Below are 216,619 nucleotides of genomic sequence, written 5' to 3' on the forward strand. Positions count from 1 at the left end.
CTGAGGAAAGGATTGTTATTCTATTATGCACACTTGTTCCAAAGTTTTAGCAATTTTAACGTGTTTTCTTTAACAAACATTTTCCATATTTTTTCTTCATTCTAGAGAGGAATTTCCTAAATAAATTAGCCAAATGCTTCTAAATACGCCATCCATCTACCACAGCTACTGGAGCTTAAAGAGCTCTCCCAGAGTACAAAATCTATCAGCCGGCATAAAAACAAAACAGAAAAAAGGAGATAGGCACCAGAGAAAACAACACCACGCGCAGACAAAAATAGCACACCCATAGATGAAATGCACGACGCTACATATTTCATGTGAGTTTTCATTTGAATGGGAATGCAATAAATATTAGCCGGAGGGTGAGATGCGGGATGGATGTGGCCCAACGTTATCCATTGCCAATTCGCACCCCCAAAAACGAACGAACGAATCCCGTTTCCGTGTGTGAGTGGAATGCCGGTGAAAATTCTAACCCGAAAACATGGTCCAGTTTCAGTAGCGCCCACACACCGGTGTCGTTACCTTTCTTTTCCTGTCCCTTTCCGTGTGCATGTGCAGTGCAAAATGTGGCAGTAGCGCTTTGGTAGGCGACTGTTTCCACGCTTTGTTTTACCGGGGCACACACGGTGTTGGGTCGGCCTGAAATCGACGAGCGTGAAAATGAGAAAAATCTGCCACCCGTGGACACAGACACACGGACACGGACAAATTAAACGAGCCGTGCCAATTTAGTCTTTTGCTGTTTTGGAGTTGTATATACTTTTTTGTTATTGCTGCCGGTGAGTTGCTTTTTGCTGATGTTGTTGTAGCGAAACAGCGTGTTCGAATATTGGCGAACCACTTTATTCAAATTGTTGCACCCCATTTTGGTGTTTTTATTAGTTTTATTGAATAGAGAGAGAGAAAGAGAGAGAGAGAACAAAAATGTTAGGAAATAACAATTGATACCCAATCGATTGGCGTGCTATCGTACAGCGCCATCTAGAGACAGGGTGACACAGCTGACTGGTGACAGTTTTTGAGTGAGTGCAATTTAAAGGCCTTGTAAGCCTTAGTAGGCTTAGACGAGCGTAGGCCTCGCAAGCTTGCCTTTGGATTGTTTATTTATAGTGAAAGAAAAACTCATTTTTGCTAAATTGATTTGAAAACGCCCAAAAAGTTCGTCGCTTAGTGTATTATGAAAACAATTTATACACTACTGAAATGGTTCACTTCCGACAAGATTCAAAATGGCGACAATTCTTGAAGTAACAACGTATCTCAGCTGGGTTCTGTTATTGGTTGCATCGTCCCAAGAAACCGTTCTCCCTCTCCATACCACAATCAATACAGCTTTAACTCGAACACATTGCGCACGAAACAAAGAGATCACTCCCTACCGTGTGTCGCCAGACCCAGCCCCAACCCAATGGAGTGTAAAGCCCGAAGAAAGCGTCTCCAGCAAACGGACCCAATTACCGGCAAACGAACAGCGAACCGGCAGCAAATTGATAGAGTGCTACTTTGAAGGCTCTTCGGTGCAATCATTTAACCGCAAACAGGTCGACATGCAATCTGCCGAAGGCACCTCACCACTTGAGCAAGGTGCCACCGTTGTACCAAACAACGCGGAACAAGGGACCGGCAGTACGGTAAGATGCGGTTGGCATGACGACGATGGTGGTGGAAGAAAGTTTCCGGGAATTAATGGTGAGTACATTTTGGTACGAGCAGCAAGCAATAAGGAGAGTGCAGTATAAGAAGGAGTTTCAAATTGGCCTCTCGTAGCAGCGACCCGACTGTGCCCCCCCGGTTGGATGAATTGTAGTGGTCGAGCAGTGTTCGAGTCGATTTGTGGCCAGGCTGAACGACGAACTGAGCAGCCGGTAAACGGTGCACAAGGACACGGTGCTAAAGGGCTTTGCAAAAGTGCATTCAGCCGGATTGGTGGTGATTTCACAGATGGAGGAAACCTTGCCGCACCTGGGGGGTACGCTGGCTTGAAAAGGCTTCAGCATCACTTCACCACCGAGAAGAGAACACAAGCCCAGTGCACCCCATGCCGTCGCCAAGCAACAGATGGCCGGCGGAACGGTTCCCGAGTGTCCCTGTGGGAAGCACCCACAGAGAAGCATTGGATTCGGCACGAAAGAATTGATAAACGGAAACAATCTCGAGAGCTGTCCGGTGGGAAGTTTTTGGACAAGTTTGAAGCAGTTGCTAGCCGGGACATGTGCCCGGTCGTCCCCAGGATAATGCTCTGCACGGTAAATATTCTCGAGAGTCATTCGGAACTCATCGTAAACGTGCTGCCGAGAGGAAATGATAGCTCTTCAACGAACGAAACGGACCGCTCGGTGAAACAAGGTTAGTTTTTCCCCCCAAAAAAGGAAAAAATTCCATTTCAATTTTGACTCACCGCTGCTCTTCCAGCGTACAAAAGCGTCGAGTGTAACGTGGACCCTTCCGATCAGGGCGAACGCATCGTCGGTGGACGGAATGCACTGTACGGCGATGCGCCGTTTCACGTGTCGTTGAGAAGCCTTTACCACGAGCGGCGGCACGGTTTCGGCAGTGGGTTGTTCTGTGGCGGGTCGCTGATTACTGCCAGTCGCGTCCTGACCGCATCCCACTGCTTCACCACGAAACCCTCCAACATGGTGGTGGTGGCCGGCGTACTGAATCGGTTCGATCGATCGGAGCGTATGCAGCAGCGCCGTGTCTTGCGCTACCTGGCCCATCCGGGCTGGCACGCAAGGACACTGGCCGCGGACATTGGGCTCGTTGCGCTGGTGAGCCCTTTTCAGTGTGATGACGGTGTACAGCCGATCGCACTGCCAAACCGTCCACCGGTGGATGGAGAGCCCTGTACCATATACGGTTGGGGTCAAACGGAGGAAGGTCGTAAGCAGCGCTTCCAGCCCGTCTGTCTGCAGAAGGCCAGTGTGAGCGTGCTGGGGTTGGAGCGGTGCAATCGTTCGCTTCACACGGTCGTTGCCGTGCCGGACGGTACGCTCTGTGCCGGGAGCTTTGCCGGTGGGGTTGACTCCTGCCAGGGCGATTCGGGCGGTCCGCTGGTTTGTGGAGGCGGCGGTGCACTTTATGGCATCGTTAGTTTCGGTTGGGGCTGCGGCAGGGCCAACTTCCCCGGTGTGTACACCGATGTGTTCCAGTATCGGGGCTGGATCGTGGAGGCGCTGGACAGTGATCCAAGGACGTGGAGGGGTACCGGTGGCACGGTGGTCTTTGCCCCAGTGCGCTGGAGCACTGCTGTGGGTGTAATAATAATGTTTAGCACCGAGCTGCTGGTGCTACTGCCGTCGTAAACCGTCTAAACTGAGTGCCGCTGAGTCCATTTTCTTCGAGTTTGGTGTTTTGGTGGGCAGCAAAATAAGGAACTGTCAATTATTCCGCGGAGAGTTTAGAATCTAAAGGAGCTGTGGCACTAGAACGTGCAAGCAAAGTGTCAGACTGGGGGGAATTATTTGGAGACCAAGAAGAACACAAACATCATAAAATGGAGAACTGTGGAGAAGCTGTTTTGAGCCAAAGCCAAAGTGTCTGGAGTAGTGATGGGTAAAGGTGGCAAAATTCCTGAGCCGACTCTGATCCGTATCCGAAAATTTCGGAACCGACTTCGGAAAGTAGGTCCATGTATTAACCTGAGCCGTTTGGAATCGTCTGGAGTAGTCCGGAATCATTCGAAGTTATTCAAAGTCATCCTGAGTTGTCCAGAGTTGGACGGAGTCGTCCGGAGTCGACCGGAGTTGGTTGGAGTTGGCTGGAGTCGTCCCGAGTCTTCCAGAGTTTACCAGAGTCATTCAGAGTCGACTAAAGTTAGCCGGAGTTAGGCCGTTGCGATGTGTTTGTCAGGAATTTTATATCCGATTCCAACTCTTGCTGACTTCAGTTGGCTCAAACTGCTATTCTTAGAAAGAAAGGCCTGTCTAAGAAGTGCACGCGCAAAGCGAAAGAGTTAAAATTTATCTCGAAATTAAATGCCTGACCACAAACACATTGCACCGGCATATCTTCGTCAAACTCCAACTCGGGCTGAATCTGAGGACTATTCCAACTCCAGACATTTCCAGAAGACTCCAGACGACCCTAGACGACTCAGAATGACTCTGACCAACTCTGGACGACTCCAGACGACTCCGGATGATTTTGACCAACTCTGGACGACTCCAGACGACTCCGGACATATCAGGAATACTCCCACTCCGGGCGGAACTAGTGGTTCCGATTTCTCCAGAATCGTAATTGCTCTTACAATAGCCGGAATCGGATTGGAGTCTTGAGTGCACACCATAAAAAGCACACCACTAGTCTGAAGACACCATTGGCTCGTCTTCTCGTACCATCTCCGGAGTTAGCATGAGAGTGTTAGAGCACTGCCACGGGCCCGTATACCGAACCGGTTAATGATATTTACCGTCCAATTCCGTACCCGTATGCTGCGCTGCTGCGGGGCAAACCGACCATCGCTCCAACTTTAACTATTCCACTTAATTAGTTTTAGTTTTACGAGCCCAAAACCAGCCGTAACGAGTACGGGCACTTGCGAAACCCAACCGTACACAATATGTACATTGTCACTGGTAGTTAGGTTGCAGTAGTTTGCATCGTTCGGTTAGTTTAGCCCTCAGGTGCCGTCCTGGTACTGGCTACTGCTGCTGCATGCAGTATGCAATGTACTCGGATACTGGTGTTTCGGTGGTTTAGCGCCTTCAAACAATGGTGCAGACGTGGAGGCCCTGGAGGGCAAGAGCCGGTTCGCATGCACCAGTGTGCAATGGCTAGCTTGTGTCGTAACCAGCCGTGGGCCTGGACCGTCGTCCAAATCAAACCCGAAGCGAACCAACATGACAACGGCATGAATCCTGCTGGCTGGCTAAACTTAGCCGGCAGGGCTAACCGCACTCAAACATACATAGTGCCTTTCTCCCTTTCTCATACGCCCTCTCTTTCTCTCTCACGCTCTCTCTATGAGCGTTTCAGCTTTCCCAGCGATGCTGGATGACGGTTTGGTTATGCATATTTTATTTTATCCTTGCTTCCACGTCTTCACGTTCCATTCTTTTTTGCTGGAGACATCGTGTCGTTTCGCCACCACCGCTCTCTAACCCTAACCCATCGTCTGAGCATCGCGTCTGCTGCTGATGGTGATGATGATGAGCAACGATTTGTGGCCACCGCTGGGTTTAGTGCAGCAGCAATGGTGTGAGGCGATTTTTTCCCTTCTCTCCAATGCCAGCGACTTTGACCGGTTTGCACCAAACCCAAGCCAAGGAGTCCTTTGGGTCAGTGGATATAATGTATGCTAAAGAGCACTCTCCATCGATGGGTGACGATGATGGGCAAGCTTGCTAAACTTTCTTTTAAGCATCTTCATTGGCACTGTTACGAGATTTCCCAGTGGTTGTGTTTTGGTTGTAGTGTGGCCCAAGTAATGCACAGAACGGGATTGTGTTGGAGTAGCCTCAGTGATTGGCATTTTCAGAGAAACTCTTTGATTAACCAACTTGCATAATAGACTCGGGGAAAAAGGCTCTCTTGCGGCTCTCGGCTATCGGCATAACCACTTTAAAGTGCCACCTACATTCATTAAAAGACACCCAACTGTACGTCCACTTCCCTAGAGGACATCGTACATGGTGAACGCCTCCACGACTATCTGGGTTTGAGCGCAAGAGCCTTTCATTTTACAAAAAAAAAAGAATCCTACAGTTTATGCCCTTTAAACGCCGGGTGGGATTGAGTAAAGTGAGTTTGCTGGGATGTTGCTTAGTAGCCAACACATCCTCCATATGAACGAGTCTTTCCACGAGCCTGAAACGACCGAACCTCACCAACCGAAACAAATTCCTTCGAGTTTCGAGATGGGCGTTAGGTAGAAGAAGAGCATCAGGACGGGTCAATTGAGAAGTCAATTTAAAGAATTATGTGAAGTAACTACCCCCCGGGTTGCCGGTTTGTCACATTTGTTGCACGAGCTCACTTGCCTGCTGGAGACATCGCAACCAACATCAAACGAACGCCGTGATTCAGTTTTTGTTTGTGTTTTTTGCCTTGCTGCTCAAGGACAAACAAGCTCCTCTGTGTTCGCGTGAAGTGTGTTTAGGTCCCGCCGTGGTGGTGTGTTCGATACATTAGCGATGGTTCGTGGTAAATTGGAGCCTCCAACTCGGCGGTGTGCACTCGCCATTGACAGTTTGCTGCTTCGCAAGGTCGTCGCAAGCAGACAAGCCTACCAAACCCTCTACAAACAGCCACTCGCTGTTGGTGGAGTGAATACAATTTAAAAGCTTTTCAGTCTGCTTGCAGAAGCGCCCGACAGTGGAGAGCGCTTTGTTTGCGCTTCTTTCCCATTCCGAACACGCTGTAAAAAGACGCGCACCGAGCAAAAGGAGCAATTTACAGCTCCTGCGAACTGGCACTTGTCTCTGAGTAAGCAGAAATAAAATAAACGATTGCAAACATCCTCTGCCCAAAACAAAAAGGTGAAAGAAGGTGGAATTCAATTTTGAGAAACAAATCACACTTCCGGCGGGTGGGTTCGATATTTAACTGTCCTTCCCCCATACAACCAGGTAGCGTGAAACGAACGAATGACCTGAAGAAAACTCCAGCATCATTTTGCCTGTTTTCCCACCCATTCCGACCATCGGATATGGAATTCCTTAAGCATTTTTTCCTGCTTTGCTGTTGCTTCCCAAAGTGTTTGATCTCTTTGACTCCTTGCGCAAACGCCACGCAGAAAGCTTTTACCTTTCGCGCGCTGGTACCCGGCAACTCAAGAACCGCAACCGGGAAAACAAACGACGACGAACAAAAGCAAACAGAACGCAATGCGAAAATTTTTCTCTGGAATGTTGCCCTACCTCTCGCTTTCGCAGGAGCGACCCTCCCTATCACTAATGTGCAAGCACGATCAAGAACGACCCATTGGCGTTGGCGCCAGCCATATCGGCGAAGAAATCAACCGTGTAGCGACGACCGTTCGGCACAAAGCAAAAAAAGAGATCGCCCAAAAACCCGCAAAGGTGCAGTACACACAACCGTGGCATGCGTCGAGGACGTGGAAGCTGGGGTAAAGGTAGTGAAATGAAAATTGAATTTCTTCACGTTTGCTTTCTTTGGCTGACTGCCGGTGGCAGTGCAAAGAGAAAGAACAGAAGCTAACAGGCAAACCTTTGGGCAACCAGACGCTGCCGCACGTTTTCCAGTGGGAGCCGGCGAAATGGTTAGTTATTCTATGCTTTCATTTCGTTTGCTTCGTTTGCAGTTTGCACAATTCATTATGCCTTCACATTTTCCTGGTAAAGCGGGCGCGGTTTGCTTACTTACGGCGCGGGGGCCGGGTGCTCCTGGGACGAAATTCCTACCCCTCAGTAAGGTCGGTTGAATTCGGTTGCAGGATGGTTTGCAGTTGTTGTTAGGAGAGTATTATTTTATTTTAATTTGTTGTTGTTTAGCTAGTTAAAATGGTCTTATACATTAATTATCAACAAATTTTATTAGTTTACCATTTGAAATCCTTTAAGGGAAACAGATATTCATAGTCAAACGACTACGATACACATTAATAAATAAAGGTGTGATTTTGGTAGCCTTAAAGTGTCTTTACAGCATCCTTTGAATTCAGCTCCTAAAGGATGAAGACATACCGCTTTAAGATTAAAGGCATAGCGAGCTCCAAAGAAACGATATTCCTACCCCCCGAAAGGCCTGTTGGTTTTGCTTTGCAAGGTAGTCACCTCAGTTTTTAGATGAGTTATGGTATGGTTGTAAGTTACATTAAACCATCTTTCCCAAAATTAGAAGAACTGACTTTTGATTCCTACTCCCTCAACCAGCTCTAATACTTTCAAGAAGGCACGGGAGCATAGTCAAAAAGGCTACGTTAAAAGCCGCATAATGATGTGGATCTTTGGAGTATCTATGGGTGTGTCTCCCCATGATTATTCCATACGCCTGAAACGTTAAAGACAGATGGGGACTGAATACGAGAGCGATGACTGAATTTCAAAGATGAAAGGATCCTTTATGGCGTTTCTAATAAGAACCAAACACGGCCACGGCAAAAAACGCACCTGTGAAGAAGCTCCTTTCCTTCTCCAGCTCTCTTTGGCCGACTCCCCTTGAATGATTGTTCAACCGAGCAAAATGTGCGTTCTGGAACGAGTGTGGTACACACACACACACACACACACGCATGAATGAATACCTGCTTGTGGGGGAATTCCATTTCCATCCCCTCATACAAATATGATTTATGTATCCCCACCGTGAAACGCAATCAGAGCGTAGTCGATTTTTCCCACTTTCACGACTCTTCTCGTTTGTCGACCCCCCTTCCCATCATGCGATAACTTTCCACTTCAGCCAGAGAAGTCTTTATTAGTGTCACGGTGAATGGGTCCACAAATTGCACGCAAGCATCGCTGAAAGACTGCGACTGTAACAGCGTCCCTGTTGACCTTTGCAATCGAAACACCGAACGGAGCATGTAGCCGTAGTGTCGTACCGGAAGAACTTGGGGAAACAAGTTTTACCCCAACAGGGAAAGGAGAGGACACATAAAATAGAATCGCAATAAAGTGTGTTGCACCGTAGCTTGAAACCATTGCTACTCCAGTGCCCAAGGACAGTCAGGAAATCGGACAAACAAATATCCGGCTAATTCCGGTTCCATCCGGATATGGATACGGAAGGTCATTTCAGAAGGCCTGCAAGTTATCCTGAAGTTGGATCCGAAAGGCGAAGCAATCTATTTTCCACCCGAACCCAAATTACTTTGCCTAGTGCAGCACGGTGGCTATCAACTATGGAAAGAAGGGACAATGCGTTCCAAGGCCCGCACATGGTCGTGTCGAAACAATTTGCTGACAATTTTTCTCCTTTTCTTTAATGGAAAAGAGGTGGCGACTTTGGATACACTGAATTGGAGCATTTGAAGGAGGGTAAAGTAAACACGGCGCCCTACTACAAACGCAACCAAAGTAATCGAACACCAAACAGTAGTGGAATGACCGGAACGGAGAGAAATAGGCTAGAGAGAAGGAAACTTCAGACTAGTGCGCCGGTAAGGCTAAAGCATTCCAAACAGTGACGACGGGCGTCACGTCGACCCGCTGTCATCGTTCTTCAGGCTTCAGGGCCGTTTTCTCTCGGGTTGGTGTTTTTCTTTCTCCCTTTTCCTTTATGTCTGTCGCTGCCTGTTCGGTGGTAGAATTCCTCCGAGACGTTGCGTTGGAACAAATGAACGAAAAGGCCCCAGCGAAAGGGCACGTGTATGGGCACGTGAAAGGGCCCACTGTATCCTTCGCTTCACTAGCACAGTCTGAGCTCAACCGGCCCGAACAAAACCGCACCCGCAAGCGAACAATGCGCAATCATCACGGATTTTTTCCCTCTCGTAGTGGGTTTTTTTTTCGTTGCTTCTGGTTCATATCCTTCCTTTCGCGTGCTCTTCATTTTGCGCACGAAACCATGCGAATGATTCGTTTAGCTTGTGGACGGTATAGAGGGAAGTGTGGGCTTGTGCAGTGTGTCTGAGCTGCGCTTCACTTCATGAAGCAGAGTACAGCAGCTGCCTTTTTTTTGGGGGATGGTTTGTTTTCTCCGCTCAGTTTGATGTTAAAGCTCATGCTAATTTATTACGCCCGGGCGATGAGTGAGCAGAATCCGCCGGAGTTGGCCAGCCGTGTGTTGGCTGTGGTGTGATGAGTGGCAAGCAAAGAGTAATGATAGCGGTAAATGAGGCATTCTTATTGAAAGCTAAATCAATAGTCGTAACGATACTTTTCAAACGAGCATTGTTTCAACGGAGAAGCAAAAAGGGGGAAGTAAGTACGTAAACAAATCAACAAGAGCAATGGAGTTGAAGAAGTTGACTGAGGGATACTAAGGGTAGTAAGTGGAAGGTAGTACAGGAAACCACAAAAGCCACTCTAGGTCCTGCTTGCAACAGTGTAACCTGCTCTCGCAAGCTCACAGCACAACCAACTCGGGCCGAATCGGGCGACCATTCATTTAATTGATGAAACACGACCGATAAGACTAACTTCAGCTTCTCAACTTCTCAGACCAACAACAGCCAACCACACTTTGTTCCGAGTTAATCCAGGACAGGCGGAGCAAGTTGGTGGTTGATTGACCATTCGTTTACTTTTTCAACGCCCGAGCACCGAAAGAGGCGGAAAGATCAGATCAGCTTAATGTGGCTACTTATCGGGCTGGCTGCTGGGCGAGGAACATGCAACATGGCACACAGAGGATTATGTTTTTGGCCCCGATGATGCTGGTTGCTAAGCACTGGTACTGGTACGTGAGATCATAAAACTGGATGAGAATGATACTTAAATTAGCTTTGGCAAACGCCGAAGCTGATTCTGATGATAATAGGTGTCGGAAGCATAAATCTGTATTACCACCGTAAGCTTTCACCTCAAAGCACACGTACGGCGGCGGCGTACGCACACACTGGATGCTTTGTTTGTTATTATCGCCTTTCTTTCTTGTGAGTGCCTTTGTTGTGATACTGACACGGTTCATTTTCTAGTTTCACTCCTTCCAGTGAGTTCCTTTTGGTGAGAATTGAGAGAAATTTTGCCTCCGAGAGAGAGCTAGCAAGAGTAAGAGAGGTTTTAAATAGAGAATAGAATAGTTGGAGTGAGCTTAGAAGTTGTCTATGCTCTTATTTGCTTTCTAGAAAACGACTGCAAACATCACTTTTTCGATGGTTTTGTTTGTTTGATTGATTCTAGAGGGCGCTGAAGTGCTGTGTAGATGGCGCTAGCGATTTAAGCTTCCAAAATTGGCTTTAGGGCATTACAATTATTGTTTTCATTATTTTTTACCTTTATCATTATGGTTAAGCTTGTACATTAGGTCTATTCAATGCATCTGTTGATTTCAAGCCCAATCTCACGCATCATCGTAAATCATCGGGTGATTGCTGTAAGCTCTTTCCCTGGAATCATTCAAACAGTGCTTGGACACTTAGGGATGAATCTAAAACACACTAACATAGACAAATAGATACAAAAATACACACACACACAATCCTCCTCTCGATGAATCAATTTCACGCTACGTTAGGTCGTGTTTTACAGTAAATTGGAGCGCTTTTCACATTATCGCTTATCTGGCTGACTGCATGTCCACTTGTAGTCACCGGGAGATCGGGCTTTGCTTTGCTCTGTTCGGTGCGGTTCATAAATATCGTCCCATCCCCCGATTCCATTTCCAAGCAACCAGAATCCTGTGAATGTAACAAATTTTCCCATTCCTGTGGCCCTCTCCAGCAACAACGGCAAAAAACACACCCACAAGACTCACGCGAAGTTCTCGAGTGGAAACTTTTCCCCAGGAACCAACACAATCACGTGAAGGGTGATTGTTTTGCTACTACAGTTTTGTGCTTTATTTTGCTTGCTTACCAGCTTGCTTCAAAGGTTTGACATACGACTTGAAAATTGACAAAAGCAAGTACCGGCGTGTGTACACGTAATTCGTTGGGCCAGAGCCACTACCACTTTCTTGGAGACCGTCCAATACCTGTTGCCGTAACTTCGCCGGCCATGGATTGTGTAATAAGGAAGTGAGCACAAAAAAGGAAGGAAGAAAACATTGGCACATTTTTCCCGCGGAATGCAGCAGTACCGCAGAAACTCTTTTGTTACTTAAACTTTAACATTCCTTCTTCCAACTTTCCAGCAGCAGCAGCAGCAGTGGAAAGGAAGCAAAGGTAGAAAGCAAACCAAACACAAAATGAAGTACAGTAGCTCCCAGGGGAACGCGATTGTGAACGATTTGCAGGAGAGAAAAAAAGGTATGTTTATCATAACTTTTGCTCACTTCGTGTACTTTACCATTAGGCAGCTTGGGTAGGATAGGCAGAGAAGGCTGAGCGTGCAGATGGACACGCGCGAGAGTAATGATCAAGCGGGCAAAGATAGGCAACAATTTATAACTCAATTCATTTTTCGCGCACGAAACTTGCAAGCGCGAGGGACGTGCTGGATAAGGCATGTAAGGCTAACTGCGCGGCCCGAGTGATAGCGGAGACTGAGCAACGAGCAATGCAGGATGGTAAATAACCATAGCCCTGCTGTGCCACTCTTTGCATAAGGTCTTGGTGTGGTTTTTTTGTGTGTTCTGCTCTTTTCTTGCTCCTAGGGAAAGCATTTACTTTGTGCTTCGCGGGAAGGAGGTTTTGTGTGAACGCGATTGCCCACAAAAAGCCATATTTCATGCTTCTCCAGCTTGAAGGGGTTCGTTTTTTTCTCGTAGCTCGTTGGGTTTGGAAGTTGCAAAGTGGTAGCATTCCATGTGTCCAAACTGAGACAGCCCGCTGCAAGAACGCAGCTGCTGCACACACGGCCGAGGCGAAATATAGCCAAATAAATTCCAGCTTATGCAGAAATGCGCTCCAACTTTTTTTTTGTGGGAGGAGAGGCAAACTTCACTTGCAATCCAACGAGGTCTCGTGCAAATTGAAATGTGTGTATAGAGCGGGGGGGGGGGAGGGGCAAAACCTTCAGAGCGGTTACATTCGCAACCTTGGTGCGTCTTGGGCGAAAAAACGGAAGCGCAATTGTAGCCTTCAATCGTTTACGGCAGCACCATTACAAAACTGGGAACAGGGGAGGGCTTTCCGAAATTGAATCGTGTACAGGATTGGAACCTCACTCGCTTCTCGAGTGAGTCTCGTAACACCCGACACACACACACATGGGTATCGACTCTCCGCCCTCTCAGTACCAATGCACTGGAAGCGGATGTGCCAGTCGTTGGAAAGCGGAAGGAAAATGGAAATCCCTCAGCACAAAGCGCCGCAAGCAAGGACACCGCTCCGGCAAGACGTGCAAAGAAAGCCAACGCCAGAGTGGCACGGAGCGGCGGCCTTCGTTCGATATCAACAGGAACGAACGAACCACCAGAGGCTGGCTCGTTGTTGCTGGCTGGCAGTGGCAAAAACTGGAGCCGAGAAAATAAATAAAAGTTTTCATTTAAACTTTCACTCCGCTCGCTTGTTGTAGTACACCGATATGCCATTGTGTTGTTTGGGCGCCAGTGAGCGCCTTAGGCCTTTGGGAGGAAGGTGGCAAGTGGGTGGTTTCTTCACTTCAACGCTGCGCGCTTTCAAAATCAAATTCTGCAAACTTCCACTGCTTCCCCGGTTTGATGAGTTGTTATTGCTCATTCCGCTTGTTGAGATGCAATTTCAACCAGTATCTTCGTACCAATCTGCTGGATGGTGGTTTTGTGCACTGGAATCACTCCCCTCGTTCTCTTTGCTCCCCGTCTTGGACGGGGAAAACATCCCGAGGACAGATGGTCCTGCGGCAGGGAATAGCCGGAAGCGTTAAACGCCTAATCAGGTTATAGTTTGTCAGCGATCAATTTGTAGTTTTCTGTCCAAAACGAAGAACCTTCTTGGTGTTCTGAGGGGGGAGGGTTTTGGGAATTGGGACGGTCATACATTGCTGGTCGTGTGGAGTTGGAAAAAGTTAGTGTTGACTAATATCACGAGACACTTTTTGTTAACTTTTTGTCATGTCCTTAGAGAAGAGCTTAGCCTTCGGACACTACAGTGCCATCTAACGGGAAAGATATGGAACTTGAAGAAGGAACTTCTATTTTATCGTATTCGCGTTAGTGTTTGGAGCGTCTCTACCTCAGATTTTTCACAGTTTATTTATAACAAATCCATTACTGAAGCATTTCAACAGCATAAAAGATGCCGTAAAAGAGTACAATACGAATTTCTTATTTCCTTTTCTCACTATGACCTAAAGCAGTCGTTGCAGTCGTCCAGCTTGACGAATCAACGTCAACAAAATGCAACATCCCTAGAGCAAAACTGTCTGCAGCAAAGTCCAAGGAACGTATCCAACCGTGCCACACACTATCCGCGTGGTATCCTTTTTAGCAAGTTTTCTTTTCATTTTCCATGTTGCTTAAATTCAAACATCCGGCCAAGCCCCAAGTGATGGATGTAACATGGGACGACAGCCCGACAGCGACGACGTCGGACGATGAAGAACGGTTTTATTCTTGTGCTCAAAATGTGTTACCGTACGTGTGCTTGGCTCCCTATGTCCTCAGCTCTCTGGGCTTCAGCTGGTCAACTTTTGCACCCTTGTTGGCAAAGTAAATGCTATAGGTAACTGGTAATGGAAAAACAAAACACAAACGGAACAAGTACCACCAACTTGCAACTACTACTACTAGCAGTACTCACCCTTGTACAGTTGGTATGTACGATGATTTTTGCTGAGGTTGTGTAATTTCTTATCTTCCGCTGCTTTGCTGCATCCCGGTAAAGTTTTCTATGATAGTTTAGTATAACCTTGGTCATGTATATTTTACTGCTCTTACTGTGTGCTTTGCACCAAGTCGTGTAAAAGTGAGTTGCAGCTTATCTTACACGTTTTGTTTGCACTTTTGTTGAAGGAAATGGATAGAATTCTTGGTACTAGAAATGGTACTTTTACGTTCTTCGGTACACTCGTTTGTGCTTCAAGAGCTCTAAATCGTTTTTGTTTATTTATCTACTGTATCGTGAAATTCCTATGATGTCCAGACGTTACTCTGGAATGCAATGCTAACAGAGCCTTCGTCTTGTTCTTTTGCCCCAATTTGCCTCCCTCACATCTATCACACCCAGTTGAACCGATGTACAATGCATTCCAAACGGTAGCTTCCAGCGTTGGAATTTCCAGTCCAGGATGTAATAAACAATTTAATTGGTTTTCGAATTAGCCAACCTTTCTACTCTTTGGGTAATTTATGATCCTTTGAAGCAGTTTCCGTGGGAAGAGAGGAATGACAGAGGAAAATAATGAACACAAAATTCCCTGAACTTGTTATTTTTTTGCGAATAGCTTTTATTGCCCTTTATATCCCAAAATACATCGCAACAGGATCCTTTCAGCATATATTACACGGCGTTAGTTGATATAACTTAATTTACACGTACAACGGAATGTGCTGGCGAGTCAAAATTAACTCCTGCCTCTCAGCCGACATGGAATGGAATGAGATCCGGTTCGTACCCCGCGTTGATGGCCGCGCGACCACGTCTAGGGCACCAGCCTTACACCGACCGGACGGGCACCGGGTGCAACACGGCGCAGCTCCTCCTCGTTCTTCAGCTCCCGGATCTGCACCTGATCGCCCTGTTCCGGTCCGAGCAGCGCACGGATTGCCTTGCGAATCTCCTCGTTCAGCTTTTCCTCCGACGGGTTACCCTTCACGACAATGACCTGCTGCTCGTAGTTGCGCTCCTGCTCGGCACTCTGGGCCCCAGCCTTTGCTGGGGTAGCTGGTACGGTTGTACTTGTCGGTGCACTCTGATGACTACCGGCTGGATGTTGTGCCGTGGGAGTTCTCGCTCTGCGCATCATCCGCGAGCTGGATCGTGCGATCGGTTTCGCCGCTACGATCTTGTCGGTACTGTCATCACTGCTCGCATCTTTAGCGGTGTCATCAGCTAGCACAATCGTTGCCAATAGTGCAATCAGCAGCACGGAGGGTAGCAAATATCTTCGCAATAGTACCATGATGACACACACACTCACTCTCACACACGCAACGAAACGGAACCCTTGTGAACAGCGCGTAGATCTTCCTCGGAACGGCTCGCACCGGTAACTAATGATGCATCCGTAGCGGGCGGTTCATTTTTATAGAGTTTATTCTGGGGCCTGAGCTCCAAAAACCGGCTTGAGCGGCTTTTTTTTTCTTCATCGCGACATTGCTCCCTTCCCCACCTATTTGTGTAGTTTTTGGCGAGAGATGAGAGGACGAGAGAGGATAAGAGGTTTACATAATCTCATCGATCACCGAGGTTCGATACGGCGAACGGGGCAAATGAAAGCGAATCTTACCTCTGGTTAGTCTGGTTGTTGTACCGATTGAAACGAGTTCGAAAGAGAGGCCGAGAAATGTAAAAGAGGGAAGTTTGCAACGTTTCGATTAAAATAGAATTTCAAAAAAGTTAACAAAACCTGCCAGTTTGAAGGTTTATACAGCGTTTTTGTAATTAACCGGAATATGTTAAAATCAGTTTAGAGGCAGCGAGCTTTTATTGCTCGGATTAAACATTTGCCCCAAAACTAAGGAAATTTCAGGTCATTTGCCAGTCGGTCAGTTTTGGACACGAGATCGAACACGAGCAAACCTGCCTTCAGAGAGATTACGTTTAAGGTCGTGCTGATTTACACGTCGTACCCGTGGCTTGGCTTGGGGATGCTTTCGGGGGCTTTGATTAGAATGCTCGAAACCGGTCCCTCCCAAAAACTGGAACTTCGAACAAAGTCAAGAACTTCGTATGCAAATAAAGCCATCCATTGCCGTGCGGAGTTGATTTAGGTTCCCCATGGGGAGCTTCGAAACTAGCGCTAAACAAACAGAACGTACCAAGAACAAGCAAAAAAAACGAAATTGGGATTGGTTGGATAGTTCGGGATTCGGTTTCCCAGTGATGATAGTATTAAAGCACACTGTGCAAATATGAACTCTACTCGGATCGAATATCTCTTACGACCATCCTCCACCACACATCTACTCTATTGAAATGCGCAAATAACCCTTAAAGCTTCCCAAGCCACTCAGTCTAGTTGTTTTCTTTCCGCAAACGAAAGTATACAGCACGATCCGTGTGCACGGTTTGTCTTCAGTTTGCTTTCGTTTTCATCATTTCAAATACCCTTTGCTGCCCTCACGCCTTTCGCACGTAGCCCAACATCCGCAGCACGGTTTGCAGCAACGGGTAGGCCTCATTGTGACAATCGCCCTGAAAGTCGTCCGTATCGATCGTCCAAAGCATAATTCCGCCAAGCTTTTTGTCCATCGCGTACTTCACCTTCGTGCCGATCGTTTCGATCCCATCGAACGTCATCCACTGATCGTCGTGGTAGGCGTACTTTACCGCATTTTGAGCCAACGATTTAACCACCCAAGGGTTGGGTGTGGTACGATTTGGCTTCAACATCTCACACACTTCATTGTAGCCGAGTGAACCGGCGCTGCGAGTGTAGGGACCGGGTGCTCCAGGGCTGACGGCTTTGATCCCCGGTGCCATTAGACGGCTCGGTACGACGGTGTACGTTTTGGCGTGTGTCGTGATGCCTAGGGAGAACTTGTCCATCGGGCAGCCGGTCTTGCTGATGTACGCGATCGTTGTATCCTGCCGAAAGTGATTAGTTGGTCAATATATCCGTGGCAGAGAGATCCTCCCTGTTCCTTACAATAGTCTCCCCGGTGGAAGAATCTCCATACAGTGGAGCATCCAGCGTTGCCTTATCGCTTCTCGAGTAGTCGTACGTCATCAGATTGATAAAGTCTAGCTCTTCGCACAGCTTGGGCAGATCGTAACCGGCCTGCAGGATCTGCTTCGAGGCACTGATCGCGGCCGTAAGTATCTTATTCCGCCTTGCGAACCTATTCCGCAGTGCCTGCACGAGCAGGACAAAGTTTTCGCGATCTTCTGGAATGCCCCCGCGCTGGAAGAACAATCCTGAAGGTGGTTTTGTTGGATCGAGGTGATCGGGATGCGTAACTTACCATTGTAGGATACTCCCAGTCGAGATCTAGCCCATCGAACCCATAGTGCACGAGATAGCGAAGCGTTTGGTCAGCAAATGCGTCACGCGTTGACTCACGTTCGGCCATCTTGTGTGTGTTTTTGTATGTGGAACCAGCGGCGGACAAGAAAACAACAACAAAACCAATCGTTATCTTCATAAAGCGAATGTGTGTTCGCTCCTCCATTCGATTGATAACGCTTACCAGTGAGTACTTCTCCGAACCCTCGTTCCAGCCACCGATCGCGAGCAGCACCTTCAGGCAAGGGTTCTCCTCCTTGAGGGCAACAACCCGCGCGTAACCCTCTGAGAAGCAAAGAATGGTTCATCAACCATACACTCCTTACCGACACAATTACAATCGTAACTCACTGTTCACATTGACATCGTTGAAGTAATCGAGCGAATCAATTCCACCGCCTATGTTTAACCCGGCAAACGTGTACACCAAGTGTGTGCAATGGTCGGGCACGATGTAGGAAACGTTGAACGATCCGCTGCCCTCGCGATAGTTCGACCAGCTTGCCAGATAGCACACCACACGGTACGGTTCTAGTGGAGGATGAAAAGGTAGACGATAGAAGATCATTTCGATCTGACTCTTGCTCCACGGGAAATTTGCTCACTTTTTGGACATTCCTCTGCTCCATAGACTCCCACCAAAGCCACCAAACTCCAGAGCAATGTTGCTCCAATACCTAGCAATTGTAACGGTTGCATTGTAACTGAAGTGGCCAGGCCATTTCTCATTTATTGGGACCGTTTTGGGACGTTTTTGAGATAAAATGCTATCTACAACGAGTATGTAAGATCTTACGATATAACGATCTTAACGATACTGTTGCGTACTGTGTGATATAAACTTTCGTGGGGAGAAAACATATCTTTGTAACTGCTTCAGACCGGGTTTGCCAGCGGGAAGCACACTCCTTATGGTGCTCCGTTTTATTTATTTTTTCTTCTCTTTTTTGTGAACAACCTTGAAACAGATACTCACAAACCCGGGCCGGTGCGCTCGATCTTCCTTCATTTGTGCGTTTGACATTTGAAAGTGTCGTCGTTTCCGCGCTCGCTAGCTCGGTCAGCGTTCGACGACCTGGAAAGCTCTTGCTGAACTCGTTATTTGAATGCATTCATGTCGCGCGCGTATGCAGTCGCAAAAGGGGTTTATTTTGGCAATTGGAACGTGGGATGACATTCAAAATAACCACGAAAGAAGAGGCGCATCTCGTGCGTGTTTTGTGTGGGTTTGGGTCATGCTTGGGTGTTGGCGAATTGGTTGCCTTATAGGAGTTGGTAAGCTAATAGAGTTGCTGATTGGGTTGAATGATGATACACTTTGTAAAGTGGTTTTAAATGTTGCAATTTCTATTTGCACTAGGAAGAAACGAATCTTAAAACATTGCAGAACAACTTTAGATAATATTTAACGCTTGTGTCGAATTTTGTTAAATACGATATATATATTTCTTCGTCTTCTTCTTCTTCTTCTTCTTCTTCTTCTTCTTCTTCTTTTTCTTCTTCTTCTTCTTCTTCTTCTTCTTCTTCCTATTCTTCCTATTCTTCTTCTTCTTCTTCTTCTTCTTCTTCTTCTTCTTCTTCTTCTTCTTCTTCTTCTTCTTCTTCTTCTTCTTCTTCTTCTTCTTCTTCTTCTTCTTCTTCTTCTTCTTTGTCTTATTCTTTTTCTTCACCTTCTTCTTCTTCAGCTTTGGCATATCAAATGTTGTCGGTTTATGATTCTACTTTTCTGGATATATGGACTAGTTTCAAAATCGACTTAGTATTAATGATTTATTATTAGATCCAAAGTATAATAGTTGTGGTTCAACAATCTCCGTTTTTACAAGTTTAATCGTTAAATCAATTAGTCGGTTCTCTGAACCTATAGTTGTTTCTCTTGTTCCGTATTCAATAATCGGATCCCAAGCTAGTTTTAGGCGCATCCACGTCTCCGAACCAACTCTGGCCAGAGTCGGATTTGGAACTCATCCGTATTCAGTTGGAATCAACCGGAATCGAAGTCGGTCGGATTCGGCTCCAACTTCGGCCAACTCTTACTTCTGGAGGCTTTGACTCCGGATAACTCTCACTCCAGCTAACTCCTTGACCGTTTCTGATTCCGGCCGACTTCTCCGACTCTGGCCGATTCTTTCGACTCTCACTGACTTCGACTGACTCCAGACAGTTCCGCCCGGCCATCGGCTCCTGATGATGATGGTCGATCCTACCTTCCTGAATTAAATTCGATTTTTTTTTTTTGAAAATGGTTGGAAAAGATAAATCTATACTGAGCATCACTATCAACAAAATGACACAAATTTTCAAACCTGCCTGCAACCTAGTCTTTATCACTCAATTTCACTTTACCTGATCTTTCTCCATGCAGTGTTGCGTTTCATAAGATTCCTCAAAATTTCATACAAACATTTAATTGCTGCAAAACTCATCAGCAAAGTCATTTTATTTGTTTCTACATTTTCCATTTTTGCGCTACGTAATTTATGGATGGTTCATAATTTTTTCCCAAAATCTCCACCCGCCTTCCATATGTCCATTAAAACCCCTACAGTGGCGTTGCAGTAGTGTGCGTGAGCGTAAACAGTTTGTAAACAATGCGTAGCCGTACCCCATACTGTATCGCGCACTGCCGCCTAAACCGGTACGAGTGAGCAGGATGGCAGGATTCCAATGACGTAGCGCAACCCTACAGGGCACGACTACGCAAGCCATCGCAAAACGTAAACAAACAACCGTGCCGACCGAGAAGGTAGAAGGACGTACCGAAACACCGGCAGCGCGGCACGGTGCCAAGCAGCAGGCGCGTCATAAATCGTTCCTCATCAACACGGAATCGCATTATCCTTCGGAAAAGTTTCGTTTTCGTGCCCCAGTCCGGGGAGGGGTGGTGTTATTTATTTTCCTATTGATTCCAACGCCGCCGAAGTTGCGCTTATGTAACGGACTTAGTTCGCTGCGGATAAATAGTACCACCGCGAAGTAGCCTGATGGCGGGCCCGGTACGACAAACCGCGTGCAGATTGCTATCGGCCGTCGCTGGCAGCGGTAGTAGCGGTGCTGTGTCGGACGATTGTGTCGGTGCGATGGCACGGATCATACCGGGAATATTCAAGCACTCGCGCTGCCGGAACAGCGTCTACCCGCACAGTGACGTCCGGCGGTACCCGGTGCCGGACGAGTCCGTCTTCTGGACGCAAACGTACGCCGACTATCAGCCACCGGTGCACGAATCGCCCGTGCTCCAAGGGAAAGAGTGGGCCGATCCGGATATTGGTAAGCTTTCGGGTTGGGGTCAAGGTCGAAAAGGCAAGGTGAACTATAATTTTGTCCTTCTTTTTTGCTTCCAGATAATCCTTCATTCAAACCGAACTGGAACGAGCTGGACGGGAAGGTCAATCGGGTGAGCTTCATCGGGGCGTACGAGATCCGGGACGGTTGCCCGCTCAACCCGTTCGGCCGCACCGGCATCCGGGGGCGCGGTGTGCTGGGCCGCTGGGGCCCGAACCATGCGGCCGATCCGGTCGTAACGCGCTGGAAGCCGGACGGCCCGGACGGCCGCCCGCTGGTGCACCCGGCCAGTGGCAAGCGCGTGCTGCAGATGTGCGCCATCGAGCGGCAGGACTGTGGCGAGTGGGCCATCCCGGGCGGCATGGTCGACCCGGGCGAGAAGGTAAGCGCGACGCTGCGGCGCGAGTTTCTCGAGGAAACGATGGACAACGATGCGGGCGAGATGGCGGGCGAGGTGGAGCAGTTCTTTGCCGCCGGGACGGAGATCTACAAGGGCTACGTGGACGATCCGCGCAACACGGACTGCGCGTGGATGGAGACGGTGGCGGTGAACTTTCACGACCGGACGGGCTCGGTCGTGGGCCGCTTCCCGCTGCACGCCGGCGACGATGCGGCCCAGGTGCGCTGGATGGACGTCGGCGAGGGGGTGAAGCTGTACGCCAGCCATTCGAACATTGTCAAGCGTGTGGTCGATATGCTGGAGGCTCACTGGTGAGGGGCGGCGCGCGCGGGTGAAAATCGTAAAGCAAAAGCGGCAGCAATGATTGGCACGCACGGCAATCGGCACACGGTAGAAGGTAGCTGTTTGACCTTCGTGCAGTCATACAGACAGACAGACGGGACAGGCTTTCGCACAAACGATCACGAAATAAACGCCTTTTTCGGTTTACTCTACAATGTTGCACAGGGGAGGGGGGAGAGAGATTGTTGGCACAATTGGTGTTTGTTTTTGGTGATTAAAATAATCGTAACATGTATTTCTGCCTTCCCAGGTTTTTGTTTTCCATTTTCCCCCTTTTATTTTACTCACCTCTTCCCCTTTTTTCGACTCCCTTTTCTCCCTGCGGTTAACTTCTGCAATGCAGCTCTCGCTTCAAGCTTGCTTTTCATTTGGATTATTTGCACGAGATTCATCCATTTTCGCTTTTTTGTGTTTGTGTGTGGGATAGTAATAACTTTTTTTATGAGGGAAATTCTCACTCACTTCTCTGTCGTTCCAACACGGCCAACAGGATTGGCTTTTAGAAGACAATCCTATTAGAGTGAGGTCTATTTACTGTATCTTCTTCTGTTTAGTATGCGCTGCTATTACACTATGGTTTGCTTATAGGTTTTTAATTTTCTAACCAGATTCTTCCGACAGGTTTAATATAGTTGAAGCCCTTCGCGAGCGTTGGTTTGGTTTGAATGTGATAAGTTTGAGGAATATATTAATGAAAGGAAAAATAAACATAATTGAACCGTCCCCAAGCAGAAACCAATGGCACTTATCTAGCATAATCTAAATCCCTACCATACAATAATCCTTAAACATAAGCGTTACAGCACACAGCAAAAATAAGATTATTTGGTATCGAGTTGCGAGTGAACGTGAAATTACATTAGTAATTGTCCCTTGCTGGATTAGATTCTATCATTGAGATTGCTTGCGTGCTTTGGAACTACACTTCCCCTTTGTTCCATTACACTACGCATTTATATGGGGGGGAGGTACACATACACACACACATATATGCAAAATGCCGAACCGAACAGTCACACGCAACAATGGACAAAACCTAAAAGCTTAACTACTCTTAACTTCCTCCGGGGTTTAGTATCATATTCGGCTTGTTAGGATTTTTGGTTTTTTAAACGGTTATTTTTTCTTTTCTTTTTTTGTTTTGCACTATCGTTTGCGGTGAAATGTGTGTGTTTGTTTCGTTTTGGTGGTGGTTGTGGGGTAGCCAAAGTGGGTGGCTTTCGCCCTTATCTCTACGCGCGTTCGTAGCTCTATGACTAGTACCATGGTTGCATTCACAAGTTTTCTTCTTCTTCCTCTTCTTCTTCTTATCCTGCTTATTTGTTGTCCGCCCCTTCTTACCCTAATTGCTTCCATCTATGTATATATGCTTGCTTGCTTGTTTTGTTTGTGTATATATATTTGATTTTAAATATGCATGTAAATGTTTCCGTTTTTTTGTTTCTTCCTTTTTTGTTGTTGTTTGCTTTAGTTTTCTTCTTCTTTTCTTACTATACGATGGTGTGTTAACTCAACCTCTTTGAAGCATTTTCTTCACGATTCTGGGGGGAAAAAGAACTTCTAAAACGGAACAAAATTGAAAATGAACTTTCTTCTGTTAAACAACATCGATGGCAGCCGACGCACGGTTAAGCACTTAGCAGTAGTACTAATTAAATTAATATATATACTTTTCTTACACCTTTTTTGGGGGGGAAGGGGGGGTCGTTTTCATTTTCTTTGATAACACCCGATTGCAACTTAGATTGTTTGACGCCAGCTAGGCAGAATAGGAGAAGGAGGAGGCCATTTTGCTACTGGCTTAAAGTCTCGTAATGGCAAACAAACAAAAAACAAACATAACAAAGCTTATAAATAAACTCTTTGACTATGTACAAATAAATAAATAAAAAAACATTTTTTAGAACATTTAAAACAGAAATAAAGAAGGAGAAGAAGGAAATGTTGTCCTAGAAGAAAGGACGAAAGAGATTAAACCGATCACGATTGAACAACCAGCTCTCCACTGCACATCATTCGTATCACACTTTTCTCACGTTGCTGACAAAAATGCTTTTCCAGTCTCATATTCTGTTCCCGCCCTAATCTCTTGCCCCACCTCCAGCGTGCTACGTGGTGGGCGACCCAGTAAAGGAGAAAGGTGAGTACAACCCATTTTGCAGTGTATAGAAGAACATGTTCACCCTTCCGCGTGTGTGTTTTCTTATCGAGCGGGCAAAGGGAGCGATATGGAAATGCAGACAAGAGATAGATAGAGAGAGAGGGAGAGAAAGTGGGAAAACGGGAAGGAAAAAACACACACAGTCTCTTCAATTGCCTAGTACGGAGAAGTATCAGTACGCGCTACCCGTGTGTGTGTGCGAAGGAGCGTGTGTACACTACAGGGTAAGAATTAATAATTTAAAAAACTCTAAAATCGATTGCTAACGGTTGCGACACGCTTCCTGCAGCCGCGCACAAACCTTTTGCTGGAGATTCACTTGCGCCCTAAACCTACTTGCGTGCGTGCGTCCAACAGCCCTGGGGTCTACTTCTTACCCGACGCGACCCGCTTCGGTTCGGCCGCCTCGTCGTCACTGTGCTCCTCCTGCAGCAGCAGCGAGTCGGGATGCCGCACCGCACTAGCCTTCTTGTTGCCGCCCCGCTGCCACGTGAAGACGCGCGCCAGCTGGGCGAACTTCTTGCGCGACACCTTGCCCATGTGGCGCAACCGCTCCTTGAACGCGGCATCGTCCTGCACCTTGCCCTGGTGGTCCTTCTCGAGCGCGGACAGAAACTCCTGGTTCCAGCGCAGCTCCGCCATAAACTCCTCGTTCTGCAGCATCATCGCGAACTGCTCGTCGCCCATGTCGAACTCGGCCGCGCTGCGGTACTGGCCGTCCGGCCCGATCGTACCGACGGCGGCCGTCCCGCCGAGCCGCAGAAAGGTGGGCGGCAGCGGACCCACCAGCGGCGGGTTCCAGCGCCGGTTCATGGTGGCCGGGGTCGGTGGATGGCCCGCTTCGCCTCGCGCCTGCTGCTGCGCCCGGGGACTGTTGGTAGCGCTTGCGGTCGCGCTACCGCCCGCCGGCGCTTTGCGTACTTTTGGCGAAGCGCCCAGCTGTTGCGCAACGATCGAGCTGGCGGCCGCCGCATTCGGCGAGGTGGAGAGAAACCGGTCCGAGCCGGCGCTCGGCTCGTCGCTGGACAAGTCGAGAAGGGGACGCTCGGTGGCGGCGGCAGCGGCAGCGGTGGCCTGATTTATGGCCGCCCGTGGTCCAACGCTGCCGTCCGTTTCCAGCTCGTGACGCAGCTTTTCGTTCTAAAATTAGATCGCATTGCATCAGTGGGCGTCGCAGGGGCGAAACGAACATTCTTACCTGATTGTCCGTGCTCATGGCTAGCAGCTGGTCGATGGTGGCATCGACTGCTCCCTGGTTCGCGCGCAGCACCGCCTCGATCACGTCCCGGTCCATGTCCGGGAACATGTTCTTGAAGTCGGACATGGCCTGCGAAAACTCCAGCTGCATCGTGGAAGCCATTCTGGTGACCTTTGCTGGCAGGGTGGGGGGCGTTGTTGTTGTTACTGCAACTTCGCTATCAGGAGCCAACTAGTGCCGTTTGTTGTTGCCCTACAATCACGTACAAACACACACACACACACTCACACACAAGGAAGCACGATCGTCCACGGGAAAGGGCACACCAAGGAACTCCGACTGGTTTACGTGTGGAACGAAGAAGGGTGAATTTACCCGTTGTTTGTTCGTGATGATGATTCAACTCCAATGGGAGTCATCCGACCGCATCCGGATCATGTTTGTGTTACGATTTTCCTACACACACACACACACACGCACGCACGCAAACGCACGGTCAACTCACGGCTATTTAGGGCAAAAGAGAAGAATCTTTCTTATCATTTAATCCTCCAGCGATTGTGATGAGATGATTGTGGCCTTTGCTTCGTAAACATCCACCTTCGCCCGAGTGGTCAACCACCACCTACGCCGAAGGGTGGAAAAAGCTTAAAACCAGATTTTGAAAAACGACACCGAGAAAATAGGGGAGCAGATGGACACTTTTTCCAAGGGGCTCTCACAGTTACGACCAATGCCAATGCTGGAAAAACCTGATCCTGATGGAAAATAAATGCTGCGATAATATGGGGTGATAGAGTTGAAGAAGTGTTATCGATTACGGGGAGCAGTTTAAGTTTTAGCTCCCGATGGATATATTTTTTTTTACTTGTAAGCAGGTTCTTTTCAGTGCAGAAATTTTGTGTGTGCGTTTTTTTTCTTGTTGGGAAAGTGACTTTTAATTATTGTTATTTTGCGTTTTGCCCAATTTGACAGCTCTGGAGGGAGCGAGCTCTGCTGTCAAACTGATTTGCGATGTCAACAGAGCGGTTTGGCCGAGCATACACTACGCTCGTACCGCTGTAAACACTTTCGGGGCGAGGTATTTCGCAATATTAATGGAATGGAGCGGAAAGTGAACGCAATGCTATCGTTATGGCTAGGGATGATAAAATTAAGGCCAATATCATTTTACTATGTTAAGGTCAAACTCAAAGGTATGATGTGCATTTCTTCTCTTTTTTATTAAGGCAAACGGAGGTCGGTTTAGATCCCAGATTTAGCTTAAACGACTGGAAAATCGAATATCCATAGCAAAAACGATAGCTTCATAACTTTACTGGTTTACTCAATAGATGGCGTTTTATAAGTCATCGTTATCTTGCTGTTCTTTTCTAGCAACGTGTTACTTGCTTAGTAAAAGTTGGTTCACATTGGAGTTTAGTATTTAAACAATCAATCTTGTTCTCGCGATGCATAACTTCAATGCCAAACCATACAATAGTACAGAGGAAAGGAAAAAGCTCTCCAAGCGAGGAAAGCGCTCTACTGGATGAGTATCTCACCAACAGATGGTGCCACCAGTATTCTTTTTGTTATTTTTAGAATGCATGAGTCGTACTATACCAAAGTGTATGAAGATCAGGTGGTCTCATAGCCTGTTTTTTATAGCAAAAGTTGAACGTCACTTTTTGACAGCATGGGTGAAAACATTTCCCCAAACAAGCTTTCTGACGACTTCCCTAATACACGAACAATCTTAGAATCGTTGTTATTTGCACTGAAATACCTACAAAAGCACTCAAAATATTTCTTTCACATCTTTCGAGCAATACAACACAGGCATGCTATCGAAGTTCAATCACTGAGACTTGATTGTATTTTATAATTTTCAAATTATTGTTTTCACTTCATTTCGGTAGTTTGTCTTGAAAATTGCATAAAAAGCTGAAAGTTTATTAAATTTGCGACGTGTATCATTTTCTATTTACATTTTGTTCTATGGGAATCAGCACTCAAATAGAAAGAGCGAGACAACGGCATATGCACTATCTTCTTTCTCTATCGCCTTCGATTCCGTCAGTTGGGAACTGTCAAACGGGCCATCTGTCAACTGGACGACGCTACCTTTTTCTATTGTTGTTCCAGCACGCAGCGAGAGCGGACGCACGCCCGAACGCGTCCCTGGCTTGGTGGTGGTGAACGAGCCCGTCGAAAAGCGTTTTATCAATGCGTTTCTCTGCCTAGCCATTAATCGCTCCTCGAAATAGAATTAACTAATTCTGTACTGTATAGTGTGTGCGCCTTTTGTGAAAAGTGTGTGTTCTCCGTGTGGCTTTCGTGCAGAAATCCTTCCACGCACACACACAATCGATCAACAAGCAAGCAGCAGCGGTTCCGTTCGCTTGTATCCCGTGTTTTTTTTCTCGCTGTGAGCCGAAATCTCAATCCGGTTTTCGTGCCCAGAAGCTACGCAAAAGTTCCGGCAAATAGAACGAAAAAAAAAAAAAATTGCACACCTTTACCACCGGCAGCCGATTTCATTGATAAAGTTTTGAAAGTGTGTTTTCGTGCGCCCGGTAGGCGCTGTGACGAAATGTTTTGATGCGGCGGCGTTAAAAGGAGAAGAAAAGCAGCGTCTCCTCATGCGCTGTGAGGAGATTGGTTGAGAAACTTAGCGGGGCCAGTTGTGTTTGTGAACTAGGAACAACAAGGTGTGGTGCCGCAACGCTCTGGTTTTTCGTTGTTAGAAGAATTAGAAGCAAATTCCCGAATTATTTCAAACACAAAAAAAGGAAATAAAATTCAAAAAAGTATGTAAAGTTTGCACAAGAAACGTAAAAGGAAAAAGGGCACACAAAAAAGTGATGTCGTTTAGTTGGCTGGTGTGAGCAAGAAATGGTGCAGCTCGGCTGGTTGGGTTGAGCCAACAAGTGTGTTTATCAGAAAAGAAGAAATAAAAATTCCAACTCGATTGAGTGCGGTTGTGCAGATTAGCGCGGTTTCTGTGTGTGTGTGTGTAATATTTGTCTCTGTGTGTGTGTGCTTTGTGTGTATGTGTGTGCGTCCTTGGTTGTGCCCTATTTCGCCTGTGTTTATGCGCCCATCGTGAGTGTCGATTGCAATTAGTGCAGCGCAGCATGAAGCCCTTCGGCGGTGCAGCTCCGATGCAGCATCACGCCGGAAGTGGCTGCAACAATAGTGCATCATCATCATCATCACGAGCATCATCGCCTAGCAACGACGACAGCTGCAGCAGATGCGTCCGTCAGCGGCCGCCACCCAGTAGCAGCAGCAGCAGCAGCAGCAGCATGGCACGCCGGAATCTAATCGTATGCATGGCGACACTGTTTTCGCTAATGTTTACAAAATGTTACGCCAGTCAAGGTAAGCCAGTGAGTGGGGCGAGGAGGAGGAGGTGGGTGAAGGCATGGCAGTGGGGCCGATTGACGCCAGCCGCACGATGAGGCTGATGGATGATGGACCAGACGCAAGAGAAGGCGACAAAGACAAGACGCGCCGAGGCTTACATTACAACAAGACGCACCCGAGATCGATAACCCCTCCGCCTGGTCGGGGTGAAGCCGGTTTCCTTAGAACCACGAAATAACATGGACACACACACACACACGGCTTCTCTCTCTCTCTTTTCCTCGGTGCTAGTTGGTTTTGGTTTCGCTTGAATAGAGGGTTGAATAATTGCAAAGTCAAACAGCAGTTGCCTTTTTTGGGAAGCAAGCCGTTTGCCATGTGCCAGGGAACGGAGGGGAGGGAGTAAGGGGGAACTCAGAAGTTACACGCTTTTTTCGGAGCAGGTTTTAAGCCGACCAGCCGACCCGCGGCGGGGCCAGCCCTGATGCTGCGGCATATGTTGTGTTTTATGTTGTCACACGTTTTGTTGTGCACAAAGGGGGTGTGGTGGTGCTGGTGAGGGTGGGGGAAACAAATCGTGCGGCTCACACAAAACTCCATCATTTCGGTGGGACTCGCGGCGAGTTTAATATAAAACCCCGGGTTCGCGTTCGAAGCGCGCGATTGCGCCTTGGTGGCTTTGATGAGGTGCCATTGGTGTTGAAGGTGACAAAAGACAAATGAGCAAAGCATGTCCTCCTCCCTGCACACACTCCCTTCCTTCAGCCCGGTCAGACGCAACATGGGATTGAACATGGGATTGAGCATTGCTTGACGGGGAAATGGGTTAGTTCTCGTTTTGGGAGTCTCGAGGACACAAGTTTAGTTGCTGTCTTTAATACGGTTAATGATGTTGATTTCGAACTATAAAGCGATTCACATTAAAATGCTGTTTTGGAGGTAACTATTAGATTAAATAGATTAAAAACTATTTTTCTTAAATTTAATCGTTCGATCTGACGGAAAAGTACACTTTTTATACGGGTTTTTGGTGTAAAATTAAAGGAGGCGTTGAAATTCTCTCTTCAAATTGCACGTTAGCTCTTTCAGTTATTCAGCCACTTTCCCAAACTCGATCGAAGAGGAACGATTGTTGAAGTTGCCTAGATACAACGGTTGCTTTAATTTATTTCATGAGTATCCTGCTCAGTTACGCGTACAATATGGCAAAATGTTCAAAAAACATCCCAGGAAACCACAATTGTCACAATTTATGTCATTTTTACAATCGCTACCAAGGCCTTTGAAAGAGAACCGGTCGATGCGTTTAGAGTAAATTGACAGAAAAGTCATGGGAAAATTTTGACAGTTAAATTGAACATTGTTTATGTTTAGCGATGGACGTTGCTATGAATTGAATGAGAGTTTTGTTCAGCATTTTACACTTATTTCCTTTTAGAATATTATAAGAATTAGAATCCAATTAGAATATTACATGGCTGATACAATCCAATCTCTTTTATCATTCGTCGCCCACTACAATTCAAACACAACGGAAACAAACAAACAAACAAACAAACAAAAAACCGATGAAGTGATACATACATTAAAATTACCCTGAAATTATCAGTTTGCAATACACTAAACAGGTTAGTTTGCTAGAATGGGTTATGAAATGTTTCTTTGAGTTAATCGTTCAATTTGACAGAAAATAATATTTCTAACAGTTTTAAGTTTGATTATTGTCTTCAAATAAAGAGACAAACTTCCTGACATTAAGTAAGCATTAAATCTGAAATTTTGAGAGACAAAATTTGGTAAAATGCATGCCTTTGTTGGCCTAACGCTCCAAAAAATAATAATTGCTGAGTTTCATCATTACAAAATGACAAATTGTTCATGTCCATATGCCATTTAGCGTTGTATTGATACGAATAGACATTAATTGGATACAATTTAACATTCGAAAACAGCAAAAGTGCTTAATTTTACAAACATTTCTCAATCATAAATCAGGACATTACCTTCTGCATCAATCAAAGTCTCAATCAATGTATTAGCCGTGTAAGCTTTAATTCCCTCTCAATATTTTTCATCAAAAATGTTCCAACCATCCAGTACCGTTAAATAATTCTTCACCCGTCTTTTTATCTGCCCCGTAAGGAATTCACAACATAAATCACACCGCTCCCCCGAAAACCGTCGTATGCTCATCGAAATTAACCACAGAACGACATTTATAATAATCAACCTTTAACCATGTGGAAGCTTACCATTGGTGCACCATTGCTTGCGGGCCCTTAAGCTGCCCTTTTTTGGGCAAACCGATGGAAATGTATCATATTTCCTCATTTGCGGTATTTTTTTGGGGGGGCTGGGAAGGAGCAGGCCATCAACCATTTGATTGTCACCCATGTGTGTGCGCCTTTTCCGAGCCTAAACGGTTCGTCGATTTGTGTTGGTGTGGTTTGAATATTTGTCTGCTCTCTGTATGAGCGCCGAGCGCGTACGAGTTTTGCCCCCATATGAGAATGCCCCCCGATTGGGTTGGTCGTCTGTGTTCGATCGTTTTGTTTGTACCACTCTTCTCTTCTCTTGGCAACATACGCTGGCTGGCAGGCTGGGAGAAAGGGTAAATGCAGTAATGATCAAGTAGTCTCCCTCCCCATTCGTACGTTTTTGCTCCACTGTCTGCTACTGCCACTTCGATCTGATCGAGCGTTGGGGAATGGGTAACAAATGGTAATAAAATGAAGTAATTAGCCATGTTGGGATCGCGCTGGCGACGGTTGCAGGTGATAATCGGGTAGCGGATCAGCTAAATATCATTTAACCAGCGACAAGGGCGTGCTGCCCGACCGGGCCCTTTATCTTGCCCATTCTGATCGATGGCTGGTGGCGATGGTGGTGGTGCATAATGCATAACTTGCTTGTGAGCATTACTTTTGCGCGAAGGCTGCGGCCTGGCTCGTCGAAGGACGGGTGCGCTATGTGGGCCCCGTTTGTCGTGAGCTCTCTGTCTCTGGTGAAAGGGGTTATTCTTTCCCTTTGGGAGCGTTGGCAAGAACTGTCCAGAAATGGGACGCGCGTACCAAAAAGAGCGAACGCTCCCGATCCCGAGGACCATATAGTCCCCCGCAATTTGGGCTCGCGAGGCGACTGTGCTGTCCTCCAAAAAAGGCAACACCGGGATATTGCAATGGTGCACAAACTGGACTGGACGGCAGAGATATGTCGTCGCCGTCGCCGTAGTAGTACAGTCACGCAAACGATCACACCGAGGCGCGGTACGGACCGCGCACGCCGAGCAAACAATTCGAAAGTCTTCCTTGCGCAGAGTCCGTCCACGTATGCCTTGAAAAGGCGGAGGAGGACGAACCAGTTTTGCGCACCACTGTGTGTACGCTGCCCTTCCTCGCAGCAGGAGGGACGGGGTGAAGTGTGGCAGATTCCAGGCAGACGTCCCCCCGGCGTCAGGTTGTCGCTGCCATCGGATGGGTTTTGCCCGATACACACGGGCAGGCAGTACACGACGGCGAGTCTATTTTGCACGGCACGTTGTTGCTGGCACAAAGCTCATCTTCCTGGCGGGCGGCAGGTGATGGCGGTTTGAATCCCAACGGCCAAGCTGCGGTAAACAAGTTTGGCGTCGGCACAACCGTCGTTGTCTCTTTACACGGAAACTTCTCGCCTCAAAACGCGCCGTACCGCTGTTGGTCCTACGCAACAACGCGTTTACGCGTAGGACGTTTGAAGACTAAATCTCCAGCGTCCAGCACATCCTTACATTTTGGGATGGAGTTTACACGAAGAAACGGTTTCATGTCACTGGAGTACAAAGCTTACATCTAAATCCGTTCTGCACCGGATTTGTTAGCAACCGGAGCAAGCAACAAACAGCTGATTGTTTGTTCGACAAGAGCTCCGTGACGTGATAAGGGCTGTTACGCGTGTCGATCATCATGACTATTTAGCAGTGTTGAAGATGCAGCAGCAGCAGCAGTAGCAGGATGTGTTTGTGCGTATGAATCAGCGCGCTTAGCCGACATTTGCGCGCGGTTTTACACCGCAGTACCCTCCAATTCTCCGAGAAGGGATTTCTTATCAGCGACGATGGTGATGGTAAAGTGATTGATTAGGAATGTGTAGTTAACATTTTCTGGAAAGAGTCCTACACGTACACAGGCCGTGGGTTGCGATAGTTCGGGTTTGGTGAAGATGAAGCTTCACACTGTGGGTCGAAGGTTCAGTTGCAGTACAGTTGAGATTTTGGAGAAGAATTAATTCTCAGTAGGAATTCTGATTTCTGATTCTGACGACTAAAAATCACTCTACAGCATCTTCTTGCGGATTATGAACTTCAGGAGAATTAGAGCATGAGGATCTGGGATGGCTTGTGATCTTCCAAAAAGAGTATTTTGGGATAGCTTCAACCGTATTATAAGCTTTATTTCCTGGAATGTGTTCTCCCAGCACACGTCCTTAGGTGGTAAATGTTTAGTTTGAAATTTAGTGAAGTTGAAGCTCCATATGTCATACCGTGGGTAGAAGATTCATAGAATCAAAAGATGTAGATTTTGTAGAAGAATTAGGTCGTCAATGAAAATTCTTATATTCAAGAACGTTATCAGACGTCAGACTGAGGCCTTAAAATGTGATTCAACATCTCTTGCTGATTTGAAACGAATCGAAATGTGAGGACCTGAGAATTCTTTTTCTTCTGATCTTCTCGTCAAGGTTTCAAGCTTATTCTGAGCTTCAAAACTTGTCTTCCAATGTTTTTTTTTAATGCTCTTACAACGTCGCCAATGGTAATCTTACCAACTCCAACATCAACTTCAACTCCAAAGAGAATATTATTAAATCTTCATCTCCAAAACCAAATGCCCACTTCGGTGCGCTGGTGTCACATCAAAGCATCAAAACGAACGAAATTCCACCCCTCTATATCTCTCATTCTCCTCTTCACCGTGAAAAAAGGTTTCTAGAAAAGGTTGGAAATTAAAATTTTAATCAAACACATAAACCTGTGTCGCCATGAATACCGAACCGGATCCCCGTGGTCCATTAAAATCGTACCGCCTCTCTCTCTCTCTCTCTCTCTCTCTCTCTCTCTCTCGAAACACGCTTGGACGACGACCACTGTAGCTACTTTCCGCTGGTCGTCGTCGTTGTTGTTTGTTTGTTTGGGGCGCTTGTGATTGAGCAAATCATGCCAATAAAAGCTGCGGCTCTACACACTGGCCCCGGTGCAACGCAGCATTCAGGGACAGTGGGTGAGTTTGCGGTTTCGCGAATTTCGATGAACCCGGCTGGCCCAAATTCGGCGAAACAACAGCAGCAACAAAACCCGGTCGCACTCTCCTCCCGGGAAGGTTCCGATAAGTTTTCGTAACCCCTCGGCGGCAGCGGCGTCGGAGTTTGATTAGGAAAAGTATTCCTGTCCCACCGTTTGCAGCCTGTTGCTTTACTCGTTTTTTGTGTCTTTCGTCTGGCTTTGCTTAGTTTGGTGGAAGAGCAACCCCGGTAGACTGTGCGCTTATCATCATGGTTTGGGACGCCGTAATGCCTGCCTGCTGCTGGAGCACAAGCGCACTACGTCGAAGCTCGCAGATTCAGTCACTGGTTTTGCTGTCCGTTGTGATAACGAGTCTTTGAGGTGTTGAGAAGTATCATCACAGCAAAACACACACACACCGAGAGATTGACGGGTGGTGGCATGTAAGAATTCTTGTAGTGGAAATCAGTCCAAAACTATCATCGGCTCCTTAAAAGTCTCCGAACGGTGGTGTGTCATGTTTGTCTTTGGCACAGTAGCAATAGGACAATGTTTGGTTTTGTCGGACCCAGAATCAAATCACTCGATCTGAAGGACCGAAATCGTCGTGTGTGGCACAAGCTTTAAATTCTTCCAGCATGTTGTTCCGAATGCGTCCTAAAGTCAATCAAAACCCCACCACGTCCTAACAGGCCGTCATCGATCTCATACCGATGTCTTGTTTTCAATGCAAATCAGATGATTGATGTTGTTTCAATATTATTTCTTCGGCCACCATCACCACCACAACCAGCATCTCCTTTTTCGGCTTCCCTTGATTTTGTGTGTTTTGGCCTGCTTGGTGTGTGATAGTGTTGTTGTTTGGTTGACTGATAATTTATGCCATTATGCCAAACGTGTATGGTAAAGCGAAGCTCTCCCTTCCCCTTCGCTTGGACTGGAAATTGTTGTCTTATGACAATTTTATGTTGTTATTTCTCTATTCGCTCGACTGCCATTTCCCTTTATGGTAGAAGGTCTTTTTGTGTTTTTTTCTGCTTGTCCTTTCTATGTGACAAGCGGGCGGGTTAAAAGCAAATTCCTCCACATCGATGCAGCTGCTACAATGCCAGTTTGGAATGGGTGGTGTTGCCGATCAACCGGCAGCAATAAATCGATCAAATCTCAGCTCAGAGAGCTTGGATTTGTGGGACCGCGTGCTAAATCAATGCTTGCACTGCTATCAGAAACGTGATAACTTACTCTTATCACAACACACATTGGTTGGATTTGGTGGAGGACTTATCTTTGCGAAAAATTATTTGATAGAGAAAGAGAGAGAGAGAAAAGAAGAGAGAAATTTTCGTTGGCACTAAACCAAAACAAATATAAGATATCGTTGTAAGCGACAGCTATGGAATATTGCCCGTTTTGAAGTAAAGTCTCGTTTGCGGATTGAAACTCTGGCAGAGCATGGTATGACTTGTCGCACGTACATTCCGCACATGAAACAATCGGCCAATGTTTGACGCGTTCTGGTTGGGACATGTTGAGAAGCTTCTTGAACGGCGGCAAGAAATTAAAGCTGCAATAGTGCTTAGCTCATCACGGAAAGCTTTGTTGTCCGTGACACCTGTCGTTATCGGCATTAGCACACCAGACATTGGAGAGTTGCCTAACGGATATCATTCTGTTTTTTGATAAACTACACTCTTCAAAGACATCAACATGTCACAGAGCTGTTGTGGGTTAGAGACGAGCCTGCATTGTCTAGTAAGGTCAACTGCGATTCTCATAACCCATTTGACAAGGGGATATTGATGATACTGAAGAACTGATAAGACCTTGGACGGGGTCCGATTGGGGTGTAAACAAATCACATTCTGTTTGGAAATCTAAGCCCCCTCCTAATCCATCGCTTCCTGTGATAGGTTCGATAGTGCCAAACCCATGCTGGATAGGTGAAAAGTAATCTCTAAAAAGCACGCCACACGCTTAGTAAGTGGGGCCACCATCAAACGCCGTTATGGTGTGCTTTGGGAGTGTCCTTTGCTTTCTGTCTCCCTCCCTGCGATTAAATCGATTTAGTTCGATAGGTGCGTATCGTGAAGGTGTTAGATTGCGATTTGATTAGCACGTTTTTTATCGGTCCCTTGCGCTCAAAAAGCATGGAGTGGTACATACACACACACGGGCAACGAAGGTGTAGTATGCAAAGCCCTTTATGCCAAAAAAGGGGGCATAGGTGTGTAGTTGGGGAATGGGAGTTCATTTCATAAAACGGACACGTAGCGGGTGGCGATGGTTGGCTTCTGGTGGATTTATTTGTGACACAACAACCACAACCGGTGGCCGCTGCTGTTATCGGAAATTGGATATTGGAGTTCTTTGGCGATCGCGTTTAGAAAGGAAATGAATAAACGAAGCAGTGGCGGCGGGGTAGATAAGAGGTGTAATTTTAGTGTGATTTTCTTTGTTGGTGTGGTGTGACTCAATTTGTATGCGAAAGTTTGTGCGGTCAATAAAGTTTAAGCTAATGTGATGCCTTTTTGAAACGCTCAAATCGTGCTGGAAAGAACGCGAAGAGTACGTGTTGTGTCTTTGGAAACAATTTGTCATAAAATGTGTTGAAAGACCAGATTGTCTGGAATGAGTCTTTGCCAATATGTTCCTCTTATTCTACTCTATTTTGTTACCCTTCTTCCTTATGCTTCCTAAAAAGCACCCATTTCGTTCTGGCATACGCTTACCAGCATGGGAATATACGTCATTTATTCAGCAATTGGGATATACACATTCCCATGAAGCTCTCGAAGCTGGACGGAATTGTGACGGCACTGTGTTGGAGCTCCCATCAGTTTAAACGCATATGTCTGCCGTCTGTCTCTTTCCGTGAACTTTGACGATCTATTAACGATTGCGCGCCCCATTGCTAAATCAAACTCCAGCAACTTCCCACAAATTTTCGCCATGTTTTATGCTCTTTCCCTTCTGTACCGCGACAACACAGCGCGATTAGCATAACGGAATTGAACGGTCTTCGCACTCCTCGGGTGGGTTAATATGTGTCTGTGTCTCCGCTTTAGTGCTGCAGGTCTTCTTCAGGGTCGGCTACTACTGTGTCTGACGGACGCGCACAGTAGCACAGCCTGCACAGCGAGCGAGAATGTCAGCAATTCAATTTGAATAATTTCATTCAACCGCTGCTACCGGCCGTGGTCGTCGCACATTTGTGTGTTGTGTGGTTGGCGCCCTCCCGGTCCTTACATGACAACGACCACGCCGCCGCCGTTGACGACATGGTCTTTTCGCAATGGTATTAAACCATTTGTGTGCCGCGCGGGTGGTTGCTGTTGTCCGTTCGCGGCAATAGCGTTGCTGGACGAGATTCGGTCGGTGTATTAAACGCGGATCAACCGTTCGGAATCGCGCGAAAGCGTGCTCAGAACTCAGCGTTGATAAGAATCAATGAGGAGAGGGGTAAGGTGTGAAGTTACTACAATCCTCTTTAGTATTGGGGCAGAGATATTGGAAGTGGAGTTGGTGTGTCCTGGAGGGAACAAAGAAGGGCCTGGTGTCGCTGTAAAAGTTGCTCATGAATGTCCTCCATTCTCGTGTGCACCGGGGGGGACATGGACATTTCTGGTTATGTTTGACTACCACCCCTTCGCTTACTGTTCTTTTCTGAGATTGGGACGCCCTTTTCCACAGACGCAATATTCCGCTGCGCAGAAGCGTGCACTGGAATGTGCTTGACCAGCGTTCTTGTTGGGGTTTGGTCGAAAAACTGAAAACCTCCAATAAATTTCCTGCCTCCGGTTTGTCGTGTGCCAGCAGCAGCTCATCACACGTTCTCCAAAACAGTTTGTGTCCTTCCCAAAAAAACAGGGGACATGCTGAAGGTCTATGGAAAAAAATAGCCTGCTCGCGTATCACGACGTCGCTTTTCATCGACCCCCCGAGCACCCTTCCGCGGGGTGGCAATGTCGGTGGTGGGCAAGTTGTTATAGGCGTTGGTTTTGGCGCTTTCCCTGGACATTCCCGCGTCGGTCATGATCGTCATTCCCGGTTAATGGAAAGGCTACGGAAAACACATGTTCTACCCTTTGCCCGTGCTCGAAAAGCCCTTTCACACTGACTGGTGCTTGTCTACTGAGCCTGTGGTCCTGGTAGTAGCCCCCATAATACAAAAAAGTTCTCATAAGCGACAAGCAAACTGCCTACTCCACCAAAAAATAAAATCCCATAACTCTTCCGTTGGACTTCGGGAGGACGGTCTGCGTTCTGAGTAGGAAGCAATAAAAAGCAATTCATCAGCCGTTGTGGAGGCTCCTCCACGTCGGGTTCTAGTGCGTACCGCAAACGAATCGAACCGCTGTGTACCACCACCGACTATCCCCACGACTAATTGATGAATATTAGCCCGCTTGTTGTGTTGGTCCGAAGGTCCAGGCAAATCCTTCCCCCGCCTTGTGCTATTGTTACGCGAGCGCGCACGGATAAAACGCGTTTGGATGCGATGTTGTTGAACGACTCTCGGCGCCGCCGTCAGTCGTTGTCCCTGGAATAATCACTTCAGCAGCTAACAGTGCAGTATGCACTCTCTTTCTTTCGCTGTTGTTTGGGTTCTTCTATGCTTCTGGTTGCGCTGCGGAATTAGCTGATCCTTCGTATCTTGCTCGCTGCAGTAATGCTCTCGTGTGCTGCTGTGCGCTGGGGTACCGGATACAATATCACGATGAGTAGGATGATGATGATGATGAGCTGCTTTCCATCTTCGGATGACAGTTTCCATCAGGGCGGCGTGTACGTTTGCGTACTCTGGGTCGTGTTTAAGCTTGGCTTTAGCACGCGGATTTTGTGTAGGACCGCACGGGCTCATCGTTGCTAGAACACACAGCAGCCAGCCAAGCCCGTAAGTTCATGTTCGCGCATCGTAGATGACGAAGAAAGGGAACAAAAAAGGTACAGAATTTGAATTGGTGTTTATTAGCCAGTTGCTGGGCTCGCTGCTGCCCGTCGCATTGGAGGCAATAAATCAATTTTCGTGTGCATCTCACGTTCTTCAGGAGAGGGAATGGGCACGGGTACTGTCACCGACGGACGGCGAATGTTCATTTCGCTGTCGAGATAGATGGCATAGTACTGTATGGTGTTGGGTTGATGAAAGATACTTCCTTTAGGTAGGGTAGGAGATGGAGTTCCTGTTTTGATGTATTTCCGTATGACTAGTCTACAACTTTAGGCAACGAGAATTGAGAATCATATTTTAAAATTATATTTTTAAAGAATTTTAATTACAGTATTGGGGATTTTATTGCAAAAATAATAAATAATGAACAGGATAATCATCAAACGGAAATGGGCAAAAAATCACATTCCTCTCCTGTTGTGGCAATATTTGGGCCCGTTTTTGCTCCCAAAAGGCACCAAATTGCGTGCAAATTGGATTGCGATTTGTGATAGCATTGCAGCATTCTTCTCTCTCGGGGTTTTACTTTTCGAAATAAATTGCACCACACACACCTAAATAGCGCTTCCTGTTGTCTGTTTATGGGTGTTTGTGGTGCCCCACAACGCTCGCACTCCTTCCTTTGGGGAACATGAGTCCCAAGGCGCCCGATTGCCATAAATGAATATGCAATTGCAAAATGGCATTGTAGAGCGTTTTTGTTTAAATTATGTTTTCCGCGCAAAATCTATTTCTCTGTGCAATGAGCAGCAGCAGCCTGTTTGTTTAAAATGCAAAATTAATAAACACAAATGCATTCAGAAAAGGATCGCTAAACAGATGAAGCTTCACACAAGCTCGCTTCATTTAACACCTAATCCGTGAACTGGAATAATGCCCGGTCGAATGGCGGGGGCGGTTTGGTGAGAGCCTTCCCCTCGCTATTTGCATGCTGCAGGTCTGAATGGCGCAAATTAAATTCGGCACTACGGCCGCGCGCTATTTGCCCCCCCCCCCCCCCCGCAATTAACAACAACAACAATGTAGGATGGAACAGCGAGCCCGAGACACTTTTTACGCGCTCTTTGCAACCCATTCAGCGCTCCTTTACACTGTCAATTACATCGAATGCAGAGATAGAGAGAAGGAGAGTGAGGTTGTGGTGGAATTCCATTCCCAAATGGAAAACCCATGGCGCTATGTCAAATCGCGCCGGTTGTTTGTGCCGTTGGAGAAAGCCCTCGAACCGTCCTGTGGCTGATAATCCGGGATAAATATGCAAATTAGCAAATAATTATAGCGAATTGAATTTCTATTATCACTGGCGTCCGTCGCGGCCGCATCCGCCCTACCCGGGTCATCGCTACGGGTGGAAAAGCATTTTGTGCGCATCATAAAACCCTGCCGTGGGGTTGTATGCGAACGCGCGTTCGTTCGCGTCGAACACACAAGCACGCTGGTGTGGCTACATCAACCGCCATTGCTGGCGAACACCTTCTGGGCAAGGATAATGCAGGAATTCGACAGCGACAGAGAGCGGAAGAGGAAAAGAGTGATAGAGAGCGAACGGTTTTATGGGGGGATGGGTGGTTCATAAAATTGTGCTATTATTATTTGTTTATTAGTCGGTTGTTTGCGGGCCACGTTGGGGCACGTTGGCTGGGGTTGAGAGAAGGTAAAGTGAAGCCATAATTTGCATCTGGTTCCTGGTGTGCGGCTCTTGCTGTTGGGCGCGTACCTTGCGCAGAACCAGGACCGAGGCTCTATCCAACTGACTAGGTGGACGTTGTCGAAGTCATCGGGCGCCATCGTGCTATGGGCTACAAATGTCTCTACTTCATTAAACTACCATCGGGTGTGATGGATGGGCCTGATGGGACAGGCACACACAACAGCACACAGAGGGCAGAGGATACTATGCAAATGATAAGCGAATGAGGGATATGCAAAAAAACAGAGACATTAGTACATGGCAATCCCCTCGTTGTTGGGAAAATTGTTATTAATTGCAATTTGATAGATTTTGAACGTTATTGATTCTTGGTTCCCAAAAAAATTCGTTAAGCCTTTTAATCATCCTGTTCAGGAATTGATCCTAGACGGGAAGTATCGCTACCAGCTCCTTCCACTGATAAGGAGTGGATTTGTGTAAAATGTTTTGACAGAACTTTGGTTTTGGCACAGCTCGCTAGGCCAACTCCATTAACAAAACCCTTATGCAAACTCCCAACTTCCGAGTCAAACTTTCGTTACAGCACCAACCGGGCTTGCGCGATCACTGCCAAACTCTTCTGCAACCGGACACTTTCTTCAAAACCTATCGCTCGGCCGGAGAGCCAGGGACGGCTTTTGTGCTGCCGCATACGGTCATAGTTTACAAAAGTTCACTTCAAACTTTTACCTTTCCGAGCGACCTTCGCAAACAGCAGCTTTTTGGCTGTTCTCGGGCGTAACTTTGGGAAATGTTGTGCCTCGTGTGTGTGTATGATAGTTTTTTGTCGGTGATAGTGTCCTTCAGTTTCTGGGCTGGCTTTTTTTGTTGTTTTTGCTCTTGTTGGTGGTTGGTGGTATGTTGACTTCATAGCCTCTATTATAGCTCGGAAGTTATGCTTGATAACTATACCTTCTTTCTGACCGGCAAATCTTTCTCCGTCCAAAAGAACTTAACTTACTAACTTCCCTGACCCGTGCGGGGTCATCGTCGAGTCGTTTTGGGGCGGAGTGGCGTCGTCGCTTCCTTCCTTTACGGATGCGTTTCGGTGAAAAGGTGAGAGCTTATCAAATATTCACTTTACTATAATGGGTTTTCTTTTACCGTTTGCCGAACAACTCCTACATCGGGAAAAGGATTCGTTTCAGGGGATTCTAGGTTTTTTTTGTGTGTATTTCGTAGTGTAATGGAACGTAGCTCTTGTTCTCGCTCTGCTCAGATTGGAATAGAAGATAGGATGTTCCGGAACTGTTCTGCAAACTGAAGCGATGAATGAATTTGCTCCAACTAAAGTGTTCTGCATATTTAAGCACATATTTCAAACAATTAACAGAGTCTGGCAAACAACCTGCCGACATGCACAGACACACTGTTTGCGGGAAATCTCGGTGCTTGTTTAACAAACGGGGCAACTTGTGCAACTTTCGGGTTCGGCAACTTCAGCATTTGACGCGGCAGGTTTGTGATGATGCAGTCCTCGGGAAGGCGCTTGGTGAACTTAATTGAATTAGTATCAGTTCAGGACAGCTGCCTTCCGCTCTGGTTTAGCGTTGGGTGTGGCTTTACAAATCACGCACGGTTACGCATATTTATGCAGAAAGTGTTGGATCCAGATCGTTCTCTCTACTTGAAACGTGCTTGAGCTACCTATTTGGTGTTATGCTTCACGCTTTCATGCCAAACGCAAACGCGGCTCCATTGTGGCGATGTTGGCGTTGAAGCGTGCGAGCCGAGAGCTTTTCGGGTTTGATTAGTAGAGCGATCAGGATTATTAATTTAATTTGCTTCCGAATGCGCTTTGTGTGCATAATCTACAATGGAGAATAGTACCGGGGGAGATGAGGAGATAAAATCACAATTCCTGTATTTTGTTTGCCGTTCCATCCGTTTCTAGGAAGCAATTAAGACGAATTAAATTCTCCAGCCATGTGTAGCTGCAGGTGGCTTCAACAGAGCGAGTCTTGTGATCTTGCTGCAGCTCAACATCCTTCATTGGGAAATGCATTTTCCTCCCGTTTGGCAGCCGGAGCCCGGGAAATGCAAATCAATAACAATTAGCCCCAGCATTCCCCGGGTTCGGTCGTAATAATTCCGGAACTGCGGGAAGTAAACAATGTGTGTGTGTGTGTGTGAATGTGTTCCGCTCATTGCTCGTAGCAGGACTGTTCGGCGGTGATTTATTGCACTCCCACAACAACTTCCTGGATTCTCCCGCTGAAGAGTGAACGTTTTATCGAGTTTGACTGGAAGGAACGGTGTAAAAAGAGGGTTGCCGCCGCCGTCGTCTATTGCCTCTCCGGAGGACCACAATTCTGGAACTGTTTCCATAGAGCTAGTTCCCTAGTTTACGACCACCGGCGGCGGTGTATAAAACCCACCGGGGTGTCTTTGCCAGCAAACACCTTCGACCTGCACAGCGTTCATTGTTCTTTGAAGTTGCTCGCTTTCGTAATTTTCGATTGAAGCGACAACATTTCTGCCTGCGTAAGTAAATTCTTCCCACCTTCCGTTCCGAGCCAGCTGCTGTCAAAGTTGTCAATACACACACGCACACACGGGAGCAAAGATCAGTCTTCCGGGGCTGGGAAGTTCGGTGTTCCGAGTTGAAGCAACGCTCTCTGGCGACGACGAACTGGAAGGGTGGAGTGAAAATTGTTTAAATTCCACAGGAAATCTAAATATCTATTAGCCTAATTGCTCGACACAGGAGTTTACCAGTTTATGGTGTGTGTATGTTTGTGTGCCTTCCAGTCGTTTGGAAAGATGATGAATTTACCTTTGAGGCAACACAGTGTGTGGTGTACACAGAGAACGATTGCCTACTTTTACTTTCGTTGAAACCAGTGAAAAGCGCACACAAGCGGCGAGTGTGTCTGTCAATGAATGGAAAACACACCAACATCAACCAACTTTACCCCATCTCTTGCTAGGCGGAATAGGGATTGCACATTTGTCACACAGCAATGGGCATCCTTTAATGTGCAAACCGGACGGATGTGTCCGGTGAGTTTTGTCGTCCGGATGGGTGGAAAAGGGAACTATTTTCCATAAGCCATAAGGGACGAGATGCAAGGTTGAATGCTGCTTGAGGGTGTATTTTAGGGGACAATAATAGTAATTTGACCAAATGAGTGGTTTGAAACCGGACGGATTTATGAAGTTGGGTGGAGGGATCGTTTTGGATCGCCAGAATGATTGTGGTATCAAACCCAATTGTGATGAGGTTTGCAATTTGTAGTCCATTGCCATATTTGAAGTATTGTTGGGTTACGTATGACATACATTAAGGCTCTGAAGTACAGTTTGTATAATTTAAAATTTTTTTTCTCTTTTCTTTTCACAGGTACGTACACTATTCTCCTTCTTCCTTCTTTTAATGCATGCAACGTATTTCTAGTAAGTATACTTCAATCAATTCGAAGTGAGTTTTTTTTTAGACATATTTTGAATGTTTTGAGCAGCAGAAAAGAAAATACAAATCACATTCAGAACTAAATAGATAAATGCGTTTTAGTTATTTTGTGAGATTTTATTCGATCTATTGGCCAACATTTTGGCTCAAGTATAGCTAAATAATATCATCTACCACACGTGAGGCAATTTTTCCAATAAGTGGTCCAAGAAACTGTCCAGAAAGCCTCACAATTAGAAGATAAGTGTACCAATTTAGGAGGACATATGAACATTTCGTGTCAATATTTCTACCGGCTTATAATAGGAAAACCACTGTTACTATTTTTGGTCCCGAAAAGGGAGCAGTATCAGGGCCCAGAATGGGGTCAGGATCTGTTCCAGGACCATATGGTATCATAATCAGTAGAAGGATCAGTATGGATTTTAGATCAGTTCCACTACCGGAACTACGTTACAGAGTCTGTATGGGAATGGAATCGCCCAGAATCGACATGAGTTCAGGATCAGACCCAGTATCGGTATGGGTTCTGACTCCGTTTCTCTTAATATGTCCTTTGGAAATTTTGGAGTCATCTGGAATTTGTGTTGTCCAAAATAATCTTGCCGGGCTAAATTCCTGTAACTGTAAAATAATGTTAAGTTTCAGCCCGCAAACCCTCTCAGCAACATCATTATTACTTTGTGCTATTCAACATTGGTCCTTCGAACCGGATCAACTGCTTGGAAGGCAACTCTGCTGGCTATTACACCAAAGTTCAACAGCTGAAAGAATTAATGATGTTCCTGAGACGGCTAATAGGGTTAGACTCAACATCATTTCACAATTATTCTTACACTAAACTATCTCAACATAATCCTATTACAAACACTAGTATATACATATCTGTTCTACTAGCTCCCCAATATGTTGGGGTATCGCACTGGAGAAGATGGATTAATTAAGGATGGCAAATAGAACCCTCCAAGTTCGGATGCATTCCCGATTGCGTTAGTGAAACAAGCAATTTTATACGGATTATTGACTGCTTAAACCAATTTCTCTAAGAACACGTTCCACAATTGCATGCGCTCTACTTGCCTGAGCTACAGCAGGGTGTCAAGAATTGGCAGGGCGTAAATTGTAAAAGAAATTAATTTGTGCGCCACCTCTCTAAGCGTCGTGGCGAAACGTCTGCTGCATCGTATCCAATTACCGTACCGTTTTTCACAGCCGAATGAACCTTCGCATTTTTCCGCCACAACGCAGATATGCGGGTTCTTCAGGCGGTGGGATGCAAAATAAAGATCAAGAATAATTTGCACTTGTGCTACATCGCCCCCACCAACACCAACAATTCTTCCCGTGCGCGTTTGTCGTTGTTGCTTCCCAGATGCTTTGTTATGCTTCGTTTGGGACGGATATGCTAAAGAAACGCTAAAATCCTTTCCCTCGCCCCCTTGCAATGGGCGGGAAAAACTTTAGCAAGCTCACAGCGTGGTAGAAAGCCACTCAAATAAAAGTCAAAAAGGCGCTCAGAAGCCGAACGGGGGCAAAAAAAATGCATCCAAACGCGAAAATTAAACGAACGCTGCCGCCGCCACCGCACACAAGAGACGGAAACTATTCGATTCCGGTGGGAAACGAATTGTGTTGGTGCTGGCTGGTTGGTTGCTGCTGTCAAGCTTCCGTCGCGCGACCACTGTGGAAAAGCGTGAAAACGTCAGGTCCTAGTTTGGGGGTGTATAAATGTGCAGCCCGGTTGTGTTGGTGTTGCTTATTTCCTGGATCGCCGCGGCACCGGGCAAACTTCCGTCCAGGGAAAATGCGGCTCTGTCTGCTGCTGGTACTGCTGCTGCTTCGGCCTGCCAGTCGAGCGTCAAGCTTCACGAACCTCCTCCTCTTCCTGCGGGGCAGAGCACTGTCAGACGAAATTCCGTTTCTTGAGCTCATATTTTTTAACTCGCCCATTACACGCCAACTTTTCCGGCCGGTCGTTTGCCAACTGTTTGTGTTGTGTCGGGGGTTTTGCATTGCGCAAGGACGGCGAGCAAGCTTTTCCACAAACACACAGAATTGCACACTTTTCCTTCTTCAGCATTGAGCCCCGTCTGGTTTGGTTCAGCCATTGTAAACCAGCCGGCAAATATTGGCCGTGTTTAGCAAAGAAGAGAGTTGAGTGTGTGTCTGTCGGTCTTTTGGTGGAAAATAAATTATTTTCCCACCACACAAGGCACTCGCAACGTATGTGTATCTGTGTGTGTTTTTTGTGCAACTTCTTTTAAGAATGGAGTGCCCTGTAGCTTATTTATTTAGTCACGGCCAACGATGGCAACGATGTATTGCTGCAACTCAGTGTTGCAAGACTGCATCGGTTTTTGGTGCAGTTCATTCACCCATTTCCATTGCCAGCAAAAGACCCACTTTCTAAGGATTCTCTAACGTCTGCTACAGTTCCTGAATGATTGCCGCTTTTGCTGTTTGCTGCCTTTAGTATCGGCTTTACCATGGCAGCACACGCTTTAAATCGGCTTAAAAGCAATTACCCCTCAAACGAGACACACACACACAAGAAAAGATCTTCGGCCTCTCCCAAGTCAGGCATGATTTTCCACCCATCCGGTTTATGGTTTGGAGAAAATTGCTTCTTATCGACAGCTCGGCAGCTGCGAAACAGACAGCAGCAGCAACGGAAGAAGCCATCCTTAACCCCCGACGATCGGAGTGTGTGAGAGCTTACTTCCGCCGGCATTTCTTAAAGGACACGCTGCTCTTCTCGTTCCTACTCCGCACGAGTCTGTCTCTGGTTGTTTGATTTGATTTTATTTTCCTTTTAATAAATGAAAAGTGTTCCCCGTACTTGTGCCCATTGCTGCTGCTGCTGCTGCTGTTGAAAAGGCATTTCTGTTGTTGCGACAGTACGATTTCAAACATCAGCTCAATCCACCTTGAATTAAGAACGACACACACACCCACGCGACTCCAAACACATCATCGTTTGTCGTGTCGTGAGTGAAATTACGATTTTTTACAATTTTCCCGTCATCATTGGGGGACGCACGCGACGCTGATCGTGTGGGAACTGGGTGGGCGTGTGTATGTTGGAGCCAGGATTTGTTGTGAGGGAAATGTTGTGCATCGAACTTAAAAGTTTTCATCGTCGTACCCTGCAGTAGAAAAGGTTGTTGCTGGTGGAAGAAAACCGACGACAAACGACGACGACGACGACGAATCTGTCGCTTCATGTTTCCTGCGTCTTTTGACGATGCGGAATGTACTGACACATAATGGAAAAGTGGAAAAGTTGTACCCGGAGCGTGCAGGGCAGGAAGAGAGGGGTGCGTCTCTTCTCTCGGTAGCAAAAGGTCGTCGTTGACGTCGTTTTGGGTAAGTGTCTTTGCCTGCGAGCGAAAAACCCCGGTAACGATCGCGAGAAAAGCGACAACGAGTCGAGTGTTTGATTTCCCGTGTAAAGGAAAACTCCCTTCACGGCTGCGGCTGCGTTGTTTTGGTGAGGCAGAAGCAATGGGGAGAAGTGTGTGCAAACCGGGCGATACGGTTCTTGAACGCGTCGAACAATTTCTCCCTTCCTGACAGTCCCTTTTTCGGCGAAGGACTCGTATGAAGAGGTTGTTTACACGAACGCGCGGGGGTCCTTGACACGCACATACACACACACACACACACATACATGAACACTGTGAAAACCCGCGACAGACGTGTAAACGCAACGGCTGCGGTACATACTACACAGACGGGTAACATGCAGAGAAGGTGCAAGCCGTGTACATAGCGGGCAAATGAAATTACCCTACGGTAAATGTGAGGAAATATGCGACGTTTAACGTCTCGTTTCGTGACAGTAATAAGTGGAGTACGTACCACCAGGCGTATGGGATGTTTAGGGAGTGGCACAAAGCTTTTGGAGAGTATATCAGCCTTTTTTCGCTCTCCTTTTGCGCTCCTGCTGGAGTGTTGATTATGCTCCTCATTAAAAGCGCTTGTGTTGATCAATATTGTTCCGGTGATGACACCCGATGTTTGGGAGGGGGTGAAGAATTCAGACTTTAGGTCGTTAGTTATTATTGAGTTTACTGAGTATTTGTACGGAGGATAAAGAGACTCCATTTTTTGAAGATTGTTTGAGGTCCTCAATCTATTGAGTTTTATAGTTTAGGACATAAAATAACTGAAGTGAAGGTTTGTTGGGTATCTTTGTAATTATTGAGTTTACTGAGTATTTGTACGGAGGATAAAGAGACTCCATTTTTTGAAGATTGTTTGAGGTCCTCAATCTATTGAGTTTTATAGTTTAGGACATAAAATAACTGAAGTGAAGGTTTGTTGGGTATCTTTGTAATATCACATTGCTTTACTGCTAAGTAATTGACTTGAACTTTTTTGAAATATCTTCTGAGTTTTTTAACAATTTGGATTCTAGTCTTCTTCTTCTGTAGAGCAGTAATTTTAACATTCAATCACAGAAAGGATGTCAGTAAGACTAAATCGAAATTCTTACATCCAATCGACCTTTCCAACCACTATAACACCAACGGCCAATGGTTGATGTTTACCTCGCCAAATATTATCCCATCACTTCTTGGCACCTCAAGCACCCTTGCTTAATATCATCTTTGGGTAACTTTATCCATCATATCTAGTGAGATAAAACCGCTCCTTAAGCACAGCATCATTTCGCTCCTGGTTGATTCCTGTGTGTCGGTGGTTTGCGATGCCACGGCAAGCTGCAACCGGCAGACATTCCGCAAACATACACAACGATTACGTCTGCAGAAGCGGTTTTGCTGGAATCATCATGTGAGTATCCTCCAGAGAATGACTAACGGCAAGCCGGAGAGAAGAGATGCAAGTGTGCAGAGTGTCAGTACCTCTTTTCACCCTTGAGAGCTTGCCGCTGCTCTTTGGTGGAACTTCTCTTTCAGTTTGGAAACTGCAACATTGACTTTTGCCTGACAACGACGACGATGACTGCCAAAAGTGGGAGGGTAGCCTTCATCAAAACCAAGAAGGACGTTTTGTTGTTTTTGTGGTGCCACCCGTCGTTTGCAGTTTTTGAGTTGTTGGTGTTATGGTCGAAACTCTGGGTCGCGGTTTGTGCAAAAAACAACACGGGATGCATGTAAAGTGCAACCAGGAAAAAGTGTTACCATTTGGTGAGATTGAGTAATTGCGTTTACATTTCCGGGAGGGTTTCGTTTTCATCTTCATCCTGAAGGGATCCCTTCCCCAACGTTTGTCCTTTCCGGGAATGGTTCGTTTTATAATCGTTCCCGTTTCGCGATGGAGCAAAGACTTCATGGTTTAAATTCCGTTTTTGTTTGTGTGTGCTCCGATCGCGTTTTTCTGGTTTGTTGATTTTGCTCGCTGTCCGCGGACTGTTTTATGAGCTGTGTGGAAGCATTTTTGGGAGTTACAACCTGCACATTTTCCCTTTGACGCTGTGGTGTCTCTTCTTGCTCGCGTGTTTTTGTGAAAAGGAATGTGCTACTCATCGTTTTTTTCTTTTCCCGGTGGTTGGAAATAATAATAAACGCAGACGGATATCGAGCGTATCCAGCGGGTGTTATTTTTCGCTTGAATCCTTCTTCCCGGCCGCCGACCAGCCGAAACCGGAGTACTGGAATTTGGTGCGCCAGTGTGCTCGCCGCCACACAGTGGTGCCCTCTTTAAGGGAAGACTTTGATGTGTTCCGGGAAAAGTCATCATCACCATGGCAACCGCCGAGATTTACCGGAAAAGGGTGATTTGATTATGCTTTTCCCCTGTTTTCTCCTCCTTTCGGCTTGTCTAAGTCTATCTTCATGCCATATCTCAGAATTGTGTTCTCGGTACACTCACGTACTCTCAAGTGTCATACCGTGTGTGTCAGTAGAAAGGTGTTTGCGTGTTTTTTTTCTTTTTTTTGTTTCAGTGGTGATGTAGGTGATGGATTTTGTGGCGAGCAGCGAGTGTGTGAAATATTATGCAAGGTGTTTCTGTTGAATAAAATTAGCATGGAATTAAATTTCCCCCCGTATGCGTAGGTGGTGCGTTTGTTTGTTTGTTTGTATGGCTCCCTTTTTGTGCTCTCGCTCTCAAAAAAAGGGGTAAAAAGGGTGATGATATCGTATTAGAGGAGGAAAAACGTATGGCAAGCTGCAGCATAGACAGACCAGGTGTGTTTGGAGTTGGAAGATTCGTCTTCATCTGTTTGCATAATCTGACGTTGAAATATGCTGAAGAAGGTAAAGGATAAAACATGGATATATTCACGCAATTTCTCACCAAAAAGAAACCCTGTTTTCTGATACATTTTAGACATTACAGCACTTTACCATTTCATTCTACTAAGAACCAATGTTTTTAAAATCGTTTAGTACTCACTAGCAAAGTAGAGACAGTCTTACCAAAGTTCCACAAGTGCCTGCAACTCCAAATGGCGCGTTGGTACGTGATCAGCTTAATGCAATAAAATGTTCCGCCCGGCAGGTCCTTCTTCGCATCGCTTTGCTTAAAATTCAGCACGATTATGTCGAGCGTTTGAGATTATCTCATCTCACACTATACTCTGGTCGATGTTCGCGGGCTTTATCGCGGCTTTATTGCCATCCGGGCAACAGATTTCTCGTTATTATGGCGTTCTAGCCGCCGATGCGTCGCTAGGAGTTGGCGGCAGACCGCCACTAGTCGTTGGGAGCGCAGGCTGTGTTCGCTGCAATAATGCAACAATTAATATTCCGGCACGGTGGTGGTGGTAGGCTGCAGCACTGGGCAGGCGTTTATGAGCAGGCGTGCCATTTTCTATTGGGAGCAATTGCGTACGACCGATGAATTTGTTGGAGCGAGGCGTGTTTAGAGTGGAGCACTACTCCTTCCACGTTGCACAAACACTCTGCTCTCGGGTATCGATTTCCGTGCTTCTGGAGCAAAAGTTCGCTGTGAACAACTTCTTCAGCACTTGAGAATCATCCGCTTCCCGCTTAACCATTGTGCTTGGGTCGGCTTGAAAGAGGCATTATCCTTTTTGCGATATTTTAGCTTGTGTATCTCATCGATCTCACCCTCTGTCTCTCTCTGCAGAGCACTACTGATGTTATCTTTGACGGTGGTAGAGCCCCATCTTCCGGACATGCTTGTTGATGAATGATGATGATGAACTCCTTGCTCTTGCTCGCTTTTACTCTCCACAACCCATCGATCGGTAGTGGTAAGATGGAAGACAAAACAGAGGAAACCTCAGCCACGACAACACCGAGTTCGACAAGCCGTTGTTGTCGGGCAGTTAAAGGTCTGTAATCCGCTTCGGATCGGATCCATCGCGCAATGGATAATGGTACGGACCTACAGCGCTACATGCGAAAGCTTCCTCGCCGTGTGGAATGGGTAACAGCCCATAACGCTTTTGTTAGCTTTGTGCAAAAGAAGCAGTAAAGTGATTTCCCATTCTCCCCCCCCATTCGTATGCATCGTTCCACAGGCGGCACACTGCTAGGGCTTGGCTGCATCCCCCCGTGCGTTGCTTGATCGTGATAAATCTTTTTAATATTTTCCTTCTCTCAGCATCCTTCGTTTGCTGGCATCGAACAGGGTCGTCGGGGTTTTTCATCCGGTGCACACATCTTGACGGGATCTGCTGCTGCTGCCAGTGTTTTGTTTCCTTCCGTGTGTCGGGGGACGTGGTACTTAATCGAGTAGACTAGTTCAGCCATGGTTCTACGGAGAGAAGAGCCTGAATATACAGAAAGATAGAGCGGGCGAAGTAAAAATAACAAAAAAAAAAGGTTCCGATTCCAGACGGATAGTGGGATTAGTGTGTGTCTATACCCATCGTACGTAAAATCTGGCTCCGGTTCGGGTTTCGGGATTCCTAGTCTACGGGGAAAGGGAACTATGCGTACGATCCCTCCGCACATCGCTCGGATTAAGCCACGCCATAGTCATTACTTGTGGCTTCCTTTACCCTGCTGCCTGTCCTGGCTGTTTGTGTCCCGAAAATTGTGTATGGAAACAATTATTAATGTCGAACATAAACTATTAAAATAAATTACAGCAACATTTGTAACCTGGATCCCCCTGAACCGCAGCTTCGTGCCGTTTTTGCCCGTGGTGGTTATTTTCGTACGTACGTACAAAGAGCTTCCTGCTGCTGGATGCTGCTGCTGCTGGAGTATTTTCTTTTTTAGTAGCCTGAAGTAATCTCGTACGATCTTTGGCGCGGTGTACGGCAAATGGAGATTGAAAGGCCATGTTGGGATATATTTTATCTAGAATGTCTGTTTTTTCCTTCTTTTTATTCATTGTGTGCATCATGAAAATGAATGCTCTGCGGTAAAGCGGCAAAGAAAGTGCAACATTGAAGAGCATTAAAGAGAGTATAAATACAGAGATTAATTAGGTACTTTTATCAGCTCTTTTGGACGTATAGGAGCGTTGGCCAGCATGGCTTAGTGTCACATCGTTTAGGTAGCATGATAAATGAAGGTATTTCTTGGGGATCTGTTCTCTGTGTTGCATCGTTTAGTGTTGATTGATTTTGGAAATTCTATCTCTACATTGTAATACAAAATAGGATCACAGGGTCTGAGAGCATCCTCCAGCAAAAACACATTAATTGAAACTGATGTTAGGTATTTCTAAGGCTTTATTTTTATCAATTACTTGTTGTTGGTTGGTGCTTTATTTATCATTGTCTTTAATATCTCATTGTCCTTACGGTTCCAATAGTCCTCTCTCGGTATATCTCCTTCAACGAACAGCTCGTCCCAAAAGCAAAAGCGAAAAAAAACCTTTCCGTGAGGCGCATTTCATTCGATTCCATTTGTCAATTTAGGCCAAACATTCGGTGACGGCCCTCTCCAAGGGTGGTCTCCATAGTTTGTTATGTCCATAGTATCGGATCGGATTTGGTTGTGGCATTCGTTCTTCGTGCATTCTGTGAGGCAACAAAAGGACCCGGTACCGTCTGCGCACGTTCTACTCTCCGTTCAAATCCCTGGAAGTTGTCCACATGGAGAGGGATAGAGAGAGAGAGAGAGAGCGAATATCGGGAACAACAACCGGAAGAATCACAGCTGGTCATCGGTCGTGACACAACAAATTCTTTCCAAAACCACTTACAACGGTTATGGTAGACTCCGTAGCGGGAGGTGAGTTCACACACACACGCCAGACAATTGGCTGACCATTTCCCCGGACTCTGACCCCGGGGTGGTTAATGGACGTGCTTAAGTCGTTTCGGAACACACGCACACACGCAGCTGCACACGATGGACAAAACTGTGGGGCTTGCTAGATGGTCATTTGTTAGAGAAGCGACGGTTCGCCTATAAGAGGATCAGCGATAATAAAGTGTCAAAAATCTATTTACGGGAGTGTCCATGAATCAGAGGGTTTGCTGAGGGAAGCTCCAGACATTACTGTACGGCCACAACATCGGTGCAATGATGAAGCACTACTGCGCTACCACCCTTATGCTGCCAAATGGATGTGGCAGCTTGTGCGCAGACACGGATGGACGACGGTCGTTTTGGGAGGTGTCAAATTTCCCAGCAGGGCGAGGAAAGGGAGCCCGATGGCACACCAGCTGTTGTCGGTGAATCGAACCCGAGGTGCCGTCCGATATCTGGGTCATGCGAATTTTCGTTGGATTACATCGTCTTCCAACTGGAGCGCTACTCGGATCACCACTGGGCTCCACTCCACTCCACAGATACCAGTGGACCTCGAGTCCACTTGGCGTGGAAACGATAAGAAAATTGAATGATGGAAAGTAATGGCGCGCCGCCACAATCTCCTTCTTGTGCGTCCGTGCCCTCAGATGGTATTGTGCACGCTCGATTGGGTCGGCACTGGGCAGGCGAGGTTGTATTAGGTTACGCGCGACGAGCGAGGGCGTGTTTCGTTACGGGGCTTAACGCGGCACAGACTGCTGTGTGCGGTGTTGGTTTCACTTTCACTCACGAGTGCCGAGACTTGCGTGTGCCCTTTCCTGTGTAATATTTTTCCTCAAAAATGGATTTATCGAATTGATTGTGGTTTATGTTTCGGCTAAACCCGGTATCTCTCTGACCAGCCAGTATCTTTCATCGGCCTTTCCCTGACGTTTGAGGCTTTGAAATGCCTCTCTAATGGTTATTTAATTTGACTCCTGTACCACTAAGCCCTTTGTATCCTCGTAACGAAACGAAACGTGTACGCACGCCTGAAAGTATGCAATCGGTTGTGTGTAACGTCCTGGAAACAGGCAACAAATCGTCTTAAGGATGTTTCGATCGAAGCACCGTTGCTGCGGCCACACAGAACACATTTATGAAGTGGAAGCTCGTTTACGAAATAGCGGCACACAATCGCCACCGGTTTCGGATCAACGGCGAATGAGCTCCGATCGCTATCATTGATGGGCGCTATATCGATTGAAGAGGAAGGCTGGAATGAATGAGGTTCCAAAAAATAGCCCCGGGGCGGGTGAGATGTCTATCGATGAAAGCTTGCCGGAAGGAGTAGACTGGAAGTTTCGTGAGATCTTTTGGCACCTTTTGGCATTCTCGCTCTTGCCCGACTCTCCCTCGCCCCCTCACGGTCCACAGGGAGTTCTCTGCGGGAACCTAGAAACTCGGAAATCATGCTAGGTCACTCTTCAAACGGTCTCTGGCATCGCCCTTTCCGCCCAGTAGCGCCCGGTGGCGGTTTTTGTGCTCTGCTACCACTGCCCCGCCGCCATCATGTGTTATTTTTCGGCATAAATGTGTAATGGGGCGGCGGGTACTGCTTCTCGGGTAGCCGTATTGATCGTTACCTGGTACGTAAGCGGAATCGTGGAAGCCCCCCAGGGTAGTACGACGGTATGGGAAATCGTGCGAAGAAAGTTTGCCGAATGTGGAGTTCACATCAGTGTATCTTGCCTTCCGAACATCAAGATGAACTTTTGTATGCTGCTTGAGTTGCTATTTTGTTGAGCTTGTTAAGTTGTTGAACGCAAATTATTATCGTTTTTTTTGTATGCATGAATTATTGAATTCCAATGATTGAAGTGTAAAACATTCGTGAAAGGTAGATAACAACGTGCATAGAGCAATATTTGCAATTTCACACGGGTGTGGTGGAGTACGTTAGGTTCGTTTATCTTTACGCTGGAAATCATGTTTCAATGTGTCTCTGTTTTGCAAAACATGCAAACAACTATTGCAACGGTCCCCCTTTCTGCTGTGTTGACAAATCGTATGTGTGCCAATGCGCGCGCGCTCTCGCCGCCAATGTCGATCTCGTGCCGATGATTAATAGAGGGTGGAATTAAATTTGCATTTATAGCAATAGTATACGCCGCTCTGCGACAATCCTTTTGAGTGCGGCGAGTGGTGAACGCTGTGCAAAAACAACTAGAATGTGCAACGCATAAGCATACATACACGCCATTCGGTGCAGAGGGCGTTCATAATCGTACATATTATCAGTGCGAGTTTATCGCACGTGTTGTATCCGTGTACTACGTGTGGGCTTCTTTTGTATCCATAAAGAAGGGCGGTGTGTGAACTAGTGGTGGGATCTCGGATTTGCAACAATCAATTCCGAAACCAATTCCGGAGTATATTCCGAATCTTACTCCGACTTTGATTCCGCAAGAAATTGGAATTGGAATCTGCTCCGGAATCGGAATTGGTTCGGAAATCGCAATCAGCTCTAGAATTAGAATCAAAAATGGCTTCGTAACCAGAGTCAGTTATAGAATTGAAATCAGAAGTATTAGTCCTGTAATCATCGAAATCAGTCCCGGAATCTCCATTAAAAAAGATCGTTTACAAGTAAATTTGGGTTCTTGACGGCTATCGAAAAAATCGTCGCTCCATCGTCTCATTCGTCCAAATGCCTATTCTCATGGAGATACCGAACTCGAATTTCATTCTGGAGCCGATTCCGGTGGCAATTCTAAAGCCAATTCTGAAGGCAACTCTGGAACTAATTCCGATTCCCAAGCTGGTTCCGATTCCGGAGTCAATTCCGGTTCCGGAGTCGATTCTGAATACGGATCAACTATCTGGATTTAATTCCACAATTTGAAGATATTTCAGAATCAATTCAGACCAAAACACCATTTTTCCCATCACTAGTGTGCCTTTCGGAGGTGGAATAGTTGATTAGCCTTCCCTTTGCTCCTTTGTATGTTAACCCGTTGCTTTCATTGTGTGTGACAAAATGATTAAATGTAACATTGTTTGATGTATGCCCGCAACGAACCCTTTGCAGTGTGCGTCGGCGTATGAAAAGGGTTTGCTAAATCAGTGTTGTTGATTCGCGTGGACTCCGAAGGCAAAAGGTAAAGCTTATGTGTTGTGATTTATGTAGGTGAGCGTTTCTGAGCTTTTGCTATAATTTCGCCAGTAAAATAGCGTTTCAATATTATTCCTAATACTTCATTTCAACACAAATAGCAGCAGTGGATGTGATAACTTCCGATTCATCGACAAACCATAATTTCTGCTCTGCTTTCATTCGGTGCTCGGCGTTATCATTTCAACCCTTGCTTTGTTGACGTCAGCAACAGCAGTGCGGTCGTATTTAAAAAAGGATTTCCTTTCGGACGGAGTCTGACTTTTTTGTTACTTTCTGCCCCATCATCCGGCTTTACGATTAGTGACGGAATTCCGGTTCCCCCTGCCGGGCAGTGTCAACTCGCAACAAAAGCCTAAAGCATTAAAAAAAAAATCATTCCACATTTTAACCTTTTGCTCGTAGCATTTTAATTTCCTCCTTTAGTTTAGTGAAAGAGCTGCCTCAATCACGCTCCGTTTGACAGACTTAGAAGCTCGCTGACGCTTTTTCACGCAAGCAGGCTGGGCCGGTTTCGGGGTTTTTGACATTTGACTGCCCCTTGTGCGCGCGCCCCCGAACAATCACGGTTGGTTCGCAGTCACTTTATTTTCTAGCGCTACCCGAGCCCCCATACGCTTCGATTGCAATCTTTGGCCGTGCAACGCTCTGTGTGTGTGTAAAATAAAATCATAAGATTTATAAAAGATCAGGAAACGAACGGACAAAAAATAGAAAGACAACGCCTGGAGCAAAATGTATGTGGCGTTTGGCGGCGACCCGCTTTTCTGTGGTGTTGGTGCCCGCTCGGAATGCATCGTTTCGTGGAATGGAATAATAGCGAATGGCGTTCGTTCCGCAACCGCAAACGGCGCGCGCGTACCCTGTAGCTGTGGGACATACTATAAAGCGCTTTGCTGCAGCGTTAGTCATAAATAATTTTTATTGCCGTCACAATTTTCCATCCCGTTTGGGGGTTTTTTGGGGAGGGTGCGGTTGGTTGAAGAACCTGGGTTGGCTGCGGGACGCTAGATAATGGAACAGATTCCACGCTCCTCTGCCACCGAACTCAATTAGTCCGATCGGCTTTTCGGTTTCGGTGTCTTGTGCGATATCCCTGTGGGAGGGTGTTGCCCCACAAAAAATAATGGATCGATCGAGTTTTTGAAAGATTTTGATAGAGCCAGTTCCATTTTTTTCACAGCGTGATGCAGTTTTTTTTTACGAACAGCTGTAACGGCATTTCTTGGGGTTTTGTGTGCTGATGGAGTCATATAAATGCTTTAAGCCACTGTTGCATATTTTGATGTTATTTATTTTATTCCTCGAACTACTCACTTACGTTGTATTCTAACTGTCATACTCAAAATGACATATTGTTTACTGAAAAGATCGTTAAAGTGACTTAATAACCTCACTTTAAATTCCTCAATTAAAACCCTTCTGTCCCTTTTTAGAGCTTCCTCGTTTACCGGATAATTAATGAGCTGTTTTTTTTTGTTTGCTTCTCTCTTATCTCGTTCGCAGGTCAGTAAGCTTTTCGTCATCCGTCATCCTGTTTTGTGGTCGCACATAAAAATAATGATACCATCTAAAGGAGAGGACTCGCCATCTCACCCACCACCGGGCGAGAAGCGAAGGATCTGTTCGTGGTGCATGCTTTCGGACAAAGTAGGAATTAGGTTATTGGTTTTGTAGAGCAAAACCAATCGTGTCACGCAAAGAGGAACGTACTCATCCTCGAGGAAGTAGAGGGTTAGCCACGTAAAGGATGCTTTCTACGGGATGATGCCCTTTTTCTCTGCTCTGCTTTTCCATTATCCCTTGGTGTCTTCGTCCTCTGGTCCCTTTTTTCGGTCGACCTTATCCAGCACAACACAACTGCCTCGAATGTTGTTTTTCTGTTCGCGCTTTTAGTGACATCATCTGTTGATGTGTTTCTGTCTCTGTGTGGGAGAAAAGGATAAAATTATGCTTTTCTTGCCTTTTTAGTGTTTGCTTTCCTTGTTTCTGGGATTTTTTTTCTTGCTCTCCAGGATGTTTAGGTCACAGATCTTATTCCGGGTTTAGCACCGAGATGAGCATTTACGGATATGGGATGGAGGATAAGGGGTTTGCGCCCTGGTTGTCGTCGCAAACTGGGTTAATAAAGAGAAGGGTAGTTTTCTTTTGGTTTGCTGGGCAATCATTTTCCCCTCGTGGGTTTGATTGGGTTTTTACAGTGTTCCCTCTCGTGTCCAGAAATCGATATTTTTCATGTGCGAGTACTCTGTACCACATTCATGTCTCTTGTTGCTTTGGCTGGTGCGTGCAATTTCTGGTAGATTACATTCTGTTTTTATTGTTTGCGAATGCAATGTCATCTGTTTGGAATGCTCTGATTGTATTCCTTTTTTTGTCTACATATAGCAATTACAGGGACTTGTGAAAGTATGAAGTTCACAGGTTTGGAGTTCACATTGGATTTTGAGAATTAAAAAAGGTCAATTTTAAGGTTATCTATTTGATGGGTTTTGCTTGATTTTTTGCACTTAAACATCTGAACAAAAGGATACTAGGCAAACAGAATACTTTGTAACACAAATTATACAAAATTGAGTCTTGTTCTAGGTACTAAATAAAGAATCGAGCAGAGATAACGAAGTTGGATCAATAAAACCACTAACAACAGAGCATTTCTTTACCTTGAATAGCAACTTATGCAATCCATTTTCTAGTAAACTTTTGTGTAAATTGATCCATTAAAGCACACATACACAACACATACACTATGCAAATGGTACGACCTAATCTGATTTCTTGCAACCTTACTCACCTTCACAGCAGAGTGACATTTTGAGCTGTGTTTGGTCGTGATATTGAACACGGCTCAATGCATTCCAATCGAACCATTTGGTGCCTGGTTCGATAAACTGCTGGTGCCCCAGCAAACTGGGCCGCGCGTGAAATGATAGTTTTCGATAGTTGCCGGCCCATCTTCAGACATACCAAGGGGATGACACGATTTCGAAACATAACACCCGGAACAAGAAGCGCCCCAGAATGATGAGCTCAAGGTGGGAGTGAAGGAAAAGTATTTGGCACCGATTCCGGATGGCGTTGGTGTGCGCTATCGCTGGCAATTGTGCTGCAGTCATCAGTGAAGTAGTGCATTCCGGTGGTTTGGTGATGGTCCCACAAGTTTACACAGGATGGCCGCTGTCAGTAGCATGTCCGTTCGACATCAATTGCAACCAACTGTGTTTGCCTTGTCGTGTGGTCCGATGCTGCGAGACTGGTCCGATAGTTGCAACGCGTGTAAAAGCAAAGAACTGCCATCTTAGCTTGCGTTCTGGTTAGCAGTTGGAAAACAGATCTCTTTCTTGGGTTGTTTGCTTTGCCGCTTGCGCTTGATGTGTGTGCCGTTTGCATGGTTTGTCTAGTGTCGGATAGGATCCCCGATAGGAAATCGATTGTGTTTTATATCCTGTCTTTAGTTTGTTGTCCAATCCTCAAGGGTTGCGGGACTGTTGTAAAATGATCTGTTTGATGGTTCTGTTGTTTTTGTTCTAGGTACAACGAACTTAAAGAACGAATTCACTGAACCATCTCCAAAGGAGAATAAATTGTAGATTTCAGTAGGTTTTTTTTTTGCACAAAAAAGATCTTGAACATTGAAAATGAGGAAGAAAAGAACAAAACAAACCTCTTTTTTCTAAGTCCCCTTCAGCAGTTTCTTGACATGTAGTTTTGGTTTGCAAAAGAGTGTACATGATACGCCTCTCAAATTGTGCACACTCTCCTTCCGTTACGGATGTTTGGTTTTCTTTGGCAGAGCATCCACAGATCCCGGTATCCGTTTGGGCTGCTTTGCCGGGTGCATCGAAGCAAAACCGATAATTCTGTGTGTGTGTGAACAGAAACGCGCGCCCAGAAAGGGGTTATGATTGGAAATCGAAATCACAGCTCTCCTTCTCGTCGTCATCGTCGTCGTGGTTCAGTGACGGTACGACGTGCCGAGAATGTATATTTTCGATGCTACTCGATACATTTATCCGGAGTCCAAGAAACCAACGCAATGGTTACAGAATTCCACGAGAGTAAGGATCGCCTACAAATGCATGCAAATGTGTATGGCTTCCCGTGTGTAACTGGCTCTTCATTTGGTTTTTGTGGAGCTGCATATCGTGCTTTGATTAGTTTTATTAAAATTTAAGAACCTGTTGAAACAATATTCTGTCTAAAATGATGTTCATTTATAAGCAAGCATCTCCAATTTATTTAATTACTCTTGGTTTGCTTTAATTTACCCAAATTGTACTGAAACTCTTTTTCTCTCTTTTGTCACACCCAACGCCCCGGATTCATCAAATTATTCAGAAAGCAAAGGTAAATATTCATAGCCAAGGCTAGTGATAAATTGTGCGAAATGGGTGAAAGATAAACAGTCATTTGTGTGGTATGATGAAACAAAAAAAACTAGCCCTTGCTCTGAAGCTCAAAATGGAGCTCCACATCACTCACTGTGGATGGGAAAAACTGCCTACAATTTTCCGTACAAAAGCAAACATTTAAACAGTCGACAAAAAAAGCAACGATGGAATAAGAAATATCGCATTAGAAACACAAGTTAGTATAGAGTAGAAGTTTACACCAGCAACACAAAAAAAAAAACCGGGTAAAGCCTGGCCGGCAGCATTCGTTTATTTTTGGAACGAATTTTTGGGAACGAAGCCGCCGCTGAACGTTTGCTGTATCTCTGCATACAGGCACTTTTTACGGCCCTGTTCTGCTGGGAATGTTCTGCGCCACCATTAAAATGACTTCTGTGGGCCGAAACGACTGGACTTTGCTTTGGGCCCTGCCGTTCCACCAGAATGTGCATGCTCCCCCCGAGAGCATGCTACAGTTCGTAAACAAATAAGCAACATAATGAACCGGGCGGGAATTTCGATGGAAAATATGTAAGTATGTGTTCGGGTCGGGCTCCTGTGTTTTCCTTTCGATTGAAGCTTTACGCGTTTTTCGACGTTTGTTCAATTGGACTGTTTGCTCTCTACCCGGATTCGTGTATTTTTCATGCCTATTATTGACATAACGTTCAGTGGCTCTCTCCACCCCACCCGAAACGGGAACTAAAGGAAAAACTCATTAAAATAATGTTACCACGGGGGTGTAGTATGCCCCTGTTTTGTGCGGGGGCTGTTGGGTCCCTTTTTGTTGTATTTTTTGGTTCACTTGCTATTATTGCAACTCGACCTCTCCAATCCAATCTTGCGTCTGGTGACACAAGGCATCTGCCACACCGCTCGACGGTGGTATGCCGCTTAGAATGTGTCTCATTAATTAGCGCTGCACGTCTTTGACGCTCGATCGAGTGGCTTGATTAGTTGGCGCTTGTCATCTCGACCGCTCAAAGTGCAGTGCATCTGAGTTCACTTTGGTGAACTTCTATCTTTACGCCCAAGGCGCCTGTGTGTGTATACGGTTCGTAAATAATGAGTACCGGAGAAAAAAAAAAACCTTGACCAGCGCACGTGCTGCTGCTTCTTGAACGCTTGTAACAGCCTCCGGGCTGGAAGAAGCTATTCCTCGTTGCCGCGGGAGTAACTTGAATCATTGATTTAATTTCCCCTCGTCCTTCGGCAACGGCAGCCCTCTTCTGCCGAGTGCACACAGCTCACAGGAAGTTAAGGATCGCTCGATAGTGTCTGAACGCGCCGGCAGCAGCATCCACATCAACATCGTGTTGTGCGCCCTTCGTTGTGTCTGGGCGTACGTGTGTTTGCTTCTAGCGGGAAGCGATAATGAAGCGTCTGCACGAAGCGTTCCACGAGACGCTGCTACCTTCGATGCTAATTTTCTCCTTCGCTGGCTTTCGCTATCGATTTTTGCAACTACTACTGCTACTACTGCCACTAATTAGCAATATGGGCCGCCGCCTCGGATGCTGCTGTCCTCGCTGGCGCTTGTTACAGCTCGTGTGTAGGAGTGGGTTGAATGTAAATTCGGAAAAGCTTTTAATGGATATGCTGTTGGCTTCTTTCGTGTTTCGTTTTCTCTCGTTCTTTCATATCGATAAAGGTGTCTTAATTTTGTATGATACCCTGAGAGTGCACTTAGTAGTAGTTCGTTGATATTGTTTTTAGGTTCTAGTTGGTGCAGAGCAATGACATTGTCATAAGAAGCTTGTTTTGCTCGTGAAAGGATACTGTTTTTCGTATCCAATAATTTTGAGAAACATTTCCTTGAGATACATGATGTTTTTAGGAGAGAATTGATACCTAAACCATACTTGCTTAACTTCTTCGTGAAGTTTGAGCCGAGATTTACTGCATGTTAAGGTTGATCGGTTTAATGGCTCGCTTTAAAGCTTGCTGCTTTCGACAACTGTTGTAGGAACTCTTTCCCATAGATTCTTCCAACTCTCGAAAGGATTAGCGATTGCTCACTCCTTCGCTTGCTCTGCACAGCCACGTTCTGAAACAATGCTTTGCTGCGAGGGTGTTTTTTGCACCACCGGCCTCCCTCATATCTGATGCAGTAGAATGCATGAAACATTTTCCACGGAACATTTGCATCTTCCGGCGATTATACAAATAATGCCTATTGATGCACATCATCATTCCTGTGCGATGCTTTCCGGTGCAGAGTTGCGCTCACTGTGATGAGCTTCTCCACGCTTTTCTTTCCTCTCTCGCCTACCCTGTTTGTCCTTTTACTTTTTTTGTCATTTTGCTGTCAAATGCATAAATGTCTCGCCGTGTACGCAAAAAAGCGTCGTGTCCATTGAAAAGCCCTGCGCCGGTGGCTGCGCTGCGGTTTTGGAAACGGATTCAGTGAACGCACTGATGAATGTTGAAGATGTCCACAGGACACAGCCGCACATAATGGAGTAATGTGGTTCTTACTGTGCCTTGGTTGCGTTCGTCTGATTGTTGAGGTGTATTGAAGCGGAAAAGCAGCGTAAAAACACAACTTCAACAAAGTGCGCTGGAGCTGGATTTGTACCAGTTGCGTTGACAAATATTTCCCATCATACTTTACCCGTTCGGCAGAAGACAATAAGGGCTGGAATTAGACTTAAAACCTCCCCGCTCAGTCCCTAACGGCGCTCATGAGTTGCTGCTGTGGATCACAGGGGCAAGATAAATCGCGCTTTAAAGGCGCGCGTTGCACAATAGAAGACAAATAGCGTACGCGAGACGCAAATGTGTGTGACGGGATTTTTGGGGGGGGGGGGGGAAGGCAGGAGCAGTTTGGGAACAAAAGTACTAACCCTTAGCACGGAGTAAAATAATAAAAAAAGGGTTTTGAGCAGAATATTTTATTTAGCCCGTACAGTTTGAAGGTCTGTCGCTCTGCCGTTTTATGGTGTGGTGTATGTGTGTGTGGGGGACGGCAGAATGATGGTTCATTGTTCGACTGTAGATGACGAAAGATAAAGAATAAAAAACCAGGCTGTAAGGCGCTCTTTCGGTGATAGAGAGGAGTCTCATTACTTCCGCATGAAGTTGAATAAATACCACAATCAGCTCAGCAGGAACACATTGTCCTCTCGTGCAGCAAACCGTTTCGATGGTCTCGTACTTCGATGGAAAAAAAAAACAAATGGAAAGAACCAAGTAGAATAAAGCGTTAGAGCATGTTATTCTGTTCTTTTCTTATGGAAAAAAAGTGTGGTTGAGCTGAAAAGAATAAAATGTTCGTTAGATGTGTTTTCAAAAAGGATAATTTTGGAAATCTTTCGGTTAGGTCAAGTTTCACCAAAATGGATTAAATATCATATGTAATGCTTCGCGTTCTTTTTTAACACCTGCGCTTACCATGAAGACGATGTCCTTAGGAGGCTATATGCTGAAAAAAGATCAGCAAACATCTTGATGACGAGTTCGAAGAATCTTGAAGTTCAGCGAGAAGCTAGGACCTTAAATAAATAACGACAAAACGGCTTACGGCACGGTTGGTTGGTACATGATAAGGGCGAAAGAGAAATAAAAGTCGTGCAGTAAGTAATGGGCACGATTACAATAAACGTGGGTGTATTTCTGCAGGCCAAAAGGGTTCAGTGTGTGTGTATATGTACCCAAGGCAGAAGGTTAACGAAATCGAGTAAAAGCTTGGAACTGATGAAACAAAACAAAAATCCGATCGCTCAGCATGGGGCTCCCTTGGGGGAAGAGTTCGCTTCTATGTGCCCATGCAGTGGAGTTGACCGTCCCCAACATACCTTTCAAGGCATCGTTGCTCTGGCCAAAACGTTCGCGTAATGAATTTGTCGTATGAAGAGCATAACATCATGCCAACAGTGTAAGCAAGTGTGTGTATCTTTTATTTAGATTCCTATTTTTTCCGCACAATGGCACAGTTGAACCCGACCGTGGAATATGATTGTACGCGCGCGACCTTTTGGGGAGGAAGGCTCTTGATAAAAGAATGAAAAAAAAAAACGCATGACAGTTGTCTCAAATGTTTGCGCGACGGACCGCGGTCCTCGGTGTGTAAGCGTCTGAGTCGCGTTTGACGACGCAACAAAAGAGCATAAAGTATGGAATTAAATGTATTTAGTCTTTTGTTTGCCCACGGAAAAGGATGGAACAGCAAAGAGAGGGCCACCATTATGATCTTCTTTACCGAGCGCGTATGTCCTGGTTTGAACGAATTATTTACTGCTCGTTATCGGTTTGGAATGAACAAAAAAAAAAAAAAACAAAAAACAAACTCCCGGGGCCATTGTAGGCGTCGAAATGATGGTCTTTTAGCGATGCGGAAGGCTTAAACTTTTGATACCGTTTCTTGCTTCCTTGCTGTGGTAAAGAAGGAGGATGCAGAGTCTTTTGAACGACTTTCAGGGGATGAGAAAATAATGCTCTTCTACCAAAGGAGGACTTCGGAGTCTATTTATAGCAGCGAGGAATTAACTCCATTCTACAGTGCCCCAGCTACAAGTGCTCGCAGAGCGGACGCACTTTTGTCATGCAATCAATCTAACGGAACGACAAATCATCATTCCTTTCAGATGTTTCCGAACAGTAGAATGATAGCACTTTCAATGTCTTAAAGGCTGCGTAAAATGGTGTATTATCATTTGCTCGGAATCGCGCCTTTCTGGAGGAATGCTCTCTTTGATTTCAAGACATTTTAAGAAATGGATTTGCACGCCCAAACCGTATCGCTCTATTTTTGATGTTTTATAGGAAACTAAAACAATACATTGTAAGCAGCTTACTGGTGGAAATGTTCCAAATTTATTCACTCCAATTCATTCTATTCACTAGATAACGGTAATTGCGTTCGTGAAGCAGTTTCCGATGGAAAGAAACAACGAATAAATTTCCTCACTCCGCGCGAACGAGATATAAATCATACCTTTGCTAAGACATTCATCATCTTACCTTTTAAACCGCTTAGTGTGTAAACTAGCACATCCATCCAGCACACCACCCTGACTTTCTTCCTTCTCCAAAATCCAAAACCTCCGCCCCAAAACCAGGGCCTTTGTGTAAGTTAATTTACACGCACTTGCGTTATGTTAATCGTGCCTCAAAACGACAATTAGAGACCGTATCACCCCGAGAAAGCGTTTCCGCCGTTGTGCGCCTTTCCTTCCGCACAACAAAAGCCACGACGGGCGCTGAAGAAGGTGTTGTTTTCCTGCAAGAAAGACCTGCGAGACCTGTGTAAGATAATTCCGCCCGTTGAGATTTTCATTAGCGCGTGGTGGTAAATAAGTGGGAAGAAATGAGCATAAATTACGCTGTTTGAGGACCCTTTTTCCAGTGGTGGTGGTGGAAAGGGTTTTGATTTTTCCGTTTGAAAATTTAACGAATCTGCAGTGTGTGTGTCTTTGCGTGTTCTCGAGTAGTAGTATGGCTGCACGTGCACAGAACAAGCTAGTTGAAATAGAGTTGTCGAGCTGGTCACGTGTGTACGCACACCACCGGCACGTGGTCGAAGGTGTGCTGGGGACTTTCGAGTGTTTGTGCATTAATATTTAGCCTCACTTTCGTATTCATAACCGAACCCCGGTAGCGGTGTGGTGTGTGGGTGTGTAACGGATCCTTGTAAAATGAGTTCTCAGTAGGAACAACACCTTCGTCAGTACACGTAAGGCTGTTGTGTTAAGAAAAATAAAATAAAGAAAGGCACACAGCCTCTCGCGTTCTGCACAGTTAACGCGATACCAATTTAGACCGGCATCACTTCCTTTACGTGCCAGCTTCCCCGTTCGCGTATCGTTTCATTATGCGAGAGGTTTTTCCAAAAACGGAAGCGCAATGATTAATTAACTGTGTACCTTGGTGCCGATGGTGCCGATAAACATCTTCCGCGATCTTGCTAAAGGCAGGCAAAGTACACCCCAAAAAACCCCCCACCCGGAGCATGAACAAATGGAAAGTTTTTGAACTTACATATTTGCACTGCTGCGCACGCGGCGGACTCCTTGGCGTGATGTTTCCGGACCGCCAGCAAATGGATCTATTTGCGTTCCAAGGCCGATGTTTGCGAAGCATTTATCATCGCCTTACAGACAGCAGAAGAGCACTGCCCCCGCGCTCTCTATAAAAGGGTAAATAGGGGTGGGCTACTGCTGCTGCTGCCGGCAGATAAGCAAAATCATTCCAAATTGAGCTCCGGTTTCTCCGGACATTCCGATGGTTCACCAGAAGCTCCCTAGCTTTAGGAAAAAAAAAATAATCAGATTTTATACACCGCCACGTCGCGCATTAGAAGCGACGAGTTTTGTGTAGCTTACGAGACAGCCGGCATGGTGGAATGCCGAAAGGAAACCCAATGTCCTGAATCGAACGCTTTCTTTATTCTTTGGATGTTTTTTTTTCTCTTTCTAACTCTCGCTCGCATTCGTTTGCGTGCATCGAACGTGCAAGGTAGCATAAAAATCCATAGGCCTCTGGCTCATGATGGTGCTGGGGCATGCGCGCCTTTGCCACACCAGGAGCCGTTAGTAGAGGCGAGATTGAAACATGGAAATATACTTATCCGACGGAGCCTAGGGTTGAAATTTGCATAATGAAAATGTATTGTGTGTGTGTGTGTTCGCCAGCGTGTTTCGCTTCACTGTAAGCTGCGCTGCGTTCGCGAATTTCGATGGAGGTTTAAACGGTCGGTGAAAATGGAAAGCCCCCGGTCGGTTTTATTAGAACGATAATTTAACAGCGAAGCTATCATCGAACCCCCCCATGCTTTGGTAGGAAACTTTATGGCAAGGATCGGCTCCTTCGGCTCTGGTGGCGTTTGCTTCGCTTTTGTGCGGTAATATTAAAGCGAAAAGTTTTGTTTATGTTGAACCTTTGCAGGCGGCGTGCAGCGGAAATGGAATGTGTTTTAAATTTTGTAGATTTATTTTCATCCCTCTTGGTAACCACGAATCATTACGAATGTTCATTTTTCACTTCAATAGATTCAATCTAAAATTTAATAAAATTGTGTTATAATATTGGATTCATCGCTCGTCCTTGCACTGAGGGGACACATTTTCCCGGAAAGTAGGACTCCATCAAACCCTTTTTTTCGAGTCACCTTTTCGCTGCAGTCAATCAGCTCGTGCTCGTGGCGCAAAAGTATCGAAAGGATGCTCCTTCACCTGTCATCAGTATGCAAATGTGACAGTGTCTGATGAAGTTACCGAGCTCCGACAAACGTCAACCCTTCACCATCCACTGGCAGCACTGTGTGGTGCGCGACCATATTTACAAGCTCTCTAGCCCCATGTAGGGGTAAACGGGGCAAAATGAGCTTGCGGGGAAAAATGGCCACCCTTTATTTTAAGCCTGATTTCACAGCAAATATATATTCCAAGGCTCAAAATGGATTCATTGAACTATGAACACCATATAAGTTTTATGACTCGCAATTTTGACGTAGCAACTCAGTTGACAGTTGACGTAAGAAAAATACAAAATAATATTTAGTAGCATATTGATTTAATTCTTATCTTTTCGATAGTCAGTTTTAAGCAATGTCAGAGGGATTTGTGGAAGTTTTTCATGGCATACTTCTGAACAATTTGCCTGCAAGGCAATTGAATGCGTGTTTTAATGAATAAACTAAACATATTAAAATGCCTTAATTTTAATAACATATTTTTATAAAAATGTCAAGGGCTTTCCTGAAGAGCAAAACAAAAGATAGGAAGAGAATATATTTAACAAAACGTGCGCAACAGCTTTGACCATTATTACCTAAGTGCTGTTTCTGTTGCCCCTATTGCACCAGTGTTTTGACGTTTCACGTTTTGTTTACATATGCCCATTTGGTCCCGCGTGTCAAAATAACATCATGTGAATCTTAAACGTTCACTTTTTCATATGTTTACGTTATTTTAAAGCTATTTTGAAAATTTTACCCATAGATAAATGATGGAGGTATATAATAATTTAAAAATAATTGTGTTTTGGGAAAAAATCAAAGGAATATTCAACTGCTTTAAATGTGCATTTTGCCCCCCTTTCTCCTATCGGCTGGCGTTATTCTGCTTGGTGCTAAATGTGTTTAAAAAAGGCAAACTTCACACCCTAGCGCGCAGCGTTCGTCGGCCACGCCACACCCAACGAGTTGCCCAGCCCGTCAAAAGTGAAGTTCTACACTGCGCTATAGCAGTTTTTTTTCTTCTCTTTTTGCTGTACGCCATGTCATGGATGGCATTAGGAATTGTGTAAATATTATGCCGTCCTTTAGTTACTGCCATGGTGCCGATTTTTGACGCGCGGGGAGTGCTCTTTCCTTTATTTTGTTGATTTTTTCCCCACTCTCGATGGTGGTAATGATGTCTTTATTACTTGTCAACGAGTTTTTTGGTGCGAGGAAAGATGCAAAATTGTTCGCTTTAAATGTCATGTTAGTTTTCTGAACACATCAAGGCTGGGCAAGGTACTTGTTTCCTGTGTATTTTAAAGGTTTCCTGTGCGATTGTTTTTGTAAACGGGAGATTGTTTTTAAATTGCTTTTGAAAATTGAAAATTTCACATTTTTACAACACTGTCCTTGTGATGTCAACCATCCATTGTCAGCGTTGTGTGGACACTACACAACTGCAATCACGTGTGCAATTCGGTGCTACTAATTTCTTATGCATCATGCGTGTGTGCATGTGTGACACGGCAAGGGTGCAATCAAACGCGCTATCATTTTCGGGGTGAGAGAGCGCTCATATGTTGTTTGAACCTTCTCACAAGCGGTGGCGACAACATATGGCGGCAGACTGTCTCCGAACACCGTAAAAGGGGCTCTAACCTTCCATACACAAAAATAAAGAAGAAAGCTAGGCATCAAGGAGAGGGGTGTTGCAAGTTGTTTGACAACTTGCTATACATATTTCATACGCAAGATTACACTGCTCACGGGGGAGAATCGATGCGCGACCGTGTCTTTCACGGCATTCGACAGCTTCGACACTCGATACACCGGGCAAGAAGCCCCGTTTGTGCGTCCGTCCCACCTTTGCGAAGGATGGTGGTAACTCGAACGGGCGGGCGCGCACCATCTTGACGGACACCGGGTGGTTGTGGCATGGCAAGTGCATGGGCGGCGCAAGTGGTGCTGCAAGTGCAATCGATCGCCGTTCGTGTCGTTCGTGTCAAGCGTCAAGCCATGCTAGAACCCAGGAAGAAGGTGTGTGCGGGTCATAATTTATGCACCCGGTGTCAGTGATGGGCTGATAGCGGCAGTTCGTCGCGTCTTTGCTCCTTTTCCGAGGGTTTTTTTCTGTCGTTGTTGTTGGACCCGTCACTCGGATGGGTGGCCACCCTGGCAAATGGGTGGGATCATGGCGATTGTTCGCCACTTTAAGCGGTTCGCTGCTTGATTTATCGGGAAAACGGAGAATGCGCACGTGAAGCCGAAAATTGCTGATAGTTGGGACGTGTTAGAAGATGCTTTTCTGCCCTTAAATTCACGTAAAAGTATGTATTTCTCTTGCACCATTACTCGTTTTTGTGCTGCTTGCAAAAGATGTTCCCGAACGCTAAGGCCTTGTGGAACATGGAACGAGAATGTGTGCATTTTTGTACCTTCTCCCTTTCAACGCAAGTCTCTCCCCCGGAGTAGCCGTGTTTGTTGCTGAACAATGTTATTTAGCCTCGACCCATCACTCATCACCTTCTCCTTCTGCACCCCGTCCGGGGTTGTTGTTGAACATCGGCTTTATGGTTTAATTACCGCTCTACTGAGTGAAAAGCTTATCTTGCGGTACGCAGATCTCTTTCTCCGTTTTTCCCAGCGTCTATTTTAAGACACCTCGCCGGCAAAGGATTGAGCTCCCGGAGTTGTGTTGCAGACGGGACGGGAGGTGGTAGTTCAGGCTTCACTGGAATCACTGCACGTGCATTCCAATTAACTTCAAAGACTACCAAGCACGACAGCGCTGCAACCGATAGCAGCGCACTGTCTGCGAAGATCTCAGTATGGTGCATCATGTGTACCATGTACCGATGCCGGCGTTGAAAAACATACGCTTACGAGATGCTCCGGTGCTGATTAGGCCCCGCTTTGTACGTTCTTTGTTGCACTTTCTCTTAAATTTGTGTTCCACCGCCACATGGAACGACGGCCGAAACTTGAGCACCTAGTGAAACTAAGCACCAGTAGTGTGGGGCAGCACTGGTCCAGACCTGCCCAGAGGGCATCCAGTTCGAAAAAGGGAAAACATCTCACCCTCTTCCCGGGATGGCTGGATGCTGGTCCGTGGCGTACGCAATGAGATGGGTGTTTTATGGCTTCACCAACAGCAGCGCACTCATCGATAGTGCCTTTGGGCGCGAAAGCGAACTAGTGAGTGCAGAGTGACGAGAAAGGGCATCCTCCATCAAGCTCCTCTCTGTTATACACGGCTCCAAAGCAGCGTGATGAATGATTCGAGCCAGCCCTCCGTTGCTTCTGACGTTTGCCAAAATTCACCTTTGCCATTCTCCTTTTAGCCTCTGACGGACGACCGGGTGGTGAAAGATGACTACCGATCATCTGCGCCCCGGTGATATGAGTTATGTGCCGGCGTGGCCAAGAGAAAACAAATTTCCAGCGCTTACGGAGGCCAATGGGTTTGATCTTTTGCTCTCTCTCTCTCTCATGCTCGATCTAGCTATCTCTCTATCCTGCTTACTAAATAGCAACAGCTCGTTGTCGTTAGTTGCAACACATCTTGCACGGGAAGGAAATGTAACTAATGCGGGCACCCCGAAAGCGAACCCCCGGGACTGCTGCAAATCGCGGATGTTTACATCTAGCGTAATTTACCGTGTTATACTAGGAGAGGATGCACATTATGCTATGCACCCGATTGGCTGAAAGAAGTGCACTTTAGGTCGGCGGATGAATATGGAACACGGGCATAAATTATGTTTGAAATATGACCGAAACGCAAACAAATAATTTGATGCAATGATTTATGTATGCGTAACGTGTTGTTGGTGTAGTTTGTTCTAGCCGTGGCTGTAACAACGCTAAAAATATGCGTTCCTAACATAATCGTGTCCAGACATGTTTAAGGTCCTCGATTCTTTCATCTGAGATATTAGAGACAACACACTAAATCTCTGGTAATTGAAGTCTCACAGCGTAATAGCCATCAGACATTTCAGAAAAGATCCAAATCTCAGAATTAATCCTTATATCTCAGATCTCTGAGAATCTTTGGGGTATTTTTGGCATCCCACAGAAAAATTAGGTCCTAAAATTCTCGTTAAGCATTTCTAAAGGTCATTGCCTAAATGATTTGTTTCTTCGAATAAGTTACCTGACGAAATACTATCCTTTTTCGTGTCTTCCTAGATGTTAAGGATATAATAATGAGAGATATAATAATGGATTCCATAAACTTGACTTGTCTATAAATCTATAATGGTTCCAAGAACTGAAGAATCTTTCAACAAGGTATAGCCAATTTCAAAGACCACAATTACCTCTTACGAACAGAGAAGAACCAGATTGCAGGGAAAGCACAAGGCTCGGTGCTAAGTAAACCTTAATTAAACAGCTTTGTCAAATTTAAGCAAACTCCAAACGCAACTTAACACAACAGTAATAGACCATCAAAAATCCTTGCCATTACCTCCGCCATGACAGTGGCTAGGCTGCTTTCGCAAAGCCCTATCGAGTCGCCAAAGCGCCGAAGATAAAACGTGCAAACATTGACTGATGTCAAAGTGAAACATCCGCCAAGCGTGTGGGTGCGGCGAACGAATCAGCGAATCACCTCGCTCGGGAAGTTTGTTCCCCAACAATCGGCAACGTTTGCTTTGCATAAACTTTGCGCAGCTCTTGCGGACGATTTGCGTTGCCGCCGCAGCATCGTCTCACCGCGGCGGTGTGGTTTACTTTGCGTGGCTTTGCGTGTTCGGGAGGAAGGAGCGTGCTGTTGCTAAAACGCGGACGACCTCATCCTGTCCGAAATGTGTCGGTGTGGTACGTCCTATTATCAAAGCACGTAACGTGCTCTTTGCCGGAAGACGTGGAGTTACGGGATGATGGGGCTTCTTAACAGCTTTGCACAATTACGGTGTGGTGATTTCATGGGACCATTTCTCCGTTCCATCAGCGCATTGGAGCGAACCTCCAATTCTTCATCGCTTCCGACGTTTACACTGTCATGAATGTCATCGCATGATTTGTGTGTGCCTGCATCTTCAACTTCCCGTAACCACAGAGATGTCTCGCGGGTTTCCCGGAAGTTTTGATAAACCGTAAGATCCTAATTCCGCCTGAGAGGGTGCTCAATCTTTGGACTGTTGCTTGTGTATGCTTTGTGTAGTATTGTACTCGCTCGTATACAAGATTGTTATCGATATAAGCGTTAGAAAAGGTAAAGAATAATCGAACCTGAAGTACGTGTGGATGAAATTCTGCCCAACAATGCTCTCCAGACAAAGCGCGTGTATACACCAGAATCTTGACATAACTGTATCAACCCAACCGACCGTGGTGTCACGTTGTCCGTGTGTACGTGCTGGGTAATATTTTTACATTAAACGCATACGGTAGATAAACGGTGTTGGCGTTGGCCATCGTTCAATGAAATACAATGAAGCTGCAGCGAGTCATCCTTTACTCCCCTCTACAGGCTCGTTGCTGTGGTTTATAAAAGATGCAACTTTTTGTCGTTGCTCCGATACAATACTGTAAGCAGAATACGACACATCAGTATGCTGTAGAAACCAGAGCAGGAGCAACAGCAGCAGCATAACCAATGGCGACACAATGCCAACTCGGAAGCTTAGTCAGTGACATGGCAAGAACACACACACCCGCATTCGCGGTCAGTACTATCTTCCGCATCTTTTGTGTCGGTGTCATCCCGTGTGCTCCCGTGGGGTGTGTGGTTGGTTTCAGCGGATGGCATTGTCACACCCAAGCGCCGAGAGAGGTAGTGCAGTTAGTTCAGCTGCTCTCTTCATGGGCATCTAAAGTCTGTCACCCACAGTCTGTGATGCGGGTGAGTGTGTGTTGGGGCTATTTTTTCTTGCTTTTTATTCCCCTTCGATAACACCCCCAGACGACGACGCACGAAAGGGTGGCAGGGCTGACGGGAATAGTAATCACTTCCTGGAAACTGCAACTGCTCGTGTGTCCGCAGTTTCAGGGACCGAAAGTTCAGGGACTATCCCCAAAACTAGTGAAAGAATGCAGGCGGTACGAAAAAATAAATACTTAGCTTATCAAGATAAACGCCATCATCCTAAATCTGGCACCGGTTGCACCGAAGTTGTTTCGCCTTTGTTTCTATTTTGTTTCCGCCATCGGGAGGGTTCTACCGCCAAAGCCGGGGGAGAATGTCGCCAGGGGTCGCATCCAAATATAGCCATTGCTCGAAGGCACCCGATTTCGGGTATCGATTCCCAATCGTGTGGAGTTTGTGGAGACTCTGAACGTAGATGTGTCACATCATGGCGCGGGGTAGATGGTCTTGCCAGTGTATTGGCCTCCGGTATCCGATACGTGACGGTATTTTCGATGTATGCCATTTTTCAGCATTTTTCCCGTCGCTCGGAGACGGGGAGAATGAATTTGGGAACGCGTGCTCCTACCCTCCCCGTTATTCCTCGTTACTTGGGTTTGTGGATGCGCTTGGTATGTACAGGGCCCTTGTTTATGCGGGTTTAGAAAATCTGAGCAGCATGCTGAAGCTTTGGTGTTCGGTTCGGAAATGGGGAAGATAACTCTAACAAAGCCGGTTAAGGTGAAGTTATGGAATTTAATAAAGTTTCACCGTGTGCAAGCAGCTGTGGAAGGGAGGGTGCATTTTATTTTATCAATTCCATCGAGGTGTAGAACATTCGGAATGAAAAGAGCAAACCGGGCAAAGCAAAGCATTTTGAAAGGTTGCTGTGTTGGGGTTTTCGGGGTTGATTGGCCAGATTTTCTAGTTAGTTTCATTTGCCTTGTGTTGTGTATGTGTATGCGACGGAGGAGAACATCTCGAGAAGCACAGGTGTCGACGGTTCATTGAAGAAACAGGTTATGAATTATTTATTTTCTTAAAGTCTTCCATACTTCCATACGTTCGAAGGCACCCTTTTCATTGATGTTCTTTATGTGTTATTTTTATTGGGATTTAATCGTTGAAATTTTGAGGCAAAAAATGTACTAAATATGTTTCTTTTTCTTATTTTCATTCCAGGTACATATAACTCATACATTTCAAACATAATAATGTGTAAGTAGTAAGCGTGCACTTCAAATAATAAAACAAAAACACAGGATATAAACAAAATGCTAGGATAAAAACATATGAAAAAGACAGTAAATAATGGAAAGAAGGAAAACTGAAGTAAAACAATTCAAGAACAAAGATAAAACATAAAAACAACCAGACGTAGTGAGAGAAAGGTAAACAAACATGAAATTTTGGAGAGTTAAACAAGAGCTGTGGCACAGAAATAGTAAAAATAATCCCGGATTTGTCTTGAAAAATGAATAGCAAATGAAAAAGGGCACAAACATGTAAAAAAAAAGAAGAGATTAAAGGGAGTGAGCTCAGAAAAGGGCCCTCGTTCATATTCCGATTGCGAATTAAACCTTTATTTTGTAGCTTAATAACGAAATAAAAAGAAAAACGGAAGCATTTTTGTTTTTTTTTTGCTTTCCACTCGTTCATCAACGGAACGGAAGAAAAAATCGCTAGTGATAGGAAAATGGATGGAAACTCTTTCCTTTTCTACCTTGAAGGCAATCTTCTCTTTTTTGCACCCGTCTCAGCACCCGACCGTTTCGATTCAACTCCGTTGCCCCAGCAGCACTGGGTTTGCATTTTTCGGGCCTACCGAAACCATTTATCTCACGTCACATTTGTCACACGTTGGAATGGTTTATGGTTTATCGCTCCGGGGGAAGCTGGCTGCTGGTCTCTGGCCGTCGTTGCCCATGCGCGCTGCAGTTGAGCTGAGAGTGCAAATGATGATGATGATGATGCTGTTGGTAACGAGTCCTTGCTCGGACAGGAAATGCCCGCTGGTTTGGAAAATATTTACCTTCCTGCAATCGATTTGGTGCGCGGTCGAGACACACACACACCTCGTGCAATTAGACCAACAAGGCATATGCTGGGCGCTCGCTGGAACAGGATGGAGTTTATTTATGTCCGTGTTTCTTCTTTTTTGAGGGAGTTTTTTTTCCACTGCTTTGTGACACTCCAGGAAGCTCTTAACGATGCTTTCGTTTCTTTCAGCTAGCGTTTCTGGTTGCGTTTGGATTTGTTACCGCCGAGTTGCTTTGCCTCGCTGGAAGTATTTATTTATCATTTTCCATCATAACAATCATTCAAGTTTGTGTGTGTTAGATGTTGCTTTATCGCCCGTCGTATGTATAATCCTGGTTGCAAACTAAGTCGCGAGAGTCGAGCGGGGTGTGGATGGTGTTTTATTTTTCTTACCCCCCAACAGTCGATCATTGCTCAATCTCTCGCTCTTCTCGAGACCTAACGGAGACGAGGGAAAATCAATTGACATCCAGCTGAACGTGGAACGGCCGGTCGGTTGGTTGTGTGCCGTGTCAGAGATTGGTATAAAAGTTTTATTGTTTATTTATTTGTCTTATTTTTATGACACTTCCAGCGCTGCTGACGATATCATCGGCAGTCGTCTTGCATCGTCAGCGTTGAAGTTGCATTTGTTGCGTGGCATATATCCTCCGAGCGTCTCCAGCTCTGGCCGTCTGGCACAAAGTTTGATCCGTTTGTTGTTTATGTTATTTTAGGATAATTTGTTTTCAGATCCTTCCAGAGAGATTGAGAGAGGGCACACTCGGGGCGACGTATTGTTGTGTTACACCAACTGTTATTTTGTCTCAATTTTTATGTGTTTTTGAAGTTTCAGCTTGTGTGAGCATAATTCTATTACGAACTGCGTAGACTGCGGGTATTATTTCTGTTTCAATGCATTTGAATTTTCCACGAGTGTGGGTTTTTGTTTTTTCCGATGGACACCTAAACTAGAGCTTTGCATTTTTCACAGCTCAGTTAGCTAATAATACCGTTGGCATGGTAAAGCACTTCATCGATTTCGATTTCCTTCTTTTTTCGCTGCTTTTCCATACGGTGCATGCAGCATCTCGATGCTGCATAAATTTCGTTAGTGCGTTAGTTATTTTTTGAGTTTTGTTTTCGGTTTCCTGCTCGAAGCTTTTTATCTATTCGAACGCACCACCCCGTTTTATGGCAAACCGTGTGCGTGTGGTGTAGAGTGTGAAATTTGATATTTTCACGATACGCTGCCCTGCGTGCGTCCCTGTGTTCCTGTGATCGCGTTTATTGCCATTCGAACGGTGTTGTCTCCCTATCTTTGGGCTTACTTTTTTTTGTCTATAGTGGTGCGTATGCGTTCGTTTATTACGCGCCCCCGGAAGCCCCCGGCGGATTCAGTGGAAGCATATTTTTTTAATGCTCATCCTCTGTGTGTCCTGTGTGCAGCGAGGGAGGAGGAGGCGGTCGTTATGCTCATCCGATTGGAGTGCGGGCTGATGGTTTTTTGTTCTCTATTTCAAACGAAAGTATCAGTTTTATTTTACGCACAATAAGGATGGAGAGTGGTTAGCCGATCGTCCAGTGAGTCTAGTTTTATTTTTCAACCCACACCATTGGCGTTTGTTGCCATGGTGTGTAAGCACCGAGTTTTCCCTTTCACACGGGCCGCAAAACAGCACTGTAACACTGAGTGAGGCGAGAGCAAAACCGCGACCGCGTGTGGCTTTCGATAATAACACGGGAAAAATGTTCTGGACTAACAAACGGAATTATTTACGAGCCGAGGGACTGGAGAGAGGGCTAGACTGTGCCAGACGTATTTCGGTATATTTTGATGAGCTGAGGTTTTGTGGGGTGATGGTTTTTTTTTTCGTCCCGTTTCGGCCCTGGTGATGGTTGTTGAGTGGCAAACATTTTCTACTTAAACCGCTAAACAACGACCCATGGGATTGTCTGCCGGCGTGTCTGGCAAGGATTGATGGTGATGTGGGGGCTTTTTTGTATCTAGCGAGGTGTGTTTTAGCTGTGATTTAATGCACAAGTTAAATGAAACGTTTACGCGATATTGTGGAGTTGACTTTCTCCTGAAACGCAAACAGGTACTGCGTTACTACGTCATAGTAAATTGGGATCTATTAATGATGTATTCTTTGAAACCTATTCGTACAAGCAAACACAATTACGTTATAACAACAAGCGTACTATGAATAGAAGAGTCTGTTCTGCAATTGATGAAAGGTCCTCCCAAGCATTGATGTCTCAAAGTGCGCTTACGATTAGATCCCATCCATCAAGAGCGTACTGCACTTCGGTTGACGATTGATTGGAACTTGACCTCAATCGACTGGATTTTCGCCATCTCAGTGCACTCGAACGGTCGAAGTTCAAACCAGCTTGAGCTGCTGCGAAGACACTTGCTTCTTCGTCTTCGCGTAGGACACACCAAATTGGCAGGTTTGTGTTTTCTAACGCTACCTCTTGAACCGACCAGGACGCACCGACTCGACGCGAATGCATCACCTGGCAAAGTTGTTTCATTTCAATTTTGCCGCTGAGTGCACAACTAAATTAAGCTTTCCGTGCTTTCGCTTGAGCGGCACACGCAAGTAAACAAATTCCAGCATCGGTGGGATGGGGCACAAAAACATTGAAATCCTCTCGCCTGGCACTGTTGATAGAGTTTGGATTAGCAAATGTGTGTACTGCAGAGGCAGAGGTGCTTCAAAGCAAAAGCCGTTCCTTCGATTATCTTGGCCGAGGATATATACTGACCAGGCAATCTCCCTGTGCGCAGTGTACCATTATGCAGTAAGTTAATAAAGCTTCAAGTACACCGGAACGAGGCTATTCACACATTGACCACTGAACCAACAAATGGAGATGATTTGAATCTCCTCTCCTGGTGCAACACCGGTTGATCCCGGGGAAAGGGCACCACAACACCGAAGATACCGAGCATCCATTTCGGAAGCGCCTGGCAGATGGATTAACAAAGTGTAAATTTATTGTGCTCATTGTCCCATCTGGACAACACCAGCGGGGATTGGAAGATTCTCTCGAGTCTAAAGGGTCTGCACAGAACGGCCGGGGGTGCATTGCACGGCGTTGTGCTAGCATCCATTATGCAGTCGTATGCAAATTTCACCTTAATCTGTGAATAACAGTTTTTCGAGCCTGGTGTACACAAACGCCGTACACAAACGCCCGCCACAAAGTTGCCGCAGCAGAGCTAAACAAATTCTAAAATGTAAATAACACGAACGCCGCACGAATTGTTGGTGCGGAGTCTCCCAGAGCGTCCCGGCGCGAGACCCAGTGTTGCATGAGGATCAGACTAAACAAACCCAGGACCTTGCGTGAGCGAGGGAGTGTGGTTGAGTTTATGGATGGTTCATGTCAATAACTTTGGCCTCGCTGGATTTCCCTTCCAGTGGCTTGTGACATTGCGGTCAGAGTTTCAAGTGGAATCGGAGGAAGTGGTGGTTGCCGGACGAAGGACTGCACGTTCTTTCGGGAACGCCGGCCGGAGGAATGCTATCTGTTAATTCAATCAATTTTAATTGAACATTGAATTGATAATGGGGTTAGACACTGTGTGGAGCTCACTCCGAGGCAGTCCGAGATCCCTCTGGCTTGACTTTAGCCGGCACGAACGAGCGGATACCCTTAAAAGGGGATGTCCCTTTTGTTAGATCCGGAATCGGAATGGACAGACAGGAACGTGCGCGACCATTGTTGGCGGCACCACGCTAACGCAGACTCATTCTAAGGGTCTGTCGGTCGATTACGAAGCGAAAGGGGTAACATTATTGTGCAGGCTTTGTGGTGTTTGATACATTCGGGCATAGTGTGCTCCTGCCGCGCTGGATGCCTGTTGCAGTACAGGCAACTTCACAAGGCTCTGAGATGTTCCGTATCGTTTGCTCGAACTTGCCCGCGTAGATACTTTCCAGCAGCTGGCGGGACATGGTTTTCTAATCTTCCTCCAGGAGTCCAGGTACCGAGACAACAACGAGCTGGAACACGTGTCTTTGGCCATTTTCTAACAAGCAACCGAACTCCCTCGCATTTAATGACATTAATCCATTCAGACAAAGATCTCAAATTGTGTCCTTTGTTCCACTATATCCGAAGCAGAGTAACGAGACAACGGTAAAGCCTACTAAATGCGGTGGTCTCCTCAGCGTTCCCGCAACGTGCCTGTATGTCTCTCTACCCCAATGTCCAACTCCAAAAACGGCGCTCACGGTCCGTAGCCATTGTCCGTGGCGGATGGTAATAACGTGCGTTCACATCGATCACACATATTGGGTTGGCATAATAAGCTGTGTATTCCCGGATGGTCCCAGGATGCGAAAGGAACAATGGCATGAGTTAGCTTCAAACGACTGCTTTTAACGAGATTTGCTTTTGGTGGTGACCTGCGCATGCAAGAGTTCCATGTAAATTTGCTGCAATTTGCTGTTCCTTCTCTGTCCTCTCGGGGAGGGGAGCACACAAAACATTCAGATTTACTTGCTCTGGGAAGAATGCCTGGGAAGAGAAGGATCAGTTATATAGCCAGCGGTAGCAAAACAGAAACGGTACAAACAGCAACACACTCACGCTAATTGCTTCCACATCACGTTCAATGTGTTGATTTACTTTTCATGCAATAAAAATAAGTGTTAATGGCGTTCTTTACCTCCACCGCCCCCTCAGCTCAGAGGCTACGCGTTTTGCTTAAGCGCACTTCAATCGCTCAGCACGAACCACACCACCACCATTTGGCTCTGCTTTAGTTAGCACTGCATGTAGTGGCGCGCATGTCTGGCATTCGGAGCTGGGGCTGTAACACGAGGTAAAAAGGTTTAGCCCAACAACCCAAAAAAAAAAACTAGAGCTGGAGAATAAATTAAACGAAGCAGTGTGTGTGTGTGCTTTTTCTGCTTTCCTTAAAGGGGTGCTACGTGCAGTTCCGGTAATAATAATGATCACGATTGCAGAGGTGGTACCGCGTCGTTCCCTCTTTGTTCCTTGATAAATAAACCGCCAAATTTATGAGCTTCTAATTGGGAATGCTTTAGTCGTTATTTTAAATCAAATTTGTTCCTAAACGTTCCCGAAGTCCCAACTAGCTTCGGACCAAAGAGAAGTTAAAGAGAAATAGAGATAGAAGCTTGGTGGACAAATCGAATCGTTCCTGTCTGCTGCTGCAGTGTTTACCCGTTTTGTCCATTTCCGGCTCACAGGGTTTTGCTGTGGAATGTGGTTTGAATTTTTATACCAGATTCTCGATTCCGGATTCGTTGTATTCTTCCACTGTATCCCTTTCCCAAGCTCCTATTATTCGTCTATGATTATGACGGATTTCGTGCGGCTTTCGAACACGGTTTGGGTGGTCTGGCTTCTTTTTTAAGCCTAACACACCACAAACAAAAACCCTTTTGCCGGTCCCTGCAAACAAAAGAGGTAACGATTCAATTAATCAAAGTACCGCCAATTCCGAACCACAGCAGCAGCAGCAGCAGCAGTGTGTGCGTGTCGGTTTGATTAGCAGCAATGGGGAGTCCCTTGTTGGCAGCTGAGGCCAGAGAACCGGACAGCGGGAAAGCACGAACCAACTCAGCACAACATAGTGATATACTTTTTGGGCGCACAAAACGCATACGGACAGCTGTTTTGGTGTGGCCGCCGACAGCTGCTGCATATGAGAAGGTTGCCGAATGCAGTTTGCGTGGCCAATTCACACCCGCTACCACCAACCATGCCCAAGCCATCGGTGGAACGAAACAAAACGAAAAACACAGAACTTAAAATCCATTGAACCCGGCGGTTTTGCTACACTCGGCGCAACATTTTGAGAGTGGAGGGATAACGGCTTGGCCGTGGGTTAGAATAACATCAGTTGAACTTTTTTTCCCCAATCCAACACCACACAGTATGCGAGGCGATCTTCTCTTGCCTCGCTTACCCTCTCGCCAGCAGATCCCCCCCGGTCAGTCGCGTGCATGTCCGTACAAGCGGCAAAGAGATTATCATAAGCTATGTTTTAGCGTGTTTTTGTTCGGTTCCCCGTTCGTCGCTGTGCTATATCGACCATCGTGTTATGGGTATGATGGTTCGGCGAGAACTTTTTGGGAGATTTTTTTGTTGCAGCACGAGTTCTTTCCGATCGATTCTTTTGTTGCCCACCGTCCGGCCATCACCTCCCCAGGGAGTGGCTCAGCAGTGTATGCACGTCTTCAGCTGTACCATATGCGGCTCGGTGTGCGGCGTGTGGAACGAAAAACGTAACAGACAAAAACACATAAAACCAAATACTTCTCGCGCGCGCTCTTTGTGTGTGTGTGTGTGTGTTTTGAGCTGTTGGGATGGTTTTCAGGTTTGACGGATTTTTACGGCTCCTCTCGGCCCTGCTGCATCTTTCCACTGGTACTTCAATGCAGTGTGTAACCCCTTTTTGGGGTTTGCGGTAGCAATTGTTGAAAATCATTCTACCATTTTTTGATGCACATGCACACAGCGCCGCCTCGGTGATCGTTTTCCCAGCAATCCATTTTCCACACATGCTCTCTGACAGCTGACAACTGTTTAACAAACTGAATATGCGTGCTCTCCCTCTCGGTGTGTGCGCTCCTGTCGCCGGCAGCAGACCTGTGCGGGATGCACTCACCGCCCGGCGCACAACACTGCAACTTGTGCATTTCTCTTGTGTGTGTGCATTCTGCCCTTCCACCGTGTTTCGTCTTGCGGATGGTGAGATGCGATGAAATAATGAACACTGAAATTGCAATCGCCACACGAAACGTGCGAGGCAACGAGAACCTGGTTGCAGTGTTGCTTTTCTCCTCATCTCGTTGGATTATCAATTTCTTGGAAAGCAATATTCTTTATGGTGGCCATTTTCCTTCACCTTTTGGTAGAAGGGGATGTTTAGCGTGCCGGTGTAATTTGTGTTAATATGGCAATTTGTAATTAAATAATTTGTTTCATCTCTTGCTGCACTAACGCAGGGAAGAAGTGATGAGGGAAGAATTGGAGTAACGTTGGAACGCTCCTTTGCCTGAACCTTGTGAACCTCTTGCAAATAGCGGTTGCAAAAGTGCAAAATAAAACCAGAAAACTGAAATGCATCCAGCATTCAGCACTATCGTTTGAAAGAGAAATAAAATCCTCTGGATCGAGTATTGGATTACGGTTCTGGGGGAAACTTTTCAATTTCTTCGGTTAATTTACAGCCCACTGACCCGAGAAGCGTTTGCAGAGTGGTCTGGGTAGAAAAACAACTAAAGTGATGAGATGACGGTATGTTGTTTTTTTTGCTGCTGCTATCCTTAGCTTAATGATCATGTTTCGATTTGCCCTTGAAGCTCTGTGTCCAGAGAAAGAGAGTTCTTAGAAACTCACAAACAGCAGGTTGTCTGTCGTTGAAGTAGGTGCTCGTCTGCAGTGCCTCCCTGCATAATGGGCACGTGTCTTTGATGCGCTATAATGATGCGCGAATAGACGACGTAAACATACATCTTTATCTTTCTTTCTTTGTTTTTTTTTATAATCTCGTAGAATATGTTGCTCCAGTTTAACAAGTAAGCATATTTTCAGTTCTATCTACGCTCCAGTTGTTTTGCCTCGATGAAACTCTAAACGGCAAAGAAAGCTGAGGCTTCAAACTCGCTTAATCTTCTGGAGCAGTAGACAAGGCACGAGGTTTGTGCGGAGAGACGATATGCGATATCATATTTCCTTATCCCGTACTAGGTATTCACAACACTGGAAAGCCGAAGTTCGTTTGGCGGAATTCTTGGAGGTGTCAAGCTGTCTGTTAATCGTTGTGTGTTTGTGTCTAGGAGCCTGCCATTCGTCTCATGTCATGAGTGATTCTGAACCATATCGGATTTAACTGTAATCATCCGTATTCTTACGCTCATTGGTTAATGGAGGAACACTTTTACATAGTCACCCGTAAACTCTATGCATGGGCGAAAAGTCAATCCTTTAATTGGAAAAAGGTCTTCTAACGCAGATGTAATAAAAGAGCTTCTTAATGAAGTTTGGTCGGGTCGTCTATGCTCTGTGGCGAAGTACCAACCTATTTCCTCCAATTAAGCCTCTTTCCGGACTTTATTTGGCACCTCATTCGATTGTCTCCGGGGGAGTGACTTCTGAGCCGAATTGAACGTCACAGCAGCACTGCATGGAGGTGGGGTTGAATCGTTTGGACGGCAAAACAAGGCTGCAAAAGAACATGGCCCCCCGTTTTCCCTACAATGACAGATGTGCCCGATCCATCGAACTACAATCATCCCGATAGAGTGTCGGTTCTCCGGGAGCACAGGGGAGAAGAGCGAACGAAAGACAAATTGAACCACATACCGTGACCTAGCGCACTGATTGGAAACCGATATCTATTGACCAATCCCCCCCCCCCCACCAATGCTCCAATGTTTCTCACCCCAAATGAAGATAGCGTGCGTCAGGGTGGCGTAAACGTTTGCGAAACAATTTGTAATGGATGAGTAATTATCGGTTCGATAGCGACACGATGTAGGCTTGTGTGTGCTACACACGGCTTGCAATCAAGAGATAGAAGATAGATAGTTTCTTCCGAACATCAGCAGCATGTAGGGAGACATTCTTTTGTAGCCGGAGGTGAACTGTTCTAGAAGATATTGTTTCGTCACGGTTTTGTGAGCACACACGGGGGAGCCACGATAGCGTGAAAGTCGAAGTCAGTTTGTAGAATCAGTTAAAGCGCTTCTGTTTGGATGTTTGGGAAACCCGTGTCTAAACATTTTTTCCTGAAGCTGGAATGTTATTCTTGGAAGTTAGAATGCTGTTTGGAGCTGTTTTGTTAGAACGCCGCCGGAGCTCGCTGAAGGCAGCAGAGAGCATGAGAGAATGGTTGTGGAGTATTATGATGTGAAAAGTTTCTTTTTTTTAATGGTTGTTACACAAAACTTCACACTTTTTTCCTGTATCCTCAGTTTGAAGAAGATAGCCAAACAACAAAATAGTTTGAATAAAATAAATTGTTAATCAACATAAGCAAACCTGGACGATGCCACTGCAAACTCTCCATACAATTCTTTCGGCTTCATCTCTCCCCATCATCATCATCATCATTCATGCGTCCGACCAGAATTAATGATGTTGAAATACAATTATTTGCTTTTAAAATTGTCATAATTTGACGTCTCCGGTGTGTGTTTCCGCTGCGGAGCAGCACCGAGGTCCGCAGAGTGTTTAATTTATTTATTTGATAGTTTTTATTTGACCCCCGACCCGGTCCCGGAAGGCACCATCGTGGCGGCAGCCTGCGTTGGCATTGTGCATTTTTTGTCTTATTTTCTCCCGCCGATAAAGGTCGGGAGAGGACGTGTAAGGGAGGAAGTTGCAGCTTCCCCCCCCCGCCTCCTTTTCCGGCATCTTTCCGGCTCTTATTTACTCATTTGCATTCGAATGCATCCGTCCGTGAGTGTGCGCTATCTGTCGCCCGGTCGCCCGAATGCACACTTACTCGTAGTTCGTGGCCGCAAGTCTCTGCCACACATTCCACCGATGATGCGTCGCGTTCCAACCCACTGCTGGGGCACACTGAATGTGGTAATTCCCGAATGGGACCCTCTCCCCGCCTGCTCTATCGGTTACATGTTTTCTCCTCCGCCTCACGACGCGCCATCATCGATCGGTTGTGCGATAGAGAAGTTATTATTGTTGTTCTCATCTTCTCAGCTCCAATGACCAAATGCGGCGGCGTGTGGGGCGGTCTCGCCCGGGAATGAAGACATTATCAATGATCACTTGCGCCCAGCAGCGGCGCGCGGGGGATCGATTTCGGGTAAGAGCCGCTTCCCAATCGCAGCAACAGTGCATGAAGCATGCCGGGCGCCCACCGAAAGCAAACGAGCCGCACCACCAGCAAAGGGCCACATAATTGTCAGCCGCACACGCCCTGGGAAAAGGAGGAGAGGAGGGGGTGATAGTTTATAGAGAAATTTTCCCCTTTCGTTCCAATAGATGACGGTGGAGTTTTATCGCGTTGCTTGATTTTCTCCTCGTGTTTTGGGAGAGAAGAGTAGATAAAAGTGCGCTCAGACACAGACACGCGCATTCGTTCGGAAGTCCTTGTTTGGTGTGAGGATGAAAGCGTTTTTTTTGTGAGAAAGTGTTTCAAAATTCGTGCTTGACATCGAACTGGGGCGAAGAACATCCGTTGGAACATATTTCGAAGAACATAATAGGGCCTTCCTGTGCTGTTTGCCCTGCCACAATTCAGCATTTAGCAGCTCTGTTTGCTTGTTCAATCGTACACGACGAAGAAGCATACCACTGAGGGGGATAAAATCGGTCGCCTTAAATGCAGCAAGGTGTTCAAGCTTCACTTCATTTTACAACGAAATGCTTTGCCCTTTGTTCTACCGTTGTACGGCGTTTGTATCAAATAAAGTCTAAACTTTATCGCTCAGAATCGCGTTAAATTTTACATCGAAAACGCCTTCGTCCGGCGGGCAGGAAATTATGAAATCTAACGAATTTATGTTGCATTGTCTAATCGAGCTTATTTCTTGCGGTGAGAGGCGATTTTCGGGAAAGAAATGTAAATGCTCACCTGAAGTGAGCTCGTGCCAGCAGAAACAATGAGGAATAAAAATATCTCTCCCGGCCAGTGATGGACAGGTTTGGGTACGGATCACTCCAAATCAGCAGTCGTCTTCACCCCTCACGCTACCGCCTTTAAGCATGAAGTGCATATTTTATGAAAACACACCAAGTAGCAGTAGAAAACTCAAATTTCTTCTACGGTGTGATTTTCCCGGAACGTTCCGCATTTTTTACTGGTGTTGCATTCTAACAGCTCGCTGGTTCGCTGGTTTTGAGGTTGAATTGGTCGAATTTAACGCTATCTTGCGACGTTTGCCACAAAGAAACCTGCAGAGCCCAATGTCTGTGTTTACCTTTCGGTGTAGCGTACTTCCGGAAAAGCGGAGCAGGGAATTATTTGCTTTTAGCTGTGTCTCGCTGCGCGTTTGCGTGCGGAGGCCGGAAACGAACCAACCTGCTTGTAAGTCCAGGCCACACGCAGGGGCAAGCGGGTCCGAATTTAATAGCTCCCCAGGGGGAATGGTGTAGCTGCAAACACACACACACACACACAGCTCGTAATGTGTCAGTTTGCTGAAGCGACGATTTGTTAGAAGAACGATCTTCATTGTGTGGCTTTTGTGTGTGGAGCTGAAAACTCTTCACTGCCCTAAAGGACGCTGTGGGCCAATGGAACGTGAGAATGGTAGCTTTTATTTTTCGGTGTGGGGGGGTTTTATGTTTGCTACCGGGCGGCTGTTTTCCTTCGCCCAGCGCGGAACAAGCTCTACAAAAGGCAGAAGCATTCTAATTGCTCTTTGTTTGTTTTTCTTTCCTGCAGGTGAGTGTTGCTTCGGTTTGCTGAACGATGATTACGAGCGAGGCGCGAGATCGCACGCGTTCGGTGGCTGTGGCGGAAGGAGGAAAATCCACGGAGGCTCATTTTCGGAGGCTGCCGCCAACAAACGAGCTTTTCAGGCCTTGTGCAAAGGTTTCATTATTACTGGCTGCCGTTCCATTCCACTTCAAAAAGGGGAATCGTTTTTATGTGTTAGATCTTTGTGCTACCAACACCAATATTGACTACAAGCGATAGAAAGAAAATTAGCCGTGTTAAAATACGCCTTTCAGCTGCTTCGCCTCTCGAGTGTGGCACCGTCCACCGATAATGGACATAAATTCAATCGCATTTGAACGAACCATCTGTTGCTGCCGAACGTGTTCATTAAATCATCCACTTTTACGGGAGAGGATTTTAGTGTTTCTTCGATTGGTTCCTCCCTTTACACACACACACGCAGAAGAGGAGGCTAATCATGTTTGCTGGTGGGAGCAACAAAAGGTGAAGGTGATAAATGGGTGAAAATAAATCTTCACCTCGTTGTCAAAATATGTGTAACCAAAATGAATCACGTGCGCGCACAGGTTTTTTTTTTGTGGGCCGTGAAACGAGCACGAAAAACAAACCGAGAATGTTAATCTCAGTGTCTTTCAATGCACTTAGCCCCCCTGAAAAGAACACACGAAAACGTTCCAAAGTGTCGATTGGTGTGTTACAGTAAGGGCAAGGGCCCTTTTTTCATGGAGCAAAAAATGATTGATTCCTATTTCGTCAGTTCGGTGCGCGTTTTCGTTTCTCGGTTAGTTGTAAATGGGGAAAATAATGAGCATGCGGGGCAAAATGGGCACTCTTTATTTAAGCATTATTTCACAGCAAGGATACATTTCAAGGCTTAAATTGGAGTGTTCTCCATTGCTAAAATACAAAATAATATTTAGCAGCATATTGATGTACAATCTTTCCCTGAGTTACGCGAATTTTTATTTTTGTTAGATGTCAAATCAGTACAATTTAATCTATCAACTGTCAAATGAAAATTGATTTGCAATTTTTCAAAAGTTTTAAATAACTAAAAAAACATAAATAACCCATTTTACTCCAACAATTGCATAAAATACGTAATAAATTACATAAATGAGCTAAATTCAATCAAAAACCATTATTATTCAAATATATTTTGACTGTAAAACGAGATATTCGACATACGCGAAAATTAGAAATTGTCTCCGGAACGCTTTATTCGCGTAACTCGGAAAAAGACCGTTTTACATGGCATAATTTTAAAGATATGAAATTTTGTACACTTTGTCAGCAAGGCAATTGAATGTGTATTTTAATTAATATAACATACAATAAAAAAATGCTTCTCGTGGGGTAAAATGTGCAGTCATGTTTGGGGGAAATTGAGTAGATGGTTTTGACGTTTGACGCTTAATGATGAGTGTTGTATTTGTCCACTCGTTTATGTTATCAGGCACAGCTTAAAAAACGATTGCGTTGATCGAAAAATGTGTTTTTATCAAAAAAAACTATTTTTAGGGAAAATTTGAAAATTTCCTGAACAGCAATACAAAAGATAGGAAGAGAATATATCTCACGAAACGTGCGCAAAAGCTATTACCATTACCTAAGTGCTGTTGTTTTGGCCCATATTGCTTCAGTATTTTGACGTTTCACGTTTTGTTTACGTTTGTTCATTTTGCCCCGCGAGTCAAAAAAGCATCACGTTAAAATATCAACTTTTATGTTACAATTTTTGCATATGTTTACGTTATTTTCTGATTATGTTGCAATCCATAATCCATAAATAAATGGTGAAGGCATATTATAATGTAGGAATTATTGTGTTTCGGGGAAAATTCAATGAAATATTGGCTAAACTGCTTCACCTGCCAATATTGCCCCGTTTTCCCCTACTAATCGAATCGAGGCGAAAGCGATCCACCAACCACCAATTTCGGCGTGGGTTCCATATCACGCGCACCATCACGCAACAACAGCACGCGCGGTAGTTGTAACGAATTTGATTTATGTGTGAATTTAGAAGCTATAAAATCCCGGAGAGGCCAGGGAATTTATGAAGATGTTACTGCATGGCTTTGACCTCACTGTGTCCCTTTTAACTGGAGCGCCCAAGCCCTTTTTGGGGGACGCTGTGTGATGCGTGCGCGGGTTTGGTGTTTGGTCGATCTCCGGGAAAGCTGTGTCACACACGCCCCCGTGCACGATTTGCTAGGCAACGGCCAATTTGTTTTGTGAAGCTGTTACGCTGCTATACGATGCGAATGGCTTTGCTGGTGGTGTGTAGGCAGTTCGCTTGCTTCGTTATATTGGAGAAAGTTTTGCAGATGGTTAGTTAAAAGTAAATTGAATGCAAAAGTTCAACCCGGCAGTGTTTACATGCACGATGTGTATGTGTGACGAAGGACAGTTGCTGTATGGCTGGCAGAAAGGAGCAACTTTTATGGCTACTTGCAAAACAGGCACCAGGTCCCCCTCATAAGCTTAAGTCCCTTAATGTGGGCTACGCAGGGTAATAGCTTTTCAATAGCGATGTGACAAAAATCGTGTACTTTTTAGCACTTTGTTATTTTTTTATGTGACCGACTCTCATTGAAAAGATTGCCCTGTCACGCGCTATAATTCTAAGCACACACTCACACATCACACATCACAAAAGGGCTTTGATAGGGAAGTGCGGAGAGCATAAAGTGAGAAAGCTTGCGAAATTGCGGCTGTACGAGCAAACGTTATCGCTTTTACATGCCCATTTTCCACTCGTTGCCTAAAGAGTGTGCAAGTGCGAAGAAAATGTCTGCGAGCTCATAAAAATCTTTGTTCCTTTGCGGGGTCTTGCAGCCGTTCGATAGGAAAATATGTTCCCTGGTGCTATAAATTTCAATATCTCACACCAATCGTTGGCAATGTAGCAGCTCCTTTTTTTCTCTTTTTAGAGCTTTCTGTTTACATTCAATTTTCCAACTCAATTGCGTTGTCCACCAAAACCGCGTACTCAAGCTCTCCCCCCACCGGGCAGCTGGTTTGAGTGCGGTGGTGTAAGGTTATAGGTGGAAAATTACTTCAACTTACCTCTTCATTCACCGAGCCCCGTTCGGGGTGACATTAAATTACAGTTGCATACGGGTGCCACCATACTAGCCGTTCCAGCAGGCAATTGGGGAAACCGATGGAGCCTTCGTTCGCACTCGGTTGGACACGGTCGACATGGTGTCCCCGAGCGCTTGGTGTACGATTGTGTTCTCGCTCCCCGAGTCACTTTTCTAATAATAAAACTTTTCAAATCGACTGGAACCAAATCGATCGGTATTTATATGGCACCCGGGCGCACTTTTTTCTTCTGCTTCGCATTTCCCCCTTTCATTCGTTCCCCGGTATAGTGGAATAAAGTGGTGGCAAACGGTGTGTGTGTGTGTGCTAAATGGAGTACGCCGAGAAGCTGAAGGCGCGCTTTGCCGTTTGGTAACGACACTCACTTATGCGGTCAGCATGGTGTGCGAACACACTCTGCCCGTGATAGCATCGACCGCAGCATCCGAGTGAGGCGCTTGGGCAGAAGATACTAAACAGAGGGAAAAATTGCCCTTTACACCACTACGCTACTTTTGCTCTCTCTCTCACTCGCCGCCCCAATAAGCATTCCAAGTGGGGCGGGTTGGTGAGACAACGTTTTGAGCAAACGGCGAGACCTTCACTGTTGGCTGATGACGTTTGTCGTAAGGAAGATCATTTAACCTCACACACACACTCTCCTTGTGAACGTTCGATTGAACCAAGTTGAACCGCTGAAGGTTGGCGTTTTTCATCATTTTTTAACCCGCACTCCATTTCCACCCAGCGGAAGAGTGTGTGCGTGTGTGTTGGGCGTGCTGCTTGATGGCGAGAGCGCAACCAGCATCGCAACCGGGCGCGCGCGAAGCGCATACTTTCGTGCTTGAGGCTGGCGCGCGACGAAAGCAATTTATCTGATGGGTTTTATGTGCGTTATGATTACGATCCTCTCACTTGAGAGCGACAGTGGTGGTCGCCGTGACGGATGCAAAAGGCAACAGCACAACGTTGCTGGATCAGGAACTATACGCGCTATCGTTGCGCGAACGGCGATCACAATCCGGTCGATTTGATGAGGGCAATATTTTAAGAAGTTTTACGAGTGGCCCGGCTTTATTTTGCCAAATGATTCTTTGGCCAGTCCTCCGGCAGAGAGGTGATAGGAGAGTGGTGAAGCGAACGAAAAGAGGTTAATGATGCGGAAAGTACACAGGAAGCGTTGTTTATGCTAACTAGCTTCTTGAGCATCATGCTAGCATCGTTGCGGTACTAATTTGGGTGCTGCATTTGTCCGGTTTGGCTACGGGAGCGGATAAATTTGTTAGATGTGAGTGTGATTTAGCTGACGATGTAGACAATTTATGCTTCTGGTGCTGTGGTGTTGTGTGTTTTAGTAGTTTGTGGGTGATTTAGCGATCAAAACAGAGTAAGATTTGTTACTTAACTACAAATTAGAGTCCCAGCAATATAATTTCTTTGCAATGAATGATAATATAATTGCAGTTGATACTAAAATTAGCCGTGAAAATACTTTCAAATGAACAGCAATATCAAATACCGATGCCAAAGAATTTTATAATTGAATTGCTATCGTCCCTGAATGTCAGCAGCTAGAGCAATTACAAAGTCACCAACATGCTAAAGTCGCTCAACTCAAAACAATATCGATGACAGAAGAATCGCTTACAGCGGATAGTTTTTTCCCCTTCTGTCGTCTGGAACTCGTTGGCAACCTTTCCCTTTTGTCGTCTTTGTCTGGAGCGTCCTGCTCCAAACGGATATTAAACGTTCACTTTTGAACACTTTCGTTACGACCACCGCCGTGTCACCACACTGCCCAACAAAACGCTCATCATGTCGTCGTTTGCTCTTTCAGTTCGCTCTTTATCCCCGTCTACAATGCTCAAGACACTCGGGAGCAGTTGACGCGGGAGCATCAGTGTTGCACTTTTCATTTTCAATCACTTTTGTGCAGTAAGATGCAGTGTCGCCAAGCGTGTCTTCCCACCGCCCGAAGGCAATCATCTGTTACACTTTGGCACTCTCGTTCAGCTGTCGCCCGACATAAGACAACCGGGGGCGCTGGGTTGCAGTTTTATGTTGATCAATGTGTTTTTGTTCCGTTTCGCGCTTCATCTTCGTCTGTCCGTTGGGTATCGGATTCGGTCCGCAGGGAGTAGTACGCAGGGAAATAAAGGGAACAGTGCATCGATCATACTATCGATTGACGACGCCCTGCGTGTGCGTTCGACTCCGAGGGATGCGGCCGGTGCCTGGCCCTGCTGTACACCCCGAAGCGCGTACATCAGTCCGTGCTCGGGGTGCCGTTATTGATTTGAATCAGCGTTCTGTTGCGATAATATGGCCGCCAGCTTAGCAACAAAGTTGTACAAGTAATGGCCAAGTTAAGCCTCTGCTCACCCAGAGCGCGGAGGTAATCGAAGCCAATTCAATAATGTGTTTCGCATGGAAGGGTCTGTTTGCTGTGTGCCGTTTAATATGCGAAGTAAGCACATAATCCTTCTCATAATGCGGAAAGGATGTGTGAAGAATTTTTGAAGAATCGTCGCTCCAAACCCCTTTGTGGTCATGTGCGTTTGGCACGGTGTTAATGATAAGTACGGCAGCAGTTGGCAAAGCTTTATCCAATCGCCCGGGAGCTCTAGCCAAAAGGGAGCAAGAGATGGAGGACACGGAACGATATAAACGGGGAAAATCCTGGCTCCTAGCTTAAGGGCGCACTCCGTATGCACTTACGGCACCCGATAGCATGGACACACGGGGAGGGAAGATTTCGCCCAGCCCTTGCTTGATTGCAGTTAATTCCTTCCTTTCAGCCAATGTTTTTGCCGGTCGTGCGGGGACACAACCTTTTGTGTCGTAAAAACCATATTGTCCGTGTCCGCGCTGGGTAGCTAGCCGCAGGGGACCCATTGCCAATTCCGACCCGTTCCTTGCTGGCTGGCTGGCTGGCTGGCTGGCTGGCTTGGTGCGACGTTTTCGGCGCTGCCTTTCGGCCAGAAAAAGGGGTAGACGGCACAACGGCAAGAAGAATTATTTTCCCCCTTTTGCACTTCGGTGCCTGTGATGGTGAAATGGTTATTTGTGGATTTCATTAGACCGATTGTTATCGTACTGTGTGTGTGCGCATGATTGTGTCGCATGAATATGAAATAAGCAACACGCGCTTGGTGTGGTGTTTTTCTCTCGCCCCTGCGTTGATTTATGGGACAATTGAATCGGCACGACGGGTTTAACGCTGTCAGGGTTAATAAAGTTTGGGCCAGCATGTTTTGGCTTAATGGTGGCTGAGAAGAGGTGATGCTATTCGTTAAAATCTGCCGCTGAAAGAGGCCAATTCCAATAGGAATCTATTTTTCTAGGTTGATTTAATGGCGATTATTGGTACCAATAATAATCACTTAGAAAGGGAATGAAGCTGGCAAAATTGAAGCTTTTTATTTGATGTATTCATCCCTCTACTCAGTACGCTTCAGAGGAATTAAAGTTGTCCGTCATGAAAGAAGTATGTGAATCATTTAAGACTAACTGTCAGCTCGAACGAAATATGTTCGTTGGCATGGTGTCATAACTAAGATGAGCCTTGAACTCGTTCTATTTCTTTACGGTTCACTTAGCCACGGTTCAGGGTCGTCAGATTACATCCACCGCACATGCGGGATGATACAGATCAATGGCAGGCAATGTGTGCAGTTTTTTCCCACTCTCACACGTACCTAACGAAGGAATACCAGTCGTACGTTGCCGATGAGACTTCTTGATGGATATAAATGTTACCATTAGCATGCGAAAGGAAAGATTATAAATGACTGTTTAACGAGTTTCGATGTTATGCTTGGCAGTATTCGTCTTCATTTCAACATTGAGGTAACAAAATGGCCGCTAGAGATGAGTAGAGCAGTGTAGCTCGTTGCGTAGACTACTTGCTGTATGAAATAAATCATAATTCTCGAATCAATGTATAAACAAAGCTAAACATACTCATGCACCTACCGCTTGGATCTGTCATATTTGTGTAGATTCATATTGAAACTCCCTAACTTCAAAGTCCTCCCTTTCAACAGCCGTCAATCAAACTCTGGACTCAAACCCCTAGAATCGCCTACGGCATAAACTTGCAAACGATATCCTGCAGGAACATTTCTTCCAACTCTCCAGTATTGATTAGGTAGCAGTTTCAAAAACTTTTACGTACCCATCGTAGGTGCAGGCGAGAAGAGCTCTCAGCTGAGCCTGAGGGAAACTTTGGCAAACATGTTCACTGGAGGGTGTAAACTGGTCGGGTGGGCGTAAACACAAATAAATAATCAGGCTTAGGCAGGGACCATTGTGAAAGTCAATTTAATTTCCCGTTCACCCATGTCGCGATGAAAAATGTGTCCATTCATTCCCTCCATTGGCCATCGTACATTGAAGCTAAGTCTCGGTAATATTAGCCTCATGTCGATGAGGGTCTTTTTTATCGAACATCAATCTTTTTTTACCAATTTTTATTTCGTCCTGGATTATAAAAATCGTTCTACTGCACGCACATACAGTGCACTGCTTTCTCTCTTTTGCGCACCCTTCCGGGAATGTGCATTTCATCGTGTATCGCAGCACACCCTCCCGCTTGCTGTTTGTTGTAAGTTGAAGCTAATTTAGATGTATATTGGATGTTTCCCGCGGTGCTGGGGCAGTCTGTTCATTTGGGCTAATCTAATTTAAATATTTCTTTCATGTCGTTGTTTGCCGCGTTTGCGGATGGGTGTGCTAAAATTGGATTTTTCGGATTGTGAATGCAATTCCGGTGTTAAATGTTTGACAGGAAGGTGATGTAGATATTAAACAGCATCTCCCTAGAGCTGTGAGCTGTGTGTCTGGTGAAGTATGTCGTGATTATAATTTAGATATGACACAGGGATTTGTTCGTTGATTCGATTGATTATGCTACATTCCACACTGACACGTTATCTCCCTGTTTGATTGCCCCATCATGTGTACACAAGATCCGGCGTTACCAGTTACAGGAGTAAACAGGTGTATGATTCGCATATTTATCTACTGCCAGATCTGTTAATCGGTAACGCACATTAATGAAGAGTAATAAAATTCGCAATGAAGTTTAAACATGACATTGACACCAGAATCCTTCACGATGATATGAGCCTGCGGTTAATTCGTTTAAAAGTGCATCGATCCATGGTATGATCTCATCAACTCGAGTACCGTCCTTCAGCAGGCGCGGTACCCGGGGAACCATAGTCATACCGCCGGTAGATTGTGAAGTGGATTAAACGGTTGCTCGCGTTTTTTTCTTCCCTCGCTTCAACCGGCATAACTTAAATGATGATACGATTCGTTGGCCCACAGCTCTGCCTGTCCTCTTGGGAATTGTCGAGAAAACACCTTCGTTGTTCACACCTGTGATGCTCACCAACCTCCACGAACCTTCGGGCTTTGGGCTCAACTAACCACGTTAATCGCAAATGAAATCATCACAATCTTTGCCTTCGTCTCGGATAGCAGTAATCTTCTTGTCCCGTTTTTGCCTGAATGTGAGTGTGTACACTTTAGCCATGCCATTCCATTCTGTGCTTATAACAGGAAATCCGTAATTGAAATCTCGCCACCGATGATGATCTCTTCTACATCTATTCCGTGTCCCGGGCAAGGCATTGTCGTGTTGTTGAACCGTTTGCCAAAATTTTGCGAATGACAGTGAACGAACGTTTGCTATCTAGGGCGCGAGAATGGGTTTTGACTTCTCCCCTAGTAGTCGTTTACCATCGGAAATGTGTTGGTTCAGAGTCGCGCCAACGTGCGCTCCTCGAGCTCTACAGTGCTGTTATTGTACATTAAGAGAGCGTTGAGGATCTCCTCGTTCGTGTACGACTTGTTCTGCACCTTCCGCACGAAACGTAATTTATTCTCAATCAGTGAGAATTTCAAGAATTTGTCAAGTAGAAATTTATTAATTTAATAGAGATTCATATGTGCGCGTAGGAGGCCGAGATTGCCGGATGCCACACCGGTGTGGCTGTATGTTCAGGAGAACATCCACGGATGACGAAACGATGCGTTCCCGCTGCGCACGGAGTCCGCTCATGCATGCAAGTTACTTTAAATTACTTCCATCATTTTTCTGCGAGGGATTGTGAGCAAAGTGGGGAACGTGTTTCGCTCCCCACGGTGGCATCTTCAAAATTTTAGCAAAAGGGAACGCACTGTACAAGTACGGGAGCACGCAAACGTTAATATTAAGAGTGACTCAACGGAACCTTCGACGCACACCGCTGCCAGTAATTCCATTTTTACTGCTCCACAAGAAGGAGCACCATCGTTCGGTGTCCCCGGCAGCTCCTGTTCATGCTGTGCGCCCGACAGAGGAATCATTCAGCTCCAGGCTCCACTTAGGGTTATTCAAAATTGGGGTAACTTGGAATGGTGAGGTGAAATATTTTACCCTGCAAGACTAGCCACATAAGAATGGAGCACTCCACCCCAGGTTTTCGAGAGCAGTACAGGAATAGGTACATATATAAAGCAAAGGCACTACGGCAGTTCAAGTGGATTTTTCAACCCAAACGGGCGGAGGGAGCAGCAACGTTCTTCCAGCAACCGTGTCTTCACCTCCAGGACGCAGGACTACGACATTATAGCAGCGCTACACGCACGGAAGGGTGTCGTAATGATGGGTGATTGTTATTTTAGGGGTCGCTTCTGTCGAGTCATCGCCGGAAGCTGCCGGGGCAGAAGATTTCATGGGGCGGAGAAATAATTGATCTCTTCCCCACGATAGGATGCAAAAGGTGCTAGACTGTAAAATCCCCCGTTCATTGGATTGCAGAGATGGCTGAAGATAGGACTCTAGCATACGGTTCACGGAGTCTGGTTCGAGTGGACGACAATATCATCAGACACACACCACAGCCCTCATCCTGACATTTTTGTATAAGTGTGGGGAAATTTAGTAACTCATTGTTTCAACTTCACGGGCAAGGGCCTATCTTTTCCGGGCTGGATGACTTCATTTTCGCAAGATGTACTTCAAGCTGATGATTCAACCTATGTAACTTGCTGCTGAAACACCGGCCAAACCCGGAAGAACCTTGCAATACTTTGAAGAGGATGCTTAAAGTTGGCCCAACAGTTTCACAAGTCTGTAGATGGTTTCAGTATTGTTGCTGCAGTTGTGGAATCGTTTTCAGGTTCAGGTTTCCAGTAACTTTTGTAGTTTGTATTACTACGTCCCTGTTTAAAAAGTTTCAAGTATCATGGTTGGTGTAATCGAACCGCCGTTTGCTACTTGAATCATTGCACAAACCGTGCTCCGTAGGATGGTTCGTTGCGAATGAATTCCTCACAAGGCTAGCAGGTCCTCCACGCAAAAACGACGGAACACACTTGCTCGTTTTGGCTCGTACAATATCTTTAACCCCTGCCGAAAACTGCTCGCATTCTCGCTTTGCGTCCCATTCCTATTTCTCCCCTATCCGAGTGGCTGCGGTGAAATAGATGGAAAATTCTTTAATTTAAATAGTACACGGTTGCCGAGGGATAATATATCGCAGCATATTTCAGGCGACGACCGTACTTCAATTTACCCCGGATAAGCTTAATAGCAAACGTACACCCACTGGCGTGCATCGTGGATGGGGGAGGCATAGAGAGGGAGAGAGAGCACAGCAAAACGTTAGTAATGTACACCCAACACCCGAACCGTATTGTTACGGGTGGTGGTAGTAGCGGAGTTGGCGAATGAGCAAGGTCCTTTTTTGAAATGCAAACGATCCCACGTCATGCGGACAATTTTACGGTTGGTTTTTAGCTGTGCAACACTCTCTTTCTCGCGTGACGTATGCATGCAAAGCGTCTCTGCAAATGCAATACAACAAGTGACTGCGGGAGTGGTTCCAGTTGCAGGTTTTGCACTGTGAACTCATTGTTCACGGATGATGGAAAACTGGATTGTGGATTGTTCTGCGAGTTGAGTTATGCGAGCGAATACTTGATATGATTTTTCACTTTGTGAAATTAAAATCCAACTCTATGTTCCTTGCATGTGGATGAACAGGGGCATCGCAATGTAGTGGAATATGAATTGGGATAGCTGTTTTCAATTATTTAATGCTAATGAAACCGTAAGGTAATTGTAAACGAACACTTTTTAACATTAATTTCTTCCACCATCGGATCATTGAAATAATCCTAGAGAAACTGACGGAACCATAGTGCAAAGGTGCAATACCCTCGTCACTTGTAATCCAAACCTCGATCCGGCTGGTCCCAGATTAGACGGTTTGGACAACTTACCGTGTTTGTCGGTTTTAATTTCCCATGTTGATCCCGACGATGAAATTGATGAAGAAATTAAATTTTATCCTGTGCCAACCCAAGACGACCCAAGGTTCTCTATACCCTCCGGTGATATACCAAAGCCTAAGAGGGATGATGTAGGTAATGTATTTTCACCCTCTGGTTTATAACATTAGGATGTGTACTCTCTCCTTCTCTCTTATTCCTTTGAACCCAAGGACGAAATTTTGGGATACAAACGCGTGCTCTGTGCGCACGTGAAGTAATGGGATAGTTGCACTCGAGGCACAGAAAAACTAGCACGTGTTTTTTCCTGGGCAGGACGATATAAATTGTCCTATTACACCGTGCCCAGTAGGGTGTGTGTAGTAACCAAATTGCAGGCTGGGTGGAATAAATGAGCCTTCCATTCAACGCAATTGGAACATTCAAAAAAATGGTTAGAGCCGCAGGGAGCGGCATAATGGAAGACAAGTATTGATTATAATAATATTAGAAGATTATGCTGTTATACGCGCACTGTATATGCCACGTGTTTGGGCAAATGATACGCGATGCAGAGATAATTAATGTAACCTTCCCGAATATCGATTTCTGGAAATGGTAATGCATCTCTACTTGATACCATCGTTCAAGCGATCTGTGATGTCCCTATTAAAATTATGTTTTATCCTATGTTGAATTACGCACGCATGTCTCACCAGACGAGTGTCCAACCAAACAGGCTCGTGAGTATTCATCACCAAACATCAAACCACCTTCACAAATAGAGCGTTAAATTGGAATGTATCAATTTTCTGCTTCCATTAGCTTTTGCTCAAACTGGTGTGCGCGAATCGGTTTCCGAAATTCGTTTCTCATGGATGTGTGAAGCTATCGGGCTTCGGTGTTGATGTGGTGACTGAAGTGAAGCTATTTTGTAATCGTATCAAGTGCTCCGATTCTGCATTCTGTTTTTCCTGAACATCGAACCATTGTGGCTTTCGGTAAGATGGTTAAGACCTTTGATTTTGAGCCGTTTCGAGGTAAACGAGTGCTAACGAGAAATCGATTTGTTCATCATCACTGAGCAGCATCCGGCTTGCTTCTTCGGCTTCACAGGTTGATTCTCCGATATCTACACGTTACATTCGATATTAACTTGCACAAGATATGACTTCGGATGGGTTTGTATGTTGCCGTTCTGCATGTACGATACCCTCGGGAGCTCTGCTGTGCTTTACCGAGATTGTGGAAAAGAAGAGAACGGCACTGCACATTGAACATTAAGTGGCATATTGATGACTGAGGATGATTGTACCGACAATAAGGTTCGGTTTGTCTGATTTCAGTAGCAGCAAGCTCGAAACGTAAAACGAGCAGACTTAAACCTTCTTTAGCTTAAAGGTTTTGATTGGCATGAATGTGATAGATAGAAAGGAAGGATTATTTTTCATGCTTGGATTGCGAGTGCGTTGTCGTCTTCAAGCAAGAATGTGTAAACTTTTTGTTAACTCTCAGTCAAGTCGTTCCGAAAGCTGCAATCGTTTCTCAAACATCTTTGCAAGTGCAATAATAAAGTTGCTAAAACTCTTCCACGGATAAAGAAATAATTTTAATCCCAGTTCGTTTATGTTCCATCCATGAACCCTTCACCACAACTTGTCCATAATTCCAGTCTTCTGGCTGCGCTAAGTTGTCCAGACATTTCAGCCTGCTTCCCTGCCTTCGTTGGCTCTGCCAGACCCCGGGCGTGACTGTTTTCCCTGAGCAAGATTTTATTTGTGAAAAATTAATTACTTTTCATTGCAAATTTTGTCGGTCCCGTGTGCGCCCGGGTCCGTGCGTTTGTGTCCCTTACTTTGCTCCGATTTATAAGTCCTCGCTGGCAGTGTTTTACCGCTGCAAACTCGAAGCACAGCACCTGGAGCACCGGTCTCGCTTACCCGGGCGTGTATGAGTGTGTCTGCCCCGTAAGCGGCAACGCTGAGTGATAATTAATTTCTTCCGTTTTTCTCATGGTTGTTTTATCTTTTCTCTTCCGCTTTTTTCTACAGGTAAGAACCAAGGGGGAAAATCCTGCGCTGTGCAGCCGCCGCCGCCCACCCACAGTCAAGCGAGGGCACAATTGCTTTACTTTTTCGCTTTTGCGCGATGCCGCCACCAACTCCAAGGATCCACTTGCTTCCTTCGCGCGTGAGTGTTTTAGTGAGCTTGTTAAGGTGTTGCTATTTCAAAGTTGTTAGTTCGTCGAGTTGTTCACCAACACCTCCTGCCGGCTACCGGTTGCTTGGGAAGCGACCGAACTTTTATCAAAACTAACGGCAAACGACAAACGGTTGTCGGTTGCAGACTGCTGCCCGACGCGCTGCCCTACCTTTGAAGTAGTTAATTTATCAAGCGGATTTTGCGGATGCGGAATATTACTCTCCCGTTCGCTCTCTCTCTCTCTTTCTCTTTCTCGACTTATCCACAGGACGCTTCTGTTTTCTAAGATCGAAATGGCTTAGCTTGCAAATTGTGTTTCTTAATTGCAAAAACTTGTGCCACCCAGAGGGGCAACGTGCGTTTCGTAATGACATATTTTATTCTATTAAATCGGAGTTGCATGGTTGGGTTTTAAAACTCCGCGCATCTTTTTTAACTACTTTCAAACACTGTAGCAATGCCCGGTTCAACTTCCGACATGAAAGCCAATGTTTTCCGGGTCGCAAACGTCGCTGCACGAACCCCCGATAGCACCACGTGGATCTTCCGACCGAGCAGGATCCGGAGGGCCTGAAAGGCAATAAATTACAAACCGATCCCTCTTCGTCGATGGGCGATATAAATGCTCTAATTTATCGTTACGACAGATGGCAAAAGGGACGGGACCGGTGTGTCACACACGTGTACATGCCCGGGAACCTATGCGGTCTGGCACGTTCTGCTGGGCGTTACCACTCGACCACGGTCGCTCGGCTGCGGACGGGTGTTGTAAGGATATCGCCCAAAATCGCCCAAACATCAAGACCACCGCAGCCCATAATCGTTTCAACATGACCGATTAACCTGGGCCTCGGTTGTAGAAGCCCATCCTCCAGTCCAGCCAGTGCTAGAGCAAGCCTTTTTACAGCTGTTTACAGCTGGACCTTCTGGTGGGCGTTGTTACTTGTGAAGGAAGGATGGTTTACAGTTACAGGATAGTTTTGAAGTTCAACCAATGTTTATTGAACCATTTAAACCGTGTGATTTGTGTTTGCTTTTATGGAAACATTCGTACATTCGTAGAAATGTATATTCGTAACATCTCTGAAGTTTATTTAAAACGAAGGGCAACATTTGGTTTTGGAATGTTTGTACCCCATATAAAAGAAAATGACTTTAAAACTCATATTACTGTCGTCCATTTTGCAGAAGCTAATTAGCAACTTTCCAAACCTGGTTCATAATTATAACCATTTGTGAAAGAGGTCTGGAAACTTTACACCAAACCTCGCACAAAAGCCCTGGTCAGAGAGTTCTGTTTCAGTTTTCGCTGCTTGTACAAGGTACGGACACACTATCGTCGCACGAATCGTCAACGGCGTTTCTAAAGCTTGCCACTGAGTTTTTCGAACCGCTCTGCGAGAAAAGTTGATCGTTTTGAAATGAATGTCCATTACTGAAACGATGGAAGGACCTTTCGGGACACATTGGTTGATGGACATTTTGCCACGCACAGCATCACGTAATGTGTGTGTGACTGTGTTTTCTGTGAAACTCTCAACTATATGCGCCATGTTCGAATCATTCAATGTCTTTTTTCCGCTACATCCTCGGACATTATCAATGAGGTTCAACCTGCGTGTGAGCCTTTGGGTCGTTAGTGCTTTTTCCCCACACTCCAGTATTCCAGTTGTCAGTCCTGGGCTACGATTCGATGTAATGCTTTGCCAACCATGCAATTCCCACCGTAAGAGGCTTGTTTCCAGCTCGCTGCAGAGTGTTTGGCGAAGCAAGGATCAGGATATCATTTGCCATTGCCGTTGTTCCGGCATCATCACGAACACCCCTGCGCCCAGCTTGACCGTCATACATTCAATTCAGAACTCTGTTGCAGGGTTCTAGCAGCCTGGGGATTGTGAGAGAGAGAGAGAGAGAGACATTGAGATCCGATAAAAATCTACCCCATCTGCATCATGCGGTGGATAAATGTGTCTGTTTTGTAATCAGCTTTCACAATTCATCACCACATCGTGTGGGCTGTTATCGCGGCGCTGTACGATTCCCTTTCCCGCATCGAGGCATTGTCGTTTGCAGCTGGCAGGTTCGGGAAGGCAAGGGATGATGTTTTGAGTGCTATTTGGTTGAGATTTTAATGGCACAAGAAGCGATTACATACCGGGCAAGGGTGGTTTGTCTGGTGAAGTTAGCGTAGGGATTACTTTTCTCATGACTAAGTGTACCTTTATTTATGTTAATTTTAGGTCGAGCTTTTCCATCAAACGTTGTGTTCAAAGTAACATGCTCTGCAGTGAAATTACTCCAAACACTAAAATAAAATTACTCCAATATTAGTCATTAATGTTATAGCTTTATTGATGAACTAAGAATGGTCTACAGCTCACGTAGAGGGCCCGATAATATCGACTCATAATTCCGAAAAAATAATGCCATTATTCTTTATCTCCCGTTTGCATAGCGCGCACATTTTATGAGCACACTGACTGCGCTTTAAAGCATCATCCAGGGGAACGGTTTCATCCATTCATAAAATCTCGGTCGTCTGCCCGTAAGGCTGTGTCGAACCCCTGCTCGCAAGTGCACTTGCGGTGATGTTATCTTTAACCCAGCATCATCATCAACATCATCTCATGCACAAAATCATCCTCCTACAGCGGCTAGAACCCAACCCACCCCGCTTAGTTGGCTCTATTGGTTGCAGCTTCGAACAACCTTTCCTCCTTTCCATTTTCCCTGTCAGAGTTGCTATCAACGGTGGTGTCACTCTACCGCTCTTTGCCCTTAGCCTTTGCGTTTTCATGGTTTTGTTGCGTTTTTCCGAGTCCTACCCACCCCGTGCCCGACAGGGACAACGTGTAAACATGGCCGATAAACAATAATCAAGTATGGTATTTGCTTGCAGCTTTAGATTGAAAGATCATGAATGGGTAAACATGTCTGCTAGAGAGGGTTTTTTTGTTGTTATCCTCCCCGAACGTTCAGGGTACGTACGCGGGATGTTCAACGAGGCGCGGTCGTCAACTCCTGGTAGTCTGTTGGGGTTTTTTTTTTAATGCGAATGTGGAAGGGAATGATTGACAGCAGCTTTTGAGAGAATTATTTACATCAATTTGATGGTGGGGGACCGTTTTTACTCTTTCGCGTTTTGTGCTGCGGTCCAGTGCGCGCGCGTGTCGTTCTTGAGGTTTTGTCATGTCGGTGTATGAATTACATGGCTGCATCGGCCAGGATTGCCCAGCAGCAGTGAACGTTTTCATTTGCACCGTGAAGGATTAATAGTGAAAAGGTAAACAGAGCGGTAAGAGCTCATCGCACTTCGGAGGGTGATTTTTTAATAAAACATGTCGTTGAAGGGGAGGTTTTATTTTAACAGGATAGATTTTTTGGACAATAATTAGAAGGGTTCCGTTGTTACAATTAGGAGATTTGAGATATATTTTTTTTTAATTAAATCTGGTTACTTGGTTGACTCAGATTAGGACAGTGTTCATGTCCCAGAAGCGTATGTGAGTACAGGTACTATAGATGCTATGTAGTCCGTCGCGACAGGTTCCTTGAGGTGAACTGATTTCTCAGGCTGTAGAATGATCGGTTGGTAGCAAGCATCCTTACGCACAACTCAGCAACTCTGTAAGCTTAGATTTGTTGTTGGTAAGGTCGCTGATGTTGCCACCATCAGTTTGATCTTAGCCTCGTTTATCTGCAATCTAAGGCTCTCTGCCGCCTCCTCGATCCCTTGGTAGGCTTCTGCTACATGGGAGAGCCGCAGACCAATGATGTCTATATCATCAGCGTATGCCAGGATCTGGGTTGACTTATAGAAGATGGTTCCTATAGTCTACACCCTCGAGTCACGGATGGCCCTCTCTAGCGCCAAGATGCATAGTAGACAGACAAGCCCGTCGCCCTGGCGCAGACCGTTGGTGATAGCAAAAGACCCTGGGAGTTTTCCATTCACTTTCATCTAACAAGTGACGTTGGTCATAGACATTCTAACTAACCTTATCAGATTGTCCGGGATTCCAAATGAGCTCATAGCGTCATACAGTTTCACCCTGCCTATGCTATCATATGCGACTTTGAAGTCAATCAAGAGATGGTATGTGTCGTGTCTGTATTCAGCCATCTTCTCCAAGATCTGCCGCATGGTGAAGATCCGATTAGTGGTTGATTTTTAGATTCGGAATCCTCTTTGATAGTTTCCGACTATCTCTTCGAAGTACGGGACAAGATGATCATGAAAGATCCGGGAAAATATTTTATAGGCGGTATTGATACCCCTGTAATTTTTGCAGTCCAACATGTCTCCCATCTTGCCTATGAGGCAGATGATGTCGAGATTCCAATCATAAGACAACGATTCGCTAGGTGGTAATAGCATGACACTATCTGCCAGTGGAAGCTCCAGTTGTTCCTTAATCTGGTCGTTGAGTAATGAAAGTACTGAGCTCACCACGAGAAGACCCTCGTAAAAGTGTAGAATGTCCAGACGAAAGCATTCATTACATTTTCATTCCATTGAATAAAACATCCTTCCACTCCGGCTAAGCAGATTACCCGTCGCTCTTTCCGTTTAGCTTACGTTGTGCAAGATTAATTAACGGTTCAATCCTTTCGTCGGGAGTGTGGTTACATTTCCCGAAACTACCAGCTCATTACATTATCAACCGGCAAACCAAAACACCACAGTAACCCGCTGCTCTCTCTCTCCTTCAAGTGAAGCCTGCAAATGGGTACTGGTAAATTGTAAAAGTTTTTCAAATTGAATCTTATGTTGTGCATGTTGCCGTTTTATCATGAATCTCCCCAGCCCAGGAAGTGTGCTATAATGTAGGAAGGGAAGCTGATTGTCTCATCGGCAACAATTGGCTCCCAGCCCAGCAGAGCGTACTTTAGGGATAACCGTTTTCCGACCAGTTGTTGTGCCATTGTGCCATGGAAACATATGCCAAAAACAACGCGCCGAGGTTAGGTGGCTTTAACCTGGTAAACTAAAACAAAAAACAATAACAAGAAAAGCCACATCTGTGTGGTGTGGTGCAATTGTAATGAAATGAAATTATGGTGCTGGGAATCAAAGGCAATGCAGAGGAAAAGGACCCGGGAAATATGCAAAGTTTTATGCACGCTGGGTGCCGGTGTTTATTGTAATTAGGTTTTCGGGCAGGATTATTCAAAGTGGCATTAAAACCAGATTGTTATTCTGTGTGGCTGCTGCTGGTGTGTATGGACCGCCTTTCGCCTTAATGTTAATGGTTCTCGGCAGAAAAAACGGTTCAAGCGTTTGCAAAAGTAATACCGCAAAAGGATTAAAAGAGGTGCAATGATATTTGATATCGCCTCTGTGTGTTACGCTAGGCGCGTTATGTTTCTGTGCCATCTTCAAGCACCACTTTGTCTCGCAAATAAACGCGCCCCATTAAATGATTCAAATTGTATAGCCCCGGCAACAGCAGCATTACCTGTTGTTAGATTGCAATGAATCCTCGGAGACAAATCGAAAGCAAGTAGTGTACGGGCTCCGCCACCATAAAACGCTTAACCATTTGTTAAGCGCCATGACATGAAGAAGCTTGGCATGAAGTACCTTCATGCGGGTGTAGTAAACACCTTCGAATCACACTCTGTCGAGTGTGCTTCCGCTGCCTGCTTTCTGGCTTTCGGCAAACAATTTTTCCCTGTCAACCATTAGACAGGCAGCAGCCGCCCCGCCTTCACAGTAAAAGCACACCATTGCATGTTAACTTATTTTTAACGTGTGTTGTAAAATGAAAAGCGCTTCCATTCGGGCTGGTGCGCCTCTAAGGTCGGTCGGTCGGTAAGGCGAGAACGTTTTCGGTACATAAGTACCGTTTCGTTTGCGATTTGTATGCGTGTATCGGATAACGGCTGCCAAAAAAAAAAGAAGAAGAAGGATCAACGCGGCAATGGAGCCTGGTGTCTGTGGGACGACGCCCACCCGAAGAGCTTGTGACAGTTTATTTTAACATCCACGAAGGGAAGGCAAAAAATGTAACAAACTAATGCGTTCGTAAATGCACAACGCAGCAACGACACAAACCAAAGCTTTCGTTCGGTGATTTTATCCTCCCGAGTTTGTTGGGTAGGAGCGCGAGAGGGTGAAGTGGTTAGTTGGACGAGCGAAGGACTGTGAGACGGGTTTATGGTCTCGTGTGTGTGTCGCTAGGGCTTTATTCCATCTCATGCCCCTTAGCTTAGAGATCACCCTTGGATGGTGTGCTATCATGCTCGGGCTGCTTATCGTGTTGAAAATACAGGTGAAAAATAAACATAACCTTCATAACCTTATCCGGAGGACAAGCGAACGAGAGCCCATCGAGGGTCCTATTGAGGGAAAAAAGGTATATCTTTCCAGTTACCGAGGGGACGAACGTGTGGGTATGAAAAATCGGAATGATCGCAGACCATTTCCCACCCCCGAGGCTTAGCAGATGACACGAGAGAAGGGATATTCACTGTATGCGTGTGTGTGTTTACGTGCCGTGGTGTATGTTATTAATATTGTTATTGTTGCCATGTTGCCTATCGCTATTACATGGGAGCGCACTGTCGAGTGTGTTTTTGGGTAGAATGTTGCCAAATCATGTTGTTTGCTGTTCGAGTGCCTAACAGAATTGGATTTGTTGATGAAATGTTTTAAAGCCGACTCAAGGTGATTATTTCCCAAAAGACTTAAGATTAAATTTATTCCACTTAAAGGAATCCGACAATGTTTGAACAGCAGTTATCCTTCGGAAGCAATTAAAGGATCACCATTAATTGTACTTTTCATTTGCAATAGTCGCTTGAGGCACTTTTTCAGTGTAAAATATGACTGTAATTAGCTTAGGGGATAATAATATACCAAAGTTCTCGTTACGTATTTCTTTGGCGTGTGCTTCGTGTAATGAAAATCATAGCGAAATGCTTACCCAGCAACTAGATGCCCTTTTTGTAAAACTTTCGCGCTCCCTTCTTACACCTATTCTCACTAACTTCTTTCATTGCTTTGCCTCCCGGGCGTAGACTATAATCCCTTGAAAACGGAGAAGCTCACACTACGGGAATGAATTTTCCCCGCCAGACTATTTTTTACCTTCAAAAGATTTAAAGCAAGCAGGCTACCTACCACTCGGCAGGACAACAGAAGTCAAGTGAGGGGCGAAAGATACGCTGCTCATTTTCTGCTTCGCGCACTCTTTCAACCCCACACACCCTTCGCACGCAAAATGACCCACTCAGCAAATCACGCACTTTTGCATCCAGGAGAACAACGTGGTCGTCGTCGTCGTCGTTGTCTCGTCCCGGTCGTCGTTGTCGGCGGACAGTAAACGACGATTTGGACCATTATTTACTGTCCTGTTTATCGTGATGTCATTTGCATCGTGTCTCGTCTCGACAGAATTGGGCATTTACCTCCATGCCTTCTTTCTCCAACTTTTCGGCATCTCCTTAAGGAGGATCCCCATCGCTCTTCAACGTTTGTTGGGGTGGAGGGAAAAGCTGACGCTTCTTTTTTTATTATCATCTTTCGTGTCAAAACATGAGCCCGTCATGCGAATCACGAGGGAGGAGAGAGCATGAAAATGTGTAGAATCTTTTTTTTCCATTCCTTGTTAGAAATTGTATGCTGAAAGGAATGGAAAATTGAGATAAAGTTGAATTGGAGCTAAGTGAAAATTGTGGAACTTTCTGACGACCTTTTTTTTTCGGGGAAAAATGTGTGTCAAGAGACAAAAGCGAGCTACATTGAATCGTGGCTCGTGCCTGCAATCAAATAGGATGGGAGTTGTCCTCTCATTGATCGCATGGCTTGTGGAAGGACATTCCAAAATAAGGGTTAAACACTCCCCAGGGTCAAATGTGTAATATTTGGGTAATGGTGTTCCTTTTCTTCTCAGCCAGTTTGCTTTCCTCCTTTCTTCCAGTCTTGCCATAAAAGTAATTTTAAGCCCTTGTTAAATAATTCTTAAATATTAAATAGATGCCAAGACATTCCTTTTCTTTTGCTCTCTCTCTCTCTTACACACGTTTACTGCCTTTGCCTGGTCCGATTGTAGATAAGAAAGTGAACGGCGTAGTACGCACGAAGAAACAAATAACAACGCGCACGACGACAACAGCAGTGTTTTAGCCCCAAAATGGCTAAAAGGCGGAAAAATCGTGTGGCACACCTTTTTTGTTCCACTTCACTCTTACTGCTTTTTTCCGTCCGGTATTTCCTTTTCGGTTGGGGTACTCAGTGGTGGAATTCTAGCACAACAACACAAGAAGAGGAAACTGAAAGTAGGCAAAATTGAGTTACCGAAGTGGAGAAAAGAAGTAATAAAAAAACGGGACAGAAACAAGCGCTTTGGACACAGAAAGCGAGTGCGAGGTGTGGACAAGAACGTGTAAGCCATCATTCAGCAGAAGTAATGAATGGATAACAGCGCAGGGGGAAAAGGAAGGAAGCAAAAAGGCTCCGGAAAGTGGAAATGTACATAGCATAAATGCCTTCATTGTGACAAAGTAAGGGAAGGGCATCATCAACCCGCACCAAAAACCGCACCAGAAAAAGGAGTGGAGAACCCGTGTGCTCTGATGGATCTTGATGAGGGTTTTTCCACTACTTAAGTTTTTTTTTTGGGGAGGAAAGAAGGGAAGGGAGTGGGCGGCTTTTATTGTGCTTTTCTATTTTATGCTGGTTTCTCACTTTTGGCACCCCGATCATCGGTGGCGGAAGTAGCTTTAGCATCGTTGACATCCTGCTGACCGTAATGGAATGGTGGACATACTTCGAAGGAATGTTTCGAAAGGGTCAAGAGTGAAGTTTTCTATTTGATGCTTGAATTTATTGTACTTCTATCACGATTTTCTGGATTATAGAAATGCAATAATCTGTCTCAATAAGGTGTCATTCCTTCCCACTTTTCCTGTTTACAAAATTATGATTTCATTTACTGTTGTAAATTGATCTAGAATTGTAATTTACAGAACAATCTCTTATTGATGCACAAGTTGGGCACGCTTTTGAAAGCTCACCCAAGGGATAATTATGCCCTCGAGCCGTGTTTCATGAATTTTAATGTTCAACGGCTGATCTTAATTACACCAAATCTATCTTCTCGTTTGCTGTTGTAATATTGGAAGTCAATTTCTATGCAAATGGTGGGACCTTTTTAGACCTTTCGTTATTTTTTTAAAAATCTTTTCCTAATCCTAAGTCCTGACAGCAAAAACACGTACTCCTCGTAGCAGTGCATTAACATTTTTTCGTGTTTTTTTATATTTTCCATGGCTATTTTTAATGGTGTGGCATTTTTGTATTGCTCTGAACAAGCCTGCGCCAAGCTTAGCGTATCCTCAGGACACTAATGGATTTTTGGGAAATGCATTTTTTGTAGCCTTTTGCTTCTTAAGAAACAATAAAAAACAACGTCCACACTCATCAATCTGCTGCTCTCCCAGTGTTCAACAAATCAAACGAAATTGATTTTCATTTTCCGGACTTTGGCAGCAATATCCGATTGATGCGAGTCACGATAGCGCTTGGCTGGCTTTCGACCCTAACACTCTGGTACAAAATCCCATCCCGTGGTGATGTCAATCAAACTCAAGAGAGACAGCGGTTCCTCCTCGTGCATAATGACTGGCTGTTGGGCGTTGGGGCGGCGTCTCTTCTTGCACACACACACACACCCATGCGTGGCATAAAACTAAAGAAGCCAAAGAGACGACCGAACCCGACCCAACCTACGGCGGACATCGGCAAAAGCAAACAATTTAATTATTCATAAAATTTCTAATTAGTTGCCATGCTGTCGATCAAACCACTGACAGGGTTTGGTTTGATTGGCTTGATTTGTTTCGCATTTGTTTTGCCGGCTCTGTTTCGTGTGCGGACTGCAAAAATAAAAGAAAGTGTAAGAGATTTGACGTTTGTTGTGTGTTTTTTTCTTCTTGGAAGGTTGTTTTCTCTTTTTTTTTCAAGGACACAATCCCTTTTTCCCCACATTTTTGTATGAAACGCTCTAAACATACACAAAAGAAATTACATTTTCGAATTTCCTCTTGCTGAGCACATATTGTATTTCTTGTAAAAAAAACACACAAGAGCTCGCTTGATTAAGCAAAACAAATCATCTTCCGCTGATTGTGTTGTAAAGTGGTCACACCCACCCTGCACGACCCTTCAAACAATGTCGTAAAATTTGCTTCCGTTTTTTGTTTTTTTTTTTCTTCAGCCGTGCTTAATTTACCATCCAATCGAAGAAACGGTTGTGTGTGTGTCCCTTCCGGTTTCTTTTAATTAAGTTTTCATTGTTTTACGTCGGGCGGCGGCCTGTGTCGTGATCCTCGGGAAGCCCCGTGTTCCCAATACATTGGGTCGCTCGCGTACCCGAGGGTTTGTCAGATTCGGTTTGTGGCTGTTGTTTGTTTATGTCTATGTTAATTTTTTTAACAGCCGCCTTTTTCCACACGACAGCGTCTCTCGCTTCCACTGGAAAGGGGAAAAGTGGACGTTAAACCCACTCAAAAAAAGGGAAAGAACATGACTGTTTGCACATAATTAAGCGCAACTTAACTTTGTAGCAAAATCGTTGCAAACCTTGCTTACCACTTACACGTTTGAAGTTGAAAGGAGTGCATTTTTTCACGGTACAACGGCAAACGAAATGGTAAAAACGTTCCAGCAATAATTAATAAGAAGGATTGCCTGGGTGGGTTGCAAGTAATTGCTAGGCAAAACTCGCAGTAAATGAAACTTTGTCACTCAACCTCTTTAGTCTGCCGCCGCCCGGGCCGGTGGAGACGCCTGGTTTGTTCTGCTGCGAGCCGAATCGGGCAAGAAGGTGTCCGTGGTTCGTAGTGTGTAGTGCGTTCATTTCTCCTGCTGCTGCTGCTGGTGCTGCTGCTGGGTGGTATCGAGGCTGGTCATGCTTTGGTCATAAATTTAATTAGGAATTATGCCCTCAGCCACCTGCCTCCATCCTTTTCTCATTTGGCGTGGAAATGGATGCTCAAGACGGTCCGTTTTGATGTGTGAGAGGAGGTCCACAGTGTGTGTGTGTGTCACTGTGGAGCAGCTCACCAGGGCGGCATCTTAAGCAGGGCGATGGCGCGGCTCGGCAAAATTAGTAGGATGAATTATTGAACATTTACACACAGACAGAAACCCATGCACACACACGCTTTACGTGCACGATTCTCAATGGGCCGTGCGATAATCGGGTGTTAATATTTACGAACCATTTGCTCTAGCGAAACCTCCATCTTTTGAGATTCCGAGCAGCAGTGGCAAAGCGATTGTGGGGCGCGGCTGTGTTGCTCCCTCTTGTTATGGGAAAGTCGTGTGAGGGATGAGAATGTTGACGCCCTGTCGGGGTCATACCACGAAACATGCCGGGCACTATCTTATCTCGGCAACAGTTCTGAGAGCGCCCCAAGACGATGGCTGGTTATTCACGATTCCACACACTAAACCATTGTCCACATACATCGTAAAGAGGCATCGACGCATTGAAAGTCTAAAGGACAGAACGGCTAACATTTTGTGTTTGCATGGTGCTACTAGATGGTTCATCGTTTTCATTAAACCAGCTCATCGGTATTCGGCATGGGAATGAAATGTGGGCAAAAAGAAGAGTTTGCAACAAACGACTGCTGCAGCGTTCACTTCTAGCTTTTATGATAAAGAGTTGAATCTCCGGAAGGAATCTTTAATCAGCATCAGCAGCAAATATCCATTTGCCTTCTGGAAGAGGAATTGTGCAGTTGTGCTAACTGCAGCAATCTATAAATCAATCGTGTAGCTTTGCAAGAGAGAAAGAAAAAGGCATCTAAGCGCGTATAGCAACAAGCTCTGATTGCTATCTCCGTGTGTTTTCTGAAGTTTTCGATTGAAAACAGAAGACATTCTTAAAGCATTTCTTCTGTTTTCCTCATTTTGAGGGACCTCCACAGTAGTGATGGGTTTAGTTGGCAAAAATCCGGAGTCAACTCCGATCCGACAATTTTGGAACCGACTTCGGAAGGTAGATCCGTCCAACATTATCTGGAGTTGTACGAAATTGCCTGGAGCCGCCCGGAATTGCTAGGATTCGCAGAAAATCGAAGTTGTTCAGAGCCGTCCATAGTCGTCTGGAGTCGTCTGGAGTTGTCTGGAATCGTCCAAAATCGCTAGGATTCGCAGAAAATCGAAGTTGTCCAGAGTCGTCATCGTCGTTCGGAGTCGTCTGGAGTCGTCTGGAGTTATCCGCAGTCGTCCGGAGACGCCCGGACTCGTCCGGATTCGTCCGGATTCGTCCGGATTCGTCCGGATTCGTCCGGAGTTGTTCGGAGTTATCCGGAGTCGTTCCGCAGCGTCTGAAGTCGTCCGAAGTCGTCCTAAGTCTTGCAGGGTTGGAGCCGTAATAACACGTCTGGAGTCGTCCGGAGTTCCGATTAGTTCCGAACTAGTTGTTCCCTGTTAGCCGGAGTCGGAATCGAATTAAGAATAGTCGGGGTCGAATCAGATTCGTGGAAGTGCTCCAGAGAGCACATCACTACTCCACAGACTGTTCCTCCAGACACAGCACACTGCAAACGGTCGTCAACGCTCGTTAGCGAAACGCAACGTGCGCCTCTCTCCCGGAAGAGAAGGTAACAAAGTTGTTTTCCTCCAATTTCCATGGTCTTGCCCCCATGGATCTCGGCACTCCATTTACATCTGCCCACATCATGGCACTGTCGGATGGGAATTACCAGTCGTATTTCATCCCAAACCGAAGCTGGGCAACAGCGCGCAGGCCGACGACGATGGCTGTCGACTACGTGCGAACACATTAAACCATGCTACAAACTCCGAACAAACTGTGCGCTACCGGTTTTTTGCAGAATGCTGTGTCTGGCGGTGGCTGTGTGTGTATCTACTTTTATTTTTATGTTTTTCCCTGTTCGTGTGGATGGACCCCTAAAACTGAAACCCTTTGCCCGTATCCGTCCGCACAGAAGGTGGACGTGTGAGAATACGCACCGAGCAAAACGGACTTGTCGTCTGTTTTAAAGGCTATCTGGGATTGATCTGTGGAGCAGCAAGCGTGTGTACGTGCTGCTGCTGCTGCTGTGCTCTGTGAGTTGGAAAAATGTGCCATCGAGAGGGACTGGAGAAGCAGCGTTCGAAACGTCTCTTGGAGTCTGTTGTCTCGTCTTGCTGCTGCTGCTGTTGGCCAAACGAACAGGGCAGTATTACTTCTGGTTGTTTAATTTTTTGATTTATACTATATTCTTCGGCGTTTGTCTTCGAGTAGAGCCGGTTCACTAGACCATGCATATGGAGCTGATGCTGCCCTGGGTGTATTGGGTGCTTAGTGATGCTTGAATAAATTATTGCTAGGATTCTTCCTTGCGTGCCAATGTGTTTCAGGGCGAATCAAACGTGCGTGGGGATGCGGAGAGCAGATCTGTGCCTGTGATGCATTGGAGAATGTGAAGCGATAAATGTTCGAAGCTCGAGATAAAGTACATTTATTGTGTAGGAAAGTGTGAAATTGGATTTGCCAAACAACGTCGATGAAGTTTTCGCTTGTGCAAAATACCATCCACACACAGAGAGTGAGACCAATGATGTATGTATTGCTGTTGGCAAATATGTGCGTATACAAATTTCAGTAACGATGCGTCTTAAATATGTTGCTGTAGCAATAACGAAAAGCTCGTTTTGTGTGTGATAGATGCGTAAAGTTATTGCGTTGCATGGCACGAAACCCATTCCCAAACAGGGGATGAAATTTATTCTCGACTGATGTAGCCTTTTGTCTATAACTTTGCCCAACCTGCAATCGAACACGTTTATTAAATTGTTATTATTCTTTGGTGTAAATATACAAAGCAAATGCCAGTGCGGGCGCAAACAGTGCACATGATATACCACACCAGGTATATTGAGTCTCGATTAATAATTCAATTAACTCAATATGCATCTACCGAGAGAGGCACGTACCTGTGTATCGAGCGCGCGCGCGGTACGATGGCGCTGTGAAGAAGGGGGAAGATTTATGTGTCCGCAAGCTGACGACCGCCGCTTTTGGTCCGTGCGTGTGGTCGCCCGATTGATGCAGGTTGTTAAAATGTTATTGCACTTTATGCAAACAATCCTGGCCAGTCAATTGCAAGGGTCCGTATGGGTATGACGAACGCTACGGGGCAATAAAGCTGTCATCGATTGTGGGTTCGGTTTTGGGTGCTGCTGGAATACAAATTTGATTTCCAGCAAAATTCCAATAATCTCTCCACCAGCCTGTCGTTTCACGGCTTTGGCAGAAATTATTGCAAAACCAAAATGTTCAAAGAGTAATTTGATTGTCGATTACACGCCACGTTATCTGCCCGATGGGGAATGATCTTCCGAGGCCGATTCGCCAGCGGCGTTACGATCTCTGACTGGTTCGGGTTCCACTCTTACCGCTACCGCCGGACAGCCTTTCCGGGTGTTGTAAATTGTACGTGCTAGTTTGTCCGTACTGTCGAAGTTATTAGATCTAGATCAAACGCGAGAGTCCCCCCGATAGTGTTTGCCGCAGCTTACACCATATGGCTCCGACAGGTGGATTTATCTCGCTTGCCATGCCATCTCATGGTCCATGGTGTGGCTCCTTGGAGTCGGCATCCAAGCCTCCACTCTCTGCCTGTGGGGTGTGTATTGATCGTCGGCATTCAAAATCAAAGCATCGACACACACGGAGAGCGCTTCAAATGTATTTATTTTCCGCTTCCCGTTTCCTTGCGCCATGCGGTTCGGTGGCTGGTGGATGGGGTTTTATGTGTTTGAGGAATTGAGTAAACAATGGCGATGCTATCAAAATTGGATTTCTGCATCCAGCTCGTTCGTTTGATGTCTTAAGCTGTGTGCCCCAGTGCGCAACGATTACGTGGTGCAGGAGGTTTGCCTCGTTACATTTACTGTTTCATAGCGCTTTTCCTGTTCGTAGTGAAGAATTGACTTGCAAAGGAGATGAAAGGAGGTAAAAAAGAATTCTAATTGTCGGTGCAGTGGAGATGTGCTCCATTTGTAGCTTAAATAAAAGTGAAATCTAATGCTCTTGTTTGTAATGAGACATGAACTTCAACTTGAATTCCAAATTTGATGTAGCTTTATATTTTGTTCATCTTATTTAATATTTCTTATTTCTATATTTCTGTTTAAATTTTATTATTACCTTTACATCTTAATAATCCGGAGTCATCCGGAGTCATCCGGAGTCATCCGGAGTCTTCCGGAGTCATCCGGAGTCATCCGGAGTCATCCGGAGTCATCCGGAGTCTTCCGGAGTCATCCGGAGACATCAGGAGTCATCCGGAGTCATCCGGAGTCATCCGGAGTTATTCGAAGTCGTCCTGAGTTGGAGTCGTTCGGAGTCGTCCGAAATTGACAATGTGCTTGTGATAAGAGATTTTATTTCGTTGTGTTTTATTGTCTTTTACTTTGCGCATGCACTTCGTATGTAACCCTTTGTATCGAAGGCCGACTCTTGCCGACTCCGGACGACTCGGAATGTCTCCATACGACGCCGGACCACTCCGGAGGCTTCAGGACGACTCCGACCGACGACCCCAGACAACTCCGGACGACTCTGGACGATTCCAACCCACGACTCCAGACGACTCCAGATGTCTTCGGACGACTCCGGACGGCTCCGATCGACTCCGGATAATGCTGGGCGGTTCTACCTTGCGAAGTCAGTTCCAAAATTGTCTGATCGGACTCCGGATTTTTACCAACTGCACCCATCACGAAAGCACACATTTTAATGCTTTAAATGTTTTATTTTTACATTTATATTTTGTGATTATTACACTTCCCAGTTTCTACTGCAACCATTGCGCTTCCGGTTCGTTTTGGTCCAAACTTCCGCTAACAAACTTCTACAAACAAATGTTGAAATTAAATGTCTACCCTTCCTCAAAACACACTCGCACCCAAGCTCAAACATCAAACAAAATGCAAACGTATCGTGTAAATGCACCTACTGCCGCTTGCTGGTTTATGACCACCTTCGTAAAATGTGATTGTAGTAAAAAGGAGTTTCCTTTCTACATTGTTTATTTTTCTCTTTTACTTACAGGTAAGCGACCGACTACACGTGCCAAGGATCTGTACTTGTTTTCTTTGGTTGAAGTCGTAACAGCAGACGCTTCCTCGTGTTGTGTGTGAGCCATTTCGCCGGGGAAAGTGCATCGTAAAAGTTTGAAAAATTATCACCCAAACGTTTACAACCAACTGGGCCGTAAGAAATTAATCAACTTCTGTGGAAGCTGTTGTACGGATGCTTGTTCTAACACACCCCACTAAGCGTGTTGCTGTGCCTGCACGATAAACACCTGAACCATAGAGTTCAAGTGCCATCCGGAGCGATTGTATCGATGGCGCTTCAAAACATGCTTCAACTTAATGTCGCGATAAAGTTTCGAGTTTAATGCCCACTTTTCTGTTTGCCGCCCGTGGACGCCTTTAAAACTTATTGCCCGTTGGTGCGATCGTTAGAAGATCATAACTCGCAAACAAACGCATCATGTTCACGTTTTGACAGCTCGACGACGATTTCAGATCGTATCGTAACTTTTGTTCACACCCTTGTACCCGGTGCACGGTGGATTTCTAAAATGTTTCCATTTGTGGGGGTTGGGAGTCTATTATATCCCGCCGATGGGGGAAGGTATTGGCTGCTCTGTTCGTCAGTGCCATCAGATTGGTGCAGAGAATGGACACTTGGAAGCGAAGACAAACATTCAAACTGACAGCTAAACCATGTCGCTTTAGTTTGAAGGGCTTTTTTGGATGGTTTTTGTAATATTTCACACGACTGTCAATCGGAATCTAGGGAAAAAGGGGAGCGATGTAAATTGATGAACCCTTTGCTTTGCGTTGGACGACTGCTTTCGAAAAAGTGAAACGATCCCGCTGACACGCTGGGGTCGTCCGTGTCGTTCTTCTAAAAATCAAAAGAAAGTACGGGAAACTTAACCCAGCAGCGCAGCTCCCGTTTGCTCTTTCTTCTCCGGCTGTTATGTCCCGCTAATCGCTGGCATCTGCACTGGAAGACACAGAATCGCAGCATATGCACCATACATAGACCGGCGTTGCATACACATATGCGCACCGACCGCGTGCCGTCGTTGGCGGGCTTGGGTGCTATTTTTGGAGTGGAAAACAAAACATAACTGGTTCCTTGGTGGTGTCGGACGGGCCGGGCCCTCGGCTCGCTTAGAAATATGAGCAATTGACTTCGTACGGAGGGGACGCCTTGAAAGAAAGGCAGCGAAAACAAGAAGCGCCCGGTTGCTGCATGCGGTTTAAATATTGCCTTTTCCTCCGCACTGCCTGCCCACACTTACATCGCTTGAGAACCGGACAGACAGGAAACGGTCCAAACGTTGCCGCTTTTTCCCTCCGAGGAACGACGGGGTGTGTGCAAGACGGCGATGTAAGAATGCAACACAGCACTGCTGCAACGCGGTGCGTCTGTAAAATGTCTTGCACTGTCTCGGTACGCGGGGCGGATTTGAGTTCCAAACCATTTTTGGCTGCTGCTGCTGCTGCTGCAGTCGTCGGTGCGGACTGTTTGTGTTCGCTTTGAGGTGGTTTTGTGATGAAATTGTTATAACGCGTACAGTCTTTTTTCTCCCTCTTCCTATTAGCCCCTTGGCGAACGGAGCAACACTGACAGGAAGGGCAAAGTTTCATGCCGTAATTAAGTAGCAAATGTTTCGGTTTCGAATTTTGCCGATTCTGAGTATTGTGTGTGGCGGGATGAACTAAAAAAAAAAAAAAAGAACAGGAAGGTTTTCAATAAAATGTTCTACAAGCGCCCTACTAACATATTCCCGGCCCGGCCTGATGAGACCCTCTGCTTGGAGAATGGAAAAGTTTAGGCAGCAGTGTGTGCAGGCAGGCATTTTCATTCCGTTCCGGGCCATGTTTAATGTTTTTCGCCAGAATTGTATCCGCGCATCGTGTGGAAAAGTTTATAATTTGTGTTTTAATTACGGCCTCCAACTCGAAAAACAGAGAACAAGCTGGCTTGCCGGTTCCAATTTGGATGGTAATGTGTTTGCCTCCGGGGGGAGCAGCTATATGAAAATGTTGTTTTGAACGGTTTTGGAGTCAAACAAATGGGACACAGTGGATATTAACATATGATTGTTAAGTTTTTTTATTAAAAAAAAAACGGAAATTTTGAACTGGAATGTGATAAGCTAAATTCTACCATTTTTAATTGTTATTTTGCTTTAATTATTGTAATATTACTTTACTACAAAATAGTCCGAATTACGAAACATTGCTGAAAATCCTTTAATTAAACTACTCCACTTTGACACTCAATACCGATTGAACTCTTCCCCTTGTCGTGCTGCCCTCTCCCCTATCGCCAGGGTAATCGATTTCTGTGTTTTCCTGTTCCCACGCTGTTCGGTTAACAATCGGGCGACAATCCTTACAGCCCCTGGTCCCGCTTTACAGCTGTTGCACTCCCTAACCCTAACCTCTTCGTTCTCGCGAACGATCCAACGAATTTTTATTTCTCACCCATTCATGCATTGCAGCCATGTTCCAAAACGTGTCCGACATGAAACTAGTGGGAAAACTAGCCTTGCTGCTGTCTGCTGCCCTCTTAAAATGCATCCACGATTTAACCGTTTGACCATTTCGCCCTCGCCCACGCGGGTTCGTTGCTTGCTGCACCGTCCGTACCCGTGTCACGAGCCCGGCGCTGATGGGTCGGTGTGCAAAATTAAAAGCTTTTCCCACCCTTTCCTGCTCGCTCGCACTCAAATGGAATGCGATCAGATGCACGTATGTACGTGTGTGTGGGCAGCTGCCGCTGGCCCAGGAGGAAAACCTGCAACCAGAAGGATTAATTTTTAATAAACGAAAACGTTCAACTGCACCTGTTTAGCTTGAGGCCGTCGTCGCCGCCCTGCTTTTTTTTGCTGAAGTTAGGCAGCTGGTCAGAATGGATCTATGGAACCGTAGCGTCCAAATCCTCACATCCTGAAGAGTTTTGTTTGCTTTTCCCGCACCACTCTCGCCTGCTTTACGTTTGCAATCCCCCCAAAAAGGGCTTCCCGCGTTTGCGATAAGCCTTTTTGGAATAGCTCTGGAGTGCTGGCGCAAATATGTGCTCTTGGAGAGTTGAAACAACCCGAAATGTGTGGGATATGTGGGTTGCTTGCTCTACTGCCCTTTGTTTTATAGTTTCTACCATGCTTGAAGGATTGCTGCAGAACAAAAAAAAAATGGGGAAGTGAACCAGCAAATTGGCCTGACCTCTCGGAAGGGAGTTGTCGACAGACGACCAACCCCCTCTCGATAACTGTTTGGTTTTTGTGTCTGTATGTACCGTCAAAAAAAGGGGTGTAGATGGCTAACCGTTGATAGATTCCACACCGGGACTTTTGCCATTCTCACGAGAAACTCTTCACACCATCTCGCTCTCTCTCTATCTCTCTCTGTTTCAGTCATCGAATGAAAAGTTGTGCCTGTCCAGGCAGCAATAAAATTAAAACAAACAGAAAGATTAATTAAAGCAATCGGTTTAATTTCTGGTGCGCGCCTCCCGAACGGAAGAACAAAAACCCCGAGAAGTGCCCGGAGTGTAATAATCATTTGATAATTTTCTTGCACAACCATCTTGCCACCCGTTTTTGTTGTTTGTTTTTTTGGATTTGGCGCCACCACCACCACCAGAAAAAAAGGAAACCCGGAAATGGGGTTCGTCGTTTAGCGTGTTCCCGCTATCGATGGAATCTGGTGTAATTTTTGCTTTCTGGAGCAATATTTGCTCACCGTTTTCCTTAACCTTCTTGTACTACAGACTCTTGGCACAATAAATCAAAACCCCCTATTCGTAAGTGGCTCATTATTTTTGAGCTTTTCTTTTGTGTTGCTCTTTTCCGACGGTTTTCGATTGCTTCGCACGGCACGACACCCCGCTGCTTTCCTACGCGATCGATTATCTCGGCGTTAGAATCGGGCCACCATTCATAACACTCGCTGACAGCACAGTGTCAACAATTATTTGCGTTCGCCATTGAAAAGTGGATCCCCACGGTGGACGGTGGGAAACTACACGGAGGGAAAGCCTGAACGAAAAATAAACTTCCACCACAAGTGACATAAACTCTGGTTCAGTTCCACCCCAACGAGCACCGAACCACTCTCTCACTGTGTTTTAATTCGTGATAGACCATCCACACCCGAGCCCGGCACACCGACCACCATGGCGAGATGTACTCGTGATCGAGTTCCAATATCACAGCGGGAACGTGATTAGCACGCGCTCCTCGGCTCGCCGGGACATCTCGTGCCGTAAACACACAAACAGACACACACAGTGTATTAACATAAGTGGGTGGCCCACGGACGGTTTTAATGCGCCTGCTGAAGCTATCTTTCCCCCCGCTGGTGTGCTGTGTTGTGGCTACAGTCTGTGCCGGTCCCGTTTATGGCAGAAATCGTGAGCCCCAAAAGAGCCTGGGTTCGCTAATTTAATGACCCAAAAATTTGATCAATCGCGATTGCGCTCGCCGGCGCACCGTACGGTGGTGGAGCTTCACAATCATAATAAATTAGGTTGAGCCGTTTTTTTTCGGTTTCGTTCAGGCCAAGATAAACGGCGCGCTGAAGCGCGTCAATCAAGCTGTGCGAGTTTTATTATTGGGCGCGCGTGTGTGAGATCGAGATTTGCGTATCGTGCTCTAATTTAGAGCGCGCTTATCTTGTGATTGTGGGACCTAAGTAGGAAAGATGTGCAGAAACTGGGTTATGCGTGTTTGGCGAGAATGTTTCCAGCTCCTATCTGATTTCATTAATTTCAAATTTTAACGGCTAAAATCGATAGCTTATCTCTCCCACAATCCAATCCTTTCAATCTTTTGCTCGCTTGATCACACTTCCCGAAGTGTGTTTAAAATGTATCGCAAAATTATCGTTAGCCTTTTTTACGAAAACTTCCTTCCATCGAACCATCCGGTCGGGGATGTTTTGTGGGCGCTCCGCTGATTGACAGGTTCGTTAATCTTGGTAATTGCAAACTATTTACCGGACGTCAACCGAAAACCCCATCCCCGCCCGCACGCTTCTTGGCCATTTTCTTCGCCCCTATCAACCCGAACCTGCTGCTGCTGCTGAGTCTGACGGGTATGATTGACTTTATTTTATTTTTATAAATCCCGCTCGCGCCCGCCCCGGTTTGCCATTTAATCTGTCGCCCTTGCGAACGAATCGCGAAGCGAAAGAAGTGGGAAAAACATTTTATGAACTCTCCTATCAACAATGTTCATCATCAGCACCTCCCGGTTTATTCGCTCGTGGTGAGTGAGGGTGGCACTCTTTTTTTCTTCCTCAATTTGATTTTGACCATTTGGCACTTTTTAACAGTGACCAGTGTGCTAATTTGCAATTAGCCATTGTGTGCTGTCGAATCACTGCAGTCCGGTGACTGCACCCTGGTGGTGCACCCCTCGGGTCGGGATTCAATCAGCTGGTATGCTGCACGGTTCCCGTTCCTTCCGATTGTGCAGCGTTAAACATAAATCAACTTTCCGGCACGGAAGGAAGGCTAACTAACCGAAAACGACCAATTTCGAGGAGCCATTATTTAGCTGATAATTTTGTAGTTTGCTCTTCAATTAATAATTCTCGAACCAAACTCACGGGGCTAAAAGTGGTGGTGGTGGACGGTTTAAGTTTTTCCCTCCCTTCGCTTTTTCTTTAAAAGCACTTTTCGCGAAAACGAACGCGAGAGGAGTTGTTGCAGGTGGTGTGGTAGTGGTATGGGGACGATTGTCGTGGCAGTTCCGGATGAATGGAATGGAATGGGTGGTGAAACTTTTGTGAACGCTCCCTCTCGTTGGCGTGAATTGGGAGGAAAAGAAAAGAACAAAAAAAATGCAGGAAAATCTCGGACACTGAACGGGAAAAGCATCACGGAAGTACTTTTTTCCCCATCACATCGTCTCGAGCGATGGAGCACAAGTTTGGCACAAGTTTTTTTTTTCAATTTTATTTTAGCTCAGCTGGAGCTTTTTCGTCTGTTGCTTTCTTTCCAAGTTTTTCCTTGTTTTGTTTTGTTTCAGCACTATTCTCAACCATTGAAACAAACGACAGTGGGGACGATCATTTGGAGCAATGCTAGAAGTATTGCAAGAAACGGCCAACCGAAGTTGAGCAAACTCCCCCCAAATCACGGGAATGATAGTGACAGAGGAAGGGACAAACTCAACAAACACACACACACACACACACACACACACACACACACACACACACACACACACACACACACACACACACACACACACACACACACACACACACACACACACACACACACACACACACACACACACACACACACACACACACACAGACTGAAAAAATAAGACACAGGCGATGATTTTGGAGAAGAAAGAAAGAATGATTGAGGAAATTGAAGCAAAACTTTATTATGGTCATCCTACTGAAAGGAAGGACCGAACCGGTCCTGCTTATATCCTTTCCTAATTTGGGGGTTTTCATTTCTGCTCGTCATCAGCCGAAGTTCTCTGGATTTTTCATGCTCATGCTCTCTGGTACTTTGTACACTATGTGCGCATTGTGTTTATGGAACAAACATTTGCGATATGGCAACTTTAATGCAACGCCAACTCCATGTATCCATGGGCTGAAGGTTTCAACGATTAAAGGGAAACAATACAAGCGAAAGCAGCTATGACTGCTTTTGGAGCGTACAGTGTTATTAGAGCAGAACGAACTCTTAAAAACAAACAGGACGAACAGGAACAACGATTGCGCGAGCAAAAGTCCGAGCAACTCTTCCGTCCATCGCAGCTAGACAAAATGGATCTATAAAAAGAAGAGCAATGGAAAAGAGAGCCTTTTTAAAAACTGATCACAAGCAAAGCAATGAAGGAACCACTCCACACTCCGTCCACTGTACCATCGAAAAGCCGTCTGGACAATATTTGAAGTGACAGACTCTAGTTTGCACTTGCCAGACAACGTTCCTTTCCTCCGTTTCAGTGATTTCTCCTGCTGCAATCGTGCTGTGAGGATTGTAGAAATTGTGGTTGCAAGTTTTCTCCTTCAACTTCCCCCAAACCCGCTTAAGTGTTTCGATTTCCGAACCGAATTCTGAAAAGTGCCGACTCAGTGACAATCTGATCGAGAACCGGTCACATGGCCGGTTTGGGAAGGGTTAATGGTCCTTTGGTCCTGTCGAAGGAAATAGGGGTATGGCCAGCAGTGGAGTGTAGCGCTGGTGATGATGGGGATGGGTATCAAGAGGCATTTATGTGGGTACTTGAATCATTCGGATGACTTTTCACTCCGAAGCACCCTCCGTACAGGGGGGTAGACCGATGTGGCCAATGTGCTGGCGTGCTCTTCCGAGTACTTTGGATATCATTGACGCTGCATTGACTATTCACTTTGAAGTGTTACTTTGCGGATGCAATAAAGCTCCTGTTGCAAAGCTTGAGGACAAATAGTTGAGAATTAATCAACAGCATCGTATCGAATGGGATGTCTGGAGCTGCTGGAGGACTTAAGATCTTTAATTTACTCCAGAAATAGGTTCCTCTTGCCAAGAATCTATTGAAGTTGTAGTGTAATAAAAATATCAATTTACTCCTCCAAGAAGTCCTCCAAGCAAGATTATGGTTTCAATGACTTCTGACCCCAACCAGTGTCGTCTCCCGACCACAATAACAGCCCCCAAGTTTTTATTGTTTCTCTACTCACTAAAACTTCCTACCTCAATGCCACAATCACCATCAAAATGGATGCGTTTCCCAGTGCGAGTTGACAGTTTTATGCGGGATATTTCTTATTTATGCACATTCTATCACCCCATTAATGAAGAGAAATGGCTCGAACGGTCAAACCATCTACCGGGAGGTCCCGTTGTCTATGCAGGAAGAAATCGTTTTGTGCCAATCCGGCCGAGTGGAAAAAGCGCTCTTGGTATCATCGTCGGTTGCTAGTGACCGCCGCCACCCAAATGTGTAAATGCTACTCCTGCACTTGGATTTTGCCACAGCAAATGAATGGAATGGCTCCCGGCACTCGCAATTCACCGCAGCCGCCTCCGACCAGGACGTGACGACATCGTAAAATAAAGCTTTGTGTTGCAACGTAGGACAAAAAATCACAACTGTAGCACAAATAACGTCCCTAGGTTGCAGGAGGACGAGGACATTTAGCGCATGATGCTACGAGAAACAATCTGGCGTGTCTCGCTCTCTGTCGTCATGCCGAGGAAGTGAACCTTCCCAGAAGTCCCAGTAGCATTCAGTGGCAATTCCGTCCCCAAACCGTCGTCGCCAGCGCGTACGCATTACATCTCGACCCCGAGTGCAATAATTCTTCATGTATCGTGATTTTCCATTTCAATTACACGATTCGTCTGCTCTGCTGGGAAGAAGTATCTGACATTTGTCGATGTATCTTGCCGCAGAAGGGAGGCAACCACAAAGTGAATAGCGATGGTGGCCACCCACTCTCTCTCAAGCCCTGGAATGTGGCGTTCCAGGAGCGTGAACTGTACGACACAGACGGTAGCCTGGACGAGCACGAGATTCAGACGATGTTTGATGTTTGGCTTTTCGGACATATTCTGATGCGGGGGAAGATGTGGATTTTTATTTACTTTTTCGCAGAACGAATGTCCTCCACAAAAGCGGCTCATCCGACTTTACCTTCAAGTAAATGGGGTGCGTCCCACACAAAACGCAAACTGCGAATGACTTGGACACGTGTGCGCGGGTTTGGTTGTTATCCTACTGCGGAGGGTAAAAGGATTTCCAGCTTCTGTACAATCTACGGCATTACTGGTTTGTTTGTCTTTTATTGTACACCCAGGAGTAGCAGGAACTAACTTTTATTGCAAGACGTCTGGAGGAATTGGAGGCGGGATCTCTGGGCTGTAACAAAAATGTATCTCCATTAGCAGATTCCTCGTGCCCAGGGCACGAACACATCAAACAAATGAAGATGATGTTGTCGATAAGTCGCAAAAAGCTACGCGCTAGGGCGGAGGCCGTGCTTAATTTTGGGAACAGACAACTAATGAAGAATCACGTATTGTGGGGAAGATAGATACCGTTGAGAGGAGGGAGATTGGGAGCTGTCGTTTGTCTGATTGTTAATTAGTATCTTCCGGAGAAAAACAGTGTATGTTTTTAGCTCAATTGCTTGAACCAATAAGATGTCGTCGTATTTTTGCACACCTTTGCATCCTTCCTGTGTGTTGTTTGAATAGACTTCCTGGAATGGCATGGCGGATAAAATACTTCCTACTGCAGCTATTCCAATTCCACTGTACGGCGACGTGGGCTTAAAGATGACAACGATGTCTCGGTGAGCTCAGTTTTAGATTGCTTTGCGCTCTATTCCAGAGCACATTCGAGGTCCTTCCAAGCGCGTCTGCACAGCGCACGCTGTCTGCTAAATGTGTCGGTAAACAACTAGCACACATTCTCACACGTACACAGACACACACACACACATGTGGGTAAAAGTTTTCCCGCTCCATGATCGCTCTTTTCTCCGCCATCCCATTTTTCCATATTAGAAGCATGGGAATTTTGTTGCAATAAAGGCAAAACGGCAATGTCGGTGATGTTGGACCGCCACAAAACAAAGCAGCAAAGCGAAGTAAAAGAACTTACCGAAAGAAAAACAACGTGACGGTGGAAAAGTTGTACCGTGTTTCCTCGCCGTTTCCATGGGCAGGCAGCGGACAAGGCAAAGGAATATACGCGGAGGCCGCTAGTTGTTTCGGCGTTATGATGGTTCGAAGCGTTTGTTTACCGTGTCGGTTGTCCCTTCTCGCCGTGAATGGGAGGAAAATGAGAAATTGATTGCAAATTCCTGCACGATTGGAGTCGCTCGGGCGGGTCGGTTTTGCCGCGTTGTATGTTGATTTCGTGTGCTTGCGTGGGAGCGAAGCAAAGGAAGAGAAAACAAAACAAAGATTGACGCGAGCTTGATTGGTTCTAACGTCAGGTAGAGATGTGTAAGCATGAATGGAGTAGCGATTTAATTTGGACAGAATTGTAAATGAAGCACACGAGCAGTGCAGAGTTTGTTGATGTGCGGTTGTGCTGGGAAATGGATCGATCGACAGGAGTACCAATTGAAACTGTCTTGTTACAATATTTATAAGCATCAGTTTTACAAGGAATTAAACTTACAAGCGATAAAAGTTTACTTCATCCTGTCAGTGTAAAAGTTTTCCAGTGCATTAACCTGCTCAAATCATAGAAATGGGTGCAAAACGGAAGCGGACGGAAATGAAAAGAAACCATAACTCATAATCCTGCTGCTACTGAATGCAAGGGCGTGCCACCAGGATGACCACCGGTCCTTTGTGTTGCCGGGGCTGGCAAATTCGATTCTAATCAGTGCTTACGGCAGCACAAAGTCGTCGCCCAGCGCTTTTCTTCGCCAGACGCGCGCGCCAGACGCACAAAGCGAAACTAAGTTTTGCGGTTAGTTCGAAATAACCACAGAAATCGTTTTTCCCTTGGCAGTTAGTTTTCCCCTGCCATCACCACTAAACGGATGAATGTATGTATGTGTGCATTATTCTGCACACATCGCGCCTGTTCCTGCTACACCCTCCCAAATCATTACATTTCATAGGCACCAGAAGCACAAGGGGGAATAGCCCCAGCAAATGGTTTATGCATGACTTTTACGTCGAAAAGAAAAAAAAATAAAAGCCCGGATCCTTTCCGCGTTCTGGATGGGAGAAAATTGTGCTTCCTTTCACTTCACTTCCGGGTCAACCGTATCCCACCACCACCGCCTCACATACGTTACTGTGCGCCTCGTGGCTGGGTAGATGGCGACACATTGTGATACAGACTACTGCTGCTGCTGCAACGGAATCTATTTCTTTTAACTCCCCCTAGTCGCTGGGACAGTCATAGGTTCCGGATTTTAGGCGTATCGCGCGTGCCGGAAGCATAAACACCCATCCCGGTTTCGAGAGGGGCGTCGAATGTCGAAGAGATGTCCTTTCCTCCGTTCAGAATGGGAAAAAGGAACATGGGAAAAGTATCTCCCGGCGGCGGCGGCGCCACTGTTCTGCCGGCGGCGGGAACCCAACACCAGCACGAAGGCAGAATGCCACACAACATCGTAGACGCCCTCTCAAGAGAGAGAGAGTGGGGAAAGACGGCTATAGTAGGAATAAGAATTCATTAAAGTACCATCGTTGAGGGCCTATAGAAAGTAAATAAAAATCAATTGCAACGAAATGGCGCTCCAACAGCGACAGCCGGCAAATATAGAAGGGAGAATGTAACAACCACACAATTTTTCTATGAGGGGTCGTCTCTGGACCACCTTATCTCTTGCATGTATCGGATTTTTGTGTGATTTGTTATCAATATTTTGCTTCTCCTCCACGAAGCAGGGAGAGAGAGAGACTTCAATCGATGTGCGTAAGCGTAGAAGCGGCGTAGAGAAAACGGCCGCGTTTGATGTTTCCTCTCGGTGGCGACTGCCCGGAGCGAAACTCCAATTATTGAAAACAACCAATCGAGAGTCAAATGGTTCGGAACCATTGCTGTGAGGCATCTATTCAAACTGTTGGGGGCAAGAAAAGACTGTGAAGGTGTGCAGATAACCATTTCAATGTGCCGCTCTTCACTTCGAACCCCAAAAAAACCCTCTCCGCGTTGGGCCATCCGAGGCAAAAAACGCCTGGGGCTAGATTCGTGCGACATGAATTTGTAATCAAACATTCACAGCGAGCAGCAGCATTCAGTCAGCGCGTAGATCGGTATCGGCATGCAACCACGCATTTTCGGTGCGGCGCAAGACTACACAGGAGGAGTGCGTTGCGTTTTACGAAATTTTCTATCAATGTAGAATGTCAATCACACGCTCGCTCTTGGTCGGCAAGAGTGTGTCTCCTCTCCCATCGCGATGACCACTGTCGCGATGTCAGTGACGATTTGTTGTACCACAGGAGGCTCCCCCAGAAACGGCCGGGTATGTTGTCAGCGACGAACTACTTGCCTTGACACGAATGGTGCTGAAAATTAGTCACTCCAGTTACAAAAGGCAACCACCAGTAGAAGCAGCAGAAGGTTTTTCTCTGTTCAATTGAGCTAAATTAAAAATTTAAATCGTAAATCTGGAAAGCCCTTATACCCCAGCTCCCATCGTTTGTTTGCATCGTTTGACGCTAATGAACAGACATTTTTATTATGTTGTCGGCATCGCGCGACGTCCACATTGTGTCCAGGCCCAGACTCTGCCGTGTCCCTCCTTCCAACACTAAATCGAACTGCATACGACGGTATCTCCTCGCACGCCTCGGAAGCCACTGCGGGTTCTACTTCCATTTTAAAGTCAAAAGTACACGTGCCACCGACAGACCACACTGCTGTTGGCTTTAAATCGGACGGATAATTTATCTTAATTGACAGATTGGAAGCGATTTACGAACAACAAAACGCACAGGGGCGAGGTGGAGCTACACTCTCCGCCAGCCGTTTTTCGCCAGCGTTTGTTGTTTTTTGGGAAGTGATTTTCCATGGCCCTTCAGTTCAGTGCTGCGCTGTTGTGTCGTCCGTCCATCTCGTGCTCCATGCTGTGTGTCCAACAACGCATCACCATGGTTAACGATGAATAATGACGTTGAAGGGAGCTCCCCGAGCTGTATGTTCTGGCTGGCTTCCCAGAATAGAAGACTGTGATAGACCGACAAACGATCACAAAACGCGCACCGCAACTCTTTTTGCACAGGACAAACGTACAGGATACCACCTCGGCTTATTAATTACCGACCGGAGGCAATATGAATTGCTATTTGTTTGCCTGCTCCCATGAAGCAACCAGCCTACTACACGTTTGGGGAGACACTTTGAGTGCACAAAATTGGCATTGAAAATTCACCATTGCGAAGTCCAGAGGAGGGACTGCAGAGCAGCGTACAGACTCTGCCTAGCACTCTGCTTAGCTTCCCCAAACGAATGCGTACGCGAATGTAGTGCATCTTCAATAATATGCTGGCCTTTTCAAATGCAATTCCAATTGGACAAGAATACACCAAACGTGGGGCGGCCCGCACACGAATCACGCTGTCGTCTGGTTTGTGTTTCTCCTAGCCGAGCGAGCGGCCCTGCTCAGAAATGTAATCTGATTTTCCGCTCCGATGCCATTTGAAGACATTAATTTAATTGAGAATGCAGAGTGCGCCGAACACTCGGAGGAGTGGACTGTTGTGTGAATGTTTCGGGCAAAAAAAAACACCGTCGAAAACGGTTACCCTAGCTAGAGCACTCTCGGTATACACCCTTCAAGTTGATGGGGGTTTGGGTTACTTAAATAACAAGGGCCAATTATGGATGCGGCTCAAGATGTTTGATAGTTTCTGGTGCGTCCGAAGTAATCTTCCCACCGCACAGGGGCGTGCAATGGAGTGGCTGGCGGTGGTGTTGATATTTTAAACGCAGTACTCGGACAGAGAGGCCGAAGTGTAGCATTGTACACACACAGCAACGGTTCGGGTGCAACGCTTAAAGTAGGTTAATTCGTCATGCTTCTGGGGCCGTGGGTGGGTGGTACAACACTGTGCAGCGTTCCGATTGCCGATGCCTAGAATGCGCAACTGCGCGCCCACACACTGCAGTTATGGGCAGCATTAATGAGAACGATTAGCTTAAGTATTATGGGCTCGTTCATGGGTTTTTAATCTGCTCGCCGGCAGTTCCGGCAGCGGGGCATAATCATGCTGCGACAGTGACGCAATCGTTCTCTTTGTTGTGTTGTTTTTTTTTTGCTGTTGTTTCTTGTTTATTAACTGTCGACGATGTTTGTTGTTTGTCTATGGAGAAGTACATCGTTGGAGTTGACGATCGTTATGGAATCGAAATCAATAAAGTTCATTTAGAACGATCGGAGTTTTTGCAGCGTTTTTGTCATGCATTAACACAGTTTCAAGCGGCAGTCGTTCAACTAACTTTCTCGTTCATTAAAAGCGCTTTCAATCAACAAATTTAGTCTGTGGTCCTCTTGTCGAACCTGATGGTAATATCCTGTTGAAATAGCTTGTTGCATCGGCACGATTATCCACTACTTCCGAAGTAGCCTAACCCTCTTCACCTAATCCAGTCCATGTCCGAGCTTGAGCTTAGGAGGTTTGATCTACATCGTACAATAGACATAGTCACGACAAATGAACGCTGTTATTATGCATTGTTTAATTAACACTGGGACTGCTGGTGCTGTTGGCGGTGGATGTTGTGCGCGAAAAACATGTGTTCCTGAGAGCACTCACGATTAGAAGTAATAATAGAGTGGGCAGTGAGGGTGAAGGAAGCTTTATTAGTGAACTGTGACAAGCTACTTGCACCGACTTCATGCTTCAACATTACAGGGTTTTCCAAGACACTTTCGAATGCGCACATTATTATTCGCCACCTTCAAGATGTTTTTGAACAACTTCAGTTCTTACAGATGATTTTCAGCACACCACAAAGAACTGTCACACAACTCAATACAGCTTAAGAAAAGCCCATGTTGAAAATCATGGGGAAGAACTGAAACATTATTGTGATGCAAATACAACAGTTTTGACAGCTGTTGAAAAACATCTCGCAATCAATGAAACATTTTAAACATTGTTTTTCACCACGTGCAAGAAGTTATTCCACATCATGCTGGTATTTCATTTGCATCATACAAATTTTTAATTTCTTCAGCATGATTTTCAACACTCCATGAGTCTATTTCCATCGATTTTTCACCGCGAGTTTGAAGCCGCATCTTATCAAGTTGTGTTCAACATTCTCAAAAATATATTTCATACATGTTGTTGCAATCTTATTACAAAAGTGCATCAATTGGAAATGGATAAAGGTTTAAGCTTAGGTTGATGTGCCGTTTAAAGCGAAAATTTGATTGTAAAGCATCAAAATTTATGTAATATTAATTTTGAAAATGTTATATAAATGTTTCTGAGACGCGCGGCTTTGGTGAAAAAAATGATGCCAATAGATCGTTGAAGTGTTGAAAATCATATTGAAGAAATGAAAAAAATATCATGTAGAAAATAAAGTATGATATTGCTGTGGATTAACACCTTGCATGCGGCGAATAACTATGTTTAAATTTGAAAGTGACTTGGAAAACCCTGTACATTTTCCCCGTGCGATGAAAAATTGAAAACATATGCTTTTCATTAGCGCCAATCACTTAGCACCCTTCGGAAGCAGCCCGGAGTATAAGCCGGAGCCGATGACAGGGCAACTATTAGCGATGATTCGACGGATGTTCGTTTAATAAACTTCACCCACGGTCAGTTAATACTGTGGTGCAAACGTCTTGCCCGGCCAGCAAAGAACAGACACAACCGGAAGCTGCCTACACAACGCACTCACTAATCGAATAAATGCTTCTTCGAACTCGATTGATTGATTAACACCGTACGCGATTGTTGACAGCAATCGTGATCTCGTCACGTAATTTACTTTACCATTTTCTTTCTTCTCGGTACACTTTACAGCGCTCGAGTTTACGGTGGAACCATCGGACGTAACCATCCCGGAAGGCAACTCGGTGATGCTGCAGTGTGCCGGCCGGGCCGACCGGAAAGTGCTTCAGGACGGCAAGGTAGCGCCGAACATTCGGTGGCGTGGCCCCGACGGCCAGGACATCGGCATCGTGGGTGACACGTTCCGGTCGCAGCTCACCAACGGCTCGCTGTACATCAGCTCGGTCGAGAGTAACCGGGGCCTGACCGGCTTTTATCACTGTCTGCTGAGCGTGGACGGTATCGGTACGATCGTGAGCCGGTCAGCACGTGTGGCAATTGCAGGTAAGCATCCACCTTTTGTTTACGCTTTAAAAGGCATGCACACTAAAACTTTCTTCATTTCCGTTTCCCCAGACCTGCCGGACATTAATCAGGAATCGCACGAAATCTATCTGTACGCTGGCCAGACGGCTTACTTCAAGTGCATGTCCAGCCTGCTGCCTTACAGCATCGAATCGCGCTACCACACGGAGTGGCTAAAGGACGATCTACCGCTCCGGATGGACCTGACGCGCATGCTCCTGCTGCCCTCCGGTGCGCTCGAGATTGATGAAGTGGTCCCAGCGGACCGTGGCACCTACCAGTGCAACGTAACGGCAGGCACCTTCTCACGCCTGAGCAGTAAATCAAACCTCAACATCAAATCGACCGCGGGCCAGCCGCAAAGCTTTGCCCCACCGGCGTTCGTGATCGTCCCGCAGCCCCAAACAGTGCGCGAGGGCGACACCGTCATACTGGACTGTGCGGCCAACGGCAACCCAAAACCAACGATCCGCTGGCTCCGCAACGGGGAAGACATCGACATGAACGATCTGGACTCGCGGTTCCGCATCATGGGTACGGGCTCGCTGCAGATCAATTCGATCCAGGACACGGACGCCGGCGACTACCAGTGCAGGGCGAGCAATACGGAGGATTCGCTCGATGCGTCTGCGACGGTGCAGGTCCAGGTGCCGCCCAAGTTCATCCTCAGCCCGGACGACAAGGTGGCGTACGAAAAGGAGGAGCTCGAGCTGACCTGCTCCATCCACGGCAAGCCGACGCCCATCATACAGTGGCTGAAGAATGGGGACCTGATCACGCCGAGCGAGTACATGCAGATTGTTGGAGGGTAAGGGTGCTTTTTCTGTGGCTAGCGAACCAACAATTTACACCAATTCTTGGGTTTTTTTTAACTTTTCAGCCACAACCTCAAAATCTTTGGACTCATCGGATCGGACGCGGGAATGTTTCAATGCATCGGGACGAATCCGGCCGGAAGTGTGCAGGCGGCAGCTCGACTGGAAATAATCGAGCCAGGTAATTGATTGTTCTGACTGGGTAGTGTCTACCGGCACCAGCACAGGGGTGACGAGAACACCGTACCATTCTGACAAATCTGAGACTCTGTAGGTTGTGTGCGGAAGGGTTTGTTATTTTTTGTGTGTTCTGTAATTTAGCATTATCCGTCAGAACTTGGATCGCACCTTTTATTTTGAGAGCAAACGCGTTGTTTCCTCAATCGCAATTAGTGACAAAGTTGGCAAAGTCGACCGAGTCGGAGTCGGAGTCGGAGTCGACCGGAGTCGTCCGGAGTCGTCTGGAGCCGCCCGAAGTCGTCCGGAGTCGTTCGGAGTCGTTATTGGGAGTCAGAGTCATCCGGAGTCGCCCGGAGTCATTTGGAGTTGGAGTCGTCTGGAGTCATCTGGAGTCGTCTGGAGTCGTCCGGAGTCGTTCAAAGTCGGCTTTCGAAACAAAGGCTTGTATACGAAGTGCACGAGTAAAGTGAAAGACAAAAAACACAACGAAATTAAATGCCTAATCACAAGCACATTAAACCACACGGCTCAACTCCAATCGACTCTGAATGACTCCGACTCCGATCGACTCCGGCCGACTCCGGACGACTCCGGACGACTCCGGACGACTCCTGACTCCGACTCTCAACGACTCCGGACGACTCCCGGCGACTCCGACTCCGGGTGACTCCGACTCCGGGTGAATCTAGTGGTTTCATTTTGTCGGAATCAGAATCGGAGCACATCACTAATCGCAATCACACTTTTAATGCAATTCTTTTTGACGTATTTGTTTCTTTTCTTTTCTTCTGTTTTTTTTTTCTTTTTCTACTCCTTCGTTGTATGATTTACCGAAAACCCATCCAACAAATACGGCTATCGATTTCGATTATCTTCCGTTCTGTGGGACGTTTTCTTTGGTTTCTGTTTTTGCCCTGTTTGTGGTCTTCTGTTCGTCTTTCGAATGGGAATCGGTCTTTTTCGTTGGTCGCCCTCCCACAAAACAACAACGACCACCACCACCACCACCACCACCGACGACGACGATGACGACGGCCCCGATACTCTTGTTGATTATGATTTATTACCGTTTTGCCCATTTGTGGATGACTTTGCATGCAAACGATTTTCTTCCCCGGTTCTTCGTGCATGATTGTGTTGCTGGTACGGGACTGGTTTGCTCTCTAACGTTTCGTTGTTTGCTATCATTGCTGTCTTCATCCCCTAATCCCTCGCCCCATCCTCGGGTCTGCTCCATTCATGTCCTATCTGTCTTATTGATGCTTGTCTATGTGTGTGTGCGCGCTTCTGTATATACCATTCAAACTCTTTCCCCCCTTGCTGTGCTGTTTGCAATTTATTTTCCGTTACGTGACTTGTTACCGATTTACCCCGTCACGTGTCTCCTTCGGGATGCTCGTTACGTTCACTTATTTCGTGTGTATTGGTGTACGGCCCAACATTCGAACTGCATGTGATACAACTATCTCTACTGCATGATTCCGCTGCTCGCCATTGATCCATGACCCGACTCACCCCTCATCTATCACCCCCCCCCCCCCCCCCCCCCTGTGTACGATCGACACAACTCGACCGAAATAACTCCACTCCATGACAAACTCTCTTGTGTGTGTGTGTGTGTCTGGGGCCGATCTGGGAACAGGACTGCCGAAACGGCACAAGGGCAAAAAGTTTCAGCAGACGCAATCGAAAACGAAATCGTACGAAAAGTCGCCGCTGCTGCTGCAGTCCGATCCGAAGCTGTCGAAATCGGTACTGGACAGCCTGGTGTCGCGCACCAAGGCACGCCCAAAGTACACGAACGATGACTATGCCGATCACGACCGCATGCTTGACAGTGACCATGACGGGGACGACGACGACGAGGACGAGGACGATGAGGACGAGGACGAAGACGATGAGGAGGAGGAGGGTAAAATCTACCCGCTGCGACCGAACGAGGACCCGAACAAGCTGTACCAAACGCTGACCGGGTCCCGGTCCCGGGAGGACGGCGCCGAGATGGTTGGCCATTTCTCTAATCCCAAGTCTCCCCTTAACGCTGTCACGCGGAAATACTCGAAATCATCGTACGTAGACGGGAGTGGGAAGTTTGCGGCACCGCTGCCGGGGCCGCCGCGCACCCTCCAGGCCCAGATCGTGCAGTCGCGCTTCATTACGCTGAGCTGGCTGGAGCCGGCCAAAAACCCGGACGAGGTTATCTCCTACTCCGTGTACTACCGCATGCACACGAGCGATAGGTAAGCGATTTTTTTTGGCATTAATCATCGGAAGAGGGAAAATTCAATGTTTCTTCCCTTCACCAGGGAGCGCAAAATGACGACGAAATCGCGCGACGAGCAGGAAATCAACATCCAATCGCTGCAGCCGGGCAAAAACTATCACTTCCGCGTGGTGGGCAACAGCAACCATGGGCCGGGCGAGTCGTCGGAAACGCTGGAGGTGCGCACACTGTCCGAGGAGAACATTGCCGGGGCGCCGCAGAATCTGCGCGGGTACGCCATCACCGAGAAGGACATCCACCTGCAGTGGGATCCGCCGGCGATAACGAACGGCATGATAACGAAGTACCGGGTGTACTACGCCGAAACGGACAACGGTATGACGGAGATGTACGCGGACACGACCACCACGGAGGCGATCCTTAACGAGCTGCGCCCGTACACGAAGTACACGATGTACGTGGTGCCGTTCAATCAGGCCGGTATGGGCGATCCCTCGCACGAGATTGACGTGAAGACGTACTCGTCCACACCGTCGGAACCGCCGGCGAATGTGACGCTCGAAACGACCAGCTCGACGTCGGTCGCGATACGCTGGGAACCGCCGGCGCTCGAGGATCGCAATGGGCAGATCACGGGCTACAAGATCAAGTACCGGAAGAACAAGAAGCCGCTGCAGGTGGAGACGACACCGGCCAACGTGCGGTACTACATACTGAAGGAGCTGGACAAGATGTCCGCCTACCAGGTGAAGATAGCGGCGATGACAATCAACGGCACCGGGCCGTTCACCGAGTGGCACCACATCGAGACGTACGAGAACGATCTGGACGAATCGCAAGTGCCGGGACAGCCGGCGTGGCTGAAAAGTATGTCTCTGTTGGATGCTGTAAATATTTTCCCAATCTTGTGATTAATTCTTTCTCTTTTTTCCTTTTTACGCAGCTCGCCCTGGAGCGGACAATATTACGGTCACATGGGGCCCGCCGGTCCACCAAGAGATTAAGGTGCGCAGCTACATCTTGGGCTGGGGCAAAGGCATCCCGGACGAGGACACTGCGGAGATTGAGGAGCGAATGCGCTACTTCGAAATACCCAACCTGGAACCGAACAGCGAGTACGTGATTTCGTTGCGCGCTCGCAACGCAATGGGCGACGGTGCGCCCAAGTACGACACGGTGCGCACCCGGGAAGACGCTCCGATCGAAGCACCAACGCCGCTGGAAGTGCCGGTCGGACTGCGTGCCATCCCCATGTCCGGCACGTCCATCGTCGTGTACTGGACGGACACGACGCTCAGCAAAAGCCAGCACGTGTCGGACAATCGGCACTACGTCGTGCGGTACAGCCCGAACGGGTCGAACCGCTACCGCTACCACAACACGAGCGTGCTGAGCTCCATGATCGGCGATCTGCGCCCCAACACACAGTACGAGTTTGCCGTGAAGGTGGTGAAGGGACACCGCCAATCGGCCTGGTCCATGTCGGTGCTGAACTCAACCCAGCCCGCATCGCCCGTCTCACCGCCGCGCGATCTGCAGGTGACGTTCGATCCGCGCAACCCTCTCACGGCCCTCCTAAGCTGGCTTTCCCCGCGCCACGTCAGTGGACCGATCGCGGGCTACCAGGTCCTGTACACCACGGACAACACCAAGCGGGATCGCGATTGGAACATCGAATCCACCACCGGCGAGCACACGTCGGCCGAAATTCTCCACCTCGAACCGCACACGACGTACTACTTCAAGGTGCAGACGCGCCACTCCAAAGGGTTAGGCCCGTTCTCCGCGATGGTGTCGCTGAAGACGGGTGCCGAGCTCGAATCGAGCGGCAACCTGACGCTGGACCGGTCGTTCTCGATGGAGCTGATCTACGTGACCACCGGCTTCGCGATACTGGGCTGCCTGGTGATCATCGGAATATCGGTAATGAAGTGCCGCAGCAAGGGTCCGGAGGGTACGCCCGAGCATGCGAAGAAAAGCTATCAGAAGAATAACGCGGGCATCATTAAACCACCCGACCTCTGGATTCATCACGATCAGATGGAGCTGAAGAACATGGACAAGGGCGGCAACCACGGGACGACGCCCGGCTCGGTCGATGGCGGTGCGTCGAGCAGCGGTACGATGACGCTGCCCCGGTCCGTCGGCGGTGGGCACGATTACGATAGCGAAACGCCGATCACGCACGTCACTAACTCGCTGGACAAGCGAAGCTACGTGCCTGGGTATAATGGTGAGTTTGTTGGAATGTTTCTTAAATGCGGATGGATGGTTTGTAATAGTGCTGGAAGCTCGGAATCGGTTCCGATACTGCCCGGTTCCGATACTATGTTCTGAATCAATTTCGGAGCTGATTTCAATTCTACAATCGATATCGATCCCGGACCCGGTTCTGATTCCGATTTCGAATCCGGAATCGAATCCGGAGCTGAATCCGATTCCGATTTCAGAGTAGATTCCGGAGCCGAATCCGATTCCGATTTCAGAGTAGATTCCGGAGCTGACTCCAATTCCGATTCCAATTCCGGAATCGAATCCGAAGTAGATTCCGGAGCCGATTCCGGAGTAGGTTCTGGAGCTGGTTCCAGAGCCGACTCCGATCCGTAATCGGAACAGCAGTCAAAAACGGCTCCGGAATTGGAATCAACTTAGGTCCGAATCAGTTTCCGGAATCGGCTTCAGAATCAGGTCCGGAATCGGAGTTGGCTCCGGAACCGATTCGGGAAATTGTATCTGGTCCTACTATCCGGAGTTGATTGTGATTCCGGAGCCGTTTCCGGAGCTGATTCTGGAGCCGATTCCGGAAACTGATTCGGACCTACTATCCGAAATGAATTCTACAAAAAATTGGAGCTCGTCGGAAATCCATTCCGACCAAAACTTCATTTCTCCCATCACTAGTTTGTAACGAGTTTTGTTTCTTTGTTTACTCTCTCACAGGAAACACGACATCACTCAGCTCGACGATGGAGCGACCGCAGTACCCACGCACACAGTACAGCATGGCCGCCCGGCCCCATATAGCGATGGAGCAGCAGACACTGTCACAACAAAACCTTCTCCAGCAGCCGCCACAGCTGCCGCCCGCAAATCCGCTCGCTCAAACGCCCGAAAATCCCTACACTTACGACAGTAGTTATAGGTGAGTTTCTTGAATATTGTGCAAACGGTTTTTGGAACTAATGAGCTAATTTCATTCTCCAGCCCGAACGTTACCTACGCCCAAGGTATAGCGGTGGATGCTCCGAAACGGGGGCAGGGACACCCGCTGAAAAGCTTCAGCGTACCAGCACCGCCCGCATCCACATCGATCATCAGCGGCCAGGGCAAGCATGGCAGTGAGTATCGCCGTTGAACGAAAGTAGAAATTACAAACCACAGAAACTAACTATGCTTCTCCTGCGTTATTTTGTAGCACCAACGCCTGCCGTCACGATACGCCCGCAGAACTCATCGCCCTACAAGAAGCCCTCGCTCTCGTCCGGTTCGCTGACCAACCGGCTGCAGAGCGGCCCGGTAGTGGCACACTCGAACGACGAAATCCAGCGGCTGGCGCCGTCCACCTCGACCGAGGAGCTCAACCAGGAGATGGCCAACCTCGAGGGCCTGATGAAGGATCTGAGCGCAATCACGGCGAACGAGTTTGAGTGCTAGATTGCTTCTCCTTCTGTTTTGTATGCTTCTTGGTCCTGCCAGGGAAAAATGGCGGTGCAAAACGCGTGATCAAAACTGTTTAGTCATTACTACTTTTAATTTTGGTGTGAATGTGTGGCGTGCGTTTGAGTGAGTGAATGAAAGAGTGTGTGAACACGAGCGAATGAACGTGGATCGTACGGAAAACGGAAGGTGCGAGATCATCATGCACGATCGACTGAGCGTGTTGCGTCTGGCACGTGCAGGGTAGGCATTATGATTAGTATTACAATTACTTTAACGCAGCAACTCCGGTAAAGGATAATTGGTAATCGAGATGATAATGCGGTACGCTGGAGTGACAATGTCACCCAGTGGTCCCCAAGTGTATAACTGCATTCGTATAACTCACATTAATTTATTAAACCTACTCATTAAGGACGACTAACCCGCTCTCCTAATTGTATCGCGAAACGACCTACACAAAATCACATCTAAAAATACCACTCCGAATGGGGGTGAAACGTCTCACCTGCGGCCGGTTGAGCGAATTAGGGAAAATATATTTCGCATTTAAGCGACCACGGCACGGACAAAACTTTTATAGCAACCAGTAGTTGCTCGGTCGGTAGGCTAGGACTAACGTATGAATTATTCTGACCAAGGGAAGGGTCGATGGAAAGCCCGTTTCTGTCTGCTCTCGTGTGTAATCACTTTCCATTTCGGAAACGGCTCTCTTATTAGGTTAGCGACTGGCAGACATACTTCAGATTGTAAATATGAACCCCCGAAACTGAAGAGACCGAAGATGATGATTTGTGTTTTTATGTTTTCGTTTTTTCGTCTGTATTAGTTCAATTTCATTCATTATGTGTCTATAGATGTAGTATAAGCTCTAGCGCAGAGAGAGAAAACCAATATTCCATCTAAAAGTACAACACGCACAAATGGATTATGTTGCCGTAATTGAAACACATAACGTGCTCGTTTCCATCGTAAAACATCGTATCGTAAACCAAAAACTGATAGGCCCAGTGATTCGTTTTCTTTATTGCAAAGTGCGATTAGTTTAAACGAGAAAACGAAACTCAACCCAATAGTTTGCGTTTCAGCTAGACGCTTGTTGCTGTAGGTGAAGTGCCAGTGAAAGCTTCATAACACGATATCACGCAACAACAAACTCAAACCTATATACACATACACACACAAACGAACGACAGGGATCAATTTTACATGCCACTTCATCGTACACTCGGTACTGCCATATAATAAGGTTGGAGCGCTCCAGAGGCGTTTTGTAGAGTAAAGAGCGATCAGTTTGGAAACAGTTCCTAACGGCCATTCTTCTGCTAGGCTAGATACTACACACCGTGTACATTATGTGCTTACGTTGTGTTTTCGTCAAGTTTTGTTTCAAATATCAACGCCACCACCAAATCGTGGTCATCTCTCGTTGTACATTGTTTCATCTGTATGTATAGTAAGTGTCACTCGTATGAAAAACAAAAAACCAGCAGCAGACAGAACGAACACATTAGAGTGTGCTTTAATCACCTCTCATTAGCAACCGTCTCACTCCCTCTCTCTATGTAAACCCGTATGTAAAACACTTCACTATGTATGTAGGTGTGCTGCAACATTTTTGAACGTTTTTTTACACTCAAAAAGGCGGACGAGAGGAAGGCGGTTTTGTTTCATGTTTCACCGTAAAGGAAATTGTAAAACAAATACCAAACGAATAGTGGTAGAAGAAAAAAGAAAAATCACACCGTAATCACATCACCCCGCCTGTGTACATCACAATCACACCCAGTAATAGCTAGAAAGCAGTATGAGTGGATGAGTAAGTAGGAAATAAATTGTACTCCTAGGCAGGGTTAAGTGTACATCTCAAAAGCACAGTCACCCCATTTTCAACACATTTACTACACATACACATGCCACAGAATCGAATATCCTATCATCAATGCAGCGAATTTACACGAACCATTATCATCCTTTTCTTTGAGGATGTTTAGACGATGTGGCACCGTGCTACTCATCATTTCCCCAGTCGAATATAGATCCCCGTCTGGTACATGCTTTGCGTCGATTCATCGCTATCCCCATATTCATTAGGTCGACGAGGAGGACTCGCCATTTCCTCTCCACCACCTTTCAACTCTAGCGCGAATACGGACTTAAGGTTTCTGTAGGGTATAAACAAATTCATTTTCATCATCAATGCATCTGAAAAGCACTCATTTCATTCCAACTAAGCACACACGATTGAGGGGTGGAACAAGCTTTGGAAGTTGAGTAGAAAAATTGAATGCAGACGGATGATTTCTTACACAATTTCTTACCACTTGTTGTAAAACAAAACCAATAGTTAACAAAAAAACAGTTTATTTTGTCTTTATCCCAAAGATACAGAGTACATCTATCGCATCGCGCGAGCACAGAAAGAAGCTATATTATCTAGCTGAGGAACAGAAACTAACTTTGCGATTGTTTTACCATTTTTTAGGTGTAAGAAACAATATTCCTAATCTCCCATCATGCGAAAACCTCGATTTTTTTTTCTCTCGAAACGAACCACACAAAAACTCAGTGAATAAAAACGGAATCACACAAAATATCAAAAGCACAAAAGGAAACAAAACAACAAACAAATGGAAAACTCGAAAACTCAAGGATAAAAAGACGAAAAAGGGGGAGGAGAGCACAACAACCACCAAGCAAAACAATTTGTTTGTGCTACGACGACACGTGGATGTGTGTGAGTAAGCCTAAAATTGGTAGCATTTTTTCTAGTAATACTGTATTTATACACACAAGTAATAGGAAAGCGTAAAAACAGAATTGAAAAGAAAAGGAAACAAATGGAAATATGAACAGAAGGAGAGAAAAAAAGTATGAGATAAACATTAAATAGATTCGACAGTGAAAAGTGGAAATAAAGAAAAAAACCCGTAATATGATATAAACAGAGTTGTGTGTGTGCTAGTGTCATTTCTGTCTATTCGTTTTTGCAAAATATTTTCATTGTTTTGATATTTTTCATTTTTCCTTTTTTATATTAACACTTTTTTATGTTTTAGTAAAAAAAGAAACATTTTTTACAATTTCTTTAATGACTTTCATGTTTTATAAGTTTTTTTTGCCTTCAAAATAGCTCTGCGCAATTTGTAGATAATCTTACACTACATCCCAAGGGTTAACACCTTTCAAATAGTAGACTCTCTTTTCGCGTATGCTGGCTCTCTCTCTCTCAGCCCTTACCGTATACTCGCGATTCTCTCGTCCGCCCCAAACGCAATGGGGCCAAATAACGTACAACACACACACTCACAAAACGTGGCTACGTCATCCGCGCTCCGTTTGGGGGAATCATGATCGTAACGGCTCAACACGATCAGTTCGCGCGCTCCCATCGTCAGTGTTTCCCGTGCGTTCGATCGTTGAAGTCACTCGCCGTCGGAATAGTTTCGCGATCGTTTCTCTCGCTGCCACAGTGCTGTAAGTGTGTCCCTCCCAGTGTGTGTGTGTGTGTGTGTCTTTTTGCTCACCCCACTTTACCGGGGAATGGAAGAGAAATTCAGATCAAAAAGAGTGCGTGTGCTGGCAGAGTCGTTTCGCGTGGCTCCCTTGTTGTGTCCGGTTTATTCCACCAAAAGGCGAACGACGCCACGCTCTTGCATCGAATCTGGTGGGGACCGAGTCGAATTTCTTCATCTTCATTGACCTCGAAATGGATTGGGTGGATTGGGGGAAGCTGATGGTGGCATCGAGCGTTTAAGCTGGATTATGTCACGCGAACAAGGGCCATTGTGTGTGGTGTGTGTTAGTACGGGCGAAAACTCGTTTCCCTACAGTTGTTCGTGAAACTGCCGAGGTCAAGGTTTTCGTGTCAAAGTACACAACTGTGTTACGACGGTGCACGTAGTTTCAGTGCGGTTCATTACAGTGTGAAATTATTGCAAAGCTACGACTACGAATAGTGCGTGCAAATGACCAAACCGCTTTGTGAGAATGAGCGACCAAGAAATGGGAGACCCCGTTCGGAGAACACACCCTAAACGGACACACATTCCACGCCATCTTGGCAGAGAAGGGGAGAGGGATCGCATGGGGTTTGTTTGCCGTATGCCAATGCCTTGAACCGTCGCCACGCTCAGGTGGATGCTGCTGACCGATCAAACAATCTACACCCATTGGGAGGGTATCGCGTGGCCAACGCAACGTCATGGCTTGGCGTGGTGAAATCTCCAACACAACCCCCTTTTTTTTTTTTGAAATCCGAAGAAGATGAACCCGCTACGACGTGGCAGCCGACCGATCACTTGCTCGAAAAAGTGAAACCCAAAATTTGAATTCACTTTCCGCAGACTTTGCTGTGGTGTATGTGTGATAGTGGTTTGAAGTTTCCTTTACCCGTATGCGTTCTTCAGCGTAGGGGGAGCTTGTGTGAGACTGATCTGTTTTGGTTTGTAGAGCCTTCGCCTTGCACCGTGTCAAGTTCGCATGCTCTCCAGAGACAGCTTGGAAGGCTTGGAGATTTGCATACTGTTGACCGAACCAATTCACACCTCTGCAGCAGGCTACTGATGGGCTGATGACCGTAGCTCGTACAATGACTGTGAATTTGCAAAAAAAAGCTGTTTAAATAACAACGAAAAGGGGAAACGAGTGAGAACATTTTCAAGGTTGCACAAGACGATTTGATTCGATTTTCCTTTTTGCAAATTGATTGACAATTGACAGAGAAAAGAGGCATACGATTGAGTGTTGGAATCAACGAAAGGATTGTTGTAATAGTTATAATTGTTTTATATTCAATTTTTAATAGATATTTAACACTTCACCTATTTAAAGACATAGATTTAAAGTTGTAGATGTCTTTGAATTAAGCTTTACACTGCTGGTACTGCTGAAAAAGCTGATAAACTCCCAATGTTGTATAATATCTGACCTAATATGCAAACTATCTAATTAGTATACTGTCTCCCATATCAATTTCAAACGCCTCTCAAGCGATCCGATGGCTTCATTTATGCAACTTTGTAACCATTGTCTGGCTTGAAGAAGCCATTTTTTACCTACACACACACACACACACACACACACACACACTTCATAGGGCTTCATCAATCCATTGGCTTGACAAAAGCCGTGGAATTACTTTCATACGCATAAAAACCCTTCACCACTGATTGTCACCGGTGCTGGAGTGACGATGGCCTTCACCGCGTCTCGCGGTAATGATGGTGTGTTGTGTGCACAGCACAAAACCTTTACCGTACCATCCAATTGTTTCACCCTTCTTTTTTTTAGTGTTGCGTACACACATCAATTGGTGAAAACAATGACACCTTACACCGTGTGTCTTAACATATTTGCAACTTCTCCACCTGTATTAACCGTGGTCGTGCGCGATGGCAACGACATCTCTGCCTCTCTTCAAAAGTAGTCCTCTGCACCGGCCTGAAGTTGTTTGGAACCGGTTGATGCTGTTCGGGGTCCGTTCGTTCGAGCTTGGCTAGTTAACCTTGAGCTAATCGAAAAGGCAAACGGCGAATGTGTAATCTTCGAGCTGCACACAGCACAGTTGCCGCCGTGTGCAGCTTGCCATAAGCCTGCTGGAGCGTGATTTCTTAAGCACTTGCTGGAGCCCAAAGAATTCTTTCAATCGACCCTCTTTCAACATGCAACATGATGCAACGGTGGTGGTTGATCTCTCGTGCCTTGGGAATGGCACGATCGTGCGCAAATCAAGCGCCACGTTTGCGTTGCTCAACACAGAAGCTGATGCTTAACCGAAAGGAAACTTTATCCGTTTTCCCCCTTTTTGCCACACCAGAAATCTCCCAACCCGTCTCATCAATGGTTCTACAAACATACACGCATGGAGGCAAAATTCGTGCCCTACTTTAGTACCTCTTTTTTGAATCGTACGTTTATAATTAAATTGAAGCTACTTTGTGTGTTTTTGCCGCTTTTGGTGATACTGGTTCACCCCGTAGGCCCTTGCAAAAATGCGATCACCAAGCGCATGTGTGTGTTTGTGGGGCGGCGCGCCGGTGTGTTGCTGTTGCGTCGGTGAAAGCTACGAATTGTGTGTGTGGAAACCTTCATTGCGATGCTCCACAGCCGAAGCTTTTGATTGGCTATGGATATCAGCGCGCGAGCGCGCGCGATATCGCACTATGTTGCGTTTTCGAATTTTATCACACATTTACACACACACACTAGGAACGGTGTCTCACTCTCTCTTTCTTCAGTGGTTTAGAAATAGGTGAAGCAAACCGGGAAAGCAATGAAATTGATTTAAGTTTTCTAATAGGTAAAGTTTTGTTCAAAGAAACACACTTTAGTTAATAATTGTTTAAAATATGATAATGATAGTGGATGTTTTAAGCGTTTGAAATGGTTAACATACTAACTTGGAGATAGATGATGACCCTATAGATCTCTAAGAACTTGTAGAACTCCTGTATGTTTCTCATAACAGATGATCTTGTAATACATGGATGATATGATCTTCATGATCGACATCCTCCAAGACAGTTGGGTTATCTAATGGTAGACATATCTGTACCTAAAACCTCAGAAATCGATCATGATCTATCTGGAACTATCAAAGTAGGCTAGTTTGTATATTGTATACCAATTCTTCAAAAGACTTGGAATACTACTAGTCTGGAGAAGAACATTTTGGGTTGAAAATATGGGAATTAGGACATTAACCAACTCAATCATAAATTCCTCTTTTTGGCTTGACGGCCTACACGATCATGCAGGATCTACAATGAGATCTGAGCCTAGTAGTAGTAATAGTACTAATCTAACCCATTCAGCCTTGTTGGAGCCAAATCGTCTATCCAATAGATCATCTCTAGGTCGTCCCAGTACACTCAGAATGGTTTCTAGATCTCGTTGTGGATTGATAAGACCACTTAAATACTTCGTCTGAACTATCTTCTGGGCTTTTGATATATTGGCAGGGAGCTTTTCACAGATTTTAGTACTTAAAGTCTTAAATCCTGCAGTCTTCCAAGGTTAAGCCATAATCTCTCTCTCTCTCTTTTCGAATAAGCTAAACAAATCTCTGATGTTTATTGAAGTGTGTGAACTTATGATACTGTATGCTTATCAATTAGTGATCATTATCGCCATGGTAGCGTCAGATATGCTTCGACGAGACATTATATTTTATGGGACACGATTTAACGATTTTTAATTACAATTTTGTGAGCATAGTCCAAGGTTAGCCAGCTTAAAACACACAATCATCTTCACGTTGTGGCCCTTCAAATTCCAGCTTTATGCTTTTGAATAAAAAATCGTTTTGGGAAACATTGTCTCTCCACAAGAAGAATGCCCTAAACTGAACTTGGCAATCGATAGGTGGTCTTACACCGGTCACTATCATGCCGAGCCTGTCAAACCAGTTTCAAACAATGTTTCGCCACTCCACTTTGGTTTTCGTTAACGATTAGACAATCTCGCTTTCAGCTCCTCACATCGAGAAGGCGTCGACGGGGCAAACTAGCAAAACGCGTGGAGTGTGGATCCGTTTCCACCCAAAAGACATTACAGTGTGAAAGGAAACAGAGTTCGTTTAGTGACTTTTAGTGACAAAAGCAACCACAATGAACCACACCCGGCAACGGTTGATACGTGAGCTGACTGCGGTGCGTACGATCGCTCAACCAAGGACGGCCGTGCAGCTTCAGCGACAGCAGCAGCAGCAGCAGACCCGTTGCAGCAGCACAGACCGCCCGATCCGATACACACACTCTACCGCCTCCTGTCCGCACATGGTCGAGGCATTGAACGTCGGAACAGACGGTGCACAGACGACGGCCAGCAGTAGTAGCAGCAGTGCACGCAACACAATCCGGCTGGAAGATGCGCGGCCCTACTCGGAAGTGCCCGGACCGAAACCGCTGCCAATACTGGGCAACACCTGGCGGTAAGTAATATGTGTCTCTCTCTCTATGTGTGCTATTCGGGCGATGGTACAAACAGGTTTAGCATCGATGGGAGCATTGGTATTTTGTGGTGTGGCTTGGGAATTGACGTCAAAATACGTTCCGTCTGCAAAACAGATCTAGGGTGGTATTTGTACATGCGTCAATAAAAGAGCTGTGGGAAGAACACAATTTTAAAACCACGATCTTATGACGCATGTTAAAGGACAATTATATAAGAGAAAACCAACTTAGTCGCTGAAAAATGTGTTGAAATTAAAGTGAAATATTCAAAATGACTGTTTTGATGAAACACGTGAAAAGCAACAACATTTCTTCAGTCTCTGTCTCCTTTCTGACAAACGGGCAAACATTCAAACATTGTGATTAATAGCTTCTAATCATAGAACTCGTCATATTGTCCCCCTCGCCTATCGATTGTGGCGTTAATGATAAATTGGATGCTGCCAGTGCGTTACGCAATTTACCGGTTGAAGGAACGGAACTTTTGGCACTCTTCAAGCACGCGAGGGGTTGTTTGACCCCAGTTTGAGTCGCATGAATTTGCATTATCATCAGCATGGTTGTAATCCCGATGGTGGTTTTTTGTCGATATAAATTTGAATTCGATGACAGTTTTGGAGGGGTGAAGAGTTTTGATTAATTGCAATACAAATCTTCTCATATTAGTGTTCTAATATGTTGAGGTGAACATTCATGTAATAGCATTAACATATAGATGACAGAGGGTTTCAAAGGTTCTAATAGTTATAAGACACTTTTTTGACTTTTTCATATGGAAAATTAACTTTATATAATGGAAATAGGACTCTATAGCACACTTTTAGAACAGGCTCTTTAAGAATTTATCTTTGAGGATTTGTCTTTGAGAAATTCCTGTTGGATTTGTCCCAAAAAGGTCCTATAGAGTCCAATTACTTACACATAAAGCCCATTTCCCGGTAGAAAGAGTCAATAACATGTCTCAAAACTATTAGAACCTCGAAAACCCCTATAATAGTTAAGTTCTTTTTCCATTCATTTGATGATAATTTGCTAATTTGAAGTTTAAGTTTGGAGTAGGTTTATTATTTAATTACTTTACTACTTACTTTATCTAACTTAACATTATCATTCAGTGGATGTTACTCTACTGACGTCACTATCTTCTCGCAGGATCTCAACATCTTCATTGCAAATGCTTTAAGCCTGAAACCCATTAAAACAAACTTTTCTTTGTAAAATCAATGTTTATTTCAAAGCATTTTCTGACCATACGAGGCCAAATATCGCTTCCCAAAAATGGAAAAAAATGTAATTAACTGTAAAACAACAACCAATCTTTGTCAAAATAACAACACTCGGGATGATTAATACAGTTTTGTCCATGGTTTTTTTTTGTCTCGATCTAGCTTAAACACACGGCACGCGTCGCTTCGCATCCATTAAAAGTTAATTAGATTGAATTTGCCGATAAACACAACCTTGAAAAAATCGCACCTTAATCAACAAATTACCATGCAATTAAGGTACAAGAACAAAAAATAAATTATTGTTTGGGAGGTTTTTTTAAAGCTCATTGTGCTCTTCCTTTTCAATACTATTCATCTTCTCTGTTGATACTGGGTCCTTGTTGCTTTACACGCTAAAGAATAAAATTCAGCAACATCAATCATCGATTGCAACTCAATTGATGTCGATCATCTGACACAACGCTTAACAAAAGTAAATTCTGTTTGCTTTCCATCAAAACAGCTTACATCACACAGCTCGCCGGCTGTTTCAGCTTGCCAAATACCGACAATGTTTCCACTTGTTTCACGCTGTCAAAACCGAAAACAAAATTGTTTGATGTATTGCAAACAATGCCAATTCTGACCGCGGCGTATCTTACTCTTTCCAACTACTCCCACATGGTTTAACGGCTCATTAGCTTAGCCACAACACCACCTACCCGAGCTCATCGAAACATTGAATCAGAAGCCAATGGTGTGCCGTTGCTATTACTTACACCGTGTACAAAGCGCCTTGCCAATTCCAACCACACCATGCACGCCTTTTACAGCACGCAGCGGGGCGAACAAACATCGCTACGAAAAGGGCTCGTTTTTTGGATAGGAGTTTTACACATTGTTTTCACCACACTTTTCTTCTTCTTCTTCTTCAATTTCTGCAGTGTTTTCCCCATCATCGGCCAGTACAAGATATCGGATGTGGCGATGATATCGTTCCTGCTGCACCGCGACTACGGCCGCATCGTACGGCTCGGTGGATTGATCGGCCGCCCGGATCTGCTGTTCGTGTACGACTGTGACGAAATCGAGAAGGTAAGGGCCGGCGAAGGAATGGAAGTGAAGGGGGGGAGTTTGTTAATGGGTGTGACATCTTTGCCACTCTACACAGGTGTACCGTAATGAGGGCCCAACACCGTTCCGACCCTCGATGCCCAGCCTCGTGAAGTACAAGAGTGAGCTGAGGAAAGACTTCTTCGGCGATCTTCCCGGTGTCGTTGGAGTGTAAGTACTTGAGGTGTTGTTTTTTGTTGTTGTTGTGGAATAGCAAAAGGAAATGATGCAATAGTGGTTGAATGTTGTCTATGTGTATAATTAAAGCACACGATTAATTGTAGTGAAATCTAGATGCTTTATGACCGGATGAGTGACTTAGTCTTTGCCTTAATTAGGCCTCTAGGGCTAACGTTTCGCTTGGATTAATGCACACCTACCCAGCCGTGGGAAACGATTTTCCTCTGAAATACTATCCTAAAAGTAGCTTAAACTCTGATTGGCATTATCATCACCCTCTTGACCGAGTTCCGTCTCCCGGCAGTCTAATCTGACGCTCCCTTTTTTGTTGTTGTCTAGTCACGGTGAACCATGGCGTGAGTTTCGCTCCCGCGTCCAAAAACCGGTCCTGCAGCTGTCCACCGTCCGGCGGTACGTGTCCCCGCTCGAGCAGGTGACGGAAGAGTTCATCGACCGGTGCCAGCAGCTGCTGGACGATCGCAAAGAGCTGCCCGACGATTTCGACAACGAGATCCACAAATGGTCGTTGGAGTGCATTGGGCTGGTGGCGCTCGATACCCGGCTCGGGTGTTTGGAGCCGAATCTGGACCCGAAATCGGAACCGCAGCAAATCATCAATGCGGCCAAGTATGCGCTGCGCAATGTGGCCACGCTCGAGCTGAAGGCACCGTACTGGCGCTACTTCCCGACGCCCGTCTGGTACAAGTACGTCAGCAACATGGACTACTTCGTCAAGTGAGTATTTTGGGAGTGTGATGGGAGAGTTGGAGAGAAAGAGATAGAGAGAACTAATGAGAGTGTGTTGGTTGCAGAGTTTGCATGAAGTACATCAAGAATGCAACGCAGCGGATGAAGCTGAACGAAGGCCGTGCACTAGACGGCGAACCTTCGCTGCTGGAGCGTGTCATCAAGAGCGAAAACGACGAGAAGCTGGCCGTTGTGATGGCGCTTGATTTGATACTGGTTGGAATCGATACGGTAAGCGTGACGCGCTCACTGGTTAAGTGTTAACCGTACACGCAGCAGCGCCCTCTAGCGTAATTTGCGCAAACTTCATTTTGACAGCTTCCAAAACAAAATTGATATTTTTCGAATTTTCTTTCCAATTTTGTAGATTTCGATGGCTGTCTGTTCGATTCTCTACCAACTCGCCACCCGGCCAGCCGAGCAGCAGAAGCTGTACGAAGAGCTGAAGCGGCTCATGCCCGACCCGAAGACACCGCTCACGATCCAGCTGCTCGATCAGGCCCACTACCTGAAGGCATTTATCAAGGAGGTGCTGCGAGTGTACAGCACCGTCATCGGCAATGGGCGCACCCTGCAGGAGGACACCGTCATCTGTGGCTACCGAATTCCGAAAGGGGTAAGCTAGAGCACAACGACCCAAAAAGAGAATTCTTTGGAACGATTTTTGTCTTATATTTCGTGTTTTTTTGTCTTGCAGGTCCAGTGCGTGTTTCCGAATCTAGTCCTCGGCACGATGGAGGAGTACGTGTCCGATGCGCAACGGTTCAAGCCGGAACGGTGGCTGAAGCCGGCCCAGGGCGGTTCGGGCGATCAGCTGCACCCGTTCGCCTCCCTGCCGTACGGGTACGGGGCGCGCATGTGTCTCGGCCGACGGTTTGCCGATCTGGAGATGCAGATACTGCTGGCGAAGCTGCTGCGCTCGTTCAAGCTCGAGTACCACCACAAACCGCTCAAGTACGAGGTGACGTTCATGTACGCGCCCGAGGGTGCGCTCAAGTTTAAGATGACGCCGCGGGAAGAGTAGTGAGAGTTAGGAGCGAAGGAAAAAGGGGTTTTTTGTTCGTTAATTTAGGGATTTTGTTTAATATTCATACGAGAGAAGTAAACGCTAAATAAACTGTTTGAACAGGAGCGATCGAACGGCTCGAAAGGAATGGGCGAGTAGCATGCACGAAAGAACGGCTAGAACGGCTGGGGACACTCCAGAATGTACTGCCTCAAGGCGTTGCACTGCGCACTGTTGCTCCAAATGTGCGGCGGACAGTTCTGCAACGGAAAACGGCATGCAATGGAACCGCAAAGAAGCGACAAAGAAACACAACGACGGTGCTTACCACAAAGTTTTTGATGTTAACGCAACCGACAAAATCAACGCCCAAGCTATTGCAGCCGGCAGGGTTGCTTGCACCACCACCACCAGCACCCACGGTTTGAAAGCACTGCAACGTACTGCTCTGGAACAGCTGCATGACGGCCGGATCGTTCTGCGTGGCCGTCACGATCACGTGCAGTATTTTGGCCTGATCGAGCACACCGCCCACTAGCGTACCCGTTGCATTAAGAGCGCACTCTACAAAGCACTGCCGGGGTAAACTCCAAAGAAGTTACAATACAGCTACTAAACGAACGAGAGTAAGCTCACCTTGCCACGCTCGTATATTAGCTTCCGCTGCAGCGGTTCCCCACCGTACAGTGTCTTGCAGTTGCGCAGCAGCTCCTCATCGATCAGTGAAGGCAGCTGGCAGCAGTCTTTGGGATGCTGGTAACAATTTGAATGATTAGCAGCTTAGTAGACAGAACAGTAGTCCTACCACTTACCACTTCCAACGGTGGCTGATTGCAGTGAACGACGGGCTGTCCCTCGGCTTGAAAGGGAAGAGCGCCACAACAGTTCCACGACGACAGAAGTAGCAAAATGAGCCTCCACCGTGAGTCTGTCCGCTGATGTGGCACCATTGCTCGATGCGGAGCAGTTGCAGTGTGATCTGTGCTACACGCGGGTCAGACGACGAATGTGGAATGTGTGAGGCTGTTTTGGGAAGATTGAAACAATTTTCTGTGCCCCTTTTTTGGCAGTTCAAAAATTACAAAAATAATCAAAATAATAGAACTACGCAGACATGTTTATTGCTCCAGTTCCACTTTTAAGCTTAACACAATGCAGGTGATTGGATGTGTTTTTCCTCGCCAAACATAATTCAAACAGTCTGTTAACCCTTTCACGTGCCACGTTTGGCTTTGACCCGGTTTTTTGTCTGTGTCTGTGTACCATCTGTTTGCCCTTTTTCGTTACCATTTTTTCACTCACCCGGTTTGTAGATTACGCCCGGTCCATACATTTTCACAATTACTCCCAGAATGTTATCGCACAGGGAAGCTAAAAAATACATCAAAAAATGCTTTTTATTTCTTCTTTCGAATTGGAACCCCCGCGTTTACCCGCGCTTACAATTCATCCACCGCTCCGGCGGACAGTTGCCGATGCCAACCTCCATCAGGCAACGGTTGAACAGGTAGGGCAGCGGGCTGCAGCGCATTTTGTTGACTTCTGCGATATTGTTGTTCATACGCTTTGCGATGACTTTAGCACACACCACCATGGAGTAGGTAAACGCATCTCGAAGCGTTGGATCCAGCTCGTCCCGGTACTTGATGTACGCGTCGGTGTTCACTTTGCCATCGGCGGCAAACATACCGATCGCTTTGTAGTAGCACTGGTGAATGCACTGGGGGAAAGCGTGAAGTGAGGATACATTAGGAAAGGGTTTTATGGCGAAATGGAGAGTGATCTGCGTACCATAACGGTTCCATTGTCCATCTGCGCGGTGGCGTGCTGTTCGTGGCACGCCCGGTACGGTTCCTGGGGAAATGTGTGCTCTACCATGCAGCATACTTGTGCGTCTGATTTCTTGAAAGAGAAGGAAAGAGAGAGTTAGAGCAACTAATATTGAAGAACTACTACGATCTTTTGCAGGGTTGGTCGCCTTCACTCCAAGTCACCCAAATCACTCTCCACTCACTTACAGGATCATCGTCGATGTGAAAGTCCACGATAGCAAACACCTGTGGAGGATGGAATTAAATGTTTTAAATAAAACAAGTCCTTTCTTTTGCTTCCTATTCCTTCGTTGTTTTACACACACGACCATTACCTTAACAAGCACAATAACCATCACCGAAAGAACGGTCCGTTCAAGGCCGGTTGGAAGCATTGTTTCGTACTGATTCGACTGAAACGCTAAATGAAGTGTTATTTTTTCTACCCTCTCTTAATACAGGAAGTGGTGTGAAAAGTGGAGATTTGTTTACATGATTTAAAGAAGCTTAATTAGAGGGTATAACCAAACAGCTATCTATAATTACCACGTGTAGAGTTTAATGATCAACCGTGCTTGATCGTGTCACACCGACAAGGGTGCAGGCACGTGTTGATACTTTTTTTAAAAATAAGATACAAAACAATATCCACAAAGAAGAGATATTTTGAATTACATTTTTTAACATTTGCTTTTATTTTTCTGTATATTCGGAGCTTTTTTACACCGATTAAGCCATGCTCCAACACCGCCTCTACTGTCTGCCGCGCTTTGGGAAGCATTCACCGCTTCGCATCTTGTTGCAGAAGCTTGCTGTGGCCGGGAAGGAAATTAAATAAGCAAAATAAGCATCAATAATTAAGTTTTAGCTCCACTTTAAAGTCACTGTCCCCTTTCCCACTAAACTCACTGTTTTGCCATTTATCTTCCGGGCACTTGGCTTGCGTATGCTTCATCAGGCACATCATAAAGATAGCCCCAACAGGGGAACATTTCATATCGTGGTCCCGTTCCTGTATCTTTTTTTTCATCTCCGTGATGGTCGTGATACAATCGGTGGCGATGGTTTGTGCCGTGCCCTTCCAATCACCCTCCAAACGATCGATGTATTCCTGTACCTTTGCCTCCACTAAGTCGTCCCCGTTCAGTAGGCCAAGTGATTTGAGCTTACATTCTAGCGGACACTTGAGAAGGGGAAAGGGAAGTGGAAGCTGTGTAGTTTAAGCAGAGAAATGACTGATCCTTTTCGGTTGTTACTTTACCATCATTTTGTCGTGCGGTTCGGTGGTTTCGTCAACGCTGGATGAGCAATCGTCCGCCCCGTCCAGTGGAATGATCATGTCCACCTGGCAGCACTGCTCCATTTCTTCGCGCTAATCGTGACATGATCGTAAAATTATATTTAATGAGAGATTTCTCGAGACGAAAAGCTAAACTACACTACAATCTTACTCTATTTTTTAAGTTCTCACAGTCTGGGTCAGCTGCAGTCGCTAGAAGCTAAAGGTAAAAAAAAATCAATAAAAGCTCCCTTTAATGCAAGAATACCTTTCCTTACCATCATCCACCCGAGCGAGACGAAAACAACTGCTACACTTTTCTTCAAATCCATCCTTTAGCGCTTATACAGGGGGATTGATGCGTTTACGAAGTGTTCTACTGGACACAAGCCGGTTCACTTTACTGTCTAATTAACTTTGTTGTGCCATTTTTATACACATATTGGCACGCGGCGACACGTACGCCCTTGTGTGTCATGGGTACATTAATTTTCATTTTTACCCCGCTCGAGCTGATTCTGTGAAGATAAGCGGCGTGACTAAAGTGATCTTCCGCCGGTGGGTGCAGTTTGATCGATGCGATCGATCTTATCGGCGAGTTTGAGTGTGACAAATTGAGTATGCAAAGAAAAAACTAACATTTAACACGTGCTGGAAGTAGAAATGAGCTAATTTTGGACGATTAAAAACATCAAAAAACATTGAACAATGGCAATGAGTTAAGCAAAACTGCCATTAAACACCTACCTGAATGAATTTGTACAAAAGACTTCAATGCTACATAAAGCGGGTAGCCTGCTCGAAACTGATCAGTAAAATATTTAATGATTTCAATTGCAGATCAATGTACTAAACTTTCAAACAATACATTTAATTGGTTTATTGTTACAATTATCCGTTTTCGTTGCATTTTGTCTCGTACAGTTTTCATTCAACTCTTCAAACAAACGGCATCAACAAAACGGCAACCCCTGGCGCACCTTGTTGCAGGTAATGCTTGCCTTCCACCGGGAGTTGGGACAATTGCTAAACGTCGTGCGGTGCAAGCAATTTTCCACCTCCATCCCAATCAATGGGCAATGCGCCTTACCATCGGGCCGCCGTCTTTCCTTCTTTTTGCCCTGCAGCCAAGCATCACACTCATCGATCGCTTGGCGAACCGCGTGCCGGTAATCGGCAGGGAGCTTTGCCGTCAGTGGGTAAAGCTTTTCTAGATGCAGCTCTTCCCCATCGATAACTTCCAGCTCCTCTAGCTGACACTGTGCTAGACACTAAAGAGAACCGAGAGCAAAAATACACACTGTTTAAACTACACAGGCAAAAATTCGCTCTTACATTTACCACATAGTACGGTTGGAATCCAGGATTGTGATCGATTGCTGCCTTTTCTTGGCATTTGGTGCGGATGGGACGTGGAATAAGCTCCTCCATTTGGCAGCAGTGAGTAACTTCGAATTTCTTGAAAGTAAATCAAACCCAGTGATTAGATGACTTAAGCCTGCTTTACCGATCGAACCTTAACCTACCTGTGTTTGGGAAATGCATTCCGGCATAGGCTTGAAAAGCAAACACTCGTCATTATTTGTCGATTTTATAAAGACACCAGTGGAAGTATATTACCGTGCAATTAACAAATAGATGAAGAAGAATAAATAACAAAGAAATGGTACGAAAAGTCATTTTAACAGCAGTGTTTTAAGGTTGACGTTACACTAAAAATAACCAGAGCGCTCTGTAATATATGTAGTACATGAAGAGGAAGTGGAATTCGTTGCAAAAGAGTAGCATGACGAAGAATTATAGATAAAAGATCATAGATCTTTTATTTAGTCAGATCTCGGATATAATGAATACCGACACAATCAGAGAATGTCAGCAAAAATACTCCAAAGACATTACTCTATGATACTCATATTGTTTAGAAACATTTTCAAAAATGTATTTTTTATTTCCTTTTTTTCGATCATACCTTTTCAACAAAACGGTACACCCTGTCGGCTCTTAGTGCAGGCAACGCCAGCACTCCATCGTGCGGTGGGACAGTTGTCGTAGATCAGCAAACGCACACAACGATCCACTGCAAAACCAAACAGTGAGCACTGTGCGTTCATCTGTTCGAACATATGCCTTGTCTTGCGAAGTCTTTTAGCACACTCATCGATCGCCAGATGGACTGCGTGCCGATAATCGGCGGGAAATCCTTCCGCCATTGCGTACAGCTTTTCCACCCGTATCTTCAACCCATCGACAGCTTCCAGCTCCTCGTAAATGCACTGCTGGTAGCACTGGTGTTAGAGGAATGAAAGGCAAATCATTTACAGAATGTCTCCAAAAGGCGACAGGAGTCCTTAGTTACCACTTCGAACAGCTCCGTGCCGGGATTGTGGTTGGCTGCTTCCCGTTCCTTACATTTCGTCGACACGTGTTCCGGGATGAGTGGTTCCGTCTGGCAGCAGTACGGCAATTCCGATTGCTTTTAGGATGGTGGAAAATGTTTCGGATTTTTACTAAAGAAAGTGGACACCTAAAACACTTGCTCATTACTTACCTGTTGTTTTGAAATACAGTTTTGAGTGGTCTGGATGGAACATGGCAGAGATAGGAAGGAGTTAATTTTATTGTGTGTTATTCAAACAGCAGTAGATACTTTACCATGGAAAAGCGCATTGAGTTCACTACTAGGAAAAGAAAAACAAGTAGGTTAAGCGCTCTCATGATTGAAGAGTTTACTGTCCTATTAATGCCGATCGTGTGTTTAATATACTGTTCTATTTCTGATATGGAAGATTACTATGATATGGAACGAACCGATTCGCTATCCTGTGCAAAGATTTTTAACGGTGATCACGAAGGCAATAGGAGCAATAAGCTAACGACAGACCGCATGATGATACAGCCGTTCAACATATACAGCTCTACAACATACTCTTCTTGCAAGCATTCTTGGGAGCATATCGAGCGCGCAAGCAGATCTTAACGATCATGCTATTTGTATACTTAACCGTCAAAAATAGTCAATCCCCTAAAGTTATTAAATCAGGCTTAGACTTCAATTAATACCAATCAAATAAAAAAGAACTGAAGAACAAAATTGTAACTGCATGCTATGTAAGCATTCAATCTCATTTAAATACTCAGAACGGGATAGTGAACAGTTTAAATAGCATTTGTGACAGTACACCCTAATGCTACCAGAGGGCGCCACCAGTTAAGTGTAACGAATATTAATGATCAAGGCACATTCTTCTTGCACACACGTCAAAGTGAATAAAATCGTTTTGTTTTATTGCATGTAGTTCCTTAACTTTTTTTTTATTTCTTTCCATTGCGCCAGTTCGTTGAAACTTGCAAACCTGCCCTTTCACGGTGGACACACGGCTACTCCACTCCGCACCTTTTCACACAACACACTCGAGTCCCACCGTTCGGCGGGACAGTTTCGCATTGATTCCACCATAATGCACCCGTGAAACTTGAGCGCGAATATACTACACTCCGTCTGAGTCAATTTTGCTTGCTCGCGGAACTCTTCCCTCTGTGTAAGACATGCATCGACGGCTTTGGCAATCGCTTCCTGGTACGCCTCACCGTGCACCGCTTGGTTAGTGCTGATCTGTTCTACGTTAATGTCATCCTCTCCCGTCAGGATGCCCATCTCTCGGTACGTACAGTCGAGTCCACACTGTAAAATGAATGAAAGAAAACAGCGGAATTAAACGCGGGGGTTTGAAGTAACCGGTTTGATTAGTATAGTTCTTACGACCAAATAATCCAGGGTTGAATCGGGATACTTTTCTTCCATAGTGTTCAAACAACTGCCGTACGTCTTTAGAGTTAGGAATTCTTCCAGGTGGCAGCAGGAAGCAACCTTTGTGGTCTGCAAGAAAAAGGCAAACACATTTAACTTTGAAGAAACGCCATCGAGACCGAGGAGCTATGGTGCTTCACTCACGTAAATCTTTATGTCCATACAGTCCTCGGCTAGCGTCTGCCAACCACACTGTAAGCCTAGCAGCAGGAAACCGCACAGAAACAACACTCGGTGGCACATTTCGCGAAGGTTCGTGGTCGGTCACTGTTGTATGGGATGTGTTTTCACGGTGGAGGAAATTAATCTCATTTATAGTGTGACGGTGTTTTGTTGAAGCGGAACGATCGCAGGATGTGATCTCGATAAGCGTGCTCGCGACAACGTGCTAGTAACTCATCCTCGTAATCTATCTATCAACGAAGTGACACGTGCTTTTGAATCAGTTTGCATTAACGCGTGGTGCATTAACAGCTTCACATTCAGTGCTGCAGTTATAAATGTACCCATTCATGGAGAGTTGGTGGCATTCGCCGCTTTACACTACTACTACTACAACTACCAGCAGGCATATTTTTTGGTGGCATTTCCTGCACATTTATTCAATGCTCTGCACTCATACCACGTGCTGTAGTCTCTCTCTCTTTCTCTTCTTGGCCTGCTCACAATAAAGCACGTCGATGTGACATGGCCCGGTCAACAACAATTCTCCAGGATGCTCGGTCCCTGGCTGGAGCCTCCCATCCATGTAGACACACGATCTCCGACAGGTATCGCTTCATCTGATCCAGCCATCGAGTTCGCTGTGCTCCCCTGCGCCTTATGCCGAACTGGGAATTGCTTCTTGGTGGGGCATGAGTCCGGCATCCTCATGACATGCCCCAGCCATCGTATCCTACCAGCCTTCGCCACCGTCAGGATGCTCGGTTCGCCGTACAGCTCAGCAAGCTCATGGTTCATCCTTCTCCTCCATGCGCCGCTTAAACACGCCCAGAGCGTTTGCATCCTCCGCTCGGATGGTCCAGGAGTCGTGTCCATAAAGAACCACCGGGCGAATCAATGTGCGATATATCTCACATTTCGTGCGGTCTCAAAGTCTTCTGGATCTCAGTAGTCGGTGAAGCCCATAGTATGCACGATTCCCCTGGACAATGCGTGTCCAGATTTTGCTGTTGATGTCGTTATCCAAGGTAACGACCGTCCCAAGATAGCGAAACTGACACATTTACTGTGCTGAATTATTATTAAATTATCAGGTCCCAACAACATGCGTTCATATGAGCGTGTCAATCGTGTCTGTAACATACACAAGTCTTAAGTATCATTGCTATGGCTATACTAAACAATAGAACATAACCAAGTCTGAGAAGAGACTTTAAGTAGACTTCGGATTAATTTATAGCTATTAAGACAAAAGAGAACAAATAAATAAGACAAAAGTAAATAATAAACAGCTTGAACTTAAATGGCTGTTGTGATAGTATTGCTTAATGCTACTAGAGGGCGCCACTAGTTAAGTGTTACGAATAGTAATGATCTAGGTAGCAATGAGTGTCTGTAAATTATAGCAAAAAATCCAATTATCCCAACAAATAAAATGGGTAGATTATATTGTACTGCTTTATTACATTGAACTCCTCAAATCTTTTCACTGTACTTTTCACTGTCAATCAAGCTTTAGAGACTTGCCTGTTCACAGTGGACACACAGTCACCCCACTACGCACCTTTTCGCACAACACACTCGAGTCCCACCGTTCAGCTGGACAGTTTTTCATCGTCTCCAGTGAAACACAGGCGTGAAACTTGACCGCAAACATACTACACTCCGACTGAACCGCATCAGCCTCCGCGCGTATCTTATCCTTCTGTGCCATGCAGGCAGTGATCGCTTTGGCAATCGCCTCCTGGTACGCCTGATCGTACACCGCTTGGTTAGTGCTGATCTGTTCCTCGTTAATGTCATCCACACCCGTCAGTATACCCATCTCCCGATACGTACAATCGAAGGCACACTGCGCAAAGTAGGAATGAAAGCAGTGGTATGGAGTGAAGGGTACAAAGTTACCCAAAACAAACTTTTAAAATCTCTTCTTACCACCGTTCCCTGCCATACAGCATCGGGATACTTTTCGGCCATAGTTTGCAAACAATTGCCGTACGTCGGTGGAGTTAAGAACGCTTCCAGCTGGCAGCAGGAAGCCACCTTTGTGGACTGTAGGAAAGGGGAAAAATAAGTCAGTTCGAAGAAGTCCGGCCTAGGTTTGTATTGTGACTCACGTAAACCTTCAGCTCCATACAGTCCTCCTCGGCTAGCGTTTGCCAACCACGCTGAAAGCTTAGCAGCAGCAAACCGCCCAGTAGCAACGTGCCACTGTGACACATTTCGTGCAGGTTCATAGTCGCAAACTGTTGTCGCGGTCGAATAAATTGAGCGTATTTATAGTGAGGCGGTTTGAGGCAGGATGTGACTAAATAAGAACGAAGCGCCACGTGCGTTCAGAGTGATTCAAATCGCTTGGGTGAAGTGTTTACAGCTATGTGCTGAATGCTTCAGTCGGTTTCAAGTGTTGGTAACAATCAACGTTTACTACAACATTCATTGGATGTAAGAATACTCGAAATTCTATGTATTGGTGGCCTCTCATGTACATTCTCTCTTGTCCACTCCATCTCATACTAAGTGCTGTACCACTAGGTACCAAAACAGCTTTTTGTCTGCTTACATATTTATTTAATTTTCATTGCATTTTAACAATCGCTTAGGCACAGGGTGGTACACCCATTCTAACCTTGCCACAGATCTCGCTCGCAGTCCACCGATCGTCGGGACAGTGCTTCAGCGTTATCTGCGTAACGCATACGTGGAACAGCAACGCAAATGCATTACACTTCGAGGGCACATTTGCCACATCACGCCGAATGTCCTCCTGTACCGTTGCACAAGCAGCCACCGCCCTTTCCACAGCAATCTTGTAAGCGGTATCGAATCCCGCTAGAAATTGACCATACTTTGACTGATCGATTTCGTTCGCTTCGTCTAAGTAGCCCATCTGGCGGTAGGAACAATCGATGAAGCACTTGATAGATGCAAAGAAGCGTTAAAAAAGTGTATTGAATGCTTTATGTCCACGGCCTGACCCGACTTACCACAGGGAATTCGGATGAGTTGGGAGGGATGTTCGGAGCCAACTCATGGTAGCACTTTTCGGCCACCTCCTCCGTGCTGATGGGTTCGTATCGGCAGCAGCGAATGACTTCCATCGACTAAAAGCGACATCGTTTAGCTGGTTTAAATGTTTTACACAGGGGGTTGTGGAAGACGCTGAAGCTTACATGCAGGTCCATGTCGATGCAGTCGTCCGCCGCTGATTGTGGAAGCTGGTAAAGAGTCAACAGGAGGAGACTCCGGAGAAGAAAGGTCCAATTCCACTCCATTGCGACGCTTTGGGATGGAATGGCGCTCCACAGTGATATTGGGTGAGTTAAAATGATCAATAATTTATACACATTATACAGGAAGTATGGTGAAATGTTATATACATTTTCTTTGCAGCATTACAAATTGATTCTTTGCGGATGGTCTTCAATCCTAACATTTCAAAATTGTTCTTAATTCGTTCCAATCCATCCCGATTTGATAGTTTCACTGAGTAACTGAGTCATCGAATGTAACTGGAAATTCCCCTTTTTCGCCCACACACATCCACTGCACATTCAGTGCTGCGTGCTTGCTGATCGAAATCAATCGCAAATTGTCATGTACTAGCGATCCTCTTACATCATCCACAATTCGCCGACACTCTATCAACTTCCGCATATCAGATGAAACGCGACAGCCATAAATCACTGCCCCGGCGCACGTTCTGCGTTTAGTTTTTGTGCGAACGAGCACCACCAACGGTATCAACATGCGGTCGAGCAGTGTTTGGTTGATTGTGGTTTGTACGGTAACAGTTGCATCTGCCAACAGTGAAGAACTGCTGCGGGGGAAAGAAAACTGTCTGCGGCACGATGATTTTCCCAGCCCGAACGAGTGCTGCTCGAAGCCCCAGTGGATCAACCGGTACGCGGTACGGCGGTGTCGGTACATCCATGCCGAGGTCGATGGGAGCCGGTACGAGCGAGGATCGGTAAGAGACACTTCCTGATGAATCCCACTCCAAGGGAAAAAGTATAACCATGTCCTCTTCATCTTCGCAGTGTGAAGCCAGGTGTGGCCTGTTCAAGATCAACATGACGATGACGGATCGCATTCAGCGGGTGCGTGTGTACCGGCCGCGGCTGCAAACACGCGGCATCGATCAGGGCTGGATCAACGTTGTGCTGAAGGCGCTGAGCTACTGCAAGCCGAAGGTAACGCAGCTGCAGGGCCGGCATGTTCGAACCGACGAGGAGATGGAGCAGTGCGAGATCGCTGAGGACATCTTCGGCGATTGTGTGCAGGCGCAAATGTTTATGGTGAGTTCGAAGGGGTTCGTTGCTTGTTGTGTGGAAGTCTCCTGAAAGAAATGTGGTATTTGATGTCTTTTTCCCCTCTCAGTACTGTCCCCGGGCGACGTGGATTGAGTCGCGATCGTGCCAGACCATGCGCGAGCTGCTAGCGACGGGCTGTCCGTACAAAACGCTCGGCGAGGTGGTGGTGCTGAACGACGAAGGGTACGTGCGGGACGATCGGATACTGGAGGAGGAGTACGATCGGCCGTACCGTGGCGGGGGGAGAACGGAAACTCCTCGCTACGATTACGACGATAACGATGGGTACAGTAGGGGAGGGCAGTATGATCAGCGGGGAGGCAACTATCCGAGAGGGACGGAACGTAACCGGAATGGAAACGGGTACGGGACGGGTGATGATGGAGGTTATGTGGTGTAGAAAGAAAGAAGAAGGAAGAAGCGCTTTAACGGCCGTTTTGAATGAAAGTTGCACACAAGTAATTGTTGCAAGGGTTGCAAGTTGTCTGCTCGCCACCCAATGTTGTATGCTCGGCTCAAGCACGAGCGTCAATTGAAATGTTCTTGGAAGGGAAATTTTTGCTTAAATTAGTAAATTTAGAAATAAAGAAAAAAAGAGAAAAAAGTTTTTATGAGTTGATAGTTTGCCATATTTTTATAGAAAGTTAATAAGCATTTCATTACTGATTTTGCTTCCACATCGGATTTTTGCAGCGAAAACAATAAAAGTTCTAAAAAATGCCTAATTTCATTCAATTTGAAACAGTACATCATAGAAAAATTTAAAAAAAAAAACATACAAAAACATTACATTTAATTGTTTGAGTTGGTTTTTATTTTAAAAATATTCTTCAATCAATTTTCAATCCGCTGGCCATCCCAAAGCCCAACAACATCCACCCGGGAACGGTGGCAGAGACGCGCACGCGCGCGCCTGTATTGTGTACACTGGCAATTCATTTAGCATTTTATACACCTGCGGTGGGCTTGTGGGAGAAGGTTGGTGCTTCTCCCGCTCCCTCTCTATCGACTTACTATAAATAGCTGCTCAACACTACACTATATATATACATGTACACTATCGGCACTACCGCACACGAAATCAAGCGTGTCCCCGTCTATCTTTCCTAGGTTGGTGGCGTGGTGGCGGTTGCGCGTGCCTTTATGTTCCATTCATTTTCTGGCGTAGAGCTAGATTTTGCAACATTTTGTAACGCACGCACACGCGCTCGCACACGGTTTATAAACGATTGTTTGCTAAAATATGTATGACTAAGCGCAGGTACAGGATAATACAGATCTTAACCCTAAAAAGCCTTACGTACGCACGCACACTGCTCTATGTTCAACACTCATTCACTCGGCGGATGGACGCGGCTCGGTTTACTAAGACACACCGACGCAGGGCACCATCCGCCATACGCAACCAATCCGCATGCCAGTTCATACTTATTCGGTGAGGTAGTCATTTCGTTCTGAGGGGGAGGAGGGGAGAAGAGGGCTTTATAACGCTACACACAAGCGCCGACGACGGCCGTGTGCCCTTAGTGCCTACCCTACTATCGTACTACTAAGCTACTATATGTACACTGGGGGAGGGAGAGGATGCTGCTGCTCTATGTGTTTGGCAGCAGGTCAAATAAATATCAGGCTTTCGCTTACACTAACCAATCTGCGTCCACTAATAGTACACACGACGAAGAAATACTGGGAACACTCAAGAGATGGAGCACTGAGTGTGTGTGTGTGTTGGAGGAAGCATTTCTTCCCCTTTTTTTTGTCAGTCCGTTTTTGCTCGGGAGTATTCACAGGTGCGACGGAGGTTGGAGGGTACGATTCACCCACTCCTCGTCTAATATCAGCTGGTTTTGTTTGGGAAGCGTTGTTGGCTCACTCGCTGGCAGGCAGGCCCGGCGCCGGCGGACATAATAAATACTGGAAACCCTGCAATCTACTGGCTCATGGCGGTGCGGCACACGGGAGGGCAAGGGGGCTTTAACGCTTAAGTACGATCTTTTGGCTTGTTTTGGAATGCTCTGGTCCGAAGCGCCGGCTCGGAGGAAGGCTCGCCCTTGCGCTGCTGCTACGTCACCTGCTGCGTCAGCAGATTCACCAGCTCCGCGTGGTCCATGTTATTGAGCGTCTGCATGTCGACGCCGAGCGCCGTCGCGACCGCATCCATATCGAGCCCGAACGAGGCGAGCAGCTCGAGGAACTTCATCTCCTCGCCGGTCAGCGGATTGGTTAGCGTCGGGCAGGAATGGTTGCACTGGGGCCAGCTGCACCGCTCCAGCAACCGCAACGCGCACTTCTTTGGTTCCGCAATGTCCACCACCGCCTGGGGCGCTCGGTTGCGGCCCCCACCGCCGCCGCCGCCGCCGCCTCCCCGTGCCTTACGATTCCGGTTGCGGTGTCCGTTCAGGCGCTTCTTGTTCTGGTTGCGCAGCTTGTGCGCGGCCGGTTCATTCGTGGCGGCTGCGACCTCCTCCCGGTGCCGGTTGCGCTTCGGTTGATTGCTGCCGTTCGGTTTGCTGGTAGCAGCAGTAGTAGTGGTAGTACTATTATTTTTTGGCATTCGTTCTAGCTTAGGAACTTTCGGGCCGTCGGGCTTGCCGGGCGCACCGCTGGTCTGCTTCAGGCGCTGGTTCTGACGCTTCCGTCGCTCCTGGCGCCTGCGTTCGCGCTCCTCTTTGGTAAGCTTCGGACGGGGCGGCCGCTCCGACGCCGGCTCCACACCAACCGGAGCGTTTTGTTTCTGTTGTTGTTGTTGTTGCTGCTGTTGTTGTTGCTGCTGTAGCTTGTTCTTCCTGCGCGCACCGTTGTGCTTGCGATGCAGCTTCTGCGGGCTACGGTTGATCGAGCGCCACTGGGACTGGCGCTCGTCGGCGTTCGACTGCTCCCAGCAGCGCAGCGCGTCGGCCAGCGTGATGTCGTCGATCCGGATCTTCATCCAGTCGCGCTTGGTCAGCACCGAGTGGCCGATGCAGGACGGCGCAAACACGGCCGACACGTTGTTCAGTGATTCGCGCAACGCACCGCCCATATCGTGGATGTAGTCCCACTGCTGGGGCGTCACCGGCGCACCGACACTGTCCGCCCGCATCTGCGCCTCATCGAACAGCCACTGGAACACGAACAGGGGAGCTGCACGGGAAAGAGGACCAAGAAACAAACGGGGGTTTGTTAAACATTGCGCTCGTTTAGAAAGAAAATGGTTTGTCTTGCTTACATTTCAGTGTGTTGTACAGCCGGTGGCCAAAGTAGCAGCGCCACGGCTCTTTCGAGTGTTCGGCAACGCACGCCTCGGGCAGCGCACCGTCCCACATGCGCCAGCCCTGCCGGACGGCTTCCGAGGCGGCCACCGCGCCGGGTGTGTACGGTTCCCGGTCCAGGAACCATCCGGAGTCGCTAACACCACGCACGCTCACCTTCAGACCTGGCAGGAGAAGCAACAGAAACGAATGCGATCAGAACAACGTAAACAAACAGCTGTCTTGCGAGCAGTGTGCGCTGCGTGTTGCAGACATTTGGGCGGATTTTGTGCTTTCGCTCCGCTTGGAATCCAGCGGTTTCTAATTGGAATCTTACCTCGTTCGTTCTGCAGAAACGTTCGCACTTTGTCGAGATTAAGCATGACGCCCAGCCCACCGGCGGAGGAGCCGGCCATCAGCAGGTCGGCCCCCTGCGAATGGCCCAGCCCGAGCGGGACCAGATCGGACATGACCTGGCGCACGATCAGCGAACCCATGAAGCGGAGGCCGTCCCGCGTGTCCGGCCGCACCTTGGTGCCGCTCCACGAGTCGCTGCTGCAGTACGGCACGAACACGTGGTTCGCGTTGTACCAGTACGGGTTCTCCGAGGGCAGGGCGGACAGTAGACCACCGACTGGAATTAATTTGGAGAGCGAAAAATATACATTAATATTGAAACGCACGCACACAAAAGAGCGTCTTTATGGGTAAAGAACAGTCTTACTCACCGTCACGCGTCTCTGGCCACTGCACGGATGTCATAAGATGGCGCTGCTTTAACCACCGCGCCCGGCACGATTTGTGATCGTAGCAATGCCAGCCGCCCTCGAAAAACACCACCCACCGGCGGGAGCCGGGCGATTTGCGCAGATAGAACCCGGCCTGCGAACCATCGTTACAGGTGACGGTGCGGTTCGATAGGAAGACGCGCTTCAGCAGTGGCGGCGACTGGCCCGACTGGCCGCCGTACGCGGCTCCATTGCCGTGCGTTGCCGGTCGGTTGCCAGCGCCCGCCGCATCCAGCCGCTGTATCGAGTTGCTCTCGATCGAGATGTTGGACCGGTGGTGCCGGCTGTGCGGATGGTTCGGCGGTTGGTTCACGTTCACCGATCGACACCGAACGGTGGGTAGTGTGAGTGCCACAATGAGAGCCAGTACTGTCACCTGGTGGTGAGGGAGAGAGAGAGAGAAAAACAATGAAAGAACGTGAGCGTTAGATTGCGAGAGTGACAAACGAAGGACATTAACGATTCAAAAAGCGACGAACTTTACTGAAATGTAATTATTTGTTTTTATCAAAATGCGAACGATTTTAAGTTTATTTTCTTTTACCAACATTTAATTTTGCATTTAAAAAGCAAACTATAAGGGGAATGCTTGCCTTACAGCACTGTATCGTTGCACCGGATATGGAAATGGGCAGCCGTGGGGAACACCCGCCAGGTATGCCGAGCTCCCGGTCGGCGCAGAACAAAACGCACCGACATCAATCCCGGCATGCCAGCATGTCTGCCGAAAACGCCCGCAAACGAAGAGTATGCGGCACCACAGGGGACAACATACCTTACACCGGATGCTTCCCTCGCGATCATCCCGCATCCCACCAAGCGGAGGGAACTGAGCGACCGATCGACTACCGTAAGCCGCAGGAGCCGCTGGGCTTTAAACAGTTCGGTAGCAGACGCCATTGGACAATAAATCAATCTTCACCCCCACGGGATAGGGCGCGGGGCACGGGGCACGAAAGCCGTACAAGGCCGTACATAAACAAACGATTAATTTACCTTCTCCTGATCCGGCCGGGGCCGGCTTATCTTTGCCACTCCAATTTATCTACTCTCCCGTTGATCGCGACGCGGCCACGGCCTTTTGCCTGATCAAACGTGCCGCACGTGTTGATGGGGCGGGTGTTGGAAAGGAAGAAGAGGGGTGGGGGATCCCCCATCGATCGGGGAATTGCGCGCGAGAAGAGAGTGGTGAGATCGATCACTGCTGGAGCGGATGCCGGCAGAACCCCGCCGCCTGGCATGGGGTCAGGTGAATTCACCCCCCCCCCTCCAAATCAGGTTCTGCTCCTCGTCCCCCCGTCAATGACACCAGTACCAGAGTGGTGGAAGTGGTGAAAGAAATCAAAATAAACAACTCTTGCGTATGTAGCGCTGGGTATGTTTTTGCGCGCGCGCATTCCTTAAAAAAAGAAGCCAAAACGATGGCCCCTGTTTACAAATTGTGAGGCGCACGGTTGAGGGGGGGTGAGGGTGGTGGTCAGACAGGTAATTAATAATTCGAAACAAACACACACACAATCGAAAAACCCGCCGACAATCGTGTTATGTGCCCGAGCGACACAGGAAGTGGACTACTGGGGCAGCAGACCGTCCGGGGCTGGACTGGGAGCGCACGACACACGAAAACAAACAGCGACAGCGACAAGCGGTTGCGCGTTTGCTGTTTGCTTAACCGTCTGCGCAACCTGCCTCCCGGCGACGGCCTGTTGAGTGTTTAATTTGTTTCTGGGTTTTTTGGGCGAATTCTTTGGGCGAACATTTACTCGATTCGGCGATTCGGCATAAGATGCACCCGCGGGACCGATCGATCATAACTCGCAGCAGCTTGCGGGCTCGAGCGCGATCTTGCTGCTGCTGCTGCTGCTGCTCGAAACCACTCCGCGGGCTGCGGGCCGAGAAGAAGAAACAGGCGAGAGAATCACGTCGGAGAAGTCGGAAACGAAGCCACAAAGAGCGAGCGCACAGAGACAGAGACGGCAAGCAAACTGATCCGAAACCGACTCGCTCGCGTTGCCCTTTTCTGGCCGGCAAGCTCGTGCTACCGTGTGGTGCTACAACTTGTAGAGGGCCTGGGCGGAGAGCACCGGAGGCCTGGCGGGCAGTGACGGCACCGAAACCGAAACATAACAAACCGAAGATCAAAGAACAGGCACCGACAAAATAACACCCAGCTGCGGCAACGCTACGGTTGAGTGGGGGGGGGGCGCTAGCACAGGGACGAAGACTAGAGGAAGTGGGGGGAAGGATCGCCAGTCAGAGCCCGCAAAGAGAGAAACGAGAGAAGAAAAAAACAAAACCGGCCACAGAAAACGTATCCCGGCGGCTGGCCGGTTCCGTTTAGCTGAATCGGTTTCCAAAAAGGCGGGCAGGCGGAATGGAGCAGGAATGTTTCCTCGCTTTGCCCTTCCCCTACTGCCCGGGGTTAATCTGGTTGAATGTGTGTGTGTGTGTGTGTGAGCACTGTTTTTTTCGTCTTGCTTCAAGTTTAATGTTTTTTGTTTGCGCTCAGTACCTTTCCGGGAGGCTGCTGCGGCGATTCTGTCACGCTGCGCAGGACGTCCTGCGCAATGGTGCGTCCGCCGCGGCCAGGGCTCTTTCACCTGTTCGGAGTGTTTTCTTCCCATCCTTTCCCTCCCCCCCCCCCCTCCCCTCTTCCCATTAGAAGCAACGGAAGCAAAAACCGCATGTGTGCGTGTTGCGAGATCGATCGGCTTCCAGCCATTAAACCGCACTCACGTGGTTTCTGATAAACATGCCGCCGGCCGCTCGCTCGCTCGCTCTGTTTGTGTGCAGCGTGTGTTTCTATTATGGTTTATTTATATCCATTTTCTCGTCCCGGGCCCGCTTGGACGGCTGCCACGATGTTGGGGAGGGTTTGGAGAGTTTTGGCGAGCGCCAAAGCGATCGCAGGTTGAGGGTTTGGGTAGCAGCATTCAGCATGCAAGTGTTGCGTTCGCGGTAGCGCTTTCGGTTAAATGATTCGGTAATTGTTAAACGATCAAGGTGGAGGTCAACTGAATGTCTAATGCGTTATGGCATTATTTTTTACATAGTTAGTAACAATTTATTTAAAGATTCTGATTAGAGTATCAGGACAAGAGGATCAAAAAAACGATTAGCTGAATGAGCTTGCCTATACATGTCATTAGACTACCTAGACAAACTCCAATACTAGAGCTTGACGGAATAAACTCCTTATAATTATTAGCCTGGAACGATCCTCGGCTTATGACCCGACTACCCAAATGAATATGGTGGACATCGGAAATACTGTTGGATATGTTGGAAGATATTCTAGTTCCAAGCACATCGGAAGCACATCGGACTTTTGGAGATGTTGGAAGATATTCTATGATAGTTCCAATCACATCCGAGGTACTTTTGGTGCTATTGGAAGGTATTCTATGATACCTCACATCTGATACACTTTTGGAGATGTTGAAAGGTATTCTACGATGTTTCCAAGCACATCTGATACAATTTTTTTGATGTTGGAAGGTATTCTACGATAGTTACAACCACATCTGATGTGTTTTTGGAGATGTTGGAAGGTATTCTAAGATAGTTCTAAGCACATAAGAGGCACTTTTGGAGATGCTGGAAGGATTCAAGCAGATAAGGGACTCTTTTACACACTTGTTCATGGTTTTTAGTTTGGAAATTCAATCCTGAAACTGCGAGGCCTGCTTTATGTTCAAATAATTCATTTATTCTTGAGGTATAATGAAACATTTTATGCTAGACTAAAACATTTCAAAACAAATTAAGACACAACTATTCAAAAATTATCAATTCTTGACTAGTATTCAGTTGGTGTATCGTCAGCTATACTCAGGCATCTTAACTCAGACTTCACACCATAGTTCTTTAATTCCTTTACATCCTTGTTGGGCTACAGCTGCTTTGCTGCCTTCAACGACCTTTTGTGGTACCTATTTAATCATTCAAGTATTGCTTTTAACTTACGAGAAGCCGTTAAAGCTCTTTGGACGGTTCCTCAGATCGATCACGTATAATTGATTTCCTTTGACTATTGCATCTGCTAATGGAATAAAACCAAGAACGCTCCAGCAGCCAATTGTTTCCCTACGCTCAATTAAACCCTTCCCCATAAACCGCAAAACTGCAACCAAAACGATTCAAAGCGCAAAGCATTCGTTTCGTTCTCGCCGAAAATGAACCGCCAAACGTACCCAGGGCGAATTTCCTTCACTGCTCCCCAACAACCTGCAATTCACCCCGCTGTGCCCGGGCACGCTGTAACAAGATTAGCATCCGTCTCCGTTCGGTGGCTGGGTGGCTGGGCACGCAACGCCGGCGGTGCGCCTTTTATTGTAAAGCAAAAATTGCACCGTAAATTACATACATTTGCACCGACCCTGACCGTCTATTAGCGTGCGCGCGAGAGATGCACCTTTCTGCGCGACTGCGGCCGCAGCAGCAGCAACACGCGCACCAGGGGCTAGAGGCGTTGTGGAACCCCGGAAACCGTGCGCGCGCGCAGCAAATCCTTCTCCTTCGTTCACACCTCGGGGCCATCGGCGAACGTTTGCATCGGCTGCAGAGCCTCTGCTCGAAGGATCGATAGCGCCGAGCGGTAGCACTAGTGCGCTGTGTATGAAATTTGCCGCCACTCTGGGATCCGAGAGAACGATTTGCATTTGCGCTCGCGCTGCACACACGCGCTGCGGTGGCAAGCTGGGCGGCAAAGTTCAAGGCACAAAGCGCCCAGAAGGAAGCCGGTGGACGGACACAGCGGCAGCGCATCGTTCGAGGTAGACAAAAAAGGGCACCGATGAAGCAGAAGGCAGCAGCAGCAACAACAACAGGTGCAGACAGTGTGCGGTTCGGCCTTTTTGCCAGGCTTGCCTCAGTTGCCTCACTTTGACGCCCAGTGGGGCTACCCCATTGCTCTCTCCTCCCGCTTTGCAAGGATCTCCTGACTTGCCAAATCGGTTTCCCATGTGGTTGAGGTTTCTTTTTGTTTTTCTTTTCAATTTACCGGCCTTGCTGCTTCAATGTGTGTTTGCATGTTTTTTTAAGGATGTTTTACTTGTGGAGCGAAACATTTGTTAGAATGCAAAGCAAAAATACCTTAAATACCTTAACACTAAGTGGACCGACACTGAATGGAGTGGAAATGAATTCAGTTGAAACACAAACACACAGCACCTATTACTTTAATTTCTAGCCCGATCCAACACATTATTCTAATCGCTCTAGCCCTGTCAAGGGGGTCTAATCTCCTTTGCAAATTGGACCCCTGGTTGCAATAACAAGCGACTTCCTTACAAGCGCCACCAATTGTTCAGCTAGAGGTCCAGCTCGATCGCCAGCAACACTGTCACTCACCCCTTCCCGAAGTCCCGAGCAAAACAAACTGCACCGCAAACAATCACACACAGGTGCATCTGGTGCAGTCCAGTTGCCATCCCGAAGCAGCAGTCTCGAAGACGCGTGCGCAAACGTGCGATTAATCGTCTTATAATTGGCCATCGGGGCCCCGTCTCCCGTCCGCTTAATTATAATGTAATTTAAATAATTTGCCCATCTAATTAATAGCTGTCAAAGTGGGACGGCTAGCAAAGCACAGCCGGGACACTGTGGACGCCGCCTTCAGATTAGTGCACCGGTTTACCTCTTGGTGTGATTTTTGCCGGTGTCCCGCAGCAAGCAGCACAGCAGACATCGTAGACGACATCAAAGGGAGCTGCGTACTGTGTACTAGTGTGCGCGGATGGTTCCCTTTCATGGCATGATGAGGTCCGGCTTTTTTTGCGCACGCTAGTGTTTTTTTTTTTTGTTTTTTCGTATGTATTCCATCCCTTTCATCTAGGAGCGCCCTCGATGCAACCAACGAACGGCCAGAAGGTGCATGTTTTTATTCGCCCGCTGCGCTTTATTTACACGAAACCGGGTTTCAGCCCGAAAACTCTGATTCTGATCTGCTGTTTGATCCTCCACCATGCGAGATCAGACGATCAGACAGCCGGACTCGGGGCGGCGGCGCATAAGGCGCACAAACATTAAGCAGTAGCACGCGAGGGAAACGACAGATCAAAGCAGGATGCTCTTTGATTGCTGGGCAACGGTAGACCGGGACGGTACAGTGAGACAAACTGTGAGGGTCTTTGAGGTTTTAGAACGATTTACAGACATGGGTAGGGGTGTGTTGGTTTAATGAACTTTGATCGAAACTGGTGCTTACTGTTGCGCTAGAATGCATTCTCTGGACATGTAATCGCACAGTGAAAGAGTGTGTAGTAAGTTCTTGCTGCAATGATCGTGTTTGAAGGACCAAGTCCATAAATACTGAAGATATTACTACAAACAATAAATATATGACTTGATTGTGTTCTACGTAATGTTATATCATCCAAATCAATTGGTTTATTCAATTGGATTAATAATTCCCATTGGTTGACTTTAGAATGACATCATTCGAAAATTCTCATTAGTTGACAGTGTTTTATTCAATTTTAGCTACTCTATCTAGAGACCCTGGAAGAGCCTTTACCCAACACAAAAACCCAAAATAATGATTTATCTGAAAATTTTGTATCGTTTGAACCACCCTGTGGAACGATCGTGTTCGAAGGGCCAAAATTCAATTAGATTCGTATTCGGCTAAAGGCGCGTTCAAAGGATTCTAAAAACTCGAATCATCGTTACTCGCAGTGATAAATAACTTAAAGATAAAGCTTTAAAACATGTGGATAAGCCCCTGGAAAGATCGCGTTCGAAGGACGAAATCCTAAATTACTATTCAGATCTCTATACCAAGAATTCAACCATCAGTTAATCTAATAATCTAGAATGATTCTGTCGTGTTCTGAGTGAAAGATCTGTCTGAATGAAAGATCGTGTTTGAAGGACCAAACTGAAGATGCACCTTCCTCATTTCATCAAAAGTCATCTCCTTAAATCATTGAAAGAAGATGAAATCAAATCCATAAGTTGATGGAGTTCGTTCTGTAGTTGAACCATTCTCTTCTCAGATTGTGTACGAAGGACCAAAACTCACTGCTTAGAGTCGAGCCGAGCCATTACTTCTATCTGCTCAACCTCTCTACGGACACAGACAGCCCTTCCGACACACACCCACAGAAGCCCACTCTTCTCTCATCTCAACCGCACGCAATAAGTAGATATCGCTGTACGGTCAGCGGTACCCGACGCACGCGCGCTTGTCAGTACGGCACGATCTTGTAATCAACACGAATGCCGCTGCCGACAAAAGAACGAAAGCCTCCCGGTGTTTATGGCGACAGTGTTGGGGAGTTGTTTTTGTTTCTTACCGGGGCACATCAAGATTGCGACATCCACCAGGCGCCCTCCTCTCATCTCCAACACCAACTCCCATCCCACCAAAAACTTTGGCTGGGCGTCCCATTTGCAGGGAGGGAAAAGGTTTCCGGTTTCATTGACAACGGCGATCGTCTTGGGCGCGCACAACAGCAAAGCAACCAAACAACAACCCCTTTTCGCCAGGGTTACCGCTACGTCCTTTACACCCAACCTTCAGCCCCCCTCCGCCGTTGGTCAGCCCTACCAATTTGAAAGGTGAGGCGCCGTCACCACCGACAAACAGCTATCAGTCCGGATCGGATCGATCGATTGGGAAACGGTTGTCAACTAGCGCTAATGATCACACACACACACACACATGGGCTGCCGCCAATTTTAATTGAAACATCCTGGCCCAGCCTACCCACACCGTCGTTAATCATAATCCGTCTCTAGGGGCGCAAGCAGGGCCCTTTGCGAGGGTGAGGGAGGTAGCGATTCGATCCGATCAGGCGGAGAGACAGATCGGATCAGATGGTTAATGGCTGACAGCGGCGAGACCGATACAGAGAGAGAGAGTGAGGGAGAGAGAGAGAGAGAGAGAGAGAGAGAGAGAGAAGGATAGTGCACCCGTGCGAACATCAGAGCCGTACGATCAAAAAATTGCCGGCCTCCTTGCGTTAGCGCGTGCTCTTTCTCACAGCTTCTTTTACGCTCTCAGTTACATGACCCCACCTCCCCACCTCCCCCTGTGTCCCTTTAGTCGCTCCTTCACCCACAGCTCCCCTCTGCCCATCGCGGTCTAGGTGGCGGTCCCTTTTTGATCTGTGGGCCGCCCATCACACACCCCATTTCCCCCACCAACCCACCAACCCTCCAGCGTACCTGTGCAACGAGAGCCGCCGGCCAAAGATCAAAGCGAGTTTTCGTTTTATTTTTCCTTCGCACCGTTTCGCGTTTCCTCTCCTTTGCTGCTGGATCTCGCGCGCGCGCCTCTGTCTGTGTGTGAGTTTTATTTCTGTTTTCTTTTTTTGTGTTTTGCGCCAGCTCGTTGCGCGAGCTCGGCGCACGTGCCCTCACATCTTCCTTTATTTTCTGACTCGTTATATCGCTCGCTGCCTCCTGCCTTCCCTTTGGCGCGCGTTTCTCGGGACTGTGTTTTTTTTTTTTTGGTCGAGCACGTTTTCCAATCGATCAATTTCATGGTCCGCGCCCGAAATGGGATGGGAATTCTCGCCTAGGCCGCTCTGCCACTGCCGGTAGTGCCGGGTTTTTGGCCAGCCGCTCGATTGATCACCAGACGGCAAAAGGCAAAGAAAGCCGCGGCGAAGCAACCGAAGGCAGCAAAACCAAACTCATCATAACTGGGCCCACGGGAGCTACCCGGTACATACAGGGAGTCGGTCCGTCAGGAAAACAAAGGGGGGAAAACGGGGGGAGGGGAGCAAGGGTAGACAAAACACCGCGGCACAGTGAGGGCTCAAAACCGGCAGCCAGCCAGCCAGCCAGCCAACAAATCGGTAATTATTTCAGCGGAATCGAATCCGCGACCGTTTTCGTGGCACGAGCAGCCAGCGCTCGTCGGTTTCTCCGTTACCGTGACGTCGCTCTGCCAGCACCAAGTCGGTGGAGGGGAGGCAAAAAACAGACGCGCGCGCTCGCAGAAACATCATTAATGATATAATAATGATAGTAAACTGTACCTGGAATTATACATAATTTAGTAATAAGTGACCAGTGCCGACGCGGCGTGTGCCCCGGGATGCTTTGAGGGAGGTGGTAGGAAGGGGGTGAAGAAGAAAGAGAGAGAGAGAGAGAGAGAGAGAGAGAGAGAGAGAGAGAGAGAGAGAAAGAAAGAGAGTCGGCAGCTTCTTCACTTTTCCACCAAAAGGGTTTCGCGTGATCGTGTGCGTGATCGTGTACACGCACAAAAAAGGGCACCGTTTTGCGCCTCATTTTGATGAAGCATAAATTGTATTTTAAATAAGCTGCTTTGTGGCACAAAATTTAACCTAAAATGCATTGCCGATTTGCTTCATGGTGACCAGACCAGGCACCAAATGCGCGCGCGGGAAACGGATGGAATCTGTATCAACAACAGCGCGAGATTACGATCAGGTGCGTTTTTCTTTCCCCCTCGCGCCGATAACGAAACTTCCGCAAACAAAAACACAACCCCCAAACAACCATGCCCGAGGGCGGCAGCTTTTCTTTTGATCTTTTACCACTTTTTTTTGCATCGAGATTGAGAGAAAAAGAGAGAAGGAGCGGGAAAGAGCAAGAGAGATACTTTTCACGCCGTCAATGGACGGCGCAGACGATGTTATGCTCGATCATATCGTAGTGATTTTACCACACGTGGGTGTGAGAAATGGAATGCAATCCATGCTCCCACCTGTTGTCTTAGTACGTGTGTGTGTATGTAAACACGTGAACAAGATTCTAAACTAACCAGGCACGTTTTGTGGCCAACATTTACCGTCGTCATCAGTGGCGTCCCGTGGCCCGTGGAGCTGCTCCTTCGACAGCCGTGAAAGGCCATTCTGTGTGTTCTGTGTGTCCACGTTCTTGTCTGTTTCACTGCAAGGAGTTTCGGCCACGACTTCTCTGGGCGTTCACGGTTTCAAGCTTCACACAATTTGCTACTTTTTTCACCTTCACAAGCATCAAAACTGCATCAAAACTGTGTTGAATTTTCTTCTCTGCACTCCCTCAGCGTAATGTATTTCCAACTTGATCTGCACTCAAACTCATCCACTTCATTGCAAGCTTTGCTTTGCTTTTGGTTGCTTTTCATACACAGATATGCACAACATTCACACACGCACACCCACACGGTTGAACACGCGCTTTATGTTTCGTCTTCGGTTTTAGAGAGCTGCGATTTGTTTTGCTTCTGCTGTTGGCGCAGTGTTAACATTCACCTTTATCATACATTTTTCACAAGTGACCACAAAAACTGTAGGGATTTCTTTTTTTACAATACACTCTCTAAAGGACTCGTAATGCCTCCACCTGTCTTCATCCCATTCGGCATTGGCCCTGGAACTGGGAGACACGTTTCTGCGCACTCATCACCTCCTGCCCGTCGTTGATTGCTGGAACACTGACGGTAAAACGGTCAGCACAGATTTTCCGTGTGAAAATTTTCAACAAAAAAACACAACACTAGCTGACACTCTTTACACCCTGCAACTGTTTGCACCAATATGCTTTGTTCATGAAAACTGTTCACTTCCCACTACAGTACGATCGAAACTTTGCTAGAAGAAAAATCTGTGTTTGGGCAGCGAAAATCCCGCACTTCGTTCACTAGCGGCAGCGGCAGCGGCAGCGAGCGTTCACACATCTCACCCGGACGGCGTGCGGCTGGAAAGTGTGCGAGCGTATCGAGCGGTACGCTTATGCTCAGCTTGCCGGCGCTGCGCATTTTTATGTTGCCTTTATGCTGCCTCTTCGGGGCCTCCGAAGCGTGCGCGCGGCTCCCAGGCTAAGGCGCGCGCTCGCTCTCTCGCTTTCGCTCTGTTTTTCTCTCTCTCTGCCGCTCTCGCACTCTCTCGCCATCGCCGGGGGACGGAGGTTTCTCTCTCACGCCACGGAACACACGGCGGGAGCGAAGCAGGCTACGAGTAGGACAAATTATTGGCATTTTGAACCACCGCGCGATGGAAGCATTTTTCACCAACATGTTACTAGAAAATCTTAAGAAAAAATGAATTTTATTTTATTCCAGCCATTCCAGCCATGGCTATTCCAGCCATATTCCATTTTCTTTTAAACTCATCCAACCTACATAGCTGAATATTTATTACTTTAATGCAAATAATTAAACATAGTTTTAAAGACAAGCTTTTTGTGTATAAAAAAAGAGATTAAAATGATTAAACATAATAATTGAATAAACATTTCATTTGAAGAATAGTTTTAACAAATTGAATATTAAAACAATAAGCTTTGTTTTTCCTCAACAGTTCTTTTGTTTGCTGATGAGGTCATGCAAACGAATTTACCCATCTTTTTCAATGTTACGATCCTCTAGAGCTCCTTGTTTCAAGATCATTTACATTTTAGGAGCAAAAGAGAGGAGTAAAAATATTGCTAAAGGATCTTCGTCATACCCACATTACCCTGCACCGTCCAGGTAAAAGGGGAGGTAAAATATGGTGGGAAATTTTGGCATGATAGGTAGCGTGGAACAAAAAAAGTGGAAAATCCCGCGGAAAATCCACCGGTTGGCGTTGCACGAAAATAAGGAAAGTCAGGTCAATTTGTCAGCTTGCTTTTGGTTTCAACTTTCAAGGAGCTAAAGTTTATAAAAAGAGGGTACAATAAAGCAAAAAAAAAGGGACCTCTCTCTCACGGGGCCAAACGACTGACCTTACACGTGTCGTTGCTTGGCAAACAGTCTCATTATAATGAATTTATTTGTTTATGTTCTTGTTCGCTCTGCCTCGGCGCAGGAATCTGTCGGTAATAGCCGCTCGATGGTACTAAATATTCGTAATTTCCTTCCTATGGAACAAGCAGCACAAAGTTGTCTACTGCTTGCTTAAACCCAATGTTGCAATAAATTCTACCTGAAACTGATCAAAACCCCCGCCTCGATAGCAATTAACCGGTGTTTGTGCGCTCACAGACAGCTTTGCGTCCGGCGAAAGAGTTACGGCGCGAGTCCCACCCCCACTGTACATTGTAGCTCCGTGGCGGCCCCATATGCTGGATGGATGCATCAAGCGGTAGATAAACCATTTTCCGAAATGGCCTACAAGCTTAACGGCTAGCAACGGCGATCATTTTGTGTGAGCGGGAGGGGGCTGGCGATGCATTTTTAGCAGAGTTTACGCCCGCAGCGCTCGTACTCTCCAGAACGTGTACGTTTAATGCCGACGAATGCATCAAACGTGCATTACACTCGCTCACACACACACACATACACACACAAACGAAACTTCTTCTTCTCTATCTTCTTCCCTCCCCTGCGAAAGGCGGCATGATAAAAAAGACCACTTTATGTCTATTTTATATATATTAATTAATGGTGATGATCATCGTTAAAAAATTTAAACCTCACCCGCCAATGATGGCGGACAGAGGGGGCGAGGCGGGCTCGTTTGAGCCGTACCGCAACCGGTACCGGCACCGGGTTGGGTTGGGTCGTGGGGAAAGGTTTCCAAGGGACCGGGGACACAGTGGGACGCTTGCAGCAAGCCCGATCGTCACTAAACGCCCGGGCGATGATCGCACGCGTGCACACGCCTCGTGCGATGGCGTAGTGCAAGCAGGTTGACGTCGTCCCTGTAACCTGTTGCTAATGAGCGAACACACACGCACACACGCACAGCGACACAGCACACCGATCACACCTCTTCGCGAGAAGAGATGCTCCTTCTTGACGCAAGGGCTTAGAAGAAAATCGAGCAAAATGTTCTCCCTGATCGTTGGGAAATGCGCTCGTACTGGTTTGCAAGCACCTTTTCATCAATTGTACGACCACCACAGTCACCTTTTCCGGCATTGTGAAATATATGGTCCGTTTTATTGTTTTTAATTCTCTCGTGATCGGGCTGAGCTGCTGCTATAATCCCTTTTGGTTGTAATGCGTTTTTAATGTAATTTTACTTTCAAACCTCCAAACGAATCCCTCAAACCTGGACCTGAAGGCACCAGGCCGCGGTATTATTGAAGATTATAAGCACCTACCCTCAACCCACATCGCTGGTGTTGATCCTTTCGCCCACTAAACGATGCTAACAATTGACCAAAGTGAACAGAAGCCACCAGCAATGGACCCCAAAAGCTCGCAGTTCAGCTGTATTGGCTGCTTCGGGATGCCGGCCTTTCTTTTCCATTCCCCCTCGAGAAAGGATTATTAGTGACGCTCCACCACCGGCGCCGTTTGGGCGCAAGCGAAGCCATCGCAAGTCAGCTTTATCGCATGGCATATAAAATAGCTTGATGAATATACAATCAACTACTAGTTTTACGATTTAATTTATGCTTCTGGCCGTTTGCCGGCCCCGACCTTCGGGTGGTCCACACACTCGGGTGATAGATTGAGAGGGTGTGGGGAGGGGGAAGAGGAGAAGTGGAAGGGTACTTTTAGCTGTGTGTGATGACCGATGCGACACTCACTGTGCGCAGCCCCCAATGCAAGACTTAATCTTATCTTGTCGCCTGCCTTACCCAAAAACTAAGCGCTCCTACGCTAACAACAGCAAACAAAAGATGGATCGAAATTCTCATCCCAATTTATTAAACATATTTATCTGACATTATCCAAAACTGCGGCCATATTTTAGCGGGAAAAGACAATCACCAGCGGCCAGTGCCAGCGGCTCCCACGCTCCTTTTCCGCGCTCTCTCTCTCTCTCTCCCTGGCTCCTTGGAGACACATTCGAATGTTAAGCTGATCGTTATTTTGGTTAATATTTTGCCGCATTTCTAACACTTCATCTTCTCGTTTGACATGCTATTTGTGAGCGGTCCGGCAACCACCACCTTCCAGCTGGGCTTGTGGGCCCCCCCCCTACCTTCCCCGAACCATTGCGACTCCGACGCAAGGAGTCGCGAATGGCGCGTACAGATAACAGAAAATCTCCAAACAAAAACCACGAACAAATAAAAACAAAACAAAGACCCACAGCACCACCGGCAGCATCCACCAAAACGAGAGCAATCAACAGGAGAACATGGTGGTTAGGGGGGGGGGGGGTGAATCCCCAAGGTGGATGAGACAGGGAGATGGAGAGACGCGGTTAGGAAATGGGTCCGAAATACAAAAAAAACACACACACACAGGTCGTTAAAATGAAATAGTAATATTGTATAAATGAGACGAAAAATGAGTCCGTCCTTCCAGTTCCTGAATCGTCCCCCCCCCCATCCCCTCCTCCCTCAAACACTTCTCGCCCTCCCCGACAACCCCAGGTGCCGACCCCGAAAAGGCTTCCATCGGACGTGCGTGCGTGTCGGCTGGCCTTTTTTCTCTCTCTCTCCCCTTTTCTTTGCCTCTCTCTCTTTATCTCTCTTTCTCTCCGATGGTTGGTATACCAAGGGCGGCAAACTTCAAACGGCACCGTTGTTTACATAATAGTGGTCTTTTGATACGGAAACAATAGACTGACAGGATGAAAGAAAAACCGCCGCCAACACAACAGCTGTACTAAATCGCTCACCTTTTTTTTCTTTCCTTCTTTCTTTCTTTCGTCTTCTTCTTCTTCTTTCTTTTCGTTTGGTTTCGTTCCGTCTTCTCCTTTCTGATTTGCTGCTTCTCCGCCGCTTAGTTCTCTGCTCTTTTCTCTCTCTCTCTCTTGCTCGTTTTCTCTTTTTTTTTTCATTTATTGTGTTCTCTCTATTTCCTTTGGAAGGATTGTTTGGACGGGGGTGAGTGGTGATGGTGGCTGTTGTTGTTGTATGTGTCTTTTTTCGTTGCCCTTTGTTTGCCGGTGCGTGTTGTCTCGCTCTCGCTTCGTTTCGTTTTTCCACCCCTCTGCTAGTTAGTTCACTTTCCTTCTCTCTAACGTGGCTCATACCAGGCCAGGAGGAGAAACGATTTTACGCTTTTCTCCTGCAAGGTTTGTGGTTCGTGCCTTGCTTTCTTTGCTTTTTTTGATCGTTGAATTATTTTACTCTCGACATTGCTTTCTTTGTTGTTGCTTGTTGTTGATAAAGTTTCATTTTCTTTTTCCCGCTTTCCCGTTTGTTGTCAGTGGTTTTGGGAATGGGTGCTTCCTTTTATCATAATGACTTTCAAGCGTTGGGCCACTTTTGTTTCCCATCGTTTGTTGGTGAAATTAGGAAATTGACTAGCAAATGATGGTATTTGGAAGGGACTTTCTTTGCTAAATTGCTTAAATCCCTTTGTTTTAATATTTTGTTTTTTCTTGTTTTGGTGATTTTTATGCATTACTTCATCGTTTAGAATAGGTTCAAATAATTTTATATTGTTTTATTTGTGCGCTTGCATTTTTTGTTTCCTGTTACCACTTTAGTTTATCGCATAATGGTTTTTACTATATTTTTTATGTCCATTTCCTTTTTTTCCTAATATGCATAAGCATTAGTTTTTCTCATTTATTGCTCTAAGAAGATACATCTATATTATTCGTTAACAAAAAGTTTTAAATTATTTAATATTTGTTCTTTTCTTTAGATTTTTGTGTTTGTTTTTTTGTTCTCATTTTAACTTCGTCCTTTTTTCGTATTTTCTTTCCTTCATGTTTTCTATTTTATTATGTTGAGAATGTTTATTTTGTTACTTAAAATAAGCATTTGATGATTTATCTAATATTTGTATGTATTTCCTAGTTTATTGTCTTTGTTCTTTTGATCCGTCTAGCTACTTCTAAGTTCTTACGGCACCGGCTGTATTTCTGCATATTTCCCAACGATAAAAACGAATGATGATCAGCTTAAGAATGTTAATTGCAACGCTCAAACAAACCCAGCCACGCAGCTCCTTCCGAACATGCAGCTTCCTGATCGTACCCCGTGCCTTACCAGGATAGTCTCCATCCGTGCGTTTGTCTTCCCACCCTAGAGCACACCCCAATACCTTGTTAGCGCTGGGGCTCACCACTCCCGAAAAGAGGATATCACGAATTAACCGACCCCATCCCCGACCAGCAAAACAAAACAAGCTGTATCTCCGCCTCCACCATTCGGAAGGGCACGATAATTGCCCGGGCGCAAAAGTGCCGGCACGGCCAATTTGCTCACCAAACCACCCGGTCGATGAATGTTACGGGAGGGGAAGGAATGGACTGCCCAAAACGGTTGCCCGCGCGCTTCGTCCGATTTCGTTCGATTGATCAATCTTCAATTACGGGCCCCAGGGATGGCGCTTAACGCGTGGTAGCGTGTCGGAAGCGACGACGCTTACCACATTCCACGCATGCCAGCGCAAATAGTTTTGGCACCGGCAGCGCCCCCCCCCCGCCCTGCGAGAGTGTCGGCTGGAATGCTGGAGTCGGCTTTCCGGTGGTTGGAGAAATTTCGAAATCAAAATGTTCGTTCACCGGTGGCGGTGGCCGGCCGATTTCCGGCGATAATTGAAGTCGTACCGACGGGCGGGGGGGCAAGGACGGAGGGCAGAAACATAATTATGTGGAGCAATTATGGTGCCGGGGCCCCAGTTGTGACTTGCGGTTCGTTACCGGTTGGTTTTACAGCGTGTGGCAGGAAGTGAAACACGATGGCGTCATGCATTGTTGGTCGCTGACGCACACTTGCCCAATCCGGCGTGGGAAAACTGTCATTTGCAGTGGTCCCATGTACAATATTTCATGTAATTCTGATCCAACTCTTCATCGTTATGGTGTAATTTTGCTCCAAAACGACCAAAACAAAAAACACCAAAGCAACGAAAATGGAAAATTCTCCCCAGGAAGAGACCATTCCATGTCATCATCCTCATCATCATCACCATCAGCTGCACCAGCCAAGCCGACGACTTGGCAGCGCACCAGCGCTCCAGCTGACTGTGGCGCGAACCCTAACTGACACGGTATCCGTCCAACCCGTGGGGTTCCCTAATGGGGGTCACCCCCTAAGGTATCCACCCTGTTTCGGGAAGCTACCGACAGCCAGCGCCCAGCGGACTCCGTTTCGGTTTCGTTCCGTTCCACTTCTCCAACCGCGGAGGAACCGGGCGGCAAGTTCGGAGTTCTTGCCCAACACATTTACCCAAAAGGAGCGTGCGAGACAGAGAGAGAGAGAGAGAGAGAGATAGCGAAAGAGAGCGAAAAAGTGGAAGAGAATTTGTTGCCCCCGTCGGCTAGTTTTCCTTTGATCTTGAAAATGGCGTGTGCCCCGTTGAATTTATACCTTATTTATTCGTTCCGATACCGGCCGAACCGGGTCGCGCTGGTCGGGTTGCAGCCACCGGCAACGTCACCACGGGCGTTGGGTGAATTGATCAGTGTTTGGGATATGCTGGGATGTACAATGAGAGTAGTTTTTGGTTGTTGGTGACTTTGATTACGATATCTGCAGCTTCCAGCGTTGAAGTAGAAGAGGACCTTCAATATCCGCAATAAAGATGTCGAAAGAGTTTTGAAGATTAGTTAGATTACCAGTGTGACGCAAGGGTTGAGACCTTGAAATATCAAGCAGATCTTAGTATATGTAATGAAGTTTAGCTTAATAAGAGTTCATCCATTTGTCTTGTACTAAAATAGATTCAAATTGATGACTTAGAACACGTGACATCTACATGAGGCTAATAAATAACGCGTAGGACCTAAGAAGTAATGGAAAAGGTCTTGCTGGAACTTCTTGCAATAAGATTGCCTGTTTGTCATAACCACATAAGAGGTTGAGAGCTTGAAAGATCTCGAAGACCCTTCGCCTATATCCCAATCCATAGCCAAAGTCAATGGAACTGGATCGAAAATAGATCCTGATCACTGATTTTCCTTGACATCTTCATACTACCTTTAAATTTATTTGAAAGTTGTGAACTTTCCTGGAAAAGATCTTTCTGGGTCTTCATCCAGTGATTTGCTTCCTTCTAGACAGAAGAGAACTCTCTGACAACACAGTGTTCCAATCGGCACATCCATAGTCATCTCGCCAAATTCCAGCAACTTATCCACTCAGCACGAGACCGACTCCCGGCAGGCCGTACCACTCTGCCGTGCCACAAATGTGTGGCGTTGCTAGTTTCGTCGCTGCCGCGGGCCCAGAGCGTCATCAACAACGGCCTCAACGACACCCGGGCATCATCATCACCGGCTGATGGATGTAGACGCACAACTGACCGGAGAAGCCGGGGGTGTTCGGTTACCCGTCGTCCACACACCACGGGTAAAAGGAAGCAAGAAGGCAAGAACCCGTCGTCGCTTGCGTCGCGTTCAGCGAAGAGAGAGAAATAACAACCGCAACAGAAGCAATAGTGTATGTGTGTGTGTCTGTGTGGCTGTGTGTCGGCCTTAGCATCATTTCGATGCTGCGGCACTCGGCGACCGGAGTGACGATCGGTTGATGCGGTTTTAATGCCCCCGTAGCACGCCGTAGTATAGCAGCGGACGGTCCCGAAGCTCGACGCGCGCGGGTTGGCTGAAATGATTGTGCATAACTTTATCATTGTGACCGTTTCGGCGTGCCTTTGATGTTGGGGTACTTCCCTTACTGCCTCGTTCCTCGCATCCCTGGATTCCGTTCCGGTCCAGGCGTCGGACAGGAGTCGGAAGCATAATATCCCTTGGAGCACCCGCCGATGCCGATGATGGCACCGCTCGAAACCTGCCGCCACTGGGCCCCCAGGGCGCAAAAGACTGGGCCGGGCTTCGAGAAATTGACCGGTTTAATGTTGTTTTATTTCTCGCTTGCTGTTTTCCCCCCACTCCTTCCTATACACTCCCCCCTCCTCTCTTGGCACCTGCACATCGGGGCGTGAGGGTTGTGCCGACGCCGTGCCTGTTGATTTTATTAATATTGCCTCTTTTTTTTTACTGCCCTGACCGAAGGCTGGCCCGCAGCCTGCAAGGGAGGCTTTCTGCCTGTGTCCGTTTGGGAGGGAAATGCAGATAGAGTAAGTGGACCTTCGCGCCTTTTGCCGTCGCGGTCGCCGCAGAAGTGGCAGCACACTCTCGCGATGCATTTATGATGCTACTGATGTGCGATCATGACGCGGGATGATCATCGCTGAGCCGATGCGCTATCGTACGCGCGAAGGCTCTCACTTTCCAGCCGGTCGGGGTACCGTTTCCCTGGCTCTTTGTCGGCGGCACCTTTACACGGGAAGCTTAAGCCGAAAACTCATTAGAGGTTCTGATTTAATGTCCCGGTAAGCTCCTCGTAAACGGTCGCTGGGTGTTGGGGCCATTTGGGGCCAATAAAATCTACCTTCATTTGGTTCGTTTGGAAGTCATCCGGGGGAAGTGTTTGTGACATTGCTGCAATAAAATTCGTACACCTTTATACCCTGTTATTCGTCATTTATGAGCCGTGCGTCTGTGGTGGTCCAGTGGTAAATGCGCCGTCCTGCTGTGAATTCCAGCCGTGGTTCAATTCTCAACTTAGAAAAATGTGTTTGATCGCAGAAGACATCGTAGTACGCGACAAGAAGAAGAGAAAATTATTCAAATTTTACCCCTCCCCAATCCACACACACACTCTTCTTACTGCTTCACCTACAACGTGACTTTAATCCTTCATTGATCATACGCGAGTTTGATCCTCGCCGTAACACGTTGTCGGCGTCCTCCCTGTCCCACATTCAATGCTCATGCTCTCTCTCATCCTGAGCTGTTCGTCTTTCTACTCTTCATCATACGGCGTGGCCGTGTTGATGGTGTTTTTTGCTGCCCTGCTCGACCTACCAGCGTCCCGAATGCAACAACCCGTGCTAATGCTTCAAGCCCCGACCAAACCGACCCGCCTAGCCGCTCGGCTCCCGTCTCCCTCCAGCTCTAGCCTGCCGGCGAGCCACGGCTAACGGAGGAGGTCCGAGTGGCGTGCGTAGTACCGGTAGCTCTAGTGACTAAATTGCTTCTGACATTAAGATTATATGTGTATACATATTACCTCGTTTGGCTTACCGCCGCGCGCGCCTCCCGCTCACCCGATCTCGATCTCCACGGGCGAACGTGGAGTGTAGAAAGTTGTTTCCTCGGCCCGGGGTTGGACCCTTTTTTTTCGTCGGTCTGCCGCTGATCATCCTTTCCGTGCGGCGGCTTTTTTGTGTGTGTGTGTGTGTGTGTGTGTGTGTGTGTGTGTGTTGTTTTGTAAGAGTGTTTTCCCCCTCCCTCTCCGTTGGGTGCTCTCTTTGCTTCGGCGAGTAAAACCGGTGGCAAAAGGCCGATACCTGACCGATTCGTTTCGAGCCGGCCGAGCCAAAATGGGTTTGAAGTGTTGCATCGGAAAGTGTCGTACTCGGGCATAAAAAATTTATTTAATATTTCAATCTACTCTTCTCTAAGTTCTTTAACATTGTAAAGACTCTGTGTGCATTTTTGAGAAATATTTCCCACTTCAGCCTTGCCGACCTAAAAATCATTTACCTCAACAACTTCAACATCACCCTCAGTCACTTTTCGATCCGCCTGTACGCCCATGCACAAGCACCAAACAGAAGCCGACACTTGCCGCAAAGTGCAAAGTGAGAAAGACCGAAAGAGAGAGAGAGAAACGCCAAACAGGACCGACCCGTTGCGGCAGCTTCCCGCCTTACGCACCGACCGAAGGGAAGGGCAGGTTACAGCTGTGACTGGAACGAATAGGAAAACGGCCGAAAAGAAGTCCTACAGCAGGGCCGGTCATTTACAGCAAAAGGAGAACGCGCGGCACCCGCTTGCCAGGGGCAGCAGGAGATCAAGGCAAAAAAAATAAGTCCAACCGAAACACACCGTGAGCGCCTAAAGTCGCTCTGCAGGGCCGGGAGGATTCGATACACTTCATTGATCGATTGGTCGCATACGGTGACGGTGATCAAGTCGAGCGGCGGCGACCTGCCGATCCCGGTCACGGGACATTAAACGACCGACGGGGAGAGCCTCACGGGTGGACCTTGTGCTGCTGGTGCTGGCAGTTCGATCGATCGACGAAACGGTGTCGAGACTACACAAGCACCCAGCAGGTTCGGAACCGATGGAACGAGCAGGGAAAGGGAGTTGGGCTTCTCTTCTTTTTTTCGGGGACGAAACTAATTATGTAATGCATACTTGATGAGCAAAGTCCTCTTTTCCCCCTTTTAAGGGAACGATTCGGTGCGTTTTGGAGAGCTGTAGTGCAGGCAAGGAAGAAACCAACAAGAACAACAGCACGAGTGACGATACCTGTTCGGACATCCGATACGGATAGACATTTGACAAGGATCGTTTATGAGTCGTACCCGGGCTGTGCGTCGTGGGTGGTAACGTGGAGGTTCGGTTACGGTTCATGATCGAGTGGCGGTGTTCTCTTCTCTTTCTGGACTGAACATTTCAACGGGTCCGTCTTTTTTGATAATTTCATAGACACATCGATTGGATGCGCACTGTCAATGGTAATAAAAGTGTTTTTGAGTCTCGTTGGAGTATTTCTTTCTCTGTGGCCCTCTGGGAGATATCTAGCGTAAAAGTAGGATTTACTACGGATTGTTACAATACTTCAATGGTGCTGAATGCATTCGTGCTGTGGAGGATTCGACAGGTTGCGATAATGAAAACGATCGTAAATTTGCACCAAAAGGTTAGAGATTGTACATATGTACGTTTAGCAAAGTCAGTTGGACACCTGAGGAGCATATTAGTACTGTACTCTAGAAGAATTGTGAAACTCATAACTCATATCCAGTTGAAACTATCTGAACAGATTTATCAAGATCTTGGTCTAGGATCTTTGGTCTAAGTTTTCCCATATAAATCTGAGATATGAATACCTTATTGTAGCTTGGATAGCTATTTAAATCTTCTATCAAGATTTCGTAAAAGATCTAAGATCTTCCGTTGTTCTAGGCTGCAAAATCAAGATCTTGGATAAGAATAGTGTCTAGTATGTTTGTTCCATCAAAATCTTCAATATCCTTGAATCTACATCTCGGATCTTTGGATTTTGAATATATTCTAGGATCCTTGGTTTTCTATGTTCTACTATCACTATTCTAAATATTGATATGGTCCAAGTTCTTTGATCTAAAATCAATCTTAGATCTAAGTTCTAAGTTTTGTTTAAAATCTGTAATAGTTGTGTGATTTAGCAATTATTTGTGAAATAAAGCTTATCAAATACTGTAAAATCTAATTCTTATCTTGTTTTCATTCAGATTTTCGTACAGATAAAGTTATAATTATTTAGGGCGTAATGTCAATCTCCTACCCGGTCTCGTAGTACAGTCGTCAAATCGTACGACTTAAAAACATGCCCGTCATGGGTTCAATCCCCAAATAGACCGCGCCGCCATACGTAGGACTGACTATCCTGCTATGGGGGGAAATTAATTAGTCACTGAAAGCCAAGCTCACAAGTGGTACAGGCAGACCTTGACCGACATCGGTTGTTGAGCCAAAGAAGAAGAAGAATGTCAATCTCCTAAGGTTTGTAATATGTTAAAAAAAACATATATACCTTGTTAATCAAAACTGAGGATGATCTACACATTGCATGTTATTAGAGGAACTGTAACTGCAACGTTCTAACACATTTTAGAGATATTGAAAGAGACTATGACCCAGAAGTTTTCCAATAATATCTAAAAGGTATACTTACTGTGCAGTATCATCGGCGAGTTTGAGCATTAAAGATCTTACTACTGCTTAACAAAATAGATCCTAACACATTCAATACTTAAAATTATATAATGCACAGGCTTTTTTCAATTGTTGTCTCGAAAGAAGATGTTTCCAACCTCCCTTTCATGAGATTGATTTGAATTCGGTACACTTCATCCACTTCAAAAAGTCTCAATACACAGATTCCTCTTACAGTACCCTACACATACCTGTTGGGGACAGTTTTTACACCTTACAGATGGCGACGGACACAGATTGCTGCTCCACCGCACGCAGCAACAATAACAAAAACGGCACCAACAACAACCCCACAACACCCAACAATCATTGAGTGTTCAAAAAAACAAGATCCTCGCGTTCTGATGGCGCAAACGAGAGCAAAACATTGGTCCAACGAAACGACCCCCGGATGGACACAACAACAACAAAAACACCCCAATACACCTTGATGCATGCACGGTACGGTCGCCTCCCGATACCACACAATAACGGTCGAGCATAACAGCGTATTACACATTAAAAATACTACACGTACACACGCTAAATAATAATGAATATACACCGACAAAGTAATAAACCAATTACGAAAAGATCAAAGAAGCCGCCGACATACACACACACACAGACATACCGAAAGAAGGGAGCGAGAAAAGTTTCTCTCCCTTTTTCCTTGCCACCACCGCCGCTACCCACTCTGAGGAAACACTGCCATAACAGCGCTTGTCGATCTCTCCTGTGCGGCGTTTGAGCTCTCTCTCTCTCTCTCTCTCTCTTTCTCTATCTCTCTCTCTCTGTTTCGCTCTCACTCTCGTAGTTGAGCTCTGTTGTTTGTGAGCCCTTTTCGTTTGCCGGCTGTGAGCCCTTGTCCTGCGCTCGAAGGTGCTTGTCTGCACTGTCCGCCCGCGGCAAGATCGTTCTTGGGCCGTTTTGGTCGTTGCTTGGCTTTGCATTGGCTTGACAAAAGGTAAATCCCGAGGCATACGCACATGTGGTAATAACACTATTGCGTGTGTACCGTTTATCTCAGCTGGACCGCTGCTGGTAAGCTGAGACTGTCTTTTGGGAGTGTTTGGAAGCTCCCGCTCTAAAAATGTGCACCCGTTGGAGTTGCTCCCCGTTTATTGCCAAAGGTTTTAATTCCACCGCCACTACAAGCGAATGATAACGCGTAATAAAAAGATTGCTGCGCTATAGAAACAGCGAAACAGTAAATAGGATTAGGTCTTCTGAGGCAGCACAGCAGAGGGCTGTACCCTGAACCAACATCGTAAACTGATGCTGTTGGCAAACGTGAAGATAAACTGTAGCTTTCTTCGAACTTTGTTAGCTACTTCATTTATAATTTTATGCTTTTATGGAATGGCTCAAGCATTTGGATGCAATCGGAATGGAAGACATCATTTTTATCAGACAACTCCTTAAACTAAACCCCGAGAACCCGAGTAGCGAGTAGTCAAAACGTATAACAAATTTAAAAAATTTGATACATCTTTCAGGTATTCTGAGGCTTATTACACCTCTCCCAAACTGTGTACACGCTTAACACTCTAACTCTACCATCTCGAAAGCTTCCATTCTCACCAAACGCTTTCACACCTTCAGGATTTATGCCGCACTTTCACTGCTTGGCATGACTGCAATAGCACCGTATCCTCCCAGCTTACGGGATCACCGCCGTGCCGAAAAGGTGAAAATTTCATCGCATTTGCCCATTGCCCATGGGGTCCCGTCTAAAACCCCGAATCGTTCAGCCCGGATTCGGTGCGGGGATAATCGCAAAATCCTTTCCACCACGGGAAAACTGGCTGCACAGAGAAATCCCATGCCGCTCTCCTGCATTATCCTTTGACCTTCTGCCGGCTACCCGAGCAAAGCTCAAACGGTGTGGCGGGCGACGCGGGAGGCCAACATCAAGCTACTGGCGACGCGCAAGCGTCTCCGGCAGAGACATTTAAATTTTACCCAACATCAAAGACCATTCCACCGCACACCGCAGGCCCTGTGTGTTGCAGGGCCGACACACTTGAGGCGGTTTTGCGGCGGCGGCGGCGGCATTTTTACGAAGAAACGGCCGCGCCGACCTGCGACCTGCCTGGCAGCTGCGAACATTAGCACACTGTGCAGCGGTTGATTGTGGCGAGCTCAAGCGAGAGAGAGGAAATGTGAGGCGTCGCTTAGGACACACCTGAGCTGAGCCCTCAATATAAACCTCCGCCCAACCTCGGTGGGGTGGAAATTACTCATCGGACCTAGCGGGTGGTGCTTATCTGGCACCGAGTCCCTGCCGAAGGGCCTTCTCTCGAAACTCTCGTGGTAATTGTCTACCGATTTGACCACCCAGGCCGGTTCTATGCGCATCTTCAGGCCCCGCAGTGCACCAAGAGGACACAAAACTGCGTTTCCCAGCGTCTTTCCGCTCGCCAATGGGAAGCCCTTAATCGAATGCTTCCGCTCCGAGGTGCGTGTGTGTGTGTGTGTCTGTGTGCTATGGCGGTGCCTGTGCTCTCGAAAAACCGATTATCTCATTTGCTGCCGGCAAAAGAACAAAACCCACCCTGCGAGAAACAGCAAGATAAACAAACGGTAGGAAGAGAGGGAGGAAGAAGTTCCTCTGTTCCGGTGCCGGGCCGCGTGCGTGTTGCGGAAGTAAGGCGGAAGTAAAAGTCGGAACTATCATTAACGTTTCGGGCAGCGGGGAAGATGAGCAATGGGGCTCAAAAAGGAAGCTGCGGCCACCTTACGCTCTTCCCGCCCGCCCTCCCGGTGGAAACCAAAATAAGAACCAACGCACATCCCGACCTCTCCCCTCCGCAAACGCCCTGAGCCCGCCGAATACTTCGCTCATGGAAATGGAAAGAACAAACGAACACCAACAACTGGAGGAATGGCCGCGGGAAGAGGGGAGCAGGGGTGCCGGGGAGAGCGAGAACGCGGGCCACAAATAACAACACTTCTTCTCCAGTAAGGTATTTATCTTCGTAAGCATCGGCCTTCCCTTCCCGCTCCCTGCCCGCTTTCATCTGTCGCGCCCTCCACAACTCCACTACTCTGCCATCTAGGGCACTCTGCCGCCGTCAAGCGAACCGGAACACAAAAGAAACCGGATTGATCAAGGGAAAAGGCCGCTGAAGTGCGCCCGGATTTATTTACAATCGAGATCAAAGGAAAATGCCGACCGTCGCCCGGCCGCCGGTCGCCCGAGCGGCCGATGACAACCCCTCGGGGGCGCGCTGGTAAATTCTCGGGTCTCGGCGGCGGCACACACAGAAGAGAGAGAGAGAGTGTGTGAGAGCCCGAGAGAATAGCTGAGAGGGCCGCTTCGGCCCGAAAGAGAGAGATTGTTGTACTGGGAGAGAAGGTTACGCTCTCTTTCTCTCTCTTTCTCATTTATCGTTCTCTTTTTAATTACTCTCTCGATCTCATTTTGTCTCTCATTTTGGACGTGTTTTTCCAAGTTCGTCTGCATTAGCTAGAATGTATGGAATTTCCACCAGATCTTCCATGGTTCAGGTGCACTGGGAAGGATCTTGGGGAAATTCTGGATTCTTTCCATACAGTTTTTGGAGCCGATGAGTTGGAGTAAGCTGAGCATTGTACCATACGTCTGTAGCTTTGTATCTTATATAAATAGTACAATAGTAGCCCTTGTTATGGTAGACTCATCAAGAAATCACATAGATCTGCAAGGATTGTCATCAGCTAGTTCAAGTATGTAATGAAGTATTGACGGTAGTTGTTACCACTTTCTTGTTGGATTATAGTCTTGAAGTCTTAAAATAAATCAGTTCAAACGAACATTTAATTCAACAAACTATCTTCATTTAGAAGTGTATTCTTCGAGATAATAACTAGTAAGACAGGGCTCAATTTTTACGGCACAGTTTATCCCACCTATGAAAAAGAAATAAGACAATTCCACATATAGTAATGACCAATAAGTAAGTTGAAATTTACGTGTTGGTTAGAATTCAAAATTGAAATGTTGTCATCTGTATGTCTTAGAGCCTAACAAATGAACAAGAAATCTAGTGCCTCACAATGACTGAAACTAGATCAAATCAAAACACTGATGTTGTGGATCAACTAAACCAACGACATATAAAATCCTATAATCCAGCTACTTCAACTAGACATCTACTTCGCAATGTCTAAGGCATGCTCTTATTCTTTGGGGATGTTGGGATGATAATGTGGAGAAATCATTAGAAATTAAAGGAACTAGACTGCATGACAACTGTTCATTTTAACGTAATAAAAGACCTCTGGCAGTTCTAGCAACATTGGAGAAACTTCTCTAGGTACATCTACTTTAATAGCTGTTAAATACAAATATTTATTATTAAACGCTACTCTTCTGAGCAATCTTCCATTCCTATCTTTCTTTGCTATAGGACCTAACAGAACAAATATCAAGTTTCTACTCCCCAAAATAATCTTTCTTATCAGACCTTCCCCGTTGGTTGGAAGCTGCGGGACGATCACTTCTAAGCAACCACACCGCACGCCCTAAACACGGCACGATGCTAGTGTAATTGGTTGTTTGAACAGTTTCTCAACAAACGCAACCGAACCGCAGATACGGAGCAAACGGAGCAAAAATATTGTCCCGCCACTACTACCCTGCGGGGCGATCGCCTTCTTGCCCGCGCACACGAATCACCTCACGACCGCCAACACCGCCCGGCCGGGATGATGATCAGCAGCATTTTCGAGGGCGAGGGCACACAGCCCCAACACACAACACAAAAAAAAAAAACATCACAGAAAAGATACCGACCGGCCGATTACAGGCGAGCAGATGCCTTACAAAAAGGGAGAAGATAACAAGCATAAATAGATTATGTTCTCTTGCTGCTCCCACTTCCCCCTTCCCGCCATCTCGTGCTTCGTGCCCCAAAGCATTGATGCCTGCCCTGTCCCGTGCCCCTGTTACCCGCTCTGTAGCCCACTTGGTCGCAAAGCCTGATCGACGGACCAAATCTACCCATTTGCGGGAGCCCTTTGCGTATGCGTTCCACTCAGCTGACATCCCCACCATCACTGTTGTCTCATCCTTTCCCCCCTCTAAAATGCTTGTGTGTGTATGCGCAAAGGGTTTAGGATCGTAGCCTACGTGTGGAAGCGGCAAAGAAAAGCTCTCGAGAACGAACGATCGCGGCGCGGCGTTTTGTGCTGGTAAGGGTCTCGAGAGCAGCGGCTTAGAAATGAAGGCTCTCGCTGGTTTTGGCGGTGTGTTAGAAAGAACCCGACGCGGTGCTTAGATCGAGCTGGGCTAGAGATTTGGCGGGTCTTTTTTCCGTTTGTTTGGTCGTTGGCGGGGCTTTAGCTTTGCTGTTTTGGCGTAGGGCAAAAGGGTTTTTGGGCCGGCGCAGTCGAGCCAAACAGTCAGAGGTTTCCCGCCTGACAGATGCTCGAAACCGATCGATTATGAAACCGCAGGACTCCAGAGCTGTTGTGGAGAAAGGAAGAGCGAAAAGGAGAGATAGACACAGAGAGACAGAGAGAGAGAGGGAAATCGCCTCCCCGAAACTCGCGGTCGGTAAACGATCAAAGGATTAACTCCTTGTTGTTTTGTGGAAATTTATTAGTGAGCGTGTGAGCGTGTGTTTGAGTGTGTGTTTGAGCTTGGTTTTGATCCGCCGATCGTAAGCAGCAGTTAAAATTGCCCGAGGAGCTACAGCAGCTTGTGTATTTAATGTTACTTTTACGTGCTTGTTGTGCGGCAAGAAACGCGATAAAGTTTTGCTAAAAAGGGATATTGATTACGTCGAGAAACAAGAAAGTGAATGGAAATAAATAACGCAAGGATATTGCCTGCCCGTTCCTTCAACAAACCTTCTTGCCAGCGTTCCCATCCCAGAAAACTTCGCGCCGGAAATGTTTGTTGCAACTAAGCCAATAAAGAATCTACCAACCGGCCAGAGGAGGGGCAGCCGGCAGCCAGGCAGGCAGGCAAATTGAAAGCGAAAAGAGCAAACAAAATCAATAATCCTTGCCGCTGGCTCAGCTCGTCGGCATTCGGCTTGATCGTCGTGATACAAAACGGGGCAAGGAAAACAAACATTCCTGAACCGCCGTGCGCTGCTCTAGAGATGCTCAATCACCTCAAAAAATCACCTGCAGGGTGGCTTAACCGGGTGGGGGGGGCTGCAATATTCCTCGCCCTGGTACTTGGAACCCGTGCACTTTCCAAAGATCCGGAGATCCTTTCCACGAAATGCGGTGCGGAATGTACAGGCCCGATTTCCCCGTCCTGTAGGTCGTCGTCTTAACAGGGCAGGTGTGGCGGCCGCCGCCGGTTATTGCCGAAGCCCCTGTTGCGGACGGCACGACGGGACGCCCGAGCGTGGGATATGCGATGACGATGCGGTAACGGCGGCGGTACAACACGGTTGAAGTCACCGAAAAAACAAACACGACAGACGACGCGAGATGATCGGCTTCTTGTGCGTGTGTGTGCATGGCTTCGGGCCGCCCTTAAGAGCCCCCGCGTCCGTTCTAAGCAAGGTCCGTGAGTCGGACACCTCCCGCTGCGTTTTCTCAAGAACACGGTGTCCGGCTAGCCGTACGCGCAAGCTCCGAGACAGTCCCGGGACCCGCAAACGGGGTGATTTATCTTGATGTCAAAATATTTAACGAACCATGTTCGGTTTGCTTCATAACAACAGACACCTTCCGCTAACGATCTTGATCTATGGCTGGTATCGATGCCGGTGGTACGAGTATTGTGTGTGCGTGTGTTTGCGGGTTAGCTCGCGCGAACCTTTTGTGTGGCTTACTTTTCACTTGGATTGGTAGTATCGTTTCAGGATACCGCACTGCAATGTCGCTTTCGGGGCGTTTCGGGGACCTCCGGGGGTTCTTGGGTTGCCTATTGAACGTCTTCATTTCCTGTGCAGGCGTCCAATAGGGATGTGTGTAGCGAGGAATGTGGCACATTTGGGTCGGATTTTTTTCCTCGAAAAATTGGTCCGGTGTTACTTTGTATGATGCTTCTTGGTAGGTTGGACCATTAGAGAGACATTCTACGTCTAGTGAGTTGTCAAGGAATATTGAATTGTTGTAAAGGATCCTAATAGCCTTTGATCGTTGGTGCAGCCTCGATCGACCTCACGGCAATACAAAGATCTACTTCCCAGGATACGAGGAGACGTAGTCATTAAACTTAATTCTGGGCTTTTTACTTAGTTTAGACATGTTGATATACCATTCAAGGTTTTTGCAGCAAAATTCCAACATTTTGAAATACTTTTGACGTTTTGACAACTAGCCAGATGTCTCATAATTCTAAAAAGTTTGCAAAATTTCTTAACCAATGTGAGACATTATATATTGGACAAGCATGACGAAATTCAGCTCACTTATAGAAATAACATCTGATCGTCTTCTAATCCTGAATATGATCGCAAATAAGTTCCAGTCTAGGATCAGTTGGCGGTGTTAACATCGGTCTAGGCAGTTGACCCTAATGATGCCTGATGATGATGGACCAAACCCTGCCTCAAGAATTCTCACAACAGTTGCTATATCCTTAAATCTGAACCCAATTCATGCTGGCCTTGGAACAAAGATCAATTCTATGCTAATCCTTGAACTGAATCCAGATTTTTAAAGATCCTGCTAAAAGATCTGCAGATCTGCTAACCGAATTCTGCACCTTACAGAAGAAGTGCTTTGATAAATTAAAGAAAAGTTTGACAAAACCCACATTTAATTTCTCCATACTATTCTTCCTACCTTCTTTCTTCCTACCTTACAAAACGTTCATCTAAATGCTAAATGCTGTGCGCTAGCTGAAAACGATCACAAAAAGGCTCCCGATGGCCTTCGCCTACATTGTTGTTATTAGATGCTTGTTAGCTTACACCATGCCCCAAGGCTAGAGCGAATCTTGGCCGGGTTTTTTTTTTTGTAATGGATCCAATCCTTGAGGCAGATCCAAACTGATCTGCTTTTCACAAAGCCGCACCGCTCATATCAGTTTTCAGCTAAAGACCGTCGTCAACGTGAGCTTCAGACTTAGTAAGCATGGATGAAGCGGTTGGTTTATTGCTTTAGTTTGAAAATTAATTAGCTTCTTCTATTAAATTTTGATGTAACATATTTTCGAGATGAGCTTCACCCGCTTATCCCCATTTCATTTGGATGCTTTATCAAACACCCGCGAGGGGGGGAAGCAAAATACGCGAAAGGTTACCGCGTTGCGTGTTTTGTGCCGCAGAAAACAGCACGACCAAAACGCCAGCCACTGCCACTGCCGTGACAGGGAACATATATTTCTTTGCCCCTTGTTTTGCCACAAACCCGCTCAAACATACAATGTTGCAAGGAAGCGGTGGAGATTTGGATGCGGAATAAAAACCCAAACAACCTGAAACCCTAAATAAAGCCCCGAAAACCCCAAACCCCCGTTTCTTTGGCCGTGGGTGTCTTTGAAGATGCCCGCCAGTGCCCCGGCAGCCTGCGGTAAGCCTTTTGTTGTTTACATTTACTGCTGGCATGTACGGACGAGCTACGACCTCGCCACATCCTTGGAGAGCGTTTCTGATGTCCTTTCTGTAGCGCTCTAACCCACAGACGGGTTAAACTTTCATTCAGTCTGCACGCTACCCTAACACACGTGTGCAGAGTGTAGTAAAATTGCACTCCTTTCACGACACATCAAACCATTTCTTCGCATCCGCTTACCGCGTATTGAGTTACACACACGCACGCACACAGGGGAAGGCGGTAAAAAAACACATTCGTAAAGACCTCGGTTGCTCCCACATTTCTCTTCTTTTCCCCTTTCACGGATTGGACGAAAAGGGCGCATCTTTGGCGTGACGCGCACTGTCTCCTGTCGACAGCCCGGCACGGCACGGCACGAAACGAACCACAAAAGCGAACGCTGGAACGGGTAGCGACGGAGGGCGGTAGCAGAGAGGCAAGGGCAGACAAGAGATGGTAGGTGAAAACAGGGGAAGCAACGGCAACCGTGCGGCAAACCCGTATAATGAATCATATCATCGGCGGAGATGAGCCGTAGCGAACGGGTCCAGGGGGTAAAATGTCTCTCTTTCTCTCTACGCAACATTTTCCGTCCCTTTGATGTTGTGCCGCCTGTGACAGATTGCGTATTTTAGATTTTCCCTTTTCTCAGCCGCCTGGTGCGTCGTCAGCCCCGGTGAAGGCACGTCCTTTGCGCCGTTTTGGCGTCGTAAGCTTTGCTACACGCATACCGCTCTGGTGGCTTTGTAGCGCTCAGGGTCGGTGTTTAGGAAAACGAAACAAAAAGACACACACACACAGAAAAAAAAAAACAATATTCGGGCAAAGTGCGTGCGGTTTGGCTTGATACTTTTTGTGCATTAGGGGAAAATCCCTGTGTAAGTGCGTATGAAGGGGTTCGTCGCCTGTTTTGGGCGCTGGAAGTCTTTTGTTTTGCGTACGCCTGTGCGATTGCGATTGTTACGCTTTATCTTTCTCCCTATATCGCTTAAAACATCCATACGAAAAACAAAATAAAACTTCTTCTAACTCCGTCACTAGCGCATAAGCTACGTCGACATATTGCGCCGGAATGTTTGCGCATATGCTTTCGCGCGGCCAACCATTCGCGCGGTGTGTTCGTATCGCATCGTGCGGTACCATCGCCGGACAACTGTATCAAATTTCAATTGTTTTATTGCCAATAAGCCAAAACGGGGCGAATTACGAGATTTCGTATGAGATTTCTCTCCCCAAACCCTTCCCGCTTTGAATTCCCCGCAGCTGCCGCAACGAAACGGGATCTTGTGCCTAAGCATCCACTCCAACTATGCCGCCAATGCCGAAAATGCCGCACACGCACCGCGTGTGTTTTTATTTCGCCGCTCCGCTCCTCCACACACAAACCTACCCCGCATTTTGGGGTGGCAAATGAACCAAGCACCGGGAGAGGGGAAGCAGGCGGCAAAGAGCCAGATTTATGGCCCTAATCAAGACACCTATGGTGCGCTGTTTGATGAGACTCTCGCATTCTTTTACGTTTTTATTCCAAAAGTCTCGGCCGCCCGGTATGTGTGTTGCCCGTTTCTGCGAGTGGGGTGGGTTTTTTCCTTCAAAAACCAAAAAAAAAAAGCTCCATGCTTTTGAACCGCGGAATTCCAGTTTGATCGGTTAAAATTGTGTGTTAAAGGTTTTCGGTCCGTGTATGCTTTTCTTTTTCGCTGCTTTTTTAATTTGTGCGGGACCAATCGGCGGCGGTGTTGGGAAAATCGAGATGCGAATGGCGAGATATGATGGATAGATATCAGCGGCCAACGCGGCGCACACTTACACCGTTGGTCACCAAACACGGTGCGTGACTGGCTGAAGCCGGTCAGCCCGATCGGCCGAAAACATCGCTTCTCACGCGCTTCAATCGGCGGCATCATTCCGGCGACCATTCCGGGCGTTTGAACCGTCATAAATTTTGCAGCTTTAATATCTGGTCCAGCGTTATCAGCGGCGCGTAATCTTCGCTCGTCGATCGTACGGTTTTACATATTATTTCGGCTTGCGCAAGGGGCCCCAAACAGCAGTTCAGCGGTCGGTAAGATGAGACGGTTGTGAAGACAAGCTAACAAGCCGCCTGCGCGCCCAGGACTAACTCGCGTTTTGTGCAGCAAAACGCACGATCGTTTGGGCTTTTGTTGGGATAATTAGATATCGTGTCGTGTCGCCGTGAGGAGAAGGAGCGGTGGAACTATCAGATTCAGGCAGCGGTGAATCAATAGTCGTCTGCTTGAGATGTGTAGCCAAGCTCTTGTTGGAGTTGTTATACGAGGTCCTAACAGGATGGGTAAAATAAGAATATTTATTTCGCTCGTTCATTGTTGGAAGATTTGCAGTGACATAACATTTAGAGTATTTTTTGAATTGCTGATTCTTGATCAACATTGTAGAAGTGTCTTTTGGGGACAACATCTTCATAAATATCAACTCCTGTCCCTGCACTAGATCTCACACGTAGACTCAGATTAAATTTTGTTTCTAACCATAGGAGTGATATGAGTTTGGTCCTTGGTATTACATCCTTGTAAGCAATAGCTGTCTCCAATAGCCAGAAGTAGCTTATAAGATGGCAGGATAATGTCCAGGCACTAACTCAGAGTTGCGCGCTCTCCCAGTGTTTTGGACCCAGTTCCGGATTTCTGGTGCTGTGCGTAAAACGTCTGGAATCAACGGAACTGTCAGATTCGTCAAAATTTTTGAGAGTGTCGGAATCGTTGAAATCATCCGAATCATCCGGAACTGTTTGGAATCGTCGAATAATTTTGGAATTTGGCAAATTATGGAATGCTCCGTAATATTCCGGAGCAAACTTGCAAATAAAGAAAGTAAATAAGTCAATTAGTAGTCGATTTTTTCTTGTCGTTGGAATATGCGTTATTATTTGTAGACAAGAACGAGATACAAACTTGTGTGATATGGTTTAAATTGTACATGATGATTCTGGCCATTCTGAAGATTTAAACGTATCTTATGATTGCGGGCGATTTCGATGATTCTGAAGATTCCAGACGATTCTTACTACTCTTTCCGTAACCGCCATCTTTCTTATATTTTTCTTTAATTCTTCTTCTTCGTTTTCTTTTACTCTCTTTTTTTCTCTAAGTTTATGATAGTCTCTATGCTCTACCTGTGGGTTTTTTTTTCTTTTTTTTTTGCTAGGTCAGAGCTAGTTTAGTTAGGCTTAGTATTTCCTGAATTATTTTATTTATTTGTTAGTTATTAATAAGTTTAAAGTCTGCGCTATTTAACCTTGATGTGGGAAATTGAATTTAATAAATGAAATAAATGAATTATCGTCATATATCTCGAACAAATAAGACAAGCATCGTCTCGTGCCCGTCAAATTCCATGCATTTTTTAAGTCTGATGTCTTTAGCCGGTCTCGTAGTACAGTCGTCAACTCGTACGACTTAACAACATGCCCGTCATGGGTTCAATTCCCAAATGGACCGTGCCGCCATACGTAGGACTGACTATCCTGCTATGGGGGGAAATTAATTAGTCACTGAAAGCCAAGCCCACAAGTGGTACAGGCAGGCCTTGACCGACAAACGGTTGTTGAGCCAAAGAAGAAGTGAAGAAGGAGAAGAAGATGTCTTTCCTATTGCTGCCAGAGCGTGATGATCCTTGTAAGAAGTCATAGGAACTTTTTGTACACTCAGTTTTTTAATCGCATACGACTTGCTAAACCTGTCGAGAACCTACCAGAACCCGAACCACGATTCGGAGCGCTCCGGTAGGTTCTTGTTGACCTGCCCATCACTACCAGTTACTTTAAAATATTATGTAAAAATTATTGAATTAATGAGAAACTACTAAAGAAGACTGTAGCCGACATACTAAAAGTAAAAATTAATTTTTCACTAAATTATTCAATTTCATGTTTTATCTCAAATCACCTGTGCGGAACAACCCTGCCTCGCGGTACAAAACGAACGATTTAACGAAACATTTTTAACGAATCTCACACCATCCCAACTGACACTTGTTGCGCGCTGTCAGATTTTCTACGCAAGAAGTGATGTTGTTATTTTTAATCCATTCCTCCTTTTAGTTGTTGTTTCTGTTGTTTTTTGTACCTACTTTAAAACACTCTAAAAGCAGTGTTTAGTGTAAATGGTTAACTAATAAGTAAGCAAAACGAAGGGAAACAAAACCCCGGTTCTAAACCGATGTGATAGTGTAGTGTAGTGTAGAATATCTCCACACCGTGATCCCCTCCACCCGACAATGCATCGTCTGATGGTGCGTGGAGTAGTGCGTGGAGCAGCAGCTTCAATAGATAGCTCCAGCCGGTGGGTGCTCCCGGACCCGAAGCTGCTACACACGGCAAGGCCGTGCTTATCGGACGCAGGCAGCAGCGGCGATCGGCAGACACAATCGCCGGAAACCAGCGCGTCATCGGCGGCACCATCATCGACAGTTGATAGTGCTGATAAGGTGAGCGCGAGCAAGCAAGGGACCGGCAAAGAAGACCGGCAGACCAACCAGCCCGCCGGGCAAACACACTCGAAACGATCGATGCGACTCTGTTTACATGGTTGCAAAGAGCAAACAGAGACGTAAATTGTAGCGAAGAAAACTGCACATTGGAATTGGTTGGAAAGTACGGAAAAGGCGCAGCAGATTGGAATTTAGATTAAGAAATGGAAGAAATGGAAATAATCCAGACGTCAACAGCGTGTTGGCACAGATTTTGGAGTAGTTTCCCTAACCATACTCAATCAGTTATCAGTCCTCTTGAGCTGGATGGGATGAAATCAAGTCCTTCTTTAACAACGGCTTCCCTTCGGACCATGCGGAATAGATAGTGGAGCTATCAATTAGGGCTATTCAATAGTTACACTGTCTTCTGTCTACAGAACGAGGCACTTGAGATTGAAGAGGGCAGATTTTGCATATTGTTTTTGAAGAAGAGGCACTAAATCTATCATGGATGTTAACAATAATTGAAAAGAATTAATATTTTAAAAGCAACGACATTGTTGTATCGCTTCTGACACTCAGGAAGGGTCGATAAGGCCACGTATTTTGATTTTCCTTTTTTTAAATGCAGTTGGTAACAAGCACTTCCACTTTGTTGTTTGAACGATGCAACGTAATGCACCCAATGTATCTTCCGTGACTTGCAAACATCACAACACATCTAATTTTGTTTGCATACAGAAATGAATCATAAGGTTCGGTTCGAAAAGCACCTTACAACAGCTCTTGGGGGGAGGGAGATGATAACGAAGAGAAGGTATAATATTTGCCATGTAAATGAATACAAAGGTGAATATTTCATTTCTTCTTGCTTTTGTGCAACGATTGCTTTTTTCCAGTCGTCAAGCAGAATTGATACCTTTTTGCTCCCGGTCTCTAACGAGCCTTCGCGTTTTCCCATTCAATTAGCCCCGCCTGTTAGCGAACCGATGCTAACGGGGAACACTGCTGACGATTAACAACGATCTTACCCGATTGCTCTGATGACCGATCGATCTGTAACGGCAAAAGCAGTAAACATCAATATTTACCACCAAGCTGTGGTTGCAGCTGGGGGATTTAAGATCGAAGAAAGAATTATTATTGAAAGTGCTAAAAATAGAAACACATTTTCAGCTAGGTATCGTAAGAATTGATAAAAAAAAACAAATTAATGCATTTAACGTTCCAGAACAAAAGCACAACATAAACAACATTGACCCTCAAGGTGACTCACCACAACACTCATGCATCTTCCTCTCCCCTTCCACCTGAACCAAAATTCGGTCACAAACATAAACGAAAACATAAAAACACACATAACTCCACCGTTCCAGTGTGTTCGTGAAGCATCGTCGCCGTTCGCGTACAGAGAGATCGAAGAGAGAAAGAGAGAGAGAGGAAGCTGCGGAACATGCGTGGTAGCGACCACCACCATGGCCTGCCTTTGGTCACGTCTTCACTTTCTTCCTTCCACACGCACACGCACGACGGATGTCTTTACACAGCATAAACGCGCTAGCATAAAACATAAGCCGATTGGGGGGGAAGGGCGCACTCTATGTATATCTGTGTATTTGTGTACCCTTGCGCGGTCCTGTCCCGTGGTGTGCGTACGTGCCGTTTCGTCCGTTGTTTACAAATATAACGTAAAGCCGAGCTGAAACGGCACCACCACTCCCCACCCTGCAACCCACCTTCTTACCCGTTTCACGGTCGGCGTCGCTTCTCACACACTGGTTCTGGTTTTTTCGCTTCGCCCGCCTCACAGCAGAACAAATCGAATAGTGAACGCGAACGGTCACAGCCAACTACAGCAGCAACAGCAGCTTCGACGCTCAGCGACAGCTTTGGACGATTTCACAGCTATCTGCGAATATCGCTTACCGAGCGGTGCAATCTACGCTGCAAGTACTGCATGCCGGCGGACGGTGTGCAGCTGACCCAGAAACAGCAACTGCTAACCAGCGCGGAGGTGCTCCAGCTAGCCAGCCTGTTCGTGGCGGAGGGCGTCCGCAAGATACGGCTCACCGGCGGTGAACCCACCGTGCGCAAAGACCTGACCGAGATCGTTGCCCAGCTGAAGGCCACCAATCCGCTGCTCGAGAGCGTCGGCATCACCACGAACGGCCTAATGTTAACGCGCCAGCTCGTCGGGCTGCAGCGGGCCGGGCTCGATGCGCTCAACGTCAGCCTGGACACGCTGCGGGCGGCCCGGTACGAGCAGATAACGCGCCGGAAAGGCTGGGACCGGGTGATGGCCGGCATTGACCTGGCGATCCAGCTCGGTTACCGGCCAAAGGTGAACTGTGTGCTGATGAAGGGTGAGTAGAGCAGCGCAAAGTAGGCTGTATTTTTTTGACTTTGTTTGTTTTTTAGATGTGTTGTGGAGTTTGTTGTGTGACCGCACAAAACCGAACCGAAGGGGTTGTGTTGTGTTTGTGTGTTGTGTGCAAAAAGAATTCAAAATTTGAAAAATACGTTACAATCAAAGAAAAAGACTGGATTATATGGAAAATGAAGAGGAAAAGGAGGGAAATATCGAGTGAAACTCGTTCAACCCATAACGATCGTTCCCTAAAGCTTAAAGTGACGACACTGGTGTCTTCATGCCAGGCAAGTGTGATAAGCGTTAAAGCGATAAGGGCCGAAAAAGGGCCTCCAAATTGCCTCAAGCAGGGTTTAGAATGTGATAATAGTTTGGTGTGCATATGGTGATGAAACGATAAGTTCGAAACACTGTTGTATGCACCAATCGTGACGGGTCTTGTTGTGCGCTCTTCGATTAACCTCATTGAAAGCCCTTTGCATTTAATCACGTGGTTTTGATTTGAATTTGAAAACGTGTTTAACCCGTTACAATTGCTTTGTGTGTGTGTGTGTGTGTGTATGTGTGTCTATTTTAATTACTCTTCCTGTGTCCAGTCTTTTTACTGCTACGTGTGCTCCTTCAACCCTTGGAGCAACGTGACGTATTTGTTTTTTAAATTTTGTTTTTAATTGCCCCACACAAACGCAAACACCTCCCCCGGCATTGCCATTCCGGGTGACTGTTTTGTGTGTGTGTGCCACACCCACCACAACATCCCACACACACACACACACGATCATACCTGATCACATTACGTTTCTCATTTCCACCCCACCCCTCTGGCCAGGCTTCAATGAGGACGAAATCTGTGACTTTGTCGAGCTGACGCGCGACCGGAACGTGGACGTGCGGTTCATCGAGTACATGCCGTTCACCGGCAACCGGTGGGATACGGAGAAGATGGTACCGTACCGGGCGATGCTCGAGACGATCCGGGCCCGCTACCCGGCGTTCGAGGCGCTCCCGAACGGCCCGAACGACACGTCCAAGGCGTACCGGGTGCCGGGCTACCGGGGGCAGATGGGCTTCATCACCTCGATGACGGAGCACTTCTGCGGCAGCTGCAACCGGTTGCGCATTACCGCGGACGGCAACCTGAAGGTGTGCCTGTTTGGCAATACGGAGGTGTCGTTGCGCGATGCGCTGCGCAGCCCGGGCTGCTCGGAGGACGATCTGCGCTGTCTCATCTCAGCCGCCGTCAAGCGCAAAAAGAAACAGCACGCAGGTAAAGGGTGTGGCACGAGGACAAGGGGAGAGAGAGAGAGGGAGGAAGTTGCATCGGCAATGATGATGTGTGTGTGTGATGCATGTGTAATAACAGGTTTTTTGCATTCCTGGCCCTACACACACACGCAACTCGCACCCGATGCGCAACTGGAACTTCCATTTTCGTTCCAACCAACCATCGCGAACACCGGTGCCGGTGGGGTTCTGGATTGTCCCTTGTCCTCTCTCGCTGTCGAGCGCCTGTTTTTTTGGGTTTCAAAATCCCTCCTCACTCTACCCACTTTCCCTTCACAGGAATGCTCAATCTTTCCCAGATGGAAAACCGACCGATGATACTGATCGGTGGGTAGGTTATCGGTTACGGTGGAAGATCGCCCAGGATAGCCGCAGTTTTTCACGACGACGATGATGATGACGATCACCCCCCATTTAGGTTTAACGAAGCAAGCAGCAACAAGCAGCAGGGTAAGAAAGAGAGAGAGAGAGAGGAAGGAACTGATGGCCAAAGAACTTAATAGATCAAATGATCGCGCGTTTGTTGATTGCCTTCAAATGGGTGCACAAAAGGTTCTATGACCTCTATGGCGCATATTGACGATATATTGCTTCAATGGTGCGCGGTCAGTATGCGTGTGACACGCGGTGTATGCATGTATGTGTGTGCGTGTAAATATGCTTTGCCGGAGAAAAGGGAACCTCCAATAAACAAACAAGCCCGCGGCCAGCGATCATAACCGGCTCAAGACGGTAGTTACAACACCCCGTTCGGAAGAAAATGATCAGAAAGAAGAGCGCCTCCAAGTGGTACAGAAGTTCGCACACCAACACCAACACGTTCGGGCGGAGAAAATTGCCGACCGGCCCTCCCCACTACAACCCTCCCCGTCAAGGTTCGGTTAATATTTTGCTGCGCAAAATACTTTTCTGTATCGATCGGTGATCCGTTGCGTTTGACAACCGTTGCGCGTTTGACCTTCTCCAGTAGAGACAATACAGTGCTGGCTTTGTGGTTGAGTGTACTCTGATTTATTTTTCCCCATCTAAACGCTCCATTGATTTATGATCATTACTAATTGAAAGTATTTTATTGTTTTTGAATTGCAGGAGCACCAGCACGTTCTACCACCACCACCAACACATCCTACGCACAAACCACCACCCTCTTCCAGCGCCGTCCAGCGCTGCAACAGCCCCACCGGCACTATGCGTCGCTCAGCCACGTGGACGTACACACGGGCCGCGCCACCATGGTCGACGTCGACGACAAGCTGTCCACGAAGCGGATCGCCAAAGCGCAAGCGACCGTGTACGTTGGGCCTACCATCGCGGCGCTGATCGAAAACAACGAGCTGAAGAAAGGCGACGTCCTCTCGATCTCACAGATGGCCGCCATAGTGGCGGCAAAGAAAACGTCCGATCTGATCCCACTGTGCCACAACATCCCGCTGTCCTCGATCAAGGTGGAAACGAACCTGAACAGCTCCACGCACGAGGTGCACATACTGGCGAAGGTGAAGTGCGACGGCAAGACGGGTGTGGAGATGGAGGCCCTGACCGCCGTTTCGATTGCCGCCCTGACCGTGTACGACATGTGCAAGGCGGTCTCGCACGAGATCCTGATCAAGAACATTATGCTGGTGGAGAAGACCGGCGGCAAGAGCGAGTTCTACCGGAAGCAGTTCAGTCACGATGCGTCCACGCTGGAGTCGCGCACGATGGAGGAGCGCACGCCGGAACGGATGCCGCCAGTGCCGCCAACGCGCCCGTACCGGACCGATCCGATCGTCACGAACGAACAGTTTGTGCCGATGTACATCTGAAGGCCAAAAGTCAACCCCCGTCGTGTCGTCGTCCCCCAATCCCAGTTAAAAAGCAAACAAAAAGCTACATCCGCTTAGCGTATGCGTAGCGTGCCGTTGTGTGCCTTTATTCATTAAGCAAGCGTTTCTTTCCTACACACAAACGCGCGCGCGCACCTCCTCATCGATCGTCCACAGCCGTTTGGCCCCAGTCCAGTGCCATCCGGCTGCTGCCACGTGATATTGCCTGCAGCCGCACCACCAGCTCCCCGTACGTCTCGCACGCGAGACCCTTGTGTTTGGAGCCGTCGGCCAGTATCTTGGGGTCGCGCAGTTCCGGATTCACACCGCTCAGCCAGCTCATTGCCGCGGAGCAGAGGTTCGAGTACTTCGGGATGAAGAGTGGTGCTCTTATTGTCCTCTCCGAGCCTGTGCCGCTCAGCGGACAGTGAACCCTCGCATAGCCACGGTTCGTTTCCACGTTCCAGATGTTGGCACCGTACAGGCTGAAGATGATTTGGGGCCAACCGTGCGGGTTGGTGGATTTCATCGTAAACTCTACCGGCATGTTAAACACGACCGTGCGATAGTCCGACTCGGTGCGGGCGCTCTGCGTGACGGCCGATCGGAGACCGGAGACGAGTTCCCAGTCCGGGCCGGCCACAATGTCGTACCGGCAGAACAGACCACCACCGTCCGGGCCCATCGGGAAGTGGGCGGATTCGAGCTGGCCCGTCACGGTCAGATGGAAGAAGCTTTCACTCTCGCCGGATGTTAGCTGCAGTTCGAGCATCTTTTTTCACAACGATATACGAGCACACACGCGGGGGGACATTCACGTGGACATGCAACAGAATTGATTGGAAAAGTCGACCAAACGAACGAGCAAAACGAACACAAAACGCCAAGAACTTGCTTTGGAAGGAAAAAAAAGGATGTGCAGAACACAACCGCTGTGGTTGTGTCGTGTTTTCTGTTGTGTTGCAACATATAACCATTTCCATGGCAACGCCACCAATACACACACAAACCCAAAGGTGCGTGTTGACGTTGTAACAAGACGGTACAAGTGTAAGCATTTTCGGGAATTATTTTGTTAGTGGTTAGCGGGTAAGTGAACAAAAAAAAACAGTGACAAACGTTTAGAAATAGCGTTAGACTTCACACAGACGGGCAATGCGAGCTCGTTACTGTGGGGAGATATATCCTTTTTTAGGTGTATGTACTTGTATTTTACATCACACAATAAATCACTTGCACAGACTAGTTAGAGGCTGTCTATTGTAAGCAGCTTCCTTGTGACTTTCTTTTGGGAAGGAAAGAAAAGAATAACGCACATTGGTAGTATGTTATGTTATTTTGCATCTTATTTTGTTTGCTTTTTTTTGTTTAATGCATTTTCCTTGTCTCTTTCTTTGTTCAATTCGGTTTCGCGATATTCGGTATTCATTAGTTAGACGGCTTAAATTAACGATCCAGAACAGGAGGCCATGATACAAGGTTTCCTTGACTCTTTCCTATTGGAAGTGAACTTCATATGATGGACATTTGACTCATTGGCATCCTTTTTGGACAGGCGCCTTCTTATTGGATTTATCCAACAAGCGTGCTATAGAGTCCAATTCCCATTACATTCAGTTCCTGTCACATACGAAAGAGTCAATTAAGTGTCCCACAGCTATGAGAACTCCTGGAAAACCCTGTAATGATAATCGTTCTTTTCTTCGGGCGTTGAGTGTTAGCAGGGCAACAACTGTGTGCGCAAAAAGAGGTGAATGGTGTGTTGGAACCGATGGGTTTTTCGGTTGTTTCGTATCGTTTGCGAGGAAAATCAATTCCACAACAAGCCCGGCTGCTCGGTTTTCAATGCCTTCTTGGGGAGGGTTTGGGTGTGTAACATTTTAAGCTCCGCTTTTTCTCTTCTGATCCCTCATACAAAAACACTCACACTGTATTTCTTGTTTGTTTTGAGCTGCTAGCCGGGAAGAACCTGCTCCCACACCGGGGGAAAAAAGTACAAACACTTACACACGTACGCACGGGGTAGGGGTGGGAGTGGGGGGGGGGGGCAAAACAGAAAAGGCTAGCAGAGCAGTATGGTGGTCCTCTTGCCCTTATAGGTTGCCCACCAGCACGTTCCGGTTGCCGGATGATTTCTCGTCGGCCGCGTTCTCCTCCTTTTCGCTACCGGCCGGCTGGGACGGTTCCTGGCCCCGCACCTTAATGTTGTGCTCGTCCTTAAACTGGTTAATCTCGAGCCCCTTTTTCGTGATCTGCTCCTTTCCCTCCTCGATCAGCTTCTCCAGCTGCGCTTTGTTGAGCTCGAGCTGGGGCAGCACCACCTCGACCGTCTGTTCCACCAGCACGCCACCGATCAGCCGGAAGCACTTCCTACTCGATTCCACCGTTTTCAGTGTGTCGATGACGGTTCTAAAAAGGGAGAGAGACAGACACAGAGCCGAAAACGGGGGAGTTGAAAAAACATGTGCACTTTGGGAAGAGCTCGCCGGACCAGGGTTGTTCTTCACCCACCCGCCGCTCGATTTAAACCCCACTCACTTGTGCTCCTTCAGATCCATCTCGATCGTGTTGAGGTTGTTGACCAAATTTCGCTGCTGATTTCGCAGCTGCTGAAATTCGGCCGCGATCTCTTCCTGGCTTTTCTTCTCCTTCGGTTTGCCGCCCGTGCTGCCGCCGGCTGGTGGTGCGACTAGTGTGGCCATCGTCTGTGTTGGTTGGTGGTGGTCGTCGATAAAGAACGGCAACTGTTCGGCAACTGGCGCGGGCACTGATGTGCCTGTTCGGGACAAGGATGCGGGCACACGGGACTTACGGTTTTTGGAGGATTCCTTTATTTGGAAGGATTATTTTCACACCGTTTACGAACTGTTTTTCTCTCTTTTCGCTCGCAGCTCGCTGTGAAAAATGTGAGAAATCGGGCGACGTTTGACGTTTGGCATTGACAGCGTGCCGTGCGGGAGCAGAGTGACCAGAAATACCGATTTATCTGAATTCCTACAAATTTTTCATTCATCCTAATGAAAATCACAAGTTTTTTCATAATACTGACCGAAAAGTCATAAAACCATTTCCCAAATGATTTAATGCAAGAAACTTCATATGAAATATGGAAATCACTAGCGACCAGAACCAGAAGAATAACAACTGCCATTGCCATTCCAAAGCGGTCGCGTGGAACCCCGAGAAAAGGGAATCGCGACCGCTCAAAAGGAAATGTGCATTTCAATTCTTCGTTGGCATAGAATCCCTAGTATAGTTTTCAGATCGACACTTCAGAAAGGCCTTATTCGTGTGACCGCTATGGACCCAATCTGATACATGTTCTTTAAATTAAAAAAAAAATGTATTTCTCGTGCAGATAAGCTTTTCCCCCCCTTCTTCGCTTAACACTTCAAATATACCGAAAACTTTCGATACAAATTGAAACTCCTACCGAAAACTACCGATAAAATATTGACGTTTCTATCGAAAACCGACAGAAAAATCTGGCCACACTGTTTTTGACATTGGAATATTGCTGCATCTCGCTCATTTTCTCTACCCGTCCTTTACTCGCTTCCTCTGATCAAACAACTAGTGGTGGGAGTTCGGAATCGGACCTACCCGATTCCAATTCCATGTTCGGAATCAATTCCGGAGCCGATTCCGATGATCGAAACGATTCTGAATCCGAAAACAACGATAAGGCCGAATGATGGAGGAGAGTTCTGGTACCAGGGTGTAGGAACTTGTTGGATAAATTATTTCCGGTAAAGGCTTAGTAGCTACAAAACTAAGTATTTTGTGGACTTGTGCTGCAATATCAAATTTTGGTTAATATTTTGGAAACTTGCCTCGGTTACCGACGATTGGATTTGCAATCGATTTTTCTTCGATGGCTTACCGCTATACTCGAACGACAGTAAACAGTTCTGGGCGATACTTATGCAAGTATTCAACATACCGAACATGCCCGTGATGCCGGTTGCATTATTTTTCGACCTATAAAAACCTATATCAGTCAACCGTTGAAGAATTAACGAGCTACAAAAGAACGGTTTGATGATGAATGGATGCATGCATGGTCCTACTGGGTGAAAATTCGATGCATCACCGTTTGGGGCGTTTTCCAGCCAAGATACCATACTTCATTTTTCAATGAATAATATCCGCTGCATCAACAATTTTTATCGGCACTAACCCGTCTGGATGGATTAAACATTATTTTAGATATTATAGGGTCGGTTCGTCTGCACCTCGTAGATGGAGGATTAGGGCAGAAGTTTAGGATGTCCGACTTGCAGCTTAAAATTGTGTCGAACATCTGCTCCAAATCCATCCCGCCCTTCTGATTGCAGACGGCAGAAGATAGGAAGGGAATTAAACTTAAATCATTTCTGCAGTTTGTGGAATTCGTTGTCTTAAAAGACCATTTGAGCGACGCTGTATACCACCACTTCATGTTGCTGTTTGTTGCGACAACATTTTTATCCACTGCACATCATAAAGATCGTTGGATGGATGCAGTTAAATTGCTGCACCAGTTTGTGGCAGAATCGTAGTAGTCTTTATGGCCCAGAATTCGTAAACAGCAACGTATACAATCTATTGCATGTTTACGAGGAGGTGTTTAGATTCGGTGAACTGGGCACTATGTCTTCCGAAGAGTACGAAGAATATTTCCGCAATTTTAGGCAAATGGCACTTGCATAGCAAACGACACAGTTGTGGCGCAGATGGTGCAGCTTTTTTAGTTGAACGCTCGAAGTTCAACCAGTGAGTTCGGACTGTATTTATTGGTTTGGTATTGATAGAAGGATTAGTTTTGTAATTGTGTCTTTAAAATCTCTGAGGTTGACTGGTGGAGCAATGTATATGGAAATGATGATAAGGTTTTCGTTCAAATCGTTAATGACAGTTATTTTTTGAGTGTCCCCAGTCATGAAATGGCAATTTGCTGTCCAAGTACCCACACACCTTGGTTCAGATATTTAACTTGGCATTCTGGCGACAGATATATGCACGATGTAATTATCGATGTCTCTCTCACTCCGGCGCTTTTTTCAAAGCTTTCGAGCCAAAGCTCATCCAAAGCTCGTTATTGCAAATTACTGCAGTTTAGAACCGTCGCCAGCGCCTCCAAATCGGTGCGAATTTTGCTTGCCGGCGACGTCGTTTTTAAGTACTTGCGACGGTTTTTACGTTTCGCGACGGTTTTGTGACGGAAAAAAACTCGCCTGGTGTGAAAGAAATGCACGTTGCTTCGCTTTTGAAATTGAAAATCACATTGAGCGTTAACATTTTTTCTTCATCATCTTCTAGATGGCACGAACTACATGTTCATGTCTGATTGATTGATTATTGAATACACGTGATCGATTTAATCGCTATTTCTTGTGGAAGGTCATTTCCGAGCTATTTGTAATAAACTTTTCCCTCATGTACACAAATTTGCAATATTTTTACAATAAATTAGTGCAAAATATAAATGTCTGCAATTTTCTCATTTAAAAAATTGGGGAGGTCACTTGACTACTATCTTAACTACTAAGCTTCACCTCCAGACAGGAAGATCCGCACTCGGTACGGTTCCGACTTGAAATTTGCCCCTTTCCTTTGGCCCCACCGGGCTACATCATGGCCAAGGTCGGAGACCTCTCCAAAGGATCGACGACATAGCTCTCCCCAGCACCCTCCTCGCCCGTTGGGCAGCAACATTCTTCGCTTATAATAAAACACACAACCCAACACAACTTACCTGTCTGATCGATCCGCGTACCGGGATTGATGCATTTTCAGCGGAAATGGTTTGCACTTGATATGCACTGCACGAACCCATGTCAAGTTTAACACGCTCAAAGTGAGCAAGCAAACCAATACATACTCGATCGAGACACGGCTTATGTTGAACGGATTTACCTGTCGGTTGTTTTTCTTTCTTTCTTTCTTTTAGATCATTATGCAATGCACAAAGCACATGCATATTGGCCAAACGGTCAAAGCACTGCTGTCTGCCAATCTCTCCCCGGCCCCTGGCGGATGTGTTTATTGGGCAAAGGGTGCACAAGCCGAAAGGCGAAAGACGCGACGGAAATGGCTCGCAAAAAGAGGTATGTATCGAGCCGTGTAGTTATGAGGAAGAAATGAAGCATAAAATGTAACTAGAATGCATTTCATTAGAAGCACCCTCGAGGCACCACAGCGGAGTTGGAAGTTCTCCAGTGAAGTTGAACGACTATTATCGTCTTTTTATTTTTTTCAAAACACCAATAACTGCGTGTGAAAGCCCCGTCAGCGACCAAAACTCAACGTGTTGTGTTAAGCTCACTGCACTGCTCGTAAAATTAATCCCCCTTTAGAGTAGACTTTTCAATGTGATCACGTAGCCACGGCAACGCAAGTGCATGATTGTCCGTGAGCAGTAAAAAGCACGAGCATGCTGCTGCGTGTACGCACATCAACGCATCAAGTTAACTGCGCGACAATTGTTTCTTTCTCCATTCTTTCTCTCTCATTCTGTCACCGATCACCGGTGAAACTAGGAAGAGAGGCTTGCGGGCGTGAAAAAGATAAAGTGCCACCAGAAACCAACCATCCCCCTCCTATACCCGCAGGCGAATAATTATGTGAGAAATGCATCCAACGCATCCCTTCCAACCCAAGGGAAGCGGGTTTTAAAACTGGCACGAGCAACCCATTCTGGACGTGTTTCTTTTTTGTACGTAGAAGCAGCATTTGCTTTACGAACGCTCCGGAATCCGGCCCCCTGAAGGATTCGTAACGATTACGGTCAGCCCGGTCCGGAAGAGCTTGAATCGGGTCCTGAGACCCTGCATTGATCTAAATACGAGCGGCCGTTGCCGAGCGCTGTGGCTGTGTCACGCACGGCACGGGGCAGAAGAAGATCGTGCGATCGTGCCGTGGTAGTAAAAGTTGCGCCCGCAACAACTGCAACGGCACAACAACTTTGATCAATGGCACCACCGTGTGTGTGTGTGTTGATCGTGCGACCGATTGCAGGCCAATTTCCGGTTCTTCTATGTTGCTTCCCCTTTGGCATGGGGCGGGTGAAAAAGTGAAAGACACTTTCCACCATCACCGAGGGGGAATGGGCAAGGATGATGTTTACTTTCGCACTAATGTTCTATTTTTGAAGCCGGTTTTTTTTTTGCTTTGCTGCAGCACCATACCATAAACGCATAAATGACGAGCGATAGGAATTGCGTTGACAAATCTGAATGGCTTTCGAAAGGGACTGTTTAAATAATGGAGCAATACTTGAGCAAATGGGCAGAGTGTGTGTGTGTGTGCATGCATTGCCATCTAGCGGAATTAGAAGGAAAGCAGCACGAGTTATATTGAACATGTTATTTAATGGGTCGTCGTTTTGTTTCGCCTCTCGGCTCGTTATGTGATCTCATTTGTTTACGGTGTGTTCAATTCCGTTTTGAGCTGTTATGAAGAATGGAGCTCATTAGGAAAGGAATGGGCTAGCAATTTATATTGACGATAAACCAGCGGAGATCTTCATCGATCGTATGGCTCAGACGTCAACGCAAGAGACTGACAGCACGCTTGTCTTGCGTTCAAATCTCGCTCGTGCAACACATCATTACGAAGACTCTCTCAGACAGCTTTTGAAAAGCTTTTATTTCAACCGAAAAGTGCATAATTTAAATTATTATCTCACATCGTATTATTATCATACAACAGCTAGAGCACACATTACGTTTATATGGAGTGTGTCAAATGCATTAAAAAAGCCTTTACAACTTCATTTTTACGATGCGTGGCGAGGGTCGTAAAGTGTACCGAAAAATTAGAACAATCTTCATTCCGCTTGCCAGTCAGGAACGGCCGCTACGCCACACCACGCTACCCCTATTGCCGCCCGCTTCTTGCTCCACATATGCGCGTGAGACACACCGCAAAATGATCGTGTCATAATGCGCAAGATTAATGTGACAAGGTTCTGGAAAAGTGACCAACCCTGCCACCACCACCACCATCACCGCTGCAAGAAAATTGTGACAACAATACGAAACTCATCTAATTGTAATGTGTAATTAGTAAAATGGCGCTCAAACAAACGTACACCCGCTTCCATCGCTTTGTCGCACCGCTGGGACACAATCTGGGCCACACACTCAAATCACAAACCGTCCCAGATACCTGGTTTTGCTCCATCTATTTCCATCCTGGTTCTGCTGGCCTTCTCTTCCAGGTGATCCGTGCAAGTCGGACTTTATCATAAGCACAACACATCGCGTGATCTACCGTCCGTCTGTCGATCCGCCAATCCCGATCTGCGTCCTGTTAGCCGATGTGAGCGGTGGAAATGCAGCGAAAAATGGAAATCATCGCCTCATCGGGTTCTTAATGGTTTCGCTGTTAATTTTCCTTTCCAAACTGGTCTGGTTTTTGTTTTTTCTAGCTTGCTTCCTGACAGGTAATAATTCCTTTCTTTTTCGCTCCCCCACGAGCTGGGACTCACGGCTGTGCAGTCGGCTTATTCACTTTCGATTCTGCATTCAGTTTTCCCCGACGATCTATCTGTATTTCCACTCTCCACTTCCTTCGAGTCGCGTTTGTTGCTCGTTAGTGCATTCAGCTTTTTTCAAATCTTTCCAGATTCCAGTTTCTGCGCTGCGCCCGGTTCGGTTTTCATTACCCACATTCTTGTGTTGATTCTCTCGTGTCTCTTCCATGCGCTCGGGCGTGTGTGTGTGTGTTTTTCTTTCCATTTTCCTCTCGGAACCCGGTTTCCACTCAGGCTGGGAAAGGAAGCTTGAAAGCTTCACAGCAGCGGCATCATCGCCACTATCCCAACCTTTCCCGACCGGTGAGAGCTTGGTGAAGGTGAAGCTCTCCATTACCGACGCATTAACGGCCTTGTTTCCTACGGCCGGTTGTGTACGGGGTGCCTTCCTCTCCCTGGGCCGCTGTTGATATACACCATATGCGGGAGATGCACGAGGTTGCACCCGGTACAGTCACAGTGGTTAGCAGTGCATCTGGTACAGTT

The 216,619-nt window shown here is 46.5% G+C and overlaps 17 protein-coding genes across 28 annotated transcripts; 6 read left to right on the forward strand and 11 right to left on the reverse strand.

The window, feature by feature from the left end:
* The first annotated feature begins 1,077 nt into the window (after positions 1-1,077).
* LOC120897296 lies at positions 1,078-6,416 on the forward strand. Of its 2 annotated transcripts, none has more exons than XM_040302057.1 (3): positions 1,078-1,695; positions 1,774-2,352; positions 2,419-6,416. In XM_040302057.1, exons 1-3 carry the CDS (start codon positions 1,236-1,238, stop codon positions 3,309-3,311), a joined length of 1,932 nt encoding a protein of 643 aa, XP_040157991.1. In that variant the 5' UTR covers positions 1,078-1,235; the 3' UTR covers positions 3,312-6,416. The 2 variants fall into 2 exon arrangements, with proteins under 2 accessions (XP_040157991.1, XP_040157993.1); XM_040302059.1 differs by having other exon boundaries at positions 1,777-2,352.
* Positions 6,417-16,523: 10,107 nt separating this feature from the next.
* LOC120894847 (probable chitinase 2) lies at positions 16,524-18,305 on the reverse strand. The gene is made up of 6 exons (XM_040297696.1): positions 18,212-18,305; positions 17,958-18,137; positions 17,791-17,891; positions 17,566-17,673; positions 17,250-17,504; positions 16,524-17,188 (listed from the first exon to the last, which is right to left on the reverse strand). The coding sequence occupies exons 1-6, from the start codon at positions 18,303-18,305 to the stop codon at positions 16,721-16,723; spliced, it is 1,206 nt and encodes a 401-aa protein (XP_040153630.1). The 3' UTR covers positions 16,524-16,720.
* A 2,009-nt stretch (positions 18,306-20,314) lies between these two features.
* LOC120894032 (ADP-ribose pyrophosphatase, mitochondrial) lies at positions 20,315-21,797 on the forward strand. The gene is made up of 2 exons (XM_040296364.1): positions 20,315-20,876; positions 20,951-21,797. The coding sequence occupies exons 1-2, from the start codon at positions 20,591-20,593 to the stop codon at positions 21,604-21,606; spliced, it is 942 nt and encodes a 313-aa protein (XP_040152298.1). The 5' UTR covers positions 20,315-20,590; the 3' UTR covers positions 21,607-21,797.
* Positions 21,798-21,886: 89 nt separating this feature from the next.
* LOC120894033 (CUE domain-containing protein 1) lies at positions 21,887-25,965 on the reverse strand. Of its 3 annotated transcripts, none has more exons than XM_040296365.1 (3): positions 25,861-25,965; positions 24,993-25,499; positions 21,887-24,934 (listed from the first exon to the last, which is right to left on the reverse strand). In XM_040296365.1, the coding sequence occupies exons 2-3, from the start codon at positions 25,152-25,154 to the stop codon at positions 24,161-24,163; spliced, it is 936 nt and encodes a 311-aa protein (XP_040152299.1). In that variant the 5' UTR covers positions 25,155-25,499; positions 25,861-25,965; the 3' UTR covers positions 21,887-24,160. The 3 variants fall into 3 exon arrangements, with proteins under 3 accessions (XP_040152299.1, XP_040152300.1, XP_040152302.1); XM_040296366.1 differs by having other exon boundaries at positions 25,715-25,937; XM_040296368.1 differs by having other exon boundaries at positions 25,814-25,934.
* Positions 25,966-27,122: 1,157 nt separating this feature from the next.
* On the forward strand, positions 27,123-142,066 carry LOC120893415 (neogenin). Of its 3 annotated transcripts, XM_040295271.1 has the most exons (11): positions 27,123-28,358; positions 131,909-132,220; positions 132,293-133,049; positions 133,122-133,237; positions 134,879-135,476; positions 135,543-136,327; positions 136,404-137,383; positions 137,501-137,693; positions 138,401-138,602; positions 138,665-138,798; positions 138,876-142,066. In XM_040295271.1, the coding sequence occupies exons 1-11, from the start codon at positions 28,112-28,114 to the stop codon at positions 139,112-139,114; spliced, it is 4,563 nt and encodes a 1,520-aa protein (XP_040151205.1). In that variant the 5' UTR covers positions 27,123-28,111; the 3' UTR covers positions 139,115-142,066. The 3 variants fall into 3 exon arrangements, with proteins under 3 accessions (XP_040151205.1, XP_040151204.1, XP_040151206.1); XM_040295270.1 differs by having other exon boundaries at positions 136,404-137,693; XM_040295272.1 differs by having other exon boundaries at positions 135,314-135,476; positions 136,404-137,693.
* A 415-nt stretch (positions 142,067-142,481) lies between these two features.
* On the forward strand, positions 142,482-151,451 carry LOC120895310 (probable cytochrome P450 301a1, mitochondrial). 4 transcript variants are annotated; one of them, XM_040298540.1, is made up of 9 exons: positions 142,554-142,594; positions 145,357-145,418; positions 146,591-147,050; positions 149,225-149,375; positions 149,452-149,564; positions 149,913-150,308; positions 150,386-150,551; positions 150,688-150,936; positions 151,018-151,451. In XM_040298540.1, the coding sequence occupies exons 3-9, from the start codon at positions 146,728-146,730 to the stop codon at positions 151,342-151,344; spliced, it is 1,725 nt and encodes a 574-aa protein (XP_040154474.1). In that variant the 5' UTR covers positions 142,554-142,594; positions 145,357-145,418; positions 146,591-146,727; the 3' UTR covers positions 151,345-151,451. The 4 variants fall into 4 exon arrangements, with proteins under 4 accessions (XP_040154472.1, XP_040154473.1, XP_040154474.1 ...); XM_040298538.1 differs by lacking the exon at positions 145,357-145,418 and having other exon boundaries at positions 142,482-142,594; XM_040298539.1 differs by lacking the exon at positions 145,357-145,418 and having other exon boundaries at positions 142,523-142,594; positions 146,575-147,050.
* Positions 151,452-151,502: 51 nt separating this feature from the next.
* LOC120894856 lies at positions 151,503-152,276 on the reverse strand. Its single transcript, XM_040297707.1, has 4 exons — positions 152,139-152,276; positions 151,963-152,079; positions 151,655-151,900; positions 151,503-151,586 (listed from the first exon to the last, which is right to left on the reverse strand). Exons 1-4 carry the CDS (start codon positions 152,274-152,276, stop codon positions 151,503-151,505), a joined length of 585 nt encoding a protein of 194 aa, XP_040153641.1.
* Positions 152,277-152,422: 146 nt separating this feature from the next.
* Positions 152,423-153,545, reverse strand: LOC120895312. The gene is made up of 5 exons (XM_040298542.1): positions 153,473-153,545; positions 153,345-153,383; positions 153,118-153,228; positions 152,770-153,046; positions 152,423-152,697 (listed from the first exon to the last, which is right to left on the reverse strand). Exons 1-5 carry the CDS (start codon positions 153,530-153,532, stop codon positions 152,621-152,623), a joined length of 564 nt encoding a protein of 187 aa, XP_040154476.1. The 5' UTR covers positions 153,533-153,545; the 3' UTR covers positions 152,423-152,620.
* A 265-nt stretch (positions 153,546-153,810) lies between these two features.
* On the reverse strand, positions 153,811-154,816 carry LOC120895313. Its single transcript, XM_040298543.1, has 5 exons — positions 154,695-154,816; positions 154,589-154,636; positions 154,399-154,509; positions 154,047-154,320; positions 153,811-153,949 (listed from the first exon to the last, which is right to left on the reverse strand). The coding sequence occupies exons 1-5, from the start codon at positions 154,746-154,748 to the stop codon at positions 153,891-153,893; spliced, it is 546 nt and encodes a 181-aa protein (XP_040154477.1). The 5' UTR covers positions 154,749-154,816; the 3' UTR covers positions 153,811-153,890.
* A 483-nt stretch (positions 154,817-155,299) lies between these two features.
* LOC120895314 lies at positions 155,300-156,116 on the reverse strand. Its single transcript, XM_040298544.1, has 3 exons — positions 155,943-156,116; positions 155,758-155,874; positions 155,300-155,687 (listed from the first exon to the last, which is right to left on the reverse strand). The coding sequence occupies exons 1-3, from the start codon at positions 155,967-155,969 to the stop codon at positions 155,370-155,372; spliced, it is 462 nt and encodes a 153-aa protein (XP_040154478.1). The 5' UTR covers positions 155,970-156,116; the 3' UTR covers positions 155,300-155,369.
* Positions 156,117-156,375: 259 nt separating this feature from the next.
* Positions 156,376-158,522, reverse strand: LOC120895315. Its single transcript, XM_040298546.1, has 5 exons — positions 158,369-158,522; positions 158,177-158,293; positions 157,906-158,098; positions 156,826-156,923; positions 156,376-156,701 (listed from the first exon to the last, which is right to left on the reverse strand). Exons 1-5 carry the CDS (start codon positions 158,465-158,467, stop codon positions 156,390-156,392), a joined length of 819 nt encoding a protein of 272 aa, XP_040154480.1. The 5' UTR covers positions 158,468-158,522; the 3' UTR covers positions 156,376-156,389.
* A 1,300-nt stretch (positions 158,523-159,822) lies between these two features.
* Positions 159,823-161,823, reverse strand: LOC120897355. The gene is made up of 5 exons (XM_040302191.1): positions 161,560-161,823; positions 161,374-161,490; positions 161,016-161,303; positions 160,322-160,438; positions 159,823-160,238 (listed from the first exon to the last, which is right to left on the reverse strand). The coding sequence occupies exons 1-5, from the start codon at positions 161,659-161,661 to the stop codon at positions 159,918-159,920; spliced, it is 945 nt and encodes a 314-aa protein (XP_040158125.1). The 5' UTR covers positions 161,662-161,823; the 3' UTR covers positions 159,823-159,917.
* A 272-nt stretch (positions 161,824-162,095) lies between these two features.
* Positions 162,096-163,379, forward strand: LOC120897354 (the record flags this gene model as incomplete). The annotated part of the gene is made up of 3 exons (XM_040302190.1): positions 162,096-162,356; positions 162,427-162,684; positions 162,767-163,379. Coding segments are annotated over 3 exons (852 nt in total), but the record flags the coding sequence as incomplete, so codon positions are not given.
* A 111-nt stretch (positions 163,380-163,490) lies between these two features.
* Positions 163,491-177,374, reverse strand: LOC120896775 (palmitoleoyl-protein carboxylesterase NOTUM). 2 transcript variants are annotated; one of them, XM_040301199.1, is made up of 5 exons: positions 176,484-177,374; positions 166,658-167,093; positions 166,267-166,563; positions 165,908-166,114; positions 163,491-165,822 (listed from the first exon to the last, which is right to left on the reverse strand). In XM_040301199.1, the coding sequence occupies exons 1-5, from the start codon at positions 176,544-176,546 to the stop codon at positions 164,762-164,764; spliced, it is 2,064 nt and encodes a 687-aa protein (XP_040157133.1). In that variant the 5' UTR covers positions 176,547-177,374; the 3' UTR covers positions 163,491-164,761. The 2 variants fall into 2 exon arrangements, with proteins under 2 accessions (XP_040157133.1, XP_040157132.1); XM_040301198.1 differs by having other exon boundaries at positions 176,457-177,374.
* A 24,352-nt stretch (positions 177,375-201,726) lies between these two features.
* On the forward strand, positions 201,727-208,881 carry LOC120908604 (molybdenum cofactor biosynthesis protein 1). 3 transcript variants are annotated; one of them, XM_040319788.1, is made up of 4 exons: positions 201,727-202,173; positions 203,969-204,521; positions 205,356-205,793; positions 206,090-206,260. In XM_040319788.1, the coding sequence occupies exons 1-4, from the start codon at positions 201,964-201,966 to the stop codon at positions 206,143-206,145; spliced, it is 1,257 nt and encodes a 418-aa protein (XP_040175722.1). In that variant the 5' UTR covers positions 201,727-201,963; the 3' UTR covers positions 206,146-206,260. The 3 variants fall into 3 exon arrangements, with proteins under 3 accessions (XP_040175722.1, XP_040175719.1, XP_040175720.1); XM_040319785.1 differs by lacking the exons at positions 205,356-205,793; positions 206,090-206,260 and adding an exon at positions 206,900-208,881 and having other exon boundaries at positions 201,734-202,173; XM_040319786.1 differs by lacking the exons at positions 205,356-205,793; positions 206,090-206,260 and adding an exon at positions 206,900-208,881 and having other exon boundaries at positions 201,734-202,173; positions 203,972-204,521.
* LOC120908605 (B9 domain-containing protein 1) lies at positions 207,767-208,406 on the reverse strand. Its single transcript, XM_040319789.1, has one exon. The coding sequence runs from the start codon at positions 208,385-208,387 to the stop codon at positions 207,776-207,778; it is 612 nt and encodes a 203-aa protein (XP_040175723.1). The 5' UTR covers positions 208,388-208,406; the 3' UTR covers positions 207,767-207,775.
* Positions 208,882-208,939: 58 nt separating the features above from the next.
* LOC120908606 (probable prefoldin subunit 2) lies at positions 208,940-210,555 on the reverse strand. Its single transcript, XM_040319790.1, has 2 exons — positions 210,154-210,555; positions 208,940-210,024 (listed from the first exon to the last, which is right to left on the reverse strand). Exons 1-2 carry the CDS (start codon positions 210,315-210,317, stop codon positions 209,709-209,711), a joined length of 480 nt encoding a protein of 159 aa, XP_040175724.1. The 5' UTR covers positions 210,318-210,555; the 3' UTR covers positions 208,940-209,708.
* Positions 210,556-216,619: the final 6,064 nt, after the last annotated feature.

Source organism: Anopheles arabiensis, chromosome 2, assembly GCF_016920715.1.
Source record: "Anopheles arabiensis isolate DONGOLA chromosome 2, AaraD3, whole genome shotgun sequence".
Taxonomy (NCBI): Eukaryota; Metazoa; Arthropoda; class Insecta; order Diptera; family Culicidae; genus Anopheles; species Anopheles arabiensis.

What these genes read in the sequence shown, in the direction of transcription:
- LOC120894856 (XM_040297707.1), bottom strand. Translation starts at nt 152,276, where the DNA reads ATGGTGCCACATCAGCGGACAGACTCACGGTGGAGGCTCATTTTGCTA. An exon ending in ATCAGCCACCGTTGGAAGTG is followed by an intron (nt 152,080 to 152,138) that starts GTAAGTGGTAGG and finishes AATTGTTACCAG; the next exon opens with CATCCCAAAGACTGCTGCCA. An exon ending in TAATATACGAGCGTGGCAAG is followed by an intron (nt 151,901 to 151,962) that starts GTGAGCTTACTC and finishes TTACCCCGGCAG; the next exon opens with TGCTTTGTAGAGTGCGCTCT.
- LOC120893415 (XM_040295270.1), top strand. Translation starts at nt 28,112, where the DNA reads ATGAAGCCCTTCGGCGGTGCAGCTCCGATGCAGCATCACGCCGGAAGT. An exon ending in AAAATGTTACGCCAGTCAAG is followed by an intron (nt 28,359 to 131,908) that starts GTAAGCCAGTGA and finishes TACACTTTACAG; the next exon opens with CGCTCGAGTTTACGGTGGAA. An exon ending in ACTTACGACAGTAGTTATAG is followed by an intron (nt 138,603 to 138,664) that starts GTGAGTTTCTTG and finishes TTCATTCTCCAG; the next exon opens with CCCGAACGTTACCTACGCCC.
- LOC120897296 (XM_040302057.1), top strand. Translation starts at nt 1,236, where the DNA reads ATGGCGACAATTCTTGAAGTAACAACGTATCTCAGCTGGGTTCTGTTA. An exon ending in AAAGTTTCCGGGAATTAATG is followed by an intron (nt 1,696 to 1,773) that starts GTGAGTACATTT and finishes GGCCTCTCGTAG; the next exon opens with CAGCGACCCGACTGTGCCCC. An exon ending in GGACCGCTCGGTGAAACAAG is followed by an intron (nt 2,353 to 2,418) that starts GTTAGTTTTTCC and finishes CTGCTCTTCCAG; the next exon opens with CGTACAAAAGCGTCGAGTGT.
- LOC120894032 (XM_040296364.1), top strand. Translation starts at nt 20,591, where the DNA reads ATGGCGGGCCCGGTACGACAAACCGCGTGCAGATTGCTATCGGCCGTC. An exon ending in GTGGGCCGATCCGGATATTG is followed by an intron (nt 20,877 to 20,950) that starts GTAAGCTTTCGG and finishes TTTTGCTTCCAG; the next exon opens with ATAATCCTTCATTCAAACCG.
- LOC120896775 (XM_040301198.1), bottom strand. Translation starts at nt 176,546, where the DNA reads ATGGCCTTTCACGGCTGTCGAAGGAGCAGCTCCACGGGCCACGGGACG. An exon ending in GTGGCCAGAGACGCGTGACG is followed by an intron (nt 166,564 to 166,657) that starts GTGAGTAAGACT and finishes AATTAATTCCAG; the next exon opens with TCGGTGGTCTACTGTCCGCC. An exon ending in GCTGTACAACACACTGAAAT is followed by an intron (nt 165,823 to 165,907) that starts GTAAGCAAGACA and finishes TTTCCCGTGCAG; the next exon opens with CTCCCCTGTTCGTGTTCCAG.
- LOC120897355 (XM_040302191.1), bottom strand. Translation starts at nt 161,661, where the DNA reads ATGGAGTGGAATTGGACCTTTCTTCTCCGGAGTCTCCTCCTGTTGACT. An exon ending in GCATCGACATGGACCTGCAT is followed by an intron (nt 161,491 to 161,559) that starts GTAAGCTTCAGC and finishes TGTCGCTTTTAG; the next exon opens with TCGATGGAAGTCATTCGCTG. An exon ending in CTGTATGGCAGGGAACGGTG is followed by an intron (nt 160,239 to 160,321) that starts GTAAGAAGAGAT and finishes TACTTTGCGCAG; the next exon opens with TGTGCCTTCGATTGTACGTA.
- LOC120894847 (XM_040297696.1), bottom strand. Translation starts at nt 18,305, where the DNA reads ATGCAACCGTTACAATTGCTAGGTATTGGAGCAACATTGCTCTGGAGT. An exon ending in AGCAGAGGAATGTCCAAAAA is followed by an intron (nt 18,138 to 18,211) that starts GTGAGCAAATTT and finishes ATCCTCCACTAG; the next exon opens with AACCGTACCGTGTGGTGTGC. An exon ending in ACTGGGAGTATCCTACAATG is followed by an intron (nt 17,505 to 17,565) that starts GTAAGTTACGCA and finishes TTGTTCTTCCAG; the next exon opens with CGCGGGGGCATTCCAGAAGA.
- LOC120895313 (XM_040298543.1), bottom strand. Translation starts at nt 154,748, where the DNA reads ATGGATTTGAAGAAAAGTGTAGCAGTTGTTTTCGTCTCGCTCGGGTGG. An exon ending in GTGAGAACTTAAAAAATAGA is followed by an intron (nt 154,510 to 154,588) that starts GTAAGATTGTAG and finishes TGTCACGATTAG; the next exon opens with CGCGAAGAAATGGAGCAGTG. An exon ending in GGAAGATAAATGGCAAAACA is followed by an intron (nt 153,950 to 154,046) that starts GTGAGTTTAGTG and finishes TCCCGGCCACAG; the next exon opens with CAAGCTTCTGCAACAAGATG.
- LOC120895315 (XM_040298546.1), bottom strand. Translation starts at nt 158,467, where the DNA reads ATGTGCCACCGAGTGTTGTTTCTGTGCGGTTTCCTGCTGCTAGGCTTA. An exon ending in CAACCCTGGATTATTTGGTC is followed by an intron (nt 158,099 to 158,176) that starts GTAAGAACTATA and finishes TTCATTTTACAG; the next exon opens with TGTGGACTCGACTGTACGTA. An exon ending in ATTGACTCAGACGGAGTGTA is followed by an intron (nt 156,924 to 157,905) that starts GTATATTCGCGC and finishes CACTTTCTTTAG; the next exon opens with TAAAAATCCGAAACATTTTC.
- LOC120908605 (XM_040319789.1), bottom strand. Translation starts at nt 208,387, where the DNA reads ATGCTCGAACTGCAGCTAACATCCGGCGAGAGTGAAAGCTTCTTCCAT.
- LOC120894033 (XM_040296365.1), bottom strand. Translation starts at nt 25,154, where the DNA reads ATGGCTTCCACGATGCAGCTGGAGTTTTCGCAGGCCATGTCCGACTTC. An exon ending in CCATGAGCACGGACAATCAG is followed by an intron (nt 24,935 to 24,992) that starts GTAAGAATGTTC and finishes ATCTAATTTTAG; the next exon opens with AACGAAAAGCTGCGTCACGA.
- LOC120895312 (XM_040298542.1), bottom strand. Translation starts at nt 153,532, where the DNA reads ATGCTTCCAACCGGCCTTGAACGGACCGTTCTTTCGGTGATGGTTATT. An exon ending in TGGTTATTGTGCTTGTTAAG is followed by an intron (nt 153,384 to 153,472) that starts GTAATGGTCGTG and finishes CATCCTCCACAG; the next exon opens with GTGTTTGCTATCGTGGACTT. An exon ending in TTCACATCGACGATGATCCT is followed by an intron (nt 153,229 to 153,344) that starts GTAAGTGAGTGG and finishes TTCTCTTTCAAG; the next exon opens with AAATCAGACGCACAAGTATG.
- LOC120895310 (XM_040298538.1), top strand. Translation starts at nt 146,728, where the DNA reads ATGAACCACACCCGGCAACGGTTGATACGTGAGCTGACTGCGGTGCGT. An exon ending in ACTGTGACGAAATCGAGAAG is followed by an intron (nt 149,376 to 149,451) that starts GTAAGGGCCGGC and finishes CACTCTACACAG; the next exon opens with GTGTACCGTAATGAGGGCCC. An exon ending in GCTACCGAATTCCGAAAGGG is followed by an intron (nt 150,937 to 151,017) that starts GTAAGCTAGAGC and finishes TTTGTCTTGCAG; the next exon opens with GTCCAGTGCGTGTTTCCGAA.
- LOC120895314 (XM_040298544.1), bottom strand. Translation starts at nt 155,969, where the DNA reads ATGCCGGAATGCATTTCCCAAACACAG. An exon ending in AATGCATTTCCCAAACACAG is followed by an intron (nt 155,875 to 155,942) that starts GTAGGTTAAGGT and finishes TTTACTTTCAAG; the next exon opens with AAATTCGAAGTTACTCACTG. An exon ending in GATTCCAACCGTACTATGTG is followed by an intron (nt 155,688 to 155,757) that starts GTAAATGTAAGA and finishes GGTTCTCTTTAG; the next exon opens with TGTCTAGCACAGTGTCAGCT.
- LOC120908604 (XM_040319785.1), top strand. Translation starts at nt 201,964, where the DNA reads ATGCATCGTCTGATGGTGCGTGGAGTAGTGCGTGGAGCAGCAGCTTCA. An exon ending in CAGTTGATAGTGCTGATAAG is followed by an intron (nt 202,174 to 203,968) that starts GTGAGCGCGAGC and finishes CCCGCCTCACAG; the next exon opens with CAGAACAAATCGAATAGTGA. An exon ending in GAACTGTGTGCTGATGAAGG is followed by an intron (nt 204,522 to 206,899) that starts GTGAGTAGAGCA and finishes TTTGAATTGCAG; the next exon opens with GAGCACCAGCACGTTCTACC.
- LOC120908606 (XM_040319790.1), bottom strand. Translation starts at nt 210,317, where the DNA reads ATGGCCACACTAGTCGCACCACCAGCCGGCGGCAGCACGGGCGGCAAA. An exon ending in ATGGATCTGAAGGAGCACAA is followed by an intron (nt 210,025 to 210,153) that starts GTGAGTGGGGTT and finishes CTCCCTTTTTAG; the next exon opens with AACCGTCATCGACACACTGA.